The 243,793-nt window shown below is 45.8% G+C and overlaps 2 protein-coding genes across 8 annotated transcripts; both read right to left on the bottom strand.

The window, feature by feature from the left end:
* Positions 1–513: 513 nt before the first annotated feature.
* SMOC1 (SPARC related modular calcium binding 1) lies at positions 514–143,469 on the bottom strand. Of its 3 annotated transcripts, none has more exons than XM_069488398.1 (12): positions 143,121–143,469; positions 76,643–76,808; positions 75,398–75,510; positions 54,951–55,050; positions 52,767–52,814; positions 38,835–38,924; positions 36,810–36,890; positions 21,064–21,256; positions 20,426–20,508; positions 18,539–18,644; positions 8,779–9,023; positions 514–2,543 (listed from the first exon to the last, which is right to left on the bottom strand). In XM_069488398.1, exons 1-12 carry the CDS (start codon positions 143,217–143,219, stop codon positions 2,530–2,532), a joined length of 1,338 nt encoding a protein of 445 aa, XP_069344499.1. In that variant the 5' UTR covers positions 143,220–143,469; the 3' UTR covers positions 514–2,529. The 3 variants fall into 3 exon arrangements, with proteins under 3 accessions (XP_069344499.1, XP_069344484.1, XP_069344490.1); XM_069488383.1 differs by lacking the exon at positions 514–2,543 and adding an exon at positions 2,588–3,111; XM_069488389.1 differs by lacking the exon at positions 514–2,543 and adding an exon at positions 2,590–3,111 and having other exon boundaries at positions 38,835–38,891.
* A 75,646-nt stretch (positions 143,470–219,115) lies between these two features.
* SRSF5 (serine and arginine rich splicing factor 5) lies at positions 219,116–224,160 on the bottom strand. Of its 5 annotated transcripts, none has more exons than XM_069488343.1 (8): positions 223,914–224,157; positions 222,977–223,121; positions 222,579–222,649; positions 222,343–222,441; positions 221,969–222,038; positions 220,667–220,740; positions 220,021–220,131; positions 219,116–219,922 (listed from the first exon to the last, which is right to left on the bottom strand). In XM_069488343.1, exons 2-8 carry the CDS (start codon positions 223,100–223,102, stop codon positions 219,661–219,663), a joined length of 813 nt encoding a protein of 270 aa, XP_069344444.1. In that variant the 5' UTR covers positions 223,103–223,121; positions 223,914–224,157; the 3' UTR covers positions 219,116–219,660. The 5 variants fall into 5 exon arrangements, with proteins under 5 accessions (XP_069344444.1, XP_069344450.1, XP_069344458.1 ...); XM_069488349.1 differs by having other exon boundaries at positions 224,039–224,157; XM_069488357.1 differs by having other exon boundaries at positions 224,043–224,157.
* Positions 224,161–243,793: the final 19,633 nt, after the last annotated feature.

Raw genomic sequence — 243,793 nt, 5'->3', positions numbered from 1 at the left:
CTGGAGAAAATCTAGAGCCCCCACCCCTGCTGCCAATTCCAGTCCCAAAGTCCTCCAGCTCTGCAAACCAGACCAGCAGCCTCAGCCAGCCAAAATATGTACTCGACAAAACCAGGGCACGAATTGCATGAAGCCTGCTGGGGGTCTGCTCCCCACCTACAGCTGCATCCTAGCCGGGAGTCTTGTGATCTGCATTAGGGCCAATGCACCCACTCCAGCCTGCAGCCATGGAATGGGTTTCCCCCAGCCCTGTCCCCAAAGCTCTGCCAGCAACATTCTCTACATTCCAGCGATGGTTTGAGAGGGAGGGAATGGGCGAGGGGCACCCCATGGGGCAGGTGTGTGGGTGGAGGTAGGAGGAGGAATCACAGAGTGCACAGTGGGTACCACCTGGTGGCCACTGCTGGGTGCCCTGCCAGCTACATCATTCCCTGCAGAGGGAAAAGGACTAAACCTTCTAGGAAATGAAGACTTCAGCAGAGGAAGCCACCCAAAGAAATAGGCAACAGCTGCCAAGGTTTACCCATTTTTATTTTTTATAAAACAAGCTACAAATAGTTTCCCTCCCTCCCTCACAAAAGAAAACCACACCACACAGCCCACACACATGTGAGAGACAAGATGCCTACGGAAGATTCTGGATTTCTACAAGCAGGCGCCTTCTCCACGCGCTCATGCCTCCTCCAGGCCAGAAATGGGGCTGGCGTCTCCCGCAAGGTCCATCCACGCTGCGTTTTCTGGTCAGGGGGTAACAGGAGAGGGCTTCCTTTCCACCTTACCACGTGGGATGGGGCCGCCAGTCATCTCTGAGACAACCTCTGGGACTTTCTCCTGGCCCAGCAGCCCATCAGATCATGCCCTGCCAGGCCGTGCTTCTCCCATGGGGCAGTGCTTACCCTGCCAGTGCCTTCCAGCCCCAGAATGGGACACCCAGCCTGCCAAGGTGGACACACGTGCGGGCATAATGGGATAGGAAACAAGATGAGGCCAGGTTTCCAAGGGCGATCAGAAGAGAGCACCCGTGCAGGGCTACCTGACCTCCTTTGCTGCCACCATGGCTGCTCATGGCAAGAGGCGCTAAGGGTCACCGCTACCCTGTCTGAAGGCCGCCCGAGTGGACACATCACCTGGGCAAAGGAAGCTGCGCATCTGACCCAAAGGCTGACCAGCCCGCACTGGAATCCTGGCAAAACGCCAGTGGAAAGCTGGGCCTGGGTGTCCCCACAGCTGGCGTAGTACCCCTGCCCTTCTAGGGGAGGCAGCAGTAGGAGACCCAAGATCAGTGTTACTTCTAGAATTGGCCCAAAGGCTGGAAGCCCAAAAGAAAACTTAAGGGAACAGAAAGAACCTCAGCATTGGATAATAAAAAAAGAACAAACAACTGTAGTGTTACCAACAAGGTGACCCACCCATCCTGCCCTCAGGCCCATGATGCCCACTGAGGACAACAGTGGGCCATGCAGGAGAGGCGAGGTCAAACCGTCTGCCCCGCACTGAGACAGCCATGTCTCCGGAACCTCCAAGCTGTCCTGTTGGCACTGCACCCCCAGTGCAGGCTGTCTGTCCTCTTCCCTCCACTGCTTAGATATGAAACATCTACTTAACAACAACAACAACAAAAGCCCTGCTGTGTGTCTTTTTCTTCTTTGCCTCCACCCCCCGCCATGCTTTATACAGAGTAGATGCTAAACATGGATGGAAATGTTTAAACCGATCTAAGCAGACTCTTTGTGGATAATCTGTCCAGAAGGTCACTAAGATACTGGTGCACCCAGAGGCCCGGGGCCCCCAGGGGTCAGGACAGCAGGAACACTAGAGCCAAGCCAGGCTGGTACCTGCACTGGCTACTCACAGACCTGGACTCCTCCCCTCTCCCAACCCAGTCTCCTTGGACAAGGCCATGTGACTTGTCAACGTTGACAACAAATGGCATGAGGTGGCATACTCCTCCCACCAAAAAAGAATTGATGGAGTCCGCAATATAACCGCAGGGCTCCCCTCTATATACACACGGGTGTCAGTCTCCAAACAGAATCCACGTAGGCTGGGGATGGAGCCCTGGGTTCTAGAAAGCTGGACCCTGTGTCCAGAGTGCCCACAGCCCACAGCAAGGAGAGGGGAGGAATAAACAGACAGCAATGCCAATGCCTGTACAAAAGAACTATACAATTTACAAATATATTTATATACAGTATATAAATCTCTTTCTTCTCAGCCCCAACGACACCCTCCCACCCCTCCCCCCCAAAAACCTAAACGTTGTCAGTAGCAGATCAAAAACTTACAATAAGAGAAAGAATAACCAGTCTTTCTTCCCTTTCCTTTTCCCACTGTGGTATTAGATACTGGTGTTTAAAAATGAAACCAAAAACAAAACACGCAAGTAAGAGTCATTAAAAGTGCAAACATGGTGGGCACCGCTTATGTTACACGGGACGTGGCTGGGCCGTGGGCGACGCTGAAGGCTAGGTGTCTGACGGTCCGTCCTGCTCCCCTGGACTCTCCACCTGCCCTGGGATTTTCTGCTCCTTAGATGAGGCGCCCTATTGAGAGCGGGGAGGAGAGTGAAAAAGCAAGAAGTTAGAGTTGGGTCCATGAGAAATCCAACTATATGTATCGATCTCCCCACAAGAGCAGCCTTTCCACCTACTGTCAGATGTGGGGCGCAGGTGGCCTAGACTTGCAGATAAGCACACTTTACCAGCCAGTCCTTTGCTGCCACGAGGCACCACACAGCAAGTGAAATAAGCGTGGCATCCCAGAGGACTAGGCTTCGCTCCTGAGCACAGGTTGGGGGTGTGCGTCCTGCACAAATCGCACTACTCTCGGAGGCCAGCCTTTAACCTGGGTCTGGGGCAGAGACAGCAGACATTTGTTTGCTGGTGGGGACGGCAGAATCTTCTTAGCACTAACCCAGTCTTTCTCTTGTATCCTCATCAAAAACCTTAGAAATGGGAGCCGGAGTCACCCAGCCAATCCCTTCACCCCTGTGACACCACAAAGCTTCACTGGGAGGCCGCAGAGGAAACAGGGGAGCTCAGACACAAGGCAATGTACTGAGTGGGTTTATACCTACTCGATCTCCCTGGGGGAAGCTGCCAAGGCTACTGCCTGCAACTAACAGGAATATGTGACGCTCAGGTGGCCTTGACCCAGAGAATTGGCAGAGCTTCTCCCATATCTGGGTTCCTGTCCCCTCGGACCCCCAGAACGAAGAGTGGACTTGGGAAAGAGCCAGAAGTTGTATGGTCATGCTTCCTGTTCTGTGGGTGTCTGTGGCCGTGTCCTACCCAAGCGAGCCCTTTACTGGCCAACACCTTTCAACAGCGTCCCTTTCTCATAAGGTCAAGCCCCTGCTGGGTACCTCTTTGAAGTCCCCTTAGCTGTTTGCTAAGAAGGGCTTTTGTGCTGATGGACACTTGCAGGACCTTCTTGGGTCTTGGTTTTCCAAGTTACAGAATGCCAGAGGCAGAAGGAATCTTAGCCTCCACTGAGTCCAGCATCTTCACTTGACACATCTGGGCACAGAGGCTCGGGGCAGATGAGTGACTTACACAAGGTCCACTCCTGCCCACAGGGTGCCGAGCAGTTCTGAGACTGGCCGTGCCAGCTCCTGCAGGGCCCAGATCTCCCCATGGAGGAGCAGGGAGGTGGGGGGCAAGCACGAGAGCTGGGCCGGCCCCTGGGCCCCTTAGGGCCACGTGGCTGCACACACAACCGAAAGCTGTGGGTCGGCCTGCAGGCTGGGTGTTGGGACCACAGCCGCGCTGCTTCCACTCCGCCTCCGTCACTGAATCGCCTAAGGACCCACTGCCTCATGGAGGAGCAGAAGAGCTTTGCAGAGCATCCAGTGCTGCAGAAGCCAAGCCCACCCGTCGGTCACCTGACCCAAGGCTCAGTGTCCCCCTGGTTATGCTAATATTCCTTAAGACCTGAGAAGACAGAACACAGGGTGGATGCTGGTATATCTGATCTTGCAGACGAGGACACAGACTCAGAGAGTGACAGGCTCAAGGCAGGCAGGTGGGAAGTAGCAGAACCAGGCTGCTGGCTCCAAATCCCACCTTTCCTCTGCTCCCTCCGGCAGCTGCTTCTCTCTGTGCTGAACAGAAGGATCTAGAGAGAGGCCTACAGTAGTCCTGCCACCAAGCTGAGACTGGAGCGACATGTACAGCCAGCAGCAACCAGCTCTCTTTTGTAGAGGCTTCCTGTGCCAGTCCTTTACCTAAGTGTTGTCACTTACTCCTCAGAGCACCTTTATATGACAGTGACAAAGTTATCCCCACTTTATGATGATGAGACTGAGGCTTGGCGATGTCAAATAACCTCCCCAGCATCCTACACAGCTTTCATGAGGTGAAGCGAATTCAGACCCGGCTCTCTGCCTGCAGGACCACGCTCTAGACCACCAGGGAGCCCAGGGGAGAGAAACAGCCTGACCCCAGGGCAGGTGGCATCCCCAGACTATTTAAACGAAGAGCTGGCATTTCTGAGAACTGGAGGCAGCAGTCCCCACCCTGCCTGCCTCAGAAGATGGTCACAATAATCCCGATGAAGGTGCTTTATAAATTGTGAAAGGCCAATTATAAAAGAGGCCCCAGCTCTCAGAATGTCTGGTCTTTTCATGCTGTGAAGAGAATTGAGCTCCCCAGTGAGGAGTCTGGTTGGTAAAAATATCTGTGTTCATGTGACATTTCCAAAAATTCAATCCCTCAGTCCCCTTTGAGATGAAACTATATTCATCCCAAAGCTCCAAATCCTCCCCTGACCCCGCTTCTGCCCCCACTGAGTGCGCAAGCCCCTCTCAGCCCACCAGAGGGCACCACACGATACCGGATGACCGATGTCGGCTCCGTCCCCTGGGGCGACCACACACCATCCACCCAGGTGGTTTTTCTGCCTCCCCCAGAGCAGAAGGACAGAGCAGGCTGCCAGTGACGCCTCCAGCCCCGGGTGCGTCCCACTGCTACTAATCTCTTTTGTGCATTCGTACCAGGGACCGTGCGAAGTTCTTCACATGTGTTATCTTGTTAAACCCTCACACCGAATCTATGAGGTACACACCATCATCCCCATTTTGCAAATGAGGAAACTGAGGCTGAGGGAATTTAGGTAACTTGCCAAAGATGGCAGAGCTGGGACTAAGAGCTGGGGCTGTCTGACATCAGGGGCTCCACTCTCACCTCCAGCCGCACCTGCACCTAGACGGTGCCTCCCCTCACCACTCCAGGCCTCTCGGTAGCAGTCTGTCCTGCTGCACACGCCACCTACGTGGACATGGTGGGCTTCCCCCAACCCCTCAGGATGCCTCTCTCCCTGCTCACACCGCCCCAGGCTGGGTCTGCTCCGCCACCTCCCTTGGCTTCCTCAGGCAAGACTGGCCTGCTCACACAAGGTGATGCCTTCAAACACTCATGGAGGGACGGCAGTCTGGCCTAGGAAACCTGAGGCTGAGCCCAGCGCCAGCAATGGTGTTGCCTCACATGTAACCTTGAGCAAACTCTGCTCCTCTCCAGGCCAGTCTAGACTCCTCAACTGCAAAATGCACTAAGGGCCTAAGAAGCCTTCTGGCTCTACGGGACCACGGGCCTGGGGCAGTGCATGCACGGTGTGTGTGGAGAAGGAGAGAGAATGATCCTGCTCCACTTCCCCGCGGGCCTTAAGTCTACATAGACTCCCTCACCCTACCCTGTCAGTCAATCCTGCGTGCCCTCTTCCTCCTTTCTCTACACTTGACTCTCCTCTCCAACATGTGCACATATACACACATGCACAGACACATGCACACATATGTGCAGATATGCACATGTATACACAGGCATGCTTAAAGACATGGACACACATGCACACATGTGCATATGCACAGACCATGCATGCACACACAAACATGCACGCAGGTGCACACTCAGGCGTGCTGAGACACACAGATGTGCATATACAGAGACACACAGAGACATGTACACAGACATAGGCACAATTTGTGCACACATATGTACAGATATGCACACGTGCACACTCAGGCATGCTTACAGAGACACACACTGATGTGCATATACAGACACATGCAGAGACATGCCACAGATGCACAGATACATGCACAGACACAACACTCCTGCCAGACTTTCAGCCAGGCAGTTGTTCAGGGGTCAAGAGTAGACCCAAAGCTCTGGTCTCCCTAGTCCCACCTTTGGGGTGGGAGGGTTGGGAGGGTGTGTGGAGCCAACAAGCATGACAGTTGCACTCCAAAGTACTCCAGAGGCCCCTGTGGGCAAAGCTGTGAAGATAATTAAGCTAGAACCTGTCCCCAGCTGAGCCCGGGTAAAGGAGGAACATCCAGCTGACCAGTGGTCCCAAAATACTGCATTACAGTTCACTGGGATTGGCAGACACTCAGCGCCTGGAAAGGTTTCAGAGGAAGGCTAGGAGAGCTCCCTGGGCTCTTTGGGCCCCAAGTCACCACACTCAGCCTTCCCCTGGCTTCTGTGTAGTGTGCAGACCAGAACTACCAGCACAGGAAGGGGACTGAGGGCAGGGTCAATACAGACCATCCCCACTCAGCCTGGGAGTGCTCCTGGAGGGCCTGGGGTCTGACAGTAACACTGCATGGTCTCTTTCCAGTACTGGCCCATCTGCCTGCACTCTGCAAAATGAGCACAGATTCCAAGTGTGTCAGACCATGATATTACCACAAAGGGCACCTCCTCATCCACTCATTCATTCATTTGACAAGGACTTAAGGAACTGCTGCCATGTACTGTGCTAGCGGTTAGGAATTGAGAAGACAGAGTCCATGGCTTCAAGGAGGAATCAGAAAAGCAAATTGCAATACAGTGTGATAAGTGCTATGGAGAGAAGCAAGAATCTTGTGAAGAAGAATAGCAACGCTGAACCTCTATTGAGTTTCCTCAACGTCTCAGGCACTATGATAAATGCTTTCACTCACTGTTCCACCTAATCAGCACAATAGCCCTGCTAGTAGACGCTATCATTATTCCCACTTTACAGATGAAGAAACTGAAACAGAATGCTTGAGTAACATGTACAGGTTGACCATCCCAAATAGGAAAATCTGAAATCCGAAATGCTCCAAAATCCAAAACTTACTGAGCATCGACGTGATGCTCAAAAGTCAGCATCACCCAAATCTGAATCTTCAGCCCAAACTTTCACCTGCTCTGCAGACCCACTCGTCCTTCGGGTGCATCCACTAGACGTGTCCAAACCGTACTTGTCTTCCCCATCCCCCTACACCCAACCCACTCTTCCTTCCGTGTTGCCCAACCCAGTGGGTAGTCCCACCCTCCAGCTGCCCAGACCAACCTGCCCCGAAACCCACTCAACCACCAGCCCACCCACTTCTCTTCATCCCCCCACCCACCCTCCACCACCTGGTGCTTGGACGATGCCATGCCTTCTAGCAGGCGACTCTGCCTCGTTCATCTCCGATGCATTTCCCATCCCGCAGCTAGAATAACTCCAAGCAAAACTCATCTCGTCATGTCTCTGATTGAGCCCCATCAACAGCTTTCTGCTGCCCTTATAACATCTAAACTCTTTCACCTGGACTAAAAATCTCTCCAACCTCACCTTGCTTCTTGTCACCTGCCACCTTCACGCCACCTTAAAATATGCATTCATCACACAGCAGACATCCTTCACTTCCTTGAAAACTCTGTTTGCACCTCCAGAGTTTCACCCCTCCTCTGCCTCAGCTCAGAACATTCTCCCTTCCCCTGGCCTCTCTGCTTGGCTACCTCCTACTCATGCCTCAGGTGTTGGTTTAGAACACGGTTGGCAAATGTATCTGTAAAAGACTAGCTAGGAAACATTTTAGGCTTTTTGGGCCATGTATAGTCCCTGTTGCATATTCTTCTTTTTAAAAAAATTACAGCCCTTTTAAAATGGAAAAACAATGATTAGCTCACAGGTCATGCAGAGATAGGCCAGAGACTAGATTGGGCATGCAGGCCACGGTTTGCTGAGCCCTGGTTTAGGCATCACTTCCTGCACACAGATTTCCGAGGCTGTCTGTCCCTTAGTGAGTTAGGTGCCTCTACATACGTTCCTGCATACTCTGCGCTTGTCCTACTATGACAAAGATTATTAAGTGTTCCCCAAAAGCCAGCCTCCCTGCTCCTGGGTGTGGTCAAGTGACTGAGCCTCAGCCAGCGAAATATGGGAAGGGATGTGTGTCATTTCCAGGACTGGCCCATAAAACTCCCTCACTGCACTGCTTCATGTGTGCTCCATCTGGTTGACTGGCAGTGGAGATGACCCCCAGGGAAACCCTGGAAGCCACATGATGAAGATGGCAGAGTCACTCTCAGCCTGGATCCCAGAGCGACTGCATGGAGCAGCCCTCTCTCCTACTCCTTCCTCTACACCCACACATACACACATGCACACACACACACACTCCACAACCTGGAGCCATGCTGAACTATTGCATGGGCAAGACAAAAAGTGTCTACTGTGTTCAGCCGTGACGTATGGGTCTACTCATTACCATAGCCTGGCCTACCCTAACCGACACTCTCGCAGCACTTACCACAGTGTTTGTGAATGCTTATTTACTCTCTGTCTCCTGGGCAAGGATAGGGACCTTATCAGTCAATGTCACCACTGTATCAGGCATCCAGCATGAAGCCCAGAACACTCCCAGTAAACAGTGGTTGAATAAATGAGCACCCGGGATCTCATTCACGGGGAGAGCCCTCGGTCCCCATGCCTGGATGGGGCAAGTAACGAAAGGCCCAGAGTAGAGGAGACGGCACTCACCTTCTTTGCTAACACCCAGGCAGCCCTTCAGTTCGGGCAGTGAAATGACCTTGTCCTTGTTCAGGTCACAGTAGTCGGTGAAACGCCGGGCGCATTTCTTGGGCTTGGCTTTCTTCTTCACGTAGCGCTTGAAGGGCTTCATCTCCCGCTTGTTAATGTCATTGCTGCTGTTGCTGTCCAGCTGGCTGAAGTACCAGTGCACCACTCGCTCCTCCAGCGTGTGGCTGGGGTCTGGCTCTGAGAACCTGGGCCATGGACAGACACCCCCACCCCACACAACACTGCTCAGGATCTTGCAGGAACCATCAGCCCATAAAACTCCCTCACGTGCCCTGCTCAAGACCCCATTGCCCCACTGCCAATCTCCCCAGGTGGTCGGATGCCAGGGCACTCATGCTGGGCTGCCAGCTGCCAGGTAGGAACGGCTCCCCCCAGCTAAAGTCCACCCAGGGAGGCTCAGCCTGCGGCAGCATCATGCCATCCTCTCCAACTTGGATCTCAAGATTGGACAATCCTTTTCTCAGGGCTCCCCAGGTGGGTGATCTTATTACATGAGCATGCCTCACCCTCTACCACAACCAGAAATGTTCTTGCACAGGATGGGTGCTTGAGACAAACTGGCTCGATCTAATTCACCCGAGTAAACCACACCTGGAATCCAACTGTCCTTCCCCTGGCCGACTGCTCACTGTGCACGAGCTGCTCTTCCCATGCACACGTGCACCCTCGGGTGGACACGGCCGTGGGAAGGGGTGCTCTGGGAGGCGCACCCCTGGCCCCAAGCTGCACACCGTCTCTGTGAGACAGAGCCTTAACTGTGAGGGCAGGCAGGTTGCGAAGTGCGAAGTTCCTGTGTTCCCTCACTGCCGGGCACCAAGGGCACTAGGAGTTGAGAGAAGAGGGCGACTGGGACAGACACAGACAGAAGTTCTAAACCTGGCAAATCCCAGACCTGCTAGGGGTGAGTCTTTCCAGCCTGAGGTTTTCAGTCAGGAGGTCTGGGGTGGGCCCAGAACACACCACATGTGACCCAACACCCCCAGCTGGTTCTGCTGAGAAACACTGGACTAGAGTGACCAAGAGCACTTCCTGGTGTCCAGACGTGCAGTCACGACCACGTCTAACAGCCCACACACTGTGGTGACCATCGAGTTACCGCACCAGTGTCTACATGTGTAATTGTACACAATGTCCTGCCCATGCATTTTATTTACTTATGTATGGCCTATCTTTTCCCCAAACGGAATCGGGGTGGTAACTAATATTTACAATTCTGAAAGCCAGTGATGGGTCTATTCCAGGGGGACTGAATGGGGTCTCTGACCAGAAGAACAGAGCCCCAGGGGTTCCCAGGGCTTGGCACAGAGTGAATGTGGCCTAGGCCGGTGTGTTCAAATTCTTGGGCAACCTCCCTTTGGGAAGGAGAATCAAGTTGAAGTTAGGAGTTCCACACATTCAAATCCCAGGGTTCCAGGGCCTTCCAGCACATTCTGAAGCTATACCTGGTAAGGAAAACATTCAAGGCACTCGCCAATGCCACCCTGTCTTCTCTGGGGTTTGTCAAGTTTTCCAGAAGGAGGGGACCATCTCTGACCTCTCCCCTGTGAACAAGCCAGCAAACTCCCTCTCCTTCCCACTCCCCAAGTGACCTCAAAGTTCAGGGAAAAAGAAGTTTCCTTACAGAAAAAAAAAAAAAAAAAAAAAAAGCCAGTCATCCCTGTTATATGCCCACTCCTAATTAGGTGGATTTCTGTCTGGGGCAGTTGCCCTGAGCATCCTGGCCTGATTCCAGGAGGGCGCAATTAGTGGATGTGCCAAGGGGGGGCCTCATCCTGACAGGCCTGACTCAGGCAGTACCTGGCGGAAGGTGTGAGGGAGCCGTGCAGAGCTGCCAACTGCCTCTAATTCTTTGGAAATCTGCTTAGTCTGTCATGGAAACCAAGCTCAGGAGGTCTTTGAAACGGCATGAAGGTATTCACTGCGGAGCTCAGCTTTGCCGTTGCCAGCTTACACAGAGCTCTGGTGGTTTCAATCGCCCTCTGTGCACCGGCAACACTCACTCCCAAGGCCCTCCAGGCCGCCCCTGCGGTGCGCATGGAATGGGCAAGCAGAAAATTCTTCCCGGGATGCTCATGGTGCAGGACGGAGCGTGCCCTGCCTGCCCCCGCCTTTTCCTAAACACCAGGGAGGACACAGAGACGGGGAACCCAAGGAAGTCACTCTGCTCTGCCACCAGAGGCTCTGACCCAGGCTTGGGGGAGGCCAACAGAGACCTTTCCTCTCAGCCCCTCCCGCCAGGGAGCCATGACAGCCCCAAGGCTCTCCAGCTCTTCCTTTAACCTTTAGGCTCCGCATAGCGTAATGTCTACCTAGAGGCTGGAATAATAAAGCCTCAGACGCAGAGACGGGAAGGGATGAGGTCATCCCACCCAGAGGCGCTGCCAGGGGAGGCTCGCTCCCTCCAACATGTGTTCCTGGGGCTCCCGCCTGTCCGGCTTTCAGCACCTCCATTGATAGAGCTCCCCCCACCTTCCTTTGGGCTATTTTGCAGCAAGAAGCAGTTCTTCTTCCCGACTTTACAACCTCTGAGTTTTCTTCCATGCCAGAGAGTGATCATCATCTGGCTCCGTCCTTGTCCCTCCCTCTATTTAGACTCTCCCGTCCTGCTGTCTCCACATCAGAAGAACCATGTTCCTGCTCTCCTCACTCCCATGAGGACCTCACAGTGCAGGGCACCCATGCTTTCCAACTTCAGGGCTCCCCTCTCCACTCCACCCCCACCTCTGTGCCCAACTCCCAGGTGAGCTTCCGGGCTGAGATGCACCAGGCTCACTTCCTTGGGAGGGGTCCTCCAAGCCCCTCCACGCAGTGCCTCTGGGCTCCCTGTAACACTGCCACCACCGCAGCCAGCTCTGTGGGCTGGAGGGTCCTGCCCCCATCCTCCTTCCTTCCCAGCTAACTTGAGACTCTGCTTCTCAACTCTCTTGACCTCCAGAATGTGCCCCCCGCCCCCACTCCAGGTAACACAGCCCAGCTCTACCTGCGAAGCTGGGGAGCACTGTGGTCACACTTTGGAACTCAACACCTTGGCCAGGCCAAACTCCAAGTACATTTATAGCAAGAACTTCTTAGCTTTGTACAAGACGGGTGCTCAAGACAAATTGGCTGGACCTAGTTCACCTGAGTAAGCCATAGGTGATCCACACATGCTCCCCCGTGGACCCATCTGAGAACCTAAACAAAGCCACAGGCCTTCTCTCTAGAAAAATGCACATACACACAGAGCGCTCCAGATTTTAGGGGACTAATGGACTTCCTAAAGCCCATTCAAAGTCCAGGGACTCGGGTAAAGAACTGTTGTTCTAGAAGACTTTAGCCATAGCCCTAGAAGAATATTTAGGCATGATGCTTCTAGAAGAAACAGTGAGACAAAAGACACTGGATGGGAGGGGCTTGAGGTGGTTTCCATATTTCCAACAAAACAAAATAGAAAAAAGAAAACTACTGAAGGCATCTGATTTAAAACTCTGTAAATCGAGTGTCTGGCTTGGCCACAGGGTACTCCCCGTGCTTCACACCAGCTCTGGTCGAAGCTGAGACCCAGCAGGAGCCCTGGCACAGCCAACCCAGCAGGACATGTGTGTAGAAGAAGACACCAGAGGCCTCTGCTGACATCTTTCCCAGGGCAGTGCTGGGTGGGCTTGGGGCAGGAAAGTCTCCCCCTGAGTTTCAGGGACCTTCTCAAGCAGTCTGCTAGATTCCTTTTCATCGTAACTTCTTACCGTTTACACCCTGATCACAAAGCCACACCCACTGGTCCCTCCAGCTCTTGCACCCTCTCCTCCAGCTCCCAGTCTCTCCCACATGTGCACACATTTATCCCACTGGAGATGTCAGGACTGCCATATTCAATGCTGCTCACCAGGCAAGGGCTGGGGACCCTAACCTAGAGGGAGCCAGGGCTCTTAGGATCACTGTACTAGCACTGGCTGGGACTTCTCCATGGCTGAAGTTCTACTTCTGCTAAAAGGTAGAATATCCAAGTTTCCTTGGACATGGTGTGGAAAGACACACTCAAGTGGTACCAAATTCCAGGTTTCAGAAGACCGTGGTTCCATACAGCACTGGTGTCTGCCCTGCCTCTGGGCTGTCTTAGTGGCTGTCCTATTGCCTCTCGCCTCCAGGGATGAGGAAAGCCACTAAAGCCAGGTCCTTCCCTGAACTGGCCCCACTGAGTCTTCTCCCAGTTTTAGAGGAGGCATGGGCCACCCTCCTCCTGCAGCACTTTCAGTTTTGCTTCTGCAGCCTCAGCCCTGCCAGGCCTTGGCTGCAACGCACAGCTGGAGAGCCAGCCCGCTTTACCACAGGGAAACCTGCTCCGGCCAAGATCTGGGGCCCAGTTCTGCTGTCCTCAGCAGTTTTAGAGAAGGTAAAGCGGGATGGCCTGGAGGCACCAGCCAAGCCAAGCAGACCAACTGAGCCCCATCTGGAGCTGGGTCCAGGCCCTGCCAGCTGTGCGGGTGGGGTTGGGAAATACCAACTCAGCCACATTCCAGCCTCTTCCTTGCAAAGCCATCAATGGGCAACCGCACTGGGCAGGAAGAGTGAAGCCACAGCACAGATGGTCTTTCTTTGGGGGACCACGGGAAGGACCAAGAGGCTCACCCAGCCCATCCCACCTCCCCTCAAAGTTGACTTTCCCTGGGGCAGGGTGGAGCCAGGAGAGGGTTTTCTTGCTCTGGAAGACTCTGCCAGCTGGGATCTCAGAAATCTTCCTTTGGGAGTGACAAATGCTCATGGATGTCATGGGAGGGCTGATCTAAGGGGGAGCACTGTCCCCGGAGCCCTGGCAGGAGGGACCAAGGGGATAACTCACTCAGCCAACAAACGTGCCCTAAGAATGGCTACCACCCAATGATACTTGCAGGGTGCCCCCTCCTGTGCATCTGCTATAGACGCTTCCATGGACACCCCATTCTACTTTGCCTGCTTTTAGATCTGGACAGCACTGCCTTTTGCTACCAAATCAGGCTAAAAGGCAAAAAAACTGAGTAGATGCCTCCCTCTCTTCTACTCCCTGCAGCTAACAAGTCTTGAAATCCCATTGATTTCAATACAGAACAGCAAATCACCCCTTCCCCACAGCCCACGCTCTCATCACCCGTCACGCTGACAATTGCTGTAACCTTCCTGCCCCATCTTCCTCCCTCCAATCCTGCTTCCATAGCGCCATCAGGATGAGTCTTCAGAAGTGCAGGCCTGGCAGGACTCAGGAGGCCCAGCACCACCTGGGCTTTGCCCAGCGCTGCAGCCTCATCTCCTGCCTGCCCCCAGCCTGCCTCTCCACCGTAACCCACATTACTTCTTGCAAGTCCCTCCCCACACCCTCCCGCCACACCTCACTACCCATGTGGGCCCCTCTGCTGGATGTGCTTACCCCTGGTCCACCCAGGTTGGGACATTTTCCCATTTGTAGGAGAAGCGTCACCCACTATGTAAAGCCTGCCCTCACCCACCCTACCTCCCCTGAGTCCCTGCAGCACTTTATCAGCCTCTACTATCACGCCGACTTTGCAGTGTGGTCACGTGGTTCTATATCTCTCCTCCAGGCCAGGGACTGTGCCCTTTTCCTCAGATATCCCCAGAACCCAGCATGGAGCGTATACTGGAGGGCAAGGGGTGAGACATGAGAGTTGGTGCAAACCCAAAATATCCATGCCTGACAGGTGGTAGATTGCAGGGAGACACCTTCTTTTCTGCACTGCCCAAACATCTTCCCTGTCCCTTTTCCCCAACGCCCCCAAGTGGGACTGTTTCCCACTGGCCTCAGATGATGTCCGGCTTTAATTGCCAGACTCTGAGAGCATACCGGAGGGATACGATATGGCTCTCTTAACCTCATGCTTGTAGCCCCAACTCTGAATTACAAAGCCAAGGCCAAAACCCAGGATGCCTGGATTTCCTAATTCTCTTCATCAGTCCTGCTTCAGACATGCTACCCAATCTCCAGCTGCCCCATGCCTCTGCTCCTCCCTCATATGAGAGGGGTGACTGGCCAGGGTCTGTCCACACACAGCACCCCAAGTTCCCGGGGGTCCAGCCAAGTTGCCATAGGGCCCTGGTTACAAAGAAGCACCTAAACTTGGTGGCTGGATCTGCCTGCTACTTAGTCTTGCAGTAAAGGGTAGAATGAGTAGATCCTCTAATGTGTGCCAGAAAGATGCCTTATCAAGATATTCCTCTCTATGTCAGACAGGGATCCACCCATCCGTCCATCCAGGCTTCTAGCTGTTTATTCATATAACACATTACTGAGCACCTACTATGTGCCAGGCACTATTCTAAGTTCTAGGAATACAGCAGGGAAGAAGACAGAAGTGCTTCTTCTCTCGTGGAACTTAAATTCTCATTGGTTGGGGGGAGACAGAAAATACATAAATAAGCCAGCAAAATTTCAGATAGTGGAGTTCAAAAGGGGTGCTGAGGCAGAGGGTGAACAGGCAGCTCCTCTAGATTGGGCGGTGTCTGAGAAGGTGACAATTAAATGAACAACCAGGGCCAGTCATGGGAAGATAGATAGGGAATCAAATTCTAGACTGAAGGAGCGGCTGGCACAGAGGTCCTGGAACAGGCGAGAGGTTGACCTGTTTGAGGACCTGGAACCAAGGAGGACCAGTGCTTGGAACGTAAGGATGAGAAGGACGGAATGAGCGAGGAGGGCGAGGGGCCAGCTCAGGTAAGAGCTGAGGCTCATGCCAATATCATGGTAAGAGCTGGGAGGGCTTTAAACCCAGCAAAACTGGTGCCCCTGGCCAGCTACCTCCCTGATTTCCTCTCTCTCCTTCTTCCCCTCTCCCCCCAGCCCCTTCCTTGATTTCTAAACTATTTCTTGGATCGTCTTGTCTGTCTCTTGATTAAAAGTCCAGCCTCTAGGTAATATAACCACCAAAAGCCGCTCAAACCTTTCATGCCCATCAAAACCAAGTTTGGTCAAACTGATATGAGCTTAAAATGAAAAACATGTTCTGAAAAGAATATTTTTTAAAAACTTCTCTCAACTCAAAATTACACCTAAAATAGAAGGTTTAAAAAAAAGAAAAGAGCCCCTTCCCTGAGGACACACTGGTATTAAAAACATTATAAATTTCCTAGCTTTTGTTGTCTATAAAAATCCCTTCAGCCTGTGATTTGAAGGTAAGGCACCATCCTAACTTCCCCCAACAGCAAAGCCCACGGTGCTCCCCCTGCCTGTGGCAGAGACTGTGTGTGTGTGTGTATGTGTGTGTGTGTGTGTGTATATGTGTGTGTGTGTGTGTGTGTGTGTATATGTGTGTGTGTGTGTAGTGCTCAAGAGCTGTGGCTCCCGTGAAAGCAACTAGGGAGGAGGGTGAAGCCTCCTTAGGACTGGGGCAGGACTGCAGGGGGATGCCTGGGCTGGGGGCAGAGCCAGCGGCCTTCAGGGCACTGTGGGTGGGAAGTGCCCACACCGGGGATTTGGCCGTGTGTGGTCCTTCCTTTTTTCTTTTTCCCTCTCTTTTAATAAACATAAATATCTCCTGCCTGTTTCTGTATGAAACAATAGGCATTTTTCATATTCTAAACACAAATAACCTAAAGGCATATAATACTGACTGTGCCTTTTCAAAAGCCACCCCTCCCCTCTCCTTGGAGACCCTGATGCGGCCCTCTGTGTCCTAGACACTGAGCTGCCTGGAGCAGCTCGCTCTGTGGCCTTTCAGGCCCTGCCTCCATCATTCTCAGACTTCGTGCTGTGCTCCTCCTGGAGGGGCCGGGCCCCCACCCGCAAGGAAGCAGAAACGGAGCCAGAGCCAGAAACCAGCCTCCGAGCTCACAGGACCACGAGGTGCTAAGAGCAAGCGCCCCGACAAGCAGTTTCTAAGAGTGGCAAGCATGGCACTTACTTTTTTTCTCTTTTTTTTCCCTTTCCTTTTCTTTCTTTTTATAAATTTTATTTTATTGTAGTAAGAACACTAAACATGAGCTCTACCCTGTTAACAAATTTTTAGGTGTGTAGTATAGTATATAGTACCGTTAACTATAAGGACAAGGTGCACAGCAGATCCTCTGGCTTGATTGATTAGCAACTCCCCGGTTCCCTCTCCCCACAGCCCCGGGCCACCGTTCTACTCTCTGATTCTGTAAGTCTGACCATTACAGGTACCTCATGTAAGTGGAATCATGCAGCATTTGTCCTGTGACTAGCTTATTTCACTTAGCATAATGTCCTTAGTATAACAGGATTCCCTTCCTTTTAAAGACCAAATATTATTGCACTATATACATATGCCACATTTTCTTTATCTATTCATCCATTGATGGGCGTTTAGGTTGTTTCCACATCTTGGCTATTGTGTGTGCTCACTCTGATATGATATAAAACTGGGTTTTCAAGAAAGCTGCCTTTGTCTGCCTCAGGATGCAGAACCATCGACAGCTATGCTTGGAGTCCTAGACCCCCATCCTAAATACATGCCTGTGGTCTCGCCAATGCCACCAAGGTGGCCTGGCTTGGAGGAGGCTCTGCATCTAGGCAGATGCTGGGGCACAAGCTCCCCCTCCTTGGCGAGCCACACGAGCGCAGAGGCAGGCTGCCGACCCTGCCAAGCACATGGTGCCTCCTCTGCTGCTGTAAGGAGCCTAAACCATCCCTGTCCCCATGTCCCACAGCCCCTGTGATGCCTCCCCCTCCAGCTTCATAACTGGAAGTCTTACTTAGCATGTCTCACAGGCTCTTTGGGATCAGTTCCTGCCCATCTCTTCCACCTCATCATTACTACTCTCTTCTCCTCTTCCTCCTCCTCCTCTCTCCACCCCAGCCCAGCCACACTGGGCTAAGGACGTGCACTTTCTTGGAGTCCCAATATTCTTTCCTCCTCCCTGGAATGGCTTTCTCCCTTCTCTGACTGGCTAAGCCCTACTTAACCTTCAAAACTCAGCTCAGCTGTCACCTCCTCCAGAAAGCCTCCTCTGATGCCTCCTGACTTAGACAAGCCACCTTCTCTGTTCTTCCACCTCTGTCCTGGCGCTTACCATATAGTTTGTAAGTATCTGTCTATATGGTCTAGTATCCCCACGAGGCTGCGTTCTTTGAAGGTGGACCTGCCTCATATCCCCGGATACCTAGTCTTTAGCCCAGTGCTTGGCGTGTCTGACAAGCTGAAAAGGGGCTAAGTAGATGGGTGGCTGCAAGCATGCACACTCCAGCCAACCTAGTGGATCCAAACTAGTGAGCACCAGTGATGCTGGCTCCTGGGGAGCCTCATGTCAGGACCACTGCGGCTACCACATCAACTCCCGAGCCAAGCTGGATCTGGCAATGCGAGTGTCCAATTCCCGTGCTCCAGTCTCCTGGGGATTCTCAGGACAGAAGAAAATCACCAAGTGCTCTGTGCCCCTTCCATGCCCTCCTGTCCTCCCAGTCCCCACGCTATGCCCATCACCCTTCCTGCCATTCACGACTTCCACTCATTCCCTTCCTGGATGAAACAGCTGGAGGTCTCCAGACAGCCCTGGACTTGCTTGTGAACCAGGTAACTAAAAGCTAGAGACAAACAGCTCCCAAAGAATAGAGGGACAGGAAGATTTTCAGCAGAAGGGGGCCAAGGCCGTGGGTACATGGCTTCAGGAAGAAGACGGCCTTCCAGCCCTTGCCCTACCGGAGCCCGCCCCATTCCCCCAGCCACCCTCAGCATCTGAAAAGTCAGGGCCCCTGCCCTGCAGGGCCTGCTCACATTCTCACCTCCCACCTCCAGTGGGCGCTGCCGAGTTAATGGCCTGAACCATGTCGGTGGTGAGCGCGTCCAGAAGGCTGGTGATAAATTCCATTTTCTTCCCTTCTGGACAGCCTGAAAGATCAAATGAGATTAGAAGGCAGAGGCCAGATAAATAATCAAGTAAACAGCTTCCCCAACTGCCATCCTTTCCAAACTTCTCAAAAGTCCTTATCCAGCCAAATCCACTTTGGGGGTTGTCTACTGCTCAGACGATTCTTATAAACCTCCACCGTTCCCAACACGGGCCCATCAGACCAAATGGATAATAATGTTTTCAGTTTTCTTCCATTCCACAAATGTCTGCTGAGTACCAACGCAGGCTCTATGGTAAACACCAGGGAGACAACCATGAACAGCACGCAGGGTCCTTATCCTCATGAAGTTCACAATATACTCAAGCTAATGCCAGGCAGGCATCCTAAGGTGGGGAAATTGCCACTCCAGGGGTAAGAACCAGGTTGTGAGAGCACAAAGGAAGGAGAGAACCCCTGAAATCCAAAGTGGACGTAAGTAGACCCACCACTGCATCTACCCAAGAACCTCCTCTTTTCACTTCCCTCCTCATCCAGCTTAGATGATAATTATAGAATCTCTGTTGTAAATATTCCTAAGCCCTTTGCTCCTCTTCTCCTCCTTGCACTATTCCAGCAAATCACAGTGAAACACAGATGAACCTTCTCGTAGGTACGCCTTTTCACGTCTACACCCACGTAGCTGAGTGTTGCTTGGGAACACACCCCCCACTCAACCCACTCAACCGCATAGAAAGGTGTCCCTACAAGTTCAAGTGTGGTCCCTCCACACTACCACAGCCCTCCCCGCAGCAACTGGCTCATTCTCTTCTCTCTCCAAAGCCTCCAGGCCTCGGGGTCAATACTTCCTTCTCAGAGAAGCTGCGGCCTCTAAAGCAGGTTCTCCCTGCCATTCTTGCAGCACCTTGTGCTCCTCCTTCAGAGTATCTGCTGCAACAGTTTATAAAGGTACATGTTCATTGTTTTGTATACAGTCTATCTTCTCCACTCCGTAAGCCTCACGTGAGTTTTGATCACCAGATGGCACAGTAGAATCTCAATTCACATTTGTGGAGGGGATGGCTAAAAGGGGGCACCCTGACCTCCACAACTGCATTCTTGTGACAGCGATTTCTACCAACCTCATGTGGAAACCCCCTGACTTTCAGGACTCTCTGCTTTCAGTTCTCACTTGGAGTCCTGATGGGCCACGGGAAGGCGGCTGTGGTTCCAGCACTGAGCCGACTTTGTGCTGCGTAAAGACAACGGGATTCCAAGCCACCGATATGTAGTAACCTCACTGCCACTTGCAGGCAGAGATCACTCTAAATAAGGGAAACCCAGCTCAGCAGCCATTTCACGGTCCCAGGGCCCCTGCCTGTGTGTCTCATGTCACATCCGTAGTCAACCTGTGTTACTAGGGGTCATCTGTATCTGCAGGGCAGGTGACAACTCCTCTCAGTAAGCTATCTTCTCTTCACAGCCCTGGAAAAAATGATTCACAGTCCCCAAAATGTCCCAATCGCTCTCAGATGGAGAACAAATTGTAGAACTGCAGAGACAGGATTTTAACCCACTGACTGCATTTTAAAGATGAGGAGGCAAGCACAAGGAAGAGAAGCAAGGCACTCAAGGGCACAGAACTAATGAGGGACAGATCCCAGCCTGGGATGCTGATCCATGGCTCCTGGCTTCATGCTCCTGTGATGCCCCTGCCCAGCAATCCCTGCTCCCTCTCACAGACTGGCAAACAGACCAGAGGAGGGAGCCCCTTCTGCAGGATGAGGGGGTGCAGGAACAGAAGGAGGTGAAGGCGCCCTCACGGGCAGCAGCATCTCCCACCTGGTAGCTCCCTGTCCTTGAAGGGGTCATCGGCCTCCGTACTCTTGGCCCTGGCGTCACTCTCACAACTGGGCATCACGTAGCTGGGAAGAGAGAGATGCGGGAGGTTGGGAGGGGTTGGCAACTAAGCCTGCCTCGGTCACTACTGCCCAGAAATGATCTGTGTTGTCACTAAGCCTAAAGTGCCCAGGGTTGGCAGCAAAATATCCCCTTCACTGTCCAGCAGCTACAAGACCATTTCAGCATAAATGTTCCCATTGAGACACGTTTGGGCATGTCATTTTAACCAACCAAGCATAATAACGATGTCACTTCACAGCTGCACACAGGATCTTTTTTGATCCATAGGACCCAGTGACTCAGGCAAGACAATAACCTTCTCATCAGGAAACTGAGGTTCAGAGAGAATAAGTACTTTTTCAAGGTCTACAGATAGAAAGAGACAGATCTGTGACCATAAACCAGGTTCCAGGGTCTTTCTAGAAGACACTGCTCACGAATGGGGAAGTTGCTCTCCTCGTGACTTGACTCCCACCAAAGCAGGGCAGTAACGCTGGGAGATGCCAGCATAGCAGGAAGCTGGTCCTCTTGTCCCAGGACCCAGCCTGGGGTGCAGGACAGGCTCTGGGTGGGCTTACCGAGTGGAGGTCCCAGGCAGTGGGCGCCCTGTGTCCACCAGCACACACCAGCAGTAGCCAGTGGACTGGTGGCACTGCACTGGCTTATAGAGCCCCCCAGGGGCACACTCAGGGATGACGATGCCCTCACGGGGATTCTGTCGGGCCTCCTCCAGGGCACTCTGTCTCTCCTGGTCACACGAGTGGACTTTCTCTGCAAGAGAAGACACAGCCTTCACGAGTGGTGATTGTCACCCCTGTGATTTATCTTTCCTACTGCTATGCCCAGCACCAAAGGGAAATAGAAAGGCCCAGGCTTGGGCCCAAGGAGCTATGGCGTAGCTGCTGAGTCACCACAGAGAGCTGTGTCTCCCGCCAGCCCACGGTGCGGGCACTGGAGGCCCAGAGCCTCCCCGTGGCCATCTCCACTGCCAGGGCTCCTCATCATCCTCACCCAACAACTTCTCCTGCGGCAACAAGCCAGCCGGGCACTCTGGGCTGCCTCTCAGGGCCAGTTTGCCCCCGGGGTGGAATTTCCTCACCGTTCCAGAGAGGCTCCTGCTAATGCACTACCTGCTGGCTCCAGGAGAGGTGGGCTTAGAGGCCTGGCTGTGTGGTGAACAGATGCAGGAATGCCTGTGTGCAGGGACACCCTCAAGCCCAGACATAGCAAGAGAGAGCTACCGGCCACCAGCCTCATGTGGAGTGATGCTCAGCACCCACGAGGAGCAGAAGGGTTAACTCCGGCTCCTTCCCACCCTCCAATATGGCTGGACAAAGGAGGCTGAATGGACTTCAACCCATTACACAATGCTGCTCCCATCAGTGGGGAAGAAAACAGGCTCAGTAGGAAGGTGTCCATGCACCGCAGCCTCAGGAACATGTGAACACGTCTTAATAGCCAAACCTGGTTTCCCTGGAGCCAGGCCCGGGCCGAGGCAGTGTGCGCCGCCCCGTGCCAGGCACGGCCAGCTCCAGGGGGTCTCACACCTGCACAGCCCCGTACCGGAAAATCCTACCCCGTTGACCAGTCAAAAGACTTTGCTTTGGTGTTTTTGCTTTTGTTTTCGTTCCTATTATTAAAAATAAATGGTGTTGGGTTTCTTTTCTTATCATAAAGAATTTTTTTGAAAAATTTTTTCAAAAATTCCTAATTCCACTGAAGTTTAAACACTGTACCTTCCCTAAATTTTCAGTTATGCACATGCATTCATGCAAATATCGATGTAGACATCTACTGATTTTTTTTTTTTTTACAAAAAAGGAATCACATCATAAACTTGTCCTATTCCTTTATGTTTTCATTTTTTTGTTGACTTTTTTTTTCATAACATTATTCTATAATTTTCCTCTTAAAGAAGTTGACAGGAATACAGTCTTGGGCATTCCATGGAATTTTTACAATATGTTACAAAAATACCATTCTTAGAGCCAGGAACTTGGTATCGGCAACCTGGAAAACCATGCACACATGATCAACATCGCAGACACTCAGCTCTACCTTAACGGAGCCAAACCCCTTGGTTATCATGAATGGCTCTGTTAACAATATACATATATGCAAAGCACATAGGTTTAACCAAACTGTAGGTGTACACAGAGACACGAAGTAGCTCAATGCTGTTTTAGAGAGAAGCCAGATGATGGGAAAACCATTCTTTGTGTCACTGCTAGGAAAAACAATAGCCCACTGATGCCCATTGCAGGGTAAGAGGATTATTTCTTTAAGGGCATAAAAATATCTGAGGGCCAGGAGGCAGCTATGTATAGCATATTCACTATTAAAATATAATTTTGAATGTGGAAAATTTTCTTAAAAATACTGTTTTCATAGTGCAAATGCAGCAAAGCTAAATAGAATCCCCTTGATTAGAGGGAGAAGAGTTTAAAACAGTTGACATCAGGCTAGGAATTCTGCCTCCAATAACTACCATCAGAACAGCATCTAGAGGCAGCTTACGAAAGAGATAGAAAAACCAGGTGGGGAGGGCAGCCTTGGGAAATGTGGCTTAAGACCCAGAATTTTACCTTCAGCCCCTGGCTGGGAAGGTGCCATGGCAACTTCAGGGGGATTACGCAAGAATTTTTCAATAGCTCCCCCCACTCCAATTTGGTAGCCTTATTTTCCTACCTCGTATTTCATGCCATGAAAGAGGCAATAGAGGAGCGAAACCAAAGGAAAACAGCTTTTTTCTGGCACCACGTTCATGTAACAACCTCTGACAGAGGCTTTAAATTAAGACTCTGCAGGCCAACCTTCTAAGGCCATAAATCAGCCTGAAAGCAGGAGGCAAAGAGAGCAGGAGGAAACGTCCCCAGGGGCAGAGCGAATGATGGACCTGACTTCACACCGCTGGGGGTCCTGAAACCCACAGAAATGTGGACAGGAGCCATCTAAGCAGAGGTGCGAACCCATGGTTCGGGGCCCTGTTGACAGATTTCTGGACGTCCTTGAAGGTTGCTCCGAAATGTTTACCGTCAGTGAATGCAAAGTTCTATGGAGAATAAAATCATAAAAATGATAAAGCTCACTAATTTGGAAAAATGGACAGTAGCATGAAATTAAAGAGAAGGCTAAATGCAGGGCTTCCTACTTTATTATTTTATTGTTTTTTATTATTTATCTATTTATTACTTTATTACAGTTCCTGTAAATCCAAGTGCCCTCTAAGAAAGAGACAGGAGTGGTTTATCGTAGTAGGACCAACCATTTGTGAAGAGTACACAGTTTGTCTTCCAGCAAAGAGAAAATCTTAAAATCATTTTTATAACTAATAACAATAAGCAAACATTTATTGAGTAATATGTGCCAGGCAATAAAGGACTTTACTTGCATAATTCCTTTGCCCATGTGAGGTGGGCACTGTTACTATGCCCATTTTGTATACAAGAAAGCGGAACTCTTGGGAGGTTTGTGGATTTTCCCAAGTTCACTCAGCTAGGGGGTGGGGATCCTGAAGGTCAAGCCCAACTTGCCAACCTCTACGCAGTATTGCTTCTAACCATTTGCTCTAGGAGAAAAATGCATTTATTTTTTACCGTGAGCCCTTCCAGGTCAGTCTCTTTGCAGACTGCTCTAAATCTGCTGCATTCAAAACGAAGTGTGTTCAATACAGCACAGCTTCTTCTGAACCAATGATGTCGTCTCAGCTCACACCCACTACAAATCTTACACCTGAGTATTTTTCTCTCTTTGCCTCGAAACTGGAAAACTTAACATCAAATTTGTAACTCACACATCATTATGGAACTATAAAATGAATCACAGTAGCTAACATTTGTTTGAGTATTTACCATGTGCCACACTTAGTCCTAGGTGCTTTACTTGTGTTAACTCACTTCAAACTCATTACAAGCCTCTAAGAGAGATGTTATCACCCTCACTGAGCAAAGAAGGATGCAGAAACACACACTGGCTGCATAATTTGATCAAGGTCATAGAACTAGGAAGCGGCAGAGCTGGCATTTCAGCCCTAGCTGTGTTCTTCACCTCTGTTCTTCACCTCTCTTCATCTCTCATTGCCTCAGGCTAATCTGATTTTTATTCTAACCTATGTTTTTCTTGTACTCAGTATGCGAGATTGTTACAAAATGGTCCCCAGTGAATTGCATCTCCCTGCATTCATGCCCTTGTGTGGACCCCTCCACGTGGACTGTGATTTGCTTTGACCAATAGAATGGCAGGCATGATGCTGTGTGTCAGTCCGAGGCCTCAGGAGGCCCGCAGCTCCCACTTTCACCTTTGTGGAAGCCTCCCTGAGACCATTGCACAGGGAAGCTGGTCTAGCCTACTGGGGAATGAGAGACCACAGAGAAAAAATGAAAGTGGCTCAGCCTACAGCCAGCACCACCTGCAGACATGCAAGGGGCATCATCTTGGACATTCCAGCCCAGCTGATTTCCACCTGGATGAGTTCAAGAGTCAAATCAGGTAAAACCAGTTAAAGAACCACCTAGCCAACCCACAGACACATTAAAAAGAATAGAGTATTTTTATAGTAAGCCAATAAGTCTTAAAGTGGTTTGTTACACAGCAACAGATAACTGAAACATCTAGATCTGCTCAACTGTTTATCAATTGACCCCGTAAGTATTTTTGTAGCCCCTGCAAACCCTTTAATCAATCAATCAGTCATTCCTGAAGTATGTCTCTAGACATCATGCAAATGCTAATCAGCAAGTACGAAGGAACACAAGCTCATTCCGCAACCGAGGACCCAGAAGCCAGCCCACCCTTGAAGCCATGGTCACCCTCTGTCCTCCTCAGTCACCACCCAAATGCATCTTGAAATTCACATCTATCAGTTTTCCCAGGTACCAAGAAGTCACCTTCCTGAATTCAAGACGGGGGTCTACTTCATGGCTCTTCGTGACCATGGGTTCAGAGAAGGAGCTCCCCAGAAATGGACACGCACTATTCTAAAACACTCAATCTCTGCTTAGGAAAGTTCAGGATGACAGGATTAGAAGGACAAGTCCGGTAACTATGAGAATGGGCTGGAACCATCTGTAAACACTCGGAAGGCATAAACTTAGGGGACAGAGAACAATTGAGCTGTCCAGGAGGCATGGAAACACAAGACCACACACACTTACACAAACACACACACACACACATATCTGCCCTATAATCCTATCCTGGGAATGGCGTAGAGAAGAAGAGCGAGCCAGGTCACTCCCTACTTGGCAATGAGTGGTTAAAGTTCCACTCACAAACCTCTGACTGTCTAAGAGGAGAAACACAACAGAAAAGCATCCTGTGGAAGAAATGAGACCAAGACCAGCCCTTGCCACCAGAAAGCACACAGCCCTCTCAACCACCAACTGCACATAGCATGGGGCAATGTAGGACCACAGCGGAGCAGGAGTGGGCAGAGCAGGGGACAGGAAAGACCAGGTTGGCCCAGACAAGCACAAACCCTGTCTCCAGGCCCAGGGCACAGATTCCTGCGTGTCTCACCAAGCCAGGGTAAGCATGGAGCACGGCTCTGTCTGTTATGGCTAGCCCCAGCCTCTGTGCCTCTTGATTATTCGTGGTGATTCGGAGCAAAGGGGAGCATAGATTACCTAAATCCTCAGCTAATCCCCCATCTTGATTTTAGCCCAGAGTTTAGCCTTTTATCCCAGGAACGTTTTCTCCCTCATCGTCTGTTTTCTTTTCTCTTCTTTATACATTTTTTGAAAGCAGAAATGGCCAACAAACATAAACATTGTAAGATTTGACTTTCAGCTCCTTGGGCTGGGCTTCCTTTCCGGATGCTGCCTTCCAGGGGTGGGGCTGCTGAGGATGGAGCAGGCGGAAAAGCCGAGGTACTGGGCGACCCCAGCACCTTCTGAAAGTGTAGTCAGAGGCATCAGTGGGCCAGCCACACTGTGAACTTTTGGGAGACAGAGCACGGGAACCTCATGACGGTTGGGGTTGAGGGCAGGGGTGGTGGAGATGGGCGGAGAGAGAAGGCAGTGGTCAGAGAAGGTATGTATCACTCAGGGGTCTGCAGAGAAAGAGAACCAACAGGAGACAGAGACAGAGAGAGGTGGATGCATGTATAACACACACACATACACACACACACACACACACACACACACACACAGATTTTAAGGAACTGGCTTACATGATTGTAGGGGCTGGCAAGTCTGAGATATGTTGGGCTGGCCGGTCGGCTAGAAATTCAGGTGAGAGTAATGGGGCAGTCTTGAGTCCGAAATCAATAGGTCAGGTCAGCAGGCTGGAAAGTCAAGCAGGATTTCTACATTCCAGTCTTGAGGCAGAATTTCTCCTTTTTTTAAGAAACCTCAGTCTTTTCTCTTAAGCCCTTCAACTGATTGGATGAGGTCCACCCACCCAAGGGAGGGTCATCTGCTTTAACTGAAGTCAACTGACTGTAAGTGTGCATCACACCCACAAAATACCTTCACAGCAACGTCTAGATTAGTGTTTGATCAAACAACTGGGCACAGTAGCCTAGTCAAGTCGACACATGAAATGAACCATCAAAAGGTCCATATGAAAAACGAGTGCAAGAGAAAAGCCTAAACTTACAGAGAACCATACACAGAGGTGAGAAGAGCCGTGGGCCATAGAAATGTAGAGTGGGAAGGTGTCTTGATAAATGATGCAAGACCCGGAGGGCCCTCCCAGTGGACGCTCAGCTGGTAATTAAGGCACCTACTTGAGCCACCCTAGGAGAGAGTTACACTACAGAAAAGGGGGGTGGGAAGCTGACAATATCCTGAGAGAGGAGGACCTAAAGCAGGACTGAGTAACACATGAGATGACAGTGCAGGAAGAGGACACAAGAGGGTCTTGGACCTTGGTGGCCACAGGTTCTCCCCCAAGCTATTACTGGATGTGTACATACCAAGCACTGGCATCATGTCAGGCACCAAGGGGCCAGAAAAGCTCTATAAGATGTAGCAAGCAGGAAGAACAAGCCCTGAGATCTTAACCCACCCTGTTCGTGGCTGCCCTCCACCCCAGAAGCTTTCCTGGAGGACCCCTGCCCTAGATGGAGGCTAAGGAGCAGAGTGGCCCTGCTGAGCGCCTATCTCCCCATCTACCCTTCTGCCTGGACACCCCCACTCCCTGGACTGCAAGCTGCTAAGGGCAAGGACTCTGCCATGTCCTTTCTGGTCCTTCACGTGCCCATCCCTGGCGCCCAGCCCTACCCATAGGAGAACTGTGGAATCTCAGGTGTGCAGGATCCATAAAGAGTACTTAGTCTAGGTCCTCTCTCTGCTCGAATCCCCCATTATGCCATTCCTCCCCCAGAATTCCAGCCTGACACTTCAGAGACGGGGCCTCGCACTGTTGAATAAACGGCAGGGACGAGACCACAGAGGCCGAACAAAGAATATCTATCCCTTTGACTCGTCCTGGGAAACGCGACACTCAACCCTCAGACCGTCAGACACTGGATTGTCTTAGGGGAAAAATCAATAAAATGTTACCCGGCCTGAAAACTGAGAAGAGCTTACTTATGTTCCCTTGCAAAAGGAATCATCCCGCTGGGCCAAGAATATTAAGGAAAACACTAGTGTTGTGTCCCCTACAATGACCCTGAAACCCCCTCCAATACCTCACAGCCACCTAGCCTCTTATCAAAAATGAATGAAATGCTGAAAGATAACCCACAATAACAAACTGTGTGCTAAAAAACAACCTTCCTAAGTCACAACATGAAATTCCAGAGGCGTAAGAAATCGTGTGGCTCCTGCCTCAGGATTCTCTAGGTCAGTGTGTGAGCAAGTGCGTGTGTGGTGTCGGGACGGTTCCAGAACTGCTGGGTGGCTGAGAATTTGGCAGAGGAAGGGACTGAAGAAGCAGAGAGAGGGAAAGATAGGACCAGATTTTAAGGAACTGACTGCAGTTTTGGAAGGGCCAGCACAGGGACGAGACACGGTGCTTAGGGGAGGGGCCCTGCTGGAGTCCCTGCCATTTGGGGGTGATTTACGGCGCATCACTGAGCAGACCCTTTCTGTTTATTTAGCCACATGGGGGTTTAGCACCTATGGGTTCAAGCCAGCTATGTGAACAGGATATTTTTCTTACTTGTGGACTTTTCACTTTTTCACAGGAGGGGCTAAGTGGCCCCCAGAGGATCATTTTTCCAAGCACCATTTGCTGGGCTGGCTGTCCCCTGCCACCAGTCCCGATTCTCAACATCCATGCGACTCAGAGTCATCCAGGGGCTCCGAGAACCCCTGAAGACGAGGGGAGCCCACAGAACCATTGCTCAGGGTTCCTTTAAGAACAGAGGCAGACAACTGATGCAGAAAAGGAAAGGCCCAGAGGAGAGGCCCTGCCAGGGCAGGGAAAAAGTAAAAGTCACTGGCAAACAGAACAAAGTCAGCCCCTGATATTGTGCTCAGGTGTGTATCAGGTAGAGGTGGCGCTGGGGAGAATAGAAAGAGACCTTGCACAAATTTAAAAGTCACCTCTTCCACTGGAATAGGTTTCTGCATCTCCTTCAAGCTAAAAAAAAAAACAAAAACAAAAACAAAAAAACCAAAAAAAAACCTTTTCCCCACAGAATTGATAGCAAAAGGAAGTGAAAAACAACATCACCACCCAGTTGGGACCTACAAAGGGACCTCCAGGAGAACTCCCCTTCTGTTAACTCACTGGCCAAGAGAAGGTCGTCTCCAGCTCCACCCTGGAAAGAGAGGTGAGGATGGCATAAAAGCTCAGCTGGACGGCTGTATACACTGGCCAGAGGGAACTCAGGGCACTCAGAGGGACCTGGAGTGAGCAGTGGGGATACTTGGGTTTCCCTGGCAACGTCGAAAGCCCTGGTAAGTGCCTGTCACTCCACTCCTGCATGCTTCCATGCCAGGGTCTGGCATGTTAGAAGGTTCTGTCACTATTTCATAGAAGTCCACAAGGGTTGGAATAGAGGCAGTATAGAGTGACAGTCAAGAGCACCGGCTTTGGGGTTAATCAATCAGGCTCTACCACTTGTTGGCTCTATGACCTTGGCCAGTTAAGTTCTCAAAGTTCCAAGTTCCTCCTCTGTAAAAGCAGGATAACCCTTGCACGTGCCTCATAGGGTCAGCGTGAAGATTAAATGCAATCGGAGATGTAAAGCATTTAACGCAGTGCTATAGTAAGTTGATGAATGGTAGCTGCGCTTATTAGTTGTCTAAGGTAGCAGTATCCTCAGCAAGTGGGGAGTAAATCCGGTCTTCCTGCGTTCTCCTATGAATGACTAGTGTCCTCAACTGGACTGCAGCGGCTGACTAAGGACAGGGTGATGAGAAGTCTGCTCCAGATGCAGTTAATAAAGTTTAGTAGGTGAACTAGAAAATATGTAGAGCTAAGAGTCAGTCTGCTTTTTATAATTACTGTGCCAGTAATTCAAAACCATGTCAGTGATAAACTATTCCTCCCCACCAGGTGGACCACACCATCATCCCCCCTTTAGTACCCCACTGCCCAATGGCCAGCTCCTCCCTTCGATGTTCCTTGTCTCAGTTCCCTTGACCCCCTTGGCACCAAATGGAGGCCTTGGCTCATAGTAGTTGTTGATGGGCCTATGACCCTAGACAAAGCCCTAACTGGTCTCTTGTTTCCTCATTTAAAATGAAGTGGTACTACTAGCAGATTCTCGGGCCCTTCTCACTCTACTGGCCCACAATCCTACAATTAGACAGGCTCAGGTGCTCTTCCCCACCGAGACTTAGCTTCCCAAGTCCCCGTGGAACCCAAGCACCAGGAGGGGGCTGAGTGAAGGTCCAGACTGCTCAGTGGTTTCGGGTTCTCCCTCGTACCTCACGCCCTTTCCACAGTCCTGCCGTGTGGTCTGCGAGCCATACCCAACCTGCCGCGTCTCGGAGGCTTCACCTTCAGAGCACAACTGACCCTGCCCACCCCACACCCCCGACGCTGGCCGAGGGCACCTACCCACGGGGATGTTTACAGTTGGCACCGTAAATAGGGCATGCCGTTGGGATGCAGTGTCATGGGTGAGGAGGTGTAAGGGAAAATTACAAACCAACCAGCCTGTCTAAATAGTTTCTCTCTGCATAACCTAAAATGGCCATGCGTGGCTCACCATGGTCTGAAGTAGTGACCGCTTCCTTCCCACACAGAGACAGAGTTCCTAAGGGGTAGGGAAGAACAAGATAGAAACTCCACAGAGGGTATTTTTTCTAGGATGGATTGTTCCAATATAACACGTAGGCATTTTTCTTTTTCACTCTTCCCCCAAAGCATCACTGACTCACATCCACTCAAATTTTAGAAAAGTTCCCATCTCTATTGACTCATGCCATTAAGTAAGCAGATATGACCCTTCCACCAAAAAGAATATGAAATGTGTGAAAAAAAAAAAACAACAGTATTTTTGTAACGAACAAGTATTAAGAAAAAGCAAGCTGTCTTCTTTCTAGTTTTTCTCAGTCACTTCGTTGACCTTGACCTGACAGGTTCTGTGCTTTAAGGAGCAGGCATCAGTAAATAAAAAATTTAGGCAAGAAAGGAGGAGAGGGCACAGACAAAAGTGGAAGATGGAAGAGATATTTTTAAATGTCAAAATAAAGTATCAAAACTTCACACTTTACTCCCCAAAACACGAATGTTGCACATGTGTGTTTATAAGATGAATACCCTGCCTACTTCCAAAGTCATTTTACAAATAAACACAGGACGAGGACCCTTAGATCAAAGCAGAGACCATGGTTGACTTCCAGCAAATTGGAATGAGCCGAAGACAGTACCTGGGCAGGATCTTTGATTTTAGTTTTTTCAGCGGCAGAGGCTGAAAGGAAAATGTTGGGACGTGTGGTTTCGCTATCAAACACCAAAAAGACTACAGACTCACCTCCAGAAACAAAACCTTTGCTGCTGCAGCAAGTCCCAGCGCGGGATCACGCGGCACACACCCCACCCACACCGCGCCTTTGTGTTCCAAGCAGACCACGTGGGGCGAAGGCGCAAGGCGGCCGGGAAAGCTAATTTTAAAACACGGTAAAAATGGACTCTGCGGCTAGGCTCTCTAGGGCCTCCAGATGGGTTTACCGCTTCTCTCCGCAAAGGGAAAACTTGAGAAAGAACCAGGCCTCTGCTTCCAGGGGAAAGCCGTAGGGACGACCACTCATCTCCGTCCCCAGCCCCATTCTCTTGGCCATGATGGACTGAGGCACCTGCACCAGATGGGCAGACACCCAGAAGGCCAGTTACAGAAATAAACATCCAGGGTTTGTTTTTATATAGATATTTTAAACGCACACAAGCCCAGACTCGTCCTCAGCTGCTAACGTTAGTGGATTACTCATTTTTCCTTCCAATCACGTCATGTGCGAGATTCCAGGTGGCTGCGGGGTATTTGCTTACAACGGCTACCGCTGGTTTCCCTGTGAGCTGTTTATTTTTCCAGGCCTCAGGTCATTACATCAGCCGGCGGTTTCTAGATGAGCCAAGAGTGCTGGCCTGGGGGTTGGGGGACCCAGCCAGGAGGTACAGCTGCCTCAGTGACCCCAAGTCCCAAGCATAGCAGCTATCCTGGCAGGAACTTCCCAGGTGAAGCAGGAGCAATCCAAAATATGACCCAGGGGCCGGAAGCAGGCCTAGGAGAGTGATGCTCTAACACTGGTAGGTAAGGGCAGGATGCTGTGAACAGCTTACCTGAGACAGGTACAGTGACTTGGGCAAACACAGACACTCTCATGTACTCAGAGACTCTCTACCCTGTGTCTCTGCCGATGGCTCTGTCTCTGGGAACAGGGTTACCAAGAGCTGCTCTATTCACTGATCCACAGAAGGAAGCTCTGCCGGCCAAAGAGGTAAAGTGTGGTCCTTTTGGATTTAACTCACAGCGAGGGCCAGGTTCTAGGGCCTTCTTGAAGTCTCTGGTCAGATCATGAAAGAAGTTAACTAGAAAAGATGGGGACAAAGGAAAGAGAGAGCTGGGGAAGCAGAGAGGGATGTCACACCACTGCACTCCACTCAAGGCTACAGCAGTTAACTTAACCCCCCACAGCTGCAGGAACGAGCGTGGGCCTTGGGAGCATGGCTGTGTCACACCAAGAGGAGTTAAGGCTCACAGGACCATATTTCCTGAGAGATTGTGCTTTCCCAGAGGAGAAAGCACAGAATTTTGTCATACAGAAACAAAAAGATATAAATCACAGCTGTAGGAAAGTGTCTGCATATAGTCAAATTAGAAGCAGGGGGGCATAGGATGAAGAATTAGATGAAGCCTAATTCTCGTCATTTATTTAATCTCTTTACCCTCTTCTATAAAATGTAGATGATTAAAAAATATTTTAAACTCAAGGTATATTAAGAAATGCCTTGATGGTTAAGCCCTGATACACACACACACCCCTCAGCAAGAGTTCATATTTCCTTATAAAAGCAGAACAGAGGGTCTGGCCAACCCTCATCTATGAGAAGATGCTGCTCCCAAGTTCTAGGGTGTTAGCCGGCCAGGTCCATTGTCACCCTGAATGCAGGAAGAAGTCCTGGTGCGCTGGAGCTACGATGGAGGACAGAACTGAAGAAGACCAGAGAGGCAAATCCATCAACGCTGAACCTGCCAAGCACTCAAACGGGGACACCGACCACAGCGAACACGTGACAAAGCCTTAAAAACAAGGACCAAGACTTCCAGGAGGAGAGGAGGGGACTGGGAGAGGCCGCATGCATATGTGTCATGTTATTGCAAAACCTCAGCTGCCCAGTGGAGTCTTTCCAACATCAACAGTCCCCAGGCCAGAAAACAAACCTGGCGTCACAGGGTCTGAGTGTGAAAAAAGGATGTTTGGGGTGTAAAAGAAACTGGGATAGCCTTTGTGCCTCTGCGAGGTAGCTGAGAAGAAGAGCTCTCACCCCCACGGCTTCACAGGGTCCCACTGCAACTTTCCACAGATGCGAGCTGAAGAGCACCTGAACCCAGAGTCTTTCACCGAACCCTAATAGAAAACCGTCCCAGGTGTTTGACCCAGAGACTCCAGTCCTTACTGGAGCCAGCCGCCCAGACACGAGCTATCATTAAAGTATATCTGATGTCTCATTAAACCAAATGGGATAACATGAGAAAAGTGGCTGGCACAATACAGGAAGATGCCGTCAAGAGCAGGCATTGTTTTGTTGTTTCAGATCACATATGGTGTACCTACTATGTGCCAGGTACTATGCAGATGCTGCTGAGTCCTCACTAAGATCCCGCAAGCGTACTATTAACTTTGTTTTACATATAAGGAATTCAAGATTCGGGGAAGTTAATTAATTTTCCTGAGCTCACCAAGGCTCTCAGTGGGGAGCTTGCTTTGGAAGCCAGGTCTACAGGTTTGCCTGACACCAAATGGTTTTGCTATTACATGGTTTATCTCCTCCACTAAAAGATTCCCTACGCTCTGCCTACGAAAGCCAAGCTTCAGGACCCTTCCTTGGCAACCCATGTGTGAGAGTGTGCACCAGAACAGGACGTTAAAGCCTGGAAAAGGCTTGTGTGAGAGGGTGAAGAGTCTCCGTACTGATGCAGGCTTACCTGGGCACATCAGGAAACAGCCATCTGCTTGGTCTATAAGAGGGGCCAAAAAATCTGAGTGACACATCCCCACACTCACACCTCCATCCAAAAGCTTCTATTTCAATCAGATATGCCAGGGCCCAGATAGGAAATATTTTAGGCTTTGCAGTCCACACAGGCTCTGTCACAACTATTCAACTCTACTGTTGTAGACAAAAACAGGCAATGTGCAAATAAATGGCTATGGCTGCACTCCAGTAAAACTTTATTTGCTAAAGACAGGCAGGTAGTTATTTGCCAACCCCTGCTATAGGCCTTTGTGGGCATGTCTTTTATATGGTAACATAATTACAACAAAAAGATTGACAGGCCCTCAGTCCATACTGATCATGTTGGAGAAAGTCCAAATTTAGTAGGAGATTCCTAAGTTATTAATCCATAACAATTATTCTTGGTCTCTGTTTCTCCCAGAGAGCTGTTAAGTCTACCCCAACTATCCTGTCCTATACACCAACGTTACAGACATAACTGGGGCCAACCAGGGAAAAATAAAGGTGACCGGGTCACTCCAACAAAAGGTAGGTGGTTGTACCTGCCTGGAAACCATTTCTCAACCCAACTCTATACTCATCCAATTGGAAAGTAGAAATGGAAAACAGAAGAACTTCAGTGGAAGCAAAAACTATCAACTGACTTTACTACACTCAGAGAGAATACAGCCCCCGAAGACAGGCATCCTATTCCCAAGCATAACTAGTTTTCTCCAGCCCAACCCCTTACTAGCTATGACCCAGGACAAGTTACTTCCACTCTCTCAGCCTCAGACTCTTCATCTGCGAGACTGGGATCACAGTTATCTCACAGGGGTATGGTGAAGCTCAAGTGAGATGACAAATGTAAGGTTCTATAGCACCTGGCGGGGACTAGTTATTATGACAGCGCTATTCTCATGTAACTGATAATGGTGATGATGATCTTTTCTCCTCCACCCTTCCCCAAAGCAGTTGAACATACTGAGAAAAGTTCTATAATAGATATGATAGGTGGGAAATAAAGCCCTTGCTCTCACAGAGGTTATAACCCACGTAGAGGAATCAACTACTGGTGGGTGAAAAAGAAATTCAGGGAAGCAGTTGCTAAACGTCAAGTCAGTGTTTCAGGCAAAGGTGCGGTATAATTCAGAGAGCTCACCCTCTTACCTACCACTTGGTCACAGAATGACAAGTAACCCTTTCACTGGGACCTTGCAAACCTTCCAGGGTCTCAGGGATTAGGGACAGTTGCAAATGTTACTTCTAGCACCATGTACTGTAGGCACGAAAACCACTTCTCTTTGACTTATATTTGCCTAACAATGAAGGGGCAGAAGAAGGAAGTCCTAAGAAGTAGCCTAATAGATGTCTTTGCTTTACAGCAATAATCAGAAATTCTGTCCTGGTTGAAGAATTCTCACCATCAGCACTATCATTAATATTCTCATTATTCCTACCAACAGCGATGATAATAATAAATACATGTACTTACAATTGATCACTTAGCCAGGCATCCGTTAAGTACTATATAGACATTAACTTAGTTAACCTTTAACCACAGTCCTTTGAGGAAGAGACTATGATCCCAATTCACAGGTGAGAACAGAGGGGGATTATGTGACTTGACTGGGGTCACGCACTAAGTGTTGGAGTTAGAATGTGAACCCAGGTTTCGCTGATTCCAAAGCCTGTGCTTTAACCACTGCACTATTCTACCAAAGACTCTGACCCAAGGGAGTCCACACAATCCCCTTCCACCACCATCCCATGCCTCTGGCTTTTATCAAACAGTGAACCAGACACATGGAGAGGTACTGACCACCCCAAGCCGCAGAGGAACTCCACCAATGCCGTTTGAATTTACCCCTCGGTCTATATCACTCCTCGCACTCTAACCTCACACTGCCACCTTTAGGACAGAGCTGGCGCACAGATAAACCTTAAGGGGGCCCGTGACAGGACTCTCATTCATTAATGGGCATGGAAAACTCAGCCTGTATCTTTTGTTCATTGTCCTTGCCACCTATAAAGAAAAGATGATTTGGCTCCATTCAACAGCCAGGCATAAATGACGCAGAGCAGTACTTCTATCAGTGAAGTCCTTGGTTGAAAGGAGGATGATCCTCCTTGACAGAGATGCAGATTTAGCTTGTGGATACATTTTCCTGTTGATGAACATTTAGTCTTTATTGATGATAAATGAACTTTATTGATGTTGGTCTTAATTGATGATAAACAAACAATAAACTCTACAAACAAATCCTACGGATCTGATCACCATTCAAAAATTATCACTTTTCTGCAAGGGATTCAGCCAGTGCCAAAACCTAACCATTCTCAAGACTCCCCAAAAGATCAGAACAGAAAAGATACGGCTGTAAGTCACCTTTAAAGCCTTAAGAACACATGGAACCAAGTCCCCCCAGGCTTCAAGTCCAACTTCTTTATGCTCAGCCATTCTTCTTTCAAATTCTTCCACATGGCATATAAAAAGTCAAGCAAAATATTACAATATACAGTCAAAATTTTTTTTAGCTAAAAGGATCAGCTACTTATGAATGATGATCCCTGATATGATAATTGAAGAAAATTAAAGCTAGAAAGGTTTAACTCATCCAATGTTCTTATTTTATAGATGTAGAAATTGAAGACCAGACGATTAAATGACTTGGCCAAAGCCACACAGTAGGTAGTCATGGAGCAACCATGGGGCCACCAGGGATGAACTGGGTACACATCTAATCCAAGGAAGATTATTTACCTGAATTTCTTATGTTGGTGTTGTTCAGCTTGGAGTCCTTGATTACCAAGTGCTTAATCCATAGAGTAGGAGCTGTAATTTCTGGAGGGAGATAAAGGAGAGAGAAAAAGTCTAGGCAAAGAGAGTATGTGACTTAAAGTGTAACCCCAGGCTTTTTAATGGCTTTTTTAAAAAGCCTGAGGCACTAAAGCTTCATCTATCTCCCTCATTCCACATCCACCTTGTCCCAGTGCCCTCTCCCTTCCTCACGAAGGAAGCTCCTCTCCCCACCAGCTCATAAGAGCCAACCCGGGCATCCTGTGCCAGGAGGCAGAGTGGGCAGAGTCCAGAGGCGCTGAGCCACTCCATCCAGGAATAAAAATATTATCCCAGGAGGGAAGGAACATGGACCAAGCCAAGTCCTGCTCAGCTGCTTCCCTGGGAGAAGATTTAAAGGGGATAAATCAACAAACGAACGCCAAACAAACCACAGAGACCATTCTAGAGGAAATGGCTGGGCCACAGCAGATTCAGCTCGCTGGGACTCTGCTCCACATGGGGAAAAGAGTAACAGGTCTAATGTGCACTTCAATCCCCTTGCTAATGGTTTCTCACTGAACAGAGGCTGAATTCCTCCATCTAGAGAGTGCCAGGGTGTCTCCCGGCTCTCTAGGACATGGGTCACCCAGTGGGCAGGTGGTGTAAGAATCCCAGATAGCCCTGAACACTGTGGAGTGATCAGATCTTCAGTGAGGGCCTTGGGGAGGTCTCCCAATATGACATGGTCTCCATTCCCCACCAGATCACCCAGGTCCCAGACTTGCCAACAGTCCAGGACCTTTGTGGATGACAGAGACATTTGAACTTCTAGACATGAACAGACATATGTCCCATTATCTCACACTTCAATCCTTTTCCCCAGAGCTGAGCCTATAGGAGGGACAGCCCTAGCCACAGTGCCAACTTTTTATTCCTCTGTCTCACTGACCAGTCTCATGATCCAGGTCTGGACACACTCAGCTGAGAGCTGCTAAAAGTTTGCTGCATATTGCACTAAAAGCTGAACCTTCAGACTTTCTAGAGACCTTACTCTCCAAACACTCTGCTCCTCCTCAGGGGAATCTGGAGTCCTCAGCAACATACACTGAAGAATACAGGGCCTGAGCAGCTCCACCCTGAATTGGGGCCAACCTTCTGCATCGCATGCTCTTTCTATCCACTCTCCATGTCTCCAGAGAATTCCAGCTTCTATTTTGCCACCAGCCACCACTATTTCTCTTGACCTAAAATTTCTTCTCTCCCAAATGTCTTGACTCAACTGTCAAAGTCCCTACAACCCAGCCAAGTCAGCCCCACTAACCCCCTTCCTCCCTGCCGTACTGCTCATTGTATCCCATCCCCACTGTGGGCCCTCCTTGTCCATGCCAGACCCCTGCCCAGAATGCACTGATTCCTCCCTCCACTGCCAAGATCCAGCACCAGTCCCAGCTCTTTACGGAAGCTTTTCCCAGACCATTCTGATCTCTTTCTTCCATAAACGTCTATTACAATAAAAATCGAGACCATATCTTTAAACACATAATGCTCTCTGATAGTTGCAGCTGTCTTGAGAGCGAAGGCTCACATTTGTACACTTCCCTTTCATCCCCCAGAGGGACTCGCATGATGCTAGGCACAGAGCAGACCCTCGTAAGTGCTGATTAGTTTACGGAAGGGACGCTGCTGGCATGACTGTCTTTCTCAGCCATGATTCCTGGGTCTTGGCAGCTCAAAGGGTCTGTCCAGGCTGTGTTATTGTTGGACATCAGGAGACAGGCAGGAAGCCTGGAGAGAACAGAGGGCCCTTCCAGAAGTGGAGAGTGTACCAGTTCCTTGGAGGATTTGCATTTTTTAAAAGGTTAAAACAACCCAGCTTACATGGGGAAAAATTGAAAGTAAAAAAGAAAATAATAATAATAAAGCTTAAACAAACACCCAAAGTTAAGACCTTTCCCAAACCTGAAGACGGGTGGGAGAACGTAGGTCAGAAGCAGTGTGAGAGCTTACCATCTCCATCGAACACCGGCTGAGTCTCCATCGTGGGTGTCGGCTTAGACCCGTCATCTGAATTGAGGGTTAAAAAGAATCGAAAAGAGACTACCATTATTGAGGTAAATACTATCTACTCTCCAGCACTGTTGAATGGTTGGGGTTTGTACATGGCCCGGCCAAGTCCCAAAGAATAGACCAAAGAAAAAGAAATGAGAGAAGAAAATAACAAGAAGGAAAGGAGAACCACAGAGAGACACCAACAGTAAAACAAATCCAAGTGTTTGCTCACCATCCCAACAGACAGTCAAAAGGAAAGGACTTAAGGTTTTGTGGCTTTGGAGGACCCTTTCTCATAAATCTGAAGATACCGGTATGACTCTGCCAGCCCTGTTCCTCCTGCAGGAAAGCTGGGAGCAGGAATCTCCCCCGGCAGCCCTAAACTTCGGCCAGGCATGTTAGGATAAGGTTGGCATCTCTTACGGCATCAAATTCTGATGACCCCAGTTTCTTTCCTGCTCTCTTGTGAAAGGTACCGGATCAGTACTTTTTTCAAGTAGCCTTGATTAAAGAGCTTAAGGAAAACCAGAGACCAGGATGCTTTTCTCTTCCAAACTCCTAGCAGTTTCTCCAACCTCATCTAAAAAAAGATGACAAGGTGGGAAGGACCATTCTCCTTAGGACAGTTTAACTGTGAAACAGCACACACCCCAACTCCCCGAAAGGGGTGGGGGCAAACAAAATGGGAGAGGACGTGGGAGATTGCAGAAATCACCCTAGACTTGCTCTGAAATTTCTAACACAGATGATGGGAGCAGGGAGCACCTAGTATTAATATCAATAACAAAGTCCTAATGCTCATAATTCTGGTAGTGTTGGCAGCTCTCTTTGCAGCACAGGAACCTCGGCAGGTCAGGAGTTAGTGCAGACTTTGTTTATTTACCTTCCAGGACTCTGAGTTATTTTCATCAAGGCCCCCAAAACCTTAGCCTAGAGCAGTGCTTCTCACCCCTTTTTCTATTGTCACCCATGTGTGGAGCACTTTCAATTTTTTCCTAATCATCTCCCTAATGAAAGTTTAATAACACAGATAAACTGTATATATTTGTGCTTTCTATGTCAAAAACGTAAGTTTTTTTAACCTCCCAAGAAATAACTTCACCCCGTTGGTGAAGGCTGCGAGCAGGTATCTTCACCCCTCTTCAGAATACGTAGTTTAGAAATTTCTCTGTTTTCTCCCTTGGTGGGGGGAGGGATTGACAGCACTGTTGTCTCAGCCCATTTGATGATTACACCACCCCTCCCTTCCCAAGACCCCCTAGAAGTCTTGTAGAATGGAACGCTATGTCCACTGAGCACGAACTATTTATGGAGAAAGCGAGTTCTCAGATAGTCTCCACAACGCCCGTCAGACCATCAATAATAACCACCATTTGGAGCTCCCAGTACCTTTGGCCAACTTCCTTGCATATTATCTGGGGAGACAGAGAGGATATAGAGACCTGATCTCTTTTTTGTATCAACATCTTACCCCTGGGATCTTAAGATTCAAGAGCTATGGAGACCCAAACCCTTGCTAGAGGCTAAGGCCAGCAGCTGAGCTGACAGTCATGTGACACCTGACCCTGCTATTATTCTCATGTGGTGACACCAAGATCCAGCTCTCACAGGGGCCAAAGCAATCCTGAACTATCTGACAATCACCCCGAGGAACAAGATGTAGCAGGAAGTGAGGAGTAACTATGCTGGATATCTCATTTGCCTCAAACTGGAGTCCAAAATAGGCATCTTTTGATGCCAAACTGTCTGAATTTGATCTGGAAGTCATTGAGGGAGAATAAACACAGAACAGAGCCACACAATGTCATTTTTTTTAATAGCATCACTTCCCCTGACTCTATTAACACCTCTTTCCATTGCATTCAATGAGCCACTGAATGAAGTCTTTTGGCAGCTGCAAGCGCACATTTGCTTGCGCCTGCCGGATGCAGAGTTCAGTCTAAATAGCCCAGCACAGTGTGCTCAGCTCCTCCACACAGGGTGGCTTCATTTTAGGAGTCTTACAGGCTAACAAAGGGAAAGTGAGACAAGTGAGAAATCAAACATTCCAACAGGGACAACGGTGAGAACCCACGTGCAAAATGGCTTATGCAATATTTTAATATACAATGTAGACATTAAAATCTCCTATAATGCAAGCACTGTATTTCCTCTCTGGAGCAAGATAACTGAAAACATTCTGTTTATTTTTCCTATTATCCAGCTGAGAGCCTGGGACTGCCCATCTGGTCCAGCCATCAGCAAAGATCTGTGCTCCAGGAGAGCAAAGAGGGTTTCCTGGGGAAGTTTCGCACTTTTGCAGGTCAAGGACTTCCACAGATTGCCCAGATGCAGGCACAGAAGCCCACAGGGCATGAAGCCACGTGCAGGGAGGGAATCTTCCTGCAGGGTAGGGTCACCGAGGGTGAAGAGATACAGCTGCTCTGCCACAAGGGAGGCACTAAATGGAAAACTTTATGAAGTGAGCAAAGACAAGGTGCCCTGCTGCCAGGAGCCACCTGTGAAATCCAGCATGCCCAAAGGCCGGGAATCCAGGCCAAAGCCAACAGGACCCTCTCACCATCATCTCCAGGCACCTGGGCACCTGGCTTCTGACCCAGCAAATAAGCACACCTCTTCTACCAAACACAGGTCCAACGTCCACATCGGTTCTGCTTCCAGGCAAGCCTTGGAGCAGCACCAGGCCCCACACTGAGCCCTGGGGAGAGAGTAAAGTTTCCACGTGTGCCCCTGGCCTCCCGGTCTCAAGCAGAGTCACACTCCAATTCCTGCTTTACATCCAATAAGTTGGATAACCTGAACCCCTCACTTTACTTCTCTGGACAGCAATATCCTCTTCTGAAATTGAAGGGTACCTGCCTACCAAGCCTCTAGACACCGTGTAGGTATAAAACAAACTTTAAAGGCCTATTAGATGGGTGTATAATTCCATGAAGGTTAACTGTCTTATTTAACTGCTTACTTTTTAAATTGTGTTTCCAAAATTAAAATCCTGTCAAAGTCATTAAATTAAAAATAAAGTAAATTTTACAACTCAACAAGATGACAAACAACCTTATTTAAAAATGGGCAAAATATTTTAATAGACATTTCACTAAACAAGATATACAGACAGCCAATGAATACATGAAAAGATACTGAACATAATTAGTCACTAGGAAGGTGCAAATTAAAACCACAATGAGATAACACTAAACACCCACTGAAATGGCTAAAATTAAAAAAAATAAACAACACCAAGTGTTGGTAAGGATGTGGGGAAACTGGAACCCTTGTTCATTGCTGGTGGAAATGTACAATTGGACAGCCACTTTGGAAAAGAGTTTGGCAGTTTCTGTAACAGCTAAACACAAACTTCTCAACCCCGAAATTCCACTCCTAGGAATCTATCCAAGAGAGTAAAAACATGTCCACACAAAGACATGTACACAAGTATTCATCACACCATTATTCATAATAGCCTCAAACTGGAAACAATCCAAATGTCTGTCAACAGGTGAGCAGATAAATTGTGATATATCCATATAATGGAATACTATTCAGCCAATTAAAAGGAATGAATAACTACTGCATGTGATGATATAGATGACAAACCTCAAAAACATGATGCCAAATGAAATAAGCCACATGGAAATATACATATTGCATGCTTTTATTCATCTGAAATGTCTAGTAAAGGTACTTCTATGGAGACAGAACAGATCAGTAGGTGCCTAGGGCGGGGCTGGGAGTGGAGTGTAACTGTAAATAGGCTCAAGGTTTCTTTTGGGGTAATAGAGATGTTCTCTGGTGATAGCTGTACAACTCTATGAATTTACTAAATCCACTGGATTGTAGATTTACAGTGGGTGAATTTCATGGTATGTAAATCATACGTCAATAAAGCTGCTAAAACAAAAGAGCGGGGAGTGCCAAAGTCGTTACAGATAAATCGTCAGGCAGTAGCAGCTAGACTATTTGAGCAATCCTTAATTTGGGGAAAGATTCTTCCATATATTTTAAAATATATCTGAATCTGTTTATATATATATGCATATGATGATTTGATGTCTGATGATTATTCTTGGTGATTCTTTTGGACCTCAAATAGTAAGATTTTATTTCTGTTTCATATCATAATACTCTTCCAGACTAAAGGGAAGAGGATAAACACAAACAAAGCCAATTCAAAGATTATCGTGTTTCTTACGGGGGGCGGGGGGGGGGGGAAGGGAAATTTGGAAACATTAAAAGAAATACATAAATAAGGCAAACCTGAGAGAATTTCTCAAGGATGACGCCAAGCTCAACAACAATAATGGTATTACCACATTTTGCAACACTCGGTTTCTGGCAGGTGGCTTTCCTCATCTATTCTCACCACCAGCCAGGGTGCAGGAAGTTGCTAGGCAGATAAAGAGAGAATTGAGTCTCAGTGAAATCAGCAATTTGCCCAAGGTCCCAGAGGCAGTGAGCAGCTTTGGAAACTGCCCAGACCCAGAACCGTGGTGTTTGGCCTTCCCAGATTCCCCAGCCCCCAACCATGCCTTGTCCTTGCAGGTGCAGCCCCAGAAAGTTGCAGCCCCCACATGGGCTCTGTGAGCCTACACAGACAGTGGGTCTGTGTGACAGCACAATTCCTCGCCCTGCGAGAAGGCCTGGCCCACGCACAGACAGCTGGAAGTCACTTCGACCCCCGATGACACCGTTCAAAGCCTCCTCTGTTTGGCTTTTTGATTCCTGATTGACATTCACTGGCGAGGAGAGATAAATGCCGGGCCGAGGACAATGTTGATCCGCTCGGACCGTTCTCAGGGAAAGACTTTTCAGAATAACAAACAAAAAAAACAAAAACCCAAAAACATTGGTGTGCTTAAGGGACTGAATGGAGCCCGAGAGGTCCAGGGAAGCAGGGCCGAGCCTTTCAAGGGACTGGCAAGTCCATTGAGGAGTTAATTGTTTGGGTGTACAATGAGTTTATTCTGACCACATACAAAGAGCTTTCTCTTCCAGGTCCTTCAAAAGCAAATGTCTCAAAGGGGCCAGAGTAGGAATCTGTATTAATGGCATCTCTTGGGGTCTCTGAGACTGAGGAGCCTTGGAGAATGAGGAAAAAAGAAACCACCACCCCCATCCTGAGATTCGGAAGGTCTCTCTACAATCCCAAGTCCCCTTCAATTCTTGGGCTCTTCTCAAACCTTGTTCATCACTGGTGACTCTCTCATATTCTTTTAGGCTGCCATTGTCTATCCATAAAACAAAAAAAAACAAAAAAAACATAAATTTCAGCCTGGGTAGAAGTGCTGGAAGGTTCTTACTTTTGAAGTGACCATGTTTCTGCCAGAACCACCATCCCCCTCAGCATGTGGCTCAGGGCCCTGTGCAGAAGTAGACTCCTGGGCATCATAAGGAGACTCCTTCTGGGCATCATAAGGAGACAACTGTGCCCATTTGCAAAAGTCCCTTAAGAACCTGGCCTGAATCACATCAGGAGGAGGATGGAATGTCAGTCAATCTCAGCATTCCCTGAGATGCACACTCCATGGCCCATGAGGCTCAGAAATGCACTGTGAACTGTCCCCACACTGGCCTGTGACAACAGAAGTGATCTGGGTAGTCAGGGTCCTTTGCAAAGCAAGAAGTCAGTGTTCTCATTCCATTTACCTACCTGCACGCTCCCTCCCAAAAGAAGTTAAAACAAGCTTAAAGCTGTCTCTTTGCAAGCAGCTCCCACATCCTCCAGCTCTGCATTGCCCTGAGCGAGTGCAAGAACATGAGGTTGGTGGAAAAGGCAGACCAAGGATACAAGAGAACAAGGAGGCATCAGCAGCAGAAAAGTCAGGTCAGGGCTGGGTCCACACAGAAGGCTCCGTTAACTTTTTTAACTTTTTATTTTGAAGTGATTAGAGATTCACAGGAAGTTGTCAAAATAATACAGAGAGGTCCCCTGTATACTTCACCCAGTTTCCCCCAGTGGTAATACCTTTATGGTTAACATAATATCTGAGTAACCCATGATTATATAGTTAATATTAATATAATTGTAGCACAAAATCAAAATCAGGAAATTGACCTTGGTATAATCTATGGACTTTATTCAGATCCCACCAGGTGTACATGTACCCATTTGTGTGTGTGTAGTTCTCTCTCTGCCATTTTATCCATGGGTGGATTCGTGACCAACACCATCAGTACAGAACTACTCCGTCACCACAGAGATCTCCCTCGTGCCACCCTTGAGAGTCACGCTGTCCCTCTTCCACCCCATCCCTCACACCTGGCAACCGCTAATCTGTTCTCCATCGCTATAATTTTGTCATTTCTAAAATGTTATATAAATGGAATCATGCAACATATGACCTTTTGAAATTGGCTTTTTTCACTTGCACAATGCCGTTGAGATCCATCCAAGTTGTTGTTGTGTATATCCACAGCTCATCCCTTTCTATTGCTGAGTAGTTTTCCATGTTATGGGTGCACAATAGTCCCCCCATGTCCACAGGGGATACCTTCCAAGAATCCCAATGGATGCCTGCAACTGCAAATGGTCCGGTACCCTATATATACTGTTTTTTCCTATACATACACACCTATGATAAAGTTTAATTTATAAATTAGGCATAGTAGAGATTAACAATAACTAATAATAAAATAGAACAATTATAATAACATATTGTTATAAAATTATGTGAATATGATGTCTCTCTCTCTCTCTCTCAAAATATCTTATCGTACTGTACTCACCCTTCTTTTTGTGATCTGTTGATCTGATAACCAAGTCGAAGAGACTAACAGGTGGGGAGCGTAGACAGCGTGGATACTCTGGACAAAGGGATGATTCATGCCCCGGATGGGATGGAGCAGGATAGTATGGTTCAAGATTTCATCACAGTACTCAGAACGGCTTGCAATTTAAAACTTATAAATCGTTTATTTCTGGAATTTTCCATTTAATATTTTCAGACCACAGTTGAGTGTGTGTAACTTAAACCGTAGAAATGGAAACCACGAAGAGGGCTGGACTACCATACCACAGTCTGTTTCGCCCACTGAAGGACATCTGGGTTGTTTTTATTTTGGGCTATTACAGATAAAGCTCCTTCTTGTTCATGTACAGGCTTTTTGTGTGACTATAAATTTTCATTTCTCTGGAATAAATGCTCAGGAGTGCAATTGCTGGATTATATGGTAAATGTACGTTTAGTTTTTCAAGAAACTTCGAAAGCATTTTCCAGAGTGGCTGTACCACTTTACATTCTTACCAGCAATGTATGAGAGATCCAGTTTCTCTGCAGCCTTGCTAGCATTTCGTATTGTCACTATTTTTTATTTTAGCTCTAACAGATGAGTAGCGATAGGTTACCATGGTCTTAATTTGCATTTCCTATGGCTAATGATGTTGACCTTTCTTGTGTGCTTATTTGCCCTCTGGTATATCTGCTTTGGTGAAATGTCTATTCACGTATTTTGTCCATTTTTTAATTAAACTGTTTTTTAACCGTTGAGCTTTAAGAGCTCTTTGTACATTCTAGATGCAAGTCCTATGTCGGATATGTAGTTTGTAAATATTTTCTCCCAGCCTGCAGTTTTCTCTTCTCTTAACAGAGTTTATGGCACAGCAAATTTTAAAGTTCAATTTAATTTTTTTTTATATTTTGGATTGCGTTTTTGGTGGTGAAGATTTTCTTCTAAAAGTTTTAATAGCTTTACATTTTACATTTAAGTCTGTGATCCATTTTGAATAAATTTTTGTATAATGTATGAGGTTTAGGTTGAGAGTTTGGGGTACTTATTTACTGGTTTTGTTTGTTTGGTCTATGAATGTCCAACTGCTACAGCACCATTTGTTGAAAGGACTGTCCTTCCTCCACTGAGTTGCTTTCACACCTCTGTCAAAGACCAGTTGGCCATATTTGCGTGGATCCATTTCTGGGTTCTCTACTCTGTTCCATTGATTTATGTGTCTCTTCCTCCACTGATACCACACTTGATTACTGTAGCTTTATACATCTTAAAATCAGGTAAAATGATTCCTCTCACTTTATTTTTCTTTTTAAAAAAATTATTTTAGCTATTCTATTCCCATTGCCTTTCCATAGAAATTTGAAAATAAGCAGCCCTTGAATCTCACATGTTTCTTCTGCAGGCACAGGGTCCATGCTATGGGACTCTTCCTCAGCCATTACCGCAGAAGACACATGGCCGTCAGAGCTGGAGATAAGGGGTCATAAATGGCCCCAAGTCCTGTCTATCCATGTGCCCATATCCCTGCCTTTCTCCAAGTTACTGTGTCACATCTGGAACTTAGCTCACTCAGGGAAGGGACAGCAAGCAAAAGAATGTATTCTCACTGGCCTGACGTGTTCTGAGCCCTCTCATCTGGACTTCACAGGCCCCACAAAGGTACCAGTCGCAGGTCTAAGGAACTTGGCCGTAGGTTATGCTCATCTCAGGCAGCCTCCTCCAGGGGTCTTGGGCTCTGGCTACAGGAGCTACCAGCTAGAGCTATTTGGGGGAGGAGAGGCACCTGCCTTCTCTCCCTTACAGAGATGACAACTTCCTGGAGCTTCTTGAAGTCTGTTGCTCCCCTAGAAGGCTTTACCTCCACCCTACGACAACCTCCATAATAAAATGTTAAGAAAATTAGAACATGAGGTCCACTAGGTGAGGCCGGGACTTACTGTTTTACTCACCACTGGGTCCTCAGTGACTATGACAGCCTTGCACTTATTAAGTTCTCTACAAATATTTGTTGAATAAAATAATTATGTATAAAATACCAATGGTTACTAAAACCACAAGGGACATGAATGAATCTATCCTAGGAGGCTTTCAGATCCCTGAATCTCATTTTCTCTCCAGTCCTCGGAGATGGGGATATGGCAGGGATTCAGACTCTTAGTCCAGTACTCTTCATACACAAACTTTCCTTCAAAGACCCTAAAAAAAGGGCCACGCTGGAGGAGCAGTAAACTGCTGGAGGGAGGGAGGCCCCATGCACACGTGAGCACTCAAGCACACTTGTGCACACCCCTTTTAAAACTGATCTTTGTAAAGCTGGTATAGTGACTTGCCAGGCTGGGTCGTCGAGGTGGCTGGGAGCACCAGAAAGCAGCAGCAACATGCACGGAGAACACAAAAGAGCTGCCTCTCATGGGCTTGGAGCTGGTTACGCATGGTTCTGTTTCAGCAGGCACAGAATCAGAGCGAGTGCTTCTTCCCAGGAAAAGGCAACATGAGCAAAAGCCAACACCATCAAGGTCGTCAGCTGCCCACCTCCATCCAAATCCAGCCCAGGCTGGTAGGTGATCAGACCTTTGCCATCCGAAGGAAATGTTGAGAGATCAACTACTGATCCAGCGCCTCTCCCCACCATGGATGCCAAGGAAAGAGAAAAAAATGTAGCTGGGAACAGGCTGGAGTCATGTGAGCTGGAGTGACGTTCCACGTGTGGAATGACCCTTGACAGCCAGCCCAGCACATCTTGGCCAGGCTCTGGTCTATGGAGCACCCCTCTTTCAGGTGTGCTAACACCTCATGAGGGAGGAGGCAGGGGGCCGACATGGTCCCCTTTGTCTGAGATGCATGCTGTCCATCACCCCTGCCCTAAGTTTGTCCCTCTGGGCTGCTTGATCCGTCACTTGAGCAACAAAGTCTCCAAGTTGGCACCAACCTGTAGACCTGGCTCCATGAAAGAGTCTAAAATTAGAGACATAGACAGGGACCTTGGAGAAATAGATGTGACTCACTCTTTACTTGGAGCACATCTGTGGAATAGCCAGCAGGAGATTTTTAAAATAAGTCTCTGCAAATTAAAGATGGGTTGGATTTTGGAAGTTCTGCCCTTCTCTATGACTGGCTTGACAAATACAGAAGCCCATGCAGGAAATTTAAGCGGAGTTCATTAATGTTTTTATTTTTCTCTCACTTTCCTTAAACAACCAACTCCCAGATCTCTTACAAGGAAAATGCAAAGGGCAGAAAACTGTTGATGACTCTAAACTTTCACTTGCCATTTATCACAGCATCACCCCAGGGCTCTGGGACTCTGGGCACTCAGAAGACAAAGGCTCCCAGCGAACTGCCAGAAACCATTTCCCAAGTGCTGTCTGTATTCTCTCATTAACTCCTTCTTCACCATCCCCCACTGCACCCTCCCAGAGGCTAAGAACTTCCCTCCTTGAACCTCACAAGCAATGAAGGCCGGGCCCAGCCCCTGACTTTGTGTTCAGTTATCCTGGGAGCTCCTCAAATCACCTGCGGTAATTAGCATCAAGACCTCCAAAAGAGGCAAGTCGGGAAAACCCACAGGCCTTGGTGCAGTCAGGTGAAGCTGCCCAGGACAAGTTCCTGACCTCTAAATACATTTTGTTTCCTAGCTACTTTCCTTCAGACCACTTCAAGGAAAACCAAAACGTAACCTATATCTCTACTTCTGCAGCCTTCAACTGTTTTAGCCGCAGATTTTCAGGGCTACAGGGACTGTGTGGGGCCCGCTTCCTCTGCTCAGATATTCCTCTGCAGCAGGCACAAAACACGTGGGATCATAATAAAACACATGTGAATGCACGTGTGCACCACCCCTGCACACATACCCTCACATCTCTCTTCAAGGGCCAGGACCAGAGGAGGAGGAGGGGAGGGGGCGGCCAGGATGGGATTGTCCCAGATCAATGGATATTTGAAACTCAAACACATGGCCCAGGACCCACACCGCATGTGTTAATTACCACACATGTGCCCATAAAGGAGTCCGTTAAACACAAGGGGCCCAAAGAACAGAGTGAGGAGAGGACATTCCAAGGGATTAAGTAAATAGTCTGAAGTTCTGACCTCCCGCCCCTCCTGGAACATGTGCATCTGGGTAAGATAACAGCCTCCTCCTCCCTCCCCCACCTCTGTCCTCGGGCCCCACACCTGCGGACCCAGGAACCGCAGCAACCCGGGCCTCCCGCCCGGGCCAGGCGGCTGTGACCTGCTACCGCCTGGCCTCCCTCCCTCCTGCCTCCCTCCCACTATCTCTCTGGGCCTCCTCCCCCAGCCTCCTTCGCTCTGCCTTTCTCCTTCTCTCCTTCAGAGACCAATTCCTGGCTGGCAATCAGACTCTCTGTGGTCGCACAATACGTCTTTTCATTCCTTCCAGGCAAAGAGAACCGATCCTCCCAGCCCTGTCAGTGGAGCATATTCAAAAAGGCAAGAGGATAGGGAAAGAAAAGGCCGAGTCCGGTCCTTGCCCAGCTGCCCACCCCCCTCACACCCCAGACCTCTGGCCTCACCTCCTTTCTGGACATACTCCTCCCCCTACACGAGGATCCAGGCCCAGCATCTCTTTGCAGCAGGCAGGGAGATAGATGCTTTCTAGGAGAACCCACGTGCGGGCACGAGCTCAGACAAGGGGCCTTTGTGTCTTCCCACCTGCTGCCCTCCAGAGCACATTCCATTCTTAAGTGGCAGCTGAAAGAGGAACCTTGGCGGGTCGACACAGGATATTACAAATGCCCTCTCACACCCTGTCCCCATTCAAACCTCGGCTTCCTGGACAGGTGTGGCTTCAGGTGGCCCTTCCTACAGGTGGCCCAAACCTGCTCTTCACTGCACTGCCCACAGCAGACAAAGAGGAGAGGATCCAGGGCCTAACAGGAGCCTCCAAAGCAGAGGGAAAGAGGGGCCAATGGGTAGAATTCAAGACTCCAGGGGAGAGTGAGTCCCAGCATTCCCCACTGGGGCCCTGTCCTGACCTATGCAGCAAAGAGGAAGCCTCTGAAGAACCATCTGGGAGGAAGAAACCAGCTGGCGCAGGGGAGCAAAGAGCTGGGAACTGACAGCCACTCAGACCTCCAAGATGAGGCATCAGATTCCACCCCTCCTTTCCTGAATCACCCTTGGAGGAATCACGCTCTGGCCACTGACCCTAGAGCTAAAAAGGAGCAAAGCCTGCTCACTGCTGTTTATTGTAAACTGACATCCCCAGCCCCTCTGCCTTCTTCCTGCTGGACCAATGAGAGCCCCGGATGTCCACGGGTCTGTCTCACATTGTTGTCCACAGGGTGCAAAGCAACACCAACCTGGCAGCATTTCTCTGTCCAGTTTAAGAACCGAAATCCCACGGATGGCCTTTCTTGGTGTGTATGCCTTATTCAGCATCATATACTCAGCTGCCCTTGGCGGGTGGGGGAGGAGGAGTGGAAATCTGGGTGGCCAGTTTCACAGGATTGCCAGTTTTTCTTTCCTACCCCCAGGACCTCATACTCAGGAACAAAGGTGATGTTCCTGAAGATTTCAGCTGCAACAAGCAAAACTGAAGGCAACTTCCTTTCCCAGCCCTGTAAAGAAGCACCATTCAGCATTGATTTCAGGTCTTTGCAGACCCCTCTCCTCATTTTCCCACTTGGGAGGGAACCAGCAACACTCATGGCTGTCCCCCTCTGCCCTGGGAAGAACCTGAAAAGGTACTTGCTCCCTCCTTATCACCCACTTACTCATTTTTGCCCAGGGGAAGAGGAGCAGCCCATTCGGCCCACTGGTCCATGTTTTCTGGTGGGTGGTGGCATCACCATGTTCCACTTCCCCGTCTTCTTGGAGCACCTGCATCTTGGGGCAGCAGGTTCTCCAGATTCTTATTTCCTGCATTCAGAGCAGGTGTCTTTGCCTCTTCCTCCCATCCCCATGGAGTAAGCACCCAGGGCAGGGTCCAGGGCCTTGCCTTGGTCACCCTGCAACTACGTGTGTAGGATAAGCCTGTGACCTTCACAATGACCCTCAGCAGGCCCAGCTCTCCACAGGGACTCTGATGAGCATGTAGTTTCCAAGGCCTTACTGATGCAGGTGGGAAGCCTCAAATTCAGCCTGAGATGGGAGTTCTGGAACCCTTGCACGTGGTGTGGGATGCATAGCTGCTTCCACGCAGCCACCAGCTCTCTGTGTGCATGCTGTCCTGGAGGCCAGAAGCAGTGAATCTTTGGCCTCAAACTGTCTTCCACACAGAAAATCATGAGCAGCCTGCTCCAGAGACCCACTGCTCATATTGACTTGCCCACTAAACAGCGCTCAGACAAATGTTAGCTACATAATTTGTAGAGCCCAGTGTAAAACAAAAATGCACGATCTTTTGTTCAAAAAGCAGGAGAAAAGTACCCTTACAGGCATTAAAATATAAAGCTTTATCCTCTTTTGCATCATCTATCTCTCTTCACTTGTCATGCTGTTTTTTAATTTGCTATTTAGTGTTGTCCTAGGTAAAGAAAAATTAAAATTTTAAGAGTCCTATGGAAGCCACATAGCGCGCATCACAAAAGGTATATACTAATGGGTGACAAGGTTCAGCATTGGACACTCACATTACACAAATCTCCTGTGTTCATGCACATCTTCGTTGTACCATTGGACTCAAGGACATAGTTATTCAGAATTTCAGGATAACAGCTACACAGATCGTATGCCCAGCATGGACTCAGCGAAGACAATCTGGATGTGCAGGAACAGTGATGAAGGAGAATCCGTGGGGTAAAACCAGCTCCAACAGGTTTACAAAACAAAAGAGCCAGGGGCAGATGTGAGCCCCTCTACCTTCCTCATCCTCTTTGGTTTAATTCTGGCTACACTGGTCGTCGATTGGCAGAGCTGCCCGGGGAACCAAGATTCTCAGGGCTCACTTTCTAAAGGTCCCTGCCAGCTCTGGGCTCCAGACTCACCCACTTTCCTTGGAAATTCTGGGAGCGTGGTCTCCGTCACTGCATGAGCCTTACTTACCTCTGGTGCTTCTGGGAGGAAACACAGAATAAGGATGGAGAAGACTTGCTGGGAGCACTTGGAGCTTTCACCCCAGCCAGGCTCCGTCTATCTTTTCTAAGAACGCCTGCTCAGACTGGCTCGAGAAGCAAACATTTAGATAAAGCATAAAACTCCACTCACCTTTCCTTCCTGAGTTACCCTGGCTCAAGGGCTTGTCGGTGACTGAACCTTGGGTGAGAAGGGAGACAAAAACATAGCCATTCAGGACGCGTGGCGGTTGGTTTCTTTCAAAGAGTTGGCAGAGCCTGATGTTATAAGCATATGGTCATGTATTTGTGCATTGTATACACATCTAGGGATATTATATACAAAGGTAGTACCTATACACATGTCGAGTGTGGTTTGTTTAACCTCAATGTCACTGATAACCTCATGCAGAGATGAACTATGATTTCCAGGTTCCCCAGCAGCAGTCTTAACCAGATTTTTACAAAATTCCACATTCATGTAACTCCCCTGTGGAACATTCCAATATCTGTCCCTCACCTTCGCACCCCATCTCCCTGACTTCTCATCAGCTCCATGTTCTGAGCCACATCAAGTCAGCAGGGCCAAGTGAAAAGAGCCCCGTTCCCCACCCTCCCCCGCACCCCGTACTGCAAACGCAATGATTGACATCCCTTGCTTGGTTAAGACAGGAAATCAGCAATTTTCCATCTGCATTAAGTAGAAAATTGTTGGCCCAATTGTACTGAATGGGCCCAAATAGTCTGAGGCATGGAAACAATTTTCTAGGCACAGCCTGTTCCTCAAGGAGGGGGCAGCATGTGTGTCTGGCCAAACATTTGCAGATCCTGGGATGGCATGTGCACCCCATCCTCTAGTCCTGGCCCTGTGGCACCTGTCCTCTCCAGGAAGCCCAGCCCCCACATGCAGGCTATAGCCAGCTCACTCGTGAAAGGGCAACTATGGAGTCCCACCAACAAAAGAAAAAGAAAGAATCTATATTTCCCTAATCTATATCACACTCCTTCTCCATATACCACTTTTGTGAGAATTCAATTACATTACCTTGCATGGCTTCTTTCTAGTGCATTTGTTTGCTTTAAATGAGACTTTCCAGGTCATTTGCAAGGAGGGCTAATTCCTGCCCCTCCCCACCCCAACCCCAATTAAGGTTTCCAGTTTCCATGTAAACCACAAATAAAGTAAACTTCCCTTTTTGGCCTGCAAATTTTGGTTTCCTGATGTAGTTTCTTACTGCCCTTTCCACTTACTTTTCTCTTTATATAGCAGGGCAAGTAGAAATGAACAAATTTTGTAAAAATAAATTAATTAATTAAAAAGGGGGAAAGTTACAATAGCAAGACCACTGGACTTTAGAATTTCCCATAGGTTTTAGCATAATGTTTTACACTTTGTTTACACTTAAAATGAAAAATAAGTAATTCAATAAAACCCCATACACATAGAGAAATATGAATCAGCTGATGGGTGAGCTAGGCTTTTTTGAAAGAAGGCTGAGCCACCTAGCGAATTAAGGAAGCAATTTAGAGTCCCTTTCTGTCTGAGTGGAGGTGGGCAGTGTGGGGCTGTATAAATCCATAATCCACAATCCCATGAAAGTGATCTAAGAGCAAAATTTCTCTATGCCTATAAAGTCAGGAATAGAAAAGACTTAACTTTTGCTATAGACTAACCCAATGGATCACTATAAAGCAGTGGTTTCCTAACTCGTCTAATCACCAGAACCACCTGAGAAGCTTCATAAAAATAAGGACCTCAAGTCTCACTCCAGATCTACCGGATCAGAACATACAAGGGGGAGCCTCGACATCTGGGTTCTTTTTAATTTCCCATGCACTGCCGATGACCAACCAGATGTAAGGGCCTGCTATGGAAGTGTTCCATTACTCTACATTACATTCTTCCAGGGTGGTAAATATGTGGCAAACAAGCCGCCACTCTCCTCTCCTACACCCATGACAGACATCACTAAATGATCACCACAGCCTTTGATGTGGGACTCCCAAGCAGTCTCAAAATCCATCTCAATAAAGTCCTTCAAGAGCCACTAGCAATCAGAATCAGCACACAGGTTAATAAGTTATATGCCATCTTAGCTCTGGGGATCACAGCCAATGCTTAGGAAAAGAGCACTGGACCAGAAACCTAAACTCAAAATCAATAAATACATGCACACAGGCATATGAAGATCTCCGTATTAGAGCAGAATCCTCCCTGACCTGGAAAAGGGCTCATAACCACCACCAACCTTTCAAAGGTTCCCCCACAAGATACAGGAGACCAACCAAGGGGTCCCTCTCCAACCCTTTTCATCCTTCCCGCCCCTCCCTACGGTACCTGAACATACAGGAGTTTTATTCTGCACAGAAGAGCCACTGATGGGCTTCCCATCTGGGGTGACACACCAGCAGTACCCCGTGTAAGTATGGCACTGCACCTGTTCAGGGAAGTGGGAAGGGAAGAAAACTGTAAGTCTTGGGTCACAACATCAGGAATCATCTCCCACGCCTTTGAAAGCATCCCCCATACAGTGAAAGAGCACCTTCCACCTCTCACCCCCACGCCTGTCTGCAGAGTGTCTCTTACAGGTGGACCAGTCAGTCAACAGCACTGATCATGCGTTTGCTGTGTGACTCCCATGCACAGCCACAGCCGCTTATCTGCTTCTTTCTTATGACTTTTCACACTTAATATCTGATATCACACTGAGATGTGACCACAGTGTTTTTCCGGAGATGGTTCTCACCAATTTCTGTACATTTTCCCCCCAAGCTCTGGTATACACTCCCATCCAATTGTGAAAATTTCTGATCAGTGAATTAATTTGGCAAATTCAAGTTGGAATGTCACTGTTGTCGGTTGATATGATACTTCTTTAACAAGTAGAGACAAGTAGTAAGCTTTCCTTCCTTGTCTAACTTTTTCCAGCATCCATTCATAGATCAGCCTGACCACTGATCACATAGTTTTCCTGAGACAAGGGCACACATGGTGGGGTGAAGGCAAGAGCGAAGTTAAGTCAAGTCTAGAAGCCCTGCCACCTTCCCCAAGCCTCCATGGCCAGGTCCGCCTGCCTGGGAATGGTAAAGGGAAAAGAGGCTTTTTGCATCTTTCAGGGTAACTCTTCTTCCTCTTCCAATGCTGTAACCCTACCCGCCTCCTCCCACGCCACCCCACTATCCTCTTCCCACCTGCTTTCGATGGAGTTTCTGAACACATGCAAGGCACACTTCCCTGCTTAAAATCCCTTGGTGATTCACCCTTGGACTCTGGGTAAAGGGTAAACTCATGTGCACAGTGCCCCTGGTCCGCCGTGATCTCTTCCTGTTCTGCAGCCTCATTTTAACCCACATCTTCACACACCCCCTCCACTCTGGCCACAGTGAACCCTGCAATGCTTCCAAATACACCCTAGTTTCTCATGATTCTGAACCTTTGCTCCAACTACTCCATTTGTCCAGAATACCACTCCCCTGCCCATCCCCAGCCCATGCCTAACCCCTCTATATTCCCACCTTCCTTCCTGATATACCTTCTCCTCAAGGTAGTCCCAGCCTCCCCTGCCTCCCTGCACTCTTTCCTCCAATCCTCTGCTCATCCTGGGTTCCCCAGATTCACAGCCCTTCCTACAGTGAGTTCTGGCTGTCAATTTGTCTGGTCCTTCTCCCCCCTCGAGACTGTGACCTCAAGGACTGCATACTAGTTATCTCCACATTCCCAGCATCTAGAGTAATGCCTGTCACTTATTGTGGGTGATTGATGGGCTGAATAAAGGCATGAATTATCATATTTCCTCAATTCGTGGTCTCCATCAATTCTAAAAATGCAACATCAATTTAAACAGCCCCACTATATTAAATGTAGATCCCAATTACAAGATGTGTGCCAATTGCAAAGATATTAAAGTGTGAAAAAATGTGCCTCTTGGAATCTAGGATGAATTGGAATTGAGGCTAGACAGCAATAGCATACAAATTGAGTGGTGAGGTATAGAAGGGAACAGAGTGAAAAGAGATCTGACAGCCCAGGTGAAATCCAAGAGTTATCACTAATGCAGAAATGCTACAGAAAGACTTCTGCTCTTGTGTGGGTACCAAACACCATAATTTTCCCCAAGACAAGTTGTTTCATATGGACCTACCAACAGAAATCAGGCTAAGACCAGATGGAGAGCCCTCGTTCCTACCAGTGAGGTGGCTGGGCATTAATGAGGCATTTGCCTCTCCCGTCTATGCAAGGTAGCTGCACTCAGTGCCTTTGCCCTGCACCATGTTCCACTCTACTTCTGCTCACGGCCATGGCTGCTACCTCAGATGCTCACCCAAGATCAATAACTTGGGCTGAGTCAGCGCTCCCTTCTGAGGAGGCCTAATGGTGGAATGGAAAAAAATCCAGACAGACCCAGGTTTGAATCCTGGTCTAGCCAGTTACAAACCAGACACAATACTTAGCTCTCTGAGCGCCATCTGTAATATGGGGATGGATAACAGTGTCAAACCTGGAGGGCTCTGGTGAGGAAGCCCAGTGCCCGGCACACAGGCCGGATACAGAGTGGCCACAGCAATGATGGCTCTCAGCTGTGTCAGAAACACCTGGCAAGCCGGCCTCCTCACAAGCCAGAGCTCCTCTGGTGACCTCCATGGGCTTGGGTGGGAAACACTGCTGGAAACTTGGAGTTGACCCCTTCAGATTCCACCAGCCCTGCAGGGGATGTTTCCTAGAGACGATTCCTCACCAGTGGCAGCATTTTAATGGGGCCTGGCTGGCTGCTTTCTCTTCCTTGGCCAATAATCACCTCTGGGAAAACCTGTCCCAGGGGCTGGGCAGCCAGACTGACTCACTCCCAGGCCCCTTGGCTCCCACAGACAAGCAGGCCTCTCTCTCCATGAGGACTGTGCCCCCCAAGCCTAGCACCTGAGGCTGTGCCTCTGGCCCAGTGCTGCACTGCTGGATCCAGGCACTGCAGTCGAGGAGGCTGCAGAGGATGGGCTGATTTGAAAGCCCCCTCCTCTGGGGCACGCACAGACCACCAGACAAGGCTACTGGGGATGGAACGAAATGCGTAAGAGGCTAAACCCAAAGCTTTGTTTCAGGGGATGCAATCTGACCTCTGGGATCGGAGGTCCCAAGGGCCACGTTCTCACTGAGTGCCCCCATTGTATCCCTGCGGGCACATGGACATCACCTCCCAGCCCCCAGCTGGCCCTCAGGCAACACAGCTCCTTTCTCCCCAGGGCCCTCCGCATTTTCCTCAGTCCAGGATCCGAAGAACAGACCCCAGATTATAAAATCCTCAGGCTGGGAGCTCCTTCCAAGTACTATAAAACTGAAATCAAATGAGGAGTTGTTGCCATGTTCCTCTGAGGCCTGGGGCATATAGTGTCGGGCACACCTACCCCAGGTGTGCTGCAGAGGCAGGACAGCTGTGAGCCAAAGAAGGTGGGGAAGATCCATGCAGGTCTGACTGCAGGGACTTTGGAAGTGGCTGAGCAAAATCTCTCTGCTGAAGGAGCCCTGAGTGAATCAGCCCAGGATGCTAAATTGAGAGGTTGTTTTAAAGCTTTTCTGGAGAATTTTTAAGATATCTTTTTGTAGAAAACAAGTCTGGGGACAGACTGTAGCCAGCCTTCTTTAACTTCTAGCTCCACCACTTCACTCCTTCTGTAGCCTTAGAAAGTTTCTTAATCAAACTAAGCCTCAAACTGTGCATCTATTTAAAAAGGGAAGGTAATAATAATAATGATTATAATGCCAATTTCAGTTGTTGGGAGAATTAAATCAGATAATGTAAATAAAGCACTTAGCTCACAGGGTAAGTGCCCAGTTAGCCTTAGCTATTTATTTCTAATATCACTGTGTTATTTTTTAGCAAGCTAACTGTACACTCAAGAAGGCCAGAGCTAGATTATCTCATGGGGATGAAAGAACATCCTATTCTGAGCAGCCGGAGGGGAACGGGCAGTCTGAAATCAGCAAAAAGTTTGAAAAAGTTTGTGTGGAGAAAGGAGAAGTTTGTTTTCATGTAGAAACTGTTCTATTACTCTCAGAGGAGAGAAGCATGTCTTCTTGCAGAAAAGCAATCACGGTGTATACTCTACAGAATCGATGATTTACATACACACAATCAAGCCATAAATTCTGCCTGGCTTAGCTTCCTCCCTTGAGAACTTATTCTTTTAAATTAATAAGTAATATCCTTTGCTTCCCCCTGAGAGCCTCGAGTTGATCAACTCTCAGACTAATCCATGGGAGAAAGCTGGGCCAAGAGGAACTGATGAGGCGATCGGCCATTTCTAATATCTTGCAGTTCTCAAAACTCCAGGTGGTTCTGGCCCCAATGGTACAGATACAAACCATGCAATCTGCTCCTATCCCACTCTGGAGCATCCTAGGAAGGCTGAAGTGTCAACCGACGGGTCTTCCTTAAAGGACAAAAATGTTTGCTCATCAACCTAAGTGAAGTCACTTTCTGCTTGTGCTGTAACTATACGGCTGAATGTAACTGGTGTTCCCTAAAGGTAGTTTAAAACCATGTGTTAGATAAGTAGGTTTCATCTCTGGCTCATATACTTTAATATTTTTGGCAAGAAGCCCTTTACATAAACAGCCCAGTGGTATATTTCAAGTCAAACTCTGTCCAAATTAAGACAAATCTGAAATTATTTTAAGCCTGCTAATCTTCAACATGAGCCCGACTCCTGAACACCGGAAAGGTGGGGGAGACCAGCACTCCGGGCAAAGCCGCTGAGCGACCGATGGGCCAGAGGAGCAAACACCAGCTCCCAGGGGAATGCAGCCCCGGGAGTGAATGGGAGGAAAGGCCGAGAAAAACAGAGGAGACAAACGGACCTTGCATACAGACAGCTACCTCCCCCAGGTGCCGTACCCAAGATGGACATCGTCACCTTCTACTTTTACAACAGCTTTTCAGTCACCATCGATGGTCTGTGCGTTAGCTCCTGTGGGCCTCAAAGTCACCCTGTGTGAGAGTCTTCACAGGAGAAGAACAGAGAGCAGAGGCTATTGGGTCAAAGGTCACAGCTAGTTAATAAAGCACAGAAAATCAGAATCCCGATATCCAGATGCTCATAAAATTTCAGATTTGACAGAGACGAGAAAAAGCCTGAGAGGTCACCAATCTAACCGAAACATTTTACAAACGAGGAAACTGAGGCCCAGGGACAGAGAAGCAGCATGGTCCCAATAGCTAGCGCTGGCACATGGAAATGTCTCAGACCTGGAGGAGAGGACACAGGAAGTGGTTACAACTGCAATTCTCTGGCAAATGGGGGGGAGGGGTAAATATGCTCATCCGGGAGGCAGCTGGGAGAGAATCTTTCGCTGCAGTCAGAGTGAGAGGCCTTTTCTAGAGAGGACAACAGCACGGAGCCTCCACCTTTCCGCTGTCTGTTGGCTGTTCTCTGGGGTTTCTCTGGCAGGGGTGAGACCTCACCTCCCAGAGTAGCTTCTTTGTTGCTTATTCTTTAGCTCTCCTTCCTACCAAGCACCCCTACCTCCCTAGGAAACCAGAGATGAAACCAGCCTCCCTGCGTGAGCCTACTTTCTTCTCTTTTTCCCAGGAATGGGAGGCTGCGGTTCTCTCCGCCTTCACTTCTGCCGCTGTGATAGACATGGATGAATGCAGCTGGTGTTCTGTGAGGCATGCACAGAAATTATAGGAGATAAAGGTGTTCTCTGGCCAAATAACTTTGGAACTATTGGGTGAAACAAAGTGAAAACATATCTTTACTGCAGAACTTCTCCTAGCCTTAAAACAATTGATAATTTAGCTCTAAGATACCATTGGCATCTACTCCCAAACTTTTTCTTTTTTTTACTTTTTTATTTCAGCATATTATGGGGGTACAAATATTTAGGTCTATACTCCCAAACTTATTAAACTAGGGGACCCTCCCCTAAATTTTGTGTGAGGAGCATCTCTGATGGTACTTGTGTTCTCTGAAATGTGCTGGGGAGTAGGGGAGGACGCTGTAGCACAATGAACTGCAGGGCCTTGGTGTATTGCTGTATTTCTTTGCTTTGCCCAGTCCTGCTATTAGCTTATTAAGTATGAAATGTCTGATGTCCTTAAATGCTAAGTTTGGCAGCTGTTATCTCTGACATTTCATTTTGACATTTCTTGTTTTATTTTTATTGTGAAGGTACATCCTCAGTATTTCAAACACATGATTTGGCTTGTGATTATCTTTCAAATTTTTTCAGAGGAATTTTTGTGAAACCATGGATGAGTTAAAAATTCATGTTATTTTCGAATATGAGTTCCATCATGAAACCAATGCAACACAGGGAGCTCAAAATATCAAAGAAGTGTTTGGGAAGGATGTGGTTAATGAACACATAGTACACTGATGGTTTGAGAAGTTCTGTTCTGGTGATGAAAATGAACCACATGAGGAACCTGAGACCAAGATGGGTAATGATGAGCTGAAAGCTGTAGAGAAAGCAATTTCATCTCAACCTATGTGTGAATTAGCAGCAAGGTTTGACCTTACTATTCCAACAATATTGGACCATTTGAAACAAATCCACAAGGTAAAGAAGCTGGATAGATGGGTTCCGCATAAATTAAACAAGCGTCAGAAGGGAAATCATCTCTAAGCTGGCCTTTCTTTGCTGTCAGGACATAAAGGCAAACCATTTCTACAACATATTGTTGTGTGTGATGAAAAATGGATTCTTTTTGACAGTCACAAGCGTTCAGCACACTGGTTGGATAAAGATGAAGTGCCAAAACAGTCCACAACTGAATACTCATTAAAAAAAGCTAATGGTGTCTCGTTGGTGGTCCAGCACTGGTCTTATCCACTATAGCTTCATGAAACCTGATCAATCGATTACAGCAATGTCTACTGCAACCAACTGGATGAAATGATGAGGATGCTTGTGATTAAGGAGCCGAGATTGGTCACTAGAGACAGGCCAATCTTCTTGCAAGACAATGCTCGACAACATTGCACAAGCAACACTGCTCAAACTACGGAAGCTGGACCTGGAAACTCTCTGTCATCCATCATATTCAACAGACCTTGCACCAACTGACTACCACTTCTTCCAGGCCTTGGACCACTTCTTGCAAGGAAAAATATTCAATGCTCAATAAGCTGTGGAAAACACCTTTCACAATTTCATCGCTACTCATTGTCCAGGCTTCTTCGCTGCTGGCATAAACAAGCTACTGTTAAGATGGCAACACTGTGTTGATAATTTAGGCACACACTTTGATTAATTTCACTGCTTCTTGTTTGAGATATAATGAACTACACTGTTGATTCAAAATCGGACATTTCATATTTAATGAGTATTTTTACAGGCCAGAAATCAGGCTGTCGTTTAGCTCACTATGCTTGAAATAATTTCCTTCCAGGAATGATTCCTCCTCTCTTTTTGTAATGCTTTCTCGAGCTATACATTTGTTAAGAAATCCATCTTGAATTGTCTCAACCATTCAAGCACAACTGGGATGCCACCCAAGGCATATTACCTTCTCACCCCGTGGCTTAAATTCTCCCCATCTATTTCTTTGTGCCTCCTTTGTAAAATAGAAAACATGAGCCATATGCAAAGGGAAGGCTTGACTCAGCATTCTTAGCAACTACCAAACTTGTAATGAAATCACCCCTATCCTGTACTTGAACATTTCCTAGTGGGAAAAAGTTAAACTAAAAGCAGAAGGCATGTGGATATTTTTCTAACTTTCTTTTGGCAGTGGGAATATGAGACTGTTTTTTTTTTTTTTTTTTTTGGTTTTTTTTTTTTCTTTTTAATCTTCCCATTGCTCCAAATCAGTTAGCAGGGTCTTTGGATTAACCTAATGAACAGTGAAACTTAAGCATCTTACTGTTGGTCCTACTTCCACAAACCCTGGCTTGGCTTCAGGGCAGTATTTTCAGCTGCCCCATTTTCCTTTGGGCTGCATTCTCTATAGAATGTCTGAGAAGTTGTGTTTTTCCATTGGTGTTCTGGCTAGAAGACTGAGTCTCCAGATCAACTGAGATGGCCACTTATCTGTCCAGAACTTCTCTCTCCACCAGAAGCTGCAGGACAGCACTGTGTATTGCGTATGTATGAGATTCACCTGGAGGGCTTATGCAACCGTTGCTGGGCCCCACCCACAGAGTTCCTGGATCACTAGTCCTGGAGTCACCTGGAGAATTTGCATTTCTAACAAGTTCTCTGGTGATGCTGTTGTTGCTCAGCCAGGAACCACACTTCAAGAACCACTGTTTTAAAGGAAACATCCCACTCCACTTTTTCTGGCATTGATCACTGACTACTCAAGAAACAAGTACTTTTCTAGGTGGGAATTTGGTAACAAGGGGCCCTGTGACTACACTTTTTTACCAAGTTTCTCTATTCCCATTGTTTTAGTGACGTAGGGTATTTTAATGCATGGATCTAGTGACTACAGCATTAAATCTTCTGGGTGATTTCACACACGGAAGAGAGTCTGACTGCCATGAGAAGCCAGGATGGGAAGAGAAGGAAGGGATGGTGTAATCCTTCTGGTCTGTCTAGCATGAGCTGTTCTTTCCTTAATCTGGAAAAGGTTATCCCACAAATTTCTCCCTCGTCTTTAGTCAGGTTTGGCTAAGGAGCAATAAGATGTAGAAGGAAAAACATAGTTTTGGAGACAAAAAGACCTGAGTTTATATAACATCTCTACTACTACCTGTGTGACTCTGGCAAAGTCATTTAACCTCTCTGAGCCTATCTATGAAATAGGGCTAATGGTACCACCTTGAAGGTTATTGAGAAGACAGAATGAGGCGAGATACGTGAAGCATCTAAGACAGTGTCAGGAGTAGGATATGCAGTCAGCACACACTGATTTCATTTGTTTCCCCTTCCCTTTTGCAGGGAGGATCTAGCCCATAGCCTCAAAGCACTGCTGTTCTTGTTGGCTGTAGGCATTGTCTCCTACTCTATGCCAAGTCTAGGGAGGATTGTCTGTTGGGGAATGAAGAATTTTCCTGTAAGAGTATTTACCTCATTTGCCAGAATTTAAGAGAGGATGCAGGAAAGCAAGATAATCCTTCAATTTCAAATTCTCCTAAATATGGGAGTCTTTGTCAACTACATTTTTTATGAGTTGATGGTGTGCTATGGCTGCCAACATGACATTAGTTAGAAGTGGTGTGTTTAGAACAAGAGACAGCTCCCGTTCTTCCCCAGGCTGTTTGTGACCACATCTGAAATCTTGTGTCCAGTCTGGGGAAGGATGCTTTATAAGAAGGACCTTGGCAAACTAGATTTAGAAGAAAGAGGCCAGAAGGAAAGAGACTTAAATCTCTATAATATGGGAATGAGTGACAGAACTAAGGATTTCTGCCAGGGCAAAAAGAAAATTTGTTGGCTAACAGAGACAATGTCACAAGGACATAATAATATTGCTCTACAACTGTTTCTGTGGAAGGTGGGATTTCTATGGATTCGGTAAGTCTCATAGCTAGAACTAGAGTCTTCGGTTGGAAATTACAGGAAGGCAGCTCTGAAGTCAATGTAAAGAAGGGCTTTCCAACAAAATTGATCCAAAATGCATTATGAATTTCGTCATTTCAGAATAAGCTTCCTGTCTCTGGTGGCAATCAAGCAGAAGGTGGACGACTACTTGGGAGAAATTATAAGAAATTATGGAGCCTGGATGGGGGCGGGGTGGGGAGAGGAAGGAGAAGATGAGCAGATAGCTCTGAGGTCCCCTTTAAATCAGAAGGCTCGCAATTCTACAATCCTACTGTAAATTGAACGTTTGCTGCTTAAGAGTAAGGTGGAATTTTACAAACTATTAGTAGTATCTAATTGTCATTATTCCAAGTATATGGTGAAGGATCTTTTTTTACATTTTCCACAAAGTTTGGACACCATCCCCCCAACACACATATAAAGATATTTTAAAAACCCAAGTGTTAGAGCATCAGGAACCCAAGAAACTTTATTTTCTTGACTCCTGCCCCTCTGGTGCCTAGAACGGTCCAAGCTTTGTATACAGCAAATATGGCACTTCTTGTACATTTGCTTTTATTTCCACCTTGGAGAGAAAATATCAAACATGTTTTTATGTTTAAGAAATACCCAATGAGAAAGTCCCTCATAAGATTTGTTCGGATCAAAACTGTGAAAAATCTGGCTGATGGTGGTACAAAAGTGGCCCGCAGGAGTGGAAGCCTTTTCTTGATTTCCATGTCTAACTTCACTTTTAATTAAACTTTCTTGTCTTCATAACTCCCACCTATGTTCCTAATATCTTTCCCTACTTTGACATAGAAAAAAATTCTGATCCCTTCAGTTTGCAGAAGTTTAGTTGACTGACCTATAAGGTCACTTCCTGGAATGTTATATGCACTCACAGTGCAGAGGCAATCACCCTAAATGTGTACGTATCAGTGGCTCTGCCTGGAAGTTTCCTGAATAAGCAGGCCCACTGTCTGTGCCTAACCACTTGATTGGACATTAGCTACTGTCTCATAAAATCCTAAAAAGTGTGGCATTTTCCTCCTCCAACGTCATCAATTTAAGCCCTTCCCAAGGTAGGTGCATGCCCTCCCCAACCCCATGGCACTGGTGCAGGATGTCCATTTGGTCTTTGCTTGCCCACTTCGCAGGATGGGAAGGTAAGTCCTTTTAGAATCAGACATTCCATCTGTGGACTACTCGACTTGTTAAGAGTTCTTCCCTATTTTGAATCAGAATCCTAGTCTTTACATAATTTACTCGGTGCTCCTGGGTCAGCCCTATGGGACTGTACAGTACAAGGCTATTCACAGATGAAGGCCGGAATCTGGCTCTCACGTATCCCTTTGGTCATCTCTTTTCCTTCCGTCCTTTGGTTCTTCTCATCTCCATACCAAGCATCTCTGTCTCCACTGAATATTCCTCATGTGACATAATTTCCTACCCTTACTCACCTGGGTCACCCTCCTGGATATGCCCTAGTTTAGCAACATCACTTTAGAAGATGGCAATGTCCTTTAGAGAGGCAGGGTGGAATAGTGGTTAGGACCGAAAATTCCGGAGCCAGGCTGCTTGGGTTTGCATCCTGACTCTACCACTTGCAGGCTGCGTGACCCTGGGTAAGCTAGTCAGCTTCTGTGGGGCTCGGTTTCCTCATTTACAACATGGGAATGTAATAGCACTCACCTCACTGGTTGCAGAGGGTTAAATAAGTTAATATGTGTCAGGCATGTATAAAACAGCCTGGTATATACATTGTGTATAAATTAAGAAAGTGGTGTTGTTGATCATGATGATTATTATCTAAAAAAAGAAAAGACTAGCAGTGAGAGTGATTGAAGCCTCCCATCTCAGAGCCTCTCCTTTCCCAAAGGAAGCAGAAAGGCCAGCAAAGAAGGTTTCCGGCTCTTCCTCCCTCCCAAGTATTCCCCCTCGGGGAAGAGCAGCTGCAGATACCAGTGAGAGCTCTCTCCTTTCATTTCCACAATAGTCGAACTGTAGGGATGGAATCACAGGGCTACAGGGAACTCAGATGCCCATCTGGGAGCACCCAAGCCCTGCATGCTTGCTCCAAAGCAAATGATTCCAGCCAGTCTGGGAGAAGACGGCATAGCGGCCTTTAGGCTACTGAACAGCCATTGAAGAATAAGACAGAGGTTGGGATAGATAAGTCCCCAGAGAACACAGTGGATACAGTGTTCTAAGCACAAAGGATGCTCCACCCACCCTCATCTTATTGCCCAGCCCTGCACCTGATGGGTAACCCGGGGGTAACAGTTCCCCCATTAAAAAGATGAGAGTAGTGGCTCCCACCACATGCAAGAGATTATGACGAGTCACTTCCTAGACAAGTCCTTCCTGTACATGAATGGAACAGGCCCTGTTCCTGCCATCATTTACAAAATTAAAAATTTAAATTCATAACTGAGATTGCTTACTCACTGAAAATTATTAATATATGCCATCCAGACCTCCTGCAGGAAGGCAAAAAGGCTTACTGTAACCCACAGTTTCTAATTTGAAAAAGAAATCCCTTCCCTGCTTATAGACTCAAAGAAGAAATATTAGCCTGTTGAAGACTGAGAGTTCTTGGAGATATGTAAGTCTCATCTTTGGTGAGGAGAGTTTCCCACCGCCAATTTTCTCCTTTCTCTACCCACCTTTCCCTTCCCCTGCAAACAGCAAACCAAAGTCACTATACAGTCACTAAATCTTGGACCACAGCACAGGCTACAGGTTCCTGGGCATTCCCCCTCCTAGACGTCCCACGCAGGTGAAGGGAGCTGGCATCAACCCCACACGTGGGTGTGGAACAAACTCATCTCACTGTTCATTTAAAAAGGAAAAAGAAGATTGCAAAACTTACTACACAGTTATAGTAATCAAGACAGTGTGGCACTGGCAGAAAGATAGACATATAAATTAATGGAACAGAATTGAGAGTCCAGAAATAAGCCATCAAATTTATGGTCAACTGATTTTTGACAAGAACACCAAGACAATTAGAGGGGGGAAAATGGTCTTTTCAGCAAGTAGTGCTGAGATAACTGGATATACACATGAAAAAGAATGAAGTTGAACCCTGCTTTGCACTATGTGTAAAAATTAACTCAAAATGGATCAAAGACCTAAATGTAAGAGCTAAAACCATAAAACTCCTAGAAAAAAAAACATAGGAGTAAATCTTTGTTACCTTATCTTAGGGAATGCTTTCTTACATTTGACAACAAAACCATAAGCAATAAAAGAAAAAAAAGATAAATTTGACTTCAAAATGAAAACTTTTGTGCCTCAAAGGAAAAATTTTAAGAAAAGACAACCCACAGGATTGGAGAAAATATTTGTGAATCATATATCTGATAAAAGTCTTGTATCTAGAATATATAAAGAACTCACACAACTCAATAATAAAAAGATGAATTATCAAATTAGGAAATTGGCAAAGGATCTGAATAGACATTTCTCCAAAGATAGAGAAATGGCCAAAAAGCACATGAGAAAGTGCTCAACCTCTTTAGTCATTAGGAAAACGCAAATCAAAACCACACTGCGATACCACTTCACATCTACCAGAAAGGGTAAAAACAAAATGACGGACAATAACAAGTGTTGGCAAGGATGTGGAGAAGCGGGAGCCTTCATACATTGCTGGTGGGAATGTAAAATGGTGCAGCCACCTTGGAAAATAGCCTGCCAGTTCCTCAAAAGTTTAAACATAGAGTTACCATATGACCTAGCAATTCTACTCCCAGGTACATACCAAGAGGATTGAAAACATATGTGCACACAAAAATGTACACAAATGTTTACAAGAGCATTCTTTATAATAGCCAAAAATGGAAACAACCCAAATGTCCATCAGGTGATGAATGGATACACAAAATGGGGTATATGGATACAATAGAATATTATTTGATAATAAAAACGGATGAAGTATTGATTCATACTACAATGTGGATGAACCTTGAAAACAGTCTGCTGAGTAAAAGAAGCCACTCACAAAAGCCCACATGTTATGATTCCACTGATATGAAATATTCAGAATAAGCCAATCATAGACATGGAAAGTAGATCAGTGGTTGCCAGGAGCTAAGCAGAGCGGTAATAGGAAGTGACTGCTAATGAGTACAGGATTTCTTCTTGGGAGATGAAAATGTGTTGGCATTAGATAGTGGTGATGGTTGCACAACTCTGTGAATACACTAAAAACCATGCAATTGTGTATTTTAAAAGGGTAAATTTTATGGTGTGCGAATTGTATCTCCATAGAGCTACTATTTTAAAGAACAAAAGCAGGTGTCCAGCCCACAGAGCAGTTTGCCAACCTCTGGCCTAGCTCAACTCTCCCATTTTACCCTTGAGCAAACTAAGAACCTAAAGAGGAAGGAAACTAACACGTGCTAAGCAACAACTAAGTGCTAAATAGAGGGCATTTTGTATCAGTTATCATGTGCAGAATCTGGTTGTTCGGAACAAAAGCAATTCCATGGAAAACACATGTAAAACAAGTAGCAAGATGCCCTGGACACAGTAGATGTTTAAATTGTAATAATAATAATGTTTATTAAACAGTTAGCAAAACAAGAAAAAGAAAAGCAATCACTTGCCCAACAGTAGGTCCATTTACCATTTATGCCGTCTATACATAAGGGATGGGCTTGAATTTTTAACACTACAACTGCTTTAAAAAAAAAAACAAAAAAAGAGTTGGCATTGTAGGAGGTCTAAGGCAGGGCTTCATCCACTAAAACACACAGAACTGGCTTTGTCTGCGGGATCCAAAGGGACCATCTGTGGCAGAAGCAGCTTAGGAACACTGCGTCTTACAGATGCACCCCAGGTCTCTGTACTTTACCCCCAGAGTCCTCTACCCTGTCTGAGGAGAGAGCCACGCTGTCTGTCTCTCTAGGCAAGATCTTTCCACATTAAGACAAAAGCTCATTGCCCTTGGACTCTTTTTTAGACCTCCAGGCTCATCAAGATAGGACAAATCCTTTCCACCCCATGAGGACGCTCAGCACTCCAGCCTGCCAACGTTTAATCAGCCAAGGGCAACGAAGGCTCACGTTCATGAAAAGCATAGATACCAGGGACGGGCACACCAATAGCGCTGGCTTAAGCATCATAAAAGCAATCCACGTAACAAAAACATCTGTACTCCCTTAATATTTTGAAATTAAAAAAAAAAATAGCATAGATACCTTCAGGACTTGCTGAGAATCTGGAAAAGGAAGGACCAGAGGGTAAACCAAGGTGTTTCCAGGGCAAGGTAGCCACACAACTTAGGTCTACAGGGATGAAGAAGAGGTTCTGTGCTGTGGGGGTGGGGTGGAGGGAAGGGGAGCTAAAGAGAAACAAGACCTGCTTCATAGCTCAACCCCAGGCACCTAGGAAATAAGTGTGTATTTCCCCAGGTTTTAGCGAACACGACAATAAAAAATATAGAAATACAACAGTAAGAACTATAGAAATGACAAGGGAGCCCTCTGCCTTTGTCAAAAAGCACAGAACTTTTCTGTTTTTTTTTTTTTTAGCTTCCAACTTCAGAACAAAACATCATCAAGAAGAAATTACAGCTCCCCAGATCCCTATTTGAAACAAAATTATCTCAGAAATAAATAAAAAAAAAAGTGTGTGTGTGCATGTGTATATATATATATATGTGATATATGTGTGCACTGGTTGTGGGAGCAGTGGTTAGAATGAGTGAAAATGGGGAAAATGTTGGTGCCTGTAGTGTTACATCAAGAAAAATTGTTCCTGGAACACGGAGCTCAAAGAAGGGAAAAAATAACACATTTTTTTCACATAAAAGTAATATAATGAATAGTGTTTCATGTTGTATAGTATTATTAGAGCTACAATCCATCTACACAGAAAATGGCTTGGGAATGTGTCTGATAACAACAGCCACTAATCAACCACATAGTTGCTCAACATTTATGGAAAACAATTGAGTAATATGCATCAAATGCCTCAAAAACTGCATGTCCTTTTGACCCAATATATAGCTTCTGGAAATGTAATCCCCAAATTTCCAGGATTTATGATACATTCAAACAATGGGACACAATGCAGCCATTAAAAAAAAAAATAAGGTAGAGCTATCTGTAACTTACCTGGAAATAAGTCCGCAATACAATTACTTAAGAAAATACTATAAAACAATATATGATATTACAACGTTTTTGGTAGAGTGATAAGTACACACAAGGAAAAAAATCTAGAGAGGGTTAGACTTAATTGTTGCTATTTCAGGGAGATGAAATCACTGGCTTTATCTTTCTTCCTTATGTACTTCCATAGTGTCAGAATGTTTTTTAACCATGTAGATAGCTTTTCTATTTAGAAAAAAAAATGGAAATAATTCTTTTGTTAATTATTTGTTTAGAGAAGTCCCTAATACACATACATACACACATATATAAAATAAGCCTCTACAACACATCATTTCAGTCGTTGCATAGTCTGGCTATGTCATAATTTGTTTAAACAATTCTCTATTATTGGATACTTCGGTTGTTCCCAAATTTTTGCTACTTTAAACAGAACTTAAATGGACATCTGTGTGCCTAAATATTTTCACATAGGTTTTGATTATTTCCTTAGAATACATTCCTAGAAGTGGCCTTGCAGGCCCACAATGTGGGCACGATGAAGGACTTTGGGCCCATATTGCAAAACGATCCCATTAAAAAGTCGGTGCCAATTTACTGTCCCAACTGCAATGAATGGATAGCACTTTCCCTTTCCTAACCCTAAATACTATCAACTTTTGTCAATTTTTACCAATTCAGTAAGCAAAATAATCCACCATCATTTTTATTTGTATTTCTTTAACGACAAAGGGGATAACATCATTCCTGTTCACTTACTGGCTATTTATTATGATCGTGTAACCTGCTTCTTGATATCTCTTGCCCACTTTTCTACTAGAATCTTTTTCTTTCTGAATTATAGGAGTTCTTTACATAAGATTGGCTCTTTGTCATTAAGGCTAATGTATGTCATTTGCTTTTGAGTTTTTGTTTGGTTTGGTTTGGTTTTGGTTTTGGTTTTTAGAGACGAGATCTCACTGTGTTGCCCAGGCTGGAGTGCAGTGGGGCTATTCACAGGTGCGATCATAACACACCACAGCCTCAAACTCCTGAGCTCAAGTGATCCTCCCACCCCAGACTCCCAAGTAGCTGGGACTACAGGTATGTTCCACCATTCCCAGCTTTGCTTTTAGTTTGTTTTTTTGGGGGGCGGGGGGGGTTATGTTCAGAAATTTTAAATTTGTATGTATTTTCTTAACAATAAAATGTATTCAAAACTCTAAATAACTGACTTGTAAATGGACTTCTGGAACATCACCCGTTGTATATATATGGTCTTTTACATAGTTACTTTATCATATGTCTTAATATCTTTTCTGCATGTAAACTCCTTGAAGGCAGAGGTCATGACATTTTTTTGAATGCCCCATAGCAACCAGCCTACAGCCCAGAATACAGCAGAGCTCAAAAATGTCTAGGATGAAAAGATACTGTGTCTGGAGATTTGCTCTGAAGCAATCCAATTTGAAATGGGAGATGAAAATGGGGTAAAGATGAAACAGAATTGGCCACATGTCAGTCATCATTGAAGCTAGGTGATGGGTACATGGAGTTCATTATATTGTTATTTCTACTTTTTTGTATTTTTTTAAATTTCTATAATCAAAAGGTTGGGTTTTTTAATGTTTGTTTAATTAATCGTTCAACAACATCAGAGAGCAAACTTCTGGAAAAACAATGGGGATGAAAATGGAATACATATGTATCAAGGCCATGTTTGTAGCCTCCAAAATTTAAAAACATGGGCCTCAAAATTAGGTAGGCTTGAATACAAATCTTTTTTAGCTTAGTGACCTCAAACCAGCTATTCAACCCCTTTAAAACTCAGTTTTCCTTTATAAATAAAGGTATTAAATTAATAACCTCAAAAGGTTTTAGCAAAGATTAATAGGTGTAAAATTCAGTGCCTAGCACCTGGGAGCACTCAATAAAGAGTCAACATCATTATCATTCAATGATGCACACTCTTGCCAAGCTCCAGCCAACACTGTCTGATGGTGAAAATCCAACACCCTCTCACTATGACTGATGCTTCAGTTAATCAGCTTGGGCACCAGACAACTGCTTGGCAGAAGACTTGGTAGAACAGATGTCAGGAATTATGTTCCCGATACCCCAAGGAGAAAACAGATAAGACCACAGCCAAGGACAAAGCCTGTAGCTCCTGCCCTTCCTCAACAGATCACCAAAGAGGCTTAATTACACCTCCCCATGATGTAATCAAGAAACAAGAGTGATGAAGTCCTTAGAACAGTGGTTGGAAACTTTGACCAAATACTGGCATCACCTGGAGAGCTTGAAAAAAATACAATGTCTGTGTCCCACTCCCAGAATTTGATTTAATGGTCTGAGACGTGGCCCAGGGATTCAGTCTTTGAAAAATCTAATGCACAAGGTGGCTGCTGTAGAAGGAAGATGAGCCACTCATGTATGTGAGTTGGGTCAGGGGTAGAATTCCCCCATAAACTTCAAGAGAGGGTTACTGTGTAATATTCACAGGGCTAAAATATGTTACTAACACCAGGATGTGTACCTATCAATATTCTAAAGAATATTAAAGCAATGTAGTTTGTCTCTCGGTTTTGTTCTTGAAGAAAAATAGAAAGCCCAGCTAAGTGGTGGTGCAGGTTGGGGGAAGGAGAAAGCATCCACCTCGGCGTTTTGGCAGCCTGTCACTGTGGCTAAAGCACACTCAAAGAGGCAGCCTCATTTTGTGAAGTTATTGCAGTGTCTTTGATCAGAGGAAAGGCACATCCATTTCAATCATTTTGGCTAGGACGGCCGGCTGTCTGGCTGTCTGGCTGCCCACGGGGGCGAGCCCGCCTCAAGCCTACAGACACATGGCAGTGCTTAGTGTGTCAAACAAATGAGCGCGTTCTTGACTGTCTACACAACCTTTGCTGAACTTTAGGGGCCCTCTCATTTAGCAATTCAGCCTGGACTAATCTGGAAGTTCCTTTCCCCCAGCAAACACCACCTGGTCCAGCCTGGCCTGGACAAAACAAAAGCTGGCCAGCAGGCTGTCTGTCACGGGGCAGCAAACACTTCAGAATCAGGAGGGCAGGGGTCAACAATCCTCATAAAGCAACACGCCCAGGATTACACAAGCCTCCAGAAAGGGAAAACCAATGTCACAGACTCTGCCCTCCTCTCTGTTACCTTTACCCTGTCTCAGCACAAACTAATCAGAGAGAGGTATGATTTCTTGCCCCCGGACATGAATTCTTAGCCAGGCAGTTTCAAATATATACAAAGATCACCTGCATTCTTCTTACTAGAATAAATAGTCAATAAAAAAATTCATGAAAGAATTCATCAATTTTCAAATGTAGGGAGTTTCAAGTTTAAAAGATTTTGGGTTTCTTTTTTCCCTTAAGTGATATCAGTCATAAAATCTTAGGAAGATTTGAGTAGTAGAACCACAGCAGAGATGGGAATAATGATGGTATAAATATTTATATAGCATTTATATGTTCCAAGTGTTTTCCATGTGTTAACTCATTTAATCCTCATCACAACCTTATGAGGGAAGCTATAATAATAATCACTAATAATAGTAATATATGATGACGTATATAACATGATCATTATCACAAACAATTGTTATATAACACATAACAATAATGGAAATACATCAACCTCCGATTTTCAGATGACAAAACTGTGACCCTGAAAAGCTCAGGGACCTGCCTGAGGTGGTGGGGGCTGGGCTTCATGCCCAGGCATTCTGGCTCCAGAGTCGGTGCCAGCCACAGCACCAGACTGCCTCCTTCCAGTGCCACCCCACCTGTGCCAGTTCAGAGAGCAGCAGAGTAGGGAGGTCTTTGGAGGGCTCTGGACTCAGAGGCATCTGGGTTTGAACCAGCTCTGCTACTCCACATCCCACCGCTGTTGCATCATCTGTAAACAGGGATGAAACACCTACCTCACAGGCTATGGTGAGGCTTAGAGGAGAAAACAGATAAAAAGCACCTCTCCCAGGGTTGGCAGCTAAGGTCAGTTTCATCCAGCGGTTCTTGAGCCTGTTTGCACATTTGAATCAACTGGGGAACTTTTAAAACACTGATGTCCAGTTCCACCCATCCCTCTACATTTCCACTCCAAAAAGCAGTCAGTCTCAAATCAGTACTGCCCTGCACCCCGCCGAGAAATGAAACCTGAGACTCCTCCGGACCAAAGGCCAGACGACACCCTTTGCCCCATTGATTCAGAATTACAGGGACCTTTTTAAACCCCTGAAGCTTCTGCCCCAGCTCTAAGAGAAAGGGATTCCCCCAAATGCTGCTCAGTTGAACAATGAAAGTCGCAGGCACTGGGACCCGGCCCCGACCACTTGGCTAAGCGCACCCTTGTCCAGCTACCTTCCCCACTCTCGTTGCCACAGCACCTCCATCTAGCTGGCACACATCTTACTGAAGCCTCCCGCCCCCCCACGCTACCTCCCGCCTCAGCCACAAGCCCCTGTGTAGGAGGGGGCGGCCCGGAGCTTCCCTAAGGAGCACCTTACTGTCCCGCCATGGCCTGTGTTTTAGAAATAGTCTGTGCCAACGTCAACACGGTCAGCATTCCTTTTACACAAAGCACTATCCGGAAGATCATGCCGGATGAGAGGTGGGACTGCCTGAAAAGAGGTTTTAAAATCTGAGTGTTTACCCCCATAATAAGCTGAAATTAAAAAAAAAAAAAATCTGAGTGTTTGCATATCCATGCACACCCACGTGTGCACGCACACGCACACACACACTCGCTCGCTCACTCCAAGAATCGTAGAACACTTTGTGCTCAAAGAGGGCTCTGCTTCGTCCAGGGACTGGGGGTAGGAAGCAGGGAGTCCGGAGGGGTGGCAATAAACAGTGAAGGGAATGCCGGGGTTGCCCGTGGAAACTGGCAGGAATAAGAAAAAATAATCAGCCCACGTCTGACAGAAGAGAAAAGCGCAGGTCTAGCCCTCGGAGGAGAGGGCCGGCAGGGAGGACGAGCCGAGGGATGCCAGTCTGCTGGCTCCGACGTCCATGCCTCTTTTCAAGACCCATTGCCAGTTGGCAGGAGGTGGTGTGGAGGGCCCGGGAGGGGGAGGTAGCGCAGGGGGGAGTTGAAGAGCCTCTCACTCAGCAGTTTCCCAGAAAGTGAAGGCGCCAAGCGGCCCTCTCGCTCTCGGACACCTCCCCTCTGCCCGAGTCCAGGAAACAGGCCCAGGAGAATTGTCCGAGGTCTCACCTGGGTAAAGGAGCCATCCTCATTGCACTCTGGGACAAACACAGCCTCCTGAGGCTTCTTGGCTTGCTCTAGGGCTTGAGCCCGCTCCAGGCGACATTTGCTCTGGCCAGCATCTAAAAGGGGAGAGGAGTGTACTTCATATTTCACTTGGATTCCACGCTGGAGCCGTGGGGCAAAACAGCTGCCCCGTGCAGAAATGCAGAGGAAGCCCCTCCACTGTGGGGGAGCCGCACCCCCCGCGGGCTTGTCTGACAATAAAAGGGCAGTGGCTAGCGACTGTCCCTCAGCCCATCTTCCCTGTTATGTTATCCTTAGAAAAGTGGGGAGTGGAGGCTTCATGTTTGTACCAGGTTCCGCCTGTCTTTTCTCCCAAGTACCCCTACCCTAACCCAGAAAAAAATGTTTCCCTCCCATTATTTTTCACTTGGTTTATTCTATTAATATAACTAGTAAGCCCGAGGGGGTTCAAAGATGTTTTATGATTCAAGAATTGTAAACACTTTCTTTAGAAAATCAAAGGCTCTAGGGCAGCCTGCTTAGCTTCCTGCCACCCCTGTGATGGCTCTAAGCAGTCCAGGGTCACAAACGCAAATATCTACAACACTCAGGGAGGCAATATAAATTAGAGACATGAGCTGGGTATGAGAAGAATGGCATTTATTTCTGAGACACTATAGGGAGGGCTGAAGATTGAGGAAAACTGGAGAGCGGCTTTAAAGCTGGTAGCCACTACTCAGCTCTAGCCATGTGTTGCTTTGCAGGAACAGAGACCTGATATTACCAGAACTTCCAGTTTTGGAAGACAAGTACAAAAAGCCAGATTTTTATGTTGAATCTCCCAATTTTTAAATGTTGTCCCAAATGTTTTTAAACATGTGAGCAGACCAAATAAAACATATCTGTCAGCCAACAATCTGGAATCCCTGTTCAGGAGCCAGCAATAATGTCTTGCCATTTTAAGTATCTCTATTAAAAGAAAAGAAAAAAGAAAAAAAGAAAAGCACTAGCCAGATAGCAGCACATCTCTCTAAGTCCTTGCCTGTGGCAGTGTTTGAAAGACAGAGAAGTGCTCACTGCTTCAGATAGACCAGTTCTCCTTCTCTATGCCCCAGGTAGAAGGGGTAAAAAGATAGGACAGCAAACCAGATGGACAGACTCGTTCCAGGCTGTCTCTGCAGAGTGCACAGCGTGGGGAGCTGTGGTGCCAGGAGCCTCTCCTTGGCTGGGTGGGGGGTGTACACTCACCTTTGCATCTACCTCGGTGTACCACGCCCAGGGTCAGGTCTCGGCACTTGGCTCGCTGGAACTCACACATGGACTCGTAGGACCTGCCATCCGAGGCACAGATGGGTTTGGGTTGAGTCCTGGAGCAGTGGAGGTTGCACTGAGGGTCACGGTCACTTATTAGAAACTAGGTTGGAAAAAAGTGAAAGAGTATAGGGGTTACTTTTGCAAGAAAAGTGGGTCTATGAATTACAGTACTAGTTTGTCCTTGGGAAGCAAGTCCCAAATAAGCCCAAAGTTATTAAACCCTAGAGATGAAGGGAACTGAGCGGCCACAAAGTCTAACCAAGGAAGGCATTCTCTGTACAGCATAACAACAATAATGTCTAATGATTACAGACCATCAACAGGCACTGTGCCAAGTAATTCACAAGTAGGGTCTCCGTCCTCACAACCATCCTATGAAACTATTTATTTTGCAGATAAGGAAACTGACATCCAGAAAGCAATAACTTTCCTAGTGTCACATAGCTGTAAGTGGTGGAGGCTGACTTTGAACCTAGATGTGCTGGAAGTAAAATCAGAGCTTTAACCATCCATGCAGATGGTCATGCAACCCCTATGTGGGTACTTCCTCAAATCAGGAACCCCCTATAAATCTCCAAATTCCATCTTTGTAAAGTTTTATTTATTAGATCATATTGAGCCCCAAATCTATCACCCTTCAATTTCTTCCCACCTCTCCCTGGCAGAATACAGGTTAAGTAATTTTCTGTGGGAAAGGGATTTCCTGATTTTAAAAATAGCAATAATAATCAGCTGGGGAAATGCTGAGTAAACACGTTTCTTTGGTGCAGGACTTCTCAGACAACTTTGAAACATTCTTATACATTATGAACCTCTAAGAGGTAAAGCAAATTAAAGATAGCTGCAAATTATTTTCTGTTCCTCCCACTGAGCTATAGAATCTAATCTCCTCCCCTTGAATCTGGACTGGCTGGCCTCAGAAACTTGCTGGACCAAGAAAATGCTGTGGAAGTGATGTTTTGGGATTTCTGACCAGGTTATACAAAGCCTTGCAGCTCCCTCCTAGGCCTCTTGCAATCCTTACTCTGAGGAAAACCAGCCACCGTGTAAGAAGCTAACAACCTGTGACCACCATACTGTGAGGAAGCCCAAGTTAGCATGTGTCAAAACCGTACAGAAAGAGAAATGTCCAACCGGCCCCAGCACAGAGATATGTGAGTAAAGATGAGTCTAGCCCCACCTGTTATCTGATTACAACTAACAAAAATGAAGATAAGTACAGCTGACCCTTAAACAACATGGATGGATCCACTTATATACAGATTTTCTTCAGCCAAATGTGGACTGAAAATACATTAGTCATGGGATGCAAAGCCCTTGTATATGGAGAGCCAGCTTTTTATAAATGTGGGTTCAGCAGGGCCCACCACACAACTCAAGTAGGCATAGATTTTGGTATACTCAAAGATCCTGGAACCAATTCCCTGCATATACTGAGGGACGACTGTAAATGCATGAGAGACCCTAACCAAGAACCACCCAGCTGAGCCCAGTTAACCTACAGAACTGTGAGAGATAACACTAAATTGTTTAAAGCAGTTAAGTTTCATGGTCATTTGTTATTAGCAATCAATAACCAGATCAAGAAGCATACACAATGAAGCATCTTTCAAACTCATTTGACCTTAAGCACATTTATCAGCGAACCTCCTGTTAACAACTATGAATACAGCTGGAGAACAATAACTGGGCCACTGCAATCCATGGGCTTCTGTTCAATAACCCATAATAGATCATATGGGCCTTGAGAGCTAGGTCCACTCTCTCTCACTCCCGTGTGGCAGAGCCCTGGGAACACTGGAGGATCTTTAGCAGCAAGGGTTGAGGGGACCAATATCCTGCAATAATGCACGGCAACATCGGGAGCACACATCGGGCCGTCGGTGATGCTAGAGTTGACTGTATAATCACACCAAGCTCTTAGAGGCTTTGGGAAGGTGTGAATACAAGCCCTGTCTCAGATATATTTGCAGGCCCTTTGTATGAAGCAATAGATGAGACTTGTTGAAGGTAGTACCACACCCTTCCAGGGAGGGCTGGAAACACACACCTCACGCTGGCCAAACTCCAAGAGAGCCTAAGCCTGTCCGTGAGTACACAGACCACAGGCCAGCCATGAAGCCAGTGCTTCCTGCCACCCTGACCTCATGCCTGGGTGCTGGCTGCTTAGCATGGGGAAGGGCATCTGAGGGCCAAAACCACTACACAGGCCTAGTCGGGATGGACGGTGCAACTTGGCCATCTCACAGGTTAAACCTGAGTCCTGCCCAAGGCCCCAAGGGAACTATCCTGATAGTGTCTCATGAGCACAGCATTTGGTAGAGTCTACTGTTCAGGGCAAAAATAAATAACATATAAAGTCATATCGAGAGGAAGCCCACTGCCTCTCAGGCTGCCACACAGAGGAGGGATGAGTTGACAGGGATGGCAAGAAGGGACAGTGTCATCCACAGTCAACCCCCTCACGGGGCCCCCAGACTTAGCTCCCTCAGATTGTCCCTTGAGTGGTGTCCTCTGCCCTTGAGGACCTTCACACAGTCGCCCAGGCCAGGCAGGCAGAATCTGTGCCTGTGGACACCCCCTCCAACCCAGCCTCTGCCCTGGCCCCAGGTCACCAGCTCACTGCTGTGGGTGCACACTGGCCTGCTCTCCATGTCCCAAACTAGCTACACTTCCCCCTACCTCCAGGCCTTCAGACACACCAACCCTTCTCCATTCCCTGACACCCTGCTTCAGACGCTGGCTCACCCCATCTCTTCTGGGAGGTGTTCCCGACTCTCACCGGTGAGGACGGGTCCCCCACAATAAGCTCTCACACCTCGCTTTTCCTTCATGGCTCGTGACACAGTTTGTGATGACGACTCTATTTGTGTGGTTTGATTAACAATGGAATCCCCAACTCTGAGCTCCATGAAGACGAGGATGATGTCTGTTTTGCCTGGAACAGCCCCCACCCAGCATCTAGCACAATGCTAGGGCACCCCATTATTTGTGGGATGAATGTATCCCTGGGGGGCATTTTCTACATGGCATTACCTCAAACCCTGCCGGCGTGGCGTGACAGATCTGGCCTCCCAGGCTGCTGCCCATTCGGGGATCCCTGGGGCCACACCCCCACCCCATGCTCTGAGCCTTGCTTTCTCGGTCCACCTCCCCCCTCTACCCCCTCAAGGCATTACACATGGGCACAGGTAGCCCAGCGCGTCCTGTCCTCACGCCACCTCAGAACGAGATCTCTTATCAGGAACATCTCACAGTGGGCCTGAAGTGCCTGGACGGCAGGGCCATCTTATCTGGATATCAGTGTTCGGTGTCTGGTGCACACAGTAGGCTCTCGGTAAACAGTTTTTCACTCTGTGAAGTCATTTTTGCAATTGTATCAGTATTTCTGTTCGCAGTGTTGCTCTGTAACAGTGAAAGGCAGTGCAGCCTAATGGTTAGAAGCATGAGTCTGAATCCAGGAGACGGGTGTCACTCCCAGCCCTGACACCTACATGCTGTTTAATCTTGGGAAAGTTGCCTAACTTCTCTGGGATTTAGTTTTCTCATCAGTAAAAGAAGGATAGTAGTAACATACCCTGCACCTCATAGTATTGTGGGAAGATTAGTTAACATACCCTAAGTCACATATAGGTTCTTGTTCATCTTTTTCTTTGGAATTTAAATGAGGAAAGAGATTTTTTTAAAGAGAATACACAGAACAAAAGGAGGGAACAAGAATGGCAAAGTTTCTTTTTAAACCCACTGAGGCTGCCTCGCCGTCTACTCCACAGTTCACGGGAAAGGGGAGCTGCAGGCATCCCTGTGGGGTTGAGCCATGGGCCATAAATTCAGTTTGAAAATTGTCTGCTCTGCGCCAACAGAGACGCCACAGCACTTGTGCCAGAGCCCAGCTTAATAACAAGAGGAACACTCTGTCTGCAAACAGACAGGTTAAAGAGCTCCAGAAGCCCCACCTATCCCAGCACGCGGAGATCGTTCTCAGCTTCGGAAGCACTCCCAAAAGATTCCTGTCTAGAAATTACCAGTTCTTGAGGCCAACTAAAAAGTTCAGAGACAGCATGGGGCCATTGCTAGAGACCGTTTTCAGTTGATTGTGGGGTCTCATTTTCATCTGTTTTAAGAACTGTATGTATTTGTGATTGTTTAAAAACAAACAAACAAACAAAACCCCCAAAACAAACAACAACAAAAAAATAAAGAAGTCAATAAAATGGAGTTTAAACAGAATGACTATGCCCTAACAGGATGACCCAAGCCTCCAGGGCCCCAAAGAGATTATTTTGTGTCCACAAACACTGAGGATGAGGTAATCCTCCAGCTTTGTTCATCCACTCTGTACTCAATAAGTGAGCACCAACAATGAGCCCAACACACTCCCAGGCAGAGGAAGCAACACATAACCAACATAGTCTCTGGCCTCAGGGAGCTTCCACTCTAGGGTGGAAACAACAAGCAAGCTGACATTTACCATATGGCACAGTAGCAGGATACCACGGAGACACTAAGATAGAGACACCAAGAGAGGACTTAGTCCCAGGCACTCAGGAATGCTCCAAAGCCACACAGTCCAACAGCACTTCCCACGATGATGGCAATGTTCTATATCTGTGCCATCCAATATAGTAGCCACAAACCACATGCAGCTATCAAACACCGAAATGTAGCTAATGCAAGTGGGGACCAAAATATTTAGTTGTGTTTAATTTTAGTTAATTTAAATTTAAATGACCACATGTGGCTAGTGGCTGCCATATGCAATAGCCCAGCTACAAAGCAAACAAACCAAGAGGAGAGGGGAGGAGAGTGAGGAGTGTCCTCAACTGAGTTTTTCCTACTTGAGCCAGGCTAAGACTCATTGGACTAAGGGAAAAAAAAAGAAGTCGCTCCTGAGAATAATGTCTGCGTTTTGAAACTAGACAGTAAATCAGTTCATTACTTATGGGTCAACAGCCAGGATATCCCAAGAGTCTGTCACAGTCCACCTGAAGTCACGAAGTTGGCTTTTTCCTCTCTTCTTGCAGGAGACAAGAGTCCAGACTAGCAGTCCCCAGCACCAGCCTGTGGTCTATGTCAGTTCTCCCAGCACACAGACAAACCTCACAGAGTCTGAGTCACCCTGCTGCGACTGTCTGTTGTGGGCACAAGAACAACCATGGTTGGTGGAAATTTTTGGTGTTGGGTAGAGGCAAGCTGTCTCCCCAACAAGCCAAACACTGAGCCACTTCCCTATAGTGGGAAAATAGTATTTTTATAAAACTCCTCACATAGATTTCCTTCCTTCTTCCTAACCAAAGGACAATAAAAACAAAATAATAATGTTAAATAGGATTGCATAATACGGAAACCAAACAAAAGGGGCTGGGATAATTGTGTATTTGCAGTTCTCTCCCACCCTCTCTCCTTGGGGAGTAGATGACTCCAAACATTTTGTGTTTTGGTCACATTTGTAAAGTAGACAGACTCTTAAAATACATATAAACAAGTTATCCTTCCTCTTGGAAAAGTAAGCTACTGGCTGGGGCCGCCTTTGCCATGGAGGAGATTGGAGTAGACGAAATTAGCGTTAGACCAACCACCCCTTCTGCCTGAAATAAACACACGCTGATCCTTGCCCTTCCATCTCCAGCAGAGTAGAATGCAAACCCTGTCTCCGCTTTTACTCAGAGAAACCACCCCAGTACCACAAGCTGTGTTAGGTTTGACTGAATGCCAAGTTTCCATGACAATGTGGGGAGCAACAAAGCCAGCCTAAGGTTCCATCTGGAAGGAGACGTTCACTTCTTTATAATATAGAGCTGTTCTCACAGTCTTAACTTCCACCTGCTAGTATCATGCTGACTTACCCAGTATCTGAAATCCAAACAGCCATCTTGTAAAATGCATAACTCCATACTGTGCCCAGGTGTAGCAGTCATACTAAACGACCAGGTCAGTGGTCCATCCACTGGGTTTGGGAGAGTGAAGTCCACAATTTGGAGCAACAAGTGGAGCAACTTGGAGCAACAAGTTGGAGCAATAAGCATGATATCTTTATGATATCATACTCAAAAATCACAAGCCAAACTCAAACTAATTTTAGGTTTTTCTTTAATAAATTCATATGTTACACAGCTTCAAGTAGTTTTGCTTCATGTGTCTATTGCTACAAAGCAAACCACCCCTAAACTCAGTAGCTTCCAAGAATGATTTATCATTTCTCATAATTCTATGTATTGGCTGGGCTCAGCTGGGAGGTTCTTCTACTCCACGTGGTATCAGCTGAGATAACACATTTGACTGCATTCAGTTGAGCGCTTGGCTGGGGCTGAAACAACCACTATGGCTTTACTCACTGGTGCTCTAGCTGGGGTCGCTGAAATGGCTAGGGGCTGGCTGGAACTCTGTCTCCAGCAGACTTTCCTCTCTTATCCACAAGGACTTCATTTAGTCCTTGCCTAAAGGACTCTATCTCTTGTCTAGGTGCTTAACTCTTTGCTACCAACCCCTGCCCCCACAAATCAATCTCAAATTTTGTTATTTTCTTTTCTTTCAAAGAACATCTATTAGATAATAAAAGCCACATATTAAACACAGTATTTTTCTCTTGAATTGAAGGAAAGGGAAAAAAAAACCCCTAAGTCATTGAAGAGAATGTACCAGTGTGCTGAGACAATACCCATATACCCACGGCAGATATAGCTAAATGATCATGGAATTCATTCCCAGTGAGCCTGGCTGTAGCCTCCAGGAAGTCTTCCCACCAACCTAGAGGTAAGTCATCTCATCCATAAGTCAGGCAGTCATCTGGGACCCTCGGCTGCTGAGCCTGAAATGAGGATATGTCAAGGTAGAAAGCTCCGATAATTTAACAGCCAATGTGATTAGCACTCTGGTTTTTCTGGCAGCTACCATGAGCATGCACTTAAGAACAGCCAGGTGATAAAATGGATGCATATATAAGTCAGTTTTTTTGACACCCTGAATTCATTTTCCTACAGATTCAACATTGTAAATAATGGTGAGTTTTCCCCACCTGCAAATGCCTATGAGGAAGTTAAGAGAAGGAGGGCAGTGCCTACCTGCATGCCTGCTGGCCAGGTAACAGGCGCACAGCGATCACAGCCCCCTCTACTGCTCCTGGCTGCCTCAGGACCATGCACTTGCTGAGCCCCTGCCTGGAATGTGCTTCCACCTCACAACCTCCAATTTCAGGGCAAATGCTACCTCCTTGGGGCATCTGACTTCCAAAGTAGGTTGAGACCCCTGTAGTGAGCCTCCAGAACACCCTCTACTGTCCACTGTGGCCCATGCACAACTGTGATTACATCCTCCCCTACGGGGCTGTACACTCCCTGCGAGCAGAAACCAAGATCTGGTGCACACTGCTGGATCCCCAGTGCCCAGCAGGGGCCATGCCCACAGTGGGTGCTCAGTAAATATTCATGGCTTGAATGAATGAGGAGGAAACCTTAGGCTCAGCAAGGCTGGGCCAGGACACGGTAGAGCACGCCTTTAAGTCTGACTCTCATGGCCCAGATTCCTTCCCCTACACCACAGTGCCTCCCTCCATGCAGGGGTTTACCAGGCACTGTGCCCCAGATGCTGCCAAGGGGCAGAGGGGCCCTGCTGTCAACTCTGCAACAGTGGGTGGAGTCGCTGGCAGTAGCCCCTCAGCGGGACAGGAGAGGAAAAGGGCTCCAGAAGCAGAGAGATCTTCCCTAAGAGAGGGGGTATTTTTCAGTCTTGTTTGTAAATCAAAGTCCAGCTCAAGTTTTTTAGAACTCAAGTACAAAAAAGCATTTCTGGGAGGTAAATCTACTATTGAAAGGGGAAAAAAGCCACTCCTGGAGCCAACGCCTGCAAGAAAAAGTGGAGAATCCCATTCCAGAGGTCTGGCTGCGGCTCAGCCTCTCACCCTCCAACCAGGGACTGTCTGCCCCTCACCACTTTCTTCACCATCTGCAAAACTGGGCTTTGCCTTTTGCTCTGGGCCCCGCATCTCTGGGAATGGAGAGCGGTTTCACATTAACACATCACTCACCCGTCTACCAACAAATCCGTCCTCCCTGCTGAAAATCCACATCCCTGCTGCTGCCAGCTGGCCTCCCCCTTCCCTGACCCCATGACCACGGCATTTACACAGGTGCGAAGGAGGGCCTCGATCCGGCGGCCTGGGAGTGGGGCTGGGCGATGATGGAGGAGGGAAGATAAGGGAGGTCAAAGGGAAGGAGAGGCCTGGCAGCAAGAGCGGCGTCTGCTCTTCCTCTGCACACCTCCACCGCGGGGCCTGACAGCAGCACACCCGATTAAAGGGCTTTTCATGCCGCTGAGGGAAAGCAGACACCCCCCTCCAGCTGTTGGGCAGCTGGAACCACTTCTGTTGTTTTAGCCAGGAGAGGTCTGACCTTCGTCACCCCAGCGCCACCCCCTCCCCAAGGGAGGAATTTAGCGGCCACTTCACCCCACCCACCCAGCTTCCCTCCTCCACTGTGGCCCCCGCAGCCACAGGGATGGCTGGCCACGACCCAGGGGAGAAGGCTGTCTTATGCTGGGTGCCACTGTGGGGGAGGGACAGGGAGGGAGGGTCAGTGGGTCAGACAAAGCAGCTGAGACCCTGAGGCCAAAGAGACCCCAACAAGGATGCAAAGGGGATAAAGTTTCCTCAGATGCTCCCAAATCACACACCCAATATGCACCCTCAAACCCACACCCCATGCCAATCTTTCAGAAAGGCAGGTACACATAAAGCCTAGGTCATCAAATTTCCAAAAAAAAAAATGAAGCATTATTCTAAATGAAAGGAGCTAGACCCAAAAAGCTATATATTACATGATTCCACTTCTATGACACTCTGGAAAAGGCCAAACTAAAGGGACAAAAATCAAATCAGTTGTTACCAGGGCCTAGAAGTAGGGAAAGAAGCATGAGAGAGTGTTTGGGAGTGATGGAAATATCCTATACCTTGATTATGGTAGTGGTTATACAACTATATCAATTTGTTAAATTGCATAAAAGTGTACACCTAAAAAGGGTGAATTGTACTTCATGTAAATTATAAATCAATAAGCAAGAGAAAAACATAAAACCCAAACCAAAAAATATATAATAATTCTAAAGAACGTTTGCTTTGAAGGGCACATTAGACCCTCCCCCCCCACAATAAGCACTCAGAGAGGTTTCTGGAGATTTCTCTGCCCACCCCCTTCAATACGTGGCATCGCACTAGGTGCACTGGGGGTTATGAAAATAAACAAGAACACAGGCCCTGTCCCCAAAAGCTGATCTAGTTGCAAAGATTGACATGTGGACAGCTAACTCTACAGGGACTGCATTTTTTAAGCCAGCAACCAGGAAGCAAAGTCACAAACAGACAAAAGGATAGAATATTTGAAAATGGAATGCCGGAAAGCCCAATATATGAGATGGCCACAGCTAACTCTAAAGAAGGAAAAGAAAGGAGAGGAGGGGAGGGGAGGAAGCAAACAGAGGCATCTACTCAGCCAAGAATCGCTGAGCACCTACCATGCCCCAGGGCTCTGCCCAGTGCTGGGGACCGAGCAGCTGACTGCGTGTTCTGTGGGGTCAGAGTGAGAGGTTAATTCAGACTAGAAGGATCCAGGAGGATTTCTCAGGGAAGGGGCCAAAAATTGGATCATAAAAGATTTCCATGGGTAGGCAGCGATGTCTAAGGACACCCTAAGCAACAGCAACAGGTGCAGATAAATAGACCAGCAAACTAATTCCAAAATACAGTTAAGAAAAGTCCATGCATGGAACAAATAAGGCTTCAGGGCCAGGCTAGGGGTGAGATCATGGAGGGTCTTAAAAACTCCCAGCTGTCTTTTTTTTTTTTAAGAAATTGGAAGCCAGTGAAGAAAGTAAAAGACAAGATCAGACCTGAGCTTTGGACATCTCAGACAGGGGTATGAAGTGCAACAGAGAGGACAGTTAGGAGATTACTGTACCTGAAAAAGGCAGCAGCGGGGATGGGAAAGAAGGGGCATATTTGGGCCAAGGAAGTGGCTGCACGTCCTGGGCAATAAGCATGGCCACACTGTGACGGCCACACTAAGACAATGAGAGCTAAGCAAACCCAAACCCAACAGCAGCCCCCAAGAGCTGCAGCCTCCCCACAAGAAAGTGATGATCCACGACTCAGTCACGGTGAGTTTCTGAGCCCAACACTAGGCATCTGTGCACACACTGCCTTCTCCCCAGGAGCTGCTTACCCCAGGCAGAAAAGCAAATGTGCCAGGTGGAACCTGAAGCTGCCGGAGGAAACAAGATCACCGAGAACCAAACACTATAGCTTCTGTACAGAATGGGGTTGCTGCCCAGGGGGGAAGATCAGTGTGCGCCATCCCTGCCCTCCAGGACTTCCAGGAGGCGAGCAAGGGCAAGGTGGGATGCCACAAGTATGCATCCTGGCGAGGAAGGAGGAGAAATGAGGACAAGCGAAGATAAAAATATGCCTTTGAATGAGTGGAGTCCTGTAGCTTAAATGCCCTTTAGGTTTTAGCCCTCCTTGATCACCAACAGGGCATCAAACCTTTTGCTCAGTGGCAAAAGGCATTTATTTTTGTTTCCTGCTTGCACCCCCGCACCCCCCTACCCCAGTCACTAAATACTAGCCACCGGGACTCAGGAAGCAAGGGCTGGGCTGAGAGAAGGTCACGTGCTCACTCCCCTCCTCATCCCTCAAACTCTGCCACCAACATAAATAAAAACTCCTCTCACTCCAGATCAAATAAACAGAGGGCTCTCTAGGACCCAGGACTCAGATTTTTTTCAACCCTCTCAGCCCACTAGCACTGGGAAAAAAAATAAAGATTAAGTGGATGGTATTAACAAGGAGCAACAAAGAAGTCTCAGGGTGCATCCAAGAGACTGTGGATTATAAGAGAGGAGCCACTTGTCAGGGTGCGAAGGCAAGAGGACAAGGAAGGCGCTTCTTGGAGCCTGTTTGGTTCTAAGTGCCCCGCCCTTCATCCCAATGGCACGCACATCTGATGGGAAGGGGTTGTTAAATTAGCACTCCTTCTCCACCCGGCAGGAGCAATTTATTCAGCCAAGGCTAGGGGCACCTTACAAGGTTGTCCTGAACACTCCTGCAAGCTCTGTCCAGTGCCATGTTCCAAGTTTTCACAGAGCATTACTAAGAACAGAAGCATCTAGCATGTCCCTGAGCATCCTGGTTGGTGGCAGCTGGCCCGGGCACTCCTCTGCATCCCCAGCCCTGCTCCACCGGCACTAGCAGCAGTTGGCGCCCTGAGATATACGGTGTGTTTCACAATGGGAGACCGAGGGAGGAGCTGGTCCCAATCCAGCCGGGGGCTGGGCCGTGACTGAACCCCTCTGGTTGGAAGGACAATGTCCCAAACAGACAGAATTGTTTTCCCAGGAGACTTGGTGAGATTCTGGGCAAAGCTCAAAGGGGTGTTCAACAGATTCAAGAACGCTTTGAGAGATTCCGGGAACTCACACAGCTATTTCAGGGCCTAGATGACAAAGTGACACAGAAATGAGGCAGGTCCTCCTCCCCGCCTCCACATGAAGCCCAGCCTTGCTCCGGCACCTGGAGGGACAGCTTTGGCCGCGTAGCTGGAGATCGTCCCACTGGCCAAGCCCCAGGTGCTCTCAGTATGGGCGCCACCAGCATGAGTGTCCTTTGGACAAAGGGGGAAATTATGACCAGCTTGTGGAAGTATGTAAGGCACCTCAAAGTAAGGGCTAAGTTGGGGGGGTACTGTCTGAGCAGATGAGGGTCTCGGAGTCATTGTAATTTGGGAGTAAATGTAAATGTGGCACCATTTTGCAATCACACACAGGAGAGACCTGGAAAGATCAGTTGTAAGAACAGACGCTAATGGGAGCTCAGGTCCACTTAGCAGTCTGTGGATTCCAACAGCCAGCCCAGAATGCAGGAAGATCTTGCAGAAGCCAATTGTGGATCCAGTGATCGATTTTCCGTGAAGACTACACTGGAACTGGTTGTTAGGCTTCCAGGCTGGCTGACAAAATGCCTCAGTAGCTCACAATGTGGCTGAAATAAAGCTAACAACACTTGGCCCACGTAGGGAGGAGAGTTTAAGGGGTGGGAGTCGGATAGTCCCCCAAATAAGAGAGCGGATCGGCTGAACCTGTTCATCAGCCGGGCATGTGGGTGTCCATTACATGGACACAGGGATATGTATGTGCACGTGCACAGACACACACACGCTCGGAAGAGCCAGCTCAGAAGAGTCCTTAAGAAATAATCTTTTGAAGGGCACAATCACTAGCTCTTGTTCAAGAGTCTAGGGTCAGTGTTGAAGAAGAGAGCTTCCAGCTGAGTTACTTGCAAAGACAACAGCATTGGAAGTCTTGTGTTTCCTCTCCTCTGGATCTGCTCTGCACTATCAGATGCAAGGCCTTCAATGTCACAACATGTTCTCCAAAGGAGGTGAATGGAGACCCCGGGAGAGAACCCTCACGCCTCCCACAGAAGTCATGGACACCCCCAGTCCCTCCTTCATGAGCCCCCACCCAACGTGCTTCCTGCCACACCCCCAGCATGGTAATGGCCCCACAGCCCGCGTCAGGACTGAGCCACTGAACCCAAAAGACGGACTCCCCTCTTGGCCAGGTCTCCTTTCCCATCCTGCAGCAGGGCTGCCTTTAGCCCTCACAAGACCACTACTTGGGACTCCTGGTGTTGCTGCTGTTAGTTTTCTGACCTTAGAAAATATTTGTCCATTCACATATTGTGCTTTTACTATTTACTGTTCCCCTTATCAACACAGAGGGGCCCAGAACAGCCTCACCACAGGCCACCCACGAGAAAAGACTTGCACACAAATTCTAAACATAGCAGGATGAAGAGGCAGAGCAGTACACCTCCCTCCCCCCCACCCAGGCCCCTGGGAATTATTTCATGGCTCCATAATCACTCAATGGAGAAACTGGTGTATTTTTAATGTCACAGAATTATCACAAAGGAAAATGTCATTTGCACACCCATTTCATTTGGGCAAGACCCTGTGGCACACACAGAGGCCCATCGTCTTACCCACTCACATGCTGGAGAGATTTACACTGACAAGGGAGATAGCAGAGGATGAAATGCTTTATCCACAGCACTTGAGGAAATCCACTCCCTTACAGCACTAAGCCCAGGGGATAACGCTGAGCAAGTGCAGACTAAAACAAACAGAGGAGGAAATCCCAGTCTTGCTATATCATCCAATTCTGTCGGGGCTGTGTGTTTAAAATGCATGCTTCCTTTTATTGCTGTTTCCACTGTCATCTTGAGATCCTGCGGTGCTGGTGCCTGGCTTCAGATCACCAAACACACAAGCACTTATACACACATGTAAGTGTGCATGTGCACACACACATGCACACAAACCTTCAAAGTCATTTACAGACAAAAAAGAAGAAGAAATCATTTGGCCCATGTGTAACTGCCACGTGCCACGTAAACCCTGGTGCTGTTAGACCATCTCGAGCTGAAAATCCCCAATGCGTAGCTGGGACAAGGATTGATTACTGCTGTCTGGGGCCCAGGCTCACATCCTACTTCGCACAAGTGTGAGGCTGTTCTGAGCAAGAAAGAAATCCTGTTGACCCAAACCGGGCCAAGGAAAAGTAAATAAAACCATGTCAAATTCTACAGGCAGGAACAGGAGATCAGTGGAAAACCAAAGCAAACCCACTCCTGAGGGAGAGAAAGAATGGTTCTTCCATGTTCTAACCCTTTTTGTTCCTGGGCAGAGAGAATGTCTTTCTTTTAAGGGTAAAACTCATATTTGACTTTTGAGGATCTTTTTCTATGAGTCCATACATTGGTAACCCTGAAGTTCCAATTTCCCCCAAACAAGGGATTAGGAAACGGACTGAGAGGACATTGACCTTTGCACTGGGCAGACCCCATCTGTTGAGCAATGCTGTGAAAACGAGAGAGCAAGGGGCAGGCTGAGGCCACTCAGGAAAGCCTTCGGGGACACCAGCAAGCCTGCACCCTCCCAAGAAACGGGGACTTCACAGGCTCCTAACGCAAAGTACGGTGCCCATAAAGACTCAGTACTAAAGACTTTTCCCCCAGCCTTCAAAGGAGTTCTTGATACTTTTGATTGGCCAGGAAAATGCTCACAATATAAAATTAAATAAAACCAAAGCAGATCAAAAATACATATAAATATATGCACATGTATGTATATATACATATGTGTATCTCCTCCCATTCCAGAGAGAGAAAGATAAAAGATAAGAAGTATATCAAAATGTTAAGAGTGGCTATCTCTAAATGGTAGGACTACAGATGGATTATAGATGGGTTTGGTTTTTCTTTTTTTTTTTTTTTTTGAGACAGAGTCTCACTCTGTTGCCCAGGCTAGAGTGAGTGCCGTGGCGTCAGCCTAGCTCACAGCAACCTCAAACTCCTGAGCTCAAGCGATCCTCCTGTCTCAGCCTCCCGAGTAGCTGGGACTACAGGCATGCGCCACCATGCCCGGCTAATTTTTTCTATATATATTTTTAGCTGTCCATATAATTTCTTTCTATTTTTGGTAGAGGTGGGGTCTCGCTCTTGCTCAGGCTGGTCTCGAACTCCTGAGCTCAAACGATCCGCCCACCTCGGCCTCCCAGAGTGCTAGGATTACAGGCGTGAGCCACCGCGCCCGGCCGGGTTTGGTTTTTCTCTTTGCACTTTTCTTTAGTCTCCAAGTTCCCTAGCATATGCCTGTTTTTAAGGAATGAGGGTGAGACACAGACAAAACTGCAAACAGATTGACCCAGACCAGCCTCTTAAGCAAAGCTGTATACAAAGCTCTACCCCGGACTCTGGTGTCACCTCAGGAACAGCAAAGTCTGACAGCCAAGGGCACACCCAAGGCCGGGCCTGGGAGGGGCCTGCCCGGACCCGGAGTGGCAGGGAAGGGTGCTTCTTGGCCGCCTGATCTCCAGGAGTCTGGTGAGGTTTCCTGTTCTTCTGTGTCACACCCAAAGCTCCCAGAAGATCGGCACAGATCAGCTCAGTGGCCCTTCCAAGTGGTGCCATTAGCTTTGCGGGGCCCAGGTGACATCTCGGGCAGTGTCTACACAGGCAACAGCCTCCTCACCACGTAGTCTCCCTGTTCAGCTCAGAGGCCTGGCCTTCTCTCCAGAGCAACTCAGTCTCCCCAGGCGGGATGAACTCTAATCTCCACGCCAAAGCGAGGATTGCCGTGGGTCTGCCAGCAGCACTCAGCGGCCTCTCCAGGCGCACACGCCTCCTGGTCAGCCATCAGCCTAGAGGGTGATGAGGGGTGGTGAGTATGTCATCCACAGGGGGCCCAGGGGAGAAATAAAAATCACATGGCCAAAAAATAAGACCTCGGAGGATAAGCAGCTCTAGCTTCAGGTGCAGGAGGGAAGCAGAGTGCCACCTGCTCTCCCATCATTCCTGAAAGATGCCCTGAGAACAAAAGTCCCCTAGCATTTACTTCCTTGCAAAATAATTCGAAACCTGAATGATAAAATTTTATATTCTATCCCTACAACTTGCCACATTCATTCAATAAAGATTTGTTAACCCCCCTCAATGGGCCAGGCACTGTGCCGGGCACTGGGTACACAGTGAGGGGCACAGGGCCATGGTCCCTGCCCTCAGGGGCTGTGTTGAGTCTCCACGATCCTTGCTGTTCGTGTTTCACATCCAGATGATGTCCTAGGCCCTTGGTACTACAGAGTCAGGTCCCACAGTGTCCTCAGAGTTCCAAGTAGGGTTAAGCCAAAGCACGACCACCCACATGTAGCAAACTCCTTGGAGAAGGTTCTTCTTGGTCTGAGAGACAACACGGGTGCCCCCCACAAAAGGCAATTCCATTCCTGACCTTATCTGGAAGAACATAACTCTAACTCGAGCCCAGAAAACAAGCTGGAGGAGGGACTCGGGAGGCCCCCAGGCCAACTCCAGAAGTTTCTCAGGCTAATCAGAGTATGTAGGCTGTGTCAAGCTACAGGGCTGACTGCCTCCTAGCCTGGCCTCCAAGAGGACAGGGCTAAGGATAACTTGTGCTGGACTGCTTGGTCTCATATAAGAAATATTCCTTCTAGGGAAAGCAGAAAAAGGCAATTTTTAAATTGCCCCTTTTTTACCCCAATAAAGTATATCCTCCCAAGTTCTGATGCATTTTAAAGCATCTCTGAAGAAGACACTTAAAGTAGAAGTTGCTTTGCTTTAAATAGATTCTCCACGCCAAATCTAAATCTGTCGGGGTCCCAGTATCCACCAGAAAACTGCCTAAAAATTATATTTTAGTGCAGAAGTTCCAAGAAAGAAGACTATACTTATCTAAAACCTAAACTATAAAGCACCTAATTGCACCACTAAAATTTCCAAGCACTCTAAGAGGGAGTTAGAGAGGAAGAGGTTGGAGTAGAAATAAATTTTCAAGGGATTCCCATTTATTGTGTGCTTGCCATGTACCAGGTAGAGGGCTAGGTATTATAAACAAATGATTTTAATTGATCCTGACAACTCAAAAGGTAATATTTTGCAACCCACTTTGCAGATGGAAAAACTGAGGCTCAGAGAAGTTAAGCAATTGCTCAAGATCATACAGTCAGAATTCAAACCCAGACCTATGACTCCATTTTATCACAGTCAACAAGGACCAAAGAGCCACATGAAGACCCAAAGGAGCGAAACCCCTGACCCAGCCTCGAACTACATGAAGGCTCAGTAATTTAAAAAATTCACCAATGTAGTTATGTTTTTGCACAACTGAGTAAAGAAAATGCAGATTTCTCATACCCTAGCACCACATTCTCACCTTCTCCCAATCATCTCCTTAAAAAAATATGGAACAGGAGGCAGCAGAGGGGGTAAAACTACACAAAGACCCCGAGTCTTTCACAGCCCATACACCTGGGCCACAGCAGCAGTCATCCTGGGACCCAGCATTTCCCCGCTGTGGGCCAACTCCGCCCCATCCTTCCTGCGCCCCCTGGCTGGACGGAGGGCTGCTCTGTCTCTCTCCTGGGGAGCTGCTCTCTAACACAGCAAGATGCAAATAAGAGAAAGAAAACTCAGAGTCAATGCCATTCTATTTCTGATGTGGCGGAAAGGGGTCATCCTTGTTTATGGGTGGGTGGGGAGAGGGAGACGGATGCCAAACTAAATCAATACCCCAACTGTTAATCAGCTGTGACATTTTTAACAGAAACCAGATCCCAGTCTCAACAGGACATAGCAAAGAAGGTGGCACTGTGTGGGGAGGTCCTCCGTCCTGGGCAGAAAACACAGGGCAGGTGGTGGCATCGCGGACTTTCAGTGAGACAGACCTGGGAGCCAGTTCTGGTCTGCGGACCTTGGTCAAGCAGGACACTTGCCTCTATGAGCTTTCAGTTTCCTCATCTGTTAAGGCACGGAAATACAGCAGTTCTCATAAAAAGGTTGTTCTGAGGATGAGAGAGTGGTTTATCACATAAAAGTGCTTGATATATCTTAGCTGTGACTATATTATAACTTTTATTATCAACTAAATCAGGGTTTTTCAAGCTGCATTCCATGGTCGCAACATATTTTCACTGAAGCTAGCGAAGATTCTAGGGATTGGTTTTCACACAAAGTTTAACTTCAGATATTTTGTGAAGTAGCCAATTCTCTTTGTATTTTACATTTCTGTGAGGGTATTTCTAATTTTATCTTACAGTGATTTTCAAATCACCATGGCAAAAGGAAGTGGGAAATATTTTAAGTGCAAAAAAGTTTTAAATTAAGAAACAAGTGTTACTATCTATAGCAAAAAATGCCTTTTATTTGTCTTGCGGGGATGGCAATAATGACTGTTTTAAATGGAAGAACAATGTTATTACTACTCCACGATTGTCATCCAGAATTTTCCAATAAGTCAATACTACTACCCTAAACATTTAGTTTTTATTTAGACCTTTCCAATAAGGGTCACTTTTGGCTTAAAGTAAAAGAGTAACATAAAAACTTTAGCTTCAAGATGTATTTTGCAACAGAACTTTACCCTTTTCTGCCTGTGCTGTGCTAGGGGTAAAACTCAGAGAATCACATCAGTTTAAAGTTTTACTTTGCACACCATAACCTGTGTCACCCTACGTGTACTAGTCATTGAAACTCCCAGTGGTCTGGCCGTGGAGAATACAGTCTGATTTGATGTGAGAAGAGTTCCATGTCTCCAAGGAGTTCAAAAACTGCCACCTAGTTTGCACAGCTTAGCTCAGAATAGCTCAGAACACCTCGTGGGGTGACAGAAGGTGACAGAGGGGAACCAGTACCACCGTCCCCAAAATGTCAGCCCTGCCAGAGCAGCCCGTGCCCTGCATGCCAACCCCTCACAGCCGCTGTGCGTGGTCACTGCCCTGCCAGCGACTCTCAATCTTCCGGCACAGGGGCTCCCAAAGCACAAGGGTCGGTCCTCAGGCCCACAAAGCCTCCTTTGAATGAATAGCACAGGAGGCCGGCTGCGGTGTCAGAACAAAGACTGAATGTGCCTAATCCAGCCATTGAGAGTCAGGCGAGGAGGGCTGCACCTGTATGAACAATGCCACATCTGAAGCCCACACGGTACCAAAAGGTCGGTCTGGCTCCCACTGCCCCCTCTCCTCCTGACTCCTTTGTGGCTGTCTTTGTTCCTCACTTCCACTGCTCCTTTCACTCAGCGCTCCCCCAACCCCCGGGGAAACGGAAAGAGGCACGTGGGGCCGAGGGCGGCCTTGCAGCAGAGTCGGGGGAAGGACCCAAGTCAGCAGAGGAAGCTCCTCACCTGCGGCTTAGCTGGCATCCCAAGGGGTGGAGATGAGGCCGCAGAGCAGCACCAACCCCAAATCCACCTGGAGATGGGCTGCAAAATTCAATATGCCTCCACTGCCTCGCTTCTGGGTCATCCCTGGTTCTGTTCCAGCCTCTGTTCCACCTACTTTCATTCCATGACTGCCCCTGGCAGTGCCCTTCCCACCCTGCACCTCCCTGCCAGTGGCCGAGGGGCCACATTGTCGGCCCCCTGCATCCGCGGCTGGGTCGCCTCACTGGAGAGGTTTGCGGGGCTCTTGCCTCGTGCCAAAACATTTCTGAGGAGGGATGTGCTCTCGGGATGAGGGTGAGGGGATACAGAGTAACAACATCCAGTGATTTCCAGTCACGCATTCTCCTGCAAAACGCAGCGAGTTTGCTATCAGACCAACGTCCCTACAGGAAACTATGCCTGCGGCTCCACACCCCTCCAGGCAAAGCACAGCTCACCGGCCGGTGAACTTGTATTTGAGAAACAAGGGATAGACGTGGAGAAGGGTGTTTCCGGTTCCCCTGAGCACCCCGGCACCAGACCACCACTGCACACCTGGTCCCGGCTTGATGGACAGCTCAGGTTTCAGGTAACAGGACGGCAAAGCCACTCTTTGGTCCAGAACTTTCCAAGCAGGTGAATGGCCCCGTGGCCTCGGCCCTGAGTAGGCTGGTGCCCCTCCCTGCATGGCTCCGGCTCCTCTTCTCTTCCCTTCCCACCTCTGCTGCGTAACGGGAGGGAAAAGCGGAGACAGCCCTGAGCCGATGACAAGGACCAGAAGTGGAAAGCACGATTCCAGCCCAAAATCAGGAGTCCTCAACCTGGACTTTAAAACGTGGCCATTTCTTTCCCTCTTCCCCCACCTACCCTTCGCCACACAAACCCTGTCATCCCCTGATAGCATTTCTCGGGAAAATTTTCTCTTATTTTTCACAAACATTACGAGACCTAGTACTGCTACAGCCTCCCTCAGTCGTCCTTTCAAATCCTTCCTTAATTCTAACCTAAACCCCTCATGCTGCAATTTAAAGTTATTTCCTGTTGGTCAATTCAACAGTTAATTCTTGGCCGGGCGCGGTGGCTCACGCCTGTAATCCTAGCACTCTGGGAGGCCGAGGCGGGTGGATTGCTCAAGGTCAGGAGTTCGAGACCAGCCTGAGCGAGACCCCGTCTCTACTAAAAAATAGAAAGACATTATATGGACACCTAAAAATCTATATAGAAAAAATTAGCCGGGCATAGTGGCGCATGCCTGTAGTCCCAGCTACTCGGGAGGCTGAGGCAGTAGGATCGCTTAAGCCCAGGAGTTTGAGGTTGCTGTGCGCTAAGCTGATGCCACGGCACTCACTCTAGCCTGGGCAACAAAGTGAGACTCTGTCTCAACAAAAAAAAAAAAAAAAACAGTTAATTCTTGAGTACCCATAGAGGCTTGACCCAGGGCCAGCCTGGGTGGGCTCCCAAAGGATGTGATCTGGCTCCTTCCTCCAAAAGCCAGTGCTTTGGTTGCGGAGAAAAGACCACCAAGTAAGAAAGGGACACACAGCGCCCGCCTCAGCACCTAGCTGTCCGGAGCACAGAGAGCAGACAGACAGGTTGCGGGTCTTGGAGAAGGAGGCAGTGAGGTGGCTGAGGAGACTGCACAGAGGGGCAGGACTCGGCTGCCCCTTGAAGGACAATTGCCACCTGTGCTCATGGCTGAGATGAGAAAGGGCACGTCGGCCGGCAAGAGCGCCTTCAGCAAAATGACGGTGCCTGTGCAGGGTATGGGGGGGCGGGGGCAGGGGGGACATCCATGCGAGGACGGGATGGCTCCCTTGGGACAGCTGGGCCTCAGTCCTGGGGCCAGAGGAGCCCGTGGAGACGTGGGCAGGAAAGTCACTTGGTAAAACTGGTGTTTTCAGCTGCTGCTTCTGGCCACAGTGGGCAGAACAGAATGAAGGGGAAGGAGAATAACACAAAATGGACAGTCAAGAGGCACTGGCACAGATCTAGGCAGGAGGTGTTGACAGGGGCCTGGGCGACCCAGTGGCAGTGGGGATGGAAAGAAAGAATCAATATATAATAGGAGATGGTTCAGAGGAAGATTCTGGAAATGGCTGTCACCATCTTCTGGTTCCAGCCTACTTTAGTAAATGCAGTGGAATTAGGTCACCTCCTGCATTCCCAGCTCCAGGCCAAGAGCGGCGTCAGGGGCTGGGAGAAGCGTCCCTGCCCGGGCAGCAGGGTCCCGAAGCTGCTCCCGGCCAGGCAGGCCCCTCCCTGGACGGCCAGTGCAATTCCTCCCTTCAGGGAGCTGCTCTGAGACCCCAGCCTGGAGGCCCAGCAGCTCCCACGCCCTGAGCCTTTCTCCAGTGTTCCTCAGACCTCCTGCTCCCGAAACCCCAGCCCAGGCACCCGGCTGCTGTCGCCTACCCATTACTGGTGGCTGGAAATCACTAGGCGTTGTAACCCCTCACCCTCATCCCGAGAGCACATCCCTCCTCAGAAATGTTTTTGGCACGAGGCAAGAGCCCCGCAAACCTCTCCAGTGAGGCGACCCAGCCGCGGATGCAGGGGGCCGACAATGTGGCTCCTCGGCCACTGGCAGGGAGGTGCAGGGTGGGAAGGGCACTGCCAGGGGCAGTCATGGGATGAAAGGAGGTGGAACAGAGGCTGGAACAGAACCAGGGATGACCCAGAAGCGAGGCAGTGGAGGCATATTGAATTTTGCAGCCCATCTCCAGGTGGATTTGGGGTTGGTGCTGCTCTGTGGCCTCATCTCCACCCCTTGGGGGAGGATCGCCATGGTGCAGAGCCAAGCTCCTCAAGCTCTGTACCTCTTGATCCTGCTTCAACTCCAGAAAAGAGCCTGGACCCAGCTCGGCCCAGACCCCAAGAGGAGGCTTCCTTGTAAGAAGGCTTCTCTCCTCCTCCTTCGCCAGCCTGACGCTCCTGGGGCTGCCTCCTTCCACGTCCACTCCAAGAAACAAGTCCCACAATCTGGCCTAACTCCCAATTATCACTAAGAAGCAGTCCCACCTGTGTTTAATCCAGACCCAAGAGGCTCTTTATTGATTTGTACTTTTCCCCTGCAGATCATATCCCTCCCTCCCTCTCTGGAGGCTCAGATTCCCAAAGAGGCCTCCAAGATTCTTTTTTTTGTTTGTTTTTTTTTTTTTTTTTTTTTTTTTTTTTTTGAGACAGAGTCTTGCTCTGTTGCCCAGGCTAGAGTGCCGTGGCATTAGCCTAGCTCACAGCAACCTCAAACTCCTGGGCTCAAGCGATCCTCCTGCCTCAGCCTCCCAAGTAGCTGGGCCTACAGGCACGTATCACCACACCTGGCTAATTTTTTCTATTTTTAGTAGAAACAGGGTCTCACTCTTGCTCAGGCTGGTCTCGAACTCCTGACTTCAAGCAATCCTCCCGCCTCAGCCTCACAGAGTGCTAGGATTATAGGCATGAGCCGCCGAGCCTGGCCACCTCCAAGATTCAATACTCTGGCTTCCATGAGTCCCAAGCTTAACTCTCACATGGCTTCCAGAACATCTCTGTAAAACAAACACACCAATGTCCTGGAAAGCACTTGGTTTCTCAGGCATCTCTGTGGCCAATATAGCACCATATATAAGAGTGTGGCCTTTAGAATCAGACAGACCAGGATTTCAAATCCCAGCTCCACCACTTACTAGCTGTGTGACCTTGGACAAGTCACTTAACCTCTCTGAGCCTCAGGTTCTTCATCTGTACAATAAGAATAATGCCCATTCCAAGGATTGGTCATCAGGAATAGTGAGATGCTGCACATAAATCACTTAGCACAGTGCCTGGCACACTGCAAACCCTCGATAAATGGTAGCTATGTCTCCTAGGACTACTACGCAGCCCTCGGATTGAAACTGAATGGGGGAGACAGAGGGAACAGACAATGGAAGACAAAGACTCCAGCACATGGGATGGCTCCAGCTGGCCCCTCCCTCTCCCTCCGCTAACAGCTCAGTGTAGAGCCTCCAGGGACCTGAGGTGGGGCAGATGCTGGCCAGTCACTACAAAGCCATGAGATGCCACCTCAAGAAGGTCTCTTCCTATGCAACTTGTGAGCTTGCCACCCTTGGTTCCTGCAAGAAACCTTCCTGAGGGACCAGGGCCCTCCAGAGAGTTGACACCAGTGTACAGAGAATTCCAGATGGTCATTCCCTCTTCAAAAAGGTTTCTGACCCTGTCCAATATGCCCAGCACCCCCACGTCTAATAGCTGGGGGGTTGAGAGGTTGTGTTTTCATGACCCACCCTTGGGGAATTTATGGTAAGTGTGGAAAATAAGAACAAACATGAGCAGAGGAAGCAAATATGTGCATGCTTTAATTATTCAGACGCTGAAGGTATGTAATAGTAATAACTCTACTCAGGTGGACATATTAATTGGGCAAAATGGAGTTGGAAAAATTCTGGATTAATCTAGATTTTCTCGCAAGTTGATATGTGAGGCAGGCTCTTGTTTCACTTATACTCTGAAACAAAGGTCCCAGGAAGCAGAAAAAGGGCCCACCAAAGATCACCTCCAAAGTAGGGCACACAGCGAGCCCAAGGCACCCAGCCACACCACAGCAAGGATCAGAAGGCTCCAAAGCTGGAGCCTCGCTGGAGTTTGCAAATCCAGCTATAAAGCTGTCTGGGCTGGGCCGGACCCTCACCCCCGGCAGGCTCTGGCTCTGGCCTCAAACACACTGAGCCTGGATAAACAAACAGGGGATTACACTGACCCAGACTATGAGGAGACTGCATTTTTGCCTTCTGAAAAAGTTGCCATTTGCCAAGAAAAACCATCTCTGATTCAGACAAGGAAAATCTTGAAATAAATCAGAGCTGCACACAGGCACGGAACAGCTGAGGAAGCCTTCCTGCGTCCTGGAGGAGGAGGCCTGACTTGAGGCCAGCCCCACCTCCTGCTTTCCAGCCTGGCAAGCCAGGGACCAGCACCAGCCATCAGGGTGCCAGCCTGGAGCACTCACAGATGCACAGATCCTCCTCCAGGCCTGGCCCTGGGCAAGTCCCTTCTCCTCGCTGGGCCTCGGGTCTGAAGCTTCCTGGATTTCATTCAAGGCATCCTTTCTGTTTGGCAGGAATCTCACTGCATTGAGCCCAGCTTCACTCTGCTCCCTCTCTCCCAGGTCCCACTGCCTTCTCTTCCCTGCACTGCCCCCCACGCCCCTCTGTTCATTCCCCTTCTTGTTTCCCCCAGCGGTTCCTCTTAGCTTCACATTACAGGACAGAGGGAACCCCACTCCATCACCCATGACAGAGGTGGCTTGGAAGTCGCTGCTGAGTGGGTGCTCAGTCCTGCCAAGGACTTGGTTCAAATGCAAGCAGTCAAGGAGGACGAGATCCTTCCAACCTCCCTTTGGAAAACCAGAGCAATGGCTGGAGAGGCGTCCTCCCTACAAGCAATGCTGCCCCTCCTCATGCCATCTTACTGAGCCCACTCCCTATGCTACCAGCCCCCTCGCATCCTCAGGCAATTATAAAGCCCTCGTGTCTAGCATCTGTGGGCCCTGGCACAGGCACACAGCGAATGCTCAGAAGCTCGTGCCCTCCAAAACCAGACCCAAAACCAGGACCTTCTGAAGCCATCTTGCGTGTGTAATACTGAAACAGCTGGAAGTCAGTCGGCACTTTACAAAGCACATTCTAGATATGTGGCCTCAATTGGTCATGTAAAATAAATGCATGGGTTCAGTCCCTAGCTCTCTGGCTTTTGACCTTGGACATGTTTAACTTCCCTGTGCCTGGGTTCCCACATCTATAAAGCAGCGTGCTAAGGGACCACCACGTAAGGATGTTCTAAGCAGAGTGAAGTGCAAGTGAAGACATGGTGAAGGATTCAGAAACGTGCCTGGCACAGACTGAGCACTCAGTTAACATCAGCCATTGTCACCATGGTCACCACACTCAGGTTCTCACAGCAGCCTATACACAATCCCGGGAAAATTAACTGAGGTTCAGAGAGGGCAAGTGACTTCCTCAAGGTCACCCTGAAAAGAAGTGCTAGAACATGGCCTTCCATGGGGTCTCCTGACTCCAAGCACTCCCACCATTCCATGTCCAGTGTGGTTCCCTGGTGCCCACGTACCAGTCTGTCGGGGCCACAGCTGCGGGCAAGGCAAGGGCAATCCCTGACAGTGAGGGGCAGAAAGTGTGAGCAGAGGAACGTGGCTTCTGAGCATTGTGACAGGGTCAGTCAGAGGAGCTGCCACCTCTGAACAAAAGGCCATTTGATCCTCTGCAGAGTCTCTAGGACCCAAGGACACAAGAGAGGAGACTCAGCAAGAGGAGGAACCCAAACCTCTCCCGCATCTGCCGCCTGGCCCTTGAGCTATTTTTTCCTCTCTCCCTTCCCCAGACTCTGAAAGTTAACAGGCCCAGCAGTCTGTCTTGCCCTCTGGCCTGACCTGAAGCTTGAAGCAGAGAGGGTGGCTTGGTCCTCCTCGGCCCCCTGGCACGAAATCAAATGCAAAGATCCAAGCTAGCTGGCTGCAGGGCAGTGAGTGGTCCTGGTGCCGAGCCTTCTCCCTGCAAAACCTTTCCTCAGAGCACAATTCAGAGGTCCAAAGGCCTTAACTTCATTACTGCCCTCAGACTCTCCCATCGGCACAATCCTGCCTCTTGTCCTTCAAACAAAGTTGTCATCCAGGAGAACATAGTTAAGTTGCATTTGTTCCCTAGACATGCAACTTCCAAACTCTGTCCAGGCTTTGGTAATACCAAGTCAGGAGCCAATTCAGCAGATGCATTTAAAAAAAAAAAAAAAAAAAAAAAAAGGCTTGTGATATTAACCAGCTCCTTAGGCCTCAGTGCCAGAGGGTTCCTGAGCAGAGCTAAGCAAGTCCCCAGGGGAGGTTGGGAAGAGCCCAGACATCTCTCCAGTGTGTGCCCAGCTTTTTCCAGACCTGTCTATCTTTGCTGGTGGTCTGAGGTATAAGCAGAAAACTGGGCTTCATTTCCTGCTCTGCTCATTTTGATAAGAAGCAGTTATAAGAACAACCTCTAACCTACAATGAACTTTCTAGATGGAGCCTCCCTGACCTTAAATGGGCCGTTCCAGATTCCAGAGAGCCGGCAGCCCTCACATCTTCTGTTCACTTTTCCCAGTGTTCAGTCACTTGGCCAACAAATATTTCAACCTACTATGCGCTCGGCACTGTTCTCAGCACTGGGGACACAGCAGTGGGCAAGATACACAAGTCCCTGCCCTCAGGGCTTTCCATTTTAGTCGGGACAGACAGACCAGCACACATGTAAATGGACAAAACCATCTCAGACAGTAATGTGTGCTCTGAAGAAAATACACAGGGCGGCGGCACAGCAAGCGACTGCATCACGTGGTTGCGGCAAGACTCCGAGGGCTGGGGAGGGTGATGGTTAGGCCCATACCTCACCGTCAGGCTCAACATCCCGGGCAGAGCATGGCTCCTGCCCACAAGGGCCCCCAGTCTAGTAGAGGAGAAAAGACGCACGGACATGCGAGGTCACATCTCCCTTACCTCCCTCACTCCCCTTACCGCACCTCGCCTTCTGCACGGAGGTGGGGAGAGGATCGTGGAGGGGCAGAGGGGGCAGAGGTCAGACTGTGTGGGACAGGGCACAGGCACGATGAGGAGTTTGACTTTCATTCCCACGTGCCACGAGAGGGCACTGAAGGGTCCACCCAAGGAAATGATGTGATCTGAGATACATTTGTTAGGAGAGTCCCCCCAGCTGCTGTGTGAAGAAGGATCGAGAAAGAAGCAGCGAGTAGGATGTTGGTTCCCAGGGGCCTCAGGGTTGGGGAGATATTGGCCAAAGGATACAAAATTTCAGTTGGACAGGAGGAATCAGTTCAAGAGATCTAGTGCACAACATGATGACAACAGTTAATACAATAACAATAGACTGTATTCTTGACAATCACTAAGAGTGTAGATTTTAAGGGTCCTCACCACAAAAAAATGATATGTATGTGTTAATTAGCTCACCTTATCCATTGCACGATGTATGCATACATATTTCAAAACAGCATGTTGTATAAAATAAATTCACACAATTTTTACTTGTCAATTTAAAAAATAAATTTATTGTTTAAAAAAGAAAAGCAGCAAAGAGATCAATATTAAGGGTACCGAAGTTACCCAGGCTCAAGAAACAGAAGCAGCAGTTCCGGGTAGGATGGTGCCAGTGGACAGAGACGGTGACGCAGACAGGGTGTATTTGGAAGGGAGACTCAACGGGATTCGCTGTTGGACCAGACGTGGGCGGTTGAGGGGCAAAGGACCAAGAGTGATCTGTAGCTTTGGGGCTTGAGCACACGGGTGAGTGGCAGTGCTGTTCACTGAGATAGCAAAGTCTGTGACGGGACGCAGCTTGCAAGGGAAGAGCAATCCGAGGCATATTAAGTTCTAGGTGCCTCCTGGACATCAGTCGAGGGTGCTGCTGGCTCCCCACCCAGATCCCCTTTTCTGGCTGGTGCATCCATGCCCAGTGGCAGCAGATCTCCCTACAGAACTGCCCTGATGAAGGCAGACCCTCTCCAAGGGACACCAGGGAATCTCTGCTGTCCCCTGACCACCCACCCAGTCCGTCAGGCCAAGACCAGGCAGTGCCTGACACCACATCCTTGCCTGGCCTCCTACCCTGCCATATCCTGCTTCCCCCCTGCCCTTGCTCCCGAGAGCACTCCCTCAGCAAGTCCCACACACCAGAATCCCTGCCTCAGGTTCTGTCTGCAGCTAGGAAACCCAACTAAGACAGCAGCTAAATGAAGATGTCCAATGGGCAGCTGGTCACAGGCTTCTAGAGATAAGGGCAAGAGATACAATGTAAGAGTCTCCAGGGCTGGATCTGCAGCCAGGGACTTAGTATAGCTGGTGACAGAGGGTCCAGGACCAGGCATGGGACAACCCTACACTGAGAAGTGGCGGAGCAGGGGGAGGCCGCAAAGGGGACCAAGAAGGAAAACACAGTACCATAAAGTGGACCAAGCAGGTCTCTTCCTCCTTCTGGCCCATGCTAAGTTAACCCTGTGCTCCCAACGTCCCAACCCCTGTGTGTGCTGGGGTTTCAGAACCAATGAGCAGGAACTCACACTTATGTGGAAATAGTTTTGCTGAATTTACTCAAACATTTATTGAGTCCCCCTGTGAGCCAGGCAGGGAGCCGGCCTAGAGGATGTACAGGAAGGTGCACTTTAAGGGGCACATGAATCACCTGGGGAGTGTGTTAACAGGCAAGTTCTCCTTTACTAGGTCCGCAGAGGGCCCAGGATACTGCATTTCTGAGAAGTGTCTGTGTGGTATCAGTGATGCTGGTCAGCTGCCCACACTCTGAGCACCCAGGGCAAAGAGAACACATGACATCCAATGGCAGTAGTCAAGGGTGATGGCAGGCGGTCAACCTGAACTATGACTTTCCCCAGGAAAGCCAGCTCCTGCAGAGAAAGGGTTCAGCTAACCCTGGGCCCCACTCCAACGCTGCAAGCAGCAGCACATACTGTGCTGAGCACATAATGATGCACAAGACCTTTGCGCCTCAAGCATGATGGAAAGAGTCAAAAAAGGCAGAAAACAACATCATCCCTTTTTATTGAGCTTCCTGACCTTATGCCAGCGCTAAGAACATTAAGTGCATTTTTTAGTCCACCCTCACAAGGTGCGGTATTTGTGCTTACATTTTGCCAATGAGAAAGCTCCAAAGGTTACATTACCAGCCCGGGATGACCCAGCCAAAATCCGGGCAGTCTTACTTTAAAGCCTGAGCCCTGTATCATGACAAGTGAGCTGCCTCTCTAAGGAGCGAGTGCGTGGGGTCTGCAGCCTGGAGCACTGCCTGATTCCCCGCAGATCGCTGGGGCAGGAGAGGAGGGAGGCTGAGCAGGCAGGAGCAGTCGCCCAGGTGAGGCACCCACTGCCACAACCAGCCAAATTCATCTGGAGCACTTCAGAAGGGGTCCTGGGGTGCAGCGAGGGCCCCCTTCCCAGCTGCTCACCTTTCCCCATCTGGACTCCCAACCTGCTGTTTCTATTAAAATAGTTCCCACTGTAAAGCGCCAGGCCCTCTGGGCCATTTGATAAAAGGAAAGAAACACATAAGAGGCATCAGTTTGTTCTGCAGCTGAACGATGCATTGAGACCACCCAAGTTAGGGCCCAGCCCAGCCCCTGGGATGCTCTTTGTGGAGAACAGAAGACCAACAATATTCCCCTGGGGTTTATGTCAGCCCTCTCCCTCCCCAGCATACACAGCCCTGCACGGACAGGGATTTTATTCACTCTCACAGACGAGTCCAGCTCACCTCTGAAGCCCAGGGACTCCGCACATGACACACCAGGGGATGTGCAGTAACTGTTGAAGGAACCGGTGTCTCCTTCTGCTGTACTTGGGAACAGAGGAGAACGCGACACTGAATGGTGTGGTGCGTCAGCGGAAAGGAAAACCAGTGCAGGCTGGAAGCCTCGTGTCCCGACAGCCTGCGCTGGGGGGAGGCCCAGGCCGATGGTGTGAGACTGGAGGGGCCGGTCAGGCCAGCCGCGCTGTCTCTCCCCCAGCCTGCAAGATCTTGCCCATGAGGTAATGACCCAGACGGAAGTCTGTGGCGCTGGGGGCTGCCGAGTCCAGCTCATTCCCCCCCAGCTGCCCCGGTCCTGGCCTCCCCAGGCTGTGACTCACATAGGCAGCAACGCTCAGGAGGCATCTGGCCAGCCCCGCCGCGGGAAGTTGGTATGAGAGAGGGGTCACGGCCCAGGTGCTCTGAAGAGCCCTCCAGACACCCAGGAGGACCCCGGGTTCCAGGAGATGAAGTACGGGCCCTCACCCCCAAGGAACTCAGTGTTTCTCAGCAGCCAGGTGTTTCCGCACCCTGGGAAATTGTGTCAAGGAGCACAGAGCCCGGCTGCCATCTAACAGCGATTGTGAGCTGGCTTCAAGAATGTGTAGCATTTCACCTCCAGCCACCAGGCCTCTCCCTGTGCTGTGCCCTCTGCCTAGACCTCTTCACTGGGCAAGTCCCCCACTTCCTCCAGCCTCTCCGCAGGCAGGGAGTCCTTAGGCCAGCCCGCTCTGACCCTCCAGACCAGGGCAAGGCCCCCGGGTGAAGCAGATCTCCTTTGCCCCTCTCAACACAGGTGAAGCATTATGTCATTCGTGTGATTATTTCATTGCCTCCCCCACCTGACTATAAACTCCACAGTGGCAGCCACTGTCTGTTCCTGCTGTCACCACCGTCTCCTCACCTGATGATGAGTCTGCCACAGAGCGGAAGTGCCATCTAAGTGTGCTGAGAATGTGCTGGAACTGGGTTGGAGGACACAGTGATGACATTTGGGGTAGGGAAAACCATTTGGATACAGCAGGATGAGCCTCTGTCCTAGTTCTGGCAGCAGCCCCTTAGCAGTAAGAACATGGGGGCTGCCTGCTCCCAGTGAGGGGCCCACATCTCACCTGTACTGCCTGATTTGCATATCCATAAAATCTACAGCGTTAATTGTATCTAGCATCAGTGCTTTGGGGTTCACTCATTCTCACAGGGTCAACCATAGCAAAGCCCCAGAGGTCACAGAAACACTTCAGAATCTAAGGGGTTCCTGGACCTTGGGGGCTCACTGGCACTTGCCCCCACTGCAGGGCATGCTGTCCTTCTGCCTGCAGATGGAAGCCCGCTAAAGGCTCTGGGCCTTGCTCTCATGAGATCACACAACACACTGACTGCCACACGACAAGAAAAACCTTTTCCTTGGGGCCATGGAATTTTATTATGAAAATAGAATAAAAACTTTGAAAACAAAACGATCCTTTCTAATTTAATGAAAAATTTGTTACTTTTTATTGTTGTCTGTGTTTTCTTCAATAAAAAACCAATGTAAAAACTTAAAAATCAGTAATGTAAAAAGTAATGTGAAAACTTAAAAACTAGTTCATAAGGATAAAGTATTTTTCTTGACTTGTCAGGCTTAAGTGTAATTTTTTTTCCTTCTTTTTTTTATTTCAGGAAATGATGAGGGTACAAATATTTTGGTTACATATTATGACTTTGCCACATCCCAACCATGATTTGAGATGTGCCCTTTCCCTCCCTACAACACCTACCGCATCCATTAGTTGTGAGTTTACCCACCCCTAAGCCCCTACCCCCAAAGAATATTACTACTGGGTGAGCACCTTAGTGTTGATCAGTCAGTGCCAATTTGATGGCGAGTACATGTGGTGCCTATCCTTCCATTCTTGCGATACCTCACTTCGGAGGATGGGCTCAAGCTCTATCCAGGAAAATATAAGAGGTGCTAGATCTCCATGGTTTTTTATAATTGAGTAGTATGCCATTGTGTACAAATACCACATTTTATTAATCCACTCATGGGTTGACGGGCACTTGAGTTGTTTCCATATCCTTGCTATAGTGAATTGTGCTGCCATAAACATTTGAGTGCAGATGTCTTTATTATAGAACGTCTTTTGTTCCTTTGAGTAGATGCCTAATAGTGCTATTGCTGGATCGAATGGTATTTCTATTTTTAGCTCTTTGAGGTATCTCCGAATTCTTTTCCACAGAGGTTGCACTAATAGACAACCTACAGAAATGGGAGAAAATAGTTGCTCTCTCATCCGATAAAGGGCTAATAACAAGAATCTATCTAGAACTCAAAAAAATCAACAAGAAAAAATCAAACCACCCCGTCAATAAATGGGCAAAGGACATGAACAGAAACTTTTAAGTGTAATTTAAAGGTAAACATAAATAGAAAAACAAAAGGTACTGACTTCATTTAATCCACATTTTTAGAATTAAATTGTCAATATTAATTGTAATAATAAGAACACCAGCAAGTAAGATTTTCATGAACAAACTACAGGGTTTTGCCCAGGGGGCCATCCATCATGTAACATGTATGCTACAGTATGGCAGCGTGAGTTGCCTGTGCACCACGTGGCTCTCAAAGTAAAGAGACGTGTGAGTTACATATGCTTCACAAAGCCCCGGGCTCAAAACTAGCATGAGTTAAATACAACTCATATGGCAGTTAATGTGTTAAACTGGATCCAGTGCATAGCCACAGCCTAGGCAGCACCAGGGAGAGAGAGCACGCATCCATGCCTCCCTGGAGACTGCTGGGTTACAGCAGGCACCACCTCCACTTTTAGGTAGAGTGTGTGTGTGCCTTTTATCCCTACTCCAGGGAAGACAGAGGAGAGGGTGTTTGTGTTAATAGGATGATTTAGTCCAGATGGTGACATTAATTTTACATTGGATAATCCTTATCCAGTATAAGTTATCCAAAGTTATGTTGAATAATTGTATGGTTAAAATACATTTTTTGAAAAGTCAACATCTGGTAGGTTTCCAGGGATTTCATCAGAGCCAGGGGAGTGAATGGAGCAGGGTTCCCTGCAGGTCTGGGGCCCACCCAGCCCCACTGCAGCTTTGACGACTGTGAGTCAAAAACACGAGGCCTGGAGTCGGGCTGGTCAGAGCTTCACATTCACAAGCCAGGACATTCCCCTGCATGTCCGTGAAATGAAAACCATCACAGGTATGTTATATATTACATGTGCCTGGCATCTTCTGGATCTCAGTAAATATTAGTGATAATTGCTGTTCTTAAAATAATTATTATTATTTTTTAAAGAACAGAGGGAAAAGGTTCAGGGTCTACTCGGGAAGTAGAGTAACTTCCCCCTTGGCTGGAACACACGTGGGACGAGACAGAGCTGGAGAGGTAGAGTCCAGACTGGGGGAAAGGGGCTGTGACAGCTGCCCAGGAGCCACGGGGAACACCTGGGCTCCCAGACACTCTCTCTGTCCCAGAATACGAGAGGGCTGCTCGGTCCAGCTCTCCCACGGGCCCAGCCTGGCTGTATGAGGCAACAACAGGATTTTCCAACGAGAAGCACCAGCCCCAAGGGAAAGAAGTCTTCCCCCTTCTATGAAAAGGAACCCTAGGTCAGAACTTCCTCAAGTGTGTGTGCCCTCAGAGACACCAGCAAACAAAAAGCACGCAACTTAAACTCTGGAGACACAGGAATCAGAAAAACCCACAATCACCACCCCCTTGATGATCACATTAACAAAAACAGGATGTTTCCTTATCCCTGTACCATTTGCCTGGGTTGTATTGGATCTCCCGAGAATTACCCAAAAACATCTCAAGACGCTACAATTCAGAAGGGACAGGGAACCTTTGTTCTCAGCTCAATATTCTGTGGCCTTTGCCAGCCGGGCAGCTATGAAAAGTGTCACCTCTAAGAATACTAACAATTATAATAATAGCAAATTTTTGTATTGCCAGGCGATGCCTCTAGGTGTTTAACATGTGAATTCATTTAACCCTCAGAATAATCCTGTGCAATGGATACTTTTTACAGATTTCAAAGATGAAGAAACTGAGACACAGGGAAGTCCTGTTACTTGGCCGCAGCCACCAGCTGGTAAGTGATGGAGCCAGAAATGGAACCCAGTCAGTCTGACCCTAGGGTTCATGGTCAAAATAGACAGGATGCGTAAGTTCTGGAGATCTATGATAGAGCATGGAGACTACAGTTAATTATCATGTATTGTCTACTTCAAAATTGCTAAGAGAGTAGATCTTCAGTATTCTCACCACAAAAAAATGGTAAGTATGTGAGATGATAGCTGTGATAATTAGCATGATGTAAGCATTTTACAATATATACATATATCAAAGCATCACATTGTACACTGTAAATATTTGCTTTTTTGTGTGTGTGAACTGTACCTTAATAAAGCCAGGGGTGGAGGGTTGGGGACCACATAACCAAAGGTAAGACGGGAGGTGAGGCAAGGTTTTGTTTTTTAAAGAGGATACTGCGTGTTGCCGCCCCTTCTGACTTCTGCTGTGTTCATTCAACATCCAACATTCATTCACGGAGGGTCTACTGTGTGCCTGAAAATTGTCTTTGGAAAATACACTGAAGAGCAGTGGTCCCCAACCTTTTTGGCACCAGGGACCGGTTTCATGGAAGACACTTTTTCCAGGGATGGGGGATGGGGGGGAGGGATGGTTTGGGGATGATTCAAGCACATTACATTTATTGTGCAGTCGAACCTCTCTGCCAGTGACAATCTGAACTTGCGGCCGCTCCCTGGTGCTAGCAACACACCTCAGCTCCACCTCAGATCGTCAGGCATTAGATTCTCATAAGGAGTGTGCAACCTAGATCCCTCGCATGCGCATAGGGCTCTCGCTCCTATGAGAATCTAATGCTGCAGCTGATCTGACAGGAGGCGGAGCTTGTGTGGTGATGTGAGCGATGGGGAGCGGCTGTAAATACAGACAAAGCTTTGCTCACTCGTCACTCAGTTCCGAACAGGCCACGGATGGGTACCAGTCCACAGCCTGGGGGTTGGGGACCACAGCCAGAGATCACTGCCCTACTGCACACTGCTCAGCAGATGTTGCTTATATAAAAACCCAAAAAACAATGTTTGTCATTTTTAAAAAGAGAGTTAAAAAGGAAGTAATAAGTCAGAACAGCTTGACTATTTTTAAAACCATTTTTTAAATGAACAACTGATGTGGTATAGTCCAAGTCACAACAGATTGAAGACAGCCAACACACTGTCTGGTGCTCCCAAGGTTTTTGCACAACACTCGGTAACAAAACTTCTCCCAGGCCATCTCTCTGTGTGTTTATTTAAATATTTTCTAAATGTGTCTTTCATTGATCAAGAAGCTGTAGCTCTACATGTTTTGTTTTGTTTTGTTTTGTTTTTAATTCAGGCTGCACATGTCTGTTCATGTGAAATTCTAGAAGCAAGGAAAGTTCACCACAATAGCACATGTGCACTACAGCCAAATTCTGGGCAATACTTCAGGCACACATGCTTAGGGAGTATTGTCAGCAAGGTGTTTTGGACAATTGTTTAAGAACCCATGCATATTCAACTTCCAAATAAAAGTATCTTAATATCCTTCCTTCAAACTTCTGGGTCAGTTTAACTGAAGAGTACTCTGCCATTGCAAAGTAAAGTGTTACTATTTGCAATGTAAATCAGGACTTTATCACATTTTAAAAGAAGACAATAAAAACATATAAAATTAGATAAATTCAAGCTGCACAGATATCACTGATATCTGTCCTACAAATTGAGGCTCCTTCTGAATTTGTTTGGAAAAAGAGTTGTCCTGCTATTTAAAAGTATGAAAACCACAGCCCTATTATAAGGCATTTTGGATAAGTGTGAGAAGTGAGAATCCATTCATTCAACATGCTTCCAGCATGTTCCAAATCTCAAGCATTGTTTTAGGCACTGGGGTCCCTGCTCTCATGAAGCTTTCATTCTAGTGCAGGGACATAGCTAATAAGCAAATACATCCATAATCTAGCAGGTGGTGATTTGCGCTACAGAGAAAAATAAAGCAAGACAAAGGGTATATAAGAGGTTGGGGATGGCAGTTCTCATCCATAGGTTAGTCAGGAAAAGTCTCTGAGAAGGCATCATTTGACCAAAGGCTGAAGGAAGGGAACAAGTGAGCCATGCAGTTTTCTAGAGAGAGAACATTCCATACAAGAGGGAACAGCACGGGCAAAGGACCTAAGGAGGGACTGTACCCAGAGTGCCCAGGGAACAGCAAGGAGGCCAGAGTGGCTGGAGCAAAAAGGGCAGAGAGGCAGCAGAGGAGCAAATCACACTCCGTAAAATGGGAAGCAGAGAAGTAACTGATCTGACCTACGTTATAAAAGGGTCCCTCTGCTCTGTGCTGATAACAAAACGCAGGGAGACAAAGAGAGGAGACGGTGTGGCAGTCGCTGCAGTCATCCTGGTAAGACATCATAACAGCTTGGACTGGGCTGATTCTGGATACATTTTTGGAGCATTTTGGATGTGCTGATGGATGTGATTTGGGATGTGAGAGAAATACAAGCATCAAGGAGGACACCAAAGGCTTTGTCATGATCGTAAAGATGGAGCTGTCATTTACTGAGTTTGGGAAGACTACAAGGTAAATGGGTTTGGAGGGTTGGTGGGGGAAATCTGGGGTTTTTAGTTTCGTTTTAGTTTCAGACACCTATGAGACACCCGCACAGAGATGCTGAGTGAGAAGGAGGATTTGCTGGTGTGGCTATATCCAGTCTAGAGACACAGATGTGAGGTAGCTCTGCACACAGATGCTATTTAAACCAAAAAAATGAGATCAGCAAAGGAAGGAGTATAGGTAGAGAGATCCAAGGGCTGAGCCCCGAGGAACTCTACCACTTAGAAGGGGAGAGTTGGGAAGTAACAGGAAGGAACTCCCACATCAGAGGTGGGAGCACTGAGGAGGGACCAGGAAAGGGGACTGACTGGGAGCATCCAGGGAAGTGTCTCATGGAGGAGGCAGTGATCAGCCATGTCCGGTGCTGCAGAAAGCCTGACCATGGAAGTGACCGGCGTGGAGGTCACTGGTGACACTAACAAGTTGTTTCAGGGAAGTGATGGAGACAAAAACCTGATAGGTGTGAGTTCAAGAGCAGGCAGACACGGGAGACCAGGGAAAGCATGTACAGATGACCTTTTCAGAGAGTTCTGCTGTCAAGGGTGGCGACAAGAAGGTGACATGGGAGACATTACAGCAGTTTTGACAACCAGGAAACAGGTGGGGGGACCAGTGATACAGAAGACAGGGAGGCATCGGCTACAGAAATGTCCTCGAGTATGTCCCAGATGAGATCTGGCACAAAAGTGGAGGAGTTTGCCTAGGACAGGTGCAATGGCAGTTCATTGAGAAGAGAATGTGTCAACTAGTCTTCTAGAACAATAGAAGCATGAATGGACTAGAGAAAGAGAATAGAGCTGTAGCACTCAGGATGAGTAGAACAAACTTCCGCGAGAACAGTCTGAATGGTCTCATTCATCAGTATTACAGTTCGAAATAGGGTAGGATTGAAAGAGGGACAGACACTTCTGGTCACTGGGAGCCTTCTCTGATGACAACAGCTACTTCACCAGACCCAGACAGCTCTATTTTCGGGTTTTATTATTTGTTTGTTTGTTTGTTTTGTTTTTTTTGTTTTTTTCTCTTCCTTCTGGTATCTCCCATTTCTGACTGTGAGAATTTCGCAAGTATCACCGAATAGGAGGGGCCAGTAACAAGCGAGTCTGACTACTCTGAAGGTGTCTTTTAGTTTTTGCAGGGGTCAGAAAACTCCTGGGGGTGGGGGGCAAATCTTGCCCAGCTCCCTGTTTTTGTAAATATAAGGCTTTATTTACTTTATAACACAGCCACACCCATTCTTTTACATATTGTCTGTGGTGGCTTTTGCACTATAATGGCAGAGTTTAGTCACGGTGACAGAGACTCTATGGCCTACAGAACCTAAAATATTTACTATCTAGTCCTTTACAGAAAAAATTTACAGACCCCTAATCTAGAGCAGTGGTTCTCAAATGCATTGGAATCCCCCCCAGGACTTGTTGAAGACAGATTGCTGGGGCCCATCCCCAGACTTCCTGATTCAAGAGGTCTGTGCTGGGGCCCAAATCTACATTACTTAAAAGTTCCTAGGTGATGCACTTTAATGTTTATAGCAGCACAATTCACAAGTGCAAAGATGTGGAAACGCCCCAAGTGCCCATCAATACATGAGTGGATTAATAAAACGTGGCATATGTATACCATGGAGTACTACTCAGCCATAAAAAATGGTGAACTAATACCTCTTGTATTAACCTGGATGGAGCTGGAGCTCATTCTTCTAAGTGAAGTATCACAAGAATGGAAAAACAAACACCACATATACTCACCATTAAATTGGAAGTAGTCAATCAACACTCATGTGCACATATGGGAAGAACTTACATTGGAAATCAAGCAGGTGGGAGGGAGGAGGAGGGGAGGGTTAAATTCACACCTAACGGGTACAATGCACACTATCTGGGGGATGGGCACACTTATAACTTTGGCTCAAATGGTACAAAAGCAATTTTTGTAACCAAAACATTTATATCCCCATAATATTCTGAAATTTAAAAAAAAAAAAAATGGTCCTAGGTGATACTGATGCTACTAGTCCATGGACCACACTTTGAGAACCACTGGTTTAGGAAAGCTCTAAAGCTGTCAGCACAGCCCACTGTACTCACATCATGAGGATCTTATTCACGACTCCATAGCAAACTTGACCTTTTCTGTTCTAACTACAGATGCAAATGTATAAACAGACATAAGACAAAAAGTTCTCTAAACAGGCAAGGAATGAGCAAGGAGATAAGGGAACATACACCTCATGTCCTCCCTAGGTCTCCGGAAACCCTAGCCAGGGTTTCTCTAAGGTCTGCTCTATTGAGTTAGCCTGTAAGTAGCTATGAAAAGGGAAACTTATTTTCCCTTGCTTCAGAAGAGCATCAGAAATCCCACACTCAAAGCAAAATTGGATCAACAGATGTTTCCACCATTGTCCCAAGACTGAGTGTTTTGTTAAAATTGATTCTACCGGCCGGGAGCAGTGGCTCACGCCTGTAATCCTAGCACTCTGGGAGGCCGAGGCGGGTGGATCACTCGAGGTCAGGAGTTCGAGACCAGCCTGAGCAAGAGTGAGACCCCGTCTCTACTAAAAATAGAAAGAAATTATATGGACAGCTAAAATATATATATACAAAAAATTAGCCGGGCATGGTGGCACATGCCTGTAGTCCCAGCTACTCGGGAGGCTGAGGCAGAAGGATTGCTTAAGCCCAGGAGTTTGAGGTTGCTGTGAGCTAGGCTGACGCCACGGCACTCACTCTAGCCCGGGCAACAGAGTGAGACTCTGTCTCAAAAAAAAAAAAAAAAAAAAATTGATTCTACCCCACCAGCTACATCAGGGCCTTCTCCTGACATATACTCGAAGTAGTTGCCAGATTTAGCAAATAAAAACACATAATGACTATGTAATCTGAATTTCAGATAAGCAATGAATATGTTTTTTAATGTAAGTATGTCCTATGTACTGTCTGGGACACACACACACACACACACACACACACACAACAATTTACTGTTTACCCAAAATTCAAATTTAACTAGATATTCTGTATTTTTTCTGGCAGCCCTAACTCTAAGGTTCCCCAAAGCATCTAGTCCTATTTCGCTTTGATTTGGTCTTCCTAGGAGAATGGTAAGGAGTACACAATTCACATGTATGAGCACATAGAACATGGGGTCTAGGCGGAAGATCCACCATGTTCCTGCCCTCAGGAAGGTACACACAGTCTAACAGAAAGCAAAGAGATGCAGGAATGACTTTGTTACCCACCAAGCCAACTCTGCAGGTGGACCAGCACAATCTAGACGCCAGAGGCTGTGACGCCACACACAGCTCTTTGCCTCTGTACTAGATGGCCTCAGGCTGTCACCGCAGTGTTTTTCTGCTTCTTCCATCATTGTCAAGTTGTCACCAGTGTCTCTACATGCAGCCTTTGGCCATAATTCCTCCAACTTTCTAATATGATGCTTCCACTTTTCAAATGAACTTAATAGGCTTGTTCAAACTGTGTTTAAACTAAAAATAAACAGGCCTGGATATTTCCTGGTGAAATAAGCGAAAGCCCAGATATTTCTTCTAAGCAGAAAGAAAGTAGTCACACGTTGGGAAAGATAAAGACAAACTGCAGCCCGAGCAGGGATAGAAGCAGGAGGGTGAAGGAATGCAGGGCTCTTCCACCATGAGAAAAAAATCAAAAGCTCCTTTTTCTATTCCCTCTCTCCTGCCTGAAAAGCAAAAGTTCTAGAACTCCAGCAACCACCTGTGACCTGGAGAAAGCAAGCCACAATCTAAGGATGATGGCACAGAGTCCCTGACCACCTTACCAGCTCTGAACAGTCTATAGCTGGATTTCCTTTATGTGAATCATGTATAATTATGCCCCAGCTATGGCTGAGTATCTGTTAATAGCAGCCAGACACCGTTCCTAAAAGCCACAGGTTCAGGGTATATCAAAATATAAAGAGGCACCAAAATAAGGTTACCAGAATTGTGGTAAATTTTAAATATATACACTCGATGAATGTTTTTCCCACATACAAAAATACAATTCAATGTAATTATGCTATTCGCTTCTTTCAGTCCTGAAAATGGTGACTGTAAAAGTGACCTCATTTGGAAACAACGTCCAAAACATTTAAATAATAAAACCACAATGAGCTACCACACACTATATTAGAATGCTAAAAATAAATATAAATAAATGGAAAATAAGGGCTACACCAAGGGCTGGCAAGGATGCACAGCAACTGGAACCCCGGTGTGTTGACGGTGGGAGTACGAGATGGTGCAGCCACTCTGGAGAACAGGTTGGCCATTTCTCACAAAGTCAGACACACACTAACCACGTGACCCAGCAACCCCACTCAACATATTTACTCAAAAGAAATGAAAACGTATTTTCATACAAAAACCTGGACATGAATGTTTGTGACAGCTTTATTCATAATTGTCAAAAACCGGAAACAAGCCAAATGCCCTTCAGCTGGTGGATGGACAGACACACCATGATACAGTCACACCATGGAACACACTCGGCAACAGAAAGGAACAAACTTTGATATATGCAATCGCATGGATAAATCCCAGATGCGTTATAGTCCATGAATGGAGCCAGACTCAAAAGGCCACGTCATGCCACTTACGTGACACTCTTCTGGAAAAGGCGAAACAATAAAGAAGGAAAACCCACCGCTGGCTGTCAGGGGTTAAGGTAGGCGGGTTAATTAAAAGGAAGAGCATGAGAGAATCTGGGTAGGGGGCAGGAAGGGAACTGCCCTGCATCTTGATGGTGGTGGTTATACAACTCTGCATTGCCAAAATTCATGGAACTGTTAACCTCCCCCCAAAATGTATCACATATACTGCATCTAAATTTTAAAATACAATTTTTTAAAAGTTTAAATAAGCAGCCCTTCAGAAAACAGGCCTGGGCCACATGGCACTCCGGGGCTGTCCACCTTGGGCCTACTCTCAGTCTCTGCCCCAATCGGTTCCATCCCCAGGCTCTACCCTCCAAAGTCAAACACAGTGGTAGACAGAGAGGATTCTCCTTCCAAATCCTGGACACATTTTTAACACCAGCCACTAACTGGCACTCCTGAAATGCAGAACAATAGCTATATTGTATGCAGCTCCATACAGGCCACTGCATAAACATTAGCAACAAGTTCCATGGTGACTCCCTGCTACTGGCCTTTGCAGCTGCCCAACTCCCAGGACTTGAGGATTTGCCCAGGGTAACATGGAGTCTGGATGCAGTTCAATGTGTCAGTCTTAAATCTATAGCTTATAACAGTCTCAATCCCTGGAAACTCTCTGGAAATAATACAGACAGGAGACCCACTCCCACCCAAGTCCCCAGTTTCAGGCTTGCTAATAGCTATCCTCAGTGACCTCTTGGAGGGCAGCGTACCCCAAAGTTTTGAATGTACAAGGTTAATCCCTAAGAGTCAAGCCATGGAAAATCCATCTGCTCAGGAGGGACTCTGACCAGGGGTGCCTTTGACTTGACACCTTCTCGGCACAAACACGGTCTGTCTCTCTTGACCTTATGCAGCTGCTAAGCCTGGTTTATTAAAAATTGAGTATCCAGGGCTTATTGCAATAGGGGCATTTTTGTCAACGAAAAAAAAAAATTTCAAACATAAATCATTTACGACACTCTCCACATTAGCTGGCATTAAATACACAGAGCCTGTCTTGTAGGCAGAAGGTGCCAGAGTGGCTTTGCCAACTTCATGCCTCCTGCTTGGCCATCGTACACTCCACCCTAGATACTCAAAATATAATAAAAACCTGCAAAGAAAGGTTTCTTCCCAACTGTTTATTTCCACCCACCTGTGCGGGTAATCTGAATCCTGCTGTAATGTGATATTAAGGCAGCGTGGTCTACCTAGACAAACTTGAATTCAAATCCAGACTCTTCTCCGGGACCCCTGAGTGCTTTTCTTAAATTCTCTGTACCTCAGTTTGCTCATTCATAAGTGAGAATAATAATGGATCCCCTTTACAGGACAGTTGACAGAAATACATGAGAGAGTCTATGCAAAACACCTAACATGGGACTTGATCCATACAACGTGCTCATCACATTCAATCTGTCTTTCCCCTAGGTAACTTCCTCTATCTGGAGTTATTCCACATAAACCTGAGAACATAAGCTCACACTGAAAGCAAAGGCAGATGATCTGAGGTCAGGCGGAAACCATGTGCTCCAGGCTAGGGAATGAGGTTCAAAGGGGTGAACGCTATGTGAGCAAAGAGAAAGAAATTTGGTCTCCAATTGCATCCTCTTGACTATTAATAATAACCAACGGCGTCCTGTCCTAGGGAGCGTTAGACCAAGAAACCTCTGCTGTCTCACTCCTGGATCCTCATTCACACCCAGTTGGAATTCCTTTGGGCCCAAGAATCAATGAAAAACAAATAGCCAATATTCATGAGAATACAGACTTTTTTTTTTTTTTTTAAGTGTTTTAACTGTTCCTACCTCCTAGGGTACCCTTGGAAAATGCCCTGACATTTTCTGGAAACTTTTAACACGGCACAACTTAAAAATCTAAGATTGTTTTCCAATGGAAAATAGCTCTTCACAAAAATAAGCGACTGAACATTCATTAAAGATACAGTCACAATTTTGAAAAGCGTTTGCATAAGTCCTGGCCAGAAATCACGCTTCCCCGATGCTACCCTCTGAAATAAAAGCTGTCTCCCTCCTCGGCCAAACTTTCCACCACCTAGACACCGCAGTGGGAACTTCGTAGGTCAGCACTGGATGTATCGGCCTGTAAAATCAAAGTGAAGTCCAGCAAAGGAAATGTATTTGCTTAGAGAGGTTTGCCACAAAAAGGAAAGAGCTCAGCCAATTCCTGCTATCAGATACAGCGTGTGACATGTTCAGATCATAAGGCAATACTCCACACACTCAAGGAAAACACACAGCATAGAAAGTAAATATGCACTCTGATCCAGGGACACAGGAAACTCGCATATTTATGATGAAATGCGGCTTGGTGCCATTACCAATAGAGAATTATTCAGCACTTGATACAGTGCTAAGCCTTGGGAGTATAGAGACTTAAGACAGGTCCTGCTTTTCTCAGTTCTTCTGATGTAGTCGGAAATAAAAAGTCCCTGTCCTCAAGGGGTCCACCCATCGCCTAGTGAGGCAAAGAGATCAAGATACAGCAAACAAGCCAATCGATCCCCGTAGAGGGCTGTGGCAGAGGTGAGTGTAAAGTCCTGTGGGGAAGAGGGGAAGAAGAGAGGGACATTTCAAAGAAACAATTAAGAGAGTAGAATTCTCCCAAATAAATTTCTCTCAAACACACACACACACACACACACACGTCAATACTGAAGATTAAAAGGAAAGAGGGAAGGAAAGGGAAACAAAACAGAAAAATAATTCCTGTACACTCTTTTGGGCCCCACCTGCCCCAAGCTCTAATTGTGTCTGGGGAGGTTAACCCCATACACCAGAGTGGTCTCCGCACCCTGCCTGCAGCGCTAGCACAAGGAAGGCAGCACAAGGCCATCATGCCACCCGTGGAACCCAAGGCACCGTCAGAATTAGAGAAGTGTCCAAGACATACATATTTTTCAGAGAAACAGGAAAGAGGCCAAATGAGGAGAGCAAGGAGCATGCTGAGGCCCAGGCCCTCGCAGTCCCAGCCAGCGGACTCCCAGAGGTCTAGCTGTATTCCTCCTCCCTCTTCCTGGTCTAAACGCAGCCTGTCCTGTGGCCAATCTGTCCGTGTTCCCTCTGCCCTCTAAAGCAGCTGCCACCAAGATGTAGTGTGTCCTCATCCAAGGATGACAAACGTCAGGAAAAGGGACAGCCACAGGCTTACCTACCTGTACGTAGACAACTGGGCAATACTATAGGTCAGCTTTCATATTTGAAATAAAGGGACATGCAGATTCAGTGGTTACTTTGGTTTTACTAACTGAATTTATTTTTTTTTTAATTTTTTATAAACATATCATTTTTCTATATATATTTTTAGCTGTCCATATGATTTCTTTCTATTTTTAGTAGAGACGGGGTCTCGCTCTTGCTCAGGCTGGTCTCGAACTCCTGAGTTCAAACAATCCACCCGCCTCGGCCTCCCAGAGTGCTAGGATTACAGGTGTGAGCCACCATGCCCAGCCTACTAACTGGATTTATACACACAAGAAATACATGTGCCTTTTAAGCAAGGAAAATGAAGATCTCTATAATACCACCCACAGAAATCTATCAATATTTTGGTGTGTACTGTTTTTTTCTATGAGGTCATTTACCAAATGGCACTCTACAATATGATGTTTTATAACCTACTTTTTTTTTTTCACACTGAATCCATTGTGAACTTATCCATATCAAAAACACACCATTTTTATAGATTTTGGACCATAGGTCTATGCCATAACTTATTCACCTACCGCTATGATTTGAATGTTTATGCCCCTTCAAAATTCATATGTTGAAATTCCCACCCCTACGGTGATGATATTTGGAAGTGGGGCCTTTGGAAGGTGATTAAGTCTGCTCTGCCCCCATGACTGGGATTAGTGCCGTTATAAAGGAGGTCCGAGAGAGACCCCTCACCCTTTCTGACATGTGAGGTTAAGGTGACAAGATGGCTATCTAGGAGGAAGTGAGTCCTCGCCAGACACCAAATCTGCTGGCACCTTGATCTTGGACTTCCAACTTCAGAACTGTGAGAAATAAATTTCTGTTGTTTATGGGACACTCAGTCTATGGTATGTTGTTATAGCAGCACAAACGAACTAAGACATCTGCTCCACTTAAGTTCATTCTTAATTCTTCTCTTTTGGTTTTTGTCTTATCCACCCCATGTTTACTGAATGTCACCAAATGAGAGCCACACTACCCTTAGAGCCAAAAAATAGCAGTTGCCTTAAATTCTGGGCCCTTCTTTTGTTCTCTCTACCCTTGGTTAATTACAAGATAAAATGGGACCTGAAAGTCTTCTCTTTTTTGTAGCTCCAAAGGGAGAACAAGGACCAATGGGTAGAAGACTCAAAAGGTAGAATTACATTTAATAGAAAAAGCGATCACTATGTATTAATATTTTAGCAAGAAAATGGATTATCAGTAGAGCAGTAAGAATGTCATAGAAAAAATTTCTTTATCAGAGTAGAGGCAAAAAGATAATATCTAAGATTCCTTGTAGTAGATTTTATCATTTATAAATAGATAGTGAAGTTAACTAATTTTTGCTATCAAAACAATCATACAATTCCACAATGATAAGACATTAAATGACCTAATACTGCTTCCTGTGGTTGTCAATCCCTGAATTCTAAAGCAGTGCCTGCTCCACCAAGCCCCATGTGGTAGCCACCCAAAGTTAAAGCAGTTATGGCTCCCATTTTACCTCTGAGGAAACCAAGTCTTAGGCTAAATGACATGCACAAGGCCCACAGCTAGCAGGTGGCAGAGCCAGCCTTTGAGCCACGTGGGTCTCACTCCCGGGCCCCTGCTATTTCACTGTCTCTATTACCTCCCCCAGTCTCAGATATCTGAAGCTTCACCTCTCCTGGGCATTTTCTGGACAGATCAGGGACCCCAGAAGTCAAATCTCTGAGAGCCTATAAGAAGGCGCTACCAGTGAGGCAGAGGAATGCCAAGTGTCAAATCCCATAAGTGACCAGTAAAGAAAGAGCCATTGAAAGGTCTCCCCTCACAGGGCATGTGCTGGAGAAATTCACACTTTCAGAGGCAGCAGCACTAACATTCAGACAAGTTACACAAACGTAAGCAAGAAACGGACACCACCGACAAGAGAATTCACACCCACACATGCTGGACAAGTGAAGCTCCAGACAGAGGCAGCCGGTTTCCCTCAGAGGTAGGAAGAAGTTCCGCAAAGGTACATTTCTGCTAAGGCTCCGTTTATAAGAGTGTAAGTGTATTATACCGTATCTCTCAGAACTCTCTCCGTTGCAAATAACAGAAAATAAAATCAATTTGACTTAAGCCAAAAAAGAAAGCTTATCAGCTATTTATTGATATAAAAGAAACCACCCCAAAGCTCAGTGGCTCATTTGCTGGTTTCACCCGGGCCCACCAATGCAGCCGCTTTCAGTAGAGGGTCAAATGGGCTGGGAGTCCAGGATGGCCTCACTGACACAGTGGGCAGTCGGTGCCAGCAGGTGGCTAGGGCACTTCCCCGCCACGTGGCCCCTCCTCCTCCAGTACGCGAGACTGGTTTCTTACAGGGTGGTCTCAGGGCAGAGGTCCAAGAGGTTGAAAGCAGAAGCTACCAGGCCCCTTGAGGCCTAGTCTCCAGAACTCATATGCTGTTACTGCCACCGCCTTCTGGAAGTCAGAGCGAGTCACCAGGCCAGCCCAGATTCAAGAGGGAGGGAAACAGACCCCACCTATTCGTGAAAGGAACCACAAAGAAACTGTGCCCACAGTTAATCCACCACGGGAAGTTACTGACTCATCTAAATGAGAGATTCAAGGGAACTTTAAGCATAGCTGGATCCAGGTACTCATAATACACTACAAGAACACTGTCTCTTGCCTCTCTCAGTTTTGTTGTGCTCTGTGTTGGCTTTATTCTGAGGTAAGCTTTGCTTTCATGGTGACCAAATGGCTGCCGGCCACTACAAGCCTACAGCTTTAGAGTGTACCAGCCGCAGGGCCTCGCTTGCCCAGTAGCTCCAACATTGCAATTGAATCCATAGGCCCAGCTTGGGTCACATGACCAGCCCTGAACCAGGGGAGGGCAGACACTGACCAAGCCCGGGTCATGCACTCACCTAAAACTCGGAGGTGGGATCAGTCCACTTCAGTCATGGGGACAAGGAGTGAGGGAGGAGTGTTCCCCAAAGGAAAGTAGAGATTCTATGGCCAGAAAAGAGAGAATAGATGCTAGACAGACCAAAACAACAGATGTTTCCTACAATAAGCTTCTCAAGATGAAGACAGGGCAAAGAGCCACCGCAGAACCACACGGAATCTCTCTCGACCGATGCTTCATGGAACTCTGCCAGGTGACAAGTCCCAGTTTCCCAGCAGGGTGGTGTGTGCACCACTGAATAGCTCCTTGTGCGTTTGGAAAACAAAGACATAGGACAAAGCCTCTTGCAACATGCACTTGCACATCAGCCTGGTAAAAGACGTCCTTTCTCAGACATTTGTCGAACTGCTCCCTGAGATGATGCCCCACCCTAACAGGAATAAGAGTGCTTTGTCTTTTAGCTCAGGGATCCCATGCAAACACAACTTCCCCCTGGCCTCCCACAGCCCCACCATAGGCCAGCTCATCAAATCTTGGAAGCAGCTGGGCCAACGCTACGTGAAGGCTGAGGGACTCCAGTGAAGACCTGTGCCATCGGTAAATTAGTAACTCCCAGACCTCCTCAGACCGTTCCATGGCCCCAACAATATGCACAGCATAACCTGCAGAAATTAGGCCCTCTGCAACAAGTAAATGAAGAAATGAGTCAAAGACTGAATAAATGAGTGAGAAAAGGAACAAAATGGTCCTCCTAATTACAGCTGTGCTTCAGGTCCAAAACCCTCAGGCCCTGAGGCAAAGATTGTCAGAGGAGCCAATGCACCTTAGTGATCCAACCAGCCCATCTCTTTGGAACCTCCTGGATGGTCACTGATTTATACAGCAGCACTTCTCTTCATCTTCCTGGGCATCGCCTGAGTATGGCAGAAGAAGCTGAGAAAAATCTTTCATTTTAAATTTGATCACATGGTATAGCAGTTGCATGCGGCCCTTAAGATTTGGTTTTCCATGGAATTGGGCATCCTTTTAGAACGGCAGCTGCCCAGCTAAGATTCCGATTTCATATCAGTATACAAACAGCTCCAACCCCAAAACAAGATGCTCCTCTACTCTCAAAGATGAACATAACATCTGGGAGAGCAAAGGCCAGAGATTTCAAGAGGCTCTTTTCCTTCCAAGGGAGTTTGTCTTGGCATATGTGAGTAGCTACTGGCAAAAGCAAATGGAATTTGGAGTTGTTCATGTTATTTTAAGGCACAATTGCATAGGCTATAGGTTCCAGTCCTTGACTGATACATTTAATTCGCTTCTACTATTTTAGCCTAAAGAAGCAGTCTTAAACTACAGTGTGTCTAAGAATCACCTGCAGTACTCTTTAGAAATGCAGTTTCCTACACTCCGTAGCATCTCAGGTGAGCTACAGACTGTAATTTAGGAATTACACTCTTTGACAAATACATGTCTACAAAATGTAACAAGATTCTTAACTGCTGCGTGTCAGCTCCTTGGAGAACAGGCCAAGATTTTGCTGTTGATGTACAGTTAGAAGCTGGCATGGCTAAAAGGCCCTGTGCTAGACCAGGCCATTGTGGCATGTGGCCATGAGCCTAATCAGCTGTGGCAGGCACAAGAATGGAGACACGTGCTACACTGTGATGCACCACTCACCTTGCTTTAGCACTGGGGACATCTGGTTATCAGGTTTTTCATAATCAACACAAGGGGAGAGCCTTTGGGTGTTGGGGATAGGCAAGAACATGTTTATTTTCTTGACATCTTCCATCACATTATTGAGTTATGAGAAAACACCCTGCTATCCAAAGTAAGCATTTCAGGTCAATGAACCTCTCTGAGCCTCAGTTTCCTCATCTGCATATGGGATAACAATAATGCCTTCCTCATAAGATTGTCATAATAATAAAATGGGTTAATATGTGTAAAGGGCTTAAAAAAGTACCTGGCACATAATAAAAGTCAGGTCAGTATTATAAGTGTCTATTATGTACTGCTCTGTAAAGTCAGGAACTATCTCCTTCCCTGTTTTGTTCTATTGTTCCCCAGTGCCTAAACAACGCTGGCTGGCACATAGTAGTAGCTCAACAAATATTTGTAGAATTTGTTGATTGGAATAGTGAAAAACAGTAGTTCTGTGCCAGGTTCTCTGCTAGATGCTTCAACATGGAAAAATAAATAAAACATAGTCCCTACCCTCAGCCATATCCCCTAAGACTAGACAGTTGGGTGGCTGCTTCCCACACGGCTGGCCGGCTCTAGACGGCACAGCTGGTCCTTCTCCCTCTCTTCCTTGGCCTCCCTCCACACTGACAACCTTTTCAAAGCACAGCCACCTGCACGGGAACTGGGAAGAAGTTTCCATGATCCCCCACTGAGTACAATCTCTTTGTGAGTGTTTAGAGTGAATAAAAGTGGGTGTGGTGAGCACTTAAGAAGCTTGGAGGTCTCCACTTCATCTGAACTCTGTAAGAAAAAGCTAAACAAACTGAAAATCAACAACTCTCCTTTCAGAGAGCAAACCACTGTCCCCAAAATTGGAGAGACAGGCAAATACACTGAATCACAACTTACCAGAGCAGAGACCTCCGCAGGAACCCAGCGGAAAAACCTAAAGCAGTACCTAAACCCAACCCATTTAGGTAGGAAAATCTCAGCACTAACTGACAACTTGCTGGAGGCTCAGTGTGGACAAGTCTGAGAGTTAAAAACTCCAGGGGGACCCAGTCTTAGGGGGACCTCCACACTGGTGAGTTTTACCTCCAGAAGCCCTCCCAGGTTCCCACAGTGAATATTGGAGAAAAATCCCTCTGTGCTTCCAGCAGGGGGAGGGGGAAAGTAGCCATTGTGGAGTCAACAGAGCAGTCTCCCCTTCTTAACAAGGCCTGCCCGCAAGAGAAACCGTCTTATCAGAGCCTAACTACCTGAGGGAAGGGACATACCAAACTCCAGCCCTCTCTAGCCATCCTGCCCCAGCTGAAGCGGAGGAAACCCTGAGCACTGTGAAGTTCACAGTCAGGGGCACAGGACTGTGCCAAAGTCCAGGACCCGACGGCAGGACTACAGCGTGCCTCCCCTGCCCCACACCTTGCCATACATTACTAAACACCTGTATGTCACGGCTCCTTGCACCCAGACCTCACGTCCACTTTTCAACAAAAAACTACAAAGCATATTAAAAGGCAAAACACACAGTTTGAAGAGATAGAGCAAGCATCAGAACTAGACTCAAATATGGAGGAGATGTTGGAATTATCAGGTCAGGAATCCTCTAAAACTATGATTAATATGCTAAGGGATCTAATGAAAAAAGTAGACAACATGCAGGCGTAGATGGTAATATAAGCAGAGAAATGGAAATTCAAAGAAAGAACCAAGAAGAAATGCAAAAGATCAAAAACACAATCACGCACTTTCAGGAGGCCAAGGTGAGAAGATCACCTGAGCCCAGGAGTTCAAGGCTGCAGTGAGCTATGATTATGCCACTGCACTCCCGCCTGGGCAACAGAGCAAGACCTTGTCTAAATAACTGACTAAATAAATAAATAAATACATACATAAATTTGGAGCCCATTGAATAACACTAATCCTCTAACTTGTATATTTTTTTTTAAAAAACACTATAACAGAAATATGAAGACTGTCTTTGATAGGCCCATTAGCAGACTGAACATGCCAAAGGAAAGAATCTCTGAGCTTGAGGATATGACAATAGAATTTCCAAAACTGAAAAGCAAAGAGAAAAAAGATTGGGAAGAAAACAAAAAGAACAGACTATCCAGGAACTTTGGGACAACCACAAAAGGTATAACATATGCATAATGGAATGCAGAGAAAGAAGGGAAGGGAAAAAAATGTTTGAAGCAATAGTGACTGAAAGTTTCCCCAAATTCATGTCAGACACTAGATCACACAGAGCCAGGAAGCTCAGAGAAAACCAAGCCAGATAGATAATGAAAATGTAAAAAATCTAGGCATATAATATTCAAACTGCAGAAAATTGAAGATAGAGGAAAAAATCTTGAAAGAAGCCAGAGAGAAAAAACATCTTACCTATAGAGGAACACAGCTAAGAATTATATTCAAATTCTCCTCAGAAACCATTCAAGGAAAAATAGAGTGCAGTGAAATGTTTAAAATGTTGAGAGAAAAAAAACACCAACCTAGAATACTGTATCCCACAAAATTATCCTTCAAAATGAAAGAGAAATAGACTTTCTCAGGCAAACAAAAACTGGGGGATTCATTGCCAGAAGATCTGCCTTGTAAGACATGTTAAAAGAAGTTCTTCAGAGAGAAGAAAAATGACACAGTCCAGAAACTCAGATCTACGTAAAAAAAGGAAGAGGATTAAAGATGGAATAAATGAAGGTAAAATAAGAACTTTTATTTTTCTTATTCTTAATTGATCTAACAAATAACAGTTTGTTCAAAATAATAATAGCAATAATGTATTCACTGATTATAGCTTATGTGTAAGTGAAATAAATGACAGCATGATACAAGGGATGGGAGGGAAGAATTAGGAATACTTTGTTATTGTAAGGTACTCGCACTACCCATGAAGTGGTATAGTGTTATTTGAAAGTGAACTTGGACTAGTTGTACATTGCAAACTCTAGGGCAATCATTTTGAAAAGTAAAAAACAAAAAAAATGTAATTGACATACTAAGAAAAGAGAGAAAATGGAATCATATAAAATGCTCAATTAAAAGCACAAAAGACAGAAAAAATGTGGAAGGCAAAAATAGAAACAAAGAACAACAGCAATAAATAGGAAACAGTAACAAATATAGTAGATATTAATTCAACTATATCAATAATCACTTTAAATATCAATGGCCTAAACACACCCATGTGTTTTCTTAGAAGGAAAAAGTAGGCGTGGCTGGCATACACCATCTCATCTGGAAATATCCCTCCAGAAAGCCCTGCTAGCAGCAAGGGGTTTCTGTGTCAGAAATGTGGTCTGCCCACGATCTCTCGGCGTTGGCAATGTCTGGCCTGCAGGCCACCTACCACCGGCTCCTCGGCAAAGTGGAGCTTACGCTGCCTAAGAAACTGAGGCTGTTGTACAGCCACCCAGCAGGCCCCAAAACAGTTTTTCTCTGGGCCCCAATTATGAAATGGGGGTTGGCGTGTGCTGGATTGGCTGATGTGGCCAGACCTGCAGCAAAACTCAGCGCAGCTCAATCTGCTGTTTTGATGGCTACAGGGTTTATTTAGTCAAGATATTCACTTGTAATTATTCCAAAAAATTGGAGTCTGTTTGCTGTTAATTCCTTCATGAGGGCAGCAGAAGCCTCTCAGTTTTTTTCGGATTTAGAGATATAACCAAGAACTAAAAGCTAGAGCAAACAGATAAAAGAGTTCCTGATCACCTGAACACTCTAGACGTGAACATAACCACTGGGACCTAGTTCAGTGTTTTATTATTGATCAGCCAATGTTAACTGCGCTGACATTTGGAAGGCACAAAAAAAATCTAACTGCAACTGGTAGCTAGTGCTTGATTCAAAGGAAAAGTAAACTTTTAATAACAGTCTTTCTTTACATATGACTTAAGGAACTTATATATATATATAGATATTAGTAACATTTTTCCTACCATTCGTCCATAATAAATCATATTTGCTCATTAAAAAAAAAAACAGACAGCAAGCATGGAACCGCTGTAGCCATTTGCTATGATGAGAAAAGCTCGACTTGAGACAAAACAGACATCACAAAAGGCAGAAGGGAGAGACATAAAGGCACTGCAGGTTCGGTACCACCACTGAGCCACTGAATGAAGCCACTCCTGAAAGCCACTGCATGAGTTTGCTAGGGCTGCCATAACAAAACACCACAGACTGGCTGGCTTAAAACACAGAGATTTCTTTTCTCACAGTTTTGGAGGATGGCAGTCCAAGATCAAGTACTGGCAGGGCTGGTTTCCTCCGAGGCCTCATCCCTTGGCTTGCAGACGGCCGCCATCTTGCTGCCTCCTCACAGGGTTCTCACGCCCCTGGTGTCCCTCCGTGTGTCCTGACCTCCCCTTCTTATAAGGCCACCAGTCAGACTGGAGTAGGGCCCACCCTAACAGCCTCGTTTAACTTAATCACCTCTTTAAAAGGCCCTATCTCCAAATACAGTCACATTCTGAGGTACTAGGGGTTAAGGCTTCAGCACATCAATTTGGGAGAGACACAATTCAGCCCATGACACCTGTCTTATATCTGTACCTTCTGTTGCTTGAGCCAATGAATCCCCTTCATCGTGTAAGCCAGTCCAAAATCTGTTTCTTGTAAGATAAATTCTCAACTGATATAAACATACCAAAGATCACACACAAAGCTCACCTACACACCTACACACCTTAAAGACTCCCGAGTGGCACTAAAGAGTAAAACAACTCCCTCATGTTCTTACCACTCCCACCAGAGACCAGGGTGGCTCCCCTTCCAAGGCCACCACCCACCAACCAAGAACTCAGGGCAGAGTCTCCCTCTCAAAGCTCTGCAGTCACATGCAGCCTCCCCATCGAGAGACCGCTGAGAAAGGAATGTTGGCAACAACGCCGCCTTCTGTACCCCTCCATGGCAATGCCAGAGACAAGGAAGATAATGGCAATGCCACCCAAAAGTTAGAAGCCCTTCACGGTACAACCTGTTACTTGTTTAAAAATCAATGAATTAACAGGCCCAGCAATGACCATCAATGGGTGCTAACATCAAAGATGTTATATACCTCCCGATGGAAGTACACACCAACTCCCATGAAATATACTTGCCAAAAAATATACATCAACCCTATACCTGATCAAGCCTATAGATCTAACTAGCATTTTACAAGAAATATAAAGGATAGAGGAACACGTTACAAAACACAACAGAAATGCAAGCAGCAAAATCTAGTGTGGAAACCCTTGAATGACCTGTTAATTCAACAAATAAATTACAAAGCAAAGAGAAGGTAATGGGAAACCCATAGATTAAAAGAGACTTAGGAGACAGCTCAACCAATTGCAATATGTGGACCTTATTTGGATCTTGATTCAAACAAACAGAAAAGCATACTTAAGAAATAATCAGGGAGATCTGAATGTTGATTATTTGATGGTACAATATTAAGGGAATTATTATAAATATTCTTTGGTTGTGATATGGTATTATGGTTAGCTGTTATTAATGAATGCTAGTCTTTTAGAGATACATATGAAAATATTTACAGATGATAAGATACAATGTCAGATTTGCTTCAAAATAATCTGAGTGGGAGGTCGGGGGAGGATGACTAGGGAGATGGGTAGAAGAAACAAGATTGGCCATGAGTGGTTCATTGCTGAAGGTGGGTGAAGATTCCATGGGAATCTATCATACTAGTCTCTCTTTTTCGTATGTATATTTGGAAGTTTTCATAATAAAAACAAATTTCATGAATGGAAAGGACCCAAAGATGAAGGAGAGTCTAAATTCTTTGCCAAAGCCCTAGTGCCATTTCCAGTATCACCTACTTACCAACTAACATTTTTTACATAAATTTCCCCAATTACTTTCACAGAATACTTCCAGTTGACACATCTTTCCAAATGTTACTGAGAATTTCTAAAATGCAGGACAAGCATTCGTTCTCTCCAAAGGGTCGCATCAAGAAGTTTAGTTCACAGAAAATGCCGCATAAACTCATGGCGAGCATTAATAGATGACCTGTGTGCCATGTATTTGTGGCTGCTGGTGCAACCCAAGTCTTTAGAAACTTATCCACCCAAATTTCTGTAATTTGTAAAGTAGGGGAAGGCCTTTCTCAGCCTGACACCAAAGATAGAAACCATAATGATAGATTAGCTACATAAAGATGTGAAATTTTAGTGGACTGAAGCCATTGTCTTTTTATATAACATACTGAGAAAGGCCTTGTCAGATATGACAGAAAAATAGATTAATATCTTTAGGATTTAAAAAACAAAAAACTACCACCCCTATTTTTTAAGTTAGCAAAAACTTTGGGCAGATAATTTACAAAAGAAAAGGAACTAATGTAGGATTGCCAGATACCATACAGAATACCCAGTTACATTTCAATTTCAGATAAACAACAAATAATGTTTTATTTAGGTCATACTTACACATACACACACATACACACATACACACTGACACATACAAACAACAAACGTTATTTGTTGTTTATCAGAAATTCAGATTTACCTCAGTATCCTCTGTTTTCATTTTCCAACTCTTGAAACCTTAACCGAATGGCCACAAACTTTGAGAAAATGATGAACCTTATTTCTAACCATTCAGAGAGGGCAAGTACCATAGAAGAGCAGAGGCCTGGGATGTGCAGAGAGGAGCAGCAACACTGCCCATGCAGGCAGGGAGGAGGAACAGCAGCCAGGGGGAACCAGGACCTGAGCTCAGGGGAGGAAGCATGGCCTTAGGATGAAATGGCCTCAGGGTCTCAGGAGGGCAGGAGGGAAGTGGCCAGCAGATTCGGGATGCGGGATGCAGTTGCAAATTTGGAAATGAATAGCATGCTCAGCGTCACTTAGTAGACAACCCTTTACAGAAGCATCACTTTTATTATTTGTTCCTAAAACCGATTTGTGATCTATCTAAATGCATTTTAATCCTTTATGAAAAGCTTTATTATGCATTACTTAATATATATATAAAAAGAAATTTAAAAATCCATGTAGTCACCACCCAATTTAAAAACAAAAACCACTACCCATTCAATCCAAGCCTTCTGTGTCCAATGCATCCCTCTCCCACCTTGCTCTCACACCCATTTTTTTTTTTTTTTTTTTTAGTCATACAAAACTGTGTTTAGTCCCACAAAAAAAATAAATAAATAAATAAGTTGTGTGTTGCTCTTCCTGGCTTTTATGGGAGGACTACAGGCCTCTTCTCAACTGTGGTTTGCAGCCTGGGGGAAGGGGATGGTTCTCGGTGAAAAAGGAGAATGAGGCCCTGACCGGGAGGTCCATGTCCATGCGGGTTAGAGATGGGTTAAGGGCACGGGGGCACCAGAGAGGGGAGGGCTGTACCTAGTGCAAGAGCCTGGAGGCAGGAGCAGCTCCGCCTAGAGCCTAGGTTCGCTCTAAGGGAGGGAGCAGGGTGAGGAAGCCTCTGGTTTACAGTGAGAAGAGCCATAGCTGTGGGCAGGTAGGCTGTCGGGTAGCTGGGTGGTCTGTACCCAAAGCCTCTGCTCACTTGAGTGGTCCCTGCCCACCAGGCTGCCTCTTCCCCAGCTAAAGTGGGGAGCTCTAGCGCCTGAGCTCTTGGCCTTGAACCATTAACTTGAGCTTCATACAGTATTTATCATTACCCTTAATTTTCTCATACATCTTTTACATTTAAACAATATGTAATTTTTGCATGCTTTCAACCTTTATATAAATAGTAGCATGATGTATGTAATTTTCTGCAATTTGTCTTTTTCACTCAACATTTTAATTATGAAATTGATCCATAATGAGGATAGCTTTAGTCATTTTCAGTGCTGTGCAGTAATCTGTTATTTGTATATAATAATTTATCTTTCTATTCTTCTGTTGGTGGGTATTTAGCCAGTTTCCAATATTTTACAACTACCAAAAAATGCTGCCATGAACATCCTTGAACATGTCTCTGTAGGGTATTACCAGAGCAGAATTACAAGGTCAAAGAGTGTGTGCAACTTCAATTGTAATTCTACAAACCGACTGTACTAATTTATGTTCCCACCAGCAGCAATAAATACATTTTTTACAGTTATGTCCTGCTGAGGTTAATTGAAAACTCTCCTTTAAAGTAGACTGAGCTCAAAGCATGCTGAAAATGAGCAGGAGACATGGTACTGGCCCTAAAAGTTAGCCCAACATGAGCAGAGGCCACTTTTGTCAGATGTAGACTGAATCCAAGGGTGACTCGGGGATCAGGCTGGACTGAGATAGGTTCAGGTGGTGTCTTTTAATCATGCATGTTTTAATCTTTATTATTTTCCTCTAAGATTAAAAGATGTTCATTGCAAACAAAATTATTTTAATAATTACTAAAATGTATCTCACAGAAAGTGAACATTCCCATGATAACCACCACTGACAGTATTATATATAATCCACCCAATTTTTCTATTTGTAAATCAACTTTTTTTTTTTTTTTTTTTGCACAAAGGGGATCATATATTTTGGCTTGCATGTTACTTCTTTTTACTGTTCAATATATCTTTATAGGGAAAGAAACCATCTACCTTTATTGAAAATTCTATTATTCAATAAACATTTACTAAGCACCTGCTCTTGGGCAGGACAGAGTCTATAAAGAAAATTAAGCAATTTCACCATTAAAAGACATTCACCCAAAAGGAAAGAAACTAACAGATGCAGGTAAAATATCAGCCCCCATTTATCAAGCACTTTCTATGAGCCAGCCACTGTGCTAGGCCCTTAATGAATGTGATAAACAGAATAATGCCCCCGCAAAGATGTCTGTGTCCTTATTCTAACAATGCTATATTACCTGGCAAGCAGGATTAAGGTTGCTAATCAGCCAACCTTAAAATAAGGAGATTAGTCCGGATTACCTGGGTGGGCCCAATGTAATCACAAGGGTCCTTAAATGGGGAAGAGGGTGGCAGAGTTGTCAAAACCAGAGAGACGGCAGAGAAAGATTTGACCAGCCATTGCTGGCTTTCAAGGTGGAAGAGGCCATGAGCCAAGGAATACAGGCAGCTTCTGGAAGCTGGGAAATGCAAGAAAATAGATTCTCTCCTAAAACCTCCAGAAAGGAACTCAGCCCTGCCAATGTTTTAGCCCATTAAGGCCAGTGTCAGATTTCTGATCTTCAGAAATGTGGGTTATTTAAGCCACAAGTTTGTGGTAATTTGTCACAGCAGTGATAGGAAGTATTAATAATACAATGAACATCGGCCATCCTTCCCACCGACCTAGAACAGAGATGCCGTAACCTCCATTGGACATATCAGGAAACTGAGGACCCAAGAGGTTAAATTACTTAGCGTAGGCGCCCAGTGGCAGAGCCAGAGTCACACTTGAGTCTGTCTGCCTCCAAGCCTGTGCTGAGGCTGCCCTAGGTCGGCCAGAATACAGGGAATATGGGGACACAGGCTGTCGTAGGAGCAAGCAAAGAATTCTTTGCTTACAGGGGGCTGAAAGAATTCCGCCTGAGACCAGTCTGGGAGGACTGTGTGGAGATAGCTTTCGAACCTTTTGAATGATGGGCTGGATTTTGACAGACAAATGAGAAGGGAGGGAGAGTCAGGAAATGCAAAGTGGCTCCGTGCAGCTGAAGTCTGCCGCACATGGGGGTCTCCGGCAGGGGATGAGGGTTGGCACGCTGGGCAGAGACCAACACTGTCCAGTATGATAGCCGCTAGCCACATGTGGCTAGCAACATTTAAATTTTAATTAATTAAAATCAAATTAAATTAAAAATTCAGGTCCTCAGTTTTACTAACCACATTTCAAGTATTCATAGCTACATGTAGCTAATATTGGACAGTGCAGGAATATAACATTTCCACCCTTGTGGAAAGTTCTATCAGACAATGCCACTGATGAAAGGAAATCACCGGCATCATTGTGTTTGAGCTGGTCAGTGGCACTGTGTACCCGAAGTAGTGATTCATGTCCTTTTATCTTAATAGCCCCCCACCTCACTCTTTTATTACCTACTTGTGTGTCCTATCCCCAGAGGCTTGGCAGAATTGTTCAAGAACAGATGTACAATAAACATCCAAATAAATTATTTTAAACTCCCAGCACTGTCTTAGAGATGTATATCTCGTCCTAAAAATAAACCATTCTGGGAAATAGGTCCAGTTTTTCTCTACTGTCAATACTTTAAAAAAGAAAGCAGCCCTTATCTTATAGAATCCAATCAACACTGTAGTGTAAAATGGTTTTGAAGGAGGAAGGGCATAGTTGCTCACACCTGTAGAGAATCTGTCAGGTTTCAAAGCACCTGACACATTACCTCATGGAACCTCGCTCAGCCCTGGTCCTCCCCGATGGTGGGAGAGGCTCTACTGAGATAAGTGCTGCCTTCCCTGCTTTGTAGAGGCTGGCCCTCTCTGGCTCAAGAAAGGGAGGCTGAAATCAACCAAGGTGATGTCGGGAAATACACGGGGCTCCACACTCAACAAGTTTTGATGGTGGCCAAAGGTAAGGTGTTTTGTGATCTAGCAACTGAGCTCAGAATGATATCCAATGCAAAGGAAACCCAACCAATTCCTATAATGAGCTATGTTGCTTTGGGGTCTTTATGGGGACAGTTGGAAGCGTTCGTTCATGGAGATCCAATTCTCCTATCCCCTCAGTGACTCACGGCTCAGCAGAGCATGCACTATACAATGCTAACCCTGTTTGGCAGCCCCACAAGCAGCTCTGATCAATTTCTCATCAGCAGCTCAACCTTTGTCCTCTCCCAAACACAGAAGGAGGGGGCCCTCCACACTGGCGTCCCCCACCACTAGAAGCAATGCCAGAACTTGGCTGCTGAAACAATAAATCTCTATGTGGTCCAGGGAGAAAAGGTGCCCTGTACCTGCTAAGCAGGGTCATGCACCCCAGCCCCTGCAAAGAAGGGTGAGGGGAGGAGGTGGGGATGAAGACAGGCATCAAACTAGAAACAGGCCTCCCCCTCCCCCAGTCACTACCTCCACCCTGCACTGGCAAATAAGGCCTCTGACCCAGCATCAACTAGTGAACATTACTGCTCTGCAGCGTTAAGGAGTCAGACACACAGAGTTGATCCCCCCCTGCGCAAGGGGGAGGGAAGGTTGCCTACTGCCAGCTCAGCTTTACAAATGAGCTCTTAGGCCAGGTGATGTAGGTATTTATGCCAGGGGCTGTGCCTGTTCTGGGTCTAACTAGCCAATAATTGAAACAAAAGCCACAACCACTCCCCAGTGGGGAATTTTAGATAGGGCCACGTGCACAGCTGGAAAGGGGGAGGAGGAAGCAGAAGGGAGTGCGAAAGGAGTCCTTTACGCAGGGAAATTTTTTTTTGACCTCAGGTACAAAGACTTGAATTAATCATAATCTTTGGTTCGTGACACACTCAACATTGCTTTATGCAGGGCCCACTTTTTTCTTTTTCTTTTTTAAGGACAGGGTCTCATTCTGTTGCCCAGGCTGAAGTGCAGTGACCCAATCATAGCTCACTGCAGCCCCCAACTCCTGGGCTCAAGCAATCCTCCTGCCTCAGCCTTCTGAATAGCTGGGACTACAGGCATGTGCCACCAGGCCCAGCTAATTTTTTTATTTTTTTGTAGAGATGGGGTCTCACTATGTTGCCCAGGCTGATCTTGAACTTCTGGCCTCAAGCAATCCTCCCACCTTAGCCTCCCAAAGTTCTGGGATTATAGGACTGAGCCACTGTGCCCAGCCACTTTTATTTTTTATTTAATCAACTCCTAGATCTTTAACAATGGACAAATATCTTCAAACCTATCCTCCTCTTCCCCCCAAAAGGTAAAGTATTGATACCAACTTACACCAACCATATGGTCCCCACACCAATCTGTCCCCTTCCCCACCCTAACTTCACGCTAACCTCACTTTGAATCTGTGTCCATCATTACTTTGCTTTGCTTTTCATATGGTTTTATTGTAACTATATGTATTCCTAAAAAGTTTTTTTTTAATTTTAGTTGTTTATACGTTTATAAAAGATATCATTCTGCATCTTTGTACATTTTTTTCACTTAATATTATATTGTCAAGATTCACCCATATTTTTGCACGTCATTATTGTACATTTGTCTGGGCTGAGTATAATTTTCCACTGTGTGACTACACCACAGTCTGCCCTCCCACTGATGGGCCACTGGACTCTTTCCAGGCTTGTGGTATTATGAACATAGTTGCATATGTCTCCTGCTGGACATGAGTTCCTCTTGGGCATACACACCTAGGAGTAAATTGCTGGGCCATGAGAAATACGAATATTCAACATCAGGAGATAACGAGATAATATCAAGGTCTTTTCCATTTTGATTGCATTTCCTAGAGATTCCTAAGATGATTGTTTTCTCTTCCTATCCTCCTCAATTTTGTTTCTTTAAATTTCACATGTTAATTCTACCAAAATGTTTAAATCAGGTTCTTGGTCTAACATCTGAGTAGCATTGCAGCTAAATCCCCCCCATATGTTAAAGAAGGGTTCTTGTCAGGCACACAGACAATAAGAGGAGCATCAAAGCAGACATGAGGACCCACCCTGGTCCAGACATGGGGGCAGGCTAGTCAAATGGAAAGGAATAGTTCAGAAGCTGCTTCACTTTTGGCAAATGCAAGATACAAAAAGAGGTTGGTGTGGAGCTAAAGCCAATTTCCCTATTCAAGATTGTTTGTTCAGTCTCTCTTCCCCCAACCTTCCCATAACCACCACACATACTTATTTTTAAACAAAGAACGAAAGCCTAAAAATGGGGGAAAAAAATTGTAAGTAACCAATTTCAGGTTTAAATGAGAGCAGGGGGGTCCAAGTTGGACATCACTATACCATCCAATTCATTTCAATAAATATTTACAGAATGCTTTACAATGTGATAAGCACACTGATGAATAAGAGATTATTCTGCCCTCAGGGGGCTTGCAGGTTTATTCATTTAACAAAACAGAATCATGCATGAAGTGCTGAAGGGGCAACTCAATGCTAAGATGAAGATGCTGGCCTGATATTAAGATGCTCACTGCAGAAGGATTCGTAGAAATTAAAACACAAGTGCACCAGATACAGAAGTTGTTCAAAGGAGAGAGTGATCAATTCTAGCCAAAAGAGTGTTCTGCAAAAAGTTCCTAGAGAGTAACGTTGGAGCTGGGTTTTGAAGGATGCATCAAGTAATCAAGAGAGAGAATAAATAAAAAATATACCTAAAACAATTAAGAAATCAATTTCAGATTGAAGAAGACTCAAATTAACGTAAAGATATCCCATGTTCATGGACTAGAAGGATAAATAGTGTTTAAATGTCTATACTACCCAAAGCAATCTACAGTTTCAATGCAATCCCTATCAAAACACCAATGACATTCTTCACAGAAATAGAAAAAAAAAAATCCTAAAACTTGTGTGGAACCACAAAAGACCCTGAATAGCCAAAGAAAATCTTGAGTAAAAAGAACAAAGGCATCACACTACCTGATTTCAAAATATACTACAAAGTTATAGAAACCAAAACAGCATGGTACTGGCATAAAAACAGACACATACACATATGGAACAGAATACAGAGCCCAGAAATAAATCCATTTATAGCCAATTGATTTTCAACAAAGGTGCTAAGAACACACAATTGGCAGAGAATAGTCTTTAATAAATGGTGTTGGGAAAACACCTTTTATTAAATGAAATCAGACCCTTATCTTTCACCATATACAAAAATCAACCCAAAATGAATTAAAGACTTAAACATAAGACCCAAAACTGTGAAACTACAAAAGAAAACATAGAGCAGAAGCTCCATGACATTGGTCTGCACAAAAATTTTTTGGATAAGACCTCAAAAGCACAGGTAACAAAAGCAAAAATAGACAAATAGAATCACATCAAACTAAAAAGCTTCTGCACAGCAGAAGAAACAATCAACAGAGTGAAGAGATGACCTACAGAATGGGAGAACATATTCACAAGCTGTATATCTGATAAGGGGTTAATATCCAAAATACATAGAGGTTAATATCCAAAATACAAACAACTTAATAGCAAAAAAACAACCCAATGAAAAAATGGGCAAAAGACCTGAACAGGCATTTCTCAGAAGAGGATATACAAATGGCAATGGGTACATAAAAAATGCTCAACATCACTAGTCATCAAGGAAATATAAATCAAAACCGCAATGAGATATCACCTCACTCTAACTAAAATGGCTATTATCAAAAATAGGAAAAATAACAAGTGCTGGCAAGGATGTGGAGAAAAGGGAACCCTTACACATTGTTGGTGGAAATGTAAATTAGTGCAGCCATTACGGAAAATAGTATGAAGGCTTCTCAAAATATTAAAAATAGAACTGTCTTATGACCCAGCAATCTCACTACTAAGTATTTATCCAAAGGAAATGAAATCAATATGTCAAAGAGATATCTGTACTCCCGTGTTTACTGCAGCATTATTTACAATAGCGAAGATAAGGAATGAATCTAAATGTCCATCAATGTATGAACAGATAAAGAAAATGTGGTATATATACACAGTGGAATACTATTCATGCATAAAAAAAGAATGAAATCCTGTCATTTGCAACAGCAAGGATGAATCTGGAGGATATTATGTTAAGTGAAATAAGCCAGGCATAGAAAGACAAATACCACATGATCTCACTCATATGTGGAATCTAAAATAAATGATTTCATAAAAGTAGAGAGTGGAATAGTGGTTACCAAAGTTTGGGGAGGGGAGGGTGGAGTGGGAGAAGTTGGTTAAAGGGTACAAAATTACAATTTGATAGGAATCTATTATACAGCAAGGTGACTATAGTTAATGACAAGTGATTATATTCTTAAGTGCAAAGAGAGTGGATGTTAAGTGCTCTCGTTACAAAAATGATAACTATGTGAGGTAATGCAGTTGTTCACTACCTAGATATAACCATTCCACAATGTATATGTACTTCAAAACATCATGTTGTGTACAATAAATACATACATTATCTCTCAAATTAAAAAAATAAAATAAAAAAGAAATCAATTGCTGACTCAGACCTCTTGACCTTCCCATTTTATATTTCTCAAACTTCCTAAATCTAGTTCCTGCCTGCAGTCATGCTTAAGCACCAAGAAAATGCAACCCTTGGATCACGGTTAAATATGCATCATCTGCATTTATTTGTTCATTCCAAACACGGACAAAGTAATCTCCATCGGGTGCCTGGCCCAGTGCTGAGCTCTGGGGGCACCCTGATGACAAGGTGGGCTCAGTCCCTCCCCTCACCCAGCTCCCTCTCTCCAAAGCAGACAGAGAATTAAACAAAGACAGGCAGTTGACTTGCCTGATCATAGACCAGACTCCATCAGCCTGGGAGAGCCCCTCCCCCATCCCATCCTCCCCTGAAACATTTTCACTAAATTGTGCAGGATTAAAGAAATGGCTGCCTCCACAGTAATTAAAAGAGTCCTGACCAGCATCCCAGGTAGCCAAGCAGCTGCTCAGAGCTGAGAGACCCCAAAATCAGGTGCTTCCTACATAATAGCCTCCAATCTGATACTTGATAGCCACTGGTTTCCAGAGTCAAACAAATGTCAGGAATTTTATGAAGGAAGGCAGGAAGCAAGTTAGGGGGCAAGGACTGGGGTCTAGGCCTCAGAGGAGCTCAATTAGTGAGCCAGATAAAGTTAAACCGAAAGGGCGTGCTCTTGGTTTCCTAGAAAGCCAGCTGGAAAAGATGCCAATCCTTAAGCCTCTGTCACTCAAAAGATTAACAGAAGAGACCTAGGAGTGCCCAAGGGATACTGCAACAAGCCAGATGTTTCTGCTCCTCCTACGATGCCGCTGCTCTCAGCCAGAGCCACCCTTCTGGGGTTACCAAGAAGCTTTCAAAGAGAACTGGAGTCTTTGGGGATAGGCTGAAATTCAAATGTCACGCTTTAGCAACACAAACACGGAAAAATATTAAGAATACCTTCTCTACAGGCTCACCCGATACATCTGGGCTCTCTGTTTTCTCATCGAGCTGTCTCTTCCTTTAACAGGGACAGCATCGCTGGTTGGATGGACACTCCCCGCAGCTGAGTGGTTATGTGGAAAGCGCACAACCTTGAAATCCATATAAACTGGGATTTGGTTCCCCGAGCTACATATGTACCACGAGGGATTCAAGCAAGTCACTTACCCTTCCTCATCTGCAGAATGGTATTTAAAAGACCCACCTTCTTGTTCTTGTTCTCGAAAGAGAACAGGTAACATGCTCAGCCCAAATGTTCATAAGTGGTAGCTCCTATTGCTGCATATAAATGCAACCAGGTAACCACATGGACAAGACAGCAGCTTCCCCTTGGAACTTTGTAAGCGCACGTGTGTGTATATGTTTGAGAAAGTGAGAGAGAAAGAAGAAAAAAAAGAGAGAGGCAGAGAGAAATCGAAGCAGCTGGAACACACACGAGCCTATTTACAGTTTCTGCTTATGTTCTATCACTTCTTTCAAATTAATAAACTAGAGAAACTGGAAGGACCCTAACCAAGGTCCCCTGTTTTCCCCTAAAGTACCTGGCTTTCCCCTAAAAGTTGCTTCCTCTGATTTCAGGAGGCAGAGAAGGAGAGCCATATGGCTTGAGACGCTAGACGTGCCCAGCAGCAAACGAGCCCCCCACCATTTGTCTCAGGGCCTCTCTCCTTTCGACCCTCATGTGGGCGGGCATCCAGATTTCAGTCGGGGTGCTCTGGTCTGCGTCTCTGTCTTGACTGTTCCTAATTATTGGAGGGAACGCATGGCTCGCCTGACCTCAGAGTTTAAGAGCTCCGAGTCCTAATATCAAACCAAGCAGCTTCATTTAAAAGGCATCCTCATCTGCATCCATAAAAGTCACTCCCGGAGCCCTTACTTGCCCCAGCTTTGGGAATGCCTGCTGTCGAGGATTTATGGCACGCCCTGGATCTAATCTGCCACACTTTAACTGCTGCTGTTGCACATCTGGTCATAAAAGCAAGGGCCGGCCCAACACGGGGACAAACACTTTTCTTTCCTAAGTGGCTGCAAATCTGATCTCACAGTGATAGCAGGGCTCAGATGTAATCAGCCCAGCATCTGGGCAGGCATAAGACTCCTCAAGTATTGCAAAGCTTTTCTGCCACACACGACAGCTATAGGGATTTCTCATATAGCAAAAGCAATGAATAAGGAACCTGCAATATGAACAGGTGGTAATGGGGCTAGGCTGAAGGATATCCAGGAAAGGAAGCACAAGTTGGTTGAGGAGCCAACCTTGTTTTCACAAAGATCCTAGCTCTTTTCACGTGGTCTCCTGTGCTGCCAGTTGAGGCAAGCAGCTATCCTGAAAGGCAACCGCTCTGACATAAACTGATGTTTAGCCAGAGATTGCCTTGATTAAGTTTGGTCAAACGAACCACTAGGTGGTTTAATAGTACATTTTTTAAGGCAGTGAAATTCTTTATTGGACCAATTGGGGTGGGGGGAGCAATAATTTAGACCAGAAATGAACACAATGCTGTCGGTTCCAGGAGATTTTACAATGCCCTGGACAGCCTGTCCTGTGCACAGAATTGGCACGTTTCATGTCGTTCAGAAACTCCAATCAGACCAAGGTTCAACAAGTAATTCAACCTCCCAGCATCGACCCCAGGGGAAGAGACCCCTGAACACTGTTCAGCTCTTCCCCACCACCTCACCACGGCCCCCCACCCCTGCCCCTCCTCCAGGGCCTGCCCGGCAGGAGGGGGCATTAAAATTATCTGCTGTGGGTTTACGAGCAGTGATCGCTTTTTAAAACAACAACAACACACGGTCCTTGTGTGGCTCCCGGGTAACCTAAAACTCTCCGAGCAGAGCTGCGCACCGCCCCCCCCACCACCACCACCCCCACGCCTGCCAAGAACGCCAGTGCGCCGGAGCGGGCGCAGTGTGAGACCACAGGAAAGCCCGACTCCGGCGGAGAGCGATCTTCTCCCGGACGCAGGAGGCACCTCGGAGGGTCTTGGAGCAAATGCCATGGGAGAAGAGATTGGGAAAGAAAATCCACCAGTGACAGTTCGGGTGGGTGGGGTAGGTGCTGTGAGAAAGGACGGGTGGCGCCGATGGGAGAAAAAATATATTTCAGGAACTTCGCCAAGAAGCCCGCAGGCGACCGGGTAGTAGGCAGAGGACAACAAGATCTGACACTTCCCTTCCCCCTCCTCCTGCCCCCGGGGATGAGGGGCAAAGCCACCTCGCCTCCCTCCGCAGGTGGGATCGCAGCTGGGGGCGCACTTACCCTGGGGCCCGTGGTGCGGTGGCCGCGAGCCGGGGACAGCTGCACCAACACCAGCAGCAAGTGGGGCGTGAGCAGGCGGGCGCAGCGCGCGGGCAGCATGGTGCCAGCCGGGCCGGGCAGCCGGCAGCGGGCAGGGGTCGCGGGTTCCGCCGGGCGCACACCGCGCCTGCCTGCCTTCCTTCCTTCTTTGCTCGGCGGCCCTCGCGGCGGCAAGCAGGCAGCGGTCCTGCGGCGGGGGCTCGCGGAGGCTGCGATCAGAGGACACGGTCATGAACCGCCAAGGAGGGCAGCTGGGGCGCGAGCGTGTGCTCTGCGCGCGGCGCTCGCTCCGCTCGGCAGGGCCGCGGCGGCAGCAGGTTGGACACCGGAGCCCGGGCCATGGGAATTCCCGTTATAAACCCCCGGGAGGGGCGGGGCGGAGCCCGGCGGGACTGATTGACGGGCCGAGGAGCCTGTAGCAGCCGACCCTCTGGCAGGTGAAAGCCAATGGGAGAGGGGCAAGAGGGGAGGCTTGTGGTCAACCCCCCACCGAGAAGCTCTACGGCAGGGGGCTTCAGGAGAGACCTGTAACTTTCTCTTGGCCCTTCTGTCCGCGGAAGGCTTACAGAGCTCCAGCAGCCTTAAACCCTCCAGAATGCTCACCTGGCTAATAAGAATACCCTAAGCATGTACAGTTCTTAGCTCAAGTATGGAGTTGCCCCAACAGCCCCGTGAAGTAGGCCCATTTTTCAGAGGGGAATGCTATGGCACAAAAGCACTGAGAAATCCACCTCCCCGCTGCATCAACACCAAGAGCAACTGGGAAGTCGCCAAGTGACCCGCACAGGGTGGGCTGTGACCGGCATTGGCGGTGGAGAATAGGAGCATGCACTTCTTTCAAAGAAACTCCCTGGGGGCGACACCTTGAGTCTCACAGCACCTGCCCCAGGAAAGTCTCGAGGGGACATCGTGAAGCATGTGCTAGGCTGGGGAGGGGGAGAGCACCCGTGTGTATGGGGATGGCTACTGCTGGCCCTGTGGGCCTTGTGATCCGGGATTGGGGCCCAGACATCCTGGCTCCCCGCTCTGACCCAGAGGGCAAGGGACAGCCTCTCTGTGGCCTAGCAGCCCTGGGAGAGGCAGTCAGAGGGGCCCTGGTCCTCTGGCGGGGGATAAGGAGGAAAAAGTATTGATGGGGAGAAGGTAGTCTGTGGGTGCAGAGATCTCAGAGGTGGGTCAGAGGAGGGAGAGATCTCTTCTGGGTGCCCAACCCACCTGGAGAGGACAGCTCAGCAAAGGGTCCAGTCAGATGTTGGAGGGGTCTGGCCAGGGCCGTCCCCAGAGGGCCGTCTTGGGAATGGTCACAGCTGCATCAAGCAGCTCCCTGACAGATCAAGGTGCTCCACTGCATTCAACCCAAGAGACACATGGTTATTTTCTTATGTGGCGCACAACCCTTAGTGCTTACTTCCTTGGTGTAGGCTACTCACTTCATTAGGGAGGAGTTCTTTTCTCCAACCAGATTGTAAGTACCAGCGCTTAACTCTTCCTCCTTGTCTGGCCTGAGAGGTCCTGACAAAGATTAGCTCTGCTCCCCCGGGGCTTCCCACCTGACTCCTGCATTCAGTTTTGCCCACTCCCCATGCTGGCTCCATTCAGCCTCCATCCTTCTAAATAGCAAACCTAAATGCACCGCTCCCTGCTTAAAAGGCTTCACCGCTCCCCAGCGCCCTTAGACAAAAAAGCCCAGACTGGATGCTGGAACAAAAATGGAAAACATCTCTAAAAGAATTGTCTATCTTTTCCCCTACGGGGACTTGCTGTGGTCAGAGTGTCTTCAGCCAGATAGCAGGGGTTCAAATCCTGGGTCTGCCACCTAGTGGCATAACCGTGAACAAGTCATTTGACGTGTCTGGAGTCCAGGTCCCCCCTCTGCAAAATGGAGATAAAAATAGTCTCCTCGCAATGGGTTGTTGTCAGGATTAAAGAGGAAGGAGTACGTAAAGCCCTGAAAACGGTTAAATTAGAAATATCACAATCTGGCATTTGAAGAGGGCAGGACAAATGCCTCATCTCATTTTATCCTCCGAATGATCCTGTGAAACAGGTAGGTCAGACATCCCTACGTTACAGGTAGGTAAATGGACACTCCGTGAGATTGTGACTTGCCTGGCCTCATTTGGCGGATAAATGACAGAGCTGAGATGCAAGGCTGGCTTTCCGGCATCTCATTCTGCTCCTGTCACGTGACGACTGCCATCTCCAGCCTCAAATGCCGATGGGTTGGACGCTCCCCGTGCACTAACGGGGGATTTCTTCAGCGGCCTACAAGGCAACTGAGACTGGTGAGCTTCGCTGAGCTTCAGGGGAAGAGGGTGTAAACAGCAGGGGTCAGCTCTTTCTGGAAACCGCCCTGGTGATTTGGCATCCTGGGAAGTTACCCAGCTGGACTTGTGACACTTGTCCACTGCTGTGCCTCCTGCAGCACTTACATCAATTTCCATGTCCCCCCCCCCCCCCAAGTGTTCACCCACCAAGGGAGGTTTTGCCTGACTCTACCACCAGGCTACCTGCACCCATCAAGCTGGTCAACTTCTTCGTGTTGCTGAAGTTATTGAGAAATCTGCTGGAGTGAATAAATATGCTTGAAATGGCCCCCAGTATCTGGCAGCACAAAGCGCCCAGGGAAAAAGCACTGCAATAGTCCTTTCCATCCCAGCACCAAATGCTGCTTTCCTGCCAGAAGGCTTCTTTCCAAGTGGTCGTTGGTCCAAAAGTCTACATTATTCTAGATTTCAATCATGTTGCTTAGTTTAAAATATGAGCAACTGCTTTCCAGTTACTTTGCTCAGCAAGTATTTGCTTTCCCTCTGGTTGGCATGTGAGGCCTGTCGTAACCATGGCCATCATTCAAATGATGCATTTTCTTCTCCCATCTCCTCCCAAGCCCAGAGAAGGTTAGAAATTCCAGAGAACTACTAGTCCCAAATAGCATCTCTCTGCCAGGCTCAATATTCTGATCCAAGCAAAAAAGTAAAATTGACAGGTTCCTTCTGTCCCTGCAGGCCAGGCTTATGGTCCAAAAATAAATCTAGCTGTGCTGGCATCTGGTTCGTCCAGTTTCAGCCATACTCCTTGTCTTATGGGACTTCTATTTGCAAGGTGATATTTCAATAGAAGAAACATAATACTTTATATCATATATTGAGGTCTTAGGGCCTCAAATATTTAGTCCTAGCTAGGAGTGCCAATTTCAAATATATCTGTTCCTGTATAATCCAGAGGAGTCTTGCCTTGTTTCATATTTAGAGTAGCACCTTTCTGTTCATTTTTACAAGCACAGTGATGCATTTTTTTCTGTGCCCAGTACAATGCTCATTATTATGAGGCCTCTTTGGATGCACATCCAGCCCTCTGAGAGATTCCAATCTAATTGAGGACACAGAGTAGCCAGATACTGGAGACCATATCTAAGAGCAAAGCCTGCAATGTGTTTGGGGAACTCAGAGAGTGAGGATCCGCTATAGACCTATGGGCAGGAAGGTCTCATGAAGGAGGTAGATCCTGAATGGGGCTCTGGAGCAAAGTGCCCCTATAATATAAACATACCCTGACTTATATGTCTTCACTTGTTACAACAGCTACCAACAGAAAGAGACGAGCTGTGTCTAAGGTCCAGGACTTTTGTCAAATACACTGCTGAGCTCGGAAGCTTGGGACATCAAGAATCCTGGGTTCTGTTACTGGATTTAGGACTAACTTGCTGTAACCTTAGCATTGGGCTAAAGTAAGTATTATTAATCCCATTATGAAAATGAGGCTTACCCACTAACATTAACCTCACTAAGGTCACTATTTTAACTGTAAATATACATGACAAAAATAATTAGAATGACAAACAATTCAGAAGCTTATTTCTCTCTTTGGTAAACAAACTCCATACAAAGTCTCCAACAGCTCCCTCTAAACCCAGCTCCTTCTATTATTTCTCTGTCATAATAAGCAGCTCTATCTGGAGGTCCAAGAGGGCTGCTTACGTCCCAGCCATCGTATCTGTTTTCCAGCCAGCAGGAAGGAAAAAGTCTAGGAGGCCGGGCTTGGTGGTTCACACCTATAATCCTAGCACTCTGGGAGGCTGAGTCGGGAGGACTGCTTGTGGCCAGGACTGCAAGACCTCGTTTCTACTAAAAATAGAAAAAAATTATACAGGCGTGATGTCGTGGCCCTGTAGTCCCAGCTACCTGGGAGGCGGAGGCAGGAGAATCACTTGAGCCCAGGAGTTGGAGGTTGCTGTGAGCTACAATGATGCCACTGCACTCTAACTAGAGAGACAGAGTGAGACTCTGTCTCCAAAAAAAAGAAAGAAAGAAAAGAAAAAGGGGGGCGGGGGGGTGGAGAATGTCTCTCTTTTTAAAGGATATCTCCCAGAAGTCACGTTTCATTTTCTCATTGACTAGAGTTTAGTCATATGACCATATCCGGCAATTAAGGGTTTTAAAAAATGTAGTCTTAGAGGTGACCATATGTGTCCACACACTCCTGCATTTATTCTACAAGGTGGGTACCATTATTGTCCCCATTTTACTAATGATGAGGCTGAGATTTTGGGAGGTTAAATAATTCACATAGCCAGAAATAAGTAGCAGAATGAGAGCTTGAACCCAATCCACCTTGTGCTACTAAGAGCTATACTTTTTGCTAAACACTTTCCCCACTTAGTCTCATATCCTCAGGCCCAACTTAAGAGGTCAGTATTATTGGTCCCATTATGCAGATGAGGAACTAAGGCCCTAAGGTTAACCACAGAGGTTAACTATCCTAAGGAAGTGAGGTTTAAGTCGAGACCTGAAGGCTGTCTGGTTTAAGCTGCACAAAGAGTGGAGGAGAAGAGCATTCTGGGCATAGCAAACAGCATATACAAAGGCACTGAGGTGGGAGAGAACTTAGAACTACATTTGTGACTAACTAGGCCACTCTTATCCCTTTCACCCTTAGTAGCCCAGGAAAAATCATATCACTATTATATTTACCATCTTGGTCTGATGGACCTATTTTATGTTTTTATATTTTTAAATCCTTTTACAAATAATTTACAGAAGTATAAATAAAAGGATAGTGTATTAGTTATCTATTACTAAATAACAAATTACTCCTGGCCAGATGTGGTGGCTCACGCCTGTAATCCTAGCACTTTGGGAGGCCAAGGCAGGAGAATCACTTGAGGCCAGGAGTTCCAGACCAGCCTGAGCAAGAGTGAAACCCTGTCTCTATAAAAAAATATTATAGAAAAATTAGCCAGGTATGGTGGCATGCACCTTTAGTCCCAGCTACTCGGAAGGCTGAGGCAGGAGGATGGCTTGAGTCCAAGAGTTTGAGGTTGCTGTGAGCTATGATGGTGCCACTGCACTCTCTAGCTCAGATGACAGAGCAAGACATTGTCTCAAAAAAAATTAAATTAAAATTAAAAATTACTCCCAAAACTTAGCAGCTTAAAATGACAAACATTTATTATCTCACAGCTTCTGTGGGCCAGGAATCTAGGAGTAGCTTAGCTGGGTGGTTCTGGCTCAGGTTCCGTCATGAGGTTGCAGTCCGGGCCAGCTTTACGGGCAGGCAGCCTGCGCAATCACAAGAGGCCCCATACTTGGCTTAATATTCTACTGTTACTGTCTTGAAATTTTTATTTTTTGAAAAAGGAGCTCCCATTTTCATCTTGCACTGGATCCCATAAATCGCGTAGCCAGGCCTGGTTGCAGCCAAGCTATCCACCAGGGTTACAGTCGGTCACTTAGTGCGGGAGGACCTGCTTCCAAGCTCACCGACATGGTTATCAGCAGGCCTCGGTTCCTCACTGACTGTTGACTGGACTCCTCTGTTCCTGCCCACCTGGGCCTCACAACAGGATAGCTGGCTTCCTGCTCAGAGCAAGTAATTAGAGAGGGAGCCCAAAGTGAACGCCGCAGTCTTTTATAACCTAAGCTCAAGAGAGCTGTGCTATCATGTATTAGGCCGTTTTTGCTGCTGTAATAGAATACCTAAGACTGAGTAATTTATAATGAGCAAGAAATTTATTGGCTTACAGTTCTGGAGGCTTCGAAGTCCAAGATACAGGGGCTGGCATCTGGTGAGAGCCTTCTTGCTGAGTCATCCCACAGCAGAAGGCAGAAGAGCAAGAGAACAAGACGACAAACTCCCTCTTTTATAACAGCACCAATCCCACCCATGAGGGTAGAGCCCTCATGGCCCAATCACCTCTTAAAGGCCCCACCTCGTAATACTATTATGGTGGTAATTAAATTTCAACATGAGTCTTGGAAAGGACAAACATTAAAACAATACCACATCTGCCATATTCTATTTGGTCACACTGCCCAACCCTGGTACAATGTCGGAGGGCACTACACAAAGGCGTGAATACCAGAAGGCTAGTATTATTGAGCTATCCTGGAGGCTGACTACCACAGACAGTGAAAAACAACCTTCTTAGAAATGTTAGTAAGAGGCCTGGAGCAATGGCTCACACCTGTAATCCTAGCACTCTGGAAGGCCGAGGAGGGAGAATTGCTTTAGCTCAGGAGTTTGAGACCAGCCTGAGCAAGAGACCCCATCTCTACTAAAAATAGAAAAATTAGCCTGTAGTCCTAGCTACTCGGGAGGCTGAGGCAGGAGGATCACTTGAGCCCAGGAGTTTGAGGTTGCTGTGAGCTATGATGATGCCACTTCATTCTATCTGGGATGACAGAGCAAGACTCTGTCTCAAAAAAAAAAAGTTAATAAGAATCTAAGGCTGGGTACCATGTCTCACACCTGTAACCCCAGCACTTTCTGAGGCAAGGCAGAAGAATCTCTTGAGCCTAGTAATTGGAGGTCACAGTGAGCTATGAGTAGACCACTGCACTCCAGCCTGGGCATCAGAACCAGACCCTGTCTCCCTCCCCCCCAAAAAAAAAGAATTTAAATATGATAAGCCCAAATTTTTATTCTAGATTTTCCTAGTTTTAAAGATAACATACCTGAAATAGAAAACAAACTTTGGCTGAAACCATCCAGTCATCCAATGTCATGAACCTGGAACATACTCATCCTATGAATACTGATTCCAGATTTCAAACATATCTCTAATTGGCTCTAGCTTATTATTTCTTATGGTTCTTCTGTTTGTACTTGTATCATCAAAAAACAATACTTTTGAAAGTTTGATGGCTCATAATTTTGTTGATGAGAGAATGGTCATCTTCTTTGTCCCATAATTGCAAAACATTTTCATTTTCTTCTTTTAGATTTATAAACAGAATTGAAAATCTTTAATCCAATTAATTTTCTCTTATCTACATCATCTATTTCCTCTTTACATATACACCTGTCTACAGCATTTGTCTATTTCAAGTAAATTTTGCACAAAAAAATCTAGTTTTAGTACATGTGCTGCCAAAGCGAGCACAGCACAAAAAATATCTAAAAAGTTAAAGAATATTGTCATATCTCTTTTTAGCAAAACAGAAAGACCCAGGCTCTTGTCCTAAAATATTGTGTAATTAAGTTCATCTTGTTAAGTGACTAACTGGATGAAAATACCATATTTCCTTTCTGTTCTTAAAAACATATTCTTAATTCATTAATTCCTGAGTTTGGGAAAAATCATCTGGGATATGGTTATCTGAAGACTCGTAGGCTAGGCTATCTCACATAATCAATTTCACCATCATTTTTCTGGACTTTGCTGTCTCTTTGAATTCATCTTCTGATTTATCTAATAATTATGTAACCTCTTCCTCTATCAATTTTCTTCTCTTTGCCATAATAGGTAGAAAGTAAAAACTCCAGATTTCTCAACTCTATTTAATGAAACCTAAGAGCATCCCACAAAGATGATATCCCCAGTCTTATTTTATATTTTCTTAAAGATAATGTAGTATTTGAGTCAGTGCAGTCAGGAAACTAAAGGATGATACCATTCTGATGAGTTCTTATGCTGTTGCATCCTCCTCCTAGGTGATTCCATCATTATTTAGGTTTTTTATTTTAGTTTTTTTCAGGATAGTTGGGAATAATTGATGAGTAATGATGAAATGATTCCTAAGATGACAAAATAACTAAATGTTTCAAGTCACGGGAAAGAATAAGATCACTAAGATCTCATGATGTATCTTCTGTTTATAAAAGATTCCAATATCATAATGACAAGATAGAATGACTTTTATTCTACCTTTTAAAAATAAGTAAATTTTATAGTTATACTTTGGAAAATGTCTAAAAAAGAAACAGAGTCAAAAAATATTGATCCTTACAAAAGTTAGAAGTGCTTGAAAAATCAACTAAAATTGAGTCCAATGGACCCTAATGGTATTAACACAATTAGTCTAAGGATTTGGGAGAAATACCACTGGCACGACCTTTAGGAGACGCTATTCATGACTCAGTCATACCCCCTCTGCCCAAGAGTCCTGTAGCAGCTTCCTGATCTCACATGCCTTCCTCTTTCTGCCTGACAGCTTCCTCAGGCCACAGGCACCAGCGTCCTGTTCACAGGGCAGACCAGAAGTTCCTGGGGGCAGTAACCCCAGGGGCAACCCTCAACCAGTGGAGAACCAGAACTCATAGATAAATCCCCCAAATCCCTCACCCTCCACAGGGCGATTCTCAGGTGTGTTCCAGCAGTCTCTCAGGGGGTCCCCAGCAGGAATGAGCCACAGTTGCCCACAGTAGTAGCCCTCTCATTACTGAACCACTAATTGGCTTTTCTCCCTTCCCTAATGCACTTCCCCACTTCTTTATGGTGCTTGCTTAGATCACCTCCAAATAAACTATTTCCCCCAAAATTTCTTATCTCAGAATCTGCTATTGGGAGAACTTAAACCAAGACACATAGTGAAACCCTGCCTCATGGTAAAGCAGCAATGGCTCCAGAAATCATTGGTAGGGCTATTCTTGCTTTAGCTAGAGACCTCAGCATAGACACCATGAACCCAGAGCAAGTAAAAATAAGCTGATGCAAAGGCGAGCCAAACAGCAGGGAGACTAGTTAAGGATAGTAGACTGCACTTTGGAAGAAATAATGCTTTTCATGCTTTCAGCAGTCTAATTAGAATACAGAGCTGTCTAAAACCACCAGAAAGCTTTATTCATTTAACAAAAAGTTTGGAATGGGCTAAGGGTAGGAGATCGGGATGGACAGTCTGATCTTATTTAAGAAATGGCTTGGGGCAGTGGAACAGCCCTGGGCATGGAGATGGAGAACTTGCATTATTAATAATATGTATTCCAATCCAGACCTCTGACCGCAATTGACACTTCTACCAAAGGGAGATAATAAAGTCTTCACAAAGTTGCTGAGAGTAATGAATGAAATCATGGGTTGTAGTAGAATGCTGTCAGAGTTTAAACTTGTGCTTTTAACCTTATTTAAAAAGACAATTTGCCAGCTATCTGAGGGTGTAGGCAGGAGCAAAAAAAAAAAAGAAGAAGAAGAAAAATCACCTCAAAGCAGATCTTCCTTGTTTTGGAAGAATCACTGGGAGCTGCCTCTTTAGTTATGTAAATGAAGGATCAGTAGGCAGGCTTCAGTGTCCTGGGAGAAGGGTATATCAAGACTTTTTTTGTATTGTAAGCAGCTTTTTTAAACTGGCTTCTTTGGGGGAGCTTGGTCCCTGGGGAGAAAGAGGGACCCTGGTTCTGAGTGTAGGCAGCGGCAACCTGGGGCCATTCTGACTCAGCCCACCTGGGGCTGTCCGCACCCTGGGAGTTGCTGTGTGAGGGAACCAGGACATGGAGAGCTGGGTGCTGGGACTCAGATCTAAGGGCCAGGCCCACTAGACTGTGCGTGATGGGGGTGGGGGAGGAAGGCACCCTCCATTGAGGCATTTCAGTTGCTGCAACAGCAACAAGATCAGAAGATTCGGCCAGCGCCCAAGCTCTGCCTCCTACCTTAGAAGATTCCTTCACCAGCTCAGCTGGTACGTCCCCTCCCTCTGGCTGCCAAAGAGATGCAGCCACTGCCTTGTCCACCAGCCACCTGCCTTACCCACAAACAGCTCGCTGGTGCCCTGCAGTCTGTGGGCATTGGCACCTGACCTTCCTGATCTCCCATGGCAGTGTAAAGGCTCAGCTAGCACCTATATCTTGCTCTTGCTCTATAATCCTATCTTTCTCTCCTCAATAAACCTCATTTTCATGCTTGCCTTACTTTAGTGCATATGGTCATTCTTCCGCCATGAGCACACCGAGAACCAACATCTCAGACTGCAACCTGACAGATGTACAGTGGGAAAGAAGGAGGAGAGACCTGACCTGGAGTCTCACATCCATTTCCAGCAGGTGAGTGAGGGCAGGAAGCTAGGCATTTTCCATGGAAGCTTGGTTCAAAGTCAGTGGTGCAATCTGAGGGCCGTGGCCTCTGGACAAAGTGGCACTCAGGAAGGAGCCAGAGCCTAAGAAGTAGGACAACACACACCACAGCCTCCTCCTCTAGGATGAACTTCATGGAGTCATGCCAGGCTTTGCGCCCAGCCTAGGGGACACTCTTGCCCTCAGCTAAGAGCACTCCCTACTGGCCACAAGGACACTGCAATCGCTCCTCTGTGTCCCACGGCCTCAGCCCCTCTGCTTGTCCTCCCAGAAGCCCAGTATTTTCTGTGGTCCATGTGTCTGTGGTGCTGGGTAATGCCTCTCAGATAGCCAGAGCTCTCAGTTAGACCACTAACATGTGATTGGAGCCTTTACCTTCTTTCTATCTTCTAGCTTTTCTATCCTTCCATTCCCCAGTAAGGTCAAATCCATGCTCAATTACATTTGCTAGGCCATTAAAATAGCCAGATATTTTTGAAGGATAGATAGTATAAAAAGCTATGGATGGAAAGAACAAAAAGTTAAAAAGCAGGGGGGTGGAGTTAAGGATAGAATTTCTGTTAGATTTCTCTTTGCTTGTAAGCAGGATTGTCATATGTTTAAAATAATTGGTTATAAAATGTTTTTTGCAAGCCTCATGGTAACTTCAAATCAAAAAACCTACAAAAGATACACAAAAAATAAAAAGCAAGAAATTAAAACACAATACCAGAGAAAATCACTTTTAACAAAGGAAGACAGGAAGGAAGGAAGAATGAAAGAGAGGACCACAAAACAACCAGAAATCAAATAATAACATAGCAGCAGTACGTCCTTACCTATCAATAATAACATTGAATGTGAATGATCCAAACTCTCCAATCAAAAGACATACAGTGGCCAAATGGATAAAAAAACAAGAGCCAATTATATGTAGTTTTCAGGAAACATACTTTACCTATAAAGACACACACAGACTGAAAATAAAGAGATGGAAAAAGATATTCCATGCAAATGGAAACCAAAAAAAGAGCAGGAATAGTTATACTTCTATCAGATAAAACATATTCCAAGACAAAAACTATAAAAAGAGACAAATAAGGTAATTATATAATGATAAAGAGGTCCATTCAGCAAGAGGAAATAACAATTCTAAATACACATGCACCCAACAATGGAACACCCACCTATATAAAGCAGATATTATCAGAGCTAAAGAGAGGTACACCTCAATACAGCAATCACTGGAGACCTCAACACTCCACTTTCAGCATGGGACAGATCATCCAAACAGAAAATCAATAAAGAAAAAATTGGACATAACCTGCACTATAGACCAAATGGACCTAATAGATATTTATAGAACATTTCATCCAACAGCTACAGAATTCACATTCTTCTCCACAGCTCATGGATCATTCTCAAGGATAGACAATATGTTAGGCCACAAAACAAGTGTTAAAGAATTCAAAAAAATTGGAAATCATACCAAGTATTTTCTCTAACCACACGGAATCAAACTAGATATCAATAATAAGAGGAACATTGGCAAATTACAAACACATGGAAATTAAACAATATGCTCCTGACTGACCAGCAGGTCAATAAAGACATTAAAAAGAAAATTTTAAAAATTCTTGAAACAAATGAAAATGAAAACACAACATATCAAAACCTATGGGATAGAGTAAAAGCAGTAATAAGAGGACAGTTTATAGCAATAAGTGCCTATATCAAAAAAGTAGAAAAGCTTCTAACAAACAACCTAATGATGCATCTTAAAGAACTAGAAAAACGAGAGCAAACCAAACCCAAAATTAGGAGAAGAAAAGAAATAATAAAGATCAGAGCAGAAGTAAATGAAATTGAAACAAAAAAACAATACAAAAGATCAACAAAATGAAAAGTTGGTGTTTTGAAAAGATAAACAAAATCAACACAACTTTAGCCAGACTAAGAAAAAAAGACAGAAGACCCAAACAAATAAAATCAGGGATGAAAAAGGATACATTACAACTTATACTGGAGAAATCCAAAGGATCATTGGAGACTACTGTGAGCAACTATATGCCAATAAATTGGAAAGTCTAGGGAAAAAAGGATAAATTCCTAGACACATACAACCTACCAAGATTGAACCAGGAAGAAATCCAAAACCTGAATAAAACAATAACAAGTAACAAGATAGAAGCAGTAATTAAAAAGTCTCCCATCAATGAAAAGCCCAAGACCCAATGGCTTGACTGCTGAATTCTGCCAACCACTCAAAGAAGAACTAACAGCAACCCTACTTACACTATTCCAGAAAATCAAGGAGAAGAGAGCACTCCCAAACACATTCTGTGAGGCCTATATCACTCTGATACCGAACCAGACAAAGACACAAGAAAAAAAGACAACTACAGGCCAATATCTCTGATGAACATACATGCAAAAATCCTCAACAAAATATCAGCAAACTGAATTCAACAACACATTAAAAAGATTACTCATCATAATTAAGTGGGACTCATTCCAGGGATGCAAGGATGGCTCAATGTACACAAAACAATCAATGTGATACATCATATCAACAGAATAAAGGACAAAAACTGTATGATCATTTCAATTGATGCTGAAAAAACATTCAATAAAATTCAAAATCCTTTCATGATAAAAACTCTCAAAGCTGGGCACAGAAGGAATTTACCTCAACATGATAAAAGCCATGTATGACAGACTCATAGCTAGTATCATACTGAATGGAGAAAAACTGAAAGCCTTTCCTCTAAGATCTGGAACAAGACAAGGATGCCCATTTTCACCACTGTTATTCAACATAGTACTGGAAGTTCTAGCTAGAGCAGACAAGAGAAAGAAATAAAGGGCATCCAAATTGGAAAGGAAGAAGTCAAATTATCCTTGTTTGCAAATGATATGATCTTGTATCTGGAGAAAGCTAAAGACTACACACACACACACACACACGTAAAAACTATTAGAACTAATAAACAAATTCAGTAAAGTTGCAAGATAAAAAACCAATATAAAAAATCGGTAGCATTGCTGTATGCCAATAGTAAACAATCTGAAAAATAAACCAAGAAAGTAATCCCATTTATAATAGCTACAAGTAAAATAAAATACCTAGGAATAAACTTAACCAAAGAAGTGAAAGATCTCTACAGTGAAAACTATAAAACAATGATGAAAGAAATCAAAGAGGACACAAAAAAATGGAAAGATATTCCATGCTCGTGGATTGGAAGAATCAATATTATTAAAATGTCCATACTACCCCAAGCAATCTACAGATTCAGTGCAATCCCCATCAAAATACCAATGACATTCTTCACAGAAATAGAAAAAATAATCCTAAAATTTATATGGAACCACAAAAGACCCATCCTGAGAAAAAAGAACAAAACTGAAGGAATCACATTACCTAACTCCAAATTATACTACAGAGCTGTAGTAACGAAAACAGTATGATACTGGTATAAAAACAGACACATAAACCAATGGAACAGAATAGAGAACCCAGAAATATATCCACACATCCATAGTGAACTTATCTTTGACAAAGGTGCCAGGCACATACAGTTGGGAAAGGACAGTCTCTTCAATAAATGGTTCTGGGAAAACTAGATATCCATATGCGGAAGAATGAAACTAGACCTTTATCTCTTGCCTTATACAAACATCAAATAAAAATGGATTAAAGACTTAAATCTAAAACCTGAAACTATGAAACTACCAAAAGAAACCATTAGGGAAACACTGCAGGACATTAGCCTGTTCAATGATTTCTTGAGTAATACACCCAAAGCACAGGCAACCAAAGGAAAATTGGACAAATGGGATCACATCAAGCTAAAATGCTTCTGCACAGCAAAGGAAACAATCAACAAAGGGAAGAGACAACCCACAGAATGGGAGAAAATATCTGCAAACTACCCACGTGACAAGGGACTAATAACTAGAATATATAAGGAGCTGTAACAACTCAATAGGAAGAAATCAAATAATCCAATTAAAAAAATGGGCAAAGGCTCTGAATAGACATATCTCAAAAGAAGACATACAAATGGCCAACAGATATAAGAAAAACTCCTCAACATCACTAGTTATCAGAGAAATACATACCAACACTACAATGAGGTATCACCTCACCCCAGTAGATTAAAAAGGCTCTTATCAAAAAGACAGGCAGTAACAAATGCTGGCAAGAATGTGGAGAAAGGGGAACCCTCATACACTGTTGGTGGGAATGTAAATTAGTGCAAGCACTATGGAGAACGGTATGGAGGTTCCTCAAAAAACTGAAAATAGAACTACCATATGATCTAGCAATCCCACTGCTGGGCACATATACAAAGGAGAGGAATTCAGCATATCAAAAAGATACCTGCACTCTTATGTGTGTTACAGGGATATTTACACTAGCCAAGATTCAGAATCAACCTAGGTGTCCATCAATGGAGGAATAGGTAAAGAAATTGTGGTACATATACACAGTGGAATATTATATAGCCACAAAAAGAATGAAATCCTGCCATTTACGATAACATGGATGGAACTGAAGAACATTACATTAAATGAAATAAGCCAAGTACAGAAAGATAAATCTCACATGTTCTCACTCATATGTGGGAGCTAAATATTAAAAACAATTGATCCTCATGGTGACAGAGAGTACAATGGTGGTTACCAGAGGCTGGGAAGGGAGGATAAAGTGAGAATGATTAATGGGTGCAAAAATATAGTCAGTTAGATAGAATGAACAATATTTGATAGCACAACAAAGTGAGTATAATCAACAAGTTAGGGTATACATTAAAATAACTAAAAGAGTAGAATTGGAATGTTCCTAACACAAAGAAATGATAAATGCCTGAGGTGATGGATACCCCAATTACCCTGATTTGATTAATTGTATGCCTGTATCACTTGTATGCCTGTATCAAAACTTCATATGTACCCTAAAAAGGTATACAACTATGTACTCATAATAATTAAAAAATTTTTTTAATTTTTAAAAAACTGTAAAAACATCAGATAATATCAACGTAAAAGATTACAGGGTGACCAAATTGAATAGATTATTTTAAAACAACTAAGATGAAATGCAAATTAAGAGGAAATTATTTGTTATTGCTGTTTTCCCATATGAGAGGTATAGTTTCAAGAAGAACATGTAAAAACTCTTTGGACATATTTTGTTCCTGCATTTGTGCCTTAACCAGATGTCTTGCACAATTAGACATCTGTCCAAAGACAGAAAAATTTGCATTTGGATGTTTGTATCAGAGGCAGGAAATAAAACATAATGGTTAAGAGTCCCAGTTTGGGAGTTAGACAGACCTTGATACAAATTCCATCTGTTACTTGCTGGCTGGCCATGGACAAGTCACTCCACCTCTCTGAGCCTCAGTTTTCAGTTTTCTCATTTTTGAAACAGTAATTAAACGTGTCTTCCTTGTTCACACCTACTAGGATAGATATTATTTAAATTAAAAAAAAAACAAGTGCTGGCAAAGATGTGGAGAAATTGGAACTCTTACGCATTGCTGGTTGGAGTATAAAATGATACAGCTGCTATGGAAAAAGACTATAACACTACCTCAAAAAATTAAACTTAGAATTACCATATGACCCAGTAATTCCACTTCTGGGTAAACACCCAAAAGAATTGAAAGCAGGGACTCAAACAGATATTTGCACAGGAGTGTTCATAGCAGCCTTATTAACAATGGCCAAAAGGTAGAAGCAACCCAATGGCCCACTGATGGATGAATGGATAAACAAAATGTGTTATATGCATACAATGAATATTCAGCCTTCTAAAGGAAGGAGGTTCTGACACATTCTACAGTATGGATAAACCCTGAAGACATTATGTTAGGTGAAATAAGACAGACTCAAAAGGATAAATACTGTATGATTCCACTTACATGAGATATCCGGGTAGTCAAATTCATAGACACAGAAAACAAAATGGTGGTTGCAAGGGCCTGGAGGGAGGGGAATGGATTTAGTGGGTGTAGGGTTTCAGTTTGGGAAGATGAAAAAGTTCTGGAGATGGATGATGGTGGTGGTTGCACAACAATGTGAATATACTTAATGCCACTGAACTGTACACCTAAAAATGGTTAAAATGGTAACATTTATGTTACATATATTTTCCCACAATTAAAAAAAAAAGTCTTCCTTGTAGTTTTGTTGTGAGGGTTAAATGGATTAATGTTGATAAAGCAACTAACAGTGCTTGCACTCAGGCTGGGGTGGGGGGAAGGTGTGTGACTAAATTGTAGGCATCACTATCGTTCGTTGCCTTTAGTTTTCAGAAGCAGTGGCTGAACCTTGACCAACCCAGGGCCTACGATTAGGGTTGAACCAGGAGGAAAGAGAGAGTAGATGAGCAGAGAGACCCCAGGCTGAGCAGGGAGGCTATTATAGCTGGAGAGAAAGATGGAGGGAATACAGGACCCCAGGGAGACCTAAGCCCAAAAAGCACCCCTGGAAGAAAAGAGGACATGAAGAGGGGAAAAGACGTGCAGGGGCCTGTTACATTTGAATGTCAGATAAACAACAAAAAAATGATTAGTACAAGTGTGTCCCAATATTGCATAACCCTGTTTTATTGCATAGGATATACTTATAGTATATTTAGTATACTTATACTAAAATATATACATTGTTTATCTGAAATTCAAATTCAAATGGGCATCCTGCATTTCTATTTGCTAAATCAGACAATCCCAGGCCAGAGGCTTACCCTTCAATACTTTATGCTAAGTCACTCGAGGATGATAGCAAATTCTAGAATAAGCTGGTACCTAAAACTCTGGACAGGGCGGTGGCTGGGGGGCAGGAATGAGACAGGATTCTTCTCTTTGCAAACTTATTCTTTCACAAGTGAGTTCCTATAAATAGCAAGTTCCCTTAACAGTAACACAGAAATTCATTTTTAAGACTTGAATTTGCAGCCCCACCTTTGAAGGAGCCCACCTGTCAAAGCTCAAGGCAGGAGCAGCCACGGTCCCAAAAGCTGTGGTCCCTCTGGCTTCTGAGAGCAGAAGGTGGGGTAACGGATACCAATCCCACTGCGGAGGGGGCTGGTTGAGAAAGGTCAATCGCCACCCTGTGCCCAGAGGGTCGTGCATCCTCCCCAGGGCCCCACTAAATAGCCCCGTACCTCCAGCCCAGGTCTCTGTGGCCATTTGCATAGAGGGCAGTCACAGATGCCTCTGAATGCACAGACCTAAAACGCGCTTTGTCTATGTAAAACCAAACACAATTCTTCCGCCTCAGCCCTGAACTGATTAAAAGCTGGAGTCACTCGTGTTGTTTTGAGAAGTGCCAGGGTTTTATGCTCAAGGTCCCCCTTCCCTGCTCACTGTTTCCAGCTGCTGAGGCACTTCAGTGTGGAGGACCACACACCAGCAGCCCGGCAGTGCAGAGGCCTGGCGGAGATTAAACCCCGGGTGGCGGGCGGGGGAGGGCCCCCTCCTTGGGCATGGGCGGCCCAGGGAAGTCCTGGTGCAGAAGGGGAGCTGAGCACCAAGAGGGGAGTTCAAGGAGAGAGCTGCCATGCCACCCTGACCCCCATGTACCCAGCCAGGCCTCTCTTCATCCTGCAAGCAGCCCAGCGGACAGGGCAAAGGCAAGGCCGCAGGGGAAAGAGCACACAGTTTTGAGTGTGGCAAACAATGTACTCTCCTCCTTGACTTTTTTTTAAAAAATCTAAACAAATTTACTGGCCACATAACAAATTTGGTTTGGGTGGAAGTCCAGAGGGAAGGGGGACAGCAAGGGAGTATAATTTGGGGTTTTATCCCAGCCTTAGCAGCTAACTGGACCAGCCTGGACGATTTTGCCCATCAGGGAGGCCACGAACCAAGACAGAAAGGGCCCATAAGATGTGTGGGTTGGGTTGTTTCCTTTGCCCTATTTAGGCCAGTGTGCAGGGAGCGTGTGTGTTTGCTCACTGCTCATGCCTGTCTCGGCCACGCTAGAATGGCAGCCTCTGCTGTGGCTCAGCACCGGGGACCCAGCAGCCAGCACCCGCCAGGCACCGGCGCAGGCTGAATGGAGAGGGTGTGGCACGTGCGCCCACGAAGGAAGAGAGCTGCGACTGAGGGCTGACCTTCCCACCTGAGCACACCTTTTCCCTGCCCGACGGCCCATTTTCTGTTTTCTCAGGATCAGAGGGGATATTTTTTAGTGCTTGGAGTTCCTCCACTATTTTTCTCACACCAAGTTTTGAAGCAAACGGGGGTTGAATGCGTGGTATTAGGCAATGGTATACAACTCCGTTCTCCTCTGCCTTTGGAACCCACCATCTTCATGCTGGGGGGAGCATAGGGGGCATGGCAGGGCGTCCTTTCTGAGGCCGCAGCAGGGGCCTTCAACAAACCATTCTTTCTGACCTTACCTGACAAGCGCCCTCCTACCAACAGAATGGGTTTGTCAGGGGCCAGCTAGAGGACATAAAAATAGGACAGAAGGTACCTGATGGAGGAGGCCGGAACTTCCATGCTTCTTCTGGGCCTCAGAAGAGCAGGCTTGGGCCCAGCGTCACACTGGCATGGCTGTCCTGGGGAAGACTGCGAGGGCCCCCTACCCCCACCTCCTGAGGATCAGGACCAGGGCCGGGTGCCTCCCCTTCCCCCTCCGCTCCTGCCCTCCCCCAACCCAGGGCTGTAATGAAAATTCACGTTCAAAGCTTCACGTGGGATCTGATTTTCAACACTTTAATTGGATTAATAGAAACAGGAGTGGAGTGAGCTCCAGCCCTTCCTCCCGGACACCCCTCCCCCACTTCCACCTCCTCCTCTGTGCTCAGCTCTCTCTGCCTGGACTTCTTGCTTGGCCTCTGCTGTTCTCTCTCCTTGCTATCCTCCCATCCATCTCTCCCTTCTGATCTTCCTCCCAGCTCAATCCCACAGCCTCCTCCTCTCTGTTTCCAGCACTTTCTGAGGCTAGCAAAATTTTCTTTCCTCCCTAATTAAAGAAAGAGCGGTCCAGTTACTTCAAACCCTGATGAATGGAATATTTCTAAAGAAATTCTATTATATTATGTTCTGGAATATATACTACCTACTAAGAGAGGTACAGGAGGACAGCACTGAAAGTCTTTAATAGATATGAATTAAATGTAATCAGCGGACAAGTGTTACTGGTAAAGGTCCTCATTCTTGAGGTGCCTACCATTTCCTGAATATAATCTGGACGTTGATACTGCCACCCTCTTTTTTAATAGATATAGCTAAAATACAGAGGGAAAGAAAACACTCTGTTTCTATGATTGATGGTTAATACTTCGGGGCTGGGAAGTGCTATATCCTCAATAACAACAACAAAATCCTATACCACTAAAAGCTTTGGGCAGGAAACCACCCGAGTCCTGGCACCTGTTCTGAGCCCCAAGACTAACTCACAATGAGACCCCAGACACATGACTTCATTTCCCTGCCCCCGATTACTTCACACATACACTTAGAGGGTTGGTCGCAATCAGTGGGCTTCAACATTTTTTTATTCCATGCCTCCAACAGCAAAAACATTTTGAGCAACCACCCCTGCTATGCCTATATCTAGTTACAAAGTGTCTGGATATATTATGTGCATGGATATATTATGTACACAATGTAAAGATTATTTTTAAGGATAAAATAAACATGAAATAAATGATTATTTTATGTCTTCTTAATCATGATGGCTTCAACTTATCACTCACTGATATTTGAAGGCAAAATATTTACTTAACAGCAAAACTTGTTGCTGTAAATCCATATGACAAGTAGACTTCAAGATCATTTCAATTTGCTTTAGTCACTGACTTCCTCCTGCCAGATCTTTGTTTGGAACCTCATAATGTGAGGAAAGGAGACCTCATATGAGAAATTAGAGAAGTACCAGCTCAGTCATTGTTGTTTTAATGTTATTTTATAGTTTTAATAGTATCTTTAAAACAGTTTTTTTGCAGGGACCTTTTAGGCTACCTATATATTTTGTCAGGATAGGCATTGATTAAACCTGAACAATGTGCCAGCTGGTACATTGTGATGTGATACATCACAACACGCTGAGTGCATGGGACAGGATGAAGGCATCCCCTCCAATCTGGGGACTTCCACTTGTACATCCTGCATTGCACGTGCCATCTGATATATGGACCCAGTGGAGGAATAGATGTTTCTTGGTTTTTGGTTTTTGTTTTGTTTTGTTTTTCTGAAACAGAGTCTCGCTCTGTCACCCAGGCTAGAGTGCAGTGGCATCATCATAGCTCACAGCAACCTCAAACTCCTGGGCTCAAGTGATCCTCCTGCCTCAACCTCCCAGGTAGCTGGGACTACTTCTAGTAGGGACGGAGTCTCCCTCTTGCTCAGGCTGGTTTCAAACTCCTGAGCTCAAGCGATCCTTCTGCCTCGGCCTCCCAGGGTGCTAGGATTACAGGCATGAGCCACTGCACCTGGCTTCGTTTCATGTTTTTAGGTAGACTACAAATAGAAATCGAAGTCCAATTATTCTTTGCCACCATCCAGAGGATTGCCTTGGGGCTGCCCTTTCATTACCACTGCTCTAGGATCCCCTAATCAATAAAGTTCTTTGATTCTCCAATGTCTCCTAGACAAAAAATCTTTCCCGGACCTTCATTTTACCTGCTGCTACTTAGTAATTCCTATGCGTGAACTGAGCCAAAGCCAAAGTAAGAAATGCCTTGCACGGAGGTCTGCAAACTATGAAGGGCTGAGCATCTGAGGTGAGCAGAACTCAGTGCCCTTGGACATAGCTGGGCCCCAGAGCCCAGCCTCACATTGAGGGCCAGAGTGTATGAGGACCCTGCTCTGGGGGATCCTTCTCCACTGCTCGCTCACCTGCACCACCACTCGCCACACTCAACAGTTCCCTCCTACCCCCAAAGCATGTGTCCCCTTCCCTACCCAGAAACCCAGCTTCTGCCTAGCCAACCCCATGTCTCCCTGCTGGAGGAAAAAGAAGAGAAGCTCCTTTTCATGTGCATAAGGGTGTTCACGCAGGTGGGGCCACATTGGACTTTCCATCTGGAACCTTTTTACCAGTTAGCTTCTAACGGAGAGCAAGTGACTTGACCTGGGTCACAAAGCTACTACTACATGGCAAAGCCCAAATTTGAAGCTGAGGTCTAGATCATTCCAAATCCCAGACTGTTTCCAACTCTCCAAAAGCAGGGAGTGACTATGGTTTGTATGCATGTCATGTGTTTCCATATGTGCATATAAACATGCATATATATATACAGTCATACAATATAGTAGAATACAAGGCTCTTGGTAGATAAATAACTGCAATAGGGTGAGGCCAACATGTCCCAGCAGTCATAGGTCCAAACATGGACAGGCAAGTTGAGAGCTCCTAGAGCAAGCAGTGGCTTTGCCCACACCCTTAGGTCTTGGTGGCTGTAAGAGAAGGAGGGTGTGCCCACTCACAACATCCTAGCGAAACTGAAAACAAGACAGAGGTTTGTCTGCCCCTGACTCATCTGCTTGGCCCCTTTGAAGGGATGGCATTTACTCTGGTGGTGAACAAAGACCTATTCTGGTTTGAAAAGGAATCAGATTCCTTGTCAAGGTGATAATGACCCAAATACCATTTGGGGACCTTCTGTACCAGCTGTCCAAGCTCGAGGGAGTAAACTCAGTGAGGAATTTGTGGTCCTTCTGTATCTACAAGACTATGTGATTGGCAACCAAGTGCAAGTTTCAAAAACAAGAGAGCAGAGGAACAAAGCAGCAAAACTGGGCTTGGCTCACCCCTCCTTAAGTGTGATTAGCACTCGCTTTCGTCACTTCTCCTCGTGGTATCGCAGGGCCTTAAATCAGCCCACTCTTAGTTAAGGGGGATCTCAGCTTCAAGATAGTGAAGACAATGACAACCATGACAGCAATGGCATTCACCATGTGTTGTACACATACTTCGTTCCAAGAACAGTCATCAACACTTTTCAAACATTATCTCAATTCACCCAGTAGTCCCATGAAGTAACAATTATTCTTACCAGATGAGGAAACTGAGGCTCAGAGGTGCTTGGTAATTATCCCAAATTCACATTGCTATTGAAGGGTGGAGCCAAGATTTGAATCCAGATCTTGGAATCTATCTGGCTCCACAGGCCATGACCTTAAACCCTACTCCAGAGACCCTGGGTTGGAAACCAAGAGAAGAGCCAACATTTTACAATGCATTTGTCACGGAGTAACTTGACCTAACAAATATTTAGAACTAGGTATCCTCTTCCTGTTAGGTGATGAGAAATTGTCATCACCCCCTTATCCATCCATTCAATAAATACTAACTGAGCATCTGCTATGTGTCAGGCACTGCTCTAAGTACTGTGGATACAGCAAGGAACAAAACAAACAACTTCCCATCCTCAGAAAACTCAGAATGTAATAAATGAGACAGATAACAAATCAACTAATAGATAATATGGGGGGGTGATAAGCACCATAAAAAATAAAGCAGGGAGATAAAGTGGGGGAGGGGGAAGGGAAGCTGCTATTTTGGGCAGAGGAAGCCCACTCTGATAAGGTGACCTTTGAGCAGAGACCTGGAGTGAGGGACCAAGCATTCCGGGTGGGGGAACAGCAAACCAAAGCGCTATGGGTGAGAACAGGCCTCAGGGCCACTTTCGTCCAGGCTTTGAGGTTCTCAACTCTGCTTCCCACTTTGCTCCTTGGCAGAACTATATTATCCTTGTTGGGCAGTGAGGAAATCAGAAGACTAGAGTCAGACAGTTACTCTTCTCACTGGTTTCGAAGAGAAAGGAAAAGGAAGTCACTTTTATTGTGTTTACGTATATGAGCTTATTTATCTTTACAATGGCTCTGAAAAGTAGGTATATTAAAGGTAGGGTCTGCTGGCCCCAAAGCCTATGCTCGTTCCACCACATCATGTAGAAGTGAACCTTATGACATCAGATTTACGTCATTACTTCCTTCTTAAGAGCCCAGAGCCCCTGGACACCAGAACTTCAAGTCCTCAACCATCTACCCATCAGATGTTGTCTGGGAGCCCACTGGGTGCCAGCCTCATGCTGGGCACTGTGCGGGCACAGGGATTACCGAAACAAACATACTCCTCCTCCCAAGGGGTTCTTTGACCACTCAGCAGGGCCAGGTCCTCAGTGTGGTTCATGCTCTCTGATCCCTCTCCAGCCCTAGGCCAGGACCCCAGAGGAATTCCTCCAGTCTCAGCTCCGGTAGAGAGAAAATGAGTCCTGAGTCTCTGGTTCTCAGCCCACTCAGAGCTGCCAGCCCGGGCTCAGTCTAGGCTAGCTGCCCCTGTCACCCTCCACTCTGCTTTGCAAAGTCCTCCCAGCTAACAGAGAGCTGGTTTCAAGCTGAACTCACCAGTTCTTGCCGACAGACTGAGGTAGAGTGAATGAGGTTACTAAGATCCTGTTGCTTCAAAAGGAATGGAATTCAAGAGACTCCGTAAGGTGGGCCAAGCTATTGGAAGAATCCAAGCTGGGTTTGGCGATTCAGGCCAAGGTCTACCCAGTTCTTCTTTGATCCAAACAATATGCCTGACAGTAAGCCCACCACATCCCCTACCCCTAGGGGAAATTACACACCATCGAGTGTAACCAGGAACCCATCTCTCAAGTTCTCCCATAGTGGGATATAACTTCCAAGCCCAGTGGGTCAATGGATTTAGCCAACAGATGAGACTCGAGTCTAACTGGACACTGTCAAAGCTTATTCAGAAATGGGCCAATCTGCCCACCACTTCCCCCCATCTTAGTTTAGGAAAAGTAAACACGGTGGTTGGAATAAGATGTGGAGCGACGGCAGAGGGGAAGGATGTTAAATTGCAGCTGAAATCCACCTCCCCCAACCTTAAGGGCTTCTCCTTCAGTGTCAACAAATATGCAACCAATTAATGTAATTGCAGAGTTATTTATGGTGCCCAGCAAAGTGCAGCTGGATCCTAAAAGACAAGGTTGGAAGCAGAGAAAAAACTCTGTTTTTGGTGTGTGGTTTTGCTGGTTGGGGTTTTTTTGTGGGGGCAGGGAGGGTTCCTTTTCTTTCAGATGTTTCAGTCGACTTGTGGTATCCATGTGTCTGGTGGTCATGGCCCCTTCCAGGCAGTTTGCAGGTGTTCCTGCCTGGGGGAGAGAAATGTGAGGGGGAAGGCAGAGGGAAAAAGCTAAAGGTCTTCCGATTTCAAACTGTGATCTGACATCGCAGACTTTTTCAAGGGTCCCCACTCCGACTGCACCCCTGTCTTAATCCCTCGGCGTTGACCCTTTCCATAATAACCACCACCAAAAAATTGCACAGAGACCCTTTTTCTCATAGCTGTTATGTGATTGTCTGGGATGACAGCTGTGTTGCCACTCAGCGCCCCGCACAAGACAGGTTTTAATTAGAGTTATTGAGGGGTTTGAATTGGCACAATTAGGGCCAGCATTAATGGGGTCTCCATGTGTTCTTTTGAACAGTTTGGCCCTATTTTTTGTCCCAGGGCAGGAGGGGGTTGCAACTAATGAAGTTGGAGAGTGCAAATTATCTCATCAAAAGGAGGGCAAATGTAAACCACCCAGGGGAGGGGGAGACACTCAAAGGAAAGAAAAGAAAGCAGTTACATGTGGTGGAGACACAAACATATTCACACACACTTATTTTCATGTCTTCCTTTTTTTAAATGGTCCTTTTAGAAGGAAGATGTGGCCACCAAATATGTATCAGTGGCTAAGAGGGCAAACAGGAAAGATGTATATACTATATCAAACTACACTGGGGATGGGGGGTGCATATATGTGTGCGCGCGCGTGTGTGTGTGTGTGTGTGTGTGTGTTATGCACATATATGTTTTTATGCTTGCCCCAAAAGCTTATGGGCATATTAAAGAAAGAGAGAGATACAAACTTTAATTATCAAAAATCCTGACCCTTCATTATCTGAAATGTTGATTGCTCTTTACTCGCCCAATTTCCTAGTTCCTTTCCTCCTGACGTCTGTCTCTCTTTGAACTCCTCAAGCCCTTGTCCTCTGTGCTCTCCTGAGAGGGCTCCGTCAAAACAGACAAGCCCACCATCGAGTCTCTGGGCCCCCACCCATGGACATGATCAATAACGCACAGCCCATGACGGTGCTGGGGACAAGCCTGAAGCCCGGTCGGCCCCGATGCCTTTAGCTTCCCTGTGGACCTGACACTCCTCCCAGAGGTGCCTTTGGGAAAAGGTGTTTTCAGTCAAAAGTCAACACAACCATTTGGGGAGTAGGAAGACCAGAACTGGAAAAACAAATATAATCAAGCCCAGTTATACATCAAGTCTGTCTAAGCGAGAAGGAGGCAGTTGAACTGAAACAGGCCTCGGTGCAGTGTGGCCCAGAGCTGGGGCTGGCTTTTGGGTGGCCTGTGAGCTCTGGGTACTCAGGAGTGGAACAGGCCACAGCAGGATGCGAGAGTGGAGGCAGGGGCACTCATGAGTTGCATCCAAAAATGAAACTCAGGGCAAGCCCTGTCCCCAGCACCGGGGCTAGCAGTGGGGCCGGCTGCCTGCAACAGAGTCCCCTCCATTCTGGTTTCAGGACAAGGTTCAGGCCCCATTTCTGCACGGGTGACATCGCCTTCCGTCATGCTGCCTCCCTTGTTGTTTCAGCTCTTCCAATACCCAAGGCTACTCCTGCCATCTGGCATAGTGAACGGAGTAGGGGACAGTCTTGGCAGAGAGAAATGGGGAGCACAGAAGGGACTAGGGCCACTCCCAACCCAAGGGGGCCCAAGAAATGTGGCCAGACAGACACCCAATTCAAAATGCCTCTAGCACTCAACAGACCTTTGGGTTCTGGCACACAGACAGGTTGGCCTCGTCTGATGCAGCCAACTCTTCTCCTGCCACACTCCCCACCAACCAGACTGCTGAACTTTAAGAATTCCATGTGGCTAGTTAATTGGTTTTCCCAAAAGATGAAATTTCTGAGCCCAATGAAGACAAGCATGCCTGCATGTCAAGCATGCCAAGGTTGTTTTAAAACCGTGGTTCTCCACAGGGGTAAAATTTGCCCCCCAGGGGACATTTGGCAACGTCGGGCCACATTTTTTGGTGATCCCATCTGGAGGGTAGAGCCAGGGATGCTACCAAACATCCTGCAATGCACAGGGCGGCCCCCACCACAAAGAATTATCCAGTCACGCCTGTAATCCTAGCACTCTGGGAGGCCGAGGTGGGCGGATCGTTTGAGCTCAGGAGTTCGAGACCAGCCTGAGCAAGAGCGAGACCCCATCTCTACTAAAAATAGAAAGAAATTATATGGACAGCTAAAAATATATATAGAAAAAATTAGCCGGGCATGGTGGTGCATGCCTGTAGTCCCAGCTACTCGGGAGGCTGAGACAGGAGGATCGCTTGAGCTCAGGAGTTTGAGGTTGCTGTGAGCTAGGCTGACGCCACGGCACTCACTCTAGCCTGGGCAACAGAGTGAGACTCTGTCTCAAAAAAAAAAAAAAAAAAAAAAAAGAATTATCCAGGCTAAAATGTCAGTAGTGCCAAGGTTGAGAAACCCCGCTTTAAAGTCAAACAGACCTGGGTTCAAATTCCAGCTCTGCCACTTCCTAGCTGGGCAATTCTAGCAAGCCAGTAACCTCTGCAAGCCATGGTTTCCACATCTGTAAAACAGGGACAATAAATACCTCACTCGTAGTTAAAGCAACTCATTGGGGGGGTTCAAGAAATATTCTTTCCCTTTTTGTTAACTTCAAAGAATGTTCTAGGCTATCTTTACTAAAATCACTAAAAGAATGCGGCATTTGGGTAATCACTAATGAAGACTTCCAGCCCTACATGGCCTTTTACGCTTACAGCTGTCACCTGCTTCCCTCCCGAGTGTGTTTCTGACGTAGAAGCCAGAAGGGGAGACGCCTTCAGGACACCTTCCTTATCTCTGAGTCAAAGCAACGCAGGAAAGCAACCTTCCTGCAGGACCCAGGCCCCCTCGCCGCCTGTGGCCAGCTGCGCCCCCAGGGACCGACCGGGCGGGCTGGAGGCGGGGGCGGCCTCATTTCCGGTGGAGGTGGACTTGAGGAGTTCGGCCTTTTCTTTTGAACCACACAGCGCAAAACGTCAATTAGCTGAGCCCTGAAAAATGAGCGCGCTCTCCGCTCTCCGGGGGAGGGCAGGGTGCCCCCGGCCGGCCTGGGGTTGCTGCCCCGGTCCCCCTATTGTGCCTCCAACAAGGGCGTTTTATTGAAAAGAGCTGAGTGCGTCTAATGCAGTTATCCGTGTCCGCCCCATCGGGCCGTGGGCTGGGGGCGAGGCACGCAGCTGCCGCCGCCTCACACGCTCCCAACAAAGGAGCGTGCCGTGGAGAATTTGCTCCCCTTTGAACGGCTCATCTGGTTTCCATTTTTGAAAGGTTCCCCAATCTTCGCTTCCACCCAGCCCCCATCCCATCTTCATCCCCTCCCCTCTCCCCTCCGCTCTGCTCTAACTGTGCCCCTTGGGAAAGGGCGCACCACGCCCCCCACCCCGGTCACCCGATCCCGCGCGCTGGAGGTGTGGGTGTCGCCCTACACCACGCAGGGCCGCAGGTCAGACGGAGCCCAGGGCCAGCTGGGCAAACACACTTGACTTCCTCGCCAGCCCAAACTGTGTTCGCCGGCCTGGGCCTCAGTTTCCCCATCTTTAAAGTGTCATAGTTTGATGCCACCTGAATGCCTTTCAGCTCTAGTGGTCTGAGTCAACAAACTGATCTGTAAAGCATATGGCAAGTACATAATAGAATAATTAAGACAATTTAAATTGCCTTTAAGTTCGCAGCCTGGAGATTAACCATTGTCAACTTTCCAGAGTATTTTCTGCTAGTATTTTCTATGTTTAAGAAGTCATATGCAAAATTATCTTTGTTTAATTAGGATCATATGTATACGGTTTTATCTCCTGGTTTTACTTATATCTGGAGGCATGTTCCTATGTTTTGTTTTTGAAGAGACCAAGGTCTCTCTCTGTGGACAAGACTGGAGTGCAGTGGTATGATCACAGTTAACTGCAGTCTCCAACTACTGGGCTCAAGTGATCCTCCTGCCTCAGCCTCCCAGATAGCCAGGACTATAGGAGCACCATCATGCCTGGCTAATGCTTTTTATTTTTTATTTTATAGACAGGGTCTTGCTATGTTGCCCAGGCTTGTCTCCAGCTCCTGGCCTCAAACGATCCTCCTGCGTTGGCCCTCCCAAAGCACTGGGATTACAGCCGTGAACCACCACACACTAGCCATCCTATGTTAATAGTCTTTGAAAGTGTGATATTTTTAAACAGCTGCCAAATATACCATCATGGGTTTGTCCCACCATTGATGCAACTGGTTCTCCCATTGCTGGACATTTAGGTTGTTTTCCTGTTCACTTGGGTGGCCGTTGTTGTTTTTACCACACTATTATAAATTACAAGGCCATTTTTTAAAAGAGAATCCTCAAGTGGCTTCCCAAGCTGACAGCTGGATCTAAACCCCTGCCCCACTACAAATCAAAGGCATAAAGCCAGCACTTCCACCTCTTCCAAGGGCTGGCATGAGGGGAAAGGTCATTGTTGGCCTCTTCTTCCCCTGCCTGACATCTCCAGGCACCTGCAGGTTGGAAATTCACATTTGAATCATGGCCCCTGAAAGTTATAGCCTTGAGCAAACTGTATAATCCTCAGTGCCCTCAGCCACCAAATGAAGATATAATCATGCCAACCCTAGAGGACTGTTGTGAGAACTAAGATATGCAACGTGCTGAAAATGTGACTAGGACACAGCTGCCTGGCTGTCCCCTTTACTAACTGTAACCTTGGGCAAGTTTGCTAGTCTCTCTGTGCCTCAATTTCCCCACCTATAAAATGGGAGTTATGAGGATTGAATGAAATATTACATTAAAAGTACATAAAAGTGTGCCTGGCACATAGTAAGTGCTCAATAAATTTAGCTATCACTACCATGTACCTGACTGCCCCTGCTTCCTCCCTCCCTCCTCCCACTCCCCAAGGAACTAGTTTTCTGTTTCATCTCCCAGGACTAGCCCCTTCCAAGCCCTTTTCAACACAATTTCCTCCCTTCAACCTCAGACCCAGCTCCACCTGACTGATCCTAAGCCCTCAGAAAGCAGAGCTCCAGACAAGATGCTAAGCTGCAGCAAAGAGCCCAGGCCCCAGGGAGATCCTCACAGAGCACCCACACCCCCTCCACACCCCCAGCCTTTGCTCCTCGGATCTAGCCTTCTGCCTGGCTCAGAGAAGGGGCCTGGGTGGGAGTGAGGGAGCTGCCTTGCCATGGCTTTCAATCTCCCCTCCGGCGTTCTCAGGACTTTCTGTTCATTTGTCCAAATAAAAGTAATGTCAATAGCGGCCACCGCTGACTGAGTCCCCACTAGATGTCAGACCCTGCAAAGTGTTATAATGGCATCTGTGAAGGATCAACCCACTGTACAATGAAGCATGGAAACTGAGCTCAGAGTGGTTGAACAACTTGCCCAAAGCAGTAGAGCAGAGATTTGACCTCAGAAGGGTCTGACCATACTGTCCTGTTCTGCCCAGGACACTAGCTCAGGTTTCTTTATCGGTGAGGTTGAAGTCGTAGTCACCTTCCCTATAGGATATGCCCTGAGGAATCTAAAAATGGGAGGGCATTTGGGGGAGGATTGCCAGATTTAGTAAATGAAAATACAGGACACTCAGTTAACTTTGAATTTCAGATAGACGACAAATAATTTTTTAGTGTAAGTATACCGCCATGCAATATTTGAGACATACTAAAAAATTTTCATTACTTATCTGAAATTCAGAATTAACTGGTGTCCTATGTTTTATCTGGCAACCCCAATTGGGGGGTTACATTACATTCCCCAGAAGCTGGTTCAGCAGGTAGGAGGCATAGTCTTGGCCTCCAGATGACGATGCTATGTCACCTAGCCCTCTCCCATCTCTGCTCTTTTATAGCTCAGAGGTTAAGTGACCTGTCTAAGATCACGAGTCTGGAACTTGAACTGCACACAGCCCCAGTCTCCCAAGTCTCCCGATACAGTGCCCAGCGAAGTGGTCACCACAGTCCCAGGGTGGATCTGTGCTTTCCAGTGTAAAATTATCATTCAGCTGCATTGACATAAGGAAAATGTGGACAACATCCGAATTTTCAACAGGTAATACAACCTAAAGACTCGCTCTTCCTTTAAGACTTGTTACAAATCTGTGGGTTACAAGTGACAGAACCCTTGACCTCAACTAACTTAAACTAGAAAGGAATGGATAGCTCATGCCAACTCTTAAATCCAGATGACCACATTGATGGGGGTATGTCAAAGGGACATAGGAGCCAACTGAAAGAGCTCCCAATGTTCAAAGCTGGAACGATTTGAGCAACAAAATAGAGTATTAATAGTGTTAGCTAATAAACCAAAGTATAAAATAAATATCCAGGAATCCATACTTACATAAATACACAATTGAATAAATAAATATGGGAGAAGAGGCAAATCTCCCATGCATAAGAATTCCAATAATTTATGTAGATACTGCACGCTCGGGGAAAGGAACGTAACTCCCACTCCTTAAGCACGGGCTGCACATAGTGACTTCCTCCCAGAAGGTATGGTATGGAAAGGGGGATAGAAAAAGTAACTTTATGGTGAAGAAACCTGGCAAACCCTACCTTAGCCAGGTGATCAAGGTCAATGTCAAGGACAATAAGTCATGCTGGCAGGATGTAGCCTCAATGTGTGATGAGAGTGGCATTTTGCTCCTGTGGCTTTCCTCCAAAAACATAACCCCAGTCCAATTATGAGAAAAACATCAGACAAATCCCAACTCAGGGGCAGTCTACAAAATTCCTGAGCGGTACGTCAAAATTATCAAGGTCACCAAAGACAAGGAAAGTCTGAGACCTAGTTACAGCTCAGAGGAGCCCAAGGAGACACGATGACTAAAGGCACCGTGGTGTCCTGGATGGGATTCTGGAGCAGAGAAAGGGCGTTAGGGGAAGACTGAGAAAACTTGAACAAAGTACGCCAAATATCAGTTCATTAATTGTGACAGAGGTACTACACCAATGTACGATATTAATAATAGGAGAAACTGAGTGTAGAGTCTATGGTAACTCTCTGTAATGTTCCACAGTTTTTCTGTAAATCTAAAACTGTTCTAAAATAAAAAGATTATTTAAAAAAAAAATCCGGGGCCTTCCGACGTGGTTGGACTCAGAGCTCAAATCACGTCCTCACGTCCCCCGTGCTGGGCTCAGGCTCAGCTGACAGCACGCGGCAGCGGCACTCCACACCACGTCGCTGGCTGGGACCCAGCAGCAAGGAGCAGCTGCTGCTTCCCCAGAATCCCAGCGAGGCTGTTCTGGCTGAGCCCCGCGCTCCATCCCTGGGGCCACAGGAAGGAGAAGCCCCGACTGGCTCGCACCTGTCACCTGCATCAGCTCTGAGTCAGGGGCTGACTGTGAGGCGGAGATGGATACATAAAAAATTGGGGGGCCATCACCTGGAGCAGGTGAACAGGTGTTTGGGGTCAAAAGTAACCCATGTCCAGTGCCCCCTTCAACATTTTTGATACTAAAATGTCCATATAGGAAATGCTGATGACTACTTCTTTAGTATCCCTACTTGCCAAAATAGTTAGCTACTCTATATCTGCCCATCAGTTTTTATAACAGACTCAAGAAATACCAACATGGAGGAACCACTGTTCAAGTCTGGCCCTTGAGAGAAAGGCTAAAGATGAAGGAGCAGGAACAACGAATCGCCAGACCATCCTGATTTCATTTTAGGACTTCATCTTGAGGGCCCAGGAAACCAATCTGACAGCTGGACAAGGACGGATGGAACAGGAAACCTAGAGGGCTCCTAGCAAGAGCCCTGAGCCGGAAGCAGAAAAGGTTGGAACCCCCACCGTCATGACAATATTTAGTTATGCTGACTGAGCCGGACACTCTCCTCGGCCCGTGCAGGCTTGGGCTCATCTGATCCCCACAATACTGCCGGGCCATAGGGAATATTATCCCCATTTTGCAGGTGAGGAAACTGAGGTGCAGTAAGTTTAAGTAAATTTGCCAAATGTCATGCAGCTGGCAAATGATAGAGCTGGGATCCGATCCCAGGCTCTGGATCCAGAACCACCTTACTAGCGAGCATTGTTAAAAACTGAAACAGGAAAATGACCCAAAAATATAGGTAGTATTCAATATCCAGCTTCTCAGCCCAGTTTGTTTTCATTTTTTAGACATAGGGTCTTGGTCTGTCGCCCAGGCTGGAGTGATCATAGCTCACTGCAACCTTGAACACCTGGGCCCAAGGGATCCTCCTGCCTCAGCCTCCCAAGTAGCTGGGATGACAGGCACATGCCACCATGCCCAGCTAATTTTTTAAATATTTTGTAAAGATGGGGTTTCATGAAATGGTGCCCAGGCTGGTCTTGAAGTCCTGGCCTCAAGCGATTCTCCCACCTCGGCCTCCTGAAGTGCTGGGATTACAGGCATGAGCCACCATGCCTGGCCTCACCCCAGTTTTTTAATCCTGGGTTACCATTGACCTTCCTTTGATTGGAAAGTCACTTAAGTTTTTAACCTCACTTCAAGTGCCTGGAATTTGCAGGGAATAAAATAACTAATCTCTTTCTCTGAAAAGAAAATAAAAACAAGCCAGGGGTAGGGCGTGAACAGGCTACCTGAAGAAAACAGATTTGAGGTAGAGAATTCAACTGGCATCTGCATGCTTTTTTTTTTTTTTTTTTTTCCCTTGGCTCGTGCTTGAGATATTTTAGCACCAACTTGATTTTTTTCCTCTTCTGAGCCTGCCGCCAGCTCACCCTGCCTGCTTTCTGCTCAGGGCCGGCCCCCAGTGGTGTTCAGAGCAAGCCTGGCACTGCCAGGTGACAGCGCTCTGCGCTGGGACGCTCAGCCTGGCCCAGGCTCTCAGGAAATCCCCACGGGACTTTGGCTTTCACTTCTTCACTACCACAGCCCTGAGTCCACGGTAACCGCTAGAAAGAAGGTCATTCCAAATTCAACTCATTCTCTTCGCCCATGAACCTGCCTCCCAGCCCGTGTTCCCAGGAGGGAAGACCGATGCTGCTGCCAGCACCCAGCCAGGGGGTTCAAACCAGAACCCTGGGCCTGTGCCCCACAGAGCCAGCCAGTCCTGGAGTCCTAGAAGTCATCTCCCCATGGCTCTGAAATGCGCCCCCTCCTCCCCAGCTCCATGCCACCCACAGGTCAGATGCTCCTCACTGCTCACCGGGTTTGTTTTAACTCCCTCAAGCCCCTCCACCTCCAAGTCACTCCTCCGTTCCCTGAGCCACACCCCATGGCCAGAGCCATCTTTCTGAAACCCAATGACCATCGACTACCTAAAAAAGTCCATGGACCCCACTGCCTACATGATAAAACCTGAACTCCTGGGGTTCCTGGGAGCCCAACTCGTTCGAGGGATCATGGGAGACAGAAGAGAAATGCAGGGCATTGCCTTTGTCCCCAGAGAGTCCCAATGGGCCTGGGAAGACATGAGAGACATGGGAAGCTGTACATGAAGCAGACCCAGGGCTCCATGTAAGTACTGCGTTTAGCAGAGTGCCTGGCACATAGGAGCTCAATGAATAGCATCCATGATAATAATGATTATCATGATCATTATTGTATGATGTGCCAAGATCTAGTGCTGCTTGCTCTGAGAGGGTCATTCCAGGAGCCAGCAGTAGCCGGGCAGAGAAGCCACCCCTCTCCTACACACTTTGCCCTCAGTTTTTATGTTTGCTAGGGGACAGCTTGGAAAGAAGCTTTGAGATCCTCTGTTGAAAGGTGTTCAAATATCCAGGCTTTTTTGGACTTGTCTCTCAGTAACCCTCCTCTTCCTCACAACCCCCACCTCCCTGCCCTGACACCCCTCCCACCCAGGTCAGCCGGGGGGCCTCCAGGCTGGTTCAGGAGGGCCCAGCAGACCAACGCCCTCAGCATCGCCTGGCCTTCCCCAAGCACATCTCGGGGCTGTGCTGGGAGAGAGAAGACAAGGCCTCTGGGAATCCTCTCGGGCTTTCCCGTCGCGGGCCGTCTATGCCCAGGTGGATGGCAGGCCCAAGCGCACCCCGAGCTGCCCAGGCCCTGACACACTTAGTTGTTATTAAAGATCCAGCCTTGCTTTCCAGAGAGCAGGTGGCTCAGCTACGGGCTAGGCCAGATGCAGGCAGCCCACAACACACACACACACGCACGTGCACACCCCACAACTCATCGCCTAGGCCTCTGCCCTTCCACGCCTCCCCATCTTCCACTCTGCCCCCGCCACTTGCTCTAAGCCAAACTCCAGCAGCCTCAACGGTTTCCCAACTGCTGCTGCCCATGGAGTTCTGGGGAGCAGGTCAACCCGGGAGGAGCCGCAGCTCGTGTGAAAATAGCCTGCTGGCCCCAGCCACTCACACCTGCACACTCCATTCATCCCCACTGTTTACACATTGTCATCTGCAATTAATGCTTTCCCAGGAGCTGCGGCGGCTGATTGCCCCACCGCTGCACAGAGACCCCGTTCTGAGCCCTTGTGTCTGTTAAATTGAGCATGGGGCCCTGTGATTAAATTAAGGTTTGTGGCACTGGCGCTCTGCTCACACTCCATCCCACTCGGCCTTGCTTCTGCCTCCACTGTGGCCACTGCCTCCTCCCCTCCCCCCTGTCCTCCCCCTCCACCCTCTCTCCCTCTGTCTGACCCCCTCCCCTTCCGCTTTCCCTTCCATTCATCACAGGGCCTCTTTGCCTGATGGGGGAGGTGAGCAAGGGGGGAAATGGCCTGGCCTCTGGAGAGGGAGGAAGAGTAGACAGACGTCTTCCACTTAAAGGGAGGATAAAAGGGGATGGTAACCCCTTGGTGAGAGGGGCTCTGGAGGGGGGGACAGTGCTGGAACTAGAACAAAGAGGGTGGGGTGGGCCTTTGCTAAATTAATCAATCAGTCCCTAGACCCAGCATGGCGGAGTGGTTAAGGGTGCGGGCTCCGAGGTTTGAGTCCTGGCCCTGCCACTTTCTAACTCTGGGATCTTTCTCACCCTGAGTCTTGGTTTCTCTGAGCCAGGCAGAGAAATCAGAACAAGCAAGGAGGCCGGGCGCGGTGGCTCACGCCTGTAATCCTAGCACTCTGGGAGGCCGAGGTGGGCGGATCGTTTGAGCTCAGGAGTTCCAGACCAGCCTGAGCAAGAGCGAGACCCCATCTCTACTAAAAATAGAGAGAAATTATATGGACAGCTAAAAATATATATAGAAAAAATTAGCCGGGCAAGGTGGTGCATGCCTGTAGTCCCAGCTACTCGGGAGGCTGAGGCAGGAGGATCGCTCGAGCCCAGGAGTTTGAGGTTGCTGTGAGCTAGGCTGACGCCAGGGCACTCACTCTAGCCCGGGCAACAGAGTGAGACTCTGTCTCAAAAAAAAAAAAAAAAAAAAAAAGAACAAGCAAGGACACAGAGCTATTTCCAGGGGAAAGGAAGCAGACCAGGACAGTTAGAACTTAATCTTTGTGAGGTGGCAGCTGGCTCTGACAATCTGGTGACCGTGGAGATCCAAGCTGCCCAGGAGTAGAAAGGTATTGTGTGCAGCTGCAGGGCTTAGACTTCGTCCTGGAGCCGGGGTTCACAAACATCACTGTGCATCGGGACACGCTGGGGAGCGTATTCGCAATGCAGACTCCCATGGTTCTCATTTCATAGGTCTGGGGCTCTCACTTCAGTCCAGGTGGCAGTGGCAGGGAGGATGGGGAGGAAGAGGAACATCTCGGGTCAGCAGGGCACAGCTGCCAACTGGATCTGGGAGTGGGGGGATGGGGAAGTCAAAGCGAGTGCTCCATTCTGCCTGAGTAGGCAGATGGGGACAACCTTGGGGAGGGGAAGAGAGCAGGGCAAGACTGGAAGCAAAATGGAGGGAGGAAGAGGAATGAGTTGTTTCAACCTGTTGATCTGAGGTTCTTGTGTGGCTCCCGGAGTAGATAGACTTATGCATTTAGGGCTGAACAGAGAGCCCTGCGTGAAGAGTGAAGAGATCCTCCTGGCATCGTTAACACAGAGGTCAGAGGTCTCTGTCCTAACTGCTTGCCAGAGCTGCCATGGAGCTCTGATAAACAGAGACACTCACATTGCATGTGTGCAGAATCCAACTTAATGAGTCTAGGAGGGGCTGGAAGTCAGTATTTGCTGAGTCCGAAAGTGGACAATCCCCCAGGTAGGAAGTGGAGGCTGGAGGGGGCCCAGGGCCAAGGACAAAGCCTGGCAATCCTGAGGTCCAGGGAGAGCCCGAGAAAGAGGAGCCAATGAAAGGGGCCGAGACGGAGCAGGAAGAGAGGAAGGAGAGCCAGGACAGAAGCACATCCATCCCCGCAGCAAGGAGGGCGAAAATGCCAAGAGGAAAGGAGGGCACAAAGGGACGTGCTGTCCTAAAAAGGCCAAATGGGACAATGGTGAAGGAGAGACCTCTGGGTATGGTGAGTCTTTATGAGGAAAGTTCTGGGAAAGTGGCAGAGAAGGCAAGTTTGTGGGCAGGAAAGAGGAAGGGCTGCGGCCAATATAGTTCTTAGCGTTGGCTTTCTCCAAAAGCGTGACAGAGGAAGGAAGGAGAAAGGACAAATGGAAAAACAGGGAAGGGGAGCCATCATGTAGAAAGTTCAGGGGAGAGTTTAGACATGTTCACAGGCAGAGAGAAAGAGTGTTGAGGAGCATTTGGGAATACACCAAATTAGGTCATTGATGGAGCCCAATTCTAGAGAGGATGAGAGGAAAGAGAAACCTCCTCCGGGTGGTTCGAGCCAATGGAGAGATTGGCCTGGAGGAAAGGCAGAAAAAAACATGTTCTCTGAGATGAGAGAGAAGGATGGGAATGAAGGGAAGAACAGAGGTGGGGAGGTGCGTATAAGAGTCGCCTAAGTTTGGAATTGTAGAGAAGGAAATTTAGGGGCTGAGCCCCGATTGGTCTCCATTTTCCTGGGGACATAGGAGGGCAATAGCTAAGAGTGCAAGAGGCAGGACTGAGCACAGGGCAGTGGCGTGTGACAGCCGTCACAGAGAATAGTAAGGTTGCCAAGCCACAGTGAGAGCTCGGCAGACCTCTCAGCACCTGACAACCTCAGGGCAGGACCGAAGTCAAGGAGGCCCAAGACTGTGAACTGGCAGGACGAGGGCACGACATGGTTGAGGGATGGCGAGTTCGAGGGCAGCTCGGCTAGGGGATCCAGGGAGGCAGTGAAGCAGGAAAGACGTGGTAGCCTGAGAGAATGGGGAGCCCTAGAAACAGAGGTCACCAGCACCAGTTAAAAGAGAGGGAGAGCACACCTAGCAGCCAGCTCGTGGTTTCTAAAGCCATTCTCCATAAAAGGACCCAGGGCACCTTGGAGAAAATGACTGGTTGTAAGACTCAGAAAATGATTGAGCCTGGGGCATCTTGTAGTACCAGGAAGTAAGGAAGTGCTCAAACACACACACACACACACACACACACACACACACAAAATAATGGGGCTATATCAAAGGAACACAGGAACCAAATGAAAGAGCTCCCAATGCCCCATGATGAAACAATAAATAAAGTAGTATTAGATTGTAACCCAAAGTAAGATAAATATTCAAGACTCCTTACTGATATAAATTAATGATGGAATAAATATAATTTGAGCAATAAAGTAAATAAAGTAGTATTAGGTTGTAACCCAAAATATGATAAATATTCAAGACTTCCTACTGATATAAATTAATGATGGAATAAACAATATAAATGGGAGAGAAGAGACAAATCTCCCATGCAAAAGAGTATCAAATAATTCAGAGATACTCCACCCTCAAGGTGGTGGAGCATAACTGCTCACTCTTTAAGTATGGGCTGCACATAGTGACTTCTGTCCAAGAAGGACAGTATAGAAAGGGGAAGAAGGAGTAACCTTCCGGTGGAGAACCCTGACACACACAGCTTCAGCCAAGTGATCAAGGTCAACATCAACAGTAATAAGTCATGTGGACAGGATGCACCCTTGATTTAATGTAATGAGAATTGCACTTTACTTCTGTGGTCTCCCTCCCCAAATCCCACCACCAAGTCTAATCATGAAGAAAACATCAGAAAAGTTCCAATTGAGGACATCCTACAACATATCTAACTAGTACTCAAAAAACTATCAAGGTCACCAAAGACAAGGGAAGTCTGAGAAAGTGTCACAGCCAAGGGGAGCCCTGGGAGACACAATGACTACATGTAATGTGGGATCCTGGAACAGAAAAAAGACATTAGGTAAACACTAAGGAAATCTGAATAAAATATGGATTTTAGTTCATAATAATTTATCGATATCAGTGCGTTAATTATAGTGAATGTACCATACTAATGTAAAATGTTAATAATAGAGATACCTGGTTGTAGAGTATAGGTAGGAACTCTCTATACTATCTTTGCAATTTTTCTGTAAATCTAAAACTCTCTTTAAAAATAAAATTTAGTCCTTTGGGCAGCCAAGGTAGGAGGATCATTTGAGGCCAGGAGTTCAGATTAACCTGGGAAACATAGCAAGACCTGATCCCCACAAAAAATAAAAAATTAGCCAGGTGTAGTGGTGCACAGCTGTCATCCCAGCTGCTTGGGAGACTGAGGTGGAAGAATCCCCTGGGCCCGGGAGTTTGAGGTTATAGTGAGCTGTGATCAGACCACTGCACTCCAGCCTGGGCGACAGAGTGAGACTGTCTCTAAAAAGTTAAATTAATAAAAAAAAGTGAGGTTAAGAGAGTAGATTCTGGAAAGATGGTGGCAACAGCATAGTTTTTTAATCTCCTCATTACCCTCTCCAAACACAGAGGGCGCAACCAGGACAGCAAAATCAAAGACCCACAGAAAACATCTACAACAATATTACGTGACACAGTATCACCCCAAACCACTAAGTTTGTTTCATGGGAACAAGCCCTCAATAACAGGAGACTTGCATGGCATTGGCTTCTGTTTGAGCAAAAGCAGAAAGAAGGTCCTGAGACTCCAAAATTCACTGGCAAATGGAGTGAGCCAATCTCAGAAGAATAGCTGAAACAGAAAGGGCTTCTGCAGGATCCAATTCATGGGCCAGAGCAAGAGGACCAAGGCGCAATAATGACCGATGGTGCTGGAGCAGGCTGGGCCCTAGAAACTCCCAAAACTGAAAGCATAAGCTCATTCCCAGAAAAAGCCCCTCACTGAAGAGAAAGTGCTAGAAGTAGTAACCAAATGGAGCAGAACCAGACAATTAAGAACAAAGGATAGAAAATATCAGAGAAAAGTAGAGGAGTGGAGCAGAGAAAACGATTTCAGAAAATACCAGACCATCTCTTTTATCACTTTGCAAAAACAACAGAACAGGGAGCTCTAGAGCCAAGGAGCTAGAAAAGTTCTCCTAGCTGCACCTTCTCTCCAAAAATACTCAATTCACTTGACAAATTAGTAACAGAAAAGGATCATTTGAAATCCAAGATAAAAGAGCAAATGTCTTATAAAAGAAAAAAAATTAGATTGTTATCAGACTTTTCAACAGCAATGCTTTATGCCAAAACACAGTGAATAACACATTTAAGATACTAACGAAAAGAAAATGTGATCTGTGGATTTTATATCCAGCCAAACTGACCTTCATGTATAAAGGACACAGGCAAACTTTCAATAATGTACAAGAACTCAGGAATATGTTTGACATGATCCCTTCCTGAGAAATCTACTAAAAAATGAGTTTCAGAAAACAAAAATTGACTGGAATGATGCCTACATTGAGCACGGGGGGTAGACTTTAATTTTACCTGTAAAATTAAGAGAAAATTATGGTTCTGAAATAGAATAGCATGTGATGGTTACATGCTCTGACAATGTAAATACAATATCACAAAGTGGATGAAGAATGGGGAGTGTATATGGAAAGCAGAATAAGCTTGCTACTTGCCTTATGAGTATTAACTGGGAGAAAGAGAATACTACTTCAAATACTGGTAGAAAAGGAAGGGACAGAGAAAAGAGGTTAGTACCTAATTTTAATGTTGTTCATATTATGGCACCAAGGACAACAGGCGCCAAAAAAACAGAGAAGAGACTAGGAGAATTATATAAAAGTATGTATGAGTATAAAGATAACCATTGGAGGCTGGGCGCAGTGGCTCACGCCTGTAATCCTAGCACTCTGGGAGACTGAAGTGGGAGGATTGCTTGAAGTCAGGAGTTTGAGACAAGCCTGAGCAAGAGTGAGACCCCCATCTCTACTAAAAATAGAAAAATTAGCTGGGAGCATGGTGGCATATGCCTGTAGTCCCAGCTACTTGGGAGGCTGATGCAGGAGAATCACTTGAGCCCAGGAGTTTGAGGTTGCTGTGAGCTAGGCTGATGCCACAGCACTCTAGCCTGGGCAACAGAGCGAGACTGTGTCTCAAAAAAAAAAAAAATAAATAACCATTAGAACAAAAATGAAAACCTTCTTCAACACCAAAAGATCTATCCAGAGAGAGAGAGAATGAAAAAGTCCACATAGTGAAAGATATACGACAAGATCTATGAAAGATAAAAGAGACATGTGAAATATATCATAATATATATGACAGAACTGAGCCAAACATATTGAGTCTATCATGGTAACTGTGTTTAACTCATTCACTAAAAGAGAAATATTTTTATACTGGCTAACAGAGCAAAATGAAAATCTATGCTAAACACAAGAGACACATCTCAAGCAAAGAGCTTAAGATAAGTTAACAATTTTTAAATGGACAAAGATATATGTATATGTAAATCCCAAAAACAATAGCAATAGGAGTCACAATGTTGGTATCTGATAAGACAGAATTTAGACCTGAAAAAGTACTAAAAGAGAAAAAGGACATTTTATAATTATAAAACCTATAATTTATATGAAGATATAAAGTTATTGATATACAACAATCACTTTCGTAAAGGAGAAATTACAGCATTTGCAAGGAAAAATAAAGACACCAATAGTAAGAGACTTAAACATCTCTCTTAATTCAGGACACATTAAGCCTAAGCAACATAATAGTAAGGTAAGTCCTATTAATAAGTATTAAATGCTGATTCCCAATAACAGAATACAGCTTCTTTTTTTTTCTTCTTTTTTAAATTTTATTTATTTATTTATTTTTTTTTTTTTTTTTTTTTTTTTGAGACAGAGTCTCACTCTGTTGCCCGGGCTAGAGTGAGTGCCGTGGCGTCAGTCTAGCTCACAGCAACCTCAAACTCCTGGGCTTAAGCAATCCTACTGCCTCAGCCTCCCGAGTAGCTGGGACTACAGGCATGCACCACCATGCCCGGCTAATTTTTTGTATATATATATTTTAGTTGTCCATATAATTTCTTTCTATTTTTAGTAGAGACGGGGTCTCACTCTTGCTCAGGCTGGTCTCGAACTCCTGACCTCCAGCGATCCACCCGCCTCGGCCTCCCAGAGTGCTAGGATTACAGGCGTGAGCCACCACGCCCGGCCTTAAATTTTATTTTTAATTGACAAGTAATAATTATATATATTTATGGGGTACAATGTGATGTTTTGATATGTGTATACTATACATTATGGGATTATGAAATCAAACTAACATATCCATCCTCATGTACCCTTTTTTGTGATTTGAACACCTAAAATCTCCTCTCTTAGCAATTTTGAAATATACATTACATTATTATTAACTATAGTCAATATGCTGTGCAATAGATCTCAAAATCAGTTCCTCGTGTATAATTGAAGCTACAGCTTCTTTTTAAGTACACTTGAAACAGTCAGCAAAATTGACCATGTCTTCTTTTGTCACAAAAAGAAAAAAACTCAGTAAGTTCCAAAGAACAGAAATAAAAGCAAAAACATTAAAATAAGTGAATTAAGCACCAATTCAAAAAGCTAGAAAAAAATCAACAAAGTAAACTAAAAGTAATCAGAAAGAATAAATCAATAAAGATTAAAACAGAAATTAATCAGTGAGAAAATAGAAAACAGCAGAATTAATAAATAAATTTTATAATCTAGTTCTTTTATAAAAATCAAAAGCAAATAAACCAACAAAACATCTAGGTAACCTATTCAAGAAAAAAATGAAAATGGGGGGGAAGTACAAATGTTCCAAATTAAAAACAAGGAAAAATAACTAAGAAAAACAAATTTTTCCAAAAAAATAAAATTATCTTGCACAGCTCTAGGCAAATAATCTGAAAACAAATATAAAATGGATATGTTTAAGAAAAATACAACTTGCCAAAATTGATGGAAATAGAGATTTTTTTTCCATCATATTCATAGGCGGTGATAGAGATATTTTTGGAAAAATAAAATTTAAGCAGAACAATTTCCATAAAAGAAATAGAGAAAATACTTAACTCCTCCACAAACAAAAGCACCAGGCCCAAATGGTTTCACAGGAATATCTTATCAACCTTTAAAGATCAGATAATTCTTATGTAATTTAAGCAATTCTAGTCCATAGAAAAAGAAGGAAAATGTCTAATTTTGTTTTATGAAGTGAGTGTAATATTGGTACCAAATTTGACAGATTACAACAAAAAAGGTCAGTCTCACATAAATATCACTACAAAAATCTTTAACAAAATAACAAATAGAATCCAACAACACACACACAAAATAATACATCATGACTAAATGGAGTTTGGTCCATAAATACAAGGACAACTCAATATTAGGAAATCCACTAAAGAAATTCATTCTATTACTAGAGCTAAAGAAAAAAAATCATATGATTATCTCCATATTTGCAGAAAAATATATTTGCTAATATTCAATGTCCATTTATTTTAAAAACACTCAATAGAATAGGAGTCAATGGATACTTTCTTGGTATAATTATACAGAAATAGGCTGGGCACGGTGGCTCATACCTGTAATCCTAGCATTCTGGGAGGATGAGGCAGGAGGATTGCTTGAGGCCGAGAGTTCGAGACCAGCCTGAGCAAGAGTGAGATCTTGCCTCTACAAAAAATAGAAAACTTTGCTGGGCATGGTGGCACATGCCTGTAGTCCCAGCTACTTGGGAGGCTGAGGCAGGAGGTTCTCTTGAGCCCAGGAGTTTGAGGTTGCAGTGAGTTATGATAATGGCATGGCACTTTAGCCCAGGTGACAAAGTGAGACCCTGTCTCAAAAAAAAATTATGCAGAAATAGAGCTATACTAGATAGCCATATAGGGAAATGATAAATTGGAATTATTTCTAACTTCATAAAATAGGGAAAATTCCAAAAATATCAGAGATTTAAACGTCAAAAAATGATACTAGAAGAAAATATGGATAAATTTTTCTGTAATCTAGGAGTAGAAAAAAACTTTCCTCTGACTCAAAATCAGAATAAGAGGAAAGTTTAATATAATTACATAAAAAGTAAAACATTCTGCATGGCAAAAAGAACTATAAGCAAAGTAAGAAGACAAATAGTAAACTGAGAAAAATATTTCCAATTTCTATCACAAAGGGTTAAAAATCTCTAAAATGGAAAATAATTCTAAAAATAAGCAAGAAAATGATCAAAAACGCTATAGAAAAGTGAGATAGAGGCTGGGCACAGTGGCATGGCCTGAATTCCAGCTACTTGGGCAGCTAAGACAGAAGGATTGTTTGAGGCCAGGAGTTCAAAGATGTAGTATGCTATGATTGCACCTGTGAATAGCCACTGCACTCCAGTCTGGGCAACATAGTGAGAACCTATCTCTAAAAAAGAAAAAAATTAATAAAAATAAAAAATAAGTAAAGATGAGCTAGAACAGAACATGAGAAGAAATGCAAATGACTACAAACCATTTAGAAATATGTGCAACCTTGCTCATAATAAAAGAAATGTAAATTGAAACTACACAGAGATATTATTTCTCACCTATCATTGTGTGGGAAGAATCCAAAGTTTGACATCTACATCAGTTATCTATTGCTGTGTAACAAATAACCCCAAAACTCAGTGGCTTAAAAGAACAATTATTTATTTGGCAGGTTCAGCAGAAATAGCTCTTCTCTATTCCATGTAGCCTCAGCTGCGGTTGTTCCACTGAAGGCTGACGTATCCACTTTTAAGATGGCTCACTCACACGGCTGGCATATTGGTGCTAGGTTTTGGCTGGGAGCTCAGCTGAGGCTGTGGGCCAGAGGCCTTGATTCTTCTCCATGTGGGTCTTTCCATGGGCTGCTTGGGCTTCCTTACACTATGATAGCCGGGTTCCAAGAGGAGCATCCCAAGAGAATAAGGCAGAAGTTCATGGCATTTTTATGAACCAGCCTCAGAAGTCATATAGCATCACTTCCACAATACTGTATTGGTCAGGGTAGTTAAAAGGCCCACCCAGTTTCAAGGTAAAGAGACTTAAACTTCACCTCTTCATGAAGAAGTAGGTTCTAGAAAAACACCTGGGAAGGGGGATATTGTTGCAGCCACCTTTGAAAATTGCACTCTGTCACTCTATTGGTGGGCATTCTCAGCCAGTGTTAGTGGGAATGAAAAATGGTGTAATCCTAACGGAAGGGAATTTGGCAATATTTAATAAAATTACATATACAATTAACCATCTGACCCAACAATACCACTTCTAGATAGGCTGGCAAAATTATGAAAACTCATGCGCACAAGTCAATTCTTTGCAACACTATTTGTAATATCAAAAGACTAGAGGAGGGGCCGGGCGCGGTGGCTCATGCCTGTAATCCTAGCACTCTGGGAGGCCGAGGTGGGCGGATCGTTTGAGCTCAGGAGTTCGAGATCAGCCTGAGCAAGAGCGAGACCCCATCTCTACTAAAAATAGAAAGAAATTCTACAGACAGCTAAATATATATATAGAAAACATTAGCCGGGCATGGTGGTGCATGCCTGTAGTCCCAGCTACTTGGGAGGCTCAGGCAGTAGGATGGCTTAAGCCCAGGAGTTTGAGGTTGCTGTGAGCTAGACTGACTCCACGGCACTCACTCTAGCCCGGGCAACAGAGTGAGACTCTGTCTCAAAAAAAAAAAAAATAAAAATAATCATTGCTTGAATAAATGATGGTATAACCACATGATGTAATACTACACGGTTATAAAAGAGAACAAAAATAACTCTATATAGTATTATCTAATGATCTACAGGACATGGTGTTAAGGGGGGAAAAAGAATTGGAAAAAATATATATACATCACTTGGTGTGGTAGCATGCACCTATAAAATTCCAGTTACTCAGGAGGCTGAGTCAGGAGGATCACTTGAGCCCAGGAATTTGAGACTGTAGTGCACTGTAATCACACCTGTGAGTAGCCACTGCATTCCAGCCTGGGCAACATGGTGAGACCTCATCTCTAAAAATAAAATTTAATTTAATTTAAAAATATACACACATAGTATACTACCATGTTTTCAAAGAAGAGTGGGGCTGGGCGCGGTGGCTCACGCCTGTAATCCTAGCACTCTGGGAGGCCGAGGTGGGCGGATCGTTTGAGCTCAGGAGTTCGAGACTAGCCTGAGCAAGAGCGAGACCCCATCTCTACTAAAAAAAATAGAAAGAAATTATATGGACAGCTAAAAATATATATATAGAAAAAATTAGCCGGGCATGGTGGTGCATGCCTGTAGTCCCAGCTACTCGGGAGGCTGAGACAGGAGGATCGCTTGAGCTCAGGAGTTTGAGGTTGCTGTGAGCTAGGCTGATGCCACGGCACTCACTCTAGCCTGGGCAACAGAGTGAGACTCTGTCTCAAAAAAAAAAAAAAAAAAAAAAAAAAAACAAAACAAAACAAAGAAGAGTGGGCCATGAATATATATACTTGTATTTTTTTTAATGGAGAGAGAAACCATAACACTTTTTTAAATGATTACCTACAAGGGATGGAGGGAATGGGGTTGAGAATACAGGAACATAAGACAAACTCCTTTGACTATACCTTCATTTATAATATTTGACTATGGAATTATGTGATTAATTTATATAATTATAAAACAAAAATACACTTACAAAGTAACATCTAGAAATCAAAAGTAAAAGGTAATAAGTGAACCTAACTATGTATTCAGTTGATAGAATAACCACACAGGCAAGAACCATTCCAAATGACAATACAAAAATTTGTACATCCCTAGTAAGATATACCCTAGGACCAAAAAAAAAAAAAAAAAAAAAAACCTACAAAAACCAAAACACCCTTAAGTGGTATGTGTGTTGGTATTCATATTCTAAGATTGGTGTGTATGTGTGGTGTGAAATAAACCAAATGAGTAATTTGTTAGTGACATTGAAAACCATAATTTGGGATATGACCAAAGGTGATATTGATATAAGGTTAATGACGTTGCATAAAAATATCTACAAGCTTGAATTTGAACTAGAAGTATCAATATGAATTCATCAATTTTATCCTAAATACATACATATACACACTCATCTTTTCTAGCTCTGTCCACACAAAAGGCCCAGCAATAATCATCAACTCAATAATAACGAGCATCCAAGCACACAGATTATGGTCTCTAAATATCATTCCCATTAACAAGAGTCAGAATTCTTGAGAAATGGATGATTCCAGTTCTGAGGCAGGAAGCGTACAGTATAAATCTAAAATATTATATGGTACCAGATAGCAAGTCTATGAAAGACTGCTAAGATTGTGCCAAAAAGACTAAAGAACCAAACTGAATAAATGATTGTTTCACAATTTGACCATTAATGAAGATAATAACCATAGGAGATACATCAAGTATATTTAATTCATGAGCTCATAACAATACTAAGAAAATCATTAGTAACCTTCGGAAGATGCTAGGGAACCAACTTATTATCTTTAATACTGGTAAGCAAGTAGAAAGAAAGAGTAAAGGTTTTCATCCTACCTTTCCTATAACATTTGTACCTAAGGTAACTAATCAGTTGATTAAGGGCAGTTCTCTGTACAAGACTACTCTAGCTAAACAACAAAGAAACATTGGTAGAATATAATCATTTTTGTAACCCTTAATGAATGAGTTACCTATTAAGCCATGGTCATCAATGGCTGACAATATCATTAAAAAAGAAATAAGCAGACTACCTCCCTCCCAATGGATGTACGTACCACCAGCTATGAGGTTGTCTTGCAAAACAAAACAAAACAAAACAAAAAACGAGAAACAAATAAAAATTTCTGAAATGGACCTAACTTCAAATCTAATTTCCAAGATCCAATATATAAAAAACACAGGCCAGATGAACATGTTAAACAACACCAGAATTGTGAAATCAGCAAAAAGTAGGAAACTTACAGGGCAAAGTTGTTTCTGCCACAACAAAATTATGAGAAAAAAAAATCGAGATGGCGGAGGGACCTACAGATTAATAGAGACATTAGGGCCATGATCTATCAATTGCAATGTATGGGCTTTTCTGAATCCTGATCCAAACAAACTTTGGAAAACTATAAGGCAACTAGGGAAATGAGTATGCTAATAATCAATGATAATTAAGGAATTGTTAATTTCTTTAAATGCAAAAATGGTATTGGGTATGTTTTTGAGAGTCTTTAACTTTTAGTGGTACATAATAAAAATATTTACAGGTCAATTGATATAAGGACTTGGATTTTCTTGAAAATAAGGTGCACGGGGAGAATGGATGAAACAAAGTTGGTCATTAGTGGTTGTTGAGTGACGGGTACGTCAAGTTTAATCAACTATTTGTTTTACTTTTGAATATGTTTTAGATTTTGTATTTTAGAAAATTTTGTAAAAGTAGAAAATTTACAGGGCAAAGAACTAGTTTCTTCAACATCATCAACAACAAAATTTTTTATTAAAAAATTTAAAAAGGAAGAAAGACAAAGTCGGGTGGGGGAGAATGTTGATCTGCCAAGATCTCTGACAACCACACTTCTGTGATATGAGGTAATTATCAATCTATTCCAGTTAAAGTCACAAAGGTGTTCCCAGAATTTTTCTGTGATGTACATGTAGGTAGAGCTCTAGATAGAACGTAGGAAGATAAGGCACCAGGTGTAACTGAGATCTCATGACCTGGGGCCTGGGGTCCAGTCCTCACTTTTGTGGATCACTTTGCCTGCATAACAGCTTCCTATTGCTTGATTCCACTTTAAATTTTTGTGGACTCTGTTTTCTATGACCAAAGTTTTGCTGTTGATATTTATTTCCACAATATAGTATGCACTTGATCTTAGCCAAAAGGCCAAGAATCGACCCCACAATATAGTACGAGCTGTAGCAAACTGTTGAACACTTAGTTTGATTAACACATTAAATCTTTCAGAAATTTCTATTTCAGTGATCAATAGAGCAAAAGAGAGTAAGTAAAGTAAGTGAGAGGTTGGCAGCGGTCAGGTAGGAACCGAGAGACCAGCAGGCGAGAGGGCTCATTAGTGTGTGGACTCTGAGGTTGCCCCGGGAGTGGGATGAAAAGGAAAACTGAACCAGCCAATCCAGGCATAAACTAGGATGTCCTCTAGGACCAGTCTCCCATCCCACCCAGAGGGGCCCAGCTCCAAGTCCATGGTACACCCACATTAGATACTCAGGGGCCATGACCACCAAAGCCCAGGGCAGGGGTTCAGAGGGTGCAGGGTGACCACACCCTCACTAGAAATCACATGTTTCCTGGCACAGTGATCCACTGAGAGCTGGCTCTCCATCTGTGAGCCTACTTCATCTCAGCCCTAGCCTCTGCTAGAAATAGCTAATCCACAACCGCAGCCATGGTTGAGTCTGAAGAAAGAGCTGGAAGAAGCCACATGGTATAGAGGCAAAGAGCGTGGATTTGGGTCAAGGGGGTGGGGTTTCTAGTCCTTCCTAATGGGAGCCCATTGAAGGCCAGGCCTAGATTATCATTGTCTTTATGTCTTCAGTGCCCAGTACGGTGCGTGGCACCTAGATCCAAACACACACACATACACATTCAAACACACACACACTCAAACACACACACACACACACACACACACTCTCTCACACTCATACACACAGCAGCACAGCAACCCTGGACTCAGCGATAGACGAATAGAAAATGAAATTAAAAAACAGATCTGTGACAGCCATAGAAACATTGGGAAGGTTTTCATATTTTATTTGCATCATCAAATATAAACTTTTTTAAAGAAAGTGGGAAATTTAAGAATAAATTTCAGCTAATACAAATAATATGCAGATCTTATGCAAATGTTTGTCCTTGGGTGTTGACCATGGCGAACCAGCCTTGTTTGTCCTCACTCCCACTGCTCGGCCTTCTCCGAGCCCCGGGGGCTGCTTGGCCAGCGCGGGCAGCACGTAGCTCGGCTCCAGCCATGCGGAAGCACTGATTATCCTTGGCAGCAAGACCCAGGCTTGTGACTGGCCAGAGGAGGTCTGAGGGTCATTTCGGTGGGAATTTCTCAGAACTATTTCTTTCCAAGCAGGCTGAGGATGGGAGTAGGGATATGCCTAAGATTTGGAGAGGCCTTACACCAGCTTGGATTCCCTGCCTGGCAATGCCCCATGGCCCAATCGTATCCAAGGGTTCCACAGCACAGGTTTCTAAAGAAAATCAATTCAGAAAAATAAGACGGTTCATGGGAATAACAGCTCAATAGGCACAGGGCTCTATCTTGGGGTGATTAAATGTTTTGGAACTAGACAGATGGTTGCACAACCTTGTGAATGTCCCAAATTCACAGTGAATTACTCACTTTAAAATCGTTAATTTTATGTTGTATGAATTTCACCTTAATAAGAAAATAAGACAGTTCAATACAGTGGCTGAGTAGAAAATTAATACCCAAGAACCAATTACCTTGACATAGACAGGAAATATCCAGTTAGAAAAGGAAATTGAGTGGGGGAGGGGGCCATTTTAATGAAGCAAACAGAGCTAAAACTGTGAAATACCTAGTATTAAATTGAACAAGAAATATGTGACATATATGCATTTAAAATCATCACACTTAATTTGAGGGCAGGGTAGAGATAATTGGAATATACATAGAAAGCCTTGAATATATATGGAAAAATTTGCTAGATAAGAATTTTGAATATTATGCAGATGTTAATTCTATCCACAGTATTCTATAAATACAACCAATCACAATCCCAAATTGTTTTCTGTATCTTGATAAATTTACTATATAATTCATTCTAAAAATACAGAAAATAGAATGTGTAATATCTGCAATTTTCCCATGATCCTAAACAGCACAGAAACTTCCTTCCACGGTCATATGGTATCATCCTACATGTGTGTAGACATTTTTAGAAAAGCAGTAAAGCACCGTGGTGAAGATCTCAGGCTCTGTAATCAGAGTTGATCTCAACTCAGCTGCCGAAGGTTGTGTCTATGACCTTGGCCAGGTGACTTAACCTCCTTGATTATCTCTTTTGCAAAATGGGGAGAATATTAACCATAGATATGAGGATTGAATGGAATAGTCATGTATGAGTGCTCAGCCCAATATTTGGTGCATAGTGAATCTCAGCATTCAGTAATCGGTTACTATTACCTTTGTATAAATATATGATAGCATATATGTGATTGTGTTATACACTGTGAATGGGTTTTTAAAACTTAATGTTCTATCATGGACATCTTTGCAACTCAAAACATATGTTTTTATTATCCAGTGCTTAACCAGGTACCAACACATGCTATGTGCTCACCATATATTTGTTTTATGACGAAATTAATCTTAGCTCATCTTTTTACTGGTTTGTGTTGGTTGTAATGGTTGCCCTGAGTTCCAGCATATGGATGTACTATAAATTAATCACCAGTCCTCTATTGGCAGACATGTATCACTTATAATGTTCACAAAATTGAGAGCAACATTATCAATATCCATTAATGGGGATTATGGATAAACTTTGTATTTTAATTAATTGCAAATGAGTTAAAACACTTCCACACCTGTATTACTTGTGACCAAGCAAACCTAGAAGTCATTTCAATGAATTCCTAGACTAAAAATAGTACAGACACTCCCATTTGCAGGGGGCGGGGAGGGTAACAGCCGGGTTTTGACCACTCCTCCACTGGAGGGCGGTTGTGCGTGAGGGGCCCTCGGCTGGTGGGAGAGCCTCGCTGAGGCCCGCTTCTCCATGTGCCTTTGTTGGTTTGACTCCCATCTGCTTTTCCAGGAGAAATGGTAACTTTTTCCATGTAGGAAATGATCACCAAGTGAGAAGTGAACATGGTGGAAATTTCTCTAAAGAATCTGATTCAGAAGAAAGCCTAAAGCCCTGAGAGCCTTTCTATGCTGGCGAATTTGGTGATTCCGAGGTCTTCAAACTGATCTGTCAATTAGACCCACAACCACATCTCCCACCAGCCACCCAGAAGCAGGGGTCTGGAGCAGGCTCACCCTGACATTTCCAGGCTAAGATACAAATGGAGGCCCCTCGCTCACAGCCCACCCCACTTGTCTTCTCGCTTCTGACACCATCCTCCAGCAGAGGGGCCTTGCATGCACCTGTGTGTGCAGACAGCCTAGCTCACACGTCCAGCTCTGTCCACCTCCTTTCCCCTCAGTAGGTCCCTTTGGCACACTCCAGGGGCAGAAGTGCACACTCTAGCAGCCAGGAGAACTGGCAACAAGCCCGTGGAGGCCCTGGAAAATAGAATGTGGTGCAGAAAGGTGGAGGTGCTATAGGTAGGCATGTCCCCTTGGCTCTGTGGACTCCTCACTCTAAGACAGCAGCAGCTGGAAGACAGCTGGAGCAAGAGCCTTGAAAGGTCATTACCTGGACACAGCCATCTTCCTGCTCTGAGGCTACACTAGTCTGCAGCAACCAGAAGCCCAGCCCAACCAAAGCTTCTACACATCAGCAGTTCTCGCTGATGATAGTTTTCCTTCCCAGGGGACATTTTGCAATGTCTGGGGACATTTTTGGTGGTCATAACTAGGGGAGAGACTACTACTGGTATCTGTTGGGTAGAAGCCAGTAATGCTTCTAAACAGCATGCAATACACAGCCCACAGCCTCCTGTCTCCAACAAAGAATTATCCAGCCCAAAATGCCAATAGTGCTGAGACTGAGAAACACTATGACACACATATGTGTGTGGAAGCCAACAGATTCTGGGTTCAGACCCTGATTCTGCCACGAGCTTGTTCTGGGACCCATTATTTTACCTCTCTGCACCTCAGGTTTCTCATTTGTGAAATGGGGTTAATGGAAACTATTTCACAGGGTTGTTTTGAGAAATTAAAGGGACTTGATATGTAAAATGCCTGGCACATAGTAGGCCCTCAATAAATGTTATAGGTGTTTCTTCAACAGGGAAGGAAGCAGACTTTGTGTTCTTCAATGTCTCTGTGAGCCAATTAGAAGTCTTGGAATTGGGAAGAGAAGATTTGAGCCAAGAGCAGCTTATATTATTTCTGAACTACTGTGGATGAAAGATCAAGAGGAAAAATGGCTGCATAAAAATATGGCTGTACAGAAAAATCAACAGGAAAAGTTATGTTTATACGCAGTGCTTTAAGAAGCTGTCAATCATGTAAGGCTGAGATATGCCTCTGGAAGCTTTTTTCCTCTTCCACAAAGGATTCTCCATATCAAAACATCATGCCTACCCCTTCCCTGCATCCACACTCCCCACTATTTACTCTGCCAACCCCCAGCCCCAGCAGTCCCCAGGTGCAGAGCAATCCCATCAGAGGTGATTTGCTGCCATCTGGTGGCGGAACTGGTAAGAGCCGCTGACATGTCCATTTGTTTAATTTTGCTGATAAAACACTGAATATGATCGACCACACACAAGGCAATCTATTTAACAGCATTCTAAGAGCTACACGAAATGTAAAGACAGACTAGCCCACCCTCCCTCCTAGAATCAGACGGAGACATTAGGACTTCTGGGTAGCTGATGATAAATAACTTAGGATCCTTCAAATCTGTGTAACATATGTTTAGTTGGAGTCAGGATTCTCTAGTTAATAAAACAAAAATTGTATAATCCCTTATGTTTAAATAAGGAATTTTCTTATATGTACCTATATAAAGCTTTAATCATTCACACTTAACCAAGGAGGGAGATCATTTACAAGCATGTAGATATAAAGCAATGTCCAAAAGTGCTCAAAAATTATTTTTCTGACATCAGAAAAATATTACCAGCTTTCCTGTATTTCTTCTTCTCTCTTCTGTTTTCTTTTACAATTTTTCTAGTTGGGCAACTTTCTGAGAGGCAAACTGAAGGATTACCCCTTATGGATAACACTATGCCAAAACTAGTCGAAAACCTGAAAGCTGTCTGGGCAGTTAGGTGCCCCAGAGAGCTGCCCAGCTGGTCCACAGCCACATGTCTCTGTTCTTATCTTCCAGAAGCTGATCCTCCAGTGGGGAAGAGTCTATGGAACGGCCTGTCCTAAGAGGTTCCCAGATGTTTATTTAGCACCTTCATTGAGTACACACAAAGGCGACAAACATTCCAAGAGGAAGAGAATACCCCCCTCCAAGAGAGTTGAGCCCCTACAGGATAGGAAGGATTTGGAAACAGGGTGAGATCACAGACGGCCTTGTACATCTTGCTAAAGAATTCAGATTTTAATTCCGTGGCACACGGAATGTGCGTGTGCGTGTGACGAGCAGGGCTGGCTTTGGGAGATTACGCAGGCAGCACCGTGCAGGATAGACTGGGGAGGGACGACTAACTTGGAGAACTGTTGGTTGTGGGGTTGAACTGACTCAGCCACTCCTTGGCTCCTCAGAAGAGAAAGGGGGTAGTGGAGGGAGGGCACCTCCATGCCGGGCATTGGTGTGACTCTCCTGGCCTAGCTCCCTCTCCCCGCTGACTCTCCCCTGAGAATGTGCAGTGACTGGTAAGGAAGGGTGAGCTCGGAATAGCAAACCAAGCGAAGCTGTTGGATTTCTCCCAGCCTCCTCCTCTCCGGGGCAGCTGCCATTCCAGTGCAAGCCTCTAGGCGGTGAGGTTTTTAATGGTTTCTGCTACTTTGCTAGATATTCATTTTTTGTCAGTATTTTTTGCAGATCTTCCTTTTCCCTAACTCTAAATGCTTAAGTGCCTCAGGGCTCGGACGGCCTCTCTTCTGTATCCGGCTGTCTCCCTAGTCAGCTCCTGCACCCCTGGCACTGTGAACACCGCCCGGAGGAGCGGATGGTTTCCAAGTGCACGTCTTGGTGTCCTCCACACTCCAGCTCCACCTTCCACATCTCCAGTGGGACGATGAAGAGACCTCTACTCAACATTGCCAAAGTGTACTCAAGAATCACCTCTTCCCAGACCTGTTCCTTCCCTAGTTCCTTCTCTCTTGGACTCTTGCATTCCTCATCATCTCTACATTCAGAATCCACACATTCTTGCCACCCCCACTGTGAACACTCTAGTTCAGCGCTGTCCAGTGGAAACATAACACGAGCTACAAATGCAAGCCACATATGTAATTTTAGATTTTCTAGAAGACTGTGAACTAAAATAAAATTTTAAGGCTCACCACCCGCCACCCCCCCACCCACCCGTCCCCCCCCCCTCCCCCCCCACCCACCCGTCCCCCCCCTCCCCCCCTCCCCCCCCACCCACCCGTCCCCCCCCTCCCCCCCTCCCCCCCCACCCACCCGTCCCCCCCCTCCCCCCCCCACCCACCCGTCCCCCCCCTCCCCCCCTCCCCCCCCCCCCCCCCCCCCGCCGCCAGCGGCTGACTAAATGGACACCCTCGTGGCCAAAAGGAATATCCTAAAATTAAATTGCCTGCCAGGAGGAAGGAGGTCAGACATATCTTATCATGCTCCCTCCCCTCTTGGGGACATCCTTTGTAACCCATTTACAGGCCTAAGGGTATGCGAGACAAACCTACAGGTCCTCAATTTACACAACAAATATATGTCCCCGGTGGCTTATCTCTGATAAACAGCAACTATGTTAAAACATTCCAAGCCTTTAGACAAAGCTTCATGTCTTTAGCAAATTACAAGCCAAAGAATCTTTAAACCCACCTATAACCTGTAAGGCACCCCCCCCCCCCCCCGCAGATGGCCCACCTTTTCAGGCCAAACCAATGTATGCCTCCCACGTACTGATTTATGACTTTACCTGTAACCCCTGTCACCCTGAAATATATAAAACCAAACTGTAACCCAGCCACAGGGAGTCCACTTGCTCAAGGCCTCTTGGGCGTGGCTCCAGGTCATGATCCTCAAATTTGGCTCAGAATAAATCTCTTTAAAATTGTTTTACAGAGTTTGGTTTTTTTTTCCATTGACAAGACAGATTAAAAAAGTAAAATGAAGCAGGTGAGACTAATTTTAATAGTATATTTTAACCCAACACAGTGTAGTCAAAACACATTATCATTTCAACATGTAATTAATATTTTAAAATATCAATGTGATATTTTATTGTCTTATTTCTGTACTGCCTTCAAAATTTAGTGTTGTGTATGTACTTTACACTGACAGCACATCTCAATTCAGACCAGCCACATTTTGAGTGCTCTTAGCTGACAGGTGAACAGCGCAGGTATAGGCCAAGCCACCTTTGTCTGTGGTCTGGATTATTGCAGTCATCTTCCTGCTTCCACTGTTGCTCCCCTGAAGGCATTTTTTCACAAAGCAGCCAGAGTGACGCTGTCAGATGATGTCACTTCCCTCTTTAAAGCCTTAAGTGGTCTCCCACCTGAGAATACAATCAAGGGTCCTCTCCCTGGCCTACAAGGACCAGTGTGCTCCAGCTGCCAGATCCCCCTCCTTCCTCCTCAACTCTCCCTCTGTCCCTCCTGTGGCTGCTTCACTGCCCGACCCTCCTTGCTGTCCTTCAAGGCTGCCAAGCGAGCCCCAAACCAGACCCTCTCCATTTCCTGTCCTCTCTGTGCAGAACACTGCTTCCCTGATTCCAGTCTGTGCTCCACTCTACATCTCATCCCAACCCCTCAAGGAGAGGGCGATCTTGCTTCCAGTGCCCCTTCCTTTTGCAGAGAGGGCACGGTCCCACAGAGCCCACTTCCTCGAGCATTTCTTACTTTAGTGACCCAGGTGGCTACAGTTGAAGCAGGATTTAGTTCCTGGAGAAGGATGTGGTTCCGGTGACCTCTTGCCTGAGTCTCCAGGGAAACTCTGTCCTAAAAAGCTCCTCCTATAGTGGTAGCCATCATTTGGAAAACTTCTTTTTGCTATTGGGCCCACTGCCAGTCCTGTTCCCTCTTTTCTTCTCTCCTCCCCTCATCTCGGTTATTAGAGACCTTGAAGGCCAGGTCTAAAAGTTCCCCTTATGGAGTTTGAGGCCCCTTTTCAAGTTTTTGGAGTTTACATTGAATATCAGGAGCCGACGGGGATAGCAAGTGCATTGCTAATATAGATTGTCCCTCTCTTGTGTCAGGATCTACATTAGTAAAGAGGCCAATGGCCTCAGATAGTCATGAAAGGAAAAGGGCTTGATTCTTATCCTGGCCCTGAGTAATTTATGTCTTCTAACCCAGCAACGTTCTGAAGAGGGATCTCGTGCATGGGTGGGTACGGGTTTTGGAATGGCTGGCTAGAGTGAGAGAGGCTGGGCAAGAGGGGTGGAGATGAGAAGAAGAAAACGACGATGAAGAAGAAGACAAAGACGAAGAATAGGAGGAGAAGAGGAAGAGGAAGAAGAAGAAGAGGAAGAGGAGGAGGAGGAGGAAGAGGAAGAGGAAGAAGTCCGGGGACGTGAAGACGGTGGAGTTAAAGGTTTAGACAGCAGCACCAAGGCAGGGAGCTGATATGGAGGGGAACAGGGGGAGCCAAAAGGGAACCATCATCTGAGTCAGAGGAGGATGGGGAAAGAGGTAAGAAGTAACATGCAGCAGGCAGAGTGAGGATCAAGATGTCGAGCAAGTTCAAAGAAAGCCTAAACACAGAGGACTTCAGCCCACTTGCTGAGCTGGCAGCAATAGAGGTCAAGGTGTAGAATGGTATTATGATTAAGAGATCCATTCTCCAGCCAAATCTCCTGGTTATCAAATTTATGTTGTGGCCAGGCTGGACTGAAATGGAAGACTAAACATTTGGGTCAGAGGTTAGGAAGTCCCAAAGTTTGAAGGTCATATATCAGAAAGTCTGAGAGAGGCATCCTGACTCAGACGACCTTCAGAGTTCTGATCAGACATCAGGCATCCCGGGATCTGAGTCAGACCAAAACCTAGAGATCTGGCCAGAAAATGGGCATCCCTGAGTTCTGACCCAGATCAAAACCTTGAGATCTTCCCCAAAGCCAGGCGTCCCTGGGTCTGTGTGAAGACCGAGGAGGGTGGTTAGGAGGCATCCCTCCAAGGCACCCTCACCCAGAGTGGTAGACCCAGAACCATGTTTTCCATACTAGACCAAAGAGCTACCATCCCTAGACACGAATGCACGGCCATTTCCAAAGTCCATGAGACTCACTGAGTTCCGAATAGTATTGAGGGTGCCAAGAAGGATGTCCTTGGAGGTACACAGCAGAGGAGGGAGCAGTTTCAAAACAGAGGTAGAAAAGTGAGTTCCCCATATTGGCCACCAAAATGTTAGGGTGGAAACTTGCATTACAGGCTGAGAAAGAATTTTGGAATCAAAGATTAGGATATGTTTGAAACAAGTTTATTTTACTTTCCAAGAGAGGAAACGACATGGCACGAAAGAAAAAAGAAAGAAGTGCTGGCAGTTAAGACGAGAGGTTTGGAGTACAGAGAACAAAGCAGTTGTTGTTGTGAAATGATAATGGGAGTCAGCTGTGTTTGTTTTTCTGTTAGACTGGCTTTATCAATCTTTTTGGAATGTGTGCTGGCAGATGTCAAGGAGGGTTACATTCCTGCTCTCTGCTCAGTATTCTTCAAGTGCTGTTAAACAAACTCTTAAAGACAACAAGTTAAGTCACAGGTGGTTAAGCAAACAAAGGGGCAGTTGTGTGCTCCGTGCTGTGATTTTTCTCTTTTTCTTTCCTCCTTCACCTTATAGTGGATTTAATTTAATGCTGTGTATCACTCAGCATTTAACAAGCAAGTGTGTGTTCAACAACTCTCGGCTATCATTAACATAACACAAAAGATCCTCCTGCTCCCATAATTTTATGGAATCAAAGCAGGTACAGAGGGGATATGGAGAAAAGAATGGAGGTTTTCAGCTTACGAGAAGAGATCCTCTATTCTCTGCAAAGACACATTGCTGGGAACAGAGTGGACGGGGAGGAGGGATGGCCAGGGAAAGGTGTGTTTTCTCAAAGGGAAAAATTCACAGTAGGAGGTAGGAGAACTCTGGGTTCCTGAGAAGAGGTGAAGAGGGAGAGCTGGTAGAGACCAAATGGTTTGGAATCCAGTTTAGAGGTGCGTTGGTGGGAGCTCTGCTGTTTCTGTGTGCACATTGTGATCAGTGGACACCTCTCTAGGCCCTGATCTTTAACAGATACTGATCAAGTACTCCTCATCCCTTTACGCATCAGGCAGATGCGTAAAAAAATTAATGTCTTCCTTTGGCTTCAGGGCCCCATCCATGTTGCACAGGATATCTGTGTGAATGGTGTCCCCAGCATCATGCAGTCCACAACCTGCACAATTGTACATGGGAGCCTGTGTGGCCTCCATCTTCACATGCTTCTACATTGCATTGTGTACCTTTTGGCCACCTTCGGTCTTATACAGACCATAAGGTCCCTGAGGACAGGAACATGGATTATATAGTTTTTTGCCTCCCACAGTGCCTGGTACTCTGTTGATGATGAATAATTCTCCTCTAGCCACTCTGTTAGGAGACCCTCTTCTGACTAGCTCCAAGATGAGAAAACAGTCTCCTTTGAGGCTCCCCTGACCCTCCAGGAATGCTCAGTCCAGGCACCACATATCCTCATCAACATCTAGTGCTCAGCCCTTTGTCTGCCCTCCCTTTGATACCAGCTCAACTCAAGCACCAGGAAATCATTAATATCAGAGACTCTCCGAAGGACATGGGGAGGGCACCTTCCCCCAACCAAAGGAGCTCCAACTTCATATCACTAGAGCCATGGTGTACAGCCCCACAGGCTGTGCACTGCACAACTTCAGGTGGCAACCTCATCATAGATAGGATGCACCACGTGTAGATACCGTCATGCAACCCTTATCCATGCAGGATTCCAGAAGCCTCTGAGGCCATTATTGGAGAGCTCTCATTTTCAGACAGTTCCTAGCCCCAAGCCAAAATCTGTCCAATAGTGGTTCAAAATCTGTCCAATGTTCCTGGTTCCTGTTCTGCCCTTTGGAGTCCTACACAAAACCTAATCACCTGTTTAAGACCACACTCAGGCTTCATGGATTCCAACCCAGCCAAGAGGCAACTGCAGCTAGGATGGAAGGAGAATGACCTGCATACTAGACGGCCCTGCCCCTGACATGCCTGCCTTTCTCTGCTGCTGCTGCATGCCCTGAGCCTGGCTCCCAGCCGGAGACACACAGGCCCAGTGCAAAAGTAGAGCAGTCAGGAAATCAGACAGAAAAGACTGCATTCCTGCTTCCTTCTCAGCAAGTTTCCCAAGTGATGGGCCTCCCTGGGCAAAAACTAATCTCCACAGCCAGGGTTCCTCGAAGCTGCCCTGGAAGGAAAGAGCCTCTGAGCTTCAGAGCCCATCTGCCATCCCCACAGTTTCTTCCCTTGGGAGGTAAGCATGCCAGGGAGTGTGGAGTGTTCCTCCCCAGGACCCATACAGTCCAGGTTTGGGGATAAGACAAGGGTTTCCCCAGCACAGGCAAGGACACCAACATCCTCTCATCTCCCAGGAGAAAGGTCATGGACACATCCCCTGCCAGAGGCCAGCGACACCACCTGCTCCTACCCTGTCCCACAGCCCCCTGGGCTGTGCTGCCTATATCCAGGAACCAAAGTCTACACTCAGCTCCTTCCGCTCCCATGGGTTCTGGGGACAAATGATAACCCACTGGACATGGAGAAGGCACCCTCCCCCAACCAAGTAACTAAGGCAACGGGGCCAGGAGCTACAGGGAAGGAGAAAGGCAGGCCCTGGACTGCTGCGGACCCGACTGGTCCCCAGGAACAGAATACCTGCGAAGTGCACTAAGTGGAGGGCAAAAGAGAGAAATAAGCCCTCTTGTCCCAGAGGCAGCAAAGTGGTAAGGGAGGAGTGCGAGTGGCACCCAAGACGGCAGCAGAGTCATGGAGTTTGGGAAAGGTAGGAAGGGCCAGGCAGATAAGGCTCTCGGCTCTCCCCTTTGGGGCCACAGCCAGAGAAACAGCTCAATTAGTTGCATAATCCTTCTGTTTTCCCAGAGCTACATTTTGTCCAGAAACTCTCTGACCTGAGAGGTGATACAAGAAGGCACCCAGCAAGGACTGGAGTCAGCCAGAGAACAAGGGGTGGTCTCCAGCCTCACAGGAAGATGGAGGCCCACAATGCGTCTGCCCGTCAACTTCACCCTGCCGCCCAACTTTGGCAAGTGCCCCACGGACCTGGCGCTCAGCGTCATCCTGGTGCTCATGCTACTCACCATCATGCTCTCGCTGGGCTGCACCATGGGGTTCAGCAAGATCAAGGCTCACCTCTGGAAGCCTAAAGGGCTGGCCATCGCCCTGGTGGCACAGGATGGCATCATGACCCTCACTGCCTTTGCACTGGGCAAGATCTTCCTGTTGACCAACATCGAGGCACTGGCCATCCTGGTCTGCGGCTGCTCACCTGGGGGGAATCTGTCCAATGTCTTCAGTCTGGCCATGGAGGGAGACATGAACCTCAGATAGGGCTGGGGATGAGGAGGGAGCAGGCTGGGACAGGGGTCACACTGGAGATGTCATAATCAAGAGGAAGAGCTGGGCTAACACCAGCAGGAGTGAGTGGGGGCTGGTGGACGCTGGGGCGGGGAGTGGCTGGCAATTATTGCCAAGAGCTTATGCTGGGCTGGGGGCAGGAGCTGGTGTACTTCTTGGTTTAAGCACCAAGCCAAAGGGTCTGAACTGATCCAGGAGCATCCTAGAGACCCCCTTATTCCCAGAGGTGTCTCAAGTGAAGCATAAGGATTGTCTTAAAGGAGGTTTGCTTTAAACCAAAGGCACCTCTGGAGAACTATACACACCTGCACTGGTGGGCAAGTTGTCTGCTTTGAGGCCAGAGATCGGAAAGGCGGTGCAATCCTTTCTAAACATCGCCAGGGAGATCAAAGTGACTTGGAACCAATGAGCACCTCGAATTCCTGCAGAGCAGGCAAGAATTTCCAAAAGGTCCTCCTAATTACTTAGGCATCTGGGATGTCTTCTTTCTAAAGTCCCTCATCCCCCCATCAAACGCAGTGCCACTTACATGCAAAGGCACAACCAAGAAGGGCCCAGAGTTTTCCAGCACCCACCCGGGTTATGCTGGCCCCACCCCAGCCAGACTGGTAGAGGGAAGACAGCAGCCTCCCCCTACCCAAAGTGCCACGAGCACAAATCAGCAAGGGCTCGCTCCTGGAGACCCAGCACACGGCGGCTGGTCAATGCCTGTCCTTCCAAACAGTGGGGACTCTGGGCTCAAATACCCACCAGAGGAGCCATTCAGACCCGCTCCAGCTCCAGCCACCTATGCTGAGGCTGAAGAAAACTCACTAGCAGAAGCTCTTGCTCTTAGCTAAGCCTCAGCCTCAAGCCAGTTCCCTCTGGTTCAGTCCTCAGTGGAGACCCTATTCAATGCCAGGTTTAGCAGTGCAGTGCAGAGGCCGATCTGCTTGTGTCTGTCAGCACCCTACCCCTGGCCGAAATTTGCTCAGAAAACAAACAAGGAAAGAAGCCCCTCTTGGTGATGCCAAATGACCCTGGGACTGATATTTACAGGAAAAAAACCAGGACAGAGTTGGGGGTTGCCAGGCCCCACCCTCTGAAATGCTCTGGGCTATCGACCCCCATGGCACAGCCTCACTTAGGCAGTTGATGAGAAAGGCGCAAAGAGGGGACTTGGCTCATGCAGGCTCCCACAGGGATATACTGCAATGTTCAATCATCTCATGGGAGGAAATTCTTCCCTCTGTCCAGTTCCAATAACTCCTGCTGCAAAGCAAGCCCCCGGTCTTTGATCTGGCCTGCAGGCAGGGCTCACTGCAGCCTCTGTGTCCCCAGGAACCCAAAGTATACCTTAATTCCTGTGTAGGAGAGATACAGGGAGTCAGGGGCCAGGGAGGGGCACTCTGAGGGCTTTGTGTCTCTGCGGAAGAAGCAGAGCAGTGGGGACAGCGTAAAGGACAACAGGGGAGTTTTTAAGTGAGAGTGACCAGATGCCCCAGCCTCATCAGCCAGAGGTGCTTATGAGGTCTCTGTTCAGTGTCGACCTTTCTGTGGTGCTAGAACCCACTTGGGCTGAGCCTCTGGTGACTCAAGAACATGACCCCTTGTGCTCTTCTGCTCAGCCTCTTGTCCAGGCCCCTGGCGACTGTCACTTCTACCTAGACCCCACAAGAGATAACGCTCTGCTGGGACACCTGCCTTCTCCCATAAAGCCTCTTCCCCACAAACAAGCCTCCCACACTACTCATTAAGCCATGCTCCCGACCCCATTGGAAGAGCATGAATCTCATCCACCATCATGCGCTGCCGGACTTCCAATTCCAATCTGAGTGCACCTGGGACAACTTGTCACACGAATTGTAATAAGGACAAGGACAAGAAGTAGCCAGGCACTGCACCAAACACCTTACCTGGACAGGTGCGTGTGATCCGCATACAGCACCCCCAGAGGAGGTGATGTGACCGCTCACGCTAAGAGATGAGGAGACTGAGGCTTAGGTTAGCGCACTTGCTCAAGGTCAGGGTGGCTCCAGAGCCTGTGCTTTCACTCAGACATCTTCAAGTCCCTCTAATTAGGGCAGACGCCATGCGTCACAGCAGGCATTCTGTGGGAGCAGGAGGCCCACTGCCACCACAGCTTCCTGCTTTTCAAGAGAAGGTAGAATCTCCATTTTGACGTGAAATCAGCAACTCATTCAAACTGTGTAAAAAGATTGTGCAAACCAAATGGCACATGTTGAAGGGCCAGATGTAGCTCACAGGCCTCAGTTTGAGACCTCTCTTGAAGCACAACGCTTTACTATTTCCCATGGAGAGTTGGGAGGAAGCGTAAGACGCCGATTCCACTGTATACATGAAGAGACTGAAGTCCGGAGTCTTGCCAAAGGTCTCCTGGAATCTGTGGGAAGCTTATTTCTGGAGCCAGCCCAGGGCTCTCTCCCAGTGAGGCAGCTGGAGCGAGTCTGGGGACAGTCTGCCAACACAGGAGCCTGGGCCACCCGGTGGACCCGTTGACATAGCCAGGCACGGCATCTCCTTCCTCATTGATACCACTAGACAAGCTGCAAAAAATGTAGGTGACACACAGGCAAGAAAAAATGCCCTCAAAGCTGAAGTGAACTTGATTTGCCAGGGACAGAGGAGAGAGTGCCAGAGGGACCTGGCCCCCTTTGGCTATCTGCCCTGGTTCCTCCCAAGCTCATTTGCTCCGCCCTCCCCCCCCCCCCCCCCACACACACACCACCACCACCACCACCACCACCACTGGCCTCACGGCAGAGACCAGAGCTAATGGCTGTGGGGACAACAGGCTTGGACACAACCTAAGAACTTCTGCAGGTCTGCCCTCCATCATGTAGGAAGCCCAACCACGATGAGATGGAAGCCACTGAGACTCCAAGAAGTTTCCCATCTCCCCACAGAGATTCTCATGGGTCCCCTCACAACTCCTTCAGCTTCTGCCTCTAATCTCTCCAGTGACAGAGGCTCAAAACCAGTCCCTCAAACAGAGTGTACAGGTGTCCAGAAATAGGGTCTATGCAATGCTCTTAACTTAAGCAGAAAGTAAAGATAAAGAACCAAATGTGCTCCTTTCCCCCTGAGAGGCAGCCAGGCCCATGGTATTACCATGCTTCCAATCTCTGAGAGCTAGAGTAGGTAAAGTCACCCCCCCTCTCTGTCCCTGTCCCTCAGGGTAAACTGAGGTTAAACGACAGGTACAGACACCCAGCCAGCTAGGAGATGGATGTTCCTGAACAGCCCAGCCCCCAGCACTTGTGCACGTGGAGGAAGTACATGGAGATCAAGGAACATGCTCCCACCTACCCAAGCTGACAAGACACATCAAGTCCAAGAGCAAACTCTAACACTCCTACACACTAAGCCAAAGTAAACATGACTTCTCTGCTCTAGCACACCAAAACAAACACACAACTTGTGTATGACTTTTCTCCTAAGAAAAGATCGATAGCTAGCATGAAAGGCCCCTGTGTTCCCCTCCCCAGTCTCATTCCCCTCTGCTGTATAACAAAAGGAGCACCTCCCGGAATTTGGTGTTCAGCATTTCCACAGATCCTTTTCAACTATTAGCACGTGCATATATTCAGAAACAAGATACGCTGTTGCATTTGTATGTCTTTAAATTAATTAATTTATTTATTTATTTATTTTTGAGACAGAGTCTCACTCTGCTGCCTGGGCTAGAGTGCCGTGGCGTCAGCCTAGCTCACAGCAACCTCAAACTCCTGGGCTCAAGCAATTCTCCTGCCTCAGCCTCCCGAGTAGGTGGGACTACAGGCATGTGCCACCATGCCCAGCTAATTTTTTCTATATATACTTTTAGCTGTCCATATAATTTCTTTCTATTTTTAGTAGAGATGGGGTCTCGCTCTTGCTCAGGCTGGTTTCGAACTCCTAAGCTCAAACAATCCTCCTGCCTTGGCCTCCCAGAGTGCTAGGATTACAGGCGTGAGCCACCACACCCAGCCCTTTAAATTTTATACAAACAAAATTAGCGAGGCGTTGTAGTCCCAGCTACTCAGGAGGCTGAGGCAGGAGGATTGCTTGAGCCCAGGAGTTTGAGGCTGCAGTGAGCTATGATGACGCCACTGCACTCTAGCCTAGGCAGGCAACAGAGGAAGACACTGTCTCAAAAAAAAAAAATTATATTAATATAAACAGTTGACAACTTCCTTTTTTTGAGAGATAGGCATGTCAATAAAATGGCTACTTCATGCATTGGAACTGCTGTATAGTTTGCTGGTATTCATCCATTCTCCTGTAAGACATTTATGTGGATTCCATATCTGGTTTCTATGAACAGCGCATACCCGATATATGAGGGCATGCATAATAAAACCAGAACCGCTATGTCGTGGGATTCACACATCTTTAACCAGTCTCCAAAGTAATTGTTCTACTTCACACTTCCCCTAGCAGTGTCTGAAGATCCCTGTTTCTCCATGTCTTCATCTATATTGGAATTGTCAGACTTCTTAATTTTTGCCAACTAAGTGTGAAATAGATCAGGGTAGTTTTAAATTTGATTTCATGGGAGGTCTATCACCTTTTCATGTGGTTACTGGCTATTTGGTTGTCCTTTTCTGGAAACATTAGGATTTTTTGTGGAATCCACCTCCCATTCCAGTTAATATCTCTCTTTGCTCCCCTTCCTAGCCAGACCTCAGAAAAACTCTCCCTCACCCATATTTCTGTGTCAGTCAACTTCCTTTTGAACACCTTCCACCTCCACCATGCCACCACAAGAACTCGTGTCACAAGTGGCCAGGCCAACAATTAGCCTGCTATTTGAATCCCCCTCTTCTCTCCTCCTTGATCTCCCACTCTCCCAGCATTTTCATGACCATCTGCTCCACTTTCTTTGCCAAATCCAACAGACATTCTTCAATCCTTTCTTGACCTTTTAGCAGAATTTGACGTAACTGACCACTGGCTTCTTCACAAAAGCTTTCTCCCTCAGCTTTGGTGACTCCAAACTCTGTTGCTTTCCTACCACCTCTCGTGACTTCTGTTCAGACACCTTTGTGGGTTCCTCCGGAAAAAGTAACCTCTCTGCATTCAAGCTAAGCTTTCTGCCTTCCTTGCCAGACTTCCCCCAGCCCAGGATCTCCCCATGGCAGGATCTGATCCATCTCAGGTCTCCAGCTACCATCTGCAAGCTAATGGCTTCCACGACAGTATCATCAGCCCTCAACTCTTTTCCGGCTCTGAGATCCATTTATTGCCTGCTAGATCTTTCTACTTCCGACACTTAAAACTTAGTTTGTTTTAAACTACAATCATCTCTTCCCCAAGCCTGCTCTTCCCTCCTCCTGGTGTGACTGTCTCAGTGACTATGTACCTAACTGCCTCAACTAGAAAGTCATTTTCAACATCCCCTTCCCCCTCCCCACTCACACCAGTGACCATCAATTCCCCCTTCTGTTGCTTGAATCCCTCCATTCCTCTCCATCCTTAGCTGCACTATCTTCATTCAGGCCACTATCCTCTCTCACTAGACAACTGAAATAGCCTTCTAACTTGACTCCCTGACCCAGTTTTAACTTGAGGGTAGAGATGTCAAGAACAAACTATCATGTCACTCCACTGCTTAAAGCCTCTCATTCGTTCCTTACTCCCCTCCAGGATAAAGTCTAAACTGCTTAATGTGGAGCCTCAGGCCTTTATTGGTCTCCGCTGACCTCACTAGTCTCAGCTCTCCTCTTTGCACATGCCCTTCCCTTCACCTGGAACATTCTTCTCCCCAATTCTCATGCCACTCATCATCTTTTACTGGGTCACTCCTACTCACCCTTTAAGTCTCAACACAAATAGCACCTCCTCCAGGAAGCCTTCTTGAATCCCTCCCCCAAGCCTGGGAAGGATGTCTGTCCTATTCACTCACAGCACCCAATGCCTGCCGACCCTTGTGGTGGTTATTACACTGTATTATAAATATTTGTTTATTTTTATTCCCCATTCACCTGTTTCTCAAGAAGACCATAAAGCTATGTCTTAATTAACACTGAATGCACAGCACCTATCACAGTGCCCTGAAAATAAAGAAATGAAGGGCAAATCCTGTCTGCTACCTGTCTATTCCATACATCAGCAGGGGGAAAAAAAAAAAAAAAAAAACCCAGAAATGGAAACATGTGTCCATGATTTTCTTTAAGATAGTTTGTGGGGCATATAGGAATTTTAAAAATCAGAATATAAAAATCTGAAGTGATCCCCACTATCATTTAATGCAATTCTGCCTGCCCCTTTTTTATAGGTAGGAAAACCAGGAACCGGAATTCCAAGTTCACACTGCTAATGACAACTGATATGAGAACATGTCTCCTTTTTACCTCAGAGTGACCGTAAGTGTTCTTTTGAGGATGCAAAGGCAGGATCTCAGATCTTAAAGCTGGAGAGGACTTCAAGATCAAGTTCAGTCTCCTGCCTTATTCCCAATTTGCAGACTGAACTGAGGCCCAGAAAAGTTACTTGGAAGAGCCAGGATTATCAATCAGTCTCCTGTTGCTGTTGTTACACATTCGCCACTCAATGCCACAGCAAAAATGGAGTCAGAATAACCCCAGAGAATATTAAAAGAGCTAAGAAATATTAATACTTGGGCTAGAAAGACAGGGACCACCAACAATGGACTACAAAAAGGTGATCTACAAAACCCAGGCATACCTTGAACCCATTTTGCCCCTGGCTAAACCTCCAGGGTTAAACAACCATAAAGTCAACAGCTCCATTTAATTTTCACATACTCCCAAACAGGAATCAGTCCTGTGAAGATGCAGAGACAAACATGTGGATCAAGATGCAAAAGTTGAGGTTTCCTTGGTTTTACGGCTCTTTGAGGGCTAGGTCATCCTTCATCTTCATGTCCCATAAATAATATAGTGCCAAACTGAGAAATGAACAAATTATCATCCTAGCCTCTGCACACTTAACCCTCCTAGACACCTTTCAAATTGAAATAACCTACTTCCATAACTAGCTCTGGCAGAAGTGGTGGTCCTTAATGAGCGGTCCCTATAAGCCAGCCAGGTCCTGTGCTGTCAACCTCACTCTGAGAGGTTGAGTGGCTCGCCAAAGTTTACACATCTAGAGACGAACACCGACAGCTCTCACACTTGGATCATGACAAAGTCTGTGCTCATAACCACCACTCTGCAGCCCTCCAGAGTGAGAAAATAAGAGGGAGAGAATGAGTGTGAACACCCCTGCAGAGGAAGAGGGTTTCTGGATTCGCAGACAACTCCTCTAGCCCAATGTCCCCTACATTATCTACCCATTACACTCTTGATGAAGGTAAAAACTATTTGGTCACTAGGTAAAGGGCAAATCCAAAAGGAGAAATCAATTAAAAATGCAAGGCAAAGTGGGAAGCCCATTAGAATAAGTCTTTTAATAAAACTTAAAGCACGTGGTTATTGATGAGATGTGTGAATGTCGCTCCTATCCTAGAATAGGATCACTTGTTGGTACAGGTGATGTTTTATATGATCACATCAGTTACAGCATGGATTAAAATCAAAAATGCAAAGCTGTGCAGCTGAAATTTGAGCAATAAAAATAAATGTTAAAATGTCATTAGGACAACATGTGAATGTACTTAATGCCATTGAATTGTACACTCAAAAATGATTAAAACGTCAAATTTCCTTATAAAAGTATTTTACCATAATTCTTTAACTGTTACTAGGAAATATAAAATGCTATACATGTGAATGTACTGGAAACTGAACACGTATAACTATTATAAAACAACATGTTAAGTTTGAGAAAATATTGCCATATATTCCTTTACTCAGAAGATGAAAGGGACACACAGCCCTATATTTATGCGTACATGTTTACCATTTTGGAGTTGTGATTCTTTAAAATGCGCTTTGGAAAGTGAAAGCGCATAGAAGTACACTCCAAAGCCTGCATCCTATGTTACATAAAGAAAAACCTTAACATTATAATTTCTTTTTTCTTTGACAGAGTCTTACTCTGCTGCCTGGGCTAGAGTGCCGTGGCGTCAGCCTAGCCCACAGCAACCTCAAACTCCCGGGCTCAAGCAATCCTACTGCCTCAGCCTCCCAAGTAGCTGGGACTATAGGGCATGTGCCACCATGCCCTGCTAATTTTTTCTGTATATATTTTTAGCTGTCCGGCTAATTTCTTTCTATTTTTAGTAGAGATGGGGTCTCGCTCTTGCTCAGGCTGGTCTCGAACTCCTGACCTCGAGTGATCCTCCCACCTTGGCCTCCCAGAGTGCTAGGATTACAGGCGTGAGCCACCGTGCCCAGCCTATAATTTCAACATAAACTCACATATTGAAAATTTTAAATGGTAGGTAAGATTCAACTATGAAAAATAAATAACTTTTAAAACAAATGAAAACCATACCATTGTTCCCAATGAATGTTGCTTTCCCAGCACTTACCTGGGACAGGGTGGACCTGCATACTTTCCGATGATGTTTTTATTGCCCAAGACATTTCTGAAAGTTCTTTGGGGCATTTCCTTCATATCCAATTTGCAGGTCACTCAAGAAAGTAGGCTTGTCCCCATATGATTACACATCATTTTGGATCTAAAATCATATTACCTGGCTTGATCATCCACCTTATTTACCAGCTTCACTTCAAATAACTCTTGGCAATTTCCAGAAGTCAAATTCATCCTAAAACGGATGAAGTCCCTACCTATAATGGAGGTATTTGAGACAAGTATGACAAGTTCTAATGAGTTCCAAAATATTTGCAACAATGACAGTACTGTAGGAATGTGTGTATACAAGTTCCAAAAATGACTTTGAAACTTATAATTTACAATATGCACTTGCAGGATACCTGAACAGACTCATTCCTTCCAAACCATTCCCTGAAAATCTGCTATCCAGAGAAGTCAAAAGCAGTAGCTGTTCTTGGCTGAGATTTTAGCAATGAAAGCATTGATCAGATTAGCTCTCGGTCCTCCAAGCTTCCTAGTTACCAATAAGAAATCCAAAAAGATGGAAGATAGAGGTCTTTCATATTCCCTTCCACCTCCAATCCCCATCTCTCCATTCCTCCCTATTCCCCACCCTTTTAGCCGCTTTTTCTTCTTGTCTCATGCCCTGGGAGGGATGCTAATCACTGCCACGTTCAGTGGGGTCATCATCACCCTTTCTGCCATCAGTGTGGGCAAGAGCATCATGTTTGCCATGACACCAATCTTGCTGGCCACCTCCTTCCTGATGCCCCTTATTGGCTTCCTGCTGGGCTACCTTCTCTCTCCTCTGTTCTGCCTCAAGGGACGGTAGGTATTATTTTAGGCCCCACTCTGCCATGGGCTTTGTTCTTGTCCTAGCCTACCAATATGTTCAAATGCACCAGCTAAACCCTATCATCCAAACAGCAATAGCTAATGGCAAAGTACCCCCTGACATACCAAATCTAGATACCATCTTCTGCCCAATTCCTTGATAGTTAGTGGCACTGGGGTGGTTTCATGTCATCATAACAGGTGTTGATAAATACTCTTCCCTTCCCACTTTTCTTCCTTTTCTGCCTAGGCTTTAGTCCCGACAAGGACACCACTGGGTAACAGGTCTGCTAAATGGCACTGAGATCTGAAGTAACTGTAGACCTTGGCTAAAATGTAATCCAATTCACACACAGCTGCTACTGTAGAGAACAGTTTGAGGGTGTGGTGTGGAAACATCAGGCACCCTCCTGTCTACCCAGACTAGGACAAGGACTTTTCCTCTTTTCAGCCACAGTAAACAAATACTGATGCAGGAGTCTAAACATTAGTAGTACCTTCCCCCCAAAAAACACCCTGAATTTTAAAAATACAGTTTAAAAGATAATGATCCATTTTTAAGCCCAATGTAATTTAATAAAGAACAAATTACTACAGGATGTAACACATGATGATATAGTGAGCCAAAAAGCTGCCAATGACCACTTAGTGATGTCCATTTTCACCAAAACAGGGTGAGAGAGATGGCAATGGCCACAGTGCCAAGTTCCATCACAGTAGTCTCCCTCATAACAAATGTGCTGTGATGTCTCTCAGGGTTTTTTAGTAACTGTTTTATATAATTAATTAATAATTCAATGAATTGTATCTTTATTCATTAAATGTAAATATCCCACCCTTTAATCCATAAAATACAAAAACAAAACTAAAAGAATGTGTTCCAAAGATAATGGGGCTCAATCAAGTTTGGGCTTGTTTGTTGTTAATTATCACACGTTTGTGATAATTAAATGTCTAAGCCAGAAACCTGGAAACAGGATAAGATCCCAGACATCTCAGACAATCTTCTGCTCTATGTTGAAAGTATAATTGTCTCATTAGGCCAACGTAACAAGCCAGTGAATGATACTGGCTCACACCTTCTTTTCGTCCCTCAATAGCCAGACATTTTTCCAAACTTTGGCAATCTTACAGAGCAGACAAGTTATACATTTCCAAGCTACTTTAAAAACCTCTCAGAAAACCTCCTGATATGAACCAACTAGTCACCATCCCCTCAGGGCTCGATTAGTGTCAAGTGGGTCTACTTGACTTTCTTTGAACCCACCAGCACCCCACATACCTGGCTCCCTTCCATCTTCCTGTGTTGGACTGTTCAGTGGATCCTGGAGTATCTGGGAGGGAAGAGAAGTGCAAGCACAGTTGCTCCCCCATGTTCCTTCTGTGAGAGTATACAGGGTTTTACTTTCCCACTTATACAGGTGCAGACGCAGTCAGCGTGGAGACCAGATGCCAAAATACTCAACTCTGTGCCACTATCCTCAATGTGACCTTTCCCCCTGAAGTCATTGGACCACTTTTCTTTTTTCCTCTCCTCTACACGATTTTCCAGCTTGGAGAAGGGCTTCTCATTGCCATCTTTCAGTGCTATGAGAAAATCAAGACTCCCAAGGGTGAGTACTGAATCATCCTCCTCTTCAAATTCTGCCCCATATTAGACCTGTATCTGCCAATAATTAAGTTTCTAGTAGGGACTTTTTTGAAAGTCACTAAGAACCAGGTAGCACCAGGAAGTATGCAAGAAACCTTAAAGAGCCAAGGCTACTTCCATCAACTGCATTCCATTTCTGCCTTCTCGCTGGGAAAATCAAATGGTGGATGTAGTTTACCTCAAAGGACTGAGGCAATGTGGGCTGCTGTAAGCGAGGAGACACCATTTCCTCAGCATGAGGAAATAGAACAGAACTGCCCTGGACATAAGACAGTCCTGAGACAATAGATGTGTGAAAGCCCTCAACACAAGAATTCATGAAGTTTGAAGTTTGTTTTTTAGGACAAGTTTCTCATGTTGTGGGACCAGGCTAGAGCTCCAGCACCTTTGGCATCCCCAGGAGGAAAAACATTAAAGCAATGCAGCCTAATATAACCCAGAATCCAAGTAAGAGGATTTCTCAACTCCGGTTACACAGTAAACTTACACATAAACGCTCATTAACCGGTAACCACAACTACAATAAACTTGATTAATGATTTATACTTTAATCTACTACTGGATTAATACAGCACCTCTTTTCTAAAATGCTCAGAGCATTACCTTCCAAATAGTCAAACCTCAAGAAAGACCAGAGTCCCTTTCTCAAAGTATACTTTAACTCCAATGGTTTTTTTTTTCTTCAACCAAGAAACTCAACCTTTATAACACATTTCATTACTTTGTAACTCCAAATATCAACATATTCTTCATAACCACTTACCCGAATCCTTCAACTGCCTCTTAATTTCCATGAATGGAGGGCCCCTTCGAAACCTTTTCTAGTTCCTGGAGATGGTGATTCACACCATATGAAAATATACAACCTTCCCTGTTGGAATTCCTATTAGCAAATGTAGATTCTCTCTCCCTTTACAATTGGCTATGAAGTAATGTGGTTAGCAAGCAGCCAAAAAGAAACCAATGGCTGACATAAAATGGCTGAACCATTTTATATTCTTTAGTTCCAAACTACAGTGTTGAGTAAATGAATCTAGTCTGATGCTTTTCTCAGAGCAACTCAAGAGATTTGTTGCCCATGAGGATTCTATCCCCCTAAAAAAAAAAAAAAAAAAAAAAACCGCACAGGAGAAATTTCTAGATCAACCAGATTCCTCAACCAGGTGAAGGTTCGAGTACCAGAAAGGCCTGGAATGCCCTCAGGGGGTAATACTCTGGATCTTTAGCCCTACAAAAAAATGTCCAGGCTGCGCATGGTGGCTCACACCTGTAATTCTAGCACTCTGGAAAGCTGATGTCAGAGGACTGCTTGAGGTCAGGAGTTTGAGATCCATCTGGGCAACAAAGCTAGACCCTGTTCTCTACAAAAAAATTTCAAATTTAGCCAGTGGTTGCAGTGGCACACACCTGCAGTTCCAGCTACTTGGGAGGCCGAGGTGGGAGGATTGTTTGAGCCCAGGAGTTCCAGGATGCAGGGAACTATGATTATGCCACTGCACTCCAGCCTGGGTTGACAAAGATTCTGTTATTTAAAAAAAACTTTCCTCACAGTGTTATTTCAGAAAACACGAATGGCAAAACTAAGTGAAAGCAATTTACCTTAGGAGCCTATGGTCCCAAGCAGCTATTCTCAGGGTGAAGAATCTGTCACAAGTTTTTCTTTTTTGATTCTTCTACCCTTCTACAGAGAAGGTGGACCTGGCCTCTTAGCTCCAAAGCTGCTCACCACCTCTCCGTGGGCAGGAAAAGGAATAGATCGAAGTGGGGGACACAGGACAGGGAGAAGTTTGCAAACTCTCCTGGCTAGACTTTCCTAAAGCTGTCTCCTCCCTTCCCCTCCTTACTCTGAGTATAAATCATCCTAGCATACCAAACCCACCTCCCCTATTGTTTTACTCGATGTACAAAGGTAAAAGTAATGAAGGCTCAATACTCTATTTTTTTTTTTTTTTTTTTTTTGAGACAGAGTCTCACTCTGTTGCCCAGGCTAGAGTGAGTGCCGTGGCGTCAGCCTATCTCACAGCAACCTCAAACTCCTGAGCTCAAGCGATCCTACTGCCTCAGCCTCCCGAGTAGCTGGGACTACAGGCATGCACCACCATGCCCGGCTAATTTTTTCTATATATATTTTTAGCTGTCCATATAATTTCTTTCTATTTTTAGTAGAGGTGGGGTCTCGCTCTTGCTCAGGCTGGTCTCGAACTCCTGAGCTCAAACGATCCGCCCACCTCAGCCTCCCAGAGTGCTAGGATTACAGGCGTGAGCCACCGCGCCGGCCTCAATACTCTATTAATTGGGCCTTTTATTACTAGCACTACCACTAGGGAGATTGGGGGAAAAGCCAAGTTTAAGAGTAAATAGCAGGAAAGACAATAGTGGTGGGAAGGGAAAAAAATATACATTTATGTGTGTATACAGCACACCCTAGGGATAAATTGGTGTCCTTACATTTTCAGGATTGAACAAGCTTTTAACTACTCTATTGTTCTCCCTCTATACCTATGACCCTAACTTTATAGATAAAACAAAAATGATGTACACAGCTACCAAAACTGAAGAACCACTCCAGCTCTGAGAAAAACGGCACCCACAAAAAAGAGTGCTCCCCTTGCACATGCTACTCCTCCTCCTCCTAACTCCTCCACCTGGACTCTGGTCATTAAGCAATTCAGAAAACCAGTGTGGTAAACTACAGAGGAACAAAAACACCAGTCTTGCCTGAGTCTTTCTCCAGCAAAGCTATCAGAATCATCAAGCCTTCTTGGGAAGACAGAGAGGATGTCTACCCCACAAGTCTCACCTACTCCCAGTCTAGGATTTACTACTTATTTAAAAAATAAAAGACTTGCTCAGTGACTGTGAACTCTATGAAGGCACAAACCAGATCAGGATGAGTTTGATAGCAGCTTCAGGCTGGCTAGTACTGCCTTCAGAGATACATTACAAAAAGAAAACTCTATGTTTCACCATAGATGAAAGTAAACCCAGTCCCCTCAAATAAATTAACAAGTATAACATTAACTCCTCCTAACTTCAGCCTCATATTAATAATCAGTTTCACAATCTCATGGCTTAAGTTTCAGTCTTGAAAACTGCCAGGAAGTCACCTTTTCACAAAAATGCCAAAACCCTTTCAACTCTCTCCACAAATGGCAATTCCCACTCTGCAACACTCACTTTCAGGAAGCCGAAAAAAGCTAAATTTTTCTACTGTTTCTACTTATGCCTTTCCCAAAATCCCTTAACAGCTGGGGGCATGAGTCTATGTCAAGAGACAAGGTAGTTTTGGGGTCCTGGAACCAGACTTACTGGATTCCAGTACCAATCTACCACTTAACTTGTTCTTTGATAAGTTCCAGAGCTCCCTCCGGTTACATGGTCATAGTGTTAACAATTCAGTTAATATATACACAAGGCACTTAAAACAGCGTCTGGCTGGTATAATCATGTTAAAAAGATGTTATTCACTGTTACCAATTTATCTAGTCTAGCACCCTAAAAAGAAGACTAAGAATATCTAATCAGTCTTTGAGATTCCTGTAAAGCTCATTTCCTGCATTTATCGGGCAGGGATTGAGGGCTCAAGCGCACAGAGGATTCTAACACTTGACTAAAGGTAGATATAAGACATCAGCAGTTTTCACTGCTATTTCCCCTTAACCATGTTGTCGTCACACACGTCTCAGGACTAAAAGCCGCAGAAAGTGAAAGTCCCTTAACCATTCATATTCACAGACAAAAAGCTTTGTATCATCTGACCATCAAAACTGTGTAACTTTCAGGGAAAGCAAGAAATCCATTAAATTTTATAATTTGCTTCCCAAATATACTGTCCTTCACTTGGCTCTGGAAGTTTAAGTAACTCAATGCCAGCAGAGAGAATAAAGGAAAAGCATAGGGGAACACAGACACAAGGGAAACTGCCAAACAACTTAGTCACTATTAACAGTTCACAGATGTCTTTGCTTATCTTTTGACTAGCCTACAACTGTCAAAAATACTTAAAAAAAAAAAAAAAAAAAATCATAAACCCCAGGACTCTAGAGTTGCTGTATGTATTTTAAATGTATTTTATGTAGATGGAGATGAAGAATAAATAGCATAGGACTTCTTCAGAAAACCAGACAAAAACCAGTTTTGTAGTATTTTATTATCAATAAACAAACAGCTGCTTTTATGTGTCTGTCCTGCAGCTGTTTTTAAAAGGGTGAGTGGGAGGACACCCTTGACCCTAAACAAAGAAAACTCAAATTAAGCCTTTATGTACAAGCAAATTTAGAGCTCTTTTAAGTGTCCAAAGCTATTAATTAGTTTAACTGAGGCATTAAACTAATTCTGAATTAACATATTTAAATAACCAGGAAATTAAATGTTCAAATTTTTTTCTAGTACAAAAAAATTAAATTTGCTTTAGTTATAAAAGAGCTCTTGGCAATATACACAAACTATATACTTCAGACATTCACAAAAATGTGAGCAGAAGGCTTATCAAAAGACATTTAATACAATTAGTTTTCAACAACCCCTTGGTGGTCCACATCTACAAAGATATCCACCCAACCCAACCCCCCTCCAAACCCCACCCCCACAGAAAAGCACATACTTACCAGAATTTTTAGCAAGTATGGTTTGGGAATTTGTTTTTAAAAAAGGCCCCCAGGGCAAGTTATTTACAGTTTTAATTGCCACTGTCAACTGATCTGGACCTTGATCGGGACCGGGACCTCTGGCGATCCACAGATGCTGGAGACTTAGATCTACTTGAAGAACCACGTTTCTGGCTCTTCTCAGGCACGGGAGACCTACTAACAGAACGGGACTTGCTCCGGCTCCTGCTCCTGCTCCTTGACCGGCTATAAGACTTCCGACTACGGGAACGAGATCGGCTACGAGACCTAGAGGAACTTCTGGTCCGGGATCGAGACCTGCTTCTTGACCTACTATGAAAAAAAGGGAGAGGAGGGGAGGAAATCAGCCTACATGACAAACCCTACACATCCATCCAATAAAACTTTTGTCTTAAAAATATGACGGATACCTGTGCCTTTTGCTGCCTTCAATTAATTTTATTTTTCTCCCATTTATTTCCTTTCCAGAAAGTTTTTCAATAGCATTCTTTAAGTCACCATAAGAGGCAAACTCAACCACCCTACAGTGGGAAAAAAAACATTTTAAAGTTTACACATCCCGTAGTCTCGCACACTTGTTTAACGGTCCAGACAAATGGTTTCCATGTTCCCTTTGCTACTGCTACATTCCCATTTCTTGATGGATGACGGCATTAGAAAGCAAAGTTTCAGTACTGTTACATTTTAAGCCAGATAATTCTTTGTGGTGGGATGCTTAGCAGCATGCCTAGCCTCTACCCGCTACATGCCAGCAGCACTCTCAATCAGTTTTTTTTTTTTTAAAGCCAGTCAAATTTAGCAGTGGAAGGTTCAATGCCAACTTTAGTGACACTAATGTTAATAAGTTCTGATAACCCACTACCATTGGACCAGCCCCCTCAACCAGTTTTGACAATCAAACATGTCTCCCAAAACTCCCATGTCTCCTGGGGAGCAAATTTGTCCCTGGAAAACTACTACTTTTCAGCATATTCAAATTTTAAATCTTGAGAAATGTTTACAGTAAAATTTTCAGGATATTTTAAAAGGTTTTCACAACCTGCAGTACATACTCACCCTTCATTTAATTTAGGTCGATGTGCATCCGCAAAGGTTACTTCCCCAGCTTGTCTCATGAAATCTTTGAGATCCTTAACACAAGACAATTGTGTTAAGCAGAGAAGAGGAAAGGTGACACACAAACAACTACATGGTATAAAAACAAGACTACTGAAAGAGAAGATGTTAGATAAAGTACAAACATGGTATGTACCACACTTGTATTCTATCAGAATTCAAAAATTATCTATGTCAGGGCACGAAATAAGCAAATAGCATATTGCTTTTAAGCAAAATGCTAGAGGGAATTCAGATTTTAACATTAAAGTAGTATTAGTCTATATTGAGCCCAGTACAAAAGGAAAAAAAAAAAACAAACAAAAAAAACAAAACAAAAAAGAGAAACAGTACATACTTTTAAAGTAAAGACTAAAGTAGAAGTTTTATATTTAAAAAAACAGAACATTTACAAGACACCAGTTATTTTGTGCCCCATATGTCATTAAAAAAGTTTACTTTACCTTTATCAATATTTCCCTAGGCTAGTCAAGCAGCAAACCATTAATCGGTCGGAGAAACCTTCATGACATATGCCCGATTGGCTCTTCGCCACCCACTTGAAGGACACTACCCAATCGATGGAAGCCTTTAATCGCACAGCCCTCCCTATGAGCAGACTACTGGCGGATGCAGACATGTTCTACTCTTGAGCAGTTACCAAGGACCACTTTACTGCGATCAGGATTCCAACGACCACCTAATTCGTATCTTTCAACTCTTTTCCACCAGGACCTCTTATTCGGAAGCGTTACAGGAAGACAGCTCTCAACTTAGGGATCAGATCACGTTATCAACGCTCTGGGATCGCTGCAACCTGGCACTTCAAGTTAAGTGCACCGATTACGTCTAGACCGGCAAACACAGATCTAGAGGTGGCCAATTGATCACTGTAGGAGCTGACTGGCAAAGTCAACCAGGCCCAACCAAGAGTGACCAAGACAACGATTAGGATAACCCACAGGCACTCCTCGTCATAAGGCCAACGACACAGATAGGCTGGCAAATAAAGGGTTTAATATTTGGTTAAAATGGATTTTAAAGAACAAGAAAAATATCCTCAAAACATTTACATTTGATCACTAATATTAAAGTTTGTAATATCCCCCAATTACAATTAATTAAATTTTAAAAATTACAATTAAATCCATTAATTTAATTAAAGATAAAACTACTTTTAATAAAATATAATAAAACATTAACTACCCATTAACTTTTTTAAAAAGCCAAATTAAAATAACTCAAAACTGTATTTCAACAAACCTGCCAGCTGACTCTTGAGGATAAATTCTCAACTATAAGCCGATTTTCTGTTCTTACAGGTGGAGCATTTCTAAGGAAGAAAATGAGTATTCACAATGGAAGAAATGCAGTGATGTGCACTTCTTGTGTATTCAACTGTGGGCAAGTTCGAGCAATCCGACATGACAAGTCATTCAAATGACTTCCATCAACGGTTTCTGTGTTATTCTATATAACTTATTATATAGATTCATCCAGAACAGTGGGCTAACATGGGAATAACAGAACATAATACACAGTAAGTTCCAGAATCATTTATTCCTGTTAACTCCTGAACCATAAATACTGCCCGTAAGATAATGATTATTCAAAGCAGCCATCCACCCATCACATACCGTCTATCATTTCGAGGTCTGCGACTACTAAAACGATCAGAGTATCGTCCTCTACCTCTTCCACCTCGAGACCGAGCCCGAGCATGTTCAATAGTAACCCTACGGAAAGGGGAAGAAAAATCTCCATTATACACTCAAGCTACATAAAACATCTACTTAGAAAAATATCCCTAGAAAAAATGACCTACTCTGCTCTACATTCTAGGCCTAACTAGTTATAAAACTAAAATTCTCACCTTTCACTACACAGTTCTTTTCCATCAAGTTCATATACAGCATCATCCGCATCCCTCGGATCCTCAAATTCCTAAAATATAAGCATAAGATACTTAACGTGGCTTTCAACGAGCATTCTACAACATATTGAGAGTACTAAAAACAGGAGACAGAATAGGAAGAGGAGTATCTTAACGTCAGCGCCATATAGATAATCCTAATCAAGAAGTGACTAGGAGTGGGTTCCAGTCAGCCAGCAGGCAGTATCTTCTTTTATCCTCTAATAAAATTCACTGCCTCTACGCTGCATAACATTTCCGCAAGACAAATATCCTACCTGGACTAAAGAAGGATCAAAAACAGTTCATCAAAAGTTTTACCTACTCGACAAATAGTTCACCTCGTTCTAAATACTCACCACAAAACCAAAGCCTCTTTTCAGATCAATATCCCTTATTCGTCCATAACCCTTGAAAAATCTTTCCACGTCTTTCTCCCTGGCGGCCGGATTTAGTCTCCCGATGAATACTCGACAGCCACTCATGATGTCCGGCTAGTGTTTCCTGTTAGAAAATAATTCAATCGAGACAATACCAAATGACTGTCACAGAGGAATGTCTGGTTAAGGGATCAAAAACATACATGGCACAAAATGTTTACCCAGTGACGTTACCAACAAGACTGCCAGGAGTGCCTCTCATTAGGACAGGACCCTTGCAGACAAAATTAAAACCTGGCTCCCAACACGATCCCTCCCTAGACCCAGACCGCAGCAACCGCAACGCCCACTGCCACCTCTCTAACTGCGCAGCCGCGCACTCCCCGCGGCTCTCGGGCCCCCTCCCATCTGCCGCAGTTAGGAAAGGCCGAGAAATGCGGGCGGAGCCGACCCCGCCCTCCGCAAGGCCAGCCCAATGGCGGCCAGCCCAATGGCGGCCAGCCGCGCGCGCGTCCCCGCCTCCGGGGCGCGTCACAGCGGATGGAAGCCGGGATCTCACGACGCCACGGCCGCGCCTGCGCAAACGTCAGCGGGCGGGCGCTCAGCAGCCACAAAATGGCGGCCGCAGAGTCAGCGGCGGGGGAGAGCCGCGCGAGCCAAGCCCCGTTCTCCCTTCCCCGCCCCCGACCCCACCGTTCCGGAATCACAGTGCCCGCACCCAAAAAGTCCTAACCGCACCCCGAGCAGGCAGAGGGCTCCCGGCCCACTTTTCGAGGGGTCCGGATGATGAACTAAAAAAGTGGCAGGGAGAGGCACGCAACCCCTGTGTACCAACAACCGTAACCGCGACCGCCCTTCCACCTTCAACACCCCTCAAACAATCAATGCCCAAAGGGAGACGTGCCCCAGCGCCCACCTCGAGTCAACTGCGCTCATTAGACGCCGTCCTCCGCAAAGAGAGCAGCCCCGGCCACTCGCGATCTGAGCGGCCATGAAGAAGCCTCGATCCGAGAAGCCTCGCCCTCAAAGTGAGCCACTCACCTACCGGACAGGATCTTTGGCGGCTGAGACCCAGAGAGGTCCGTAGTCTGCGACGGAGCCGTCTGCCTCCACACAGACCAGGACTCAACTCCTCTACGTCTCTCCACAACTGACGCACTTAGCAGTCTGACGCCCTACAAAATGGAGGGCGCGTCCCTACGTCACTTCCGGGACCGCCCCTGGGACCTGGGCGTCTACCCTGTAGGATCCGGGAACGAAAGTTTCAGGGGGGCTGGGGCTTCCCTACCGTGACCCGGAGAGCAGTCCCCGGCCTGCGGTGGGTGGTACTGGGGCGGGAACTGGCGTGGGAACGGCCGGCAGGCGCCCAGAGTTGGGAGTGCAGCCGTTGAAGACGTTCGCTCCTTCTCGACCAGAGTTCGGTTCATCATCTGGCCCATAGGACTCACCTAAGACAAGTGGCATCCTTTTTTGTATCTAAAGTTTTTCTTAGATACCCATGGGATTACTGGTTGAAATGAAACTCACTCAGGCTTTGCAAAAATACCTGGCTTTCTCTGATCTGCTGTATGCACTTAAAAGGTTGCTCTTAAGGGAAAGGAACTCTTGATGCTCAAGTGAAATTCCTTTTTTTACCATGCCATAGATGTGTGATTTGGTTGTAGTGAGAAGACTGAGGAACTGAAATATTTTTTAAATGGAAGGTTTTTGCGTGAAATTGGCACTGCAGCTAGAAAGCCATCTTGAATTTGGGGCTGAAATGCAGATTTCTGCATTTCCACACCCTGGGATTGAGCTGGCTAGAAGAGGTTTTAAGCTGCTTTTAAGTCTAAACGGTATTTGGTTAATTCTCCCTGTTTGGGTTTCTGTCATGTGACACATGAAAGACTACAGTTATTCAGAAACAGAGAATGTTGTGCTTCTGAAGTGGGCGTGAAACACAGCCCTCCACATCATGAACTCCAGCGTTTTCCCAATAAGATTGGTAGGCCTAGAAACTTAGGCATAAAGAGAACAATGCTAAAAAGGTTACTTTTCTTTAATACTTGTAGGTGGAACCCAAGGCACCCCATTTTTGAGAAGTACCCAGAATCTAGGGTTGCATACTTGCAACTAGAGTTATACAGAGATAAAGCAGTCCAGGAAAGAGGAGTGCAGGCAACCCTACTCTGACCTCAGGGGCCCTTAATAACTCTGACTGGAAGTTGGATAATTTGTATGGGATGAGCTTGGCTATTCATGCTGTTAAATGTGGCTCAGTGGGTACATGACAAAATTGTAAAGTTAGTTATCTATGATGTGGGGAGTTAAGGATGGATTTAAAAGAAGATATGTATTTGTTAAAGAGAAAAAACTGTTACCTTTAGATGTTGGCCAAATAAACATTGGCATTTTGTAATGCTCAAATTGTCCCAAGCCAATTTTTATTTAATTATATTTGGTTTCTACATAATTTTTTTTAAAAAATCAATCTTCCAACTATTTTGTACATTTTGTGTTGACTATGAAAGCAACTGCTTGTGATTTCACTCACTCCATGTTATTTTTGCTGCAATAAGAGACAGTAACGTGGCAGAGGTTTTCTGGGGGTGAAAAACAAGAAAGATGGTGCTGTACACCATGGAAAACGTTGCTACCTCCAGCCCATGGTCCTGTGATTTTTCCTCTGGACAAATTTTTTTATAAATTCTTTTCTCTTGATTTATTTACTGTTACAAAGTTTGTGAGTCCCACAAAAGTAATTTTTCCTTGATAGTGCCTAGTGACAATATTTTAAAACACTTGTCTTCTGCAGTGTTTGTTTTTGCTGAGATGACTGCCTAATCTCTAGTCTTCTTACCAGACTGTTCCTTACCAATTTCTCTAATAAACACAAAGTTATCTTCCATGAGTGGAAATACTCTCTTTCCTATGTGATCCTGCAATATTCTGTTTATACCCCTATAATTCCCTCATCACTGATTTATGTATGTTATTCATGTTTTCCAGAAATGTCTAGCACAGAAAATAGTATTTATAGACCTGAATTTGCGTGAGCATTTTTCTCAGGTCGTCCTGTTCCTATATTAATGTTTCAACAAAATGGCTTGGCATCCTTTTCCTAAAACATCCAAGTGAATAGCACATCTTTAGTAAAGAAAAAAAGAGGGGCTGGGTGCAATGGCTCATGCCTGTAATCCCAGCACTTCCGAAGGCTGAGGTGGAAGGATTGCTTGAAGCCAGGAATTCAGGACCAGCCTGGGAAACATAGCAAGACTGTCTCTACAAAAAAATAGAAAGATTAGCCAAGTATGGTGGCTAGCACCTGTAGTCCCAGCTACTCAGGAGGCTGAGGTGGGAGGGTCTCTTGAGCCCAAGAGTTTGGGGCTGCAGTGAGCTATGATCATGCCACCACACTCCAGCCTGGAAGACAGAGAGACCCTGTCTCTTGAAAAAAGAAAGAAAAGAAAAAAAGATGCAGAGACATAACAGATTAAAATAAACACAAAGTTTGTTGGCATGTCTGTTGGGGACTTTCAGCATAATGGTAGTATGTTTCACTCATCACAATCCCGATTTCATCTAATTCGGGAATGAGCAAATTATGGCCCACAGGCCTAATCCAGCCCCTCATCTGCTTTTATATGGCAAGTGAATGTTTTACATTTGTAAGTGGTTGGGGGGAACATAAGACTATTTGGTGACATGAAAATTATATGAAATGTAAAGGTCAGTATCTATAAATACCTTTTAAGAACACAGCCACTCCTGTTCATTTACTTATTGTCTACAGGTGTTGTCATGCTACAAAGGCAGGGCTTCAGTAGCTGCGATACAAACCATATGGCCGGCAAAGCCTAAAATATTTCCTATCTGGCCCCTTACAGAAAACTTTTGCCTTTTAGGGGGTTGGGGATGAGAGAGGTTGGTTAATGGGTGCAAACTTAATTAGACAGAAGGAATAAGATCTAATGTTCGAAAGCAGAGTAGGGTGACTATAGTTAACAACAATCTATATTTCAAAATAGCTAGAAGACTTAAAATGTTCCCAACACATAGAAATGATAAATACACAAAGTGATGGATATCCTGAATACCCTGACTTGATCATTACACATCCTCTGCATGTAACAAAATATTATATGTACTCCATAAGTATATACAAATATGTATCAATAAAAAAATTAAAAATTAAAAAAATTGCCAACCCCTGACCTGACTAGACTTTAAACTGCTCTATGCGTACTCCACCCAATTCCCTTTGTCAGATAATAAAATTGTGAACAAGGAAACAGAGTTTTATCTTCATTTTTAAATACAGCTTATTTGATTCCAGTTATAAAAATAGAGATATGCTCATTATAGGAAAAATGTTCCACAGGAAAAATATCTGAAAGAAAACAATCCCATCTCACCAAATCAACCTCTGATTGTATTGCACTATATTTTATTTACTTCTTATGTTTTCTTCGAGTGCTCAATGTTTTCTTTTCCAATACAAGAGTAATATATCATCATTTTTTAACACATGGATATGAGGTTTTAAAAAAATCATCCCCATTCCTAATTCCTAAGGGATAACTACTCAGTATTTTTTTAAATTTCCCTTTAGGGTTTTTCTATAAGCACAATTGTATTTTCAAAATATGAAGCATCCTCATGTATATAATTTGGTATTGTGAGAGTTTTTTAATTCATAAAACTTAATCATGTACATTTCCATGTTTCTTTGTTTTAGTATATTTATGATCATAAGGGTATATTCAGTTTTTACTGTTTCTCCCCTTAACATTACACAGCTACATGACTGGGGAAGCTATTCATTCTGACCAGCTTTTCTGTTTTTCTGGAAATGTCCTAAATATCACCAGATGCTTAAAAATTCCTATCCAAAAATCCCAACACTAAGAATAAGTGTTGCTTTCTTACTTCCAGCTTGTAATTCTGGAGACTTTTTTGAACAAGTAAGTATCCTTAAGTAATTTTTCTTAGAAATAGATGTTTTTTTTAATGTTCAGTTTTTGACTCAGATTCATCCCTACATACCTATTTGACTTCTTTTAATTGTTACATTCTGATTTTTTTTTGTTGTTTAATTTAGTGCACAATATTTAAAATACCTATGGACCCACTACTTTAATTTGAGTGCTGGATCAGTGTTTCTCAATGCCAGCTGCACATTAGAAACAGCTGGGATTCTAGCCCACCCAGGGATGCCAAAAAACACACCTGGGGCATGTTTATAACATTCTGCTGCCTGGGTCCCTCCTGGCAGAAATTCTGATTTAATTGGTCTGGGGTGGGGCTCTAATTTGTTAGTAAGGGCCCCAGGTGATTCTAATACTCACCAGGGATGAGAACTGCTCACCTGGATCTAGGAACGCTCTCTTGTTCTCCATAAAATCCACCTGTGAGTTGGCTCTGTCTTCCTTCCTCCTCACTTAGGTTACAGCCGGACACATTTGGGACACAAACCATTCTAACATCAAGATTAATCTTAAATTCAGGGCACCTGAGCATATCCTCCTCCCCATCCCTCTTAATATTGATAGCTGCCATTCTCTGAGCTATTATTATGTGGCAGCCACTTTGCTAAGGACATTACAAACATCATCTCAGTCAATCCTCACTCCAGGCCGGGTGAGGTAGCTCACGCCTGTAATCCTAGCACTCTGGGAGGCTGAGGTGGTAGGACTGCTGGAGGTCAGGAGTTCGAGACCAGCCTGAGCAAGAGCAAGACTCCCCCCCCCCCCCCCCCCACATCGCTACGAAAACATAGAAAGAAATTAGCCGGAAAACTAAAAATATATAGAAAAAATTAGCCGGGCATGGTGGCATGCACCTGTAGTCCCAGCTACTCGGGAAGCTGAGGCAGGAGGATCACTTGAGCCCAGGAGTTTGAGGTTGCTGTGAGCTAGGCTGATGCCACGGCACTCTAGCCTGGGCAACAGAGCGAGACTCTGTCTCAAAAAAAAAAAAAAAAAAAAATCCTAACTCCAATCCTTCCATAGAAGTGTTATAACATTGTTCAAGTGAGGAAACTGAGGCTTAGAGAGAAAGTCTAATGATCTGCCCAAACCACCCCACTTTCTGATTTTCCTGCCAAGGCCCTGTTCAAAAAAGCTGCAGCATGGTCTTCCTGGTACTCCCTTGTATGGACTAGAGCAGCCCCAGAAATCCCAGAAACAGGAAGAACTTCTGAATTTGCAGAGTCCTGACCACCAAGGCCAGAGAAGTTTGGAACAGGGTAGAAAATAGAGCATCTCTACATAGGAGTTGCACTCAGGAGAAATGGGGCAGTACCTACAGGGGAAAGCAGGCTCCTGAGAATATTTTCTTAGGCAGGGATATAAAGTAATTCCCACTAATTCAGACAAAACTTAGAAATTCTTTACAGATCTGTAGCCTTGTGTGCATCTGATGTCAGTCTGTGTCGTGAATTAACACATGGTTTTTTTGTGGGGTTTTTTTTGAGACAGAGTCTCACTCTGTTGCCCAGGCTAGAGTGCCGTGGCGTCAGCCTAGCTCACAGCAACCTCCTACTCCTGGGCTCAAGCAATCCTACTGCCTCAGCCTCCCAAGTAGCTGGGACTACAGGCACGTGCCACCATGCCCGGCTAATTTTTTCTATATATACATATATATATATATATATATATATATATTTTTTTTTTTTTTTTTTTTTTTTTTAGCTGTCCAAATCATTTCTTTCTATTTTTTAGTAGAGACGGGGTCTCGCTCTTGCTCAGGCTGGTCTCAAACTCCTGACCTCGAGCGATCCTCCCACCTCGGCCTCCCAGAGTGCTAGGGTTGCAGGCATGAGCCACCTCGCCCTGCCAACACATGGTTTTAATTCTAGCTTTAGCTGTTCCTTTTGTCCCACTCTGGACTCTACTTTAATTATCCACTAACTCAATGATTCTTTAAAAGGATCACGAGGGCACTGATTCCAAATGCAGATTCCCAGAGAGTCTGGTTCAGGAATCTACGACACAGGATTCTGCAGGCAGGCAGTCCCCTACTTACAATGGTTTGACTTTCAAGATCAACTTTAGGATAGTGCGAAAGCGATAGGCATTCAGTAGAAAGCAGTGTGGGGTACTCTCTGGTGAAGCTGGGCAGCGGCAGCCAGCCTCGGCCCCCAGTGAGCCACGCGATCTCAGGGGTAAACCACCGCTGCTCCACAGGGTCCTGTGCCGCCAGGTGATTCTGTCCAACTGCAAGCTAATGTAAGTGTTCTGAGCACGTTTGGGGCAGGCTAGGCTAGCTATGATGTTCAGCAGGTTAGGCGTATTAAATGCATTTTCAGCTTATCATCCATTTATTGGGACATACCCCACGGTAAGTGGAGGAGCACCTGTATTTAACTGGCACCCTAATCAGGGGGTCCCCAGCTACAGTTTGCAACCCCTGATCAGAGCTGCATTGTCCAGTTCACGTCTCCCTTTCTCGTGATTCCAGCCCCCATTCCACACTGCCTCTCCTCAAGGGACCATTTCTCCTTCATTTTTAGCAGGTATTCTGTATAAAAAATTGCTGCCAAATTTAGCAGCTTAAAACAACAAAGATTGTCTCATAGTTGCTGTGAGTCGGGAATTCAGGAGTGGCTTGGCCGAGAGGTTCTAGCTCAGAGTCCCTCATAAAGCCACAGCAAACTGTTGGCTGGGGCTACGGTCTCATCTGATGTCTCAGGCAGGGGAATCGCCTTCCAAGTGCACTCACATGACATTGGTAAGCTCAGTTCCTTGCCGGCTGTTGGCTGGAGACTTCAGTTCCTTTCTATGTGAGCATCTCCAAAGGCTGCCCGAGTGTCCTGAGAACATAGCAGCTGGCTGCCCCCAGAGGGGGTGGTCTGAGCGAGAGAGTGCACCCAAGATGGGAGCTACAGTCCGTTTATAACCTAATCTCAGAAATGATATGCTAATACACTGACACAATAGTGCATTAGTTTCCTAGGGCTGCCACCAAAAAGCACCAAAAACTGGGTGGCTTGAAACAACAGAAATGTATTGTCCCACAGTTCTGGAGGCTAGAAGCCTGAAATCAAAGTGTCAGGAGGGCCAAGCTCCTCTGATTAGCTCTAGGGGAGGATCCTTCCCTGCCTCTTTCGGCTTCTGGTGTTTGCCGGCATCCCTGGTGTTCCTGGCTTGCAGATGCACTCCTCCAGTCATGTGGCCATCTCCTCCTGTACGTCTTCACCTAACTTCTCAAAGGCCCCACCTCCAAATACCAGCACATTGCAGTTTAGGGTTTCAACATACGAATTTTGGGGTGACACGAACATTCAGTCCATAGCAGAAGGGATGTCTGATAGGCATTAGCCAATCAGGAGCCATGCTGCAAATGGGGACCCACACCAGAAATGAGGGAGGGGTAGCCCTGCTCATCCTATAGCTTGAGGGGGAAGGGAGATTCCCCACAGGAAAATCAAGTGATTGCTTTACCAAAAGAGGGTGAATTGACATTGTGGTAGCAACCCACAGGATGACCCCCAAGGATCCTCACATCCTGGTATACACACACGCCCTCCCACGTGTACCAAATTTGGTCTGTGTAACCAATGGAATACGGTACAAGTGAAAACATTGGAAATTAGGTTTTAAAAGAATATGGGTTTCATCTCTCTCTATCTCTCTGTCTCTGTCTCTCTCTCTCTCTCTCTCTCTTACACATACACACACACACACACACACACACACATCACTCACTCTGGGAGAAACCAGCTGCCATGCTGTGACAGTCAGGCAACCTATAAAGAAGCTGACTGAAGCCTCCAGCCAGCAGCCAGCAAGGAAGGGAAACCTGCCAACACCATGTGAGTGAGCCTGGACACAGAATCTCCAGCCCCACTCGAGCCTTGAGATGACTGTAGCCCTAGCTGACAGCTTACTGCAACCTCATAAGCAACCCTGACCCAGAAGCACCCAGCTAAGGGGCTCCCAGATTCCTCACCCTCAGAAACTGCATGAGATGTCATGTGTTTGCTGTTGTAAATGGTTACATTCTGGGGGAATTTGTCACATAGCAATGGATAAGCCATGCAGATGGTGAAGCAAAACCAACAGCTGTGCATTAAGTCAATCATGGGATTGATGAGTGGTAAAGGGAGGGGACAAATTAGAGAAATATTGAGGAGACAAATTATAACAACTTGGTGATGGATTTGACTTGGTGGGTAAGGGAGAGATGAGAATCAAATTTCACTTCTGGCCTGTAGTCTGGGAGTGTAGTACAGGAGCAATAAAGAGTTCAGAGAATAGAGAATGAAGGAGTGATGCCCATGAGTTCACACAGGCTCACTGATCTGGAAGTATGTGGGGCATGCTGGAAGGAGAGTCTGTCATACAGTAGGGTGTGTAGGACACAGATTTGAGCCAGAGCAGTTTTTAAAATTCAGAGAAATCCCCATATATGGAACAGTTGAGACCATGAAGACAGATGAAGTCACCCAGGTTTTGGTTGAGGCAAAGATGTGGAGAGAGTATTCTGTGCACAGATTAAGGATGTGTTTGCCTTGGAAGTAGACTTCCAATGACCCATGCAAAAAGGGCCATGGGCCCAGAAAAGCCCACACAGGAACACCACTGTGGGACGAGAGTTCAGGGAGACTAGCTGACCAGAGGCTTGCAATCAGGGCTATGACCAAGGATCACAGGAATATGATTAACTTGCCCTAGAATTCAGACAGAACCCTGGCACAATCGTTTTGTGTCCACTCTCCATTTGGAGCATTTGCATATGTCAACGTGGCTCACATAGTATGGGTTAGTCCATCAAGAACACATTCTTGGCCGGGCGAGGTGGCTGATGCCTGCAACCCTAGCACTCTGGGAGGCCGAGGTGGGAGGATCACTCGAGGTCAGGAGTTCCAGACCAGCCTGAGCAAGAGCAAGACCCCGTCTCTACTAAAAATAGAAAGAAATTATATGGACAACTAAAAATATATATATAGAAAAATTAGCCGGGCATGGTGGCGCATGCCTGTAGTGCCAGCTACTTGGGAGGCTGAGGCAGTAGGATTGCTTGGGCCCAGGAGTTGGAGGTTGCTGTGAGCTAGGCTGATGCCACGGCACTCACTCTAGCCTGGGCAACAGAGCGAGACTCTGTTTCAAAAAAAAAAAAAAAAAAAGAACACATTCTTGATTTATTGAATTTTACATGTGATTTTAAATATATGCTCCTTCTGGTTTTTATAAGGCATGTTAAGTGTATTTTTAGTGTTTTGTTCAGGAAGCCATTTGACCAACCTTGACCTGGTGTGACATCTAGGCCATAGTCACTGCAGCTCAAAATTATCTCACCTTTCTCTAATTCCTGTAGCACTTTATGTTTGTACATCTCCTCTAGCAGTTGTCATAGGCTGCCTTGGAGTATAATCAACTGTGGACCGATTATAAATTCTTTGATGTTAGAGACATTGTTTTATAAATCTTTGCATCCCTCTCAGTGAGAAGCACAGTTTCCTGCTCACAGTAAGTTGTAGGCAGGTGCACAAATGAGCTTGGACTGGACACCGCTTGGGCTGGCTGATCAGAGCCCACTCCCCATCCTTGGATAAGGGCATCCAGTCCTCATGGTTAAACTCTCAGCAACTATGCATCTGCTGCCTAAAGCTACCTCCTAGCCATTACTAATTGGCTCATCATGGATCAGTGAAATTCTCTCTACCCCAGGAATTTGCAGTTTTGAACTGAGACCCCAAGCTGAGGCATCTGAATGATAGCAGATCAGAATAAAGTTGGCTTTCCCGTCTGCAGCTGATATACCCAGCGCTGCCGCAGTACCAGCACCTCCTCAAACTGTGTTGTTCAAACCTGGATTTAATGAGATTCCCCCCAGCACCCTCCATTAATTTCCTCTTTTTGCTTAAGCTAGCTCAAGTTTGCCTCTGTAACTTGAGAGCAAATTAGCCTAATATACAACATGATCCAATGTAAGCAATCAAAGATGGGTTTATCACTATGGATTCAGAAGTGTCTCAGGAAATTCAAGGGCAAGAATGTGTCCAGGCCTAAGAAGGAGTTAAATAGTAAGTGGAAGTGGGAACTGTCAAAAACTCAGGAGTATGCAGTTTCCACCTCTCCTCTCTGTTTTTTTATTTCATTTGCTCACTCCCTGCAGCTTAGCTTTCCCTGGAAGAAGATAGCCACACCATATCACCCAGTTCTTATAGCCCCTCCATGCAATAGTAGATCCCAGAATGAGAAGGGAACCTCTTAGTATCCATTCCAAGTTCTCTGGTGAGGAAAATCTGATTGGCCCAGTTTGGGCGAGGTATCTATCCTGGTCCAATCAGAGATGAAGTCACATGGTACAAATATGGCTGCCAAAGAGCCCACCTCATAGATATGGATGATGTGTCCAAGGGTTATTGTCAATGAGGCTGATACCCCAAATGTTGAATAACAAGAAGCTCAACTTCAAAACCGCCCATCTGCAACTTTCAACCGCCCACCAATCTTCCCAAAGCAGGCCAAACCGGCTTATCAGTCTTCCAGCACTGCTTTGGCAAAGACACATCAAACCATCTTATCTGCCTAAGCCATGCCTATTTTCCTCGTTATGTCTAGCACAAGAAGATACCCTAAGAGTTACTCACTGTACCTTGTAACATTCAAGAATAATTGGTGACCTGCTATGTGCCAGATATTATTCAAGGAGTTTCATAGACTTATCTCATTTGACCCTCTCACAACCCTGAGACCAGTATTGTTCATTCTATTTTATGGTAGAGGAAATATGTTCTGAGAAGCTTGTTTCCCAAGTTCAATAACTATTAGTGACAGTGTAGGATTCAAGCCCAAGTCCGTCTATACTCAAAGCCCATTTGCTCTTTCCTCTGGGCCAAGGTCAACTCCAATGTGGAATTTGGAGGTGGACAGAGTAGAGTTGTGTGTCTGGGCCAGGACAGCAGAGGCTGAAACTGAAATTGAGTTTAGTCTGAGGGGCTCAGACACTGTGGATACCCAGCTTAATTTCTCCCCACATTCCTCAACACATGCCTGTCTGACTCACACTTCCCCAGTAAGATGGGGCTAATTGGGAGCAGAGAATATGAGGGTAACAGCAGGGCTTGAGGTTCTGTACAGTGATTTGTCTTTTGAGTTTCAAAGCATTTTATGAGCATTGCCTGTCCCGGGGAAATTTAAAAGATAAGCCAAATTTAGAGCAAGTACCAATAATAATAGCTTACATTTATTGAGTGCTTACTGTTCCTGACACTGTGCTCAGAACTTTGTGTGCATTAAATCACTTACTCCTCAAGACAAAACAAGTTTTCATAAGGGGAGACTGAGGCTTAGAAAATAACTTTCTGAAATTCCACAGCAAGTATGCATTTGAAACCACACAGTTTATCTCAAAGAGCTCAAACTCTTACTACCATGACAAAGAAATACTGGATACAGGCTGAAGAAAACCTTAAGGACACATCGAGACAAGCCTAAGAAACGAACTGGCGACACATGAGGGAGATGAGGCCAAGGGGCCATTTTTTCTAAGGAGGAACCAGCAGACAGCAAGGCAGCTCTGGGCCTGATGGGTCCTGGAATGCGCTCTGCTCACGTGAGCAGCTGCCACCTCCTCTCCAGGTCAAGGTGATCTTTACTTCCGGCTCTAAACTGCAGCAGCTGCTCTGCTCAGCTGGCCTGTGTGTGAATGCCTGGGGTGCGTGAATCCCCGGGGAACACACTAAGGCTTTCTCAGGGATATCTGGAATTCCATTTTTAGGGACCCGGCTGCCATTCTAGATCCTCCACTTCAAAATGAAAGCTTTCCCAAGTTGATCTGATGGAGAGAACTCTCCTGTGATTCAGGCATTTCCTTTCCAACACCCTTTTCCCAGAAGACAGAGACTCTCGATGGTGACCTTTCTTTTGCCAAGTGGGAGAGGAGCACCGCTGAGGCCTAGACAAACGGCCAGTTGGAAATATTAGGTAGGTATTGAGAAGGCCAATGAATCTAATGAAAGGATAACAAATCCTTTTGGAAATCAAATGATTTCCAATCCTTTGCTTTAAACTAAACTGAAGGAGGACATAACCAAGTCGCCAGCTAATATATCAAGTATAATTTTTGATCATTTGTAAAATGATTTTTGACACATAATTCAGAAAGAATTTTAAAAATTGTGTGTTATTGTTTTAACAAAACTCCATCCATTCTACCTACTAGTTTATATAAACAATGTTTCTTAGCACTTATATATAATATATAAAAGTTTCTTTCTCACAATCAATAGTATTTATCCACAGTTATATTTTTAAAAGCCCTATATACCTCATTATCATATGTATTTCCAATAAAATTACTTTTGATGTGGAATAACTATCAAGATTTGTAGTATGTTTATGTTGTTTTGATTATGTACAATTAAAATTTTCAATTTTGGGGTTTTTTTTTTTCAATTTTTATTTTATTTTATTTTATTTTTGAGACAGGGTCTCACTCTGTCACCGGAGCTAGAATGCAGTGGTACAATCATAGCCCACTGCAGCCTCCAACTCCTGGACTCAAGCAATCCTCCCACATCAGCCTTCCAAATAGCTGGGACTACAGGCGTGTGCCTACACACCCGGCTGATTATTTTTCATAGAGATGGAGTCCTGTAGTCTCGCTGTGTTGCTCAGTCTGGTCTCAAACTCCTGGTCTCAAGTGATCCTCCCACTTCTGCCTCCCAAAGTGGCAGGATTACAGGTGTGAGCTACCACACCCAGCTCTCAGGATACATTTTTATACATAATTTTAATGCATAGTATATGAAAGGGTGCTTTGAAACACTTTAAATATAAAAACACGTTATATTGGGTTAATCGTCTATGAGAGAAGTGGCATGGAAATGAGCTCAAATAGAAAAGGAATGACAGAAATTTCCATCATGTTAGAGGGGCTGGTTGGTATCTGTGCATCAAAATGGATCAGCGTGGGTCGCAATGCGTTTGTTCAAGAGTGATGTAATCATTTTATTTTGAAATGTCAATACTTACAAACACCAGAAATTACATCCTCTGCAATTATTTAAATTGATGATGAAAAGTTTTAGATGTCAACCTAAAATTTGAGAAAAGTTATGTAGTTTTTCAAAATTCTTTTAAAGGGTAGGTGAACAGTAAAATTGGAAGACCACGGGCCTGAGGCACAGAACTCAACACGTGAACACGGCAGGTGGGCTTACAAGGGTGAGTGTTATGGGAGCTGCCCTCCCCCAGGGCGAGTGTAGACACGTGGCCTCACACTAAGTCCTGTCCCCTACTTCTCCCATCGGGTGACATTCTGTGAAGTAGATGGCTTTTCCCAAAGGGCCATTTCAGTCACTAAGCCTATACAAGCACCTAAGTCACCGATTCTCAAACTCAGAGAACCATCAGAGTCAGACGCATTGCGGGGTCTGGTTAACAATGTGATTTCTGGGCCTTCCTTAAGGTTCTCTGGAGGCTTCAAAAGAAACCATCCTAAACTCCAGCCAGAGTAGAACTCTGTGATCTGCTGTGCATGGCTGTTCTTTCCCAGAAGAACTTTGCATTCCTGATAAAAACACTTGAGCAATTTTATGGTAAACTTTAATGGGCTTAAGAACCTTTTCTAGGAATCTCATTCAGTTAACTGTGGTCTTGGGAAGAACCTAAGGACCTTTAACCAGTCCTAGCAGGTTTCTGATAATCTTTAACCATATATACTTTTTTTGGTCCCTAGTCTAACAATGATTTTCTAAACAAACACTGTCCAATAGAAACTATAATGCAAGCCACACAGATATTAAATTTGCTAGTGGCCACATTTTTTAAAAGGTAAAATGAAACCGGTGAAATTAATTTTAGTAATATTAATATATTATACTTAACTTGATATATCCAAAATATTATCATCTCAACATATAATCAATATAAAAGTCATTGATGTGATATTTGACATTTTTACCAATTAAGTCTTTGAAATCTGGTTATTTTACACTTACAGCACACCTCAATTCAGACCAGCCACATTTCAAGTTCTCAAGAGCCACATGTGGCTTGTGGTTACCATATTGGCCAGCAAAGATTTAAAACTCTTATTTTTTCCTTTAAAAATGTCTCTGCGAAGAGAGAAATCTTTGAAGGCCAGTCGAAGTGGCTTATGCCTATAATCCCAATACTTTAGGAGGCCAAGGCACTAGGACTGCTTGAAGCCAGGAGTTCAAGACCAGCATGGGCAAAATAGCAAGACCCCATCTCTACAAAAAATAAATAAATAAATAGCCAGCATGGTGGTGTGCTCCTATAGTCCTAGCTACTTGGGAAGCTGAGGCAGGTGCATCCTTTGGGCCCAGGAGTTCAAGGCTGCAGTGAGCTCTGATGGCTCCACTGCACTCCAGCCTGGGCAAGACTGTCTCAAAAAAAAAAAAAAAAAAAGGAGAAATCTTTGAGTTAGTTTTTTTTTCTTCTTTTTTTTAGAAAGCCTCTTACCTCATAGTAAGTTTGAAACAAAACTTTTGACATGTGTTTATAATCAATGTGTCTAAAAAGTTGCTTTAACTGCTTGGGGGGAGTTCCTAGAAATCTGCATTTTAACAGTTGTTTCCGGTGATTCTTGTGCACCATTCAGCTTTTGGATCACTCTGCTAACTAATCCATATCACATTTACATCCAAGTTGGTGGCCATTTCTTCCCTAGCTGCCTTATACGGAAATCTGCCTATGGTCAAATTCTTTCACACTCAGGAGGCAGTGAAAGATTCAGCAGCTGAGGTCTGGGCGCTGGGGCTCACACCTATAATTCTAGCACTCTGGGAGGCTGAGGTGGGAGGATCGATACCTGTAGTCCCAGCTACTAGGGAGGCTGAGGCAGGAGGATTGTTTGAGCCCAGGAGTTTGAGGTTGCAGTAAGCTATGATGACGTTGCTGCACTCTAGCCAGGGCAACAGAGCAAGACTCTGCCTCAAAAAAAAAAAAAGAGAGAGAGAGATAGCAGCTGAATGTACTGCCTCTCCTGGGGGTACTCGCCCCAACAAAGGGATGTCAGACTCCTGACTCTAGGCCCGGCTACATGTCCCAAACATAAAGCCACACTTGTGCCATATATGTAGAAAAAGCTCAGCAAATGGTGGCTGCTTTAGGAAGCCTGGCTTCAGAACCAGGTTCTACCACTTGTCTGCGATGTGATTTGGACAGACTACTTGACTTCAGAGTCTTCATCTTTACTATGGGGATAATGTTCTCCTTCACGTAATTGTGATAAGACCCAATCGATAGAGATCACTGAAGCATGCGTACAGTGAAAAAAGGTAGAGTTATCAACTCAGTGCTTAGGCAGGCGCACATGCTATGGCAAACCACCGGCATCTCATCGGACAGGAAAAAGGAGGGGTTTTTACAGGGCTTGGGGCTTGTACTGAATGATTCAGGCATGGAACAAGGGGAAGCAGGGGTAGCTCTGGAATGAGTGTCATGATGACACAAGGACAGTTTAGCAGTTGGGTTTCTCAGGAACCTTTGTTCAGGAGGCAGGAGGAACTGGGGTGTCATTGGCAAGAAAGTAGCAATGTGAAAGGAGAAAGGTTGGGTGGCCTTGGATACAGCCTCTTAGAAACATTGCTTTAGGTTCTGCTAAAAACTTTGTCTGACTACCAGCAGGTCTGGGAAGGGAACTCAGGGCCATCTTTCCCTGTAGCTGTGGACTGTTGCATCCAAAGACCCCTGATCCAAACCTCTGTGCCTAGGTTGGAAAATCGAAGTTCCTAAGTGTTATAGTGACCCGCATGGCTCAGAAATTTCAGGCAAGAATGGGATGTTCCACGCTCCTGGAAAAGGTCTCTACTAGCAATGTTTCTTGTAGTCTATGATTTTAGAGAACAAGGTTTCTCAGCACTCTGTCATTGATGTTAAATGACAAAGGCAGGTTTTATAGTTCATAGTTGCAACAAGATTAAATGATGTAATATACACAAAGTGTCTGGTGCATTAAAAAGGCTCAATAAATGGCAGCCTCTTATTAGTATTATTGTTACCACTATTATGATTCATCTGGGTTTCCTGTAAAACCATCTCTTCCCTTCTGCTGCATGGGCTAAAACCAGTTAAAATTTAGATAGTTTTTAATTTAAATCTTAGCCTACACTGGATTGCTCATTAAGAAACATCATAGAGGATCCTATCCTTGGACTCCAAGCAAACTGCCCAGAGTCAAAGATTCTCTGTGTAACAGTGACCATTGCTTTCCCCATTTAAGCAATCCTTTTGTACTCAGTCAGGTCTTCACTTCCAGGCTTTGATTTGTTTCCTACATACAAGCTGGTTAAAGCCTCATTGGTGAAGGGAACCTTGTTTTTCCAGGAGCCAAGGACTCATTTCAACTCTGCTACACTAATCAGGGCCATTTGCACTCATGCTCACCCCAGTGTCAAAGGACTCCTCAGGTTCTGTTGAGTATTTTGATTCACCTGCTCAATGCCCACACCTGTAACCCCCACCTCCACCCTCCTTGACACCTGTGGACACAAAGTCATTTCCAGTGCCCTCCCTCAAACCTGTCTGATAAACACAGGTTCTTCATCAAACAGGTTCTTCCTGCTCAGGGACCTTCTTTCTCTGAGTATCATCACCCTTTTTGCACTCAAATGCAATGATACGGGATTCATAAAATAAGCATTTATTTATTTTGAGTGTTTAAACTGCTTTCATGTTTCTATACGTACTGCACAGGAAAAGAGTAGACTATACAGAAGAAGAGTAGAACATAAGCAATAAGAATGCAAAGTATCCACTCTAGCCTGGGCAACAGAGTGAGACTCTGTCTCAAAAAAAAAAAAAAAAAAAAAAAAGAATGCAAAGTATCGCCCGAAGCCCACCTCACGTAACGTCACTACTAACATTCAGGTGTCCTTCCAAGCCTTCTTCCTATGTTACTATTCTTTGATTGAAATCAAAATTAGGATCATCCAGTTGGCAGTATTATAACTCTTTTTCACTTAGCAAGAATATCCCACAGACATCTCACTTAGTCAAATATATTCTGCAGTCAAATGCTCTACCACTGAGCTATACCCCCAGTCAATTATATTTTAACAACATGACTTGATGCGGCACGTAGCCTCTATGAATTCAATTTGCAGTGTTACTAAAGTCCTGGTTGAGTTTTATCACTGTAATTTTTTTTTTTTAACACCAGAAACACAACACTGGGTGGGTGAATGGTGGGTGGCAGAGTGTTTTGAAGCAGGTGACAGACAGCTGTGCATCTCTCTGCCAGAACAGGCTGCCTCCCTCCGTCCCTCTAAACAGGACAAGCTGTTTTTTAAAATAAGACACCAAAGGAAGCCACGGATACTAAGTGTTCATCAGGAGTCCATTGGAAAATTTATCTTGTGGTTAATCTGCTGTTGCAGATGTCCAAAGATGCATTTTAACATGATTGAGATCATGCTGTAATAACTATTAGTACTTTCTAAACTGTCTTTTCCCATAAGCCAGGAAGATCTTTTCCTGTCAGTAAATACAACTTCAACCCCTCATTTTTAAAAATTTATACAAAATTGATAGAATATTGATAACTATTGAAGCATAGCAATGGGTACAGGATGGTTCATGAACTATTTTCTAATACTGTGCCTGTTTGAAATTTCCCATAATAATTTGTTTAACTAAGGTCGGGCGAGGTGGCTCACGCCTGTAATCCTAGCACTCTGGGAGGCTGAGGCGGGTGGATCGTTCGAGGTCAGGAGTTCGAGACCAGCCTGAGAGCGAGACCCCATCTCTACTAAAAATAGAAAGAAATTATCTGGCCAACTAAAAATATATAGAAAAAATTAGCCAGGCATGGTGGTGCATGTCTGTAGTCCCAGCTACTTGGGAGGCTGAGGCAGAAGGATCGCTTAAGCCCAGGAGTTTGAGATTGCTGTGAGCTAGGCTGACGCCACGGCACTCACTCTAGCCCGGGCAACAGAGTGAGACTCTGTCTCAAAAATAATAATAATAATAATTTGTTTAACTAGGATATTGTTTGCTTTCACATTCCATCTTTAGTTTTCTGAGACCACACCCCAGGGCTGGGGAGCTTCAAGTTCAATTGAGGTGAGTGGTTAGCTTGGAACAGAAGAATCGCAAGGTTTCAAGCTGGTGTTCCTCAAACTGGGAAAACCATTGTAAGATTGGCAGGGCAGGAGGAAGAGGAGGAGGAGGAGGTGGAGCTGGATGTTCTGCGTAGCTGCCTGGGCCCCTTCCTGGGAGGAGCCACCATTGCCGGCCTCCTTCTGCCTCCCAGACCAGCTCCGGCTTCAGGTGCCATGGCCTGTCATTAGTGCCTGAGCCCTCTGTCACCACTAGAGGCAGACATGGCCTCAAGGATGCTCAGCGATGGGGGTTGAGTGGAGAAGGTTTTCCTGAGGAGTGTTTTCCACTTGCTCCTACCTAAGACACCCTTTGCCTCCAGGCAGTCTGTAGCTGCCGAGCTAACCCAGAGATGCCGAGTGAAGGTGCTTGCAGACGGGCCTGGGGCTGGGGAACAGGGTCTGGCGGTAAAGTGGGCAAACACGCAACCTGTTCTGGGCACTGAGGTCTTTCTGGTTGTGTGATTCTGCTGAACTGATTGGATGTAGGACAGGCTGGCAAAGGTGGAGAAAAAGGAGATTAATCATTTACACAGAGAACTAAACCATCTGGCCCTATGAGTTTTTGTCTCTTTTTCTTTTCTTTATGTCTTTTGCTTGTATAATGTTTAAAAATCAAAATAATAAACTTCTTATATTTGGTTTAAACCAGAGTTATTATCTGCTAACAATTCAAAACTGGAAGATATATCACCACTCCTGCTCACCCCTCACCCCTCTGGCCTGGCCCCTGGGAATTTGAGCTCAGGACCAGTGTTTATAGACCCACAGAATGTCAGCAGGTTATTTAGTCCAAACGGGGGGTTTGGAACCTGAAGGTGTCCAAACTGGAGGTCTCAACCCATTGGTGGCTCTTGAAATCAGTTTAGTGGGTCTCAACATGCACTTTATTTTTAATGAACTAGAATAGAAAAGGGAAAAGAAGACAGGAATGGAGCAGAGAGAAGAGGTGAGGAGAGAAGGGGAGGGGAGGGGAGGGGGAAAGAATCTAGACTATCAGAGGATATCAAAAATGGTGTGTAAAATGTATGTATTACAGTGAATTACAGTCAAAAGAGAAGGGTTGAAAATTGCTGAACTAGTCTAATCCTCTTGTTTTACAGATAAAGAAATTAAGGACCAGAGAAGATGAGTGACTGATCCAAAGTCCCACAGCTAACTAGTATGAGAGTGGGGAGGAGAATCTAGGGTCCCTGACCCCAGGCTGCCCACCTTGCCACCTACCACTTAAACTGACTGTGAAGTCAGTGAGGCTCAAGTTAATACCCTTGATGTACTAGGAAGGAAAAGCCAAGGTCCCCAAGTTCTGCTCCCTGAAGACAGCATTTCTCAAAGTAAGGGACCACCTGTACCTGAATCACTCAGGATGCTTGTGAAAGATGCAGATTCCAGCCTCAGCCACTTATTAACCTTAAGCAAGTTATCTAACCTCTCTGAACCCCAGTTTCCTCCCTGTAAAATGGGACTGGTAAGAACACCAGCTTCCCAGGAATGCATGGGAAGTGCTCCCATACAATTTCTGAGATTAATAGGTAATGGGAGTTACTATTCTCTATTAATCCCAACTACCAGCTGGTCATTGTGCTGGACCCTGGAGAACACAAATGAACCAGCCAGTCTCCCTCCTTAGGGAGCTCACAGTCTAACCACTTACACACTGAGTCCTCCTTCTTCAAACCAAAACGCTAGCTCCTAATGATTCACCGAGGCCTGTGCTGTTTATAGTTTCCCCAGAACAA

The sequence above is a fragment of the Eulemur rufifrons genome, chromosome 2, assembly GCF_041146395.1.
Source record: "Eulemur rufifrons isolate Redbay chromosome 2, OSU_ERuf_1, whole genome shotgun sequence".
Lineage (NCBI taxonomy): Eukaryota > Metazoa > Chordata > Mammalia > Primates > Lemuridae > Eulemur > Eulemur rufifrons.
Note: the sequence above shows the minus strand (reverse complement) of the source record. Positions and strands in the feature narration are given on the sequence as shown.

What these genes read in the sequence shown, in the direction of transcription:
- SMOC1 (XM_069488383.1), bottom strand. Translation starts at nt 143,219, where the DNA reads ATGCTGCCCGCGCGCTGCGCCCGCCTGCTCACGCCCCACTTGCTGCTG. An exon ending in CAAGGACAGGGAGCTACCAG is followed by an intron (nt 18,645 to 20,425) that starts GTGGGAGATGCT and finishes TTGATCTTTCAG; the next exon opens with GCTGTCCAGAAGGGAAGAAA. An exon ending in CCTGGGTGTTAGCAAAGAAG is followed by an intron (nt 3,112 to 8,778) that starts GTGAGTGCCGTC and finishes TGTTAGTTGCAG; the next exon opens with GCAGTAGCCTTGGCAGCTTC.
- SRSF5 (XM_069488343.1), bottom strand. Translation starts at nt 223,102, where the DNA reads ATGAGTGGCTGTCGAGTATTCATCGGGAGACTAAATCCGGCCGCCAGG. An exon ending in AAAGAACTGTGTAGTGAAAG is followed by an intron (nt 222,442 to 222,578) that starts GTGAGAATTTTA and finishes CCCTTTCCGTAG; the next exon opens with GGTTACTATTGAACATGCTC. An exon ending in CCTCAAGAGTCAGCTGGCAG is followed by an intron (nt 220,741 to 221,968) that starts GTTTGTTGAAAT and finishes TCTTGTGTTAAG; the next exon opens with GATCTCAAAGATTTCATGAG.